This window comes from Coregonus lavaretus (genome assembly GCF_964263955.1).
Source record: "Coregonus lavaretus genome assembly, chromosome: 14".
Classification (NCBI taxonomy): Eukaryota; Metazoa; Chordata; class Actinopteri; order Salmoniformes; family Salmonidae; genus Coregonus; species Coregonus lavaretus.
This window is the reverse complement of record NC_140001.1, coordinates 26170816-26459173: the sequence shown is the minus strand read 5'-3', so window position 1 is coordinate 26459173 and position 288358 is coordinate 26170816. Positions and strand designations below refer to the sequence as shown.

General features: G+C 42.7%; 10 protein-coding genes and 1 pseudogene across 17 annotated transcripts; 9 read left to right on the top strand and 2 right to left on the bottom strand.

Moving 5' to 3' along the window:
• The first annotated feature begins 11958 nt into the window (after positions 1-11958).
• LOC311141287 (ubiquitin-conjugating enzyme E2 D4) lies at positions 11959-18917 on the top strand. Its single transcript, XM_084176570.1, has 7 exons — positions 11959-12204; positions 13598-13661; positions 13896-13927; positions 14036-14113; positions 14214-14319; positions 15703-15796; positions 16031-18917. The coding sequence occupies exons 1-7, from the start codon at positions 12181-12183 to the stop codon at positions 16074-16076; spliced, it is 444 nt and encodes a 147-aa protein (XP_084032696.1). The 5' UTR covers positions 11959-12180; the 3' UTR covers positions 16077-18917.
• A 13086-nt stretch (positions 18918-32003) lies between these two features.
• Positions 32004-50131, top strand: LOC311141442 (drebrin-like protein B). 5 transcript variants are annotated; one of them, XM_084176772.1, is made up of 15 exons: positions 32034-32208; positions 33168-33223; positions 34841-34953; positions 35051-35125; positions 36836-36982; positions 37487-37564; positions 37730-37881; positions 37997-38051; positions 38320-38394; positions 40071-40209; positions 46650-46760; positions 47693-47806; positions 47999-48078; positions 48290-48374; positions 48611-50131. In XM_084176772.1, exons 1-15 carry the CDS (start codon positions 32126-32128, stop codon positions 48745-48747), a joined length of 1500 nt encoding a protein of 499 aa, XP_084032898.1. In that variant the 5' UTR covers positions 32034-32125; the 3' UTR covers positions 48748-50131. The 5 variants fall into 5 exon arrangements, with proteins under 5 accessions (XP_084032899.1, XP_084032902.1, XP_084032901.1 ...); XM_084176773.1 differs by lacking the exon at positions 46650-46760 and having other exon boundaries at positions 32004-32208; XM_084176774.1 differs by lacking the exon at positions 33168-33223 and having other exon boundaries at positions 32089-32208.
• Positions 50132-58219: 8088 nt separating this feature from the next.
• LOC311141470 (uncharacterized protein) lies at positions 58220-71578 on the top strand (the record flags this gene model as incomplete). The annotated part of the gene is made up of 7 exons (XM_084176809.1): positions 58220-58291; positions 62699-62781; positions 68952-69117; positions 69342-69394; positions 69887-69984; positions 70075-70228; positions 70373-71578. Exons 1-7 carry the CDS (start codon positions 58288-58290, stop codon positions 71576-71578), a joined length of 1764 nt encoding a protein of 587 aa, XP_084032935.1. The 5' UTR covers positions 58220-58287.
• Positions 71579-72429: 851 nt separating this feature from the next.
• LOC311141232 (DNA replication complex GINS protein SLD5-like) lies at positions 72430-74203 on the top strand (annotated as a pseudogene). Its single transcript, XR_014615520.1, has 5 exons — positions 72430-72598; positions 72749-72827; positions 72941-73042; positions 73154-73251; positions 73392-74203. The product of XR_014615520.1 is annotated as a DNA replication complex GINS protein SLD5-like (transcript).
• An 18572-nt stretch (positions 74204-92775) lies between these two features.
• Positions 92776-94166, top strand: LOC311141089 (protein phosphatase 1 regulatory subunit 3C-like; the record flags this gene model as incomplete). The annotated part of the gene is made up of 3 exons (XM_084176363.1): positions 92776-92789; positions 92831-93407; positions 94116-94166. 3 exons carry the CDS (start codon positions 92776-92778, stop codon positions 94164-94166), a joined length of 642 nt encoding a protein of 213 aa, XP_084032489.1.
• A 2804-nt stretch (positions 94167-96970) lies between these two features.
• On the bottom strand, positions 96971-100758 carry LOC311140976 (phytanoyl-CoA hydroxylase-interacting protein-like). The gene is made up of 4 exons (XM_084176238.1): positions 100585-100758; positions 98401-98575; positions 98131-98248; positions 96971-98040 (listed from the first exon to the last, which is right to left on the bottom strand). Exons 1-4 carry the CDS (start codon positions 100750-100752, stop codon positions 97497-97499), a joined length of 1005 nt encoding a protein of 334 aa, XP_084032364.1. The 5' UTR covers positions 100753-100758; the 3' UTR covers positions 96971-97496.
• Positions 100759-129480: 28722 nt separating this feature from the next.
• LOC311141369 (DNA-directed RNA polymerase III subunit RPC4-like) lies at positions 129481-147040 on the top strand. Its single transcript, XM_084176669.1, has 9 exons — positions 129481-129654; positions 142077-142245; positions 142348-142391; positions 142874-143028; positions 143160-143284; positions 143391-143565; positions 143655-143905; positions 145916-146068; positions 146397-147040. The coding sequence occupies exons 2-9, from the start codon at positions 142078-142080 to the stop codon at positions 146514-146516; spliced, it is 1191 nt and encodes a 396-aa protein (XP_084032795.1). The 5' UTR covers positions 129481-129654; position 142077; the 3' UTR covers positions 146517-147040.
• Positions 147041-151034: 3994 nt separating this feature from the next.
• Positions 151035-215744, top strand: LOC311141546 (glycerol-3-phosphate acyltransferase 4-like). Its single transcript, XM_084176906.1, has 13 exons — positions 151035-151200; positions 156044-156718; positions 187538-187607; positions 187720-188020; positions 199849-199923; positions 200032-200121; positions 201872-201965; positions 202198-202313; positions 202897-202952; positions 203080-203165; positions 208998-209126; positions 213968-214047; positions 214461-215744. Exons 2-13 carry the CDS (start codon positions 156545-156547, stop codon positions 214567-214569), a joined length of 1380 nt encoding a protein of 459 aa, XP_084033032.1. The 5' UTR covers positions 151035-151200; positions 156044-156544; the 3' UTR covers positions 214570-215744.
• Positions 215745-223498: 7754 nt separating this feature from the next.
• LOC311141956 (inositol polyphosphate-5-phosphatase A-like) lies at positions 223499-244102 on the top strand. 3 transcript variants are annotated; one of them, XM_084177480.1, is made up of 16 exons: positions 223499-223930; positions 229227-229268; positions 229672-229772; positions 230061-230148; positions 233494-233557; positions 234197-234300; positions 234538-234590; positions 236802-236921; positions 237147-237231; positions 237359-237454; positions 237552-237626; positions 238569-238642; positions 238760-238871; positions 238988-239056; positions 240719-240776; positions 241535-244102. In XM_084177480.1, exons 1-15 carry the CDS (start codon positions 223871-223873, stop codon positions 240758-240760), a joined length of 1185 nt encoding a protein of 394 aa, XP_084033606.1. In that variant the 5' UTR covers positions 223499-223870; the 3' UTR covers positions 240761-240776; positions 241535-244102. The 3 variants fall into 3 exon arrangements, with proteins under 3 accessions (XP_084033606.1, XP_084033607.1, XP_084033605.1); XM_084177481.1 differs by having other exon boundaries at positions 241531-244102; XM_084177479.1 differs by having other exon boundaries at positions 240719-244102.
• A 3874-nt stretch (positions 244103-247976) lies between these two features.
• Positions 247977-250035, bottom strand: LOC311141042 (homeobox protein Nkx-6.3-like; the record flags this gene model as incomplete). Its single annotated transcript, XM_084176319.1, has 3 exons — positions 247977-248537; positions 248676-248845; positions 249627-250035. The coding sequence occupies 3 exons, from the start codon at positions 250033-250035 to the stop codon at positions 248307-248309; spliced, it is 810 nt and encodes a 269-aa protein (XP_084032445.1). The 3' UTR covers positions 247977-248306.
• A 6186-nt stretch (positions 250036-256221) lies between these two features.
• On the top strand, positions 256222-259588 carry LOC311140905 (E3 ubiquitin-protein ligase NEURL3-like; the record flags this gene model as incomplete). The annotated part of the gene is made up of 4 exons (XM_084176177.1): positions 256222-256282; positions 257286-257786; positions 258233-258418; positions 258812-259588. The coding sequence occupies 4 exons, from the start codon at positions 256222-256224 to the stop codon at positions 259015-259017; spliced, it is 954 nt and encodes a 317-aa protein (XP_084032303.1). The 3' UTR covers positions 259018-259588.
• Between the last annotated feature and the right edge of the window lie 28770 nt (positions 259589-288358).

Here is a 288358-nt window from a genome sequence, read left to right as displayed (position 1 = left end):
TCCAAAAATCCTTAGGAGGCGTCCATAACTCCTGTGTAGGTAGGTCCTGTTGCCGCTTGTTACGCTGCTTGGTCCTTTTATGGTGGGTTATTCTGTCACGATCGTCTGAAGGAGCGGACCAATACGCAGCGCGTGGAGTGAACATGATGACTTTATTAATAAAGCAACCACGAAGAAAACAACAAATGACGATACGTGAAGTTCAAAATACTGATACAGACTAACAGCAACACAGAAACAATAACCCACAAAACAAAGGTGAAAACACACAGAATATATATGGCTCCCAATCAGAGATAACGAGCCGACAGCTGACACTCGTTACCTCCGATTGGGAGTCATTAACCAATCACCACTAAATACAAACAAAATGAAACTCACCCATCCCCAACACCACCAAATGAGATACACCCTGGCTCACATATACAAGTCCTAGAGCCAGAGTGTCACATTAATGCCAAGGACTATACCTTACCTAAGGCTCTGGAGACTATTCATAGCAAGGGCAGTGTAGTAAAACAACTTCTCCAGCAGGCACATTGTCAGCTTTGCAGTTAAAGACAGACAGAAAGACAGACACAGGGGGTGCAAGGCTCCTCCCTAAAATGCTTACCCCCCAAGGATTACTGGCTATGGTTGAGTGTGTTTTAAGTTTTCCTCCTTCCTCAACATGCTCAAAGTCTTCATGTGGTGGGTTGAATATCAACATACAGTACATAGAGAGGATTTGGCTCACTCTCTCCTCATCCAATGTCTCATCCAATGTCTAGAAGGTCTGTGTAGGGCCGTAATGTTCATAGCTCCTAGGGGGGATGGGTACTCATGTCTGTCTGAAACTATGAGGGTCTGTCAAATAATATTGGGGGAGGGTGGGGGGTCTGACTGCTCTAATTCTTGCTACAATGGTCTCCCTGATGAACATGCTGATGTAATCCTGTAGAGGACAATGGGCTCTTATTTAACAAAAAGGTGCTAAAATTGTTCCTGATGGCCTTGTTTGACTTGGCCCACCTCCCCTTTTGTATTAGTCAGTTACGAGTGTTATAGATAATACCTTTCAAGTAAACAGTGTGCAGCCTAGTTGTTTTTTAAATAACACATTTGTAACACTTTTAACTACCAATGTGTAATGCATTGCCCTATTATAAAAGGCCATGAGCTGTTATGATTTGTTATCAGATGTCTTACATTTAGTGCAATATGGGTGCAGTAGAAAGCAATATAGATTCATTATACAAAGGTGGTTGGAAGAAAGTGTTACTTAAAAAAGTTATTGGAACGTTTTTGATTGATCCAATTATGAACTTGTTAGCACAATAATTAATGAAAAGCATTCTTAAGAAATGTCCATATTGGAATCCCCAAAGTAAATGATATACCCCCACTCCTACAGGGGGGAGCAGTCCCGCTGAAACTATGAAAATATCAGGGGCAGATAGCCCTGACCCCTGAGTTATGTCTATAAATGCCATGTCTGGGATCCTGGGCTTTTAACTATGTTAATCATGTAAACAAATAAATGAGGCGTTATTGGGCAAGGACCCCTGCTTCTAAATGAGACACCCCCTCAACTGTTCACCAATTAAGCCAATTAAACACTGCAGAGTTCACTCTGGTAACTGTTAAAGCAAATAATGCCATTTAATGAGTACATCCCTGAGGCCATAAATGTTTTCACCACTGTTTCATAACAAGCTCTGAACATGCCTCTCACACAACAAACCAATGCAGGCTAATGCTTAGTCCTGCACCAGCTGGTTTGAATTTCCAACGTCTAAGAAAGGGAGTAACTACTGTAGACTTTTATATTGCACCATTAAAATGTATATATGAAAATATATACAGTGGCACAAAAGTTGTCATCTATGCCTTAGAAATATTTGTTCTATTGTTTTGTAATTTTCATTTTACATACTTCACAGCAATGTGTGGTATGATGTCCCATGGTCTTTATTAATATATCTGCTTGGTCAAAGAAACTACTGTGTGGATTGTTGGTCTGAGTCCATGTGGTTTATTGAGGCCAGAACCAGGCTCAATAAAGACCCGGTCTATTCATTATATTTCTATGCATTTAATCCTATCCGATAGCCGAAATTTGGATAGGTAACTTTTGAAAAACTGTGCCCATGGAACTCTTGCGAGTCAGTCTGGTCTACCTGTCAGAACCTTTGTAGATCAGGGAGGTTTAGTCAATCTGAGAAGGATTTGGTTTGTCGGATTGGTAGGTTGTGGCAAACATCATCCACACGAGTGCTCACACTGTCATGAGGAATAGTTGTGGACTGATTCAGACCGCCTTTAGACTGGGTCAATGGGCCATCATCTGCCACCTAAACGTTGACAAACAAAATCAAAACAGAGTCAAGGAAATGGGCCATGAAACAATGATTGCACTGCACATAATGCCCCTTTTTCAATAGCCTAGTCAAAGAAGCATGGGATTGTGCCCAGAGATGCTGATTTCGTTGCAAACATGAGAATTGGCTGCACACAATTGAGAGTGTATAATCAAATCAAGAACATTGATACAGGGAGTGGACAAATATCTCTCTGTAAGTAGGAATTATGCATCTTTGTTCCATATAAGAACCTCAGAGAACAGCCATGAACTGGGTTAAGGTAGAGCACCTCGAGGGGCTCTCAGAGGCTGAGCTCAACTTTAATTGGTTGAGCGTTTATTGGATAATTCAGACATCAGCAGGACCCATTTGAAATTATTGTGAAAATGATTGTAAACATATGTGCATTGTCACAGCAGATTTAGCTTGGGTTGCTGGCGGAGACTAGCTCAATAAAGGAACATGTTCAAATATAGCTTGGGTATAAGAAATGAAATTACAAGAGCCCTTTGTTTCTGACAGTGGGACAATCCTCTGATGAAGACTCTTGGTCCGAGAGAGACATGTCATAAGAAACAGACACTGCCTTGTCCATGCTCTCAAATTACACCACTATATTACATTGTCTTCAGTTGAAAGAGGTCAGCCAACCCGCTACCCTACCCATATCATACGTATCCCTGAGCATCCACACCAAGACACATACATAACTTTAGATCTGGGGGCGCCAACTTTGTAACTAAAAACTCCCCACTACAGGGGATAGGTGGGGATTTCCCTAACCGCTGGTAAGGGGTTATCCAAGAAACATGGAAACTGTATTTGCTCTCTGCCATGAAAGTTAGTTTTTTATCCATATCACCCTGACAGACCATCCTAGACTCTTAGAAAAAAGGGTTCCAAAAGGGTTCTTCAGCTGTCCCCATAGGAGAACCCTTTTTGGTTCCAAGTAGAACCCTTTTTTGATTCCAGGTAGAACCCTTTTGAGTTCCATGTAAAACCCTCTGTGGAAAGGGTTCTAACTGGAACCAAAAATAGTTATTCAAAGGGTTTCCCCTATGGGGACTGCCGGAGAAACCTTTTAGGTTCTAGATAGCATCTTTTTTTTAAAAGAATGTAGATGGCTATTGGTGCAGGATTGTTTGATGGGTTAGGGCTCTCTAGTGGTAGTCACCCACATAATCTAGGTTTAAAGCTCACTGTAGCCAAACAGTGCACATTGACATTTCTAAGAGTGAGACAGTGGTGGAATGACTGTGGGATGTTTTTCAAGCTGAGGCTTGAGGCCAACAGAGAGTGTGGGGGAAACAACTCCATGCTGAATGTCCTTAGCAACTAGGCAGAGTCAGCACACAAGGCCCCTGCTGCACAAGGCCTGAACTGCTACCTCTACTGCTGGTCTGGCTGAATCTGATTACAGGCAGGCCCTGAGGACAGTCAGGTCATTGAGAGCGCAGAGATGAGCAAACAATAGATATTATCTTAAGGAATCTCTAGCTTTCCAAAGGAAAATGGTCCTCAGTGTCACATTGACGATGGGATCCTCAACCTGACAGTGAATCAGCCATTTAAAAAGGATGAACACTGCCACCCATTCATAGATACTCACTAAAATAATGAGAGCTCTTTTTTCACCCTTGTTTAAGACATATAAAGGGAAACTCATGGGGCTTTGCAAGACAAGGCTGTGCAGAAATTGGAGCATGCAGCTGACTCACAGATGAATACGCCTTTACAATTATTGGATATTGACTGAACAATCACTTGGTCTATCACCATAGTACTTGACAAAGCTATATAGAAAAATCTAATCTAAAGCAAATGTATACATTTAAAAGTTTCTGCTATTGAATGTGCGTGACTATGTAGTGTAGCCTATTGTTGGCTAAATGTTTCATACATTTCGTCAGCTGTGTGAGTTTACTGTAGGGCCCTTAGATCAGTGGGCCCTGCTTATCCTTGAAGTCAAACAGGGACATCTTGTGGAGGGAGTAAGAAGCTGAACGAGAGATTCACGGAAGATGGCGGAAGCGGATGATGAAGTGGAATGTGAATACAATGGCGGTAGAATCAAGGAGAATTGGAGTATTGTTTAAAATAATGGAAAACGGAGCAAAGTAGGGTACAGTGATGAGAATGGCCCTTCGTATCTAGTAGAAGTACAGTTTGTTAATAAGGAGCAGCTGAGCAGAGTACCAATCTTAAAGAAACCATTTGAGTTATCCAAACTGATGGAGAGAGTGCTGGGTAAAGTGAAGGATGTGAGGATCACGAAGGCAGGCTTGTTTAGATTTTTTGTGATTCTGCGAATCAGAAGGAACGTTAGTTGTGTCTTAATCAATTTGATAAGTTTGAAGTGTTGTGTGTCGCTTTGGAACAGGGCACCCCTTAAGGGGGTTATATCTGGCGTTTCGTGGGAAGTTGATTTAGATGAGATGAAAAATATTCCTGGAGTGATTGAAGCACGTCGGATGAATCGAGTGGTGAATGGGGAAAAAGTGAAGAGTATCTGTTCTTTTGTTTTTTGAAATGGTGTCTCTCCCTAATTAAGTGCGGTTAGGGTATATTAACTACGGAGTTAGGGCATTTATCCCAAGAACAATGAGGTGTGAACATTGTAAAGCTTTTGGTCATGTAGAAAGTGTTTGCAGAAGGGAGAAGTCGAGATGTACAAGATGTGGAAAATATCATATTATGTGTTATAAAAGTGATGAAAATGTGACATGTTGTAATTGCGGTGGGAATCATGAAGCCACGTCTTCTGAATGCCCCACAAGGGTAGAGAATGAGGTGGCCAAAGTCAGGGTTGTACAGAGCATTTCATATGCAGAAGCTGTGAAAAGGGTTGAGGGTTTGAATGTTGCACCAGAAGAGTTCATGGTAGTGGATAGGCATTCACTGCAGAATATGGAGAACTAAAAGAAGGAAGAAGTGGGAGTTTTGTTTGTTTTTGGCAATGTACTATTTTTATCAGGGTGGATTGTTAGAATCACTTTTAAGTATGGATTTATTTATTTTAATTTTATTTTTGGTTTCAAACCGTCCAGTTGGTGGCGGCAATACAACTTTTGGATGTAGTCCGCCATAAAACCCACAGAAGAAGAAGAAGAAGAAGACATCTTGTGAACAGAGGCTCACATGTGGTTTATTAAGTTTTAATAATAATATAATAATAATAAGTTTTGTATGTGTTGTTGTGTGTTAAATGGTTGCAGCTTGCCCCTGTAAATGTATGCTTAATATGGTTATTTTGTTTGAGCTCTCTATTAAAATGAATTGGAATGTTTTGTACCTACCACATTTTCCACATTTTGGCAAGATCAGACTCTTTTTGGAATAGGCCTAAATAATGTTGAATTTCTTTGTGGTCCAAACAGGATAACCACTTAGAAAACTAAAGTTGTGGTTCTTCTCATCCAGCTAAACCACAATGATAATCTGCACCACACCTGACCTAAATAAAAAATGAATCAATATTAACCCTCCTGTTATGTTGTGGGTCAATTTGACCCGTTTCCACTTTTGCGTTGTCTAAAATACTAGTTAACCACTCTTTTTCGCCATGAAATTACATGACTTTTCCTCATTTAGGGTCATGAACCTAACTGCAAAATGTGGACACACTGATGTGTTGTGGAATGTCTGTGTACATTTTGTATACAAACATGATGTTGTGGGTCATTTTGACCCGGAGGCTTTCATGTGTATATATATTTGCACAGGTGCAAAACAAAAAAGTGTCTTTGATGTATTTTGTTTTGACTGGTCCTGGTTGCACTTTTAGAATTGTGTTTGGGTTAAAAAGGGCTTTCCCAAGCTTCTCCTCAGTGTGAGAGCAGCAGGTCCCTGACACAGACACTCAAAAATGAGCTCCAAAAGATTTTCAATCAATGAAGTCTTATCACAAATTCTGGACTGTGACAGTGAAAAAGAAGAAGAGGTTTCAGAGACAGAGGATATTTCAGAGATAGAGGACAATGCTGTTGATGATCCAGATTTTGTCTTCATTGAAGAGGATTCAGAGGAGGAGTCTGCCGTACCATCCCCTACATCAGATGAGAGACAGAGCATGCAACAAGCATCATCAAGAGAAGAGAAGACATGGAAGTCTAAAGATGGTCATATTGAATGGTCACCGTCACCACAACGAGGTCAAGGTAGACTCTCAGCTTCCAATGTAATAAAAATGGTTCCAGGACCTACACGATTTGCTGTCACTCGAGTCCATGACATACAATCAGCTTTTGAGCTCTTTTTACCCCAAGCAATAGAGAAGATTGTTCTGGACATGACCAACTTGGAGGGGAGCCGTGTGTTTCAAGAGAACTGGAAGCCACTGGATCGGATTGACTTGCATGCATACATTGGATTGCTCATATTAGCTGGAGTCTACCGGTCAAACGGAGAAGCAACGGCCAGCCTGTGGAATGAAGAGAATGGAAGGCCAATATTTCGGGCAACAATGTCTCTACAAGAATTCCACATAATTTCTCGGGTGATTCGCTTTGATAACCGTGATACCAGACCGGGTCGACGTGAAAGAGACAAACTAGCTGCAATCAGAGATGTATGGGATAAATGGGTGGAAATTCTACCGTTACTGTACAATCCCAGTCCTCATGTTACAGTTGATGAACGCCTTGTTCCATTCAGAGGACGTTGTCCCTTCAGACAGTATATGCCAAACAAGCCTGCAAAATATGGCATCAAAATATGGGCAGCATGTGATGCCACATCAAGCTATGCATGGAATATGCAAGTTTACACTGGGAAGCCACCCGGCGGAGTGCCTGAGAAAAACCAGGGGATGCGGGTGGTGCTGGACATGAGTGAAGGGCTGCAAGGTCATAACATCACGTGTGACAACTTCTTCACATCCTACCGCCTTGGTGTTGAACTACAGAAGAGAAAGCTGACCATGGTTGGAACAATCAGAAAAAACAAACCTGAACTTCCCAGTGAGCTTCTGAAAATGCAGGGCAGAACTGTGCATTCCTCTAAATTTGCTTTCTCTGAAAATGCAACTGTTGTTTCATACTGCCCAAAGAAGAACAAGAATGTTCTTGTAATGAGCACAATGCACAAAGATGCATCGCTGAGTGCAAGAGAGGACATCAAGCCACAAATAATACTGGACTACAATTCCACCAAAGGAGGAGTTGACAATTTGGATAAAGTCACAGCAACATATAGTTGTCAGCGCATGACTGCCCGCTGGCCTTTGGTGATTTTCTACAACATTGTGGATGTGTCTGCTTACAATGCCTATGTCCTGTGGACTGAAATCAACCAGCAATGGAATGGTGGCAAATTGTACCGACGCCGGCTTTTCCTAGAGGAGCTCGGCAAAGCTCTCATCACTCCCAAGATCCAGAGGAGAGTCCGGCCTCCTCGGTCGACAGCAGCTGCATCTGCCGTCCAGAAAATTCAAGCTGGACCATCAACACATGCCTCCAATCAACCAGAAATGGATCCAGTGGATACAGGCAGTGGCAAGAAACGGAAAAGATGCCAGCTCTGCCCCCCTCGACAAGACAGTAAAACAAGCACCACTTGTGTAGAATGCAATAAATACATCTGCAGAAAGCACACACACACATTGTGTTCAACATGTAGAGAGAAAGACTGAAGGGATAATATGGACCAATAGGGGGGGAAAAAACCTACTTGGGGAAACTGAAAAATCTTGTTTGTGAGAAAGGAAATATGTTTAACAAATAGTTCTTAAATATTGTTTAAAAAAAATAAAAAGTATTGTATTTCTTCTTTCTGAAATGTCTGATAAGACAAAATAAAGTTGTTTCTGTTTTTACTTAATTCTTTGACTGTCTTGAGTGTGTTTAAACTGTGCGGGTCAATTTGACCCGTAACATAATGGATGTCATTTTTTTCCAGCAAAGCACAAGGGTTAACCAAAATATTTACATTTACATTTACATCATTTAGCAGACGCTCTTATCCCGAGCGACTTACAAATTGGTGCATTCACCTTATAGCCAGTGGGACAATATGGTTACAATATGTTTTTTTTAATTCTTTGGTTTGGGGTAAGGGGGGGGTAGAAGGATTACTTTATCCTATCCCAGGTATTCCTTAAAGAGGTGGGGTTTCAAGTGTCTCCGGAAGGTGGTGAGTGACTCCGCTGTCCTGGCGCCGTGAGGGAGCTTGTTCCACCACTGGGGTGCCAGAGCAGCGAACAGTTTTGACTGGGCTGAGCGGGAACTGTGCTTCCGCAGAGGTAGGGGGGCCAGCAGGCCAGAGGTGGATGAACGCAATGCCCTCGTTTGGGTGTAGGGACTGATCAGAGCCTGAAGGTACGGAGGTGCCGTTCCCCTCACAGCTCCGTAGGCAAGCACCATGGTCTTGTAGCAGATGCGAGCTTCAACTGGAAGCCAGTGGAGTGTGCGGAGGAGCGGGGTGACGTGAGAGAACTTGGGAAGGTTGAACACCAGACGGGCTGCAGCATTCTGGATGAGTTGTAGGGGTTTAATGGCACAGGCAGGGAGCCCAGCCAACAGCGAGTTGCAGTAATCCAGACGGGAGACGACAAGTGCCTGGATTAGGACCTGTGCCGCTTCCTGTGTAAGGCAGGGTCGTACTCTCCGAATGTTGTAGAGCATGAACCTACAGGATCGGGTCACCGCCTTGATGTTAGCGGAGAATGACAGGGTGTTGTCCAGGGTCACGCCAAGGCTCTTCGCACTTTGGGAGGAGGACACAACGGAGTTGTCAACCGTGATGGCGAGATCATGGAACAGGCAGTCCTTCCCCGGGAGGAAGAGCATCTCTGTCTTGCCGAGGTTCAGCTTGAGGTGGTGATCCGTCATCCACACTGATATGTCTGCCAGACATGCAGAAATGCGATTCGCCACCTGGTTATCAGAAGGGGGAAAGGAGAAGATTAGTTGTGTGTCGTCTGCGTAGCAATGATAGGAGAGGCCATGTGAGGATATGACAGAGCCAAGTGACTTGGTGTATAGCGAGAATAGGAGAGGGCCTAGAACTGAGCCCTGGGGGACACCAGTGGTGAGAGCACGTGGTGCGGAGACAGATTCTCGCCACGCCACTTGGTAGGAGCGACCGGTCAGGTAGGACGCAATCCAAGAGTGAGCCGCGCCGGAGATGCCCAACTCGGAGAGGGTGGAGAGGAGGATCTGATGGTTCACAGTATCAAAGGCAGCAGACAGGTCTAGAAGGACAAGAGCAGAGGAGAGAGAGTTAGCTTTAGCAGTGCGGAGAGCCTCCATGACACAGAGAAGAGCAGTCTCAGTTGAATGACCAATCTTGAAACCTGACTGGTTTGGATCAAGAAGGTCATTCTGAGAGAGATAGCAAGAGAGTTGGCTAAAGACGGCACGCTCAAGAGTTTTGGAGAGAAAAGAAAGAAGGGATACTGGTCTGTAGTTGTTGACATCGGAGGGATCGAGTGTAGGTTTTTTGAGAAGGGGTGCAACTCTCGCTCTCTTGAAGACGAAAGGGACATAGCCAGCAGTCAAGGATGAGTTGATGAGCGAGGTGAGGTAAGGGAGAAGGTCACCGGAGATGGTCTGGAGAAGAGAGGAGGGGATAGGGTCAAGCGGGCAGGTTGTTGGGCGGCCGGCTATCAAAAGTCGCAAGATTTAATCTGGAGAGAGAGGGGAGAAAGAAGTCAAAGCATAGGGTAGGGCAGTGTGAGCAGGACCAGCAGTGTCATTTGACTTAAGAAACGAGGATCGGATGTCGTCAACCTTCTTTTCAAAATGGTTGACGAAGTCATCCACAGAGCGGGAGGATGGGGGGGAGGGGGAGGAGGATTCAGCAGGGAGGAGAAGGTGGCAAAGAGCTTCCTAGGGTTAGAGGCAGATGCTTGGAATTTAGAGTGGTAGAAAGTGGCTTTAGCAGCAGAAACAGAGGAAGAAAATGTAGAGAGGAGGGAGTGAAAAGATGCCAGGTCCACAGGGAGTCTAGTTTTCCTCAATTTCCGCTCAGCTACCCTGAGCCCTGTTCTGTGAGCTCGCAATGAGTCGTCAAGCCACGGAGCAGGAGGGGAGGACCGAGCCGGCCGGGAGGATAGGGGACATAGAGAGTCAAAGGATGCAGAAAGGGAGGAGAGGAGGGTTGAGGAGGCAGAATCAGGAGATTGGAGGGAGAAGGATTGAGCAGAGGGAATAGATGATAGGATGGAAGAGGAGAGAGTAGCGGGAGAGAGAGAGCGAAGGTTGTGACGGCGGATTACCATCTGAGTAGGGGCAGAGTGAGTAGTGTTGGAGGAGAGCGAGAGAGAAAAGGATACAAAGTAGTGGTCGGAGACATGGAGGGGAGTTGCAGTGAGATTAGTAGAAGAACAGCATCTAGTAAAGATGAGGTCAAGCGTATTGCCTGCCTTGTGAGTAGGGGGGGACGGTGAGAGGGTGAGGTCAAAAGAGGAGAGGAGTGGAAAGAAGGAGGCAGAGAGAAATGAGTCAAAGGTAGACGTAGGGAGGTTAAAGTCACCCAGAACTGTGAGGGGTGAGCCATCCTCAGGAAAGGAACTTATCAAGGCGTCAAGCTCATTGATGAACTCTCCAAGGGAACCTGGAGGGCGATAAATGACAAGGATGTTAAGCTTGAATGGGCTAGTGACTGTGACAGCATGGAATTCAAATGAGGAGATAGACAGATGGGTCAGGGGAAAAAGAGAAAATGTCCACTTGGGAGAGATGAGGATTCCTGTGCCAATGAGAAGGATATAGATTTTCTTTACTTACAAAAGTAGGGCAGTCAATAAATCGATGCTCATGTCTGTAAAATAACTGCCTTCATTGTCAGGAGATAGGTAGGTAGGCCAAAGAGTGTAGGCCTAATACATTGGAAAGGGCTATAAGGCCAGGCCTGACATCCCAAACCAATATTTCATTTCAGAATTTATAAAAATTAGGTTAAGGCACAAAATATCCATTAAATTGACCAGATAATCTAGTGGCTGCTTTAAACATGAAAATAAATGTCTTAAAAAATGGAAGGCAGTCGGGAGGAGGTAAGATCAGATAGGACCATTCTAGCCAATGAGATATGAGATACGCGATATGAGATACTGGCAGAACGGTTTTCACTAGTTACCAAAGCCACAAATTGGCTATATCATAAAAATTCTAGAAAACCTAAATGTGCTTTTGGGTCTTAATTCAAAGTTAGGGTTAGGCATAATTTTAGCAGTGTGGTTAAGGTTAGGTTTATGTTTAAAATCACATTTTAAGAAGACAAATTGTAGAAATGTGCGGGGTTTTATGACTTTGTGGCTGTGGTAACTACTGACGACCAGGCACAACGCCGATATAAAGGGTTTTTTCTCTAAGTTTGCGGGATATCTACTTATATCAGTACATTCGTTACAAAACGTCTATTTGATCAAATAAGCCTCACGTATCAAATAAACTTTTCAAAGTTTTATTAACCAAATTCGACAATCTCTCATTGACCTCCATACAAAAACTCCTCGCTTGGTGAGCAAAGAAAACCGAAAAAACGCCACCTGCTGGAGAAGACAGATTATGGGCCCAGTTATCCCTCTCGCTTCGCATCTTCCTCTCTGGTTAAGGTTGGGGTCAGCTGTCCAATTCATTTCTCGTCTCGCGATATTCCGGAACTCTTCTCCAGCAGCAGTGGAAAGAGAGAGAGGGGTGAGAACGTTCTTATTATACCTCTGTGGGTGAGAAAGCTAGCCAACCTTCTACCGTGGAAACTACAGTTATATTCGAAAAATCCCACGATAGTTACATTATTTATATACACACAAAGTGACTGGTTTGAAAAACATCGTAATTTAACCCAAATTATCTGTGCCAAGTGTATTAGAGAGCCATATCTAATTAAACGAGCAATGGCGTTGAAAAGAATTCAAAAGGTGAGTGTTTGTTATTGTTTGCTTATTTCTTCCTGTCATCCTGCGTTGCAACGAACGGTAACGTTAGTCAACTAAATTGTTATGCTTACAATCAGTATAGTTCTCCACATTTCATGTAACACACACTTATTTGTGGTCCCCTAGAATACTTGACAGATAGACAAAGACGAGTAACCAATGGTGGCCTTTTGCAATTGACGCATTGCATGCTAGCATGCTGTTAGCTAGCTAACGTTAGCTTAACAGGACAGTATTATTATTCTTTGCTTGTTAGCGGTCCTCCCAACTAGTTAACGTTAGATAATGTAACGGACCTGTACCTATTGCATTTGGTTGGGGTACAAGTAATATGACCACATTGCGCGTGTAAAAAAATAAAAATAATCACTAGTTAGTCATTTATTTGTCAGACGAACCCGGTGAGAGTACAATTTGGGGCTAGCTTGCTAATGCTAGTGCATCATGAATGAGTGTGCTGAAAACCAATGCGCACGCGTGACAGCTGTTTGCAGGTTGCCAAATACTGAACCCCAATGTCAATGTTGCCGTATATGGAATGGCAAATGGGGCACTGGGGCAGGCGGGTGTATTTATAACAGAATGGACAGCGTTTGCATAAATAGTTAGCTAGCTAGATTATTGAGAAAGTGTACTGATTTATGTACAACAATAACACAGTGATGTCATACCATATAAACTCAAATGGTACACCACTAGTAAACACCATAACATTTAACATATGTGAATTTGGCAAACAATTGAAACAGCAGTGGTCTGTTTCTGTTTTGTCCTTATTCTCACTGTAATAAAAGTTCTCATGAGTAGGGACATTTTGTATGGTGTAACATTAAAATCACTTCACAGTATGGTACAGAAAGGGCCGGTGTAGTAATTGGTGATGTTAGCCTAAATGTCAAATTTTGAGAAGATGCTTTGATAGTTAATTTGGCTGTTTCACCCTTCACCCCAACTCAGTGCTAAACCAGACAACCGTTGTCAAACGATGTGGTGTAGCTTGTTTATTTTTCACAATATCTGAATGTAATTTGTCATATCAATTTCCTCAGTCAGTGTGTGACTGTGTCTGAATCAGGGTCGTATTCACTAGAAAACAAACAGAAGAAAACAGACCGGAACGGGGAGGCACTACTAGTCCAATAATACGACCCAGTGAATACCTAGATGTTACTACCTATGCCAAGTTTTTTTCCAAGATATGCAGAATTGCAGAGACCACAGCAGTCTGTTTAGAAAAAATATATATATGTAACATATGACACAGGTATATCCATGACATAATGTTTTTCCTTATCTGCCACATTGGCTAGAAGTGGACTCAAAAAGGTAATGTTAGGCACTGCCTGTATTTATCTATTATTGTTCATCTCTTTAGGAACTGACAGATTTGCAGAGGGATCCGCCTGCACAGTGCTCAGCGGGACCAGTTGGAGATGATTGTAAGTAACTAAGGGATAAATCCTATATATTGATAACATGAAGGACATATTTGCCATGTTGGCATGTTTTTAAAAACAGTCTGTGCCAGTCTGTTAGACATTCAGTAGTGTGAAATGCAAACATACACAATACGTACATTTAGGTAACTTTTGATGGGGACCCATGCGATGGGCTAGGCTGTGACATTGCATTGTTCTGTATAAATTGTAACCCTTTTGAAATTTTATTTACAGTGTTTCACTGGCAGGCGACAATAATGGGTCCGGTATGTGATTTAATTTCCCCTTTCTCTTATTAGCATAAAGGTTAGCAACAATTAAGCTTTTAAGGGTATTCTTCTCCTTCTAAACAAGTTTTTCTTCTATTCTTTTAGAATGACAGTCCTTATCAGGGAGGGGTGTTCTTTTTGACTATTCACTTCCCTACAGACTACCCCTTCAAACCACCAAAGGTGAGTTAAAAAAGCACATAAGATCAGTTGACATTAGGAAACACAATTCATAGGGCTAGCAGTACGTTCTGGTTTATTAAATGTTTTAATTCAATTGCAGGTTGCGTTCACGACAAAGATCTACCACCCCAATATCAACAGCAATGGAAGTATTTGTCTGGATATATTGAGATCACAATGGTCGCCTGCACTTACTGTATCAAAAGGTAAGCCCCTATGAATGTTTGTCTATAGTAGAGCTGGGATGATAAATATAAAATTATTGATATCGATCAAACCAATAATTTATCAGACATTTTACTGATATCGATGCACACTATATGCTTATTGTTAAATTTATAGTTATTGTGAAATTTCAGTCGATTTATCGGGATATGGATTTATGTCCATATCATCTAGCTCTAGTCTATAGGCTCTGACATAAGGTTGGAATGAAATATTTCCAGGGATTACAGTCCCCTGTAGCTCAGTTGGTAGAGCATGGTGCTTGCAACGCCAGGGTTGTGGGTTCGTTCCCACGGGGGGCCAGTATGAAAAATGTATGCACTCACTAACTGTAAGTCGCTCTGGATAAGAGCGTCTGCTAAATGACTAAAATGTAAAAATGTAAATTACTTGCAATATAACTATATGTTACATTATTATTCTTATTATGAGGGAAAATATATTTACTTATAATGCATAGGACCCTTCAAATGTTAGCTTTGATTTAATGACAGTCAGACAGACAGCATATTATCTCTCCAAACATGCTTATTTTAGAACTGTAAGCATACAAATTTAGTTGGTTTGTTTACAAGCATTTTACTTACCATTTAAATAAATAATTGTTCGACCTAGTCAATGTCTTTCCTGGTAGTTTCAAGTTTTATTAGTTGTATGTACATGATACACATGGTATACACCGTCCAACAAAATGTTTACTTGCAGGTTCCTTCTCGACAATGCAACAACAATAAGAAATAATAAAAGATAAACATTCAACTATAAAGTAAATGGCTCAGTAGAATATCATATTTTTTTGTTGCGTAAGTATAGTACAGGAAGGCACAATTTATAGTCTAATATTTACATGTGTTTTGGGGGGCATGTTTAAATTGTGCAGTATTTAGTAATAATAATAAGTCTGGTAGCAGCAGTTGTGATGTGTGTATCATGAATGTACTGTATATGGGTGTGTGGTAATAATGTACAAGACAATTAGAGATCAAATTCAGCAATCCATTGTTTTGTATTTTCTACTTCAAATGGTTGTCAGAATAGTAAATGTATTATTCTTAGACTTGAGAAGGGCAATCGTTATCATGTTCCACTTTGTGTCTCAGATGAAGAGGTGGTCAACACAATAGCAACTGTTGTCATAGCAATATGGATGAAAGCTGTGTCTAGATGTATTAAAGGCTCTTAGTTCCCCTAAAGAAAATGCATGGTTAAGAGCCATTTACAGAAGCATTTGGCCTCCTTTTTGGATAATAAAATATTTAAAATATAATTTTTATTCACTTGTTGTATGTGTGTGTGTCTGCAGTGTGAGGGGTTTCAGATGTAGTTATCGAATGTTGATTATTTTCTTGTCCATTTTTTTGTAGTTCTCTTGTCAATCTGCTCTCTGCTTTGCGATCCGAACCCAGATGACCCTCTTGTACCAGAGATTGCACACACCTACAAAGCTGACAGGGAAAAGTGAGTGTGCCATAGTGTTTGATTCCTTGATTCCTTTTCTTTGAAACCAGCATACTGGTATTCCTGAATAGGGCCTACTCCACAAACAGTTAAATGTATCTTTAATGCCAACATTTTGGTCAATAGACCTTCATTTGATGCCAATGTTTCAGTCAACCCTGGTGAAGGTCTAAAATACCAGTGTGCTAGTTCTGTTTTTCAGGTATAGTGCAAACCTTCCATTTTGTTTTACAGGTACAACAGACTAGCAAGAGAATGGACACAGAAGTATGCAATGTGAGAATGCCTGTGAAATGAAAACACTAAAAGAAGAAAAACACGTTTAATATTAACACAAGGCAAACGAACAAGAGGGGAAACATAACTACACACTCTGGTTGGAGAAGGAAGCGATAAAATAAGGGACAGTGCAACCTGGCTGCTAAATGCCGAGCTGCTGCCATGTGCCATTCTTCATGACTTGTATGGATCAGCTGAGCAAGGCCTAAGGAACTCCTGAAAGCACTCCCTTATGGAAGACTGGAACCTCCCCGTAGTCCAGACCACCACACCCAGACTTTAACTATTACGACTTCTATTGTGACTATTATTATCAGTGTTACCATTCATATTCTTATTATGATTACTTATTATAATGATATCATTGTGTTATTCTACTGAATGCTGAAACATGGGGTTTTGAATTTGGAGGGGCCTAGTTAGCGGTTTGGTTCTCCCTCCTTTCAAAGGTACTATCTTTGCCCCTCTGGATGTCTTGTATTACTGTATGTTCATGTATTCAGTGGCCTTGCTGTATTATTGTAACAACCTCCTCTCAGATGTTAGATGTGCAATTGAGTTGGAGTGCTCAACACATAATGGTGCATGGCTATATGCAGCAGCGTGGTTCAGTGGCTCACTAAGACTCTGGAGATGGTTCGACCCAAACTATCTCGCACCCGGACATAATGTGAGACGATTCAGACAGTCATTCTGTATCCCCCTGAGCGAATTTGTTTTATCACTCAATGCATTTGGAAATGTCCCAAATGCAGTGACGGGTGGTCCTTGGAGAGCCTGGAGAGAGGTGCTATCAAGGTGAGCTGCCCTGGGTTGGACTGGCATCAGTGCTCATGGGCAAGAGACCAGGGAGAAAGTTCTGGAACCTCCACCACTTTTCTCACCTGTGTCGTCTATGTCCCTGCTTGTCCTAGATCCATCCAGGGCTAGCACCTTACTACATAAAATCATACTGGAAGGTAGTACTTAAACCCTGGTAAAGCTAATCTCAAAGAGCTTAACTACTCCCAGCCATACAGTTGAGTACACACGTAGCGAAACAGAATGTAAGCTTGAGAGATCAGGATGGTTCATGAGGCTGGAGGTAGAGTGCCACCCTGTAAATACAGTAGCTCAGGTATATATCCAACTCACCTGTCTGTGAAAGGGCACTGTAGTGACCTATGATGTGAGAAAAATGACCAGAGCTGTGTTGCACACTGACATGCTGCTTTAATCCAGAAGTTGTCGTTGGAGACATTATCTGACATGGGTCATTCATTAGCTTTCCCTTCTCAGTTCTCACCGTTATCACAGATTGTTTTACTGTACAACACTATGATGTGAATGTTTTCAAACAGTTTTTGTTCATGCTGTGGATAGACACCGCACATGCTATTTCTTTGAATATGCCATTGGTTAAAACTGGAGTAATTTTTAATTTAGATGGGAGGTTGAAAATACTTTATTTAATGACAACTGTTGCAGATCTATGAATTAACATGTTATTTTTTTTATTAATGTGAGTGACTTGAGGTGTATTTCTCATCTTGGTTTATTGTGAGGTTTCACATGTTTCCTATGCCTTTTACATTTTAACATAACATGAGCTGTAACCTGGGTTGTGCCAGATGTCTTGAGATTTTGTTATTGTCATTGGAACATTACTTTCTCTTTATTTTTACAGAGGGTCTGCAACAGTGCACATAGGCAATACATTTTTAACTTAGTATTCAGCAAGCTTGATTGTAGTTTTTTTTTTATGTCACTAAAATGACCACTGTTGTAATTAATCTGGCATTAGTAATATCACATTTTAAAGTCAACAATTATTTAGTCTGCATCTGTCTTGAGCTATAAATTGTTTGTTGACATGGAAAGGGAATAAAAAGTATAGGGGGGGGGGGCAGTATAAGACTTTTGGCAATCGAAATGCTTGGTATTGTAGCAGTAACTGTCGTTCATGGATTTAGTGAAAGATAATTTAGGTTGATTGGGCTGGAAAAGAGGTTGTACTCTAGTCTACACTATACTGCAGATTGGTTTTATTTAGGAGCCCAATGCATACAGTCATTATGAATTACATTTAGAATTGGTCATAAGGCTATGATTTTGGCACAAAACGCTTTTTCACATTTGTTCTACAATTTAGCAGCAATGGATTGAATATCAGAATCATCTGGCAGTCAAACCATTTCTTAAAAAGACTGAGGCAGTAAGTAATGCCACCGGACAAAACATTTCTTAAGCTTGCTGATTTTTCTCCGTATATTTGTTTTGGTTGTTTGGTTATTTATTTGTAATCTGTCTTCCAGTTGTCTGTTTTGTGTGCAGTCAGCCTCAATCCATCAAATGTTTCTTTCAGTATGACATCCTGGTTTGCTCCAAAGAGATAACAAATGATCTCACTGGTCCAATGGGTTCTCAATGGAGGTCATGATAGGCAGCTTGGCATGCTTTGCACTCTGGAGAACCTTTTCACAACCATTTGTCAGATATCAGGGATTTCTTTACAATTAATTTGCCTGACACCTCTGACAAAAACTTAGCCTTAACCATCATTTTGTGTATAGATACTTTAACTTGCTATCAGGGCTTGTTTTCCCCTAAAGGGAAATCAATTTAATTTTATCACTAGAGACTTGCAATTAAAATGTAAATGGGACAACTCATTTTTAAATGTACAGCCTTGCTAACTTGAAATTCAGGACCAGCCTTCATAAATAAATGCATCTCAAATTTGATATCTCTGTAGGTATGTCAATAAGACTTCCCATCCCCATAACCAATTCTCTCCCCTTGCATACACATGACAGAAAATAATTGAGTTGTCAATTAAAATAATAAAACTCCTTTTGTTTTATGTTTCTGAAATTAATTCCATACTCATTTCTTGACTCAGAAATGTAAAAGTATTGTAAAAATATACATTCCCTCATCTGTGTCGTTTTCAGTGTATATTTTATTATTTTCCATGTCTGGTCTGACAGGCTGTTATCAGGGTTATTGTGATGCGTGATTTGAAGGAGTCAGGCGCAGGATGGTAAATCACAGTATACAGAGTTTATTCCATAATCCAGTGTAACCAGTCCAGTGCGCAAAACAGGCGCACTGGAACAAACATGCACACGGGGAAAATACCCCAGCAATACAAAATACTGAGCTCAACTGAGCTACTAATCCTCACAATGAACAATCACCCACAAGGACAAGGGGGGCAGAGGGAACGCTTAAACACGTACTAATGAGGGGAATATGAACCAGGTGTGTGTAATTGACAAGACAAATGGAATGATGAGCTATGGAGCGGCAGTGGCTAGAAGGCCGGTGACGACGAACGCCGAAGCCTGCCCGAACAAGGAGGGGAGGCAGCTTCGGAAGAAGTCGTGACAGTTATATCAACTTTGTGACAAATAATGAAATATCAGAGATTAGGGAGTTCAGGTTTCTACTCCATGGTTGCCTATACGGTGCAGACAAGACGGTTAAGAAAGAGTATGTCGAAAGAGACAACCAGCTGAAGGCCATGTTGAATTGTACATTCTTTTTAAAAGAAGAGAGACAAGTCGGTGGATTTCACGAAACGCAAACATTATCAAGACTTGGAAAATGTGCTTTGTAAGGGATAATCAACGAGGGGCTATGCGTTCTATGGAAAACAACGACCGACGTGGAACTGACCTTCCATGGAGTTGCATTACTTTCCAGAGAACGCATAGAGCCCCGAGGTGATTATCCCTTTTATACCATGCCTATAATTTAACACATTTGTCACTAGAAATGTGTTCAACATCCACTGAAGTAGTTAGCAAGTTTACTAGATACCTACAGTAGTTGCTGTGTTAACTAAACAAACAGACTTGCTAACCAAACTATCAGTTTTTTCTTGTCATTATGAAAATCAAATTCGACAATGTTTTCAATTCGACTTTTGCTTTCAAAAGCAGCTCAAACATTGAACATGTAAGAATGAACTATAGCCATTGAATTCTACCGCGCAACTATACTGTGCGTCATAGGGAAAGAATGCACGCTCTAGAATGCCAATCAGAAACAAGTATTCAACAATGCCATGGTATTAAGTTAATTGAGCTAGCTGACCTGTGGCATGGCAGCAGTGGGAGATACCGAGTTTCCTGAAGTCCCACTCAGAGATGGAATTCATGTTGTAGGAACGAGCAAGGAAGATGGCGAGAAGAAGCGAGACAGAAAAAACGGAGTGAGGTGCGAGCCCAAACCGACTGAAATTCAAGCCAAGTACTTTCTCATTTGAGACAAGTGCAGGAGAGAAAAATACATGTTACGCGCCTGAATGCTCTGAACAGTCGATGGATAGTGAACTTGAAATTGATCCTGACAAAAGTGAGGAGAAATAACCTGTGTCGTGAGGTGAAGGCTTTGAGACCCTGTCTGTTCTTTTGAGTCGTTTTGGTGGGAAAAGTGGAGCGTTTCAATTGTGGGGGTGGCCATGTTGCTGGGGATCAGAAATGTCCTGTGCAAGAAAGACAGATTGAAGTTTCCAGGGTGAGAGCAGTGCGGAAGGTTTCATATGCTGAGGCAGTGAGGAAAGTAGAGGATGGTGGGAAAAGGGTGAGGGAGCCTGAGAGAAGTAGGCCAGTACAGAGTGACCTGAACAGTTTGTGTTTTAGTAAGGTTGGCTTGTTGCCGTTTATTGCTATAGTTGTTAATTTGGTTATTAATTGTACAGCACAGATGGAAAGGAAATCCCAGAAGAGTGAATTGGTAGCAGCAGAAGGACTACCGGGGGTTTGGTTTTGAGGGAAGTGGTTCCAGCCTCCCAGGCCGACGGCCTGGAGTAGGTTCTGTTGGGGCCAATGTAGTGGGAAGGGGTGGTGGGATGTGTTGGGGAGAGTGGCATATACACTGAGTGCACAAAACATTAGGAACATATACTGACTAGGTAAAACCTATAATCCCTTATTGATGTCACCTGTTAAATTCACTTCAATCAGTGTAGATGGAGGGGGGGAGAGAGGTTAAAGAAGGATTTTAAGCCTTAAATAATAAAAATAATAATAATATGCCATTTAGCAGACGCTTTTATCCAAAGCGACTTAGTCATGCGTGCATACATTTTTGTGTATGGGTGGTCCCGGGGATCGAACCCACTACCTTGGCGTTACAAGCGCCGTGCTCTACCAGCTGAGCTACAGAGGACCACCTTAAGACAATTGAGACATGGATTGTGTATGTGTGCCATTGAGAGGGTGAATGGGCAAGACAAAATATTTAAGTGCCTTTGAACGGGGTATGGTAGTAGGTGCGAGGAGCACCGGTTTGAGTGTGTCAAGGGTTTTTTCACTCTCAACAGTTTCCCGTGTGTATCAAAAATGGTCCACCACCCAACTTGACACAACTGTGGGAAGCATTGAAGTCTACATGGACCAGCATCCCTGTGGAATTCTTTCAACACATTGTAGTCCATGCCTGATGAATTGAGGCTGTTCTGAGGACAAAAGGGGGAAGGTGTTCCTAAAGTTTTCTACACTCTGTGTATATATGATTAGATGGTGGTGCAATTTCCTTTTTTCCCCATTTCCCTTTTGACTTTAAAAACAAATGTGCAATGCACTTTCCAAACTGAAAGGCAGCAATACGCAACATAGCGTCTAGTCTGCTGGAAAGCTACACGAAGAAGATGTCCGTCCTGGTCCCTATGACCACATTCACTTCAATTCTCCAGGAGAGTGCGTCTAGTCACTGTATTCTTTCTTCATAAATGGGATGAGTGGAGGGTTGGAATGTTCTCTTCATGATGTGGCGAGGCGATTACCGTTCTCTTAGCAGTAGGATATTATGCTTCCAGCACAATCGCAGATTTTTATTTTCAAAATAAGAGTCCCCCTGCAAATACATACACAATTTAGGAAATATATATATATATATATATATATGTTCTTCGCTCTAGTGCAGTACAACTAGTTTTCACAGCATTGCAATCACATCTGAAAAAAATTAATGGAAAATTTGACATATTTTAATATTGTATTATTTATACAGCATTTCTTTTTAAAGTTTACACAAAGACTGGTATGTTGAAAGCTATTGTGTAGGCTATATTTAAAGAAACACTTTTAACTCTGCAAAACATAAATGCGTCTCTTGTGCTGGGCAATGGGTTTAATACAGAGTACTGGTGACTCCTTACTCCACCCACTCCTTTCACTGCAACACAATACATGGTATATGGGATACTTATTGGCTTGTAGAGAGAACTATTCTACCTGTCTCATTCTACAAATCGCATCTCTGCATGTCTGGCAGACATATCAGTGTGGATGTCGGATCACCACCTCAAGCTGAACCTCGGCAAAACGGAGCTGCTCTTCCTTCCGGGGAAGGACTGCCCGCTCCATGATCTCGCCATCACGGTTGACAACTCCATTGTGTCCTCCTCCCAGAGTGCAAAGAACCTTGGCGTGACCCTGGACAACACCCTGTCGTTCTCCGCTAACATCAAAGCGGTGACCCGATCCTGCAGGTTCATGCTCTACAACATTTGCAGAGTACGACCCTACCTTACACAGAAAGCGGCACAGGTCCTAATCCAGGCACTTGTCATCTCCCGTCTGGATTACTGCAACTCGCTGTTGGCTGGGCTCCCTGCCTGTGCCATTAAACCCCTACAACTTATCCAGAATGCTGCAGCCCGTCTGGTGTTCAACCTTCCCAAGTTCTCTCACGTCACCCCGCACCTCCGCACACTCCACTGGCTTCCAGCTGAAGCTTGCATCTACTACAAAACCATGGTGCTTGCCTACGGAGCTGTGAGGGGAACGGCACCTCCTTACCTTCAGGCTCTGATCAGACCCTACACCCAAACAAGGGCACTACGTTCATCCACCTCTGGCCTGCTAGCCCCCCTACCTCTACGGAAGCACAGTTCCCGCTCAGCCCAGTCAAAGCTATTCGCTGCTCTGGCACCCCAATGGTGGAACAAGCTCCCCCACGACGCCAGGACAGCGGAGTCACTGACCACCTTCCGGAGACACTTGAAACCCTACCTCTTTAAGGAATACCTGGAATAGTATAACAGTAATCCTTCTACCCCCACCCCCCCATAAAAAAATACAATAAAAAAAGGGGTTGTCCCACTGGCTATCCTAAATTGAATGCACCAATTTGTAAGTCGCTCTGGATAAGAGTGTCTGCTAAATGACTTAAATGTAAAAATGTAAATATTGGCTTGTAGAGTCTGACCACTCCCTGAGCCTACCCTGCTGCCTGCCCCCTCCAGTCCCTCCACCAACACCAGACCTCTGCGACCAATTCCCTTCTCCCCACACTCATCTTTCTGGTATGTGTAGCCTTCCTCCTCTGTCTCCTGGTCTTCGGCTTGGGTGTGGTTTCTCGCAGAGGTTCCCTCTGAACTCTGTAGGACTTGGGGAAGCACAGGAAGTCCATCTCCATGTCTTGCTGACCTTCGAGGGTGATCCTGGTGCTGCAGATGACGCCACTGTTCACTTTACCCTGTAATCATACACTCTTAGAAAAAAGGTATAGCACCTTTGGCTGTCCCCATAGGAGAACCCTTTGAATAACCCCTTTTAGTTCCAGGTAGAACGTGGGAGTCAAGGACAAAGACCTGAAAATAATTACAAATGACATTGCAGGGTTTTAGTAATTTGCATTTACATTGTCTTGAAAATTGAGAATTTCACTTATGTCGTGTTTATGCAACTAGTAATGGTAATTAGGATTTATCAGAGTCCACTTCAACAGAGCAGCACAGATAAGTTATTTAAAGCACAGATAAGTTATTCCTGCCTGATCAATGGATGGACTGTCTGTAAGGTTGTTACCAAGAGCTAATAGACAGACAATTTCCGGGACAAGGCCTTGTGCTAACAGTCCCACAAACATATGCCTCCAGAATTGAAGTTCTGGCTCCAGGAGTGGACATGAAGCCAAAAGCCAGGGCAGCATGACCTGTGCGACCAACTCGTTTTGGCATGGACACTATCATCCACTAAGGCACAAAGATGAGAATCACCGACTTCAAGGACAAGGAAATAACGTTTTTGTAACACAAATTATTTGGGGAAATAAAAGTCAACTTGTAAACCAGAGAGCATGCAGTACAAAAGAGAACATCCTTATTTCAGTATGTATAATTTTTGGTGTTTATACAGTTATGCAAATTCAACCACTCGTCACCTCTTTACCCGAGATCTGTCTCGGCCAGCAGGCTTTGTGGCGCTTGACGAGGTTGTATGGAGAATGGGGCCAATTGATAGCAATATGGCGGGAACCATAAGCCTACAGAAAGTCTGGCATGACTGAAAGATGAAATGTCATTAATATGATTTTGGTCTACATATCAAGTATTTTTCTACACCCGCAATAACATCTGCTAAATATGTGAATGTGACCAATAAAATGCAATTTGATTTGACTTGACTAGAACAACCACATTTGCTAAGTGACTAGTGAGGGTGATTTCTCACGAAACTAGAAGAAAACAGGACCGTGATTTGTATTTATTTTTTACGAAATGAAGGCCTGTACACTTTGAATGACTAACAACAAAGAAACAAAAAATTGATAACTACTGTATGCCTACTTGAACATGGAGTAAAACTGTACATTAACGTGACTTGGATAGCCTATGGAACCATAATGCATTGAGTGCAGTGGGATCCTCATCTCATTTGAGGTTTGGATTTTAGGCCTCAGGGCTGGGGTCAATTTGAATTGAAGGCAATCAATTGAGGAAGATAAATGATATTCCAATGCAATAATTGAAAAGAGGTAGGCCTATCTATTTTCATTTACTTTTAAATAAGCTGATAAGGAGAAGCTATTTATGTCAAGCTTTTTCTCACCATTTTGTAAATTCAAATCACTTCCTGAATTGACCCCAACTCATGTAGGCCTATTCAATTAAAAACACATAGGCCTACATACACAAACAGTAATAGTAATAACAAAATTGACCAATAACAACAAAAGCACTGTTGCATACCTGATAAAGCAACGAGGTCTCTCTCCAATATTCTCTGAATAGATCAAGTTGAAGAAGGTTGATTCACCAAGCTGAGTCAACCAAGGTTTGATTCCAACCAAGGTGTGTGTAAAAGTCCATTGTCCCATTTCTCTGGTTGAGGGGATATGACACATCTCCCCTTTTACAGGTAGGCCTATCAAATTAGAGATTTATGTAGGAAATGCTACCCAGCAATTGGAAGGGAGGTTGGAAGGAGCACAAGTTAAAACAATCATTATCTTATTAAGTATAAAAAGTGTACTGTATTTCATCCTTATATTGTGCTTGCTTAGAACTTTAAATAAGACAGGACTTCTAATAAAAAAAAGGCCAAGTAATAATCACTTGTATTTTCTCACAAATGACAATTTGGCGAGATGGGCTATGATCCATGAATCAATCCAGAACCAAGAGGCGAACCTTTGGATTAATTGCGACCAAGGTGAGTTTAAGAAAATAATTGGAATGCTATGCATAATTTGGGTGATACAGTGCATTCGGAAAGTATTCAGACCCCTTCCCTTTTTCCACATTTTGTTACGTTACAGCCTTATTTCTAAAATGGATTAAATAAATTGTTTTCCTCAACAATCTACACACAATACCCCATAATGACGAAGCAAAAACAGCTTTTTAGAATTTGTGCAAATTTATAAGAAATTAAATACAGAAAGACCTTATTTACATAAGTATTTAGACCCTTTGCTATGAGACTTGAAATTGAGCTCAGGTGCATCGTGTTTCCATTGATAATGCTTGAGATGTTTCTACAACTTGATTGGAGTCCACCTGTCGTAAATTCAATTGATTGGACATGATTTGGAAAGGCACACCTGTCTATATAAAGGTCCCACAGTTGACAGTGCATGTCAGAGCAAAAAACATGCCATGATGTCGAAGGAATTGTCCGTAGAGCTCAGAGACAGGATTGTTTAGAGGCACAGATTTGGGGAAGGGTACCAAAACATTTCTGCAGCATTGAAGGTCCCCAAGAACACAGTGGCCTCCATCATTCTTAAATGGAAGAAGATTGGAACCACTAAGACTCTTCCTAGAGCTGGCCGCCCGGCCAAACTGAGCAATCGGGGGAGAAGGGCCTTGGTCAGGGAGGTGACCAAGAACCTGATGGTCACTCTGACAGAGCTCCAGAGTTCCTCTGTGGAGATCGGAGAAACTTCCAGAAGGACAACCATCTCTGCAGCACTCCACAAATCAGGCCTTTATGGTAGAGTGGCCAGACGAAAGCCACTCCTCAGTTAAAGGCACGACAGCCCGCTTGGAGTTGGCCAAAAGGCACCTAAAGGACTCAATCAATCAATCACATTTATTTATAAAGCCCTTTTTACATCAGCAGATGTCACAAAGTGCTATACAGAAACCCAGCCTAAAACCCCAAACAGAAAGCAATGCAGATGTATAAGTATGGTGGCTAGGAAAAACTCCCTAGAAAGGCAGGAACCTAGGAAGAAACCTAGAGAGGAACCAGGCTCTGAGGGGTGGGCAGTCCTCTTCTGGCTGTGCCAGGTGGAGATTATAAGAGTACATGGCCATTAAGGCCAGATTGTTCTTCAAGATGTTCAAATGTTCAAAGATGACCAGCAGGGTTGTAGAATGTGCAACAGGTCAGTACCTCAGGAGTAAATGTCAGTTGGCTTTTCATAGCCGAGCATTCAGAGGTCGAGACAGCAGGTGCGGTAGAACAAGGCTGTAACGTAACAAAATGTGGAAAAAGTCAAGGGGCCTGAATACTTTCCGAATGCACTGTATAAACCTATAGCAACATGATTTTACTAGGATACTGCCTAAAAATTATTTTATTTGTCAGGCCAAGTGATTGACCTGATGCATTTTTTTGGCACGTCAAGGCTGGCACATGTCAAGGCTGTAGGATATGCTACCCAGCAATTCGAAGGGAGGTTGGAAGGAGCACAAGTTAAAACAACCATCCTCATATTAGGCTGATTTAAATGTGTAAAGGTGCACCCATTGCCATCCCCATTAGGTTAATCAAATCAAATCAAATCAAATTTTATTGGTCACATGCGCCGAATACAACAGGTGCAGACATTACAGTGAAATGCTTACTTACAGCCCTTAACCAACAGTGCATTTATTTTAAACAAAAAAGTAAAAATAAAACAACAACAACAAAAAAAGTGTTGAGAAAAAAAAGAGCAGAAGTAAAATAAAGTGACAGTAGGGAGGCTATATATACAGGGGGGTACCGTTGCAGAGTCAATGTGCGGGGGCACCGGCTAGTTGAGGTAGTTGAGGTAATATGTACATGTGGGTAGAGTTAAAGTGACTATGCATAAATACTTAACAGAGTAGCAGCAGCGTAAAAAGGATGGGGTGGGGGGGCAGAGCAAATAGTCCGGGTAGCCATGATTAGCTGTTCAGGAGTCTTATGGCTTGGGGGTAGAAGCTGTTGAGAAGTCTTTTGGACCTAGACTTGGCACTCCGGTACCGCTTGCCGTGCGGTAGCAGAGAGAACAGTCTATGACTAGGGTGGCTGGAGTCTTTGACAATTTTGAGGGCCTTCCTCTGACACCGCCTGGTATAGAGGTCCTGGATGGCAGGAAGCTTTGCCCCAGTGATGTACTGGGCCGTACGCACTACCCTCTGTAGTGCCTTGCGGTCGGAGGCCAAGCAGTTGCCATACCAGGCGGTGATGCAACCAGTCAGGATGCTCTCGATGGTGCAGCTGTAGAATTTTTTGAGGATCTGAGGACCCATGCCAAATCTTTTTAGTCTCCTGAGGGGGAATAGGCTTTGTCGTGCCCTCTTCACGACTGTCTTGGTGTGTTTGGACCATGATAGTTTGTTGGTGATGTGGACACCAAGGAACTTGAAGCTCTCAACCTGTTCCACTACAGCCCCGTCGATGAGAATGGGGGCGTGCTCAGTCCTCTTTTTTTTCCTGTAGTCCACAATCATCTCCTTTGTCTTGGTCACGTTGAGGGAGAGGTTGTTGTCCTGGCACCACACGGCCAGATCTCTGACCTCCTCCCTATAGGCTGTCTCATCGTTGTCGGTGATCAGGCCTACCACTGTTGTGTCATCGGCAAACTTAATGATGGTGTTGGAGTCGTGCCTGGCCATGCAGTCATGGGTGAACAGAGAGTACAGGAGGGGACTGAGCACGCACCCCTGAGGGGCCCCCGTGTTGAGGATCAGTGTGGCAGATGTGTTGTTACCTACCCTTACCACCTGGGGGCGGCCCGTCAGGAAGTCCAGGATCCAGTTGCAGAGGGAGGTGTTTAGACCCAGGATCCTTAGCTTAGTGATGAGCTTAGAGGGCACTATGGTGTTGAATGCTGAGCTGTAGTCAATGAATAGCATTCTCACGTAGGTGTTCCTCTTGTCCAGGTGGGAAAGGGCAGTGTGGAGTGCAATAGAGATTGCATCATCTGTGGATCTGTTGGGGCGGTATGCAAATTGGAGTGGGTCTAGGGTTTCTGGGATAATGCTGTTGATGTAATCCCCGAGCCGACTAGGTGAAAAATCTGTCGATGTGCCCTTAAGCAAGGCACTTAACCCTAATTGCTCCTGTAAGTCGCTCTGGATAAGAGCGTCTGCTAAATGACTAAAATGTAAATGTAAAATGATGTGAGCCATGACCAGCCTTTCAAAGCACTTCATGGCTACAGACGTCAGTGCTACGGGTCGGTAGTCATTTAGTCACATAGAGTCCTTGGGCACGGGGACTATGGTGGTCTGCTTGAAACATGTTGGTATTACAGACTCAGTCAGGGACATGTTGAAAATGTCAGTGAAGACACTTGCCAGTTGGTCAGCACATGCTCGGAGTACACGTCCTGGTAATCCGTCTGGCCCTGCGGCCTTGTGAATGTTGACCTGCTTAAAAGTCTTACTCACATCGGCTACGGAGAGCGTGATCACATAGTCATCCGGAACAGCTGGTGCTCTCATGCATGCTTCAGTGTTGCTTGCCTCGAAGCGAGCATAGAAGTGGTTTAGCTCGTCTGGTAGGCTTGTGTCACTGGGCAGCTCGCGGCTGTGCTTCCCTTTGTAGTCTGTAATAGTTTTCAAGCCCTGCCACATCCGACGAGCGTCAGAGCCAGTGTAGTACGATTCAATCTTAGACCTGTATTGACTCTTTGCCTGTTTGATGGTTCGTCGGAGGTCATAGCGGGATTTCTTATAAGCGTCCGGGTTAGAGTCCCGTTCCTTGAAAGCGGCAGCTCTACCCTTTAGCTCAGTGCGGATGTTTCCTGTAATCCATGGCTTCTGGTTGGGGTATGTACGTACGGTCACTGTGGGGACGACATCATCGATGCACTTATTGATGAAGCCAGTGACTGATGTGGTGTACTCCTCAATGCTGTCTGAAGAATCCCGGAACATGTTCCAGTCTGTGCTAGCAAAACAGTCCTGTAGCTTAGCATCTGCGTCATCTGACCACTTTTTTATTAACCGAGTCACTGGTGCTTCCTGCTTTAGTTTTTGCTTATAAGCAGGAATCAGGAGGATAGAGTTATGGTCAGATTTGCCAAATGGAGGGCGAGGGAGAGCTTTGTATGCGTCTCTGTGTGTGGAGTAAAGGTGGTCTAGAGTTTTTTCCCCTCTGGTTGCACATTTAACATGCTGGTAGAAATTAGGTAGAACGGATTTAAGTTTCCCTGCATTAAAGTCCCCGGCCACTAGGAGCGCTGCATCTGGATGAGCATTTTCCTGTTGATTAATGGCCTTGTACAACTCATTCAGTGCAATCTTAATGCCAGCATTGGTTTGTGGTGGTAAATAGACAGCTATGAAAAATATAGATGAAAATTCTCTTGGTAAATAGTGTGGTCTACAGTTTATCATAAGATACTCTACCTCAGGCGAGCAAAACCTCGAGACTTCCTTAGTATTTGATTTTGTGCACCAGCTGTTGTTTACAAATATACACAGACCGCCACCCCTTGTCTTACCGGAGTCAGCCGTTCTGTCCTGCCGATGTAGCGTATAGCCTGCTAGCTGAATGTTATCATTGTCGTCGTTCAGCCACGACTCGGTGAAACATAATATATTACAGTTTTTAATGTCCCGTTGGTAGGATAACCGTAATCTTAAGTCGTCCACTTTATTTTCAAAATATTGAACGTTGGCTAATAGGATTGATGGAAGAGGCAGTTTACTCGCTCGCCGTCGGATCCTTACAAGGCACCCCGATCTCCGTCCCCGATATCTCCGTCTCTTCCTCACGCGAATGACGGGGATTTGGGCCTTGTCGGGTGTCTGTATGATATCCTTCGCGGCCGCCTCGTTGAAGAAAAAATCTTCGTCCAATACGAGGTGAGTAATCGCTGTCCTGATATCCAGAAGCTCTTTTTGGTTATAAGAGACGATGGCAGAAACATTATGTACAAAATAAATTACAAATAACGCGGAAAAACACACATAATAGTACAATTGGTTAGAGGGCTGTAAAACGGCAGCCATCTTCTCCGGCGCTGTTAGCTCAAGACAAAAATCTAGGTTGTTAAAAGGTATGCCAGTCCATCATTGTTTAGATTGTGTCTTTGTCTTCGTGTACATTTTATTTCACACTGGAAGCAAACAGGGTAAGCAAAACAAAGTTTTAAGGTGTTTTGTCTTTACAACTGATATTAAACACAACAACAGTGCATTCATGTATTGTTTTGGAATTAATATAACATGCAGGACTAAATGCATATGTCTATAACACAGTCCCCCTCCAAAACTACACATATTTGGTAAGTAGAGACCCTACTGAGTATTTCCCACCCACTTTAGCTGAGACAGGTAGAAAAGTTCTCTCTACAAGACAATATGTATCCCATGTACAGTCTATTACAGTATATTGCATTGGGCGCTATAGAGGGGGCGGAGAATGAAGTGCTGCTTGGTATTGTCGTGGAAATTCCAATCAATGATGAGGAGAGACAAGGTCAATCACCAATCAGGATATTACTTTATTCAGAACATATTAATAAGGTAGTAAGTGAGGCTGGTCGACCCAACACTCTTGAGTGTTGGGCGGAGAGCTCTGACATACAGACAATACAAATATATTTTATAGCAAAGAGACACCCTCTCAGTCTACATGACAAACAGCAGATGTGTGGAATGAGTCAAAAGGTTAGGATTTGTATGAAATAAATGAATAATTCACAGCAGACAGTATCTGCTATGAAGACTGTTCTCATTGTATGGAAACCAGGGTTAGGCCTCCAAGACAAGGTTCTTATCAACTATTCATAACAGATCTCGTCCCTGGTACCTTAAAGACACCAATTCAGTCTATGAAAATGCAGGCTCAGTCAGACCAGAGACATCTCCCTTTCACACACCACTAATCATAGAATGGAATGTGGCTGTTGGTTTTGTCACCTAGCCAATCATAAATCAATTGTCAGCTCCAGATACCCCTATCTCGAGTAAAACCCATGTCCTTGACCACACGCTTAGACTAGCTGCAGGGAGCTGGAGTAGAAACCATTCCTTTACAAAAACACAGCATTAGTAGAACAGTATATAATTGTTAATTATGAATATTAAACAAAGCAGGTAAACATGTTACATGTTAATTTTTCTTTCACAGTATGTACGACACAGTCCCCCTCCAAAACCACACATATTTTGTTAGTAGAGACCCTACTGTGTATTTCCGACCCCACTTTAGCTGAGACAGGTAGAATCGTTTTCTCTCTACAGCCCAATATTCTCAACATATCAGTGTCAACATAGAATTCTTTCATTATTGGTGTTAAAATTATTCTTTTTTAAATTATATTTTTTATTTGTTTTCATAAATTACTTATTGCATTTTCTTGTTCTCACAATAGAAGTGGCCATTGATTAAAAATAAATATCTTTGAATGAGTTATCCACATTGCAATGTTTAAATGCGGGCTTTTATTTTGAAGGCTTCTATATTACCATACGATTGACGTCATCGTTTGTGCTGCTGGCAGGCGAGCTTCCTGTGTGCTGAGACTTCAATCAGAAGTCAATTCGATTCGGTTTTACCGCCTCTCCTCCGCGAGTAGGACGGGCGTAGCACGGCTATACACAACTGTTTCAGCGACTGAACGATGGCAGTGAACCTAAGCAAAAACGGCATTGCCCTGACAAATGCCTACAAAGAGGTGGTAGATGAGAAATCCAACACCAACTGGTAAGGACGGTAGCACTGCAGGATAGCTCGCTAACGTTAGCTAGCTAGCTAACTTAATTGCATCGCCATAAAATGTTGCATCCGCTATTTTTAGTTAGCTAGCTACGTTAGCTCCCTAGTTAACATTTAATTTCCCTTGCCTTTCGTATAAGTTATTTAGCTCACTGGCTTGCTTGTTGTGCAATGAAAACGAAGGTTGTATCAATGAAACAGTATAATTAGTATTGCCATGTTCGTACAGTAGCCGATATAAAAATCGGATGACCCTGTCATGTTGTCTGCCAATTTCCTTAGCTTGTTAGCTTGCTATTTAGCTAATGATGATGCTAGATGACGTTAGTAGTTTGGTAGCTACTAGCTACGTTAGCTGTTTGCGTTTTTTATTTTGTGGATTTCTTCAGTCATTGCAATGCCTAAATATTGCATGCACCTAACGTTAACGTTACTTAGTCAGCTAATTTTAGCTAAAGAAAAGTATTTGGAGAAACAAATTAATTCACGTGTCACTTAAGGTTCAAATGAAACCTGTTGGTGGAAGTGTTTAAAGATCAAGATGACCTGAATTAATGAATTAACCTGGTTTACCTCAAGAGGTTTATCAAACCCAGAGGGTTTCAGTCTTAGCACACTTCCTGTTGCTGAATGTGGACCAGACTCTCAAAAGTGTTTGTCTTTAAACCATATAATTACATAGTACACTATTACAGGATCTCAGTTTCTCACGTAAATGGGTTGCTCCAAAGTTATGCAGTTCAACCAAGTGTCATGTTTTTGTTTGATCAGGGCACATCACCTAACAAGGTTGCTTCAGGATGCTATTCTGCAATACCTTTTTATGCAGTGGCTAAGTGTTACATGGATGTGAACAATTATGTATGTTGTTGAAACTGCTTATTATGCTTCCAATCTACTATTTGCAATGGTAGTGTGACCCTGTAACCTGGCATTCTTCTCTGCAGGGCATTGTTCACCTATGAGGGGAACACTAATGATATCAGATTGGCAGAGAAGGGAGGTGAGTGTGGTACACAGGATCTTAGAAAGGCTCCAACATTTAAATGTATTCCGTTTGGAATCGAGTCTGTAATGTTGTCTGAGATCATCATCACCCTAACTTATGGTGTGCCACTGAATTGCTCTCAAAGCACAGTAAGGCAATTTAAAAGATGAAAGCAAAGGTAGTAAATAGTTTGCAGTAGTTGTGTCTTTTATTGTTTCAATAAGTCTCCTAGACAAGTGTTTTGTAGAAGATAAGAACTATTTTCATATGAAAAAAGATAGGTAGCAAACAGCGTCTAATGCAGGAAGAATCTTACAACACATACACTGTCAAAAACTGAACATGTTGAACGTGCCTAACGCCTTGATCACACCGATGGCGTTATTGCGCAAAATAGATTTGTGTGCAACAAAAGTTGAACATTCACCTTCTGGTACCATTTCTGTCAAGCTGTCTACGCATACAGTTTGACGCATACGTTTGATAAATCCAACGTATGCACCACACAGAACGCACTGCAACTGCAACGCAATGCTTGCGGGCTGTCATGTGCCTTCTTTACTGAGGAGTGGCTTCCGTCTGGCCACTCTACCATAAATGCCTGATTGGTGGAGTGCTGGAGAGATGGTTGTCCTTCTGGAAGGTTCTCCCATATCCACAGAGGAACTCTAGAGCTCTGTCAGAGTGACCATCGGGTTCTTGGTCACCTCCCTGACCAAGGCCCTTCTCCCCCGATTGCTCAGTTTGGACAGGTGGCCAGCTCTAGGAAGAGTCTTGGTGGTTACAAACTTCTTCCATTGAAGAATGATGGAGGCCACTGTGTTCTTGGGGACCTTCAATGCTGCAGTAATTTTTTGGTAACCTTCCCCAGATCTGTACCTCGACACAATCCTGTCTCAGAGCTCTACAGACAATTCCTTCGACCTCCATTTACATTTTAGTCATTTAGCAGACACTCTTATCCAGAGCGACTTACAGTTAGTGAGTGCATACATTTTCATACTCATGGCTTGGTTTTTGCTCTGACCTGCACTATCAACTGTGGGACCTTTTATATAGACAGGTGTGTGCCTTTCCAAATCATGACCAGTCAATTGAATTGACCACAGGTGGCCTCCAATCAAGTTGTAGAAACATCTCAAGGATGATCAATGGAAACAGAATGCACCTGAGCTCAATTTCAAGTCTCATAGCAAAGGGTCTGAATACTTATGTAAATAAGGTATTTCTGTTTTAGTTTTAAAACATTTGCAAAACATTTTAAAACCTGTTTTCGCTTTGTCATTATGGGGCATTGTGTGTAGAATGCCGAGGATTTTTATTTATTTAAAACATTTTAGAATAAGGCTGTAATGTAACAAAATGTTTAAAAAGTAAAGGGGTCTGAATACTTTCCGAAGGCACTGTAACTGCCTCTGTAATGCAAGGCAAACGCAGCATTCCATTGAAAATGAATGTACTTCTGGTGTACCAAAATGCAATGACGCTGTCGGTGTGATCAAGGCATAAGGGAGTATTGTTTGCCATGTAGTCTATTGTGTACAACATTTCAGCATTACACAGTAATGTACATGACAGACTTTGCATAGAACATACATTCTACAATGTGACAACATTACGATACTGTTTCAGATGGTGGACTGGAGGAACTGGTGGAGGAACTTAGCAGTGGGAAAATTATGTACGCTTTCTGTCGTGTCCAGGACCCAAACTCTGGCCTGTGCAAATACGTCCTCATCAACTGGGTGAGTGCTGCACTACACTTCCTTTTCTTCTAAAGGTGGCACTCCTCTGTATTTTGTAATTTAAGTTGAATGATGCTCATGAGTATTTGTGTTTCAGACTGGAGAAGGTGTGAAAGATGCCAGGAAAGGACTATGTGCCAATCATGTCAGCTCCATGGCAAATTTTCTCAAGGTAATTTCATTTGGGATGGTTTAGACATTTTCTCCACACAGACAACTTGTTAGTTAATGAAGAAAAGCCATTAGATGCAACTATTTGTGTGTACACTTGCAACACTGGCCTCAACAGGATATTAAATGTATAGCAATGGCAGGAAAGGAGTAGACACCCCTGTAAGTGCCAGAAATAGCGTTTTGGTGTTTAAGATAGGGCTGTCAAAGTTAACGCGTTATTAACATAGTAACGCATTACATGTTTATTGGCGCTAATTTTTTGCCGCTGTTAATCGCGTCTCCATTTCTTCACCGCACGGAAGCTTTTAAGTGCACGTTTTTTCCGCACAGACCCTTTTAAGCGCAGAACACAACACGGAACACAACTACAGTCAATGCTTGCGCCTTTACAGCGCTGAAGACTGTGTGCCTCTAGCCAAAATCATGTGAAAATTATGCCCAATATCAGAGCTATGTTTTTTTTCTTTCTGCCACGGATTGGTGCTCATGTCGCGGGACATTTTAAACTATTTTTTAGTTTGATGACAAACGACATTGTTTAGCTAGCAACCTGATAACTTGACCACTGACTAGGCCACGCCCAAATTTGGATGGCACAGGAAGAACTGAAAAGGAATAGGTTACTCAAAAATATGCTTCAAAGGTAGGCTGCATATGCAAGAGTGGGGTGTGTATGATTGTGTGTGTGTGAGAGCGGGAGTAAGCGGGCGAGTTCGTTTTGCATGGCCCGGTGCCCCTGGTGTGTGGAAATGTAACTTAAGGACCAATGGAATGGCCTAAAATGTGCAAACACCGCCCACCCATGGCACCGGGCCATGCAAAACGAACTTGCCCAGTGTGAGAGAGAGGGTGTGGGAGGGAGGGAGAGTGTGACAGTACAGATGGTTAGTGTTTTCATAACATTGTTGGACACATTTAAAATCTATTTGTTCTTTGTATCCATATAGCCAGTATTTCTTTTGCTGTAGTCATTTAGAATGCCCTAAAGTGTTAACAGTATGTTGTAGAGAAAGAGACAGACTGTGTGCTGTGTGCAAATGTTAAACTTCAAGAACAGTTGGTAGAGCATGGCGCTTGCAACGCCAGGGTTGTGGGTTTGTTTCCCACGGGGAGCCAATATGAAAAATGTATGCACTCACTAACTGTAAGTCTCTCTGGATAAGAGCGTCTGCTAAATGACTAAAATGTAAATGAGAGGGAGTAGGCCTACTGAAACATTGGGAGCATTAGTAGCTTTATGTTACAGTGAATTTTGTTTATGGTGGAAATGTTATTAAAACATTCTGATGTAGATAATTTTGTGTTTCTGTCCCTTACAATCAAAGCATAGTATGCCTGTAACTTAATGCACTGTTTATTAAATGGAAAAAGGGCCACATTTAAGCAAATTCAAACATTTGGATTTAATCGCAATTAATGCCATTAACTCAATTAATTATTTTAATCGTTTGACAGCCCTAGTTTGAGTTAAGCAGCAGTTGGATGCTGCTTCAGGTGAAGTGGTTGTGGTTTCTGAATCAGCTCTTTAAGTAGACTCGGTTATCAGTCGTTATCATGAAAGTCACCCTGCTAACTGCATGTCAAAAAATCCAATGGGTGGTGGCTCAGTCAGATATCAAATATTCCTCCTATGGACAGCCCTTTCATGGCCTTATCTGGAATGTGTGATGCGTGTTATTTGTAGCTTAATTGTCTGCTGTAATTCCAGGGCGCCCATGTCACAATAAATGCCCGTGCAGAGGAGGATGTAGAACCAGAGGCTATTATGCAAAAGGTGGGCAATGCCTCAGGGGCCAACTATAGCTTCCATAAAGAGTCCAACAAGTTCCGAGACGCTGGTCCCCAGGGACCTGTGGTATGTACCAAATACAGCATCTTATCCTTTTTAGAGATTAAAACATTTTAGTTGTGCATTATGAGTTTGTTTCATCGTATTATCAGCATCTGTACATTATGTTGGCAAGTTGTGTTGTGGTCGGATAAAATGCTCTCATATAGCTAATTTGTTTCGGTAATAACTTGTCTGCCTGTGGACATTTTCGTTAGATTTATAGCACAAGGCTGCGGATGAGTTTTTCAGTGTGAGTTAGTTTCCAATTTGTTGGATGTTGTGATGGTGCAGCTGGTTGTTTACAATGACTCATCTGCAGTAGAATCCAGTGGCTTAGTTGAGGCTCATGATTGCTGGCCAGGGCTGAAGCCAGGCCAGACAAGGCTGTTTAAAGCCTGTTAACTCACCATAATAAACCAACATGCTGTGTCAGTACTGGATCTGGGTAGGGGTTGGTGTCCAGGAGTGAGAACTTGTTTGGCGCATAGGAGATTTTTTGTTGTTGGCTAACACATTTTGTTATGACAGGGCTCAGTGTATCAGAAGACCAACGCTATGTCTGAAATCAAACGCACCAATAAAGACAACTTCTGGGCGCAGGCAGAGGTAAGCCAGCTCCAACACCTTTCTCCCACTACAGGTACTCACTGATCCTCTCCATACTGGTTAGATTTGCTTGAGCATAGCTCAGCATGTTCTGGTGTCATGCGGCGTTATGACACATTTTAAACTACCCTAACCTTGTGCTCATGGCCCGTGTGTCTGTCTCAGAAAGATGAGGAGAAGCGGCGACAGGAGGAGCGCGGCAAGGCAGACGAGGAGCGCCAGAAGCTGGAGAAAGACAGGAAGGATCGAGAGGCCAAAGAGGCAACTCTCAGAGAGAAGAGAGACAAGGAAAGGGCCTCTATGATCGACCAGCAGAAGTGAGTAAAACTGTGGTTAGTTCACTTAGCTGGAGGTGGTTATCTAGCTGACCTTATTGACAGCCAGGTTTGCATTAAGTCTACTTCCCCCTTTTAACAACCATTTGTTTAACAGGAAGTACCAGCAGCAGCAGGAAGCTGAGAGCAGAGAAGATGAGAAACAACAATGGGTGAGTTCTCTGCTGGCTCACAGCAGGACTGGCCTGCAGTCTGAGGAGAATTAATTAAAATCAATTCTGCTATGTTTAACTGGTAGTTCATCCTCATTTGGGAGGCAGTAGATCAGTCTGTGCAACATGCACCCCACCTAAGTTATGTTTTTAAATGTGAAAGCACAAATTTAGGACATGATAAGAATAGCACAAGAACAAACTATACAGAACCATTAGGCGTAGCCTCGGAGGTAGGATTCAATTATGTGTGGTGCATCATCATCAGGAGGAGCAAGAGAAGGACTTCCAGGCAACTCAGAAGAAAGGGATGAAGCGTGGTGAATCTGTGGAGAAAGCCAATGTGAGTTAAATGTGGCCCCATGTAGCTTTTAAGTGATTGTCCAAATACTCCCTATACCCTGTGACTCAGAACTCTGTTCCGCTTCCCTTTTCAGTGACTCAATCAAATCTGTTCTTTGCTTGAATTTAAATTCTACAGCTTCACTTACTGTCATTTTCTTTAGACATAATTAAGAAATTGTACACATTTATTCATACTGTAGATCAGGGGTAAGCAACTAGATTCAGCCGCGGGCTGATTTTTGTTGGAGCGAGTGGTCGGGGGTCCGGAAAATAATTTGTATAAGAATTTGTACACTGCAAATTGACCACAACTAAGACCAACAAGATTGTATTTGAAAATAACAATAAATGAAAGTCATTTTTGGCTGAAGTTCTTACCAAGAAAAACTTCCAAAAGGACTAATTCAAGGTAGAAAGGAGTTGGAGCACTCAACAAAAAAAAGCAGGAATTGATTTATTTTAGCTCACTTTAATCCATTGTACATGATGTGAACATGTGACTGACGTTTCGACGTCAAGCTGACGTCTTCCTCAGAGTGAACTGACCATTGCACTTAGCTCCTATTTATAGACTAGTGGCCCATTGAGACAAAACAATGTAAGAAAGTATTGATGCTTTGGATTTTGTATTCTTTAGCTGTTCTCGGGTGGTTAACGTTGTATTATTGGCCGACCAACACTAAACTTTTTTTACCACTGGAGAACAGGGAAATAATATAAAATCCAAAGCGTCATTAATTGTAGCACCACAAATGTTATATACATGCTCAAATGTATATATTGGTAAAATTATACGAGCATTAAAACTCTGCATTGCAGAACATAAGGCTGACAATAGGCCGGCCGGCCCTCCATGGACTGAGTTTGACACCCCTGGGCTAAACAATGATTTTTCACTGTCCTCGTTTCTATAATGTTGTTGCCTTGATTGTTTTGGGTCTCTGTGTCTCCGGATTCACAGACAACCAAATATCAAATTATTTACATTTTAGTCATTTAGCAGACGCTCTTATCCAGAGCGACTTACAGTTAGTGAGTGCATACATAATTTTTTGTATTTTCCATACTGGCCCCCCGTGGGAATCAAACCCACAACCCTGGCGTTGCAAACGCCATGCTCTACCAACTGATCCCTATGTATATTTTGACATGGCCTATTGATTAACGAGACATACTATTTCTCTTATTATTAGTATTATTTTGTGCTACAATTTGCCATTTACCTTGAAACCTATTAGCATTATTATTTTCTTACATTGTTTTGTCTCAATGGGCCACTAGGCTATAAATAGGAGCTAAGTGCAATGGTCAGGTCACTCTGAGGAAGACGTCAGCTTGACGTCGAAACGTCAGTCACCTGTTTTCGTCCTGTACAATGGATTAATTTCTACGTCGATTAGTCCTTTTGGAAGTTTTTCTTGGTGATAACATCTCATGATTTTCGTCGTTGTTGAGCACCCCTCTCCTTTGTTTGCTGAAGCGCCTTCTTCTAAGCTTTGGGAGGCCAAAGAAAATCCCTTGCGGGCCAGGTTTTGCTGACCCCTGCTGTAGATTATTTTGGAGACTGTGCCCTTTGCTTATCAGCAGTGTATTTCACTGGGGTGTTGAACTATTAAGAGTTCTACAGCTATACAGTGGCCAGTGTGCATGTCTGACTCACACTGTGTGTTTCAGGAGGCAGCCTCTCTGATCTCCCAGCGCTCTATGAACCCCAGAGAGATGTTCAAGCAGAGAGAGAAGGGCATGGCCCCCAGCACTGCAGACATCGACACCCCTGCTGCTGCTGCCCACGCCCCTGCCAGCCCCCAGCCAGGTAGGCCACCAATTCAATTGTTTGTTAATAATATGCCAAGTGTAGTTCCTAATGAGGACTTTAGATTATTCTGTAAAATGTTTCTGCCATGGGTGTTTCATAACTGGGCTTGCTAGCTGTCTGTCAGGTGTGGGTGAGATCAGTGGATTGTCTGGGCCATGTTGAAACATGCAGTAGGAGATTCTTATTGCATTATCAGCTTTAACTCATTGTCAGACATGGACTGTCTCATATCACATCTTGTGTCTAGACCACATCTGCTTTGTGTTGTCTGCTCTGCTGGGTAACCTCTCCGGCCAACATGTATAGTGGGGAAAAAAAGTATTTAGTCAGCCACCAATTGTGCAAGTTCTCCCACTTAAAAAGATGAGAGGCCTGTAATTTTCACCATAGGTACACGTCAACTATGACAGACAAAATGAGAAAAAACAATCCAGAAAATCACATTGTAGAATTTTTTATGAATTTATTTGCAAATTATGGTGGAAAATAAGTATTTGTTCAATAACAAAAGTTTGTCAATACTTTGTTATATACCCTTTGTTGGCAATGACACAGGTCAAACGTTTTCTGTAAGTCTTCACAAGATTTTCACACACTGTTGCTGGTATTTTGGCCCATTCCTCCATGCAGATCTCCTCTAGAGCAGTGATGTATTGGGGCTGTCGCTGGGCAACACAGACTTTCAACTCCCTCCAAAGATTTTCTATGGGGTTGAGATCTGGAGACTGGCTAGGCCACTCCAGGACCTTGAAAGGCTTCTTACGAAACCACTCCTTCGTTGCCCGGGCGGTGTGTTTGGGATCATTGTCATGCTGAAAGACCCAGCCACGTTTCATCTTCAATGCCCTTGCTGATGGAAGGAGGTTTTCACTCAAAATCTCACGATACATGGCCCCATTCATTCTTTCCTTTACACGGATCAGTCGTCCTGGTCCCTTTGCAGAAAAACAGCCCCAAAGCATGATGTTTCCACCCCCATGCTTCACAGTAGGTATGGTGTTCTTTGGATGCAACTCAGCATTCTTTGTCCTCCAAACACGACGAGTTGAGTTTTTACCAAAAAGTTATATTTTGGTTTCATCTGACCATATGACATTCTCCCAATCCTCTTCTGGATCATCCAAATGCACTCTAGCAAACTTCAGATGGGCCTGGACATGTACTGGCTTAAGCAGGGGGACACGTCTCGCACTGCAGGATTTGAGTCCCTGGCGGCGTAGTGTGTTACTGATGGTAGGCTTTGTTACTTTGGTCCCAGCTCTCTGCAGGTCATTCACTAGGTCCCCCCGTGTGGTTCTGGGATTTTTGCTCACTGTTCTTGTGATCATTTTGACCCCACGGGGTGAGATCTTGCGTGGAGCCCCAGATCGAGGGAGATTATCAGTGGTCTTGTATGTCTTCCATTTCCTAATAATTGCTCCCACAGTTGATTTCTTCAAACCAAGCTGCGTACCTATTGCAGATTCAGTCTTCCCAGCCTGGTGCAGGTCTACAATTTTGTTTCTGGTGTCTTTTGACAGCTCTTTGGTCTTGGCCATAGTGGAGTTTGGAGTGTGACTGTTTGAAGTTGTGGACAGGTGTCTTTTTTTTTTTTTTTTTTTTTTTTTTTTCACCTTTATTTAACCAGGTAAGCCAGTTGAGAACAGGTTCTCATTTACAACTGCGACCTGGCCAAGATAAAGCAAAGTAGTGCAATAAAAACAACACAGAGTTACATATGGGGTAAAAAAAAAAACAAAGTCAGAAATACAACAGAAAATATATATACAGTGTGTGCAAATGTAGCAAGTTATGGAGGTAAGGCAATAAATAGGCTATAGTGCAGAATAATTACAATAGTATTAACACTGGAATGCTAGATGTGCAAGAGATTATGTGCAAATAGAGATACTGGGGTGCAAAAGAGCAAAATAAATAACAATATAGGGATGAGGTAGTTGGGTGGGCTAATTTCAGATGGGCTGTGTACAGGTGCAGTGATCAGTAAGCTGCTCTGACAACTGATGCTTAAAGTTAGTGAGGGAGATAAGTGTCTCCAGCTTCAGAGATTTTTGCAATTCGTTCCAGTCATTGGCAGCAGAGAACTGGAAGGAATGGCGGCCAAAGGAGGTGTTGGCTTTGGGAATGACCAGAGAGATATACCTGCTGGAGCGCAGACTACGGGTGGGTGCTGCTATGGTGACCAATGAGCTAAGATAAGGCGGGGATTTGCCTAGCAGTGATTTATAGATGGCCTGGAGCCAGTGGGTTTGACGACGAACATGTAGTGAGGACCAGCCAACAAGAGCGTACAGGTCACAGTGGTGGGTAGCGTATGGGGCTTTGGAGACAAAACGGATGGCACTGTGATAGACTACATCCAATTTGCTGAGTAGAGTGTTGGAGGCTATTTTGTAAATGACATCGCCGAAGTCAAGGATCGGTAGGATAGTCAGTTTTACGAGGGCATGTTTGGCAGCATGAGTGAAGGAGGCTTTGTTGCGAAATAGGAAGCCGATTCTAGATTTAACTTTGGATTGGAGATTCTTTATGTGAGTCTGGAAGTTGAGTTTACAGTCTAACCAGACACCTAGATATTTGTAGTTGTCCACATACTCTAGGTCAGACCCGTCGAGAGTGGTGATTCTAGTCGGGTGGGCGGGTGCTAGCAGCGTTCGATTGAAAAGCATGCATTTAGTTTTACTAGTGTTTAAGAGCAGTTGAAGGCTACTGAAGGATTGTTGTATGGCATTGAAGCTCGTTTGGAGGTTTGTTAACACAGTGTCCAATGAAGGGCCAGATGTATACAAAATGGTGTCGTCTGCGTAGAGGTGGATCTGAGAGTCACCAGCAGCAAGAGCGACATCATTGATATACACGGAGAAAAGTGTCGGCCCAAGAATTGAACCCTGTGGCACCCCCATAGAGACTGCCATAGGTCCAGACAACAGGCCCTCCGATTTGACACACTGAACTCTATCTGAGAAGTAGTTGGTGAACCAGGCGAGGCAGTCATTTGAGAAACCAAGGCTATTTAGTCTGCCAATAAGAATGCGGTGGTTGACAGAGTCGAAAGCCTTGGCCAGGTCGATGAAGACGGCTGCACAGTACTGTCTATTATCAATCGCGGTTATAATATCGTTTAGGACCTTGAGCGTGGCTGAAGTGCACCCGTGACCAGCTCGGAAACCGGATTGCATAGCGGAGAAGGTACGGTGGTATTCGAAATGGTCGATGATCTGTTTGTTAACTTGGCTTTCGAATACTTTCGAAAGGCAGGGCAGGATGGATATAGGTCTGTAGCAGTTTGGATCTAGAGTGTCACCCCCTTTGAAGAGGGGGATGACCGCGGCAGCTTTCCAATCTCTGGGGATCTCAGACGTTATGAAAGAGAGGTTGAACAGACTAGTAATAGGGGTTGCGACAATTTCGGCGGCTAGTTTTAGAAAGAAAGGGTCCAGATTGTCTAGCCCAGCTGATTTGTAGGGGTCCAGATTTTGCAGCGCTTTCAAAACATCAGCTGTCTGAATTTGTGTGAAGGAGAAGCGGGGGGGGCATGGGCAAGTTGCAGCAGAGGGTGCAGAGTTGGTGGCCGGGTTAGTGGTAGCCAGATGGAAAGCATGGCCAGCTGTAGCAAAATGCTTGTTGAAATTCTCGATTATTGTAGATTTATCGGTGGTGATAGTGTTTCCTAGCCTCAGTGCAGTGGGCAGCTGGGAGGAAGTGCTCTTATTCTCCATGGACTTTACAGTGTCCCAAAACTTTTTGGAGTTAGTGCTACAGGATGCAAATTTCTGTTTGAAAAAGTTAGCCTTTGCTTTCCTGACTGCTTGTGTATATTGGTTCCTAACTTCCCTGAAAAGTTGCATATCGCGGGGGCTATTTGATGCTAATGCTGTACGCCACAGGATGTTTTTGTGCTGGTCAAGGGCAGTCAAGTCTGAGGAGAACCAGGGGCTATATCGGTTCTTAGTTCTGTATTTTTTGAATGGGGCATGTTTATTTAAGATTGAGAGGAAATTACTTTTAAGGAACAACCAGGCATCCTCTACTGACGGAATGAGATCTATATCCATCCAGGATACCTGGGCCAGGTCAATTAGGAAGGCCTCCTCGCTAAAGTGTTTTAGGGAGCGTTTGACAGTGATGAGGGGTGGTCGTTTGACCGCGGACCCGTTACGGACGCAGGCAATAAGGCAGTGATCGCTGAGATCCTGGTTGAAGACAGCTGAGGTGTATTTAGAGGGTATGTTAGTCAGGATGATATCTATGAGGGTACCCATGTTTACGGATTTAGGGTTGTACCTGGTAGGTTCGTTGATAATTTGCGTGAGGTTGAGGGCATCTAGCTTGGATTGTAGGATGGCTGGGGTATTAAGCATATCCCAATTTAGGTCACCAAGCAGTACAAACTCTGAGGATAAATGGGGGGCAATCAATTCACATATGGTGTCCAGGGCACAGCTGGGGGCTGAGGGGGGTCTGTAGCAAGCGGCAACAGTGAGAGACTTATTTCTGGAAAGGTGGATTTTTAGAAGTAGAAGCTCAAACTGTTTGGGCACAGACCTGGATAGTATGATGGAGCTCTGCAGGCTATCTCTACAGTAGATTGCAACTCCACCCCCTTTGGCTGTTCTATCTAGACGGAAAATGTTATAGTTGGGGATGGAAATTTCAGAATTTTTGGTGGCCTTCCTGAGCCAGGATTCAGACACTGCTAGAACATCAGGGTTGGCAGAGTGTGCTAACGCAGTGAATAACTCAAACTTAGGAAGTAGACTTCTGATATTTATGTGCAAGAAACCAAGACATTTGCGATTACAGAAGTCATCAAATGATAGCGCCTGGGGAGTAGGAGTGATACTGAGGGCTGCAGGGCCTGGGTTAGCCTCTACATCACCAGAGGAACAGAGGAGGACTAGAATAAGGATACGGCTAAAGGCTTTAAGAACTGGTCTTCTAGTGCGTTGGGTACATAGAATAAAGGGGGCAGATTTCCGGGTGTTATAGAAAAGATTCAGGGCATTATGTACAGACAAGGATATGGAAGGATATGAGTAAAGTGGAGGTAAACCTAAGCGTTGGGTAACAATGAAAGAGATAGTATCTCTAGAGGCATCAATTGAGTCGGTCTCTGAGTGTATGGGGGGAGGGACAAAGGAGCTATCTAAGGCAGGTTTAGCTAGGCTGGGGGGTCTACAGTGATATAGTACAATTAGAAATAACCAAAACAACAATAAACTAACCATGTTTGGGCTGAGGCTAAACATAAACAGGATGTAGTACCGTAAAAAGGAACAGTCCAGCAGATATCAGCTGTATAGCTGAGTTATCATAAGGTCCGGTGGTGAAGCACTTGTGAGTAAGAGGCCACGGATAGCGTGTGCTAGCGGGCCAGGGCTAGCAGATGGATGGAATCTTCGTGGTTAACGTCGTAACCACATCAGACGATTTCGTCGGCAGACCAGTCGTGTAGGATCGGCGGGGCTTCGTGTCAACACTAGGTGGTCCCGTCCGGTTGACAGAGAGGTAGATAGCCGGGAGATGGGCCTAGCTCAGGATGATTAGCCAGACCACAGCGTCCGTTTTGTTGTAGCCAGCTGGTAGCGATGAATCCGGAGTTAAAGGTCCAGTGATTCAGTGATTCCGGCGGAAAAACTGATATGATCTGGGTCGATAACGCGCTGTGCAGACTGGCCGAATATCCGGTGATCAATGTCCAATGATTAAAATTAATCCAGCGGGAAAAAAATCCAATGTTTTGGGTGAAACACCGCTAGCTGTGGCTAATAGCAAGTAGCTAGTTAGCTGGCTAGCTAGTTTCAACTGGATATTCTAGATAAAGGTAAGTCAAAAATAGAATCCGTTCCACATTGAGTGAGGCGGGTTGCAGGAAAGTATATTTTGTAGAAGGGTGAAAAGTCTGATAGGGAAATATGTACGAAAAATACAAAAAAACAGGGTATTTACAGGCTATTTACAGACACACGACAGAAACAGGACTGCACTACTTCGCCATCTATTATACTGATAACAAGTTCAAACAGGTGCCATTAATACAGGTAACGAGTGGAGGACAGAGGAGCCTCTTAAAGAAGAAGTTACAGGTCTGTGAGAGCCAGAAATCTTGCTTGTTTGTAGGTGACCAAATACTTATTTTCCACCATAATTTGCAAATAAATTCATTAAAAATCCTACAATGTGATTTTCTGGAAAAAAAATTCTCAATTTGTCTGTCATAGTTGACGTGTACCTATGATGAAAATTACAGGCCTCTCTCATCTTTTTAAGTGGGAGAACTTGCACAATTGGTGGCTGACTAAATACTTTTTTTCCCCACTGTATGTCTGTCTGCTCTGCTGGGTAACCTCTCCGGCCAACATGCATGTCTGTCTGCTCTGCTGGGTAACCTCTCTGGCCAACATGTATGTCTGTCTGCTCTGCTGTGTGTTTCTCAGGGCGTTTGCAAAGCCCTTTTCTCTCTAAGCAACCATGTGAGCCGTCCCGCTCGCCCCTGCACCAAGCCTCCCCACTGCCTGCAGGCTCTGCCTCACCTGTCCCTGCTGCAGGTCTGAGCTCACTCATACCACTGACACAAACTGACCCTTTCCCAACACACAGAGAAATACTTCACACGTGGGTGACTGCATTACATACAATTACTATGTTTGCGTTTCGGTCAAATCTCTACCTGATGCTACTCCATTTCAATCAATCAGTCCAAATGATTTACCTGATGCTACTCCATTTCAATCAATCAGTCCAAATGATTTACCTGATGCTACTCCATTTCAATCAATCAGTCCAAATGATTTACCTGATGCTACTCCATTTCAATCAATCAGTCCAAATGATTTACCTGATGCTAGTCCATTTCAATCAATCAGTCCAAATGATTTACCTGATTCTACTCCATTTCAATCAATCAGTCCAAATGATTCACTTGATGCTACTCCATTTCCTCTCTTGTTACTGCAATTTAACGTCATCCTCATTATTGAATCACTGTACATCATCATGCCCACATTAGATCACTGTAATCATCAATCTCATCCAGTGTGCTTGTCTTTTTCCATGAGAATTCACAGATGGTTTGGTATATATTCCAACTAGTGTTTAAGGTTAGGCATTGGAATTGTTAAGGTTTGGAATAGGCTTAAAACAAAAATCTCAAAAACATCTGTCTATCGCTGGATTCGAACATGCAATCATTGGAATCAGAGGCAGATGCTTAGGCAGATGCACCCTAGCAAAACCGAAACCTACTTGAAGGTAACAGCACTCACTGTTGCCCCTAGTGGCCAGCTTCCACATCATCTCCCGACGCCCTCAGCCATGGATGGATGTTGAAAACTGACTTGTATCATGGGTGACCTGGCTGATTATATTCAGTTTCTGAATATTTATGAGTGCATGCGTTAGTATGTGTGTACATTTGTGGCCCTCTGTGTGTATCTGTGCTCGTATATCGTGTGTGTACGTGTGTGTACGTCATAATAAGAACCCAGTGTGGATGAGCCCGTTGTGGATGAGCCATCCCAGTCTGAGTGCTTGGATGAGCAGGATGCAACCCCTGTTCAGGATGCAGTCCCTGAGGAACAGTGGGAAGATGAAGGTGGGCCCTACTCCACATGCACCTCAGTCTGAGCACCGAACAGTCATATTCATCTCTCATCTGTGTATCATCATGACCATTTCTCTGGACACATTTCTAAGTTACTTTGTACTCTGGATCCCTGCTGCTGCTGCCACCTTTTGGTAGAGAGAGGTAGTATTTTCAAAAAAGTCTGACTTTTTCCCCTTTCAGTGAAGGCACCAGCACCTCCCACTCAGCACAACCATGCCACAGAGCCAGCCCAAAACGATCTCTATGAAGAGCCCCCACAGGTGAATATTTGTCATGGCACGTGTGAGCAGTGAAAATCATTCAGCAAGGCTGAGGATTTAATTATGAACAGCGATAACATACATTTTGTAATCTGAAAATACCTTCTCATTATTCAAATACCATTCAAGTCAAAAGATGTAACTGGTAACATTTGCAGTTGAACTTACACTTGAAGGGCATTCTGAGGTACAGCACCCCTTGTTCCCTCAGGTGGAAGAGAACACATGTGAGGTGCCTGCAGAGGAGAAGACGGACCGAGGTGTCTGTGCCAGGGCTCTATACGACTACCAGGCTGGTAAGCATCGTCACAGCCTACTGACAATTTACAGCTGACACTCAGTCCACTGAACTGGTTCTCTATGAAAAATGTGTAACCGTGACGTTTTACCCCAATACAGAGAATCAATGTGGGTAGAACTGCTAGATGGAAACTGGCAGTCAGTTAGGGAATAGACCCCTGTAAATAATACCACAACGGATATTTGAATGGACATGGTGATCTGAGGTATTACTCCTCTTTTCATTCCACAGCTGATGACACAGAGATCTCCTTTGATCCTGATGACATCATCACTGGCATCGAGATGATTGACGAGGGCTGGTGGCGGGGCTACAGCCCAGACGGGCATTTTGGAATGTTCCCAGCCAATTACGTGGAGGTTTTCTAAGTCCATACCTCGCCCACTCACTAGATCAGCATATTGGAGGCAGAAGAGAAAAGATCCCCCCCAGAAGAATTCGGCAGTAGGAAAACTGCTAGAAGTAACTCAACAGTGAACACTTTAGAATAGTTTGCTGAACTGTATCTCCACATTATGGACCAATGTATGAACAATAACCATGGGACCAGGGGGTGCTTAAATCTATCCTTGTTGAAGAAAGCAATTCCATTATGTTGTTGATGTTGTGAGCCGTTAAATGGCATAGTTTAGGTTTTGATTAAAACCAATATACTTGCCAACCCCAAACTGAATCTCTCACCTTTTAATGTGATGCAGTAAATTGTCAGGCATTGTTGATGTTTCAATTCAAGATTCCATTGTGAACATTGATAGCACTTGTAGATCACATTCCTTAAAAATTGAATCCAGTTTTGTTCCAAGTATACTATTTTTGTTATTTGTAGCATTCGCTCCTGTCGGGTTCAGGATAATAACATTTCATAGCTCACATAATGGTACCAACTATGATCTTTTGCCTTTTTTTGCCTTTTCCTTAAAGACTAATATTTTATGTGAGTATTTCTCTGTCAGAAATGAGTTTGCTTGAAAGGAATCCTGTGTGAATTTCAAACCATAGTTTGGTATTGCAGTTGAATTTAATATTAGAAAACCAAAAGGTTCTATATTTGCTATGCTCTCTGGGTGGCTGAACTCAAGGGAAAATAGGGGTGAAAATAATGACACAATCATATTCTCCTTGTGAAATCTTTTGTTGTTTTTTAAATATATAATGGTTATGTAAAAAGCTCGTCCCCATACCCTCCCTGCTCTCTTCAGCCCCTGGAGAATTTTAATGACTGACTATTTCAGGGACCAGTTACACAAAACAAAGCATAAGTCATATTTTCTCATGTGTTGTTGCCGTCTTGTCATAATCTGTGTCCTGGGTACAACTCGTCTCTGCTTAACTAGTCTTTCACAGCCAGGTCCAGCTTCCATCAAAATACAGGTCTGTGATTGGCTTAATTTAGCAGGCTTAAGGGAGCCTTGATCAGATGCTGTTATCATGTGACAGTGCCAAAGGAGGGTAACAGAGTGGCGTGATGATGTCCTCTGGAAAGTGCTTTCTCTCATTTTAATCTGTGTGGAAACTCCATAACCATTAGGCTATGCAACATCACTGCTTTTTAACTTACAATGAAATCATTGTGAAAGAAAAAGTTTGTGAGACATTGTCACTTTAATTAATGATAAAGGAATTTAAGAATGATTCAAAGGGTTCACGTCATTTCAAGGTGTGTGATGTATCCATTGTCCATGTTTTTGTTTTTCAAGAGTATATTGTAATGCAAATACGTTCGTCATAATAAATGAGTTAAAGTAAAATGTGTGCCTGTCTTATGACATCTTTTGTAAATGCTGGTTGTGGCGGCAGTAAATTGATTTAAACATATGATGGCGGTATGAGATAGCTGATAGAATAGAAACAGAATTGTGTAAGGTGGCATATTGATTAATCTGAAATCCGTTTGGAGTGAAAGCATTGGGGACTTTCAAAGAGCAGTAACTGTTTGTTGGCACAGTTAGGAGTATCACTTTTAGTCTCATACAGTGCCTTCGGAAAGTATTCAGACCCCTTCACTTTTTCCACATTTTGTTACATTACAGCCTTATTCTAAAATTGATTTTTTTTTTATTCCCCCCCTCAATCTACACACAATAGAGTGGAGCAGGTTTTCATCAAGGATCTCTGTACATTGCTCCGCTTATCTTTCCCTCGATCCTGACTAGTCTCCCAGTTTATGCCGCTGAAGAATCCCCCCCACAGCATGATGCTGCCACCACCATGCTTCACCGTAGGGATGGTGCCAGGTTTCCTCCAGATGTGACACTTGGCATCCAGGCCAAAGAGTTCAATCTTGGTTTCATCAGACCAGAGAATCTTGTTTCTCATGGTCTGAGAGTCCTTTAGGTGCCTTTTGGAAAACTCCAAGCGGGCTGTCATGTGCCTTTTACTAAGGAGTGGCTTCCGTCTGCCCGCTCTACCATAAAGGCCTGATTGGTGGAGTGCTGCAGACATGGTTGTTCTTCTGGAAGGTTCTCCCATCTCCACAGAGGAACTCTGGAGCTCTATCAGAGTGACCATCAGGTTCTTGGTGACCTCCCTGACCAAGGTCCTGCACCCCTGATTGCTCAGTTTGGCCGGGCAGCCAGCTCCAGGAAGATTCTTGGTGGTTCCAAACTTCTTCCATTTAAGAATGATGGAGGCCACTGTGTTCTTGGGGACCTTCAATGCTGCAGACATTTTATGGTACCCTTCCCCAGATCTGTGCCTCGACACAATCCTGTCTCGGAGCTCTACGGACAATTCCTTCGACCTCATGGCTTGGTTTTTGCTCTGACATGCACTGTCAACTGTGGGACCTTTTATATAGACAGGTGTGTGCCTTACCAAATTATGTCCAATCAATTGAATTTACCACAGGTGGACTCCAAGTTGTAGAAACATCTCAAGGATGATCAATGGAAACGAGTCTCATAGCAAAGGGGCTGAATACTTATGTAAAAAGGTATTTTTGATTTAGATTTTTAATAAATTTGCAAACATTTCTAAAAACCTGTTCACTTTTTAAAATCAATTTTAGAACAAGGCTGTAACGTAACAAAATGTGGAAAAAGTGAAGGGGTCTGAATACTTTCCGAATGAACTGTACATAAACCTCAGCTGTGATGTTCTATAAGCAGTTTCCTGGAATGAGAGCATAAAGGTAACGGCTGGGTTTTTTATTGTTATTACCTTTGTTTCAGTTTCACAAGAACAGCAAGATTTAACATTTCCCCCATCCTGTAAGATAAGATCTCACTTAATTTTCCCTCAACTAAAAAAAACATGCCTAAAAGCCTCCCATAGTCCCCTTTAAAAAGTAATTCATTGTATTACTGAAAATGGTTGAAACCTGAAGTCACAAAAAATGACAAAGAAATAGAGAAGATGTAGGCCTATAGTGGTTTTCTAATGGTAGAATACAAAGTGACTAGAAAGGCTATTAGATGATACGTTCCCAGGATTGTGAGTCAAACCTGTTCTGATTGGAATGACAACATTTCTTCTGAACTGGTTCAGTTTACAGTCTGCTGACCTCATCACAACCCCCTCTGTCACTGGAAGGCTGAGATGAATAGCAGGGGGTTTTCTTTACATCGCATTTCTCATCTATTCTTAATGCTCAGTTTAACTTGGTATTAACTTGAATAGGTGCCATGAATTATAGATCTTTGATATTTACATATACCTATTTGAATCACAATTCAAGAAGTTTCCAATTTCAGGGATAGATTGACAAATACAATAATGTATGTACAGTGGGGAGAACAAGTATTTGATACACTGCCGATTTTGCAGGTTTTCCTACTTACAAAGCATGTAGAGGTCTGTAATTTTTATCATAGGTACACTTCAACTGTGAGAGACTGAATCTAAAACAAAAATCCAGAAAATCACATTGCATGATTTTTAAGTAATTAATTTGCATTTTATTGCATGACATAAGTATTTGATCACCTACCAACCAGTAAGAATTCCAGCTCTCACAGACCTGTTAGTTTTTCTTTAAGAAGCCCTCCTGTTCTCCACTCATTACCTGTATTAACTGCACCTGTTTGAACTCGTTACCTGTATAAAAGACACCTGTCCACACACTCAATAAAACAGACTCCAACTCTCCACAATGGCCAAGACCAGAGAGCTGTGTAAGGACATCAGGGATACAATTGTAGACCTGCACAAGGCTGGGATGGGCTACAGGACAATAGGCAAGCAGCTTGGTGAGAAGGCAACAACTGTTGGCGCAATTATTAGAAAATTGAAGAAGTTCAAGATGACGGTCAATCACCCTCGGTCTGGGGCTCCATGCAAGATCTCACCTCGTGGGGCATCAATGATCATGAGGAAGGTGAGGGATCAGCCCAGAACTAAATAAAATAAAAAATAAAAAAAATTGGTCATTTAGCAGACGCTCTTATCCAGAGCGACTTACAGGAGCAATTAGGGCTAAGTGCCTTGCTCAAGGGCACATCGACAGATTTTTCACCTAGTCGGCTCGGGTATTAGAACCAGCGACCTTTCGGTTACTGGTACAACGCTCTTAACCACTAAGCTACCTGCCGCCCCGGCAGGACCTGGTCAATGACCTGAAGAGAGCTGGGACCACATTCTCAAAGAAAACCATTAGTAACACACTACGCCGTCATGGATTAAAATCCTGCAGCGCATGCAAGGTCCCCCTGCTCAAGCCAGCGCATGTCCAGGCCCATCTGAAGTTTGCCAATGACCATCTGGATGACCCAGAGGAGGAATGGGAGAAGGTCATGTGGTCTGATGAGACAAAAATTGAGCTTTTTGGTCTAAACTCCACTCGCCATGTTTGGAGGAAGAAAAAGGATGAGTACAACCCCAAGAACACCATCCCAACCGAGAAGCATTGAGGTGGAAACATCATTCTTTGGGGATGCTTTTCTGCAAAGGGGACAGGACGACTGCACTGTATTGAGGGGAGGATGGATGGGGCCATGTATCGCGAGATCTTGGCCAACAACCTCCTTCCCTCAGTAAGAGCATTGAAGATGGGTCGTGGCTGGGTCTTCCAGCATGACAACGACCCGAAACACACAGCCAGGGCAACTAAGGAGTGGCTCCGTAAGAAGCATCTCAAGGTCCTGGAGTGGCCTAGCCAGTCTCCAGACCTGAACCCAATAGACATTCTTTGGAGGGAGCTGAAAGTCCGTATTACCCAGCGACAGCCCCGAAACCTGAAGGATCTGGAGAAGGTCTGTATGGAGGAGTGGGCCAAAATCCCTGCTGCAGTGTGTGCAAACCTGGTCAAGACCTACAGGAAACGTATGATCTCTGTAATTGCAAACAAATGTTTCTGTACCAAATATTAAGTTCTGCTTTTCTGATGTATCAAATACTTATGTCATGCAATAAAATGCTAATTAATTACTTAAAAATCATACAATGTGATTTTCTGGATTTTTGTTTTAGATTCCTTCTCTCACAGTTGAAGTGTACCTTTGATAAAAAATTACAGACCTCTACATGCTTTGTAAGTAGGAAAACCTGCAAAGTCGGCAGTGTATCAAATACTTGTTCTCCCCACTGTATATGTTTTGTACAGAAACAGTTACAGTGGGGAATTTTTTTTTTTATCAGCCACCAATTGTGCAAGTTCTCCCACTTAAAAAGATGAGAGAGGCCTGTAATTTTCAACATAGGTACACGTCAACTATGACAGACAAATTGAGGAAAAAAAATCCAGAAAATCACATTGTACGATTTTTAATTAATTAATTTGCAAATTATGGTGGAAAATAAGTATTTGGTCACCTACAAACAAGCAAGATTTCTGGCTCTCACAGACCTGTAACTTCTTCTTTAAGAGGCTCCTCTGTCCTCCACTCGTTACCTGTATTAATGGCACCTGTTTGAACTTGTTATCAGTATAAAAGACACCTGTCTACAACCTCAAACAGTCACACTCCAAACTCCACTATGGCCAAGACCAAAGAGCTGTCAAAGGACACCAGAAACAAAATGGTAGACCTGCACCAGGCTGGGAAGACTGAATCTGCAATAGGTAAGCAGCTTGGTTTGAAGAAATCAACTGTGGGAGCAATTATTAGGAAATGGAAGACATACAAGACCACTGATAATCTCCCTCGATCTGGGGCTCCACGCAAGATCTCACCCCATGGTGAGCAAAAAGATCTCACCCCACGGTGAGCAAAAATCCCAGAACCACACGGGGGGACCTAGTGAATGACCTGCAGAGAGCTGGGACCAAAGTAACAAAGCCTACCATCAGTAACACACTACGCCGCCAGGGACTCAAATCCTGCAGTGCCAGACGTGTCCCCCTGCTTAAGCCAGTACATGTCCAGGCCCGTCTGAAGTTTGCTAGAGTGCATTTGGATGATCCAGAAGAGGATTGGGAGAATGTCATATGGTCAGATGAAACCAAAATAGAACTTTTTGGTAAAAACTCAACTCGTCGTGTTTGGAGGACAAAGAATGCTGAGTTGCATCCAAAGAACACCATACCTACTGTGAAGCATGGGGGTGGAAACATCATGCTTTGGGGCTGTTTTTCTGCAAAGGGACCAGGACGACTGATCCGTGTAAAGGAAAGAATGAATGGGGCCATGTATCATGAGATTTTGAGTGAAAACCTCCTTCCATCAGCAAGGGCATTGAAGATGAAACGTGGCTGGGTCTTTCAGCATGACATTGATCCCAAACACACCGCCCGGGCAACGAAGGAGTGGCTTCGTAAGAAGCATTTCAAGGTCCTGGAGTGGCCTAGCCAGTCTCCAGATCTCAACCCCATAGAAAATCTTTGGAGGGAGTTGAAAGTCTGTGTTGCCCAGCGACAGCCCCAAAACATCACTGCTCTAGAGGAGATCTGCATGGAGGAATGGGCCAAAATACCAGCAACAGTGTGTGAAAACCTTGTGAAGACTTACAGAAAACGTTTGACCTGTGTCATTGCCAACAAAGGGTATATAACAAAGTATTGAGAAACTTTTGTTATTGACCAAATACTTATTTTCCACCATAATTTGCAAATAAATTCATTAAAAATCCTACAATGTGATTTTCTGGATTTTCTTTTCTCATTTTGTCTGTCATAGTTGACGTGTACCTATGATGAAAATTACAGGCCTCTCTCATCTTTTTAAGTGGGAGAACTTGCACATTTGGTGGCTGACTAAATACTTTTTTCCCCACTCTAATCTGGTGGTTTGTAGAATCATTTTGCAATCCGTAAAGATTCACTATGACTCAATGTGAACAGAACCCTCCTGGGAGGTACACAAATATAAACGCAACATGTAAAGTGTTGGTCCCATGTTTCATGAGCTGAAATAAATCCCAGACATTTTCCATATGCACAATTAGCTTATTTCTCTCAAATTTTGTGCACAAATTTGTTTACATCCCTGTTAGTGAGCATTTCTCCTTTGACAAGATAATCCATTCACCTGACAGGTGTGGCATATCAAGAAGCTGATTAAACAGCATTATCATTACATAGGTGCACATTGTGCTGGGGACAATAAAAGGCCACTCTAAAATGTGCAGTTTTGTCACACAACACAATGCCACAGGTGTCTCAAGTTTTGAGGGAGCGTGCACTTGACATGCTGACTGCACGATTGTCCATCAGAGCTGTTGCCCCAGATAATTTAATGTTCATTTCTCTACAATATGCCACCTCCAACGTCGTTTTAGAGAATTTGGCAGTATGTCCAACCGGCCTCACAACCGGAGATCATGTGTATGGTGTGGTTTGGACTAGCGGTTTGCTGATGTCAACGTTGTGAACAGTGTGCCCCATGGTGGCGGTGGGGTTATGGTATGGGCAGGCATAAGCTATGGACAACGAAGACAATTGCATTTTATCGATGGCAATTTGATTGCACAGAGATACCGTGATGAGATCCTGAGTCCCATTGTCGTGTCATTCATCCGCCGTCATCACCTCATGTTTCCGCATGATGATGCACGGCCCCATGTCGCAAAGATCTGTACACAATTCCTGGAAGCTGAAAATGTCCCAGTTCTTCCATGACCTGCATACTCACCAGACATGTAACCCATTGAGCATGTTTGGGATACTCTGGATTGACGTGTACGACAGCGTGTTCCAGTTCCTGCCAATATCTAGCAACTTCGTACAGCCATTGAAGAGGAGTGGGACAACATTCCACAGGCCTCAATCAACAGCCTGATCAACTCTATGTAAAGGAGATGTGTCGCACTGCATGAGGCAAATGGTGGTCACACCAGATACTGACTGGTTTTCTGATCCACGCCCCTACCTTTCTTTTAAGGTATCTGGGACCAACAGATGCGTATACAGTGCTACGAAAAAGTATTTGCCCCCTTTCTAATTTTCTCTACTTTTGCATATTTGTGATATTGAATGTTATCAGAGCTTCAACCAAAACCTAATATTAGATAAAGGGAACATAAGTGAACAAATAACACAACAATTACATATTTATTTCATTTATTTCATAAACAAAGTTATGCAACACCCAATTCCCCTGTGTGAAAAAGTAATTGCCCCCTTACACTCAATAACTGGTTGTGCCACCTTTAGCTGCAATGACTCCAATATGTAATTGTTGTGTTATTTGTTCACTTATGTTCCCTTTATCTAATATTAGGTTTTGGTTGAAGATCTGATAACATTCAGTATCACAAATATGCAAAATTAGAAAGGGGGCAAATACTTTTTCATAGCACTGTATGTATTCCCAGTGATGTGAAATCCATAGACTAGGGCCTAATGAATTTATTTCAATTGACTGATTTCCTTATATGAACTGTAACTCAGTAATATCGTAGAAATTGTTGCATGTTGCGTTTATATTTTTGTTCAGTATATATTCCTGATCTAACAAACACTTTTACATCAAGCTAAAAGTGAATGTTTTCATCAGCTTAATACAAGTAAATTGTGAATTCAAGGTGTGATCACAATCTGAGTCAAATGAAATATTTAATCAACTCATATCAATATCACAATTGCGCGAACCAAAGAAGAACAGTAATTTAGTTATGACATGTTTTTAACCAATGGATGTGACAAAAACTGTAAGTTCTGTGAAATTGCTCAAATGGATGAATCAATGTAGGGGGTTGAATCAAGGTAATTCTATTTCACCCATCCTTATTTCAAACAGCAGTGAAACGGGTGTTTTGTCAAAAAAAAAAAAACTCCCTGTGAGATCCGGCCAGCCAACTGATAGTTTTGTTATTTTGACATTTAAAGGTTAAACATATATCTAAATGTCATACTCTATCTGCAACAAGTGGAAGAATATGGCCTCTGCATTTCACTGACTTTTGAAACTTCTAAAGCAAAGCTGGATAAAATAGTATGCTGCACCAATATTGACAGTTACATTTGATTTGATAGGTTTTTGTTAAATACCTCCTCATTTTCCAAATTCAAAGTTTATGTATAGATATAGATTATGATTGGCCAAATCATTCCCATGGATGAAATGCAAATTTCAGTGTGGTTTTGTTGAACATTTCAGAATGTCAGATAATCATATCATTTTTATGACTATCCAGACAAGATGTTTCTATTGCTATTAGTTCAACATGTGCACTTATATAATGATAAAATATATCATTTGTTTTTGTTTTTGTTTTTACATCTGTGTAGCCTAGTCTAGTGAACTCAAATTACCTCAGGTAATCAATTTGAGAAAGGCTACATGAGAGTAAAACAATTATTAAAACTGCTTCAATGTGCCTTGAGACGACTATTGGGTGTTCAGAGAGCTGCAACTCCCACAGTCAAAAACTCCAACTCCCAGACTCACTTGCTGGAGACATCACCAACCAATAATAATCCACTGAAAACGTCTTATTTCGAGGTGTGCTAAATTAGAGAAGCTTCTTCAGTAAAGTGGTTCTGAAACAAAGTAAACAATCTTCAAGTCGCGAGTCAAAGGATTATTTTGCAAATGGGTAAGTTGTTTTTCTTAACAGTTTGGTAGTTTATTAATCCATCAGCTTTTATTATTTTAGCTGGAGAAGAAACAACATGTTTTGTCAAAAGCACACACTTAGTTATAATGATGACGTAGGCTGCAAATTGTGGCACTGCTTAATAATTTATTTAAACGTTTGCAGTTAGACAACAGCCTATTGTTTTTTGTAACGTCGATCACACATTTACGTTTTCGTTATACATATGAAATGGCAGTTACATTGCGTAGGCTATTGTAATTAATCCATGATTTACATTTTTACATTTTTAGTCATTTGGCAGACGCTCTTATCCAGAGCGATTTACAGTTAGTGAGTGCATATTTTTCATACTGCCCCCCCGTGGGAATCGAACCCACAACCCTGGCGTTGCAAACGCCATGCTCCACCAACTGAGCTACATCCCTGCCGGCCATACCCTCCCCTACCCTGGACGACGCTGGGCCAATGTTATAATTTGTATTGTAAATAAACGTTAACTTAAAAAAAACATTTAATTAGTCACTAAGCAGAAACACTTGACATACGTATTTCAAGCCAATATAGAAATATAAGGAGCATTCCTAATTACTGGCTTGGAGAAAGTAAGTCATGAAATAACTGATGGGCTGATTACACTGGAACACTGGTCAATTGCAATTTATCAAGACTTAAAGCTGGAATCCTTAGTTGCTACATCCATTTTTGGGCTTATAAATTAATGATATATATCAAATCAAATTGTATTTGCCACATGTGCCGAATACAACAGGTGTAGACATTACAGTGAAATGCTTACTTACAAGCCCTTAACCAACAATGCAGTTTTAAGAAAAATAAGTGTTAAGTAAAAAATTAAAATAATTAAAGAGCAGCAGTAAAATAAAATAACAGTAGGGAGGCTGTATACAGGGGGTACCGGTACAGAGTCAATGTGCGAGGGCACAGGTTAGTTGAGGTAATTGAGGTAATATGTACATGTGGGTAGAGTTAAAGTGACTATGCATAGATTATTTGTAAGTCGCTCTGGATAAGAGCGTCTGCTAAATGACGTAAATGTAAATGTAAATAATAAACAGAGAGTAGCAGCAGCGTTAAAGAGGGAGGTGGGGGGGACGACACAATGCAAATAGTCTGGGTAGCCATGATTAGCTGTTCAGGAGTCTTATGGCTTGGGGGTAGAAGCTGTTAAGAAGCCTTTTGGACCTAGACATGGCGCTCCGGTACCGCTTGCCGTGCGGTAGCAGAGAGCACAGTCTATGACTAGGGTGGCTGGAGTCTTTGACAATTTTTAGGGCCATTGATTCTTGAGGAATATAACTTCTAAATTACTCATAAGCTTAGTTCAACTGTTGTACCACATTAGAATCAGAACCCAAAATTCAAGTTTGTTATACTCCAATGTTTGTAAACAATGTAAATACTAACTAACACTGTATAGCCTCAAGACATGGATAAAACTATGATGTTGATATCATGGATGGTTAGTCCTTGCATCCATAGCTCTGCCTATGAATTTGAGAGTGGCTACATTTTTCCAGGCCCATCCCTCAGCTTTTTACCAAAACGCAGATGGAGTGACCACTTTGTTATTGTTTCAATTAAGGATTCTAGCTTTAAGCAGGTTAGTATAAATTGTAGATGAATTTGCATGATATATAAATATACAGTGGGGAAAAAAAGTATTTAGTCAGCCACCAATTGTGCAAGTTCTCCCACTTAAAAAGATGAGAGAGGCCTGTAATTTTCATCATAGGTACACGTCAACTATGACAGACAAATTGAGGAAAGAAAATCCAGAAAATCACATTGTAGGATTTTTAATGAATTTATTTGCAAATTATGGTGGAAAATAAGTATTTGGTCACCTACAAACAAGCAAGATTTCTGGCTCTCACAGACCTGTAACTTCTTCTTTAAGAGGCTCCTCTGTCCTCCACTCGTTACCTGTATTAATGGCACCTGTTTGAACTTGTTATCAGTATAAAAGACACCTGTCTACAACCTCAAACAGTCACACTCCAAACTCCACTATGGCCAAGACCAAAGAGCTGTCAAAGGACACCAGAAACAAAATTGTAGACCTGCACCAGGCTGGGAAGACTGAATCTGCAATAGGTAAGCAGCTTGGTTTGAAGAAATCAACTGTGGGAGCAATTATTAGGAAATGGAAGACATACAAGACCACTGATAATCTCCCTCGATCTGGGACTCCAGTGAATGACCTGCAGAGAGCTGGGACCAAAGTAACAAAGCCTACCATCAGTAACACACTACGCCGCCAGGGACTCAAATCCTGCAGTGCCAGACGTGTCCCCCTGCTTAAGCCAGTACATGTCCAGGCCCGTCTGAAGTTTGCTAGAGTGCATTTGGATGATCCAGAAGAGGATTGGGAGAATGTCATATGGTCAGATGAAACCAAAATAGAACTTTTTGGTAAAAACTCAACTCGTCGTGTTTGGAGGACAAAGAATGCTGAGTTGCATCCAAAGAACACCATACCTACTGTGAAGCATGGGGGTGGAAACATCATGCTTTGGGGCTGTTTTTCTGCAAAGGGACCAGGACGACTGATCTGTGTAAAGGAAAGAATGAATGGGGCCATGTATCGTGAGACTTTGAGTGTAAACCTTCCATCAGCAAGGGCATTGAAGATGAAACGTGGCTGGGTCTTTCAGCATGACAATGATCCCAAACACACCGCCCGGGCAACGAAGGAGTGGCTTCGTAAGAAGCATTTCAAGGTCCTGGAGTGGCCTAGCCAGTCTCCAGATCTCAACCCCATAGAAAATCTTAGGAGGGAGTTGAAAGTCCGTGTTGCCCAGCGACAGCCCCAAAACATCACTGCTCTAGAGGAGATCTGCATGGAGGAATGGGCCAAAATAACAGCAACAGTGTGTGAAAACCTTGTAAAGACTTACAGAAAACGTTTGACCTGTGTCATTGCCAACAAAGGGTATATAACAAAGTATTGAGAAACTTTTGTTATTGACCAAATACTTATTTTCCACCATAATTTGCAAATAAATTCATAAAAAATCCTACAATGTGATTTTCTGGAGAAAAAAAATCTCATTTTGTCTGTCATAGTTGATGTGTACCTATGATGAAAATTACAGGCCTCTCTCATCTTTTTAAGTGGGAGAACTTGCACAATTGGTGGCTGACTAAATACTTTTTTCCCCCACTGTACTAAGTACTTCAATTGACTGTGTACACAATAACAATTTACTCTGCCACAATTACATCCCTTTTTCTTCCAAAAATGTCCTTTATACATTGACCAATGTACATATTTGAACAAATGAAATGGGGAAGTCGAGAGCTTGGGAATATACGTTTCTATCTGCAAAAAGATTATTCTGAGATAATTGGCTTTAAAGTTCTGAACCCTCATTGGTTTTGAATGGTGTCAGCAATTTTTTTCTTGTATTATTTTGAAAATAACATGAATTTGGGTATTTAGAGTACTATACATTGAAAAGAACAAGGCTATGTCAACTCAATTTTGACAAAAATGCAGATAGAATCTTATAGTCCCAAGGTCTCGAAGTTCTATAGAAAGCATGATTCAAATTGTAAGCCACAGCTCAGGAAATGGCTGATCTCGAAAGAAAGATATATATTGGGTTTGCAGACAAGTGATATCAATGCTGTTTGGTGGGCTATTGGAGAGACTGCTACTCTCTTTGTTTGAGGAAGAGGTTAGAATGTGGGTGTTCAATTACAAATACATTTGACTCTCAGTTGTCATGGCTGGACATCGACCCATTTGCTTTCAACTTCAGCCTTTAAGTCTTATAAATTTGAATCAGTACTAAGGCTATTCTCAGGCACTTAACATGTTATGCCTGAAAATGACGTGTGTGTGTGTGTGGGGGGGGGGGGGGGGGGGTCATTTGTATGGCCTTGGGTTTGGTGTATGGTAATTTGATTACCAAAGTATGCAAATGAAATAATGAAAATAAAATAAAACTGCCTTTTACATTACATTTCGCATTTTCATTCACATGTTGTAATGCTTTCATATCAGGCAGGGTACCACATAACTGCGGTTAGACTCATAAGCAGGAAGTGGTGTTGTAACCATGTGGCTTTATATTAAAACTGCATTTTCTTTTTACTTACTGGAGTGTGTGTTAGTTTACAGAATATTCAGTGATAGAACACACGTATACTTGTTCTTGCTGCTGGCACAGGACTGGAAATGCAATCATAGGTGAACCAAGGCATCAGCTTTTCACATAGGTAGGGTTTTATTGCATCTTATTCTGGATCACCTAGCCTGACTGATGATGCATGGGACATACACCATTCTTTGCTTATGGTAAACAAATGTCCCATATGGAGTGGAGGGTGTGTGCTTTGGCCTAGTTGTGACTGTCTTTTCCCTGTGCCCTGTGGCAGTATTTGATCCTGAAGGGGAGCGAGACACCAGTCAGAGACCAGTCATGGAGGAGGGCAGAGGTGTGGAGGGGACACTGAACCAGGTAAGACAGTTTATCACTCATAATGACTCCAGGCAGCTTGAGACACTTTGGTGTCTTTTTCTGCATGAATTTCGAACTTTAAGCCACATTGGAAAGAGAGAGTTCAATTTTGATGTGTGTCTGCAAGAACACATTCACTTCCAGTATGTTTACATCCTTCATTTCTTGTGTTGTGCGTTTCATTTCCCCCTGCTTTCAGTTCTCTATTTCTTCAAATATTCAAATGAGCATGTCAAATATTAGGCTCCTATAAAGGGATGCATTTTCCCAGAAGAATTGTGTGTTTCTTCTTCATTATGTACAGTAAGTTGTAAAAGAACAAAACCACATGTAACCCCAAGTCACATTCTTTACATGTCTCCTCTGATATGTCTGACTTCATGTGTGGACAATATGATAACATACTTATATGTAAAAGGGAATGAGTTACATTATACAAATAAAAAATTTAATAGAATCTGAAGTATAGAGGCTACGTAAAATGTTGTTTTTCAAGTCTATTTCTATGTTTACCTTTTGCACATGTTCATTGTTGCATACACTCAAAATGTCCTCATCATATTAAATAATATTGCTAACCCACTGGGCACACACTGGTTGAATAAACGTTGTTTCCACGTCATTTCAATGAAATTACATTGAACCAACGTGGATTAGATGTTGAATTGCCGTTTGTGCCCAGTGGGAAGTGTCACCATGCAATATCTCAAATCAGTAATAGGAGGAAAGTGATTATTTTATGTTATAGTAAGTGGTTGGTGTCTCATAAAGTATAAAATAATATAAATGTCCCTCTATTTGCACTATCTACACAAACAGAAACTGGAGTTCCACTAGACACAGTTCTGGTAATTGAAGATGAGAAAAGAAAAGTTAGTGCATAGATGCATCAAATTTCCAAGACACTGCTGTGAGATGAAAGCCCGGTGGTTTCTGTGGTGACAAGTGGCCTGTCGATAGCATCAACCCGGCATGCCACCAACAATCATAGTGAGAGTTTTATCGACACATTGACATCAACATTTCCTACGCCCTTTTCCAAAATGTGAATGTGGTGGAAATTTAGAGGCTGTTTACTGACAGTCTTTCACAACGATATTCATGTCTTATTTTAGTGTGTGGTTAACTATGATTAATATTGTATGGTGGGCTTTATGACTCGGAATGCAGTCGTTTCCTGTATGAAACCTATGTCGCATTGAGCTGACTGACATCTCTCTGTTTTGTGGTCCAGCCATGAATACATTTATTCAATATAGTATACAAATAAAACAATTGGCTTATCCTCTAATACATACTGCTTACTGTAAAAAAAATGTAATCACATTGTTCAGTAGTCATATGCAAAACAAATGCATTACGTTTTCAGAAAAATACTATTTCTCCTTTTCTGGAAATGTGTTGCCCTATATGACTAATCCATATTCCAGTCATAAATGCTTTTTCTTTGTTCTTAAGAACTTTGCATTGTATCTTTCATCTCATTGACTAACAGATTAGATGTGAAGATAGCTGTGTATGGAACGATTATTCTACAACTTTGTAAAGCACTTGTCCTAAAATGATAACCATACCCAACGTAAGTCATGGAAATCTATCCATAGCAAGAGAGAGAGCGAGCAAGAGATTGCAGCTGGCCAGTCAAGGCAGGAAGAAGACGAAAGTGAGAGAGCATTACATGGTGCTGGAGGAGGCTCATTGATAAAAGATAGGGTGTTGTAGGTGGGAACCGTGTCTATGGGACAGCTGTATAGAGCTGTGAGTCAGTCAGGGCGATCCCAAATAGGGGCCTACATCTTCACTATTACTCACGACTGGGTCCTGCTTCTCGGAACCAGTAACCACAGAGAGGAACCTGATTCAATATGAAACTCTGCTTGACTGTTGCCTACAGCGCAGCATACGCCACAGACACAAAATAGTCTCTGTATTCGGTGATTTGGATTGGGATATTGTATTGACATACAGTGCATTCGGAAAGTATTCAGACCGCTTCACTTTTTCCACATTTTGTTACGTTACAGCTTTATTCTAAAATTGATTAAAATAAAGAAATCCTCATCAATCTACACAAAATACCCCATAATGACAAAGTGAAAACAGATATATACACTACCAGTCAAAAGTTTGGACACACCTACTCATTCAAGGGTTTTTCTTTTATTTTTACTATTTTTTACATTGTAGAATAATAGTGAAGACATAAAACTATGAAATAACACATATGGAATCATGTAGTAAACAAAAAAGTGTTATTTGAGATTCTTCAAATAGCCACACTTTGCCTTGATGACAGCTTTGCACACTCTTGGCATTCTCTCAACCAGCATGAGGTAGTCACTTGGAATGCATTTCAATTAACAGGTGTGCCTTCTTAAAAGTTCATTTGTGGAATTTCTTTCCTTCTTAGTGCGTTTGAGCCAATCAGTTGTGTTGTGACAAGGTAGGGGGGGTATACAGAAGATAGCTCTATTTGGTAAAAGACCAAGTCCATATTATGGCAAGAACAGCTCAAATAAGCAAAAAGAAACAACAGTCCATCATTACTTTAAGACATGAAGGTCAGTCAATCTGGAAAATGTCAAGAACTTTGAAAGTTTCTTCAAGTGCAGTCACAAAAACCATCAAGCACCAAACTGGCTCTCATGAGGACCGCCACAGGAATGGAAGACCCAGAGTTACCCCTGCTGCAGAGGATAAATTCATTAGAGTTACCAGCCTCAGAAATTGCAGCCCAAATAAATGCTTCACAGAGTTCAAGTAACAGACACATCTCAGCATCAACTGTTCAGAGGGGACTGTGTGAATCAGGCCTTCATGGTCGAATTGCTGCAAAGAAACCACTACTAAAGGACACCAATAATAAGAAGAGACCTGTTTGGGCCAAGAAACACGAGCAATGGACATTAGACCGGTGGAAATTTGTCCTTTAGTCTGGATTCCAAATTTGAGATTTTTGGTTCCAACCGCCGTGTCTTTGTGAGACGCGGTGTGGGTGAACGGATGATCTCTGCATGTGTAGTCCCCACCGTAAAGCATGGAGGAGGAGGTGTTATGTTGTGGGGGTGCTTTGCTGGTGACACTGTCAGTGATTTATTTAGAATTCAATGCACACTTAACCAGCATGGCTACCACAGCATTCTGCAGCGATACGCCATCCCAGCTGGTTTGGGCTTAGTGGGACTATCATTTGTTTTTCAACAGGACAATGGCCCAACACACTTCCAGGGCTATTTTAACCAAGAAGGAGAGTGATGGAGTGCTACATCAGATGACCTGACCTCCACAATCCCCCGACCTCAACCCAATTGAGATGGTTTGGGATGAGTCGGACGGCAGAGTGAAGGAAAAGCAGCCAACAAGTGCTAAGCATATATGGGAACTCCTTCAAGACTGTTGGAAAAGCATTCTAGGTGAAGCTGGTTGAGAGAATGCCAAGAGTGTGCAAAGCTGTCAAGGCTATTTGAAGAATCTCAAATATAAAATATATTTTGATTTGTTTAACACTTTTTTGGGTACTACATGATTCCATTTTTGTTATTTCATAGTTTTGATGTCTTCACTATTATTCTACAATGTAGAAAATAGTAAAAATAAAGAAAAACCCTTGAATGAGTAGGTGTGTCCAAACTTTTGACTGGTACTGTGTATATATATGTATATGTGTGTGTGTATTAAAATAAAAATCAGAAATATACATTTACAGAAGTGTTCAGACCCTTCGCTATGAGACTCGAAATTGAGCTCAGGTGCATCCTGTTTCCATCAATCATCCTTGAGATGTTTCTACAACTTGATTGGAGTCCACCTATGGTAAATTCAATTGATTGGATATGATTTGGAAAGGCACACATCTGTCTATATAAGGTCCTACAGTTGACAGTGCATGTCAGAGCAAAAGCCACGCCATGAGGTCGAAGGAATTGTCCGAGGAGCTCCGAGACAGGATTGTGTCGAGGCACAGATCTGGGGAAGGGTACCAAAACATTTCTGCAGCATTGGAGGTCCCCTAGAACACAGTGGCCTCCATCATTCTTAAGTGGAAGAAGTTTGGAACCACCAAGACTCTTCCTAGTGCTGGCCGCCCGGCCAAACTGAGCAATCGGGGGAGAAGGGCCTTGGTCAGGGAGATGACCAAGAACCCGAAGAATCTGACAGAGCTCCAGAGTTCCTCTGTGGAGATGGGAGAACCTTCCAGAAGGACAACCATCTCTGCAGCACTCCACCAATCAGGCCTTTATGGTAGTGTCGGCAGACGGAAGCCACTCCTCAGTAAAAGGCACATGACAGCCTGCTTGGAGTTTGCCAAAAGGCACCTAAAGACTCAGACCATGATGAACAAGATTCTCTGGTCTGATGAAACCAAGATTGATCTCTTTGGCCTGAATGCCAAGCGTCACGTCTGGAGGAAACCTGGCACCATCCCTACGGTGAAGCATGGTGGTGGCAGCATGATGTGGGGATGTTTTTCAGTGGCAGGGAGACTAGTCAGGATAGAGGGAAAGATGAACGGTGCAAAGTACAGAGGGATCCTTGATGAAAACCTGCTCCAGAGCGCTCAGGACCTCAGACTGGGGCGAAGTCTTACCTTCCAACAGGACAACGACCCTAAGCACACAGCCAAGACAACGCAGGAGTGGCTTCGGGACAAGTCTCTGAATGTCCCATCCAGAGCCCGGACTTGAACCCGATCGAACATCTCTGGAGAGACCTGAAAATAGCTGTGCAGCGACGCTCCCCAACGAACCTGACAGACCTTGAGAGGATCTGCAGAGAAGAATGGGAGAAACTCCCCAAATACAGGTGTGCCAAGCTTGTAGCGTCATACCCAAGAAGACTCGAGGCTGTAATTGCTGCCAAAGGTGCTTCAATAAAGTACTGAGTAAAGGGTCTGAATACTTATGTAAATGTGATATTTCAGTTTTGTGTTTGTAATAAATTAGCTAAAATTTAAATCTGTTTTCACTTTGTCATTACTGGGTATTGTGTGTAGATTGATGAGAGAAAAACAATTATTGTATTCATTTTAGAATAAGGCTGTAACGTAACAAAATGTAGAAAAAGTCAAGGGCTCTGAATATTTTCCGAATGCACCGCATTTCATTTTCTGCTCTCATTTGATGTAATTGTAATAACAAATATCAACTTCTACACTCAGTCCATAGCTCTGTGCAAATTCAACCTGTATGCTTGTGCACAAAATGTTGCCAAAAATAATAGTTTTACTTTTCAAATATTTATAGTACAAATTATGATGACACAGTGTCGGCAGTTTTGTAAATATCAGCTTCCTATACTTTGGTAAATTTAGTGTCAGTTTGACTAGTTTGAAGTGTCATAGACACTTCTCATCCCGATGAATGCATTGAATGTAAGGACATTTATCTGTTCAGGGCTGGGGTTAATTTCTGCATGCCTCTACTGTTTCATTTCTCATTTGGTGTCCACCGCATTTTGTGACTTTTCCCTTTACTACTCGTTTGTGTTTGCTTACACAAAGTTTTTAGAGTAAGCTCCAAGTTCAACATAATAATCAATTCCTGAAACATGCCACTGAAAACTACTGTGTATGCTGGACCAAGAGCTCTACTGATAATTGCAAACAGATAATTGCAATTTCATTTTAACCTCACTCTTTTTGCATTCTCATGGAACATATTCTAATCATGTGAACTACTTGCTAGGCTACTCAGTCTTTGTCATTTCTAAATTACATTCATGTCATTCACTTTCATGTCAGTGGAAAATAAATGTATAACAAAGGGCTTGTGAGTAAAGGCTTTGGGGGGAAAGGGCCCTTTCATACTGTATAAACAGCTCTTCATATCTTCATATTTGTTATTCAACTAGACATCCTTGTCACCAGGCTGATAATCAGGTCTAGACCGAAAACCCCATATGTCTGTTGGTTTCCCTTCATACAGGATGTATGGTTACTTATTGAAAGTGGTGAAGCCAATTCTGTCATGTTCTGAATGTTTCACTTGAAATTCTAGTTGCCCAAGAAAAGACAATGAGACTTTGTTGCAATCATTTAAAAAAAGGTTTCCTATTGTATGATTGGTTTATTTTCTTCTTGCAGTTCTGTTTTGAAGACTTATATGTTCAGTAATAGTATGCATCCATAGAATTGGATTTATATACTGTATATCTGGTGGTCTCTACCGTAGAATTCTGCAGCGTTGGAGATTTCTGACTCAGCCAGTGAATTTGAGGAGCCTCCAAGGTCTAGCCCAATGGAGACAGAGGAGAGGTCCTTCATAGCCAGTTTGCACTGTTTCATGAAAGACCGAGGCACACCCATCGAGAGGATACCACACCTGGGCTTTAAGCAGAGTGAGTCCATGTTCAAAGGATATAGCCATAGCTTTATTACTCTATCTCTGTTATATAGATTAATTTTCCCTGCTCCCCAGATCACCTCAATCTCTGGGGTAGTTTGTAAATGCATGTGTTAAGACCATTTAATCATACTGTAGCTTCATAGGTAATGATACAATATTAATTAAAGAATTGTGCAATGTCCCCAATGTTCAAATGCATATGATTTCTACTTGCAGTTAACCTGTGGAAAATCTACAAAGCTGTTGAGAAGCTTGGCAGTTACGACTCTGTGAGTACACCCATATAGTACAGAATAGTTCTATATTTTTTTACACTTGACCTGGTTGTTGATCATACATACAGAGATGGCAGTGGCAATTTTTTTTATGTTGTGAAAGAGACCATGCAACTTAGCTTCTTGTGTGGAACATTATCTTTAGTTGACAGGATGTAAACATGACCGTACCCACCACATTAAGAGCAGAGTCCACACTGACTGCTAAATGATGTTTCCATTCTGTGGCATGTGTACACGCTCAATGTGCTGAGAGAGGAAGGGTTTCTATGAAATGCCAATTCAGAGTTCACAGGAGCTTGGCCTATAGTAAGACCTTGTTCTCTATTTTAGTAATGGGCCATTCATCTCCCTCCATATATTCTTAATATAAAAAGACAGATTAGACGTCTTATACAGTATACTATACCTCAAATTAATGCATAATGGTTCTGGATGAGGGACTTAGAGGGGTGTGTTTGCTCACTATGGCGTGTTTCCCAACAGGTGACAGCACGACGGCTGTGGAAGAATGTGTATGATGAGCTGGGGGGCAGCCCAGGCAGCACCAGCGCTGCTACCTGTACCCGCAGACACTATGAGAGGTGAGGACAGACACTGCTCCAGCTAACCTGTCTTCAACTCACTCCATCTCTGCCTGTTTTCATTGTGTCATTTATTTGTGTTCAATACAGGCTTGTTTTACCCTTTGAGAGACAGTTGAGGGGGGAGGAGGACAAACCTCTGCCTCCAAGCAAACCACGCAAACAGTACAAGAGGAGCCCTGAGGGCAGCATGTCTGAGGGCAAGAGGAAGAGACCCCATCTGGAAAAGGAGACAGACTCTGAGGTACTTCACTTTTCACCTGTTCGTGACTATTGTCATAACAAAGTCACTGTCTGTTTTCTATTACTCCAGCCTATAGTTGTCATACAGTTACTGAACCCCCAACTGTACGACTGGAAGTGACTTCTACATGTTGTCATGTTACAGGGCCAGCTACACTCTATTCCATCGTGTCCATGGACCACTCCACCTGAAAGGCTCCACCCAGACCGTCCTCCACCAAACAATGAGACTACCGTCGGTGACGACCTCTCTTCCTCAGCGTACTCCCTATCCCAGCCAGGTCAGGTCATCTCCCCTCTGGAGAAGAAGAAGCGTATGGCCCAGGCCAGCCTTAGCCAGTCCCAGGACTGCCAGAGCCCCAGACAGGAGGACTGTAAGGGCAGGCCCTCTGTGATCCACTGCTCCCAGTCCCCAGGGCTGGACCCTTCCAGCCGGACACGCACTACCTCTGAGGGCTCTCCTCTCCCTCCGTCCTCCTCCTCCTCCCGTAGCCCGTCCCCCTACTCCATCTCCTCTGAGGACTGTCCAGCACTAACTGAAGACAGGCCCCCAGTACCAAAACCAGAAGTACCGCTTCATTTTCCCAGCAAACCTATATCTGCCCACAGTGGGGTACACAAGCCTCAGAGCTGCAGCCCTGATGTCAAGGAATATGTTGGCTTCCCTGGAGGACAAAAAGATTTCCCTCAGGTCAGCCCTCTACCGGGTGACACAGTTTCTATCAAAGGTCAGAGTAAAAACTCTGTATGGAGCACTGTCTGCAATGGGAGTAACAGACGTCCAGCTCACCAAATACCCCCACCAACGTCCTGCACGTATACTGTTAGATCTTGCTTTGTTCCATCAACCTCCAGTTTCACCAAGGTTTATCCCAAATCTATGGAGCCTTTGCGGCCTATACCCTTTCGGCCAGGTTACACATTCCATCAGAACCCAAATAGGCCCATGTTGCAAAATGATCTGATCTATACTAAGAAACTACATATGGTCCCTCGACATTATCAGACAGAGAAAAAGGAGAAGTCCATGACAATGTTGCCCAAGCCACTTCCAACGCAACAACCTTTATTCCACTCTAATGCCAGCATCCCAGTGTCCTACCTCGTCCCAGCCTATGACAAGACAAGGGGAGACTTTGGGCAGAAGCCACCTGTACACCCTCTCTTTCTATCCACCCACAGACTGCCTCAGTCCCAGGCCAACCCTATGTACCGTCATGCCCCAACGGGACACACCCATGCTTCCCCTTATGAGCCTGCTCTCTACTCCTATCCCTATTCTATTCCTATGTGGAATCCCCATACTGGATACAGCATCACTGGTGTGCATTATCCTCAAACTAAGCTGTGATAGCCCAGCCTAACTCTCTCAGAGCTTATAGACAATGTGACAAGTCAAACGGAGATAATTACAGTACCTGCTTCGTTCTAGACATTTTCGAAACTTCACTCGAACACAGCTGCACTCTATGTGAGTGTTCGACAGAGAAACGTTGTGTTGTGATTATTATGCCGAGATGTGCTCCCCTCTGTGGCAACTGACAGAATTGCACTAATACAAAATAGTATTTCTGTATTTGTATCAATAGCCTTCGGGTTTACTGTATGCACGTTTTTTATGGTATGATAAAATAATTTTACATGGAAATAATATGAAATAACACAGATGTATTTGTTTATTTCTGAATAAAATGTAAAATCATTCCTGTCTGATCCTAGTCTGCATTCTTTGGTATGTAAATAACCATAGTAATTTGTAATTTTCTACATGTATTTTAATTCATTGAGACAAATTAAACTTAAAATAAACATGCTCCACAAATTTTTTTTGAGAAAGGGGACATGCAGCACTTAATCCATGGAAAGTAGACCACCTTATTCCATAAATGTCCACAACTCAAGACATAGAATGGCAATAAAAACATACCTTTTTGCAAATAATAATAATAAAACATCATTTTGTAAACCAAACACTAGGCCAGAGATTATGGAAGAATGTATTTACTGTCTCTGACTGCGCATTCTTTGCTAATGTTTGAACGTCTACAGACGTCATCACGCAGCGCTTTCAGTTTGCGCGAAATTTTACCGGAAGTGTGAGATTTTTGTTTCGGAGGGAGGTCAGTGAGCTGTCGATGTCATTTACAGTGTTGTTATTTCTAGATATAATGTAGAAAGTTAACATTCTGCGTAGCTAGTTTAACAGAGTACCACATTTTTTCGGGGCAGCCGCAAAATATTTGTGGTGTAGGTAAAGCAAGTAAACTGCAGAGCAATCATGTCGGATGCGTTGTCTGATGATGCCAGCAGAGGAAATGACGGCCAAGAAGATGTGATGACTCCAGCGGAGCTGATTGGGAAACTGGAAGAGGTAGCTAAGTAGCTAACCAGCTAACCATGTTCATTATACTGTAGCCAGACAGATACGTTTTGCAATGTACAGATCCTGTCAAAACAAAATACGTATTTATCACTGCTGCTACTCTATGTAAAGTGGACTGTGTGTTCCTCTGTCCCCCAGGCCTGGCTGAATGAGAAGTTCTCTCCTGAGCTTCTGGAGAACAAGTCAGAGATGGGGGATGGAGCAGCTGACTCACATGGTAGATGGTGGTGGGGTTCCTCAAATAACTGAGGGGTGCAGCAGCTGTGTCTCAGTAAACAGTGAGGTACCAGTAATAACAGGACTTCTATGTTGTGTTGTCTCCATTGACAGGAGGCCAACCTGCAGCAGGTTTGGAGGGGTGATGTGAAGGCCAGTGTCCACCGCATGGAGATTGACAGGATCCGCTTTGTCCTCAGCAGCTACCTCCAAAAGGTAATGTCAACAACAACAACCCAGCATTATATGATCATCTTCTAATGAGAGGGGCTATAAATCAATGCTCAGACTGACACCTTTCTCTCTGGTCCTCTGTTGCCTGTGTAGATTGAGACATTTTCCCCACATGTCTTGGAGAAAGAGAAGTCTCGAGCAGAGGGAGATCCTTCATTCCTGTCTCCAGAGGAGTTTTCCTTCGCCAAAGAGTGAGTGTTGTAGCTTGCAGTTACAATGACCATCGCTGGAGGAAAGTCATTGAGTTGTTTGAATGTCATATTTACTTCCATTATTATTATCATATGTTTGCAACATTAGTGATGTGATGTGTTCCCTCTCTTCCATTTAGATATCTGGCCAAAACAGAGACCTATCTGAAGGCTGTAGCTCTGAAACACATGCCCCCCAATCTACAGACAGTAGATATGCTGAAAGCAAGATATTTACATTAACTATTCCAATATTTAAGTGACTGCTTGTAAAAACTATCAGTGGCATAATGTTTAATTATCACGGATGGAAGCATTGTATTCTCTTGTCACATGATTAACTTCCATGTGTAACGATATGTTCCCAGAGCCCTGTCTGGACTCCTTTGTGTTCCTATGTGTGAGGGAGAGACAGGAAAACATATTATACTACCTATCTCACTTTGATGATAATGTATCAAGAATAGAAGTTGTCTTGATTCCTTTTCTGAAGAGGAGCACATTGGATGTTATTTTGTAGTATTCTGTAGATCCAGAAGGTGGCAGCATGTGTCTGTATTTAACGCAATGTGTTTTCTATGTACTGTTACTGTCCTCAAGAATATTATACCGGCTTACTCCACGGACAGTGTATTCTTATTGATTGAAATGCCCGGTCGTTTGCTAAGAACTCATTCGAATTTTTTTGTCCAATATTTTCTATCAGAGAGTATGTCGTGTATCTTGATGTGGATTCTCAGCATCTGATGCGGTATCGCACTATAGCACCTCTGGTTTCAAGCGGAGCAGTACAGCTAATTTTAAATGTCAAGGTAGTCAATTTATAGGCCACACTGATTTCCCTAATATCGAATCTATGACATACACACACATCCATACTATATTTTTGAATATGTTAGAGTGTGCATGATTCAAATCCCAAAAACTTCATAAAAGACTGCTTTGTACTGTCATCATTTTAATTTTTTGCCATCACTTTTTGCCCTAAACATGGTCTCTTGGGAACTAACCAAGCTGGAAATTCTCTCTCTCAGAACATTTGCTTGAACAGCATATTACCTGTACAACAACGAGGCAATTTGCCACTGAACTGCAACAAAATAGGCACTTAGGCCATATACAGTTGAAGTCTGAGGTTTACGTACACTTAGGTTGGAGTCATTAAAACTCGTTTTTCAACCACTCCACAAATTTCTTGTTAACAAACTATAGTTTTGGCAAGTCTGTTAGGACATCTACTTTGTGCATGACACAAGTAATTTTTCCAACAATTGTTTACAGACAGATTATTTCACTTATAATTCACTGTATCACAATTCCAAAGGGTCCGAAGTTTACATACACTAAATTGACTGTGCCTTTAAACAGCTTGGAAAATTCCAGAAAATGATGTCATGGCTTTTGAAGCTTCTGATAGGCTAATTGACATCATTTGAGTCAATTGGAGGTCTACCTGTGGATGCATTTCAAGGCCAACCTTCAAACTCAGTGCCTCTTTGCTTGACATCATGGGAAAATCAAAATAAATCAGCCAAGACCTCAGAAAAAACATTGTAGACATCCACAAGTCTGATTCATCCTTGGGAGCAATTTCCAAACGCCTGAAGGTACCATGTTCATCTGTACAAACAATAGTACGCAAGTATAAACACCATGGGACCACGCAGCCGTCATACCGCTCAGGAATGAGATGCGTTGTCTCCTAGAGATTAATATACTTTGGTGCGAAAAGTAAAAATCAATCCCAGAACAACAGCAAAGGACCTTGTGAAGATGCTGGAGGAAACAGGTACAAAATTATCTATATCCACAGTAAAACGAGTCCTATATCGACATAACCTGAAAGGCCGTTCAGCAAGGAAGAAGCCACTGCTCCAAAACCGTCATAAAAAAGCCAGACTACGGTTTGCGACTGCACATGGGGACTAAGATCGTACTTTTTGCAGAAATGTCCTCTGGTCTAATGAAACAAAAATAGAACTGTTTGGCCATTATGACCATCGTTATGTTTGGAGGAAAAGGGGGGTGACTTGCAAGCCGAAGAACACCATCCCAACCGTGAAGCACGGGGGTGGCAGCAGCATGCTGTGGGGGTGCTTTGCTGCAGGAGGGTCTGGTGCACTTCACAAAATAGATGGCATCATGAGGAAGGAAAATTATGTACAGTGGGGAAAAAAAGTATTTAGTCAGCCACCAATTGTGCAAGTTCTCCCACTTAAAAAGATGAGAGGCCTGTAATTTTCATCATAGGTACACGTCAACTATGACAGACAAATTGAGAAAAAAAAATCCAGAAAATCACATTGTAGGATTTTTAATGAATTTATTTGCAAATTATGGTGGAAAATAAGTATTTGGTCAATAACAAAAGTTTCTCAATACTTTGTTATATACCCTTTGTAGGCAATGACACAGGTCAAATGTTTTCCACAAGGTTTTCACACACTGTTGCTGGTATTTTTGGCCCATTCCTCCATGGAGATCTCCTCTAGAGCAGTGATGTTTTGGGGCTGTCACTGGGCAACACGGGCTTTCAACTCCCTCCAAAGATTTTCTATGGGGTTGAGATCTGGAGACTGGCTAGGCCACTCCAGGACCTTGAAATGCTTCTTACGAAGCCACTCCTTCGTTGCCCGGGCGGTGTGTTTGGGATCATTGTCATGCTGAAAGACCCAGCCACGTTTCATCTTCAATGCCCTTGCTGATGGAAGGAGGTTTTCACTCAAAATCTCACGATACATGGCCCCATTCAAAATTACAGGCCTCTCTCATCTTTTTAAGTGGGAGAACTTGCACAATTGGTGGCTGACTAAATACTTTTTTTCCCCACTGTAGATATATTGAAGCAACATCTCAAGTCATCAGTCAGGAAGTTAAAGCTTGGTCGCAAATGGACAATGACCCCAAGCATACTTCCAAAGTTGTTGCAAAATGGCTTAAGGACAACAAAGTCAAGGTATTGGAATGGCCATCACAAAGCCCTGACCTCAATCCTATAGAACATTTGTGGGCAGAACTGAAAAAGCGTGTGCGAGCAAGGAGGCCTACAATCCTGACTCAGTTACACCAGCTCTGTCAGGAGGAATGGGCCAAAATTCACCCAACTTATTGTGGGAAGCTTGTGGAAGGCTACCCAAAACGTTTGACCCAAGTTAAACCATTTAAAGGCAATGCTACCAAATGCTAAGTGAGTCTATGTAAACTTCTGACCCACTGCGAATGTGATGAAAGAAATAAAAGCTGAAATAAATCATTCTCTCTACTATTATTCTGACATTTCACATTATTAAAATAAAGTGGTGATCCTAACTGACCTAAGACAGGGAATTTTTACTAGGATTAAATGTCAGGAATTGTGAAAATATGAGTTTAAATGTATTTGGTTAAGGTTTATGTAAACTTATGTAAACCTTAACTACATTGATTGCAGTATGAAAATGTATGCACTCACTAACTGTAAGTCGCTCTGGATAAGAGCGTCTGCTAAATGACTAAAAGGTAAATGTAATTGCAGTACATTGAGGAGGGAGATATGGACATTATTTGTGGACTACCAACTCGTCAAGAGGGTGGGGCATTAACTGGAATGTCTGCAAATATGTGACTGACTTGTCAAAATGTTGCGAACCTGAGGACACTCATCTCTCTCACGTGAAGCCTGCTTATAATTGTAATGATGATCATTGGATCAATTTGCCTATAAGTGAGAGAGACTTTTGGTGTGAGGATGACACAGGAATACATAAATGGCACTTCATGGCGTCTACATGTACAAACAAGGTTGAGGGGTACATGCATGCCGTTGCCAAGCATACATTTGTATTTGGCATGCTGTTGCTGCCTTGGTCATATGAGTGGATGCTAAAGAAGATCTAGTGGTTCAATTTGCCATCCCCTGATCTACCCTCTGGCCTCCATAATACTCATCCCGTCCCGTCCCCCATACCCACAATGCATCTATGATTACCAGTCCCTGTGCTACCCAGCTATGCCACTAGCAACCTGCTGCTCCAGCTGAGGACTATGACAACCAGGCCTTCCCTGCTGAAAAGGTTAACCAACCTTGCCCTGCACTCCTCAGAACCACCTTTCAAAGCCACCATTCATCCTTCCTTCACCAGCCGTCAAGGAATTGTTTAACTCTCATATGGTAGTATAACGATAATGGTGTTAGGGCAGTTTTTGTCATTTTAAAGTTTCTTGTTTGAAGAGTGACTGAGTCTGATTTAATGAATAAACGGTTAGCTAGCTGCGCGGCATGGCTAGGCTGCTGGTGGCGTTAGCTCTGGCTGTGAGTTTCAGGAGTAGCTAGCCTCATCTGATATGCAGCTACGGTAATATACTAACTAACTAACTAACCACAGCTATGAAAATAGGGTAATTAAGCATGTCCAAATGTAGCACAGTAACAGGACAAACAAAGATGTTCACAGCCAGCCAACCCACTAGTCAGCATGGGGATGCTGTTGTTCTGACACTGTGTGGACCCATCACCCAGAACACACATCCCACCCCTCATGTCTCATGTCAGTATGAAAAATGTATGCACTCACTAACTGTAAGTCGCTCTGGATAAGAGCGTCTGCTAAATGACTAAAATGTAAATGTAAATGATTTAAATTCTGGGTTTGTTAACAATATCAATTGCTGATACCAATGGAAATAAATGTGTAGATTTATATTTATAGACTGGTATGAATATTTTTGACACCATGTTATTTAAGTATTTTAGAAATAGGACCTTGTCCCACCTTTTTCCTAGTTAAGTAATGGTTAATCAGCCATAAGCTGTGTGCACCAATGGTCCGCAAAGACACCAGCTGTTGAGTAACACGCCTGCATCATTACAGGCATTACATTTACACACATCCAATGACCCTCAGTATACCGCTTTCTTTTCAATTACATCAGTAAAAACATTGTGACCATTCATGATAAGACATACATTTGTATAGTTTAACCAATTATATGATGGAAGAATGTTGAATCATAAGATGTCATTGTTACCGATAAAGAAGGGCTTGTGATACATTGTGAACTGTACTTGATGCAAGATAAAATGTGTCATGACAAGTTTAATAGCCCCTTTTTTAGTAGTCGTGGTTCTTCCCCTTATTAGGCTACATCCGGTTGAGTCAATGTCAGGTCAGGGTTGGTTCTTTATGGCACATTGAAAAGATAAACAACCAAGGGTAGTAATTGCATCAACGTCACAGTATGGGAAACTGCAGCTCATCCTCTTCTAAATAACTAGTTCATTAAGTAATACTGTACGTGAGAGAGTGCATTTATTTTTGTGGGAAAATTTGATGCATCACTTTGCTTTTCTCTGAAGCAATTCAAAAGTGATATCTGTACTTCACATCCTCAGTTGAACTATTCACCTTACCATATGCCATAGGTGGCGTGAATGGTTATGGCTTGGTCTGAATGATTCGATCATAATAATGATAGGTTGGCTTACACTTGGCTTACCAAGTTTAACAGCTGAAACAAGTGCTCGCACACACACACTGCCATATCAGTGAGCTCATGGTCTTTGAGACGTTTAGCTACGTGCTGTAGTACATGCCACAGCTCATCTCATCTGGAAACCTGAACAAATACTGGACAAAAATATAAACGCAACATGTAACAATTTCAAAGATTTTACTGAGTTACAGTTCATATAATGAAATCAATCAATTGAAATACATTCATTAGGCCCTAATCTATGGATTTTACATGACTGGGAATACAGATATGCATCTGTTGGATCAGAAAACCAGTCAGTATCTGGTGTGACCACCATTTGCCTCATGCAGCGTGACATCGCCTTCGCATAGAGTTGATCAGGCTGTTGATTGTGGCCTGTGGAATGTTGTCCCACTCCTCTTCAATGGCTGTGCGAAGTTGCTGGATATTGGCGGGAACTGGAACACGCTATCGTACACGTCGATCCAGAGCATCCCAAACATGCTCAATGTGTGACATCTGATGAGTATGCAGGCCATGGAAGAACTGGGGCATTTTCAGCTTCCAGGAATTGTGTACAGATACTTGTGTCATGGGGCCGTGCATTATCATGCTGAAACACGAGGTGATGTTAAAGCTGATCTACCCCCTAAAAAAAACACACAAAAAACATGAGGTTATGGCAGCGGATTAATGGCATGACGATGGGCCTCAGGATCTCGTCACGGTATCTCTGCATTCAAATTTCCATTGATAAAATGCAATTGTATATTTTATAAATTGATTTGCATTTTAATGAGGGAAATAAGTATTTGACCCCTCTGCAAAACATGACTTAGTACTTGGTGGCAAAACCTTTGTTGGCAATCACAGAGGTCAGATGTTTCTTGTAGTTAGCCACCAGGTTTGCACACATCTCAGGAGGGATTTTGTCCCACTCCTCTTTGCAGTACTTCTCCAACTCATTAAGGTTTCGAGCCTGACGTTTGGCAAATCCAACCTTCAGCTCCCTCCACATATTTTCTATGGGATTAAGGTCTGGAGACTGGCTAGGCCACTCCAGGACCTTAATGTGCTTCTTCTTGAGCCACTCCTTTGTTGCCTTGGCCGTGTGTTTTGGGTCATTGTCATGCTGGAATACCCATTTACGACCCATTTTCAATGCCCTGGCTGAGGGAAGGAGGTTCTCACCCAAGATTTGACGGTACATGGCCCCGTGCATCGTCCCTTTGATGCGGTGAAGTTGTCCTGTCCCCTTAGCAGAAAAACACCCCCAAAGCATAATGTTTCCACCTCCATGTTTGACGGTGGGGATGGTGTTCTTGGGGTCATAGGCAGCATTCTTCCTCCTCCAAACACGGCGAGTTGAGTTGATGCCAAAGAGCTCGATTTTGATATGTGCTTTCTTGAGCAGGGGGACCTTGCGGGTGCTGCAGGATTTCAGTCCTTCACGGCGTAGTGTGTTACCAATTGTTTTCTTGACTATGGTCCCAGCTGCCTTGAGATCATTGATAAGATCCTCCCGTGTAGTTCTGGGCTGATTCCTCACCGTTCTCATGATCATTGCAACTCCACGAGGTGAGATCTTGCATGGAGCCCCAGGCCAAGGGAGATTGACAGTTATTTTGTGTTTCTTCCATTTGCGAATAATCGCACCAACTGTTGTCACCTTCTCACCAAGCTGCTTGGTGATGGTCTTGTAGCCCATTCCAGCCTTGTGTATGTCTACAATCTTGTCCCTGACATCCTTGGGGAGCTCTTTGGTCTTGGCCATGGTGGAGAGTTTGGAATCTGATTGATTGATTGCTTCTGTGGACAGGTGTCTTTTATACAGGTAACAAGCTGAGATTAGGAGCACTCCCCCAAAGGGACGATGGCCTGGTGTCAATTTTTTATGAATTTATTTGCAAATTATGGTGGAAAATAAGTATTTGGTCACCTACAAACAAGCAATATTTCTGGCTCTCACAGACCTGTAACTTCTTCTTTAAGAGGCTCCTCTGTCCTCCACTCGTTACCTGTATTAATGGCACCTGTTTGAACTTGTTATCAGTATAAAAGACACCTGTCCACAACCTCAAACAGTCACACTCCAAACTCCACTATGGCCAAGTCCAAAGAGCTGTCAAAGGACACCAGAAACAAAATTGTAGACCTGCACAAGGCTGGGAAGACTGAATCTGCAATAGGTAAGCAGCTTGGTTTGAAGAAATCAACTGTGGGAGCAATTATTAGGAAATGGAAGACATACAAGACCACTGATAATCTCCCTCGATCTGGGGCTCCAAGCAAGATCTCACCCCGTGGGGTCAAAATGATCACAAGAACGGTGAGCAAAAATCCCAGAACTACACGGGGGGACCTAGTGAATGACCTGCAGAGAGCTGGGACCAAAGTAACAAAGCCTACCATCAGTAACACACTACGCCGCCAGGGACTCAAATCCTGCAGTGCGAGACGTGTCCCCCTGCTTAAGCCAGTACATGTCCAGGCCCGTCTGAAGTTTGCTAGAGTGCATTTGAATGATCCAGAAGAGGATTGGGAGACTGTCATATGGTCAGATGAAACCAAAATAGAACTTTTTGGTAAAAACTCAACTCGTCGTGTTTGGAGGACAAAGAATGCTGAGTTGCATCCAAAGAACACCATACCTACTGTGAAGCATGGGGGTGGAAACATCATGCTTTGGGGCTGTTTTTCTGCAAAGGGACCAGGACGACTGATCCGTGTAAAGGAAAGAATGAATGGGGCTATGTATCGTGAGATTTTGAGTGAAAACCTCCTTCCATCAGCAAGGGCATTGAAGATGAAACGTGGCTGGGTCTTTCAGCATGACAATGATCCCAAACACACCGCCCGGGCAACAAAGGAGTGGCTTCGTAAGAAGCATTTCAAGGTCCTGGAGTGGCCTAGCCAGTCTCCAGATCTCAACCCCATAGAAAATCTTTGGAGGGAGTTGAAAGTCCGTGTTGCCCAGCGACAGCCCCAAAACATCACTGCTCTAGAGGAGATCTGCATGGAGGAATGGGCCAAAATACCAGCAACAGTGTGTGAAAACCTTGTGAAGACTTACAGAAAACGTTTGACCTGTGTCATTGCCAACAAAGGGTATATAACAAAGTATTGAGAAACTTTTGTTATTGACCAAATACTTATTTTCCACCATAATTTGCAAATAAATTCATTAAAAATCCTACAATGTGATTTTCTGGATTTTTTTCTCTCTCAATTTGTCTGTCATAGTTTACGTGTACCTATGATGAAAATTACAGGCCTCTCTCATCCTTTTAAGTGGGAGAACTTGCACAATTGGTTGCTGACTAAATACTTTTTTTCCCCACTGTATCAGACATGCAGAGATGCGATTCGCCACCTGGTTATCAGAAGGGGGAAAGGAGAAGATTAGTTGTGTGTCGTCAGCGTAGCAATGATAGAAGAGGCCATGTGAGGATATGACAGAGCCAAGTGACTTGGTGTATAGCGAGAATAGGAGAGGGCCTAGAACTGAGCCCTGGGGGACACCAGTGGTGAGAGCACGTGGTGCGGAGACAGCTTCTCGCCACGCCACTTGGTAGGAGCGACCGGTCAGGTAGGACGCAATCCAAGAGTGAGCCGCGCCGGAGATGCCCAGCTCGGAGAGGGTGGAGAGGAGGATCTGATGGTTCACAGTATCAAAGGCAGCAGACAGGTCTAGAAGGACAAGAGCAGAGGAGAGAGAGTTAGCTTTAGCAGTGCGTAGAGCCTCCGTGACACAGAGAAGAGCAGTCTCAGTTGAATGACCAGTCTTGAAACCTGACTGGTTTGGATCAAGAAGGTCAGAGAGTTGGCTAAAGACGGCACGCTCAATAGTTTTGGAGAGAAAAGAAAGAAGGGATACTGGTCTGTAGTTGTTGACATCAGAGGGATCGAGTGTTGGTTTTTTGAGAAGGGTTGCAACTCTCGCTCTCTTGAAGACGGAAGGGACATAAACAGCGGTCAAGGATGAGTTGATCAGCAAGGTGAGGTAAGGGAGAAGGTCACCGGAGATGGTCTGGAGAAGAGAGGAGGGGATAGGGTCAAGCGGGCAGGTTGTTGGGCGGCCTGCCGTCACAAGTCGCAAGATTTTATCTGGAGAGAGAGGGGAGAAAGAAGTCAAAGCATAGGGTAGGGCAGTGTGAGCAGGACCAGCAGTGTCATTTGACTTAACAAACGAGGATCGGATGTCGTCAACCTTCTTTTCAAAATGGTTGACGAAGTCATCCACAGAGAGGGAGGAGGGGGGATTCAGCAGGGAGGAGAATGTGGCAAAGAGCTTCCTAGGGTTAGAGGCAGATGCTTGGAATTTAGAGTGGTAGAAAGTGGCCTTAGCAGCAGAAACATATGAAGAAAATGTAGAGAGGAGGGAGTGAAAAGATGCCAGGTCCGCAGGGAGTCTAGTTTTCTTCCATTTCCGCTCAGCTGCCCGGAGCTCTGTTCTGTGAGCTCGCAGTGAGTCATCAAGCCACGGAGCTGGAGGGGAGGACCGAGCCGGCCGGGAGGATAGGGGACATAGAGAGTCAAAGGATGCAGAAAGGGAGGAGAGGAGGGTTGAGGAGGCAGAATCAGGAGATTGGAGGGAGAAGGATTGAGCAGAGGGAAGAGATGATAGGATGGAAGAGGAGAGAGTAGCGGGAGAGAGAGAGCGAAGGTTGCGACGGCGCATTACCATCTGTGTAGGGACAGAGTGAGTAGTGTTGGAGGAGAGGGAGAGAGAAAAGGATACAAAGTAGTGGTCGGAGACTTGGAGGGGAGTTGCAGTGAGATTAGTAGAACAACAGCATCTAGTAAAGATGAGGTCAAGCGTATTGCCTGCCTTGTGAGTAGGGGGGGACGGTGAGAGGGTGAGGTCAAAAGAGGAGAGGAGTGGAAAGAAGGAGGCAGAGAGAAATGAGTCAAATGTAGACGTAGGGAGGTTGAAATCACCCAGAACTGTGAGGGATGAGCCATCCTCAGGAAATGAACTTATCAAGGCGTCAAGCTCATTGATGAACTCTCCAAGGGAACCTGGAGGGCGATCGATGACAAGGATATTAAGCTTAAATGGGCTAGTGACTGTGACAGCATGGAATTCAAATGAGGAGATAGACAGATGGGTCAGGTGAAAAATTGAGAATGTCCACTTGGGAGAGATGAGGATTCCTGTGCCACCACCCCACTGACCAGATGCTCTCGGGTATGCGAGAACACATGGTCAGACGAGCATAGAGCAGCAGGAGTAGCAGTGTTTTCAGTGGTAATCCATGTTTCCGTCAGCGCCAAGAAGTCGAGGGACTGGAGGGTAGCATAGGCTGAGATGAACTCTGCCTTGTTGGCAGCAGAACGGCAGTTCCAGAGGCTGCCTGAGACCTGGAACTCCACGTGGGTCGTGCGTGCAGGGACCACCAGGTTAGAGAGGCAGCAGCCACGCGGTGTGAGGCGTTTGTGTAGCCTGTGCGGAGAGGAGAGAACAGGGATAGGCAGAGGCATAGTTGACAGGCTGCAGCAGATGGCTACAATAATGCAGAGGAGATCGGAATGAAATGAACTAAACATCTGGGAAAGGAGAGAGCGGGGCCTCCCTCACCACAACTCCCAAATATAACTCTCCCAACTTCCTTTAGTTAGCTAGAATAGTTAGCAAACTAGCTAGCCATTGCTTTCAGACAAAGAAGAACCCCTCCTTTCACGGCACGAACACACAGAGAGAGCCAAACTAACGTTAACTAGTCACCCATGTCCCGAATTCCTTGAACGACTCGGGCTATCAATATGTAAAAAACAAAACACAAGTGTAGGTTATGACTTACCCCTAGCAGCTACTGTTAGCTAGCCAAGTGCAAAGCTAGCCACTGAATTGACTCAGCCAGTTCGCGTCTGTTTCCTCGGTCGTTCCAGCTATTGTTTACAAGTAGCTATCCAGGTAGCAACAAGCTAGCTACATTTCAAGCACAGTAGCCACTTGCTACCTAACGTTAACGGTTCAGACAATGAGGTTAGAAAACAGCTGAATGGTAGGCAATTATTGTATGTAATTATTGTAGGCAGCCAGCTGGCGTAATTACAGGCACTCTCAGGCGTGAAACAACTATACCGTTGCTAATAGCTACTCGCCAGCTAGTCCAGGTGGTGAGTTAGCTAGCTAGCTAGCTTCGTGCTACACCCGGCACAGCCGAATACAATACTAACCTACAATAATTACATACAACAACCCACGATACCTACCTACAATACCTAACTACAATCCAAATACATAGTTTAAGCCTTACTCGACAAAGCCCAAACTATGTATAAAGCCAAGCTTACCCGACGCCAAGCTTACCCGACGACACATCAGCAGACACACAATATGTTTTCCAAACGCTTAAAAATCTGCCTCGAATTCATATTCAAAGATGTCTGTAGAAAGAATGGGGTGTCAGCTATGACATCACACCTTGAGTTTGAAAAATATATATTTTGGTTATTGAACTACACTAAGTGAAGCGGATTTATATCCGGTAACAGAATTGCGCCAATAGAATTTCATCAATGGTCCTTGATTTGTACTACACAGAAATGCATAATTTTGGATATGAATGTCATTCATCCTAAATACGTACACAAAAAGGTCGTCCTTTGCATATTTGGGTATTATTCTACACACATAACACTGAAGCAGCGAACTTTGTGAAGACCAATACTTGTGTCATTCTCAAAACTTTTGACCACGACTGTACAATGGGTAGGATGATCATCTGAATCAGGGTTCGTTTGGCAGCTGGGGTGAAAGATTAGTGATTACGATAGAGGAAACCAAGTCTAGATTTAACCTTAGCCTGCAGCTTGGATATGTGCTGAAAGAATGACAGTGTACCGTCTAGCCATACTCCCAAGTACTTGTATGAGGTGGCTACCTCAAGCTCTAAACCCTCAGAGGTAGTAATCACACCGGTGGGGAGAGGGGCATTCTTCTTACAAACCACAACTTTGATTTTGGAGGTGTTCAGAACAAGGTTAAGGGCAGAGAAAGCTTGTTCGACACTAAGAAAGCTTTGTTGTAGTCATTTAACACAACATCCAGGGAGGGCCAGCTGAGTATAAGACTATATAATCTGCATATGAATGGATGAGAGAGCTTCCTACTGCCTGAGCTATGTTGTTGACGTAAATTGAGAAGAGCGTGGGGCCTAGGATCGAGCCTTGGGGTACTCCCTTGGTGACAGGAAGGGACTGAGACAGCAGATGTTCTGACTTTATACACTGCACTCTTTGAGGAGGTAGTTCGCAAACCAGACCAAAGACCCTTCAGAGACACCAATACTCCTTAGCCGTCCCACAAGAATGGAATGCTTTACCGTATCAAAAGCTTTGGCCAAGTCAATAAAAATAGCAGCACAACATTGCTTAGAATCAAGGGCAATGGTGACATCATTTAGGACCTTTAAGGTTACAGTGACACATCCATAACCTGAGCGGAAACCAGATTGCTTACCAGAGAGAATACTATAGACATCAAGAAAGCCAGTCAGTTGATTCTTGACAAGTTTTTCCAACACTTTTGATAAACAGGGCAAAATAGAAATTGGCCTATAACAGTTAGGATCAGCTTGATATCCTCCTTTAAATAAAGGACACAACGTGGCTGCCTTCCAAGCAATGGGAACCTCCTCATAGAGGAGCGACAGGTTAAAAAGGTCAGAGAAAGGCTTTGCCCTTTCCTTCACCGGGCGGGCCGTTTGGGAAATTTTTGGCAAAATTAGAGTATACTCACTTTTCCAGGCACCACTACTCCACTGGGTCTAAGTCCAGGTACGGCCCAATAAAATGGCATGTTCTCCAGCATTTCTTTGAGAGGTAAGTGTGGTAATTGCATTGTTATGTAAGGCATTTTAGCACATGATATTTTTCATGCTTATTGTATTTTCTTTCATGTAAATGGGAGAACCAGGAATAGACGATTGGAGAAAGTGTAGCCTATACACATGTCTCCTTTAACATTCAATCATCCTTATAGTGCAGTGTAGTTGCACTATACACAGAGTACATACAGGAACACCTTCCTAATATTGAGTTGCACCCCCTTTTGCCCTCAGAACAGCCTCAATTAATCGGGGCATGCTCTACAAGGTGTCGAAAGCCCCCCCCCCCCCCCCCCCCCCCTCCTCTCTCTCTGTGGATGACTTCGTCAACCACTTTGAAAAGAAGGTTGACGACATTCGATCCTCGTTTGTTAAGTCTAATGACACTGCTGGTCCTACTCACACTGCCCTACCCTATGCTTTGACTTCTTTCTCCCCTCTCTCTCCAGATAAAATCCTGCGACTTGTGACTGCAGGCCGCCCAACAACCTGCCCGCTTGACCCCATCCCCTCCTCTCTTCTCCAGACCATCTCCGGTGACCTTCTCCCCTACCTCACCTCGCTGATCAACTCATCCTTGACCGCTGGCCATGTCCCTTCCGTCTTCAAGAGAGCGAGAGTTGCTCCCCTTCTCAAAAAACCAACACTCGATCCCACTGATGTCAACAACTACAGACCAGTATCCCTTCTTTCTTTTCTTTCCAAAACTATTGAGCGTGCCGTCTTTAGCCAACTCTCTTGCTATCTCTCTCAGAATGACCTTCTTGATCCAAACCAGTCAGGTTTCAGGACTGGTCATTCAACTGAGACTGCTCTTCTCTGTGTCACGGAGGCTCTCCGCACTGCTAAAGCTAACTCTCTCTCCTCTGCTCTTGTCCTTCTAGACCTGTCTGCTGCCTTTGATACTGTGAACCATCAGATCCTCCTCTCCACCCTCTCCGAGCTGGGCATCTCCGGCGCGGCTCACTCCTGGATTGCGTCCTACCTGACCGGTCGCTCCTACCAAGTGGCGTGGCGAGAAGCTGTCTCCGCACCACGTGCTCTCACCACTGGTGTCCCCCAGGGCTCAGTTCTAGGCCCTCTCCTTTTCTCCCTATACACCAAGTCACTTGGCTCTGTCATATCCTCACATGGCCTCTCCTATCATTGCTACGCTGACGATACACAACTAATCTTCTCCTTTCCCCCTTCTGATAACCAGGTGGCGAATCGCATCTCTGCATGTCTGGCAGACATATCAGTATGGATGACGGATCACCACCTCAAGCTGAACCCTGGCAAGACGGAGCTGCTCTTCCTCCCGGGGAAGGACTGCCCGTTCCATGATCTCGCCATCACGGTTGACAACTCCGCTGTGTCCTCCTCCCAGAGTGCGAAGAGCCTAGGCGTGACCCTGGACAACACCCTGTCGTTCTCCGCCAACATCAAGGCGGTGACCCGCTCCTGCAGGTTCATGCTCTACAACATCCGGAGAGTACGACCCTGCCTTACACAGGAAGCGGCACAGGTCCTAATCCAGGCACTTGTCATCTCCCGTCTGGACTACTGCAACTCGCTGTTGGCTGGCCTCCCTGCCTGTGCCATTAAACCCCTACAACTCATCCAGAATGCCGCAGCCCGTCTGGTGTTCAACCTTCCCAAGTTCTCTCACGTCACCCCCCTCCTCCGCACACTCCACTGGCTTCCAGTTGAAGCTCGCATCCGCTACAAGACCATGGTGCTTGCCTATGGAGCAGTGAGGGGAACGGCACCTCTGTACCTTCGGGCTCTGATCAGTCCCTACACCCAAACGAGGGCATTGCGTTCATCCACCTCTGGCCTGCTGGCTCCCCTTCCTCTGCGGAAGCATAGTTCCCGCTCAGCCCAGTCAAAACTGTTCGCTGCTCTGGCACCCCAATGGTGGAACAAGCTCCCTCACGACGCCAGGACAGCGGAGTCACTCACCACCTTCCGGAGACATCTGAAACCCCACCTCTTTAAGGAATACCTGGGATAGGATAAAGTAATCCTTCTACCCCCCCCCCCCAAAATTGTAAAGTGGTTATCCCACTGGCTATAGGGTGAACGCACCAATTTGTGAGTCGCTCTGGATAAGAGCGTCTGCTAAATGACGTAAATGTGCCCTTGAGCAAGGCACTTAACCCTAATTGCTCCTGTAAGTCACTCTGGATAAGAGCGTCTGCTAAATGACTAAAATGTAAAAATGTAAATGTAATGAAAGCGTTCCATAGGGATGCTGGCACATGTTGACTCCAATTCTTCCCACAGTTACATCAAGTTGGCTGGATGTCCTTTGGGTGGTGGACCATTCTTGATACACACAGGAAACTGTTGAGTGTGAAAAACCCAGCAGTGTTGCAGTTCTTAAGCCTTTTGTCTTGCCCATTTACACTCTGAATGATATACAATGTCTCAAGGCATACAAATCCTCCTTTAACCTGATCCTCCCCTTCATCTACACTGATTGAAGTGGATTTAACAGGTGACATAAATAAGGGATCATAGCTTGGATTAATCTGTTCAGTCTATGTCATGGAAAGAGCAGGTGTTCCTAATTTATTTTTGTACCCTCAGTGTAGTTCACCACTGATAGCATATGCATTCATACTTTGTATCACAGACAATAATAGATCTAGAACGGTACCCTATGGATAGTAGAACACTGGTATGTTATGAATGTGCAGTAAATTAAAAAAAACATACAATGTTATCTTGTCAACATATTGTTGTCTGTTGAACAGAGAAACTGTAGGTGACCTAGTTTTCTTTGACATGTAAGTATATTCTGAAAATCAGGTGTTTGAGATGCAGAAAGTGTTATGTAACATGATATGTCCCCGCAGGACCCTGCTGACTACTGGCATCCTAGAGAAGGAGGTCTGTGGGACTGTGAGGAGGAGAGTTAGTCTGGAGAGTTCTCTGGCAGAGGAAGGCTTGGACCCGGGCCCACTGGCCCATGTCTCGGTGGAACCACGGGTCGATCAACAGGGCCAGGAATAGAGGCCAGGATTATTGGAATTGTTTCCACAATATCAGTGAAGGTTTGAATTACTGAAACCTGCTTGAGCTGCTCAAGCTTCAACACCCCATCAGCAACAATCAATATCTCTCTGCAGCCGCATATAACCGACTGACTTTTATTCATGACATAGTCTGTGCTTGACCATTTTTGTATTTTGCATGCTATTATGTTTTTTTATTGTTAGGTTTTGGGCTGAGTAATGACTCCTATGACTTGTTCCAGTTTAGGTCTGAGTAGAAAGGGTGATTGGTGTTAATGATGTCCAGTGTTATGAATAGTAGTAAGGACCAAATAAAGTAACTTGTCACACTAAATAAAATGTGTCCGTTATTAACAAGCTAAGAGTGCTACCATGTAGAAATTGAAGGCTACTTATGGAATGAGGAAGGAAATGTGTCATAAAACTCATCACTATGGGCCCCATGTAGCTCAGTTGGTAGAGCATGGCGCTTGCAACGCCAGGGTTGTGGGTTCGATTCCCACGGGGGGCCAGTATGAAAAAACAAAACAAAAATATATGCACTCACTAACTGTAAGTCGCTCTGGATAAGAGCGTCTGCTAATGTAACAGTGTTGCTTCCGTCCCTCTCCTCGCCCCTACCTGGGCTTGAACCAGGGACCCTCTGCACACATCGACAACAGTCACCATCGAAGCACCGTTACCCGTCGCTCCACAAAAGCCGTAGCCCTTGCAGAGCAAGGGAAACAACTACTTCAAGGTCTCAGAGCGAGTGACGTCACCGATTGAAATGCTACTAGCGCGCACCGCTAACTAGCTAGCCATTTCACACCGGTTACACTCACCCCCCTTTGACCTCCTCCTTTTTCCGCAGCAACCAGTGATCCGGGTCAACAGCATCAATGTAACAGTGTTGCTTCCGTCCCTCTCCTCGCCCCTACCTGGGCTTGAACCAGGGACCCTCTGCACACATCGACAACAGTCACCCTCGAAGCACCGTTACCCGTCGCTCCACAAAAGCGGCGGCCCTTGCAGAGCAAGGGAAACAACTACTTCAATGTCTCAGAGCGAGTGACGTCACCGATTGAAACGCTACTAGTGTGCACCACTAACTAGCTAGCCATTTCACACCGGTTACACTAAATGACTAAAATGTACAAATGTAAAATGTAAGAAGGATGGGTAAGGTTAACTTCATTGGTCAGGAGAGTAGGGAAGGCAGGATACACAAGATGTCATGATGATTAAGAAGGTATTTAACGCAGACACTACTGATACTAGGTGCATACTAGTTCAGCATCAGTAAAGAGAGAAGTAAAAGATAACAACAGGATGATTTAACCTTTTTCGAATAAACTGTAAGTTAAAGTGTTTTTAGGTTGACTGTTGCAATTACTGGTCAAATGTTATTTTGATAGCAAGACAAGACTTGTTGTAACTCACCATATAGAGGTCCAAGGCTGTCCCATAAAACTGTTTTTCTAATTGCATTGTAGTCTTAAAACATACTGTACCGTGGGGGAAAAAAGTATTTAGTCAGCCACCAATTGTGCAAGTTCTCCCACTTAAAAAGATGAGAGAGGCCTGTAATTTTCATCATAGGTACACGTCAACTATGACAGACAAATTGAGAATTTTTTTCTCCAGAAAATCACATTGTAGGATTTTTAATGAATTTATTTGCAAATTATGGTGGAAAATAAGTATTTGGTCACCTACAAACAAGCAATATTTCTGGCTCTCACAGACCTGTAACTTCTTCTTTAAGAGGCTCCTCTGTCCTCCACTCGTTACCTGTATTAATGGCACCTGTTTGAACTTGTTATCAGTATAAAAGACACCTGTCCACAACCTCAAACAGTCACACTCCAAACTCCACTATGGCCAAGACTAAAGAGCTGTCAAAGGACACCAGAAACAAAATTGTAGACCTGCACCAGGCTGGGAAGACTGAATCTGCAATAGGTAAGCAGCTTGGTTTGAAGAAATCAACAGTGGGAGCAATTATTAGGAAATGGAAGACATACAAGACCACTGATAATCTCCCTCGATCTGGGGCTCCACGCAAGATCTCACCCCGTGGGGTCAAAATGATCACAAGAACGGTGAGCAAAAATCCCAGAACCACACGTGGGGACCTAGTGAATGACCTGCAGAGAGCTGGGACCAAAGTAACAAAGCCTACCATCAGTAACACACTACGCCGCCAGGGACTCAAATCCTGCAGTGCCAGACGTGTCCCCCTGCTTAAGCCAGTACATGTCCAGGCCCGTCTGAAGTTTGCTAGAGTGCATTTGGATGATCCAGAAGAGGATTGGGAGAATGTCATATGGTCAGATGAAACCAAAATAGAACTTTTTGGTAAAAACTCAACTCGTCGTGTTTGGAGGACAAAGAATGCTGAGTTGCATCCAAAGAACACCATACCTACTGTGAAGCATGGGGGTGGAAACATCATGCTTTGGGGCTGTTTTTCTGCAAAGGGACCAGGACGACTGATCCGTGTAAAGGAAAGAATGAATGGGGCCATGTATCGTAAGATTTTGAGTGAAAACCTCCTTCCATCAGCAAGGGCATTGAAGATGAAACGTGGCTGGGTCTTTCAGCATGACATTGATCCCAAACACACCGCCCGGGCAACGAAGGAGTGGCTTCGTAAGAAGCATTTCAAGGTCCTGGAGTGGCCTAGCCAGTCTCCAGATCTCAACCCCATAGAAAATCTTTGGAGGGAGTTGAAAGTCCGTGTTGCCCAGCGACAGCCCCAAAACATCACTGCTCTAGAGGAGATCTGCATGGAGGAATGGGCCAAAATACCAGCAACAGTGTGTGAAAACCTTACAGAAAACGTTTGACCTGTGTCATTGCCAACAAAGGGTATATAACAAAGTATTGAGAAACTTTTGTTATTGACCAAATACTTATTTTCCACCATAATCTGCAAATAAACTCATAAAAAATCCTACAATGTGATTTTCTGGAATTTTTTTTCTCATTTTGTCTGTCATAGTTGACGTGTACCTATGATGAAAATTACAGGCCTCTCTCATCTTTTTAAGTGGGAGAACTTGCACAATTGGTGGCTGACTAAATACTTTTTTTCCCCACTGTATATGTTAGCAAATACTAGAACCGATGTGTCCATGCAGATCAATGTCTTAGGCTAAGTATCTCTGAGACTCAATGCAGTGTTTCCTCTATTTTCTAGTGTCATTGAAGCTGAAGTCTATACCTTTATGATCTTCTTACTACAGAAGATGGCCTGTACAGTGTAAGAATGGCTATATGATCATGATGCATTGGATTTATCAGTAAGCTGTACAAGAGACCCTGCATCAGAACCCCTGTGCCAGAGCAGCTCTCCCAGAGCAGGCTAAGCCCTACAGCACTTACCCCAGATAGACCTGTGCCTCTGAAGGAGAGTTGTGAGGATGAAGTCAAGGCTAAGAGAAAGCATGTGATTTTCTCTGCCTCTAAAGGGTTGTCGCTAACAGCAGTCAACATCTTCTCTGAGATGGTGGAGTGGATGTATCCACGGCCATCATGCCCAGAGAGGCGGCGCAACACGACAGACGGTGGTTCTAACTGCACTGTCAGCAAATCTATTGAGGAGAGCAGGCTGCGACTGGGCGTCCCACAGCCCTCTGCAGACTTCCAGTGTTTCCATGCCAGGCTGAGGGAGGGCATGGTTCTCCTGGGGAACTGCAGTGTGACTGCATTGACTCTACACGGAACAGTCCGTGTGAAGAAACAGAGCTTCCAGAAGGCTGTCTGCATCCTCATCATATTTGACTCTTGGCACAGCCACCAAGACGTGCACTGTGCTTTCCTGAAGGAGCGCTTTGACATCACCCTGCCCAAGCTCCTTGATGAGAAGATCAAATTCTGTGTCTTATCTTCCTTGATGAGTACCTCACCCCATTCTGGGACAATAACAATGGACAGAACTACAGCTTATTTGTCTCTGACAAGATTGAGGGACTCTGTGGGGCATAATCTGGACAACAGAAAGACTGCACTAGGCTACACTGAACCTCACCGTAATATTTTATGCTTAGACCTTCATCTTCACTAAGTTCATCTGAGGTTAACTTTAATATGCTAAAATTTGAAAAATACCTGTTCTTATCAGCTAAAATAAACTATTGTTCTATTTTTCATATTTTTCATTGCTTGCACTGCTTGCTCTGTAAATTGCATTCTGGAAGAAGAGTCATTAGGATAGAATATTTACATTTTTACATTTTAGTCATTTAGCAGACGCTCTTATCCAGAGCGACTTACAGGAGCAATTAGGGTTAAGTGCCTTGCTCAAGGGCACATTAACGTCATTTAGCAGACGCTCTTAGCCAGAGCGACTCACAAATTGGTGCGTTCACCCTATAGCCAGTGGGATAACCACTTTACAATTTGGGGGGGGGGGGGGGGGGGGTTAGAAGGAACACTTTAGTCATTAGAATAGTCATTAGGAAATTGTAGATGGGTCTGGTTATTCAGTTTTAAACATGCTCACCGAAAGCTAATATTATTTGCAATATTTACAATATGGCTGGAGGGAAAGCCTGATATTCTCTACAGTCTTCTATACTTCTGTCAGTGTGCAGTGCACATCCTCTCTGACCAAGTGTTGAGTAACAGTGTTGAGTAACTGCCATGTTTTAACCAAGAAATAGTGCCTCATATACAGTGGCTTGCGAAAGTATTCAACCCCCTTGGCATTTTTCCTATTTTGTTGCCTTACAACCTGGAATTAAAATAGATTTTTGGGGGGTTTGTATCATTTGATTTACGCAACATGCCTACCACTTTGAAGATGCAAAATATTTTTTTTTGTGAAACAAACAAGAAATAAGACAAAAAAACTGAAAACTTGAGCGTGCATAACTATTCACCCCCCCAAAGTCAATACTTTGTAGAGCCACCTTTTGCAGCAATTACAGCTGCAAGTCTCTTGGGGTGTGTCTGGACTTTGAGTAGGCCATTCCAAGACATTTAAATGTTTCCCCTCAAACCACTCGAGTGTTGCTTTAGCAGTATGCTTAGGGTCATTGTCCTGCTGGAAGGTGAACTTCTGTCCCAGTCTCAAATCTCTGGAAGACTGAAACAGGTTTCCCGCAAGAATTTCCCTGTATTTAGTGCCATCCATCATTCCTTCAATTCTGACCAGTTTCCCAGTCCCTGTCGATGAAAAACATCCCCACAGCATGATGCAGCCACCACCATGCTTCACAGTGGGGATGGTGTTCTCGGGGTGATGAGAGGTGTTGGGTTTGCGCCAGATATAGCGTTTTCCTTGATGGCCAAAAAGCTCAATTTTAGTCTCATCTGACCAGAGTACCTTCTTCAATATGTTTGGGGAGTCTCCCACATGCCTTTTGGCGAACACCAAACATGTTTTTTCTTTAAGCAATGGCTTTTTTCTGGCCACTCTTCCATAAAGCCCAGCTCTGTGGAGTGTACGGCTTAAAGTGGTCCTATGGACATATACTCCAATCTCTGATGTGGAGCTTTGCAGCTCCTTCAGGGTTATCTTTGGTCTATTTGTTGCCTCTCTGATTAATGCCCTCCTTGTCTGGTCCATGAGTTTTGGTGGGCGGCCCTCTCTTGGCAGGTTTGTTGTGGTGCCATATTCTTTCAATTTTTTAATAATGGATTTAATGGTGCTCCGTGGGATGTTCAAAGTTTCAGATATTTTTTCATAACCCAACCCTGATCTGTACTTCTCCACAACTTCGTCCCTGACCTGTTTGGAGAGCTCCTTGGTCTTCATGGTGCCGCTTGCTTGGTGGTGCCCCTTGCTTAGTGGTGTTGCAGAATCTGGGGCCTTTTAGAACAGGTGTATATATACTGAGATCATGTGACACTTAGATTGCACACAGGTGGACTTTATTTAACTAATTATGTGACTTCTGAAGGTAATTGGTTGCACCAGATCTTATTTAGGGGCTTCATAGTGAAGGGGGTGAATACATATGCACGTACCACTTTTCCGTTATAGATTTTTTTGAAACAAGTTATGTTTTTCACTTCACCAATTTGGACTATTTTGTGTATGTCCATTACATGAAATCCAAATAAAAATCCATTTAAACTACACGTTGTAATGCAACAAAATAGGAGGATGAATACTTTTGCAAGGCACTGTACTCTTACTCACGGTTGTCTGACTGCCAATGTCAGTGTCCATGTGACTGCTGTAGACAGGATATCCCTTACATCCCAGAAATGTTTGATATCCTAAGTATATCATGGAATACTGAAGTGAAAAAATTATACTGAACGAAAATATAAACGCAACATGTAAAGTGTTGGTCCCATGTTTCATGAAGTGAAATAAAATATCCCAGAAATGTTCCATACCCACAAAAAGCTTATTTCTCTCAGATTCTGTGCACACATTTGTTTACATCCCTGTTAGTGAGCATTTCTCCTTTGCCAATATAATCCATCCACCTGACCGGTGTGGCATGTCAAGAAGCTGATTAAACAGCATGATCATTACACAGGTGCACCTTGTGCTGGGGACAATAAAAGGCCACTCTAAAATGTGCAGTTTTGCCACACAACACAATGCCACAGATGTCTCAAGTTTTCAGGGAGTGTGCAATTGGCATGCTGACTGGAGGAATGTCCACCAGAGCTGTTGCCAAAGAATTGAATGTTTGTTTCTCTAGCATAAACCACCTCCAACGTCGTTTTAGAGAATTTGGCAGTACGTCCAACCGGCCTCAGAACCGCAGACCATGTGTAACCACGCCAGCCCAGGACCTCCACATTTCTGCTTCTTCACCTGCGGGATCATCTGGGACCAGCCACCCCGACAGCTGATGAAACAGAGGAGTATTTCTGTCTGTAATAATGTTATTTTGTGGGGAAAAACTCATTCTGATTGGCTGAGCCTTGCTCCCCAGTAGGTAGGCCAGTCTCCCAAGTGGGTGGGCCTATGCCCATGGCTGCGCCCCTGTCCAGTCATGTGAAATCCATAGATTAGGGCCTAATGAATTTATTTAAATTGACTGATTTCCTTATATGAACTGTAACTCAGTAAAATCGTTGAAATTGTTGCATGTTGTGTCTATATTTTTGTTCAGTATAGATCCCTCAAAGGAGAGTGAGTGTAAGCTAATCTTATCCCAGCATTGTATTCTCTGGTGCCCACATGACTAAAGCCTGGTATCAGACACTATAGGGAGCAGGCATTGTTCCTATGGTATTATGCTTCCATTGAAATCGACAGCCAGAGACATCATATCATTACTTATCGACTAAAAGACAAAAGGAAAGATGACAGAGGCAAGCTGTGACTGGACATCCTGCCCACTGAGAATGGGTCCCTGTGCACATGATTCACAGCTACTGTGTGACTATTTGAAATGTCTGATCACAGGAATCATGACACATCCATTGAGGGCATTGGTTTGGGGCATTCAAATGTTTACCAAATGACATCCTACAGTCAATTAAAATCTTTATTACTCACTTATCATGAGATTTAATGGAATAACATCATGTTTGAAAGTTTTCAAATATAAATTAAAATTGACAGTGTGTTTTGAAGTATAAGAAATCTTGGAATCATCTAAGAACAACAGGTACTGTAAGGAGAAGACAGAAATGTATATCTTACGTAATATTATTTGACAAATACAGTGTTATACAACGTGTACATCTCGGCTTCCTCCTGCAGTGGAGGAGCTCATACAGATGGCCCTTTTAGTCCACTTGTCCTAAAGACACATTTACATGTGATGATTGATGATACATGGAGATTTGGAATACTAGTAGCGACAGGGAGGGATGTGGGAAGCAGCATGCACATACCCCAAGAAATGGGCTGTCCCAGTTGTGTTACTGTAATTTACACTACTAGATGGATTAAATCGCTCAGCCCATTTCTCTACTTTTAATTTTTTTGGTTGCAGCAATGCCGATACACATCCTCACTGTTCTCTAAACCCTGTTAGTCCAGTCAGTTCTCTCAGCGGCCCACACTGATGTTGCACACCTTGCAGCTGGGGTCCTTCTTGGCGTTGGCCGTGGTCTGGCTCATCTGGTGGTGGCCACTGATCTCCAGCACACTGCCCTGCTCCAGAGACAGCGGCTCTGTGTAGAGCACCTCCAGGATGACATCACTGGCATGGCAGAACAGGGGGTCTTCCCCCTGCCTCTGGGGGGGGATGTATGTCAGGAAGGGGTTGGCAGTCAGGTCCAGCAGGGGGAGACTACTACGGCAGAAGTTATCCCCCTCTGAGCCAGCAGGGGCCAGCACCAACACCACATAGTGATAGGCTGTGTACATACAGTAGAAGTCAGCAAAGTAAAGATTGGTGTTGGGATTCAGCAGGTTCCCGGCCGGGATCTGGAAACGCAGGGGGCCGTAGGGGGAGTCGTTTGGAGGAAGACCTGTGTCAAACTCAGTGTTGCAGCTGAGGAAGACTCCCTGCAGTTTGCTGTTGATAGGTGAGCCGTGACTTCCACTATTGTCTTTCAGGGCTGGGCGCATCAGCCCCCCACACTCAGTTCTAACAGAAAAGGAGAAACATTTTGTTGTTGAACTTCACAAGTACATCCCTATACGTGTGTGTATTTACAGAGTATGGTATAGTACTTACCTGACATAGTGGAAGTAGTCAGGGTGCTGGTTGCGATAGAACACAGAGAACCGCAGCAATCTTCCAGCAGAAACCTGTGCTTTACCAAGGAGCTGTTTGAGGTGGTCCATGGCATAATCTGTTTCATACAAAAACTGTCAGTTTTGAAGTTCCTGGTTCAAACCCTTTGTAGGCATATTCAATTGAATCAATACTCAAGAGCAGGTCATAAGGCCTGCATTTCATTGGTAAACGTCCTGCTATAGAAATATATGTACTTCTATGACATACCCCCTGTGCAGAACTCGACCACCTGGCTCCATTCAGACACCAGGTACTCTCCGTCTGCCTGTCTCACTGCAGTCTGCACAGCAACACAGTACTCTGTCCGCGGGCTCAGGAACCAATGACCTCTCACTGCCATGGGTAAAGGCACTGCCTTGGCCACCAGTTTGGTGGGCACATCCTGATGGGTGAAACAGGGATACATGTTAATTCAAGTGACTCATTAGTTTAATTACTAGAATACAGCGTTTCATAGGTAAAAATAGGATTTGCAGTAGGTCTAAATGTTTATTATGTAAACACACTAATGGATTATACATTTCTTCAGCATATTCTGGTACAAACTGGTCTAGCTAAACTACTGTATATCTAACCAAATTAGTGGCTTTGTTTTGGCCAGGGTGTTACAGGAGTGGGTCGCAGTTCTGGAGCGACCCACTAGGTGTCATCCTCCGACAACCTTAGGCACCTCCTCACTCACAGTTGGGACTAATTATCTGCCTATTGGTGTCACCTGTGGCTATCTGATTCACCTGTGTATTTATGCCCTCACTTCCCTGTGTTCCCTTACTCAGTTTTCTCTGCTAGTTCCTTGATGGCAAGCAGTACGTTTCAGTGTCGGATCACGTGACGGAGTTACAGGTACTCGAGAAGTGTTCTCCCTGTGTCATGGTGTTTTTCCAGTCAGAGTTAGTATTTCGTATTGTTTGCTGTCAGCCTGTTTTTTGGAGACCTATGTGCTCCTCATTTGTTTTCGTGTATAGTCTGTTGTTTTGTATCCTGGTTTTTGGACCACCAGTAAAGATCCTTGTTTCACCATCCTTGCCTACTGCCTACTGTCTATCCTGCACCACACCTGGGTCACACCTCACACCAACCCTTACACCAGGGCCTCTAAGAAGCAGAGCTAATTAAAATAAGCTCAGAGTGGCCACATATCCATGGCAACCACTCTGGTGCAAGTTTGTTTGTGTTGCTTTGATTTCCGAGTGATAGAAACACGCTTCCAATCAAGTGCAGTACAACCCTGAACTGCTCTGTTCAGTGTACAACATAAGTCAGGAGCTTTTGTAAAGGCATTGGGAGATTATATTAAATAGAGAACCGTACCAAAGTAGGTAATCAAGTATCTAATGTGTGGATAGAGTAGGGTTGATGTAAGTAAGGCTCAGAAACACCCATCAGGAATGACTGAGCATGACATCATTCAAATTCTCCCTCTGTCATAACTTTCTATTTCATGGGTATTACGATAAGAGATAACCTCAGGTAATAGCCAAGGTCCTTCCAACAGTAAGGCAGATTTAATCTGTGGTAGTGCATCATTTCAGTCTGTTTGGAAGGATACCATTGTGAATAACGAATGGTCACTTAATTTTCTATTTAAATCATTCTTGTATTTCAAATACTGATTGCAATTAGCTAGGCCTATATTCTTTGACTCCCAACATCATGCTGAGAGAAAGACAATGAAGAAATAATGGGTAGTATACAGTAAATCAGTTCAGTGACTGGTCTGGAATAAAATCACAGTTCATAGTAAAGAGAACCGAGCTGTAGTCTTTAGGCTTTGTCCGTTTTTTTTGGCCATTCAAGAGGAAACGAATGTGCCCATGAGTCACTTGGCCCAAAGCTGTTTTGCAGCGCACGATTCTCATTGTCCAGCACTGGAAGTGACTTAAAGGGCACTACCACTGCTCTCTGGGTTGTAACTGCTGCAGTATCAGATACACTTATTACCAGGCTTTTATCTATAGTTATGCATAGACACTGTCTCATGCTAGGCCATCTTGGGTTATATCAAAACATATTACATCACATGTTGTAGTGAAATGTCTATATTGGAGAACAGGACATGGAGGGATTAGAACACAGGCAGCTGGTAGCACCTTAATTGGGGAGGACGGGCTCATAGTCGTGGCTGGAACGGCGTGAATGGAATGGTAACAAAAACATCACACACATGGTTACCATGTGTTTGATACCATTCCATTCACTCTATTCCAGCCATTATTATGAGCCGTTCTCCCCAGCCTCCTGTGATGAGAAGTAAAGAACATGGATCTAGACAGTGGGAGTCAGAGTCACGATCTGTGGCAAGAGTAATAGTCATTGAGTCAAGGAGGAAGGCTGGGGGGGCCTGGGGAGGGTTTATGAGGGAGAAAAGCGGTGACAGTGTGTCAGACACACCCTGTGTTTAAAGCGGTTGAGATCCCCGCCCTCCTTGCGGCTCAGGTCTATGAAGAAGTGTGAAGCCCTGGCAGTATCCTCAGGGGTCATGTCCCAGGCGATGCGGAAGGAATCGCAGGTCACCTCACATATCTGGATATTATGGGGGGTGGAAAGGGCTGTCTCCATGGTTGTTAGCTGCTGAACGAGAAGAAAAAGGAGGGTCATGTGATGGGATCAGATTGGAACATTGTATTGAATTGAATTGAATTTATTTAGGGTAACAGACATATACAACAAAATGTACAATGTGGACCCAGAGGATATCACTTGAAAGTATTAATTAAAACGCTTGTTTCCAAAGTGGTCCTCGATGGTAAAACAATAACACATATAATGATTAAAAGGCAAGACAAAATTACAAACAACCATAAATAAAAAATGTATATTGACATCCTAAAAAGTGGCACTATTCACTGCACTTCCCTAACCTTAAAAATCTATCATATGAATTTCACATTTCGACCTTAAAAAACAGTGTTTTCAATGCATATCATCCCTAGCATTCAAATAAATACACCTGACCAGCAGTAGGGGGCACAAGGGGCAGTGGAGTGGTTTCTCTTACTTAGACGACCTTGTCCAAATGAAAACCTTTGCCTGCTTTTTGAAGCTATTTCTACTTTTACTTTGCTTGATCTCCAAAGGGAGGCTACTCCATAAACAAATGCCTGTATAGTAAATACTTCTAGGTACAGTACTGGCAACATTTTATATACTAACCTACCGTTCGATAGCTACATTGCAATATTGTCCCATGTCCGATCTCAATTCCTTCCTTGCAAATTCCTTCCTTTTGCATCATTCTAAATCCATTGTGACTTTTAGTACTAATCGATGAAACAAGATGTCACACAGCTTGGTTGTATCGACTGTTGGATTAGTTACACTTTGTCAACTCCCTGCTCATGCCTGAGAGAGTGTAGAGGGTTGACACTTATTTCATAATCCACCAACAGCAGTCTCCTGGCAACCAGGCAGATTTGACTCCCGTGTTCACTCCATCCTCTAGCTTCACATCACCTAATTTTCCTCATCTGCAAATCTGAGGAAATGGTCCTACAGTCACAGAGTTTTCCTACTTAAGGAAAGTTAAATTACATTTTACTCATAAGTTCTGTTAATCATCGTTGATTTAATTTATTTCCAATGGTCTTCCCGAGCACTATAAAAGCTGAGTAAGCAGGAAGAGTGGAGCTCAGGGAAAAATCTATAGCCGGTTTCATGGCATCTGAAGTGTTGGAATAAATAGAAAAACCGAGACGTAACACCATAAGGTTATCTATGTTTTTATTTATTTGCCAATAACAGCCAGGGGATCCAGGCTGGTGCACACAGCCTTGAAGACTGGAGAGTGTGTAATCGGTGGGTCAGCCTATTGTGTTTGATTAGCTGTCACCTTCCCCTTTCCTGAATTGATGATGCCATGGATGTGCCTTCCAGGGAAAAAACAATTATCTTCCTCTCTGTTCCTGCCTGCTGTGAGTATGAAAGACAGGCAGGGAGGCATCAATTTGTCTACTCTTGCATGTTTTTTTACCAATATTGCTTATAATACAATATAGCTATTTTTAATATCCCTCTAATCCTTCATTACCATGCACCATTTTTCTCCCATTTCATAATCCCAAAAGCTTTGCACAACACAACACATGGCCCGTTTCCCTGATTATAAGCCCAAACACACATAACATATGCTGTAACAGTAAGATGCTCAGCAGTATGCTGCTAGCAATTAACAGTAAGTAGTACAGCCAGTATCTCTGCTATATTGTGTGCTGCTTGTGTATTAGTGAGAGTGGATGTTACAGTGAGTGGATGGTGGAGAGACGGAGTGTGTGGTTTGTGTTTGTGTTAGGTTGACTGTGTCACACATGGGTGAACATGCTGGGTGGTACTGTACTGCATCTGCGTACTGTATGTGGCCTGGAGAGGTGTTGTGTTCTGGGCCACCTCACAATGGACATGCTGCAGCGCGGTAGCTCATTAAAGCCACAGAGCTGTGAAACGTCTGAGCTATCTCGTTTACACGGGGGCTAGGGGAGCTGGCTGTGGCACCACACACATTCCCTCCCTGGGTTTCCTGTGTTACCCAGCTGCTGCCTGCTTGCTCCTCTTCCTCTCCTCACACACACAGAATTTAGGGCAAAATGAGATTCTCATAGGACAACCATCAAAGCCTCATAATTTCCAGTCATGCTTGCACCACTTTCTGACTGAATATGTCTGAACACATTTCAAACGCAAGTCCCCCCACATCATTTAAATAGTCCTCCCTACACTCTTAATTATATGTCAGTATGCTAAACAGTGAGAGAGAATTAATGTCACTGTGAGTCTACTCCAGATCTAATTGCTCATAATCAGCTAATTAGATTTGTAAGAAGAAAGACTATTGAGCTATACATAGATCAATTGCATTATGGGGTAAAGCTATTGAATGTGAAAATTCATATTTTGGCCTCTGATCTTTGATAGTAACACATTTTACAGTTTGTCTCACATATTTGTTTGTTATGTGAAGCTGTAATGTGTTCACAGAGGGAACTGCGAAGGGCATATTACTCATTCTCATTCTCCATTGATGTAGAACACTAATACATACATTACACTCTTAGAAAAAAGGGTTCCAAAAGGGTTCTTCAGCTGTCCCCATAGGATAACCCTTTTTGGTTCCAGGTAGAACTCTTTTGGGTTCCATGTAGAACCCTCTGGGGAAAGGGTTCTACATGGAACCAAAAAGGGTTCTTCAAAGGGTTCTCCTATGGGGACAACCGAAGAACCCTTTTACCACTGTGCTGTGACAGTGTTGTGATGAATGCTGCTGCATACACCGTATAACGAATAGTGTATGCACAGAAAGCAGCTCCACGCCTGCGAGACATTTTTCTACTAGTGTAGTGGGTATCAGGTGCAGATAAGACCAGATAAAAGTCATGTGATGCGTCCTATAAGGGGGAGGGTCATACATATGTGACTGTCAGTTGACTGAGGTTGAGGATGTGAAGCTATGGAGAGGCAAGTGAAGCGTGCATTCTGCTCTGGATCAGATCATATGGTAGAAGGAACGTATGATCTCAAATTAATTGTATCCTCTGTCTACACCATATGGTCTACTCAACACTGTGTGGTAATCACTGTGTAGTAATCATTGTGTGGTAATTGTGGTAATCATTATCCTATCAACAAAAATAATCATACGTACACAGTGGTTCTTGTAATCTCTCAAAGCTTGTTCATGATTGACTGTTTAGTCCAAATTTCAGCCAGGTTATTAATGACACTGACAGTCATAGTCAGATCTCTACTAATGGGCTGATCATAATCACACCTGCATTGCGAACGGAACAACATTTTCTCAAATTCTAAATACCTGTACCACAGCTGAGACACAGAACAATTTACTATGAGATCATTGACTAGACATTATAACGCTGACAAATAGCCATTTCCAAGATATGCCTGATAGCATAATATGAGGATTCCTTATACCTCAATAATAAGAAACTCAAAGAAGCATTCTAATACTAACCACACTCACATTATCAGTGGATTAATGGATCTACATAGTGTTAAACAGTCACTGGAGAATGCCCTAGTAATAAGCATGGAAAGATAGAGCATGCAATTTCCAGCATATAAACAATAATACTGTAATTCTGCTTACGGTGGCTCAACAATAGCTATTGTTTAACTTCTGAACGCTTGATGCATGAGGAGACTGACTTGAAAATAATTAGAGGGAAATAAAGCCTTACCTCTGTGTGGTGAATAAGCGTCTTTGTAAAAAGTGCAGTAAGTCCTTAATCAGAGAAGATAAGTGGAGAAATCTATTCTATCATACCTCTTTCTTTTCTTCTGCAGTCGATGATAGATCCCCAGGAACACTCCCACTCTCTCATTCCTTCTCTCTCTCTCTCTCTCTCTCTCTCTCTCTCTCTCTCTCTCTCTCTCTCTCTCTCTCTCTCTCTCTCTCTACCTCACATGCTCCCTCTCTCTCTCTCTCTACCTCACATGCTCCCTCTCTCTCTCTCTCTACCTCACATGCTCCCTCTCTCTCTCTATTCTCCTCTTCCTCTAGCTGGGTTCTGAGGAGCATGTTTACTTGCCTGCTGTACAGCTGCATCGCCTAAAGTGGAGCAACTGCTGATGCTGAGAACACAAACAAGAGATTTGCAACTGAGGTGCATGAGCAATTGTGAAACGTGATAAGTCCCTCACCCACATTAGCAGGAACTTGCTGAGAAATGGTAACGGAATTGCACATCACTGACCAGCATGCCCCTAATGGGACAGCAGCATTATATAGCAGACAGTATTAGCTGACAGTCAGAGAAATCATCCTACATCCTACTACACTGACTCATGAGAAACACTATTTTTTGTAGCAGGTTAGGAGAACTTACGCAGCAGGTTAGGGGAATTAACGTAGCAGGTTAGGAGAATTAGGTTTAGGTTAGGAAAAGGGTTAGGGTAAGGGAAAATGCTCTCCTAACCTGCTACGAAAATCACTTAGGGTCATAGCTGTATCAAAGTGCTGTGAAAAGAGTGTGTCCCCTGACTCATACTGGATATCAGAGGACTCCAATGCTCCCATTGATATTACCATACTTTCAGGAGGTGGTACTGAGGATGCATGTAGTCCACAATATGCTACACCATATGGGCATCCTCCACAGGACATCCACCCTTGGCCATCGATGGGACAGGAAGAGACCGGTACTGGATGCCTGCAAAGAAATGTATTATTGATGATAGAGATGTGCCTGCGCATAATACATTTTTTTGGGGGGGGTCCTGATGTAAGTGGATAGAGCGTCCTAATTCTTTGATGAAATAAAATGAAAAGACTGATATTGCTGTAGCCGTAGGCCTATATTTTCTGGTAATCTGAGGCTGAAATAACACATATGGTCATTGAATCATAAAGACAACATAGGACAAAAGGACGTGGAAAAAGCTGTGTAGACAGCCTTAGGTGAGGTGATTCAGTGCATGTTGTACATTCATAAAAGCTGTTCATCCTCTCTAGGGCATTGGTGACTGAAGACTGTTTGCTGGAGCATTGTCTTTAGGTAAAGATACACTCTGAGTTATTACCTAGCGTCAGGGTTCTTTTATAGGGCTAACCAGCCACAGTTCACTGATTCCATCAAAATGTAATTAAAATGCAATCATCCATCATTAGACATGCCAGGCAGCCATGCAAGGGCAAGATGGAGGTGGCGGGGACAGCAGGAACACCTAACAACTCATTCAGCTGAGCCAAGAACATTTTATTGGTTCATTTTGTAACTACATCCCAGCTAAGAATTATAGAGAGAGAAAACATTATCTGTAATATTCCCCTAATGTTTGAGTGTCCAGTTTTCTGTGTTAGCAAAAACCTTCTGAGAACCTTTTTAGCATGTTTTGGTGTTAAAATTAGGAGGACATTCCCTTAATGTCAAGCAGAACTTATCTAGAACGTGGTTACAATGTTCTCAGAATATACAACATTAATGTTCTAGATGCGTTTTATGGGATGTTGCAAGAACATTAATGTATCCAGTTTTCTGAGGGTTAGGAGAATATTCCATCAACGTTCCACCAAACATAAACAGGACATGGTTGCCATTTTCTCAGAAAATAAGATATTAACGTTGCAAGAATATTTATTGTATCAGTTGTCCTCACCTGGGATTTGAATTCACAACCTGTTGGTTCACGGCACTCAGATCTTCCTGCTACGCCACCATGGCTGTGTTAGTTATCAGTTCATTTGAACTTTTCTCTCATCATGGATTTGATTTACTTATTTCAAAAATTTAAGAGCTTTCTGTATAGTTGTCTAATGTTGGTAGGGCATATTAACCTGTTTAAAAATCAAATGAAATAAACGTTTATTTGTTGCGTACTCAGATTTGCAGATGTTATTGAAGGTGCAGTGAAATGCTTGTGTTTCTAGTGCCAACAGTACAGTAATAATACCTTGCAATAAAAATATATATATATACTGTATATATACACATAATCCAGAAATACACACATAATCCAGAAAAAGTTAGATTTTTTTTTGATACTCCTGAATCACTATGATCAATAAAAGTGTTTCTTGAGTGTACTTTTAACAGAGCTGAGATTGACTTCAAAGCTCATTCACCCTATTGCTTACACCTATCAAGTTGTTTCAGATCTACAGAAGCGCCTAGAGCAGAGTGACTGCCCTGCGGGTCTCAAACCCAGGCCATCAGCACCAATGAACGACACCCTAACCACTGTCCCAATAAGGGATGTCTTTGGGGCTTGTGCTCACCAATCAGGGCCTTGCTTAGTAACAAGACCTGATGTGTAATGCATTTTTCTTTGGACTTATACATGTTCTTACAATGTTCCCATGAAATGTGTCTAGAACATTAATATCTTAAGTTCTGAGAACATGGTCCCACGTTCTGTGTAAGTTCTATTTGACATTAAGGGAATGGTCTCTTGGAAACATTAGTTAATGACCTAATGAGACTCTCAAAGTTGTGGGAATGGTTGTTGTTAGCTGGGATAGGTCTACTGCAAATGTATCAGTATGCTTGTTAGGCTATTATTATGTTGTAAACAATTGAGAAAGAATATAAAAATAACACACCAAATAAAAATCAAATTGTTTGTTTATAAATAGTATGTTGATCTATGGCTGTGTAAATATATGTAGCTATGTTGTGTTTATTCAAATAGGCTTACCAAACTCAGAGGATTGTACAGTAGGCTACACACACCTCTATGCAAAACACGAAAGGTGCAGCACGAGGAGATCCTGTGCAAGCTCGGATCCTGTTGATCTAACCTTTGTGAAATAAAAAGACTGCTCAGAAGTGAGTGATATAGGGGAACTGGTTGACAATTACATTGGTAGAAGCTTTGATCGTTTTTTTAACCGATTTTTTCAGATAGCTCCAAGCACCCAGATAGTTGTCATACAGGAGCGAGCGTTTACATTCCTGAACTTGATGTGGAGATAGGCCTATGTCGAAGATTAACAGATGAACTGTCTGTATACTCAGTTCAACTGTTGACAATAGTAGCTGCCCTCCAGTGGGTGGAGGACGCTCAACCTGTCAGAATTAGCTAGCATGGAAATAACTGAATGATCAGAGAGGTAATGTCACCATTACAATTAGAGCATGCTAGCTAACTCGATCTTACAGCAATAACATAGAAAAGCACATCCCATAATGCCCCCAATATCTAACAGGTATAATACACAACACACTGTATACAGTGCATTCGGAAATGATTCAGACCCCTTTACTTTTTCCACATTTTGTTACCTTACAGCCTTATTCTAAAATTGATTAAATGATTGTTTTCCCTCATCAATCTACACACAATACCCCATAATAACAAACTAAAAACAGGTTTTGAGAAATGTTTGTTACATAGAATAAGGCTGTAATGTAACAAAATGTGGAAAAAGTACTTTCCGAATGCACTGTATATACACACATCAGGACATGTACATAGTGAACTCGTACACATTGTAAATATGAAAATAGAATACATTATTTCAGAACGTGACCCGCTTGCATGTCAATATCTGACTGGGAAGAATTTACGTTTGTGATCTCCCCCATCTGCAAGAATGACCAATGGCATAACACCTTATTGATAAGTAAATTCATCCACAGGAGGCTGTTGAGGGGGGAACGGCTCATAATATTGGCCTGAACAGAGCAAATGGAATGGCATTGTCACGGATTCAGCCGAGGCTGCTCCTCCTCCTTGCTCGGGCAGGCTTCGGCGTTCGTCGTCACCGGAGTACTAGCTGCTACCGATCTATGTTCCTGTGTTCTACTTGTCTTGTCTTTATTGTTCACACCTGGTTTCTATTAGGTATTGATTACTTCCCTATTTAACCCTCTGGCTCCCACTGTATGTTGTGCGTGTTTGTTCATGTTTGGTTGTCGTCTGGTGAGCGGGTTTGTTTTCCTCCCTGCGTGGAGGTTATGTTATTTACGTTACCTACGAGTAAAGTACGTTTTCGATTAGCTCTGTGTCCTGTGCCTGACTTCGTCCTACCGCATCACACTGACATCTTGACAGAAACACGCACCAAAATATGAAGTCAGCAGGTACATTCATTTCGTCCGGATCAATGGAGGAACGTGTCCAACAGCAGGCGACCATGATCCAGACTCTCGGCACCGCAATGGAGCGCGTGTTGAACACTATGGAGCGATGGGAGAGAGGTGGTGGTCCTACACCTCCTCCAACTACACAACCACCCGTCACCTGGGTCCAGTGGGATTCGGCTCTCGCTCCCGAGGGCATACGATGGTACAGCTGCCGGGTGCCAGGGTTTTCTGCTCCAGGTAGAGCTCTACCTGGCCACCATCCACCCGGCTCCCTCGGGATACGAGAGCGTGTCCGCCCTCATCTCCTGTCTGTCTGGAAGAGCGCTCGAGTGGGCCAACGCAGAGTGGGGAGGAATAGACGCAGCGCCAGTACGCTATGAGGATTTCACCTGCCGCTTTCTGTTGGTATTCGTTCATCCACCGGAGGGGAGAGCGGCGGGGAACGTCTATTCCAGCTCAGACAGGGGAGGAGGAGCGCACAGGACTTTGCACTGGACTTCAGGACTCTGGCTGCCAGCGCAGGATGGAATGAGAGGGCCCTGATCGACCACTACCGATGCAGCCTCCAGGAGGACGTTCGTTGGGAACTGGCCTGCAGGGACACCACCCTTAACCTGGACCAACTGGTGGACATGTCAATAAGGCTGGATAACCTGTTGGCAACCCGCGGACGTCCGGATCAGGGGCCGTCCATTCCATCCCCCAGCACCTCCGACCCTACTCCTATGGAGCTCGGAGGTGCTGCACTTAGGGAGACCGGAAGGAGGGCCATCTCCTGCACCAACTGTTGCCGCGGAGGACACACTGCTGGTCGGTGCTGGGGAGGGTCTTTCAGGAGTCGAGGCGGTAGGCAGAGCACTGGTGGACCGTCTCAGGTGAGTAGGCACCCAACTCACCCAGAGCTCCCTGTTGCGCATATGTGTATTGATATTGTATTTCCAGAGTTTTCCCCTCATTCCCAGCATAAGGCGCTCGTAGATTCAGGCGCAGCTGGGAACTTTATTGATCATCAGTTTTCCCGTAGTTTAGGGATTCCTATTGTTCCTGTTGATGTGCCCTTCCCTGTACACGCCTTAGATAGTCGCCCTTTAGGGTCAGGCCTGATTAGGGAGGTCACAGCTCCACTCTGGATGAAAACGCAGGAGGGTCATGAGGAGAAAATTAGTCTCTATCTGATTCTCCTGCGTTTCCAGTGGTGTTGGGACTTCCCTGGTTAACTTCTCATGACCCCACGATTTCATGGCAACAGAGGGCTCTCAAGGGATGGTCAAGTCAGTGCTCGGGGAGGTGTGTAGGTGTTTCCATAGGGGCAACTACGGTGGAAAGTCCAAACCAGGTCTCCACCATGCACATTCCCCCCGAATATGCCGATTTGCCTCTCGCCTTCTGTAAAAAGAAGGCGTCTCAATTACCACCCCATCGACAGGGGATTGTGCGATAAATCTCCAGGTAGGCGCTGCACTTCCCCGGAGTCACGTGTATCCCCTGTCACAGGAAGAGACGGCAGCTATGGAAACATATGTCTCCGAATCTCTGGGGCAGGGATACATTCGGCCATCCACTTCACCTGTCTCCTCAAGTTTCTTTTTTGTGAAGAAGAAGGATGGTGGCTTACGCCCGTGCATTGACTACCGGGGTCTCAATCAGATCACTATCAAGTACAGTTATCCACTACCGCTCATTGCTAGTATGACGGAGTCATTGCACAGGGCGCGCTTCTTCACAAAATTGGATCTCAGGAGCGCGTACAACCTGGTGCGTATCCAGGAGGGAGATGAGTGGAAGACAGCGTTCAGTACCACCTCTGGGCACTATGAGTACCTCGTCATGCCATACGGGTTGATGAATGCTCCATCAGTCTTCCAATCCTTTGTTGATGAGATTTTCAGGGACCTGCACGGACAGGGTGTAGTGGTGTATATTGATGACATTCTCATATACTCCGCTACATGGGCCGAGCATGTGTCCCTGGTGCGTCATGTGCTTGGTCGACTGTTGGAGCATGACCTGTATGTGAAGGCGGATAAATGTCTGTTCTTCCAAGAGTCCATCTCCTTCCTAGGGCACCGCCTGTCCGCGTCAGGGGTGGAGATGGAGATTGACCACATTTCGGCCGTGCGTAATTGGCCGACTCCAATCACGGTGAAGGAGGTGCAGCGATTTTTGGGTTCTGCCAACTACTACCGGAGGTTTATCCGGGGCTTTGGTCAGGTAGCGGCTCCCATTACCTCCTTGCTGAAGGGGGGAACGGTGCGACTGCAGTGGTCAGCTGAGGCGGACAGGGCTTTTGGTCATCTGAAGGACCTGTTTACCTCGGCTCCAGTGCTGGCTCATCCGGATCCCTCCTTAGCATTCCAGGTTGAGGAGGACGCGTCCGAGGCTGGAATAGGAGCTGTACTGTCTTAGCGCTCGGGTACGTCACCAAAGCTCCGCTCCTGTGCTTTCTTTTCTAAGAAACTCAGTCCGGCAGAGCGCAACTATGATGTGGGGGACCGGGAGCTGTTAGCTGTGGTTAAGGCTCTGAAAGTGTGGAGGCATTGGCTTGAGGTGGCTAAACCCCCTTTCCTCATTTTGACTGACCATCGCAATCTGGAGTACATCCGGGCGGCGAGGAGATTGAACCCTCGCCAGGCAAGGTGGGCCATGTTCTTCACTCGTTTTGTGTTTACTCTTACTTACAGACCAGGTTCCCAGAACGCTAAGGCAGACGCCCTGTCCCGACTGTATGACACAGAGGAGAGGTCCATTGAGCCCACTCCCATACTTCCGGCGTCGTGTCTGGTGGCACCGGTGGTGTGGGAGGTTGACGCGGACATCGAGCGGGCATTACGTACCGAGCCCACTCCCACCCCAGTATTCAGTGGGTCGTATGTACGTGCCGCTCGAGGTTCGTGATCGATTGATCTATTGGGCTCACACGTCACCCTCCTCTGGTCATCCTGGCATCGGTCGGACAGTGCACTGTCTTAGTGGGAAGTACTGGTGGCCCACTTTAGCCAAGGACGTGAGGGTTTACGTTTCCTCCTGCTCGGTGTGCGCCCAGTGTAAGGCACCTAGACACCTGCCCAGAGGGAAATTACAAACCCTACCCGTTCCACAACGGCCGTGGTCCCATCTATCGGTGGATTTTGTTACGGACCTTCCCCCCTCACAAGGGAACACCACGATCCTGGTCGTTGTGGATCGGTTTTCTAAGTCCTGCCGTCTCATTCCTATGCCAGGTCTCCTTACGGCCCTACAAACTGCTGAGGCCCTATTTACACACGTCTTCCGGCACTACAGGGTGCCTGAGGATATTGTATCGGATCGGGGTCCCCAGTTCACCTCAAGGGTCTGGAGGGCGTTCATGGAATGTCTGGGGGTCTCGATCAGCCTTACCTCAGGTTTTCACCCCGAGAGTAATGGGCAGGTGGAGAGAGTTAACCAGGATGTGGGTAGGTTTCTGCGGTCCTATTGCCAGGACCGGCCGGGGGAGTGGTCGGGTTTTATCCCCTGGGCGGAGATGGCCCAAAACTCACTCCGCCACTCATCCACTAACCTTTCTCCCTTTCAGTGTGTGTTAGGTTATCAGCCGGTCCTGGCACCTTGGCATTAGAGCCAGATCGAGGCTCCTGCGGTGGATGAGTGGTTTCGGCGCTCGGAAGAGACCTGGAACACTGCCCATATACGCCTGCAGCGGGCCATCAGGCGACAAAAGGCGAGCGCCGACCGCCACCGCAGTGAGGCCCCGGTGTATGGACCGGGTCTGGCTCTCGACCCAAAACCTGCCCCTTCGCCAGCCCTACCGGAAGCTGGGTTGGCGGTTTGTGGGGCCATTTAAAGTCCTGAGGAGATTGAACAAGGTTTGTTATAGGTTACAGCTTCCTCTGAATTACTGTATTAACTCCTCGTTCCATGTGTCTCTCCTCAGGCTGGTGGTAGCTGGTCCACTCTAGGAGGGACATCCTCGATCCCTCCATGTTGAGGGATTTCCACCGTCGTCATCCGACTCGCCCTGACCGCGTCCTCCTGGCCGTCCCCGAGGCCAGTGTCGGCGCACGGCTGGAGCCGTGCGTCAAGGGGGGTACTGTCACGGATTCAGCCGAGGCTGCTCCTCCTCCTTGCTCGGGCAGGCTTCGGCGTTCGTCGTCACCGGAGTACCAGCTGCTACCGATCTATGTTTCTGTGTTCTACTTATCTTGTCTTTATTGTTCACACCTGGTTCCCATTAGGTATTGATTACTTCCCTATTTAACCCTCTGGCTCCCACTGTATGTTGTGCGTGTTTGCTCATGTTTGGTTGGGTTTGTTTTCCTCCCTGCGTGGAGGTTATGTTATTTACGTTACCTACGAGTAAAGTACGTTTTCGATTAGCTCTGTGTCCTGCGCCTGACTTCGTCCTACCGCATCACACTGACATCCTGACAGGCATCAAACACCTGGAAACCATGTGTTTGATGTATTTGATACCATACCAACCTCCTGTGAATTCAACTAACCAATAGGAATACATAAACATCAAATACATATTTCTGCAGAGTTAAGTGAAAACATAAACAACCCTGTTACGTGGACAGGAATGAAATAGTAGACCAGGTAGACAAAAGGGCTTTAAAACTAGATATAATTGATATTCAAACTCCACTGGGTAGAGAGGTGAGGCCAAATGTAAGATTAGATGATAGATGTGTGACAGAAGAGGTGGGACTCTGCCCAAGGGCCAGCATTTATGCCCTCCAAATACGGGTTGGTGGACCAAGATTCAAGGGTCAGATTAGGAAGGAAGAGGTGGTGTTTGCTTGGTTGTGTCTAGGACATTGTACATTGAACTCGTCATTATAGCTGGTTGGCAAGCATGCAAATGGTTTGTGTACAGTCGTGGTCAAACGTTTTGAGAATGACACAAATACTAATTTTCACAAAGTCTGCTGCCTCAGTTTTGATGATGGCAATTTGCATATACTCCAGAATGTCATGAAGAGTGATCAGATGAATTGCAAAGTCCCTCTTTGCCATGAAAATGAACTTAATCTCAAAAAAACATTTCCACTGCATTTCAGCCCTGCCACAAAAGGACCAGCTGCCATCATGTCAGTGATTCTCTCGTTAACACAGGTGAGAGTGTTGACGAGGACAAGGCTGGAGATCACTCTGTCATTTTGATTGAGTTAGAATAGCAGACTGGAAGCTTTAAAAGGAGGGTGGTGCTTGAAATCATTGTTCTTCCTCTGTTAACCATGGTTACCTGCAAGGAAACACGTGCTGTCATCATTGCTTTGCACAAAAAGGGCTTCACAGGCAAGGATATTGCTGCTAGTAAGATTGCACCTAAATCAACCATTTATCGGATAATCAAGAACTTCAAGGAGAGAGGTTAAATTGTTGTGAAGAAGGCGTCAGGGCGCCCAAGAAAGTCCAGCAAGCGCCAGGACCGTCTCCTAAAGTTGATTCAGCTGCGGGATCGGGGCACCACCAGTGCAGAGCTTGCTCAGGAATGGCAGCAGGCAGGTGTGATGCATCTGCCCGCACAGTGAGGCAAAGAGTTTTGGAGGATGGCCTGGTGTCAAGAAGGGCAGCAAAGAAGCCACTTCTCTCCAGGAAAAACATCAGGGACAGACTGATATTCTGCAAAAGGTACAGGGATTGGACACGCATTTGCTGTGAGACACACATTTGACCATCTACACGCTCACACGCCACACCTCTTATTTCTCACACGTTGAAAAAAGCTGAGCATATATGCGCCTGCAATTCTTACATCACAAGCATTGTATGGGTGGCAGCTTCACTGAGGAGATCCATTATTTTCCTGCCACTGCACTGTGAACCGCGGCAGATTGAAGATTGTGATTGGTTTAGTAAGGGCCGGGGAAACTTGTAGTGCAGATGAATTTGCTGTCACCACTGGCAGACTTACCATTAGGCAGAAGAGACAATTGCCCCAGGCCTCATAAGCTGGGCATAAAAAAATACAAATTTACATTTTAGCAGACGCTCTTATCCAGAGCGACTTACAGTTAGTGAATACATATTTTTTTATACTGGCCCCCCGTGGGAATCGAACCCACAACCCTGGCGTTGCAAACGCCATGCTCTATCAACTGAGCTACATCCCTGCCGGCCATTCCCTCCCCTACCCTGGACCAATTGTGCGCCTCCCATGAGTCTCCGGTCGCGGCCGGCTGCGACAGAGCCTGGATTCAAACCAGGATCTCTAGTGGCAGAGTTAGCACTGCGATGCAGTGCCTTAGACCACTGCGCCACTCAGGATAACTAATAAATAAAATCTAATTTCTCTGCTTGAGGTCCCCCATGCTCTGCTCGAGGCATAATAGTAAAATAATAAAAAAAACATCAAAATCCATCTGTTAAGCTAGAGATATGTGTTTTTGCATGGGCTGCGTCTCAATCCACCGTTCTTCTCATGAAAGCGTCTGTAGTATCAGAGCAGTGGTCTACACACTAATATGGAAAGATGAGACGCTCACGAACACGATGGTGTTCTCCGTTTTGCTCTACGACCACCACAAGTGTCATGGGACTCGACTGAAAGTAACCCGGTACTGGGCCGAAAAATGCATGGAAGTGAACAGGGCATTTCCACGAAAAGTTATATGGATAATTTTTCTTTTTTTCTTTTTTCTGTGCTTTCTTATATCTCTCATATAAGACAGACACCTCAAAACATACTTCCTTTTGATTACATTTTTGACTATCTGTTTTTCCATGTATGAATATGTTATTCAATGCGTTTCTATGGCAGTAAGGCCAAATTCTATGGTTCATCCAATAAAAAAATAATAATAAATAAAGAAAATTGTTTACCCCTTTTTCTCTCCAATTGGAAGTTACAGTCTAGTCCCTTCACTGCAACTCCCGTACGGACTCGGGAGAGGCGAAGGTCGAGAACGATGCGTCCTCCGAAACAAGACCCTGCCAAGCCACACTGCTTCTTGACACATTGCTCGTTTAACCCAGAAGCCAGCCACACCAATGTGTCAGAGGAAACACCGTACAACCAAAGTCAGCGTGCATGCGCCCAGCCTGCCACAAGGAGTCGCTAGAGCGCGATGGCACAAGGAGATACCGGCAGGCCAAACCTTCCCCTAACCCGGACGACACTAGGCCAATTGTGTGCAGGCTCATGGGTCTCCCGGTCGCGGCTGGCTGCGACACAGCCTGGGATTGAACCCGGGTCTGTAGTGACCCCTCTAGCACTGCGATGCAGTGCCTTAGACCGCTGTGCCACTCGGGAGGCCCATCAAATATTTGTTTTATACCTACAGCGGTCCTAAAATTCAAAATCAAATAGCTAAATGACCCTTGGTATGACAATCTTAAAACAATTCCATATGTTAGCTTAGTAGGAACCCAGCCTCGGGCCCTTAGACTCTAGGGCAATACAATACGCATTTCTTTAGTAAAAGACAGGTGCTGCTGATAATACTGCCATCGTCGTCGAGGCAGAGGACAAGGATGTTTAGCCCACATACAATGCATTCGGAAAGTATTCAGACCCCTTGACTTTTTCTACATTTTGTTACGTTACAGCCTTATTCTAAAATGGATTAAATACATTTACGTCATTTAGCAGACGCTCTTATCCAGAGCGACTTACAGTTAGTGAATACATATTTTTTTATACTGGCCCCCCGTGGGAATCGAACCCACAACCCTGGCGTTGCAAACGCCATGCTCTATCAACTGAGCAAAATCCCTGCCGGCCATTCCCTCCCCTACCCTGGGCCAATTGTGCGCCGCCCATGAGTCTCCCGGTCGCGGCCGGCTGCGACAGAGCCTGGATACGAACCAGGATCTCTAGTGGCACAGTTAGCACTGCGATGCAGTGCCTTAGACCACTGCACCACTCAGGAGTTCAAAAAAGTTATCATCAATCTACACACAATACCCCATAATGACAAAGCAAAAACAGGTTTTTAGAAATTTGTGCAAATGTATTAAAAATAAAAAACAGTAATTCCTTATTTACGTAAGTATTCAGACCCTTTGCTATGAGACTCCAAATTGAGCTCAGGTGCATCCTGTTATTATTGATCATCCTTGAGATGTTGCTACAACTTGATTGGAGTCCACCTGTGGTAAATTCAATTGATTGGACATTATTTGGAAAGGCACACACCTGTCTATATAAGGTTCCACCTAAGCCATGAGGTCGAAGGAATTGTCCGTAGAGCTCAGAGACAGGATTGTGTCGGCACAGATCTGGGGAAGGGTACCAAAAAATTGCATTGAAGGTCCCCAAGAACACAGTGGCCTCCATCGTTCTTAAATGGAAGACATTTGGAACTACCACGACTCTTACTAGAGTTGGCTGCCCGGCCAAACTCAGCAATCGGGGGAGAAGGGCCTTGGTCAGGGAGGTGACCAGGAACCTGATGGTCACTCTGACAGAGCTCCAGAGTTCCTCTGTGGAGATGGGAGAACCTTCCTGAAGTGGCCAGACGGAATCCACTCCTCAGTAAAAGGCACATGACAGCCCGCTTGGAGTTTGCCAAAAGGCACCTAAAGGACACTCAGACCATGAGAAACAAGATTCTCTGGTCTGATGAAACCAAGATTGAACTCTTCGGCCTGAATGCCAAGCATCACATCTGGAGGAAACCTGGTACCATCCCTACGGTGAAGCTTGGTGGTGGCAGCATCATGCTGTGGGTATGTTTTTCAGCGGCAGGGACTGGGAGACTAGTCAGGATTGAGGCAAAGATAAACGGAGCAAATTACAGAGAGATCCTTGATGAAAACCTGCTCCAGAGCGCTCAGGACCTTGGACTCGGGCGAAGGTTCACCTTCCAACAGGACAACGACCCTACCCACACAGCCAAGACGCATGAGTGGCTTTGGGACAAGACTCTGAATGTCCTTCTAAAAACCTGTTTGTGATTTGTCATTATGGGCTATTGTGTGTAGATTGATGAGGGGAGAAACTATTTAATCGATTTTAGAATAAGGCTCTAACGTAACAAAATGTGGAAAAAGTCAAGGGGTCTGAATACTTTCCGAATGCACTGTATCTGATGCTGTCTGGCCAAACATATTATGGTATGTCCTACTCTTTTTGTCCAGACAGCATCAGATACATGGGCTACATATAGTAAGACAGAGGGGCGCTGTTTCACTCACTCGGATGCTTTATCCACTGAAATCGTTTCAACCACTTGCTAATTGAAGGAAAGTTGGTGGTTGCACAATGCACTGTTCCGATGCTGGAAATATTTTTTATGAATGTGCGAAGGTAACCTACTTTTTGAAGTGTTGTTTTTTTGACAATCAGATGAAAACATCATGACTGGTTGTGTTCATTGCACATTCACCTTTTCACATATACCAACAAACGGTTGTGATCATTCTACAGTGGTCCCTGCAGCATACGCTCAAACCAGTGTGATTAGAACGCTTATTTAGAACGTCCAGTTTCGATTGAGGCAACAGTCAGCATTTGAGCTAGCCACACTGTTTTTTCACAGAAACATTTTGCACAAACACAGTCCTTACTAAGTTATAACCTGAATGTGACCAGTTTATTTTTGGATGCAATGTTAAGACATTCACAGAAGTAGCGACAGCATACACAATCATCCAAACCAGAAAATGTAGGCTACATTAGTCCTAACGATAACTGAGGAAAGATTGACTTAACACAAGTGGTCATTCAGTCTTCCCAGCCTGGTGCAGGTCTACAATTTTGTTTCTGGTGTCCTTTGACAGCTCTTTGGTCTTGGCCATAGTGGAGTTTGGAGTGTGACTGTTTGAGGTTGTGGACAGGTGTCTTTTATACTGATAACAAGTTCAAACAGGTGCCATTAATACAGGTAACGAGTGGAGGACAGAGGAGCTGTCACGATCGTCTAATGAGGACCAATGCGCAGCGTTGAAGGTGAACATCTTTTATTAGATAAATGATCACACGATCAAAATAACAAACGAAACGTCTACAGTTGAACACAACCCAACGAGAACAAGAAACCACAAAACCAACGTGAAAGACAGATAGTTAAATATGGCTCCCAATCAGAGACAACGAGCCAACAGCTGACACTCGTTACCTCTGATTGGGAGTCACTCAAACAAAGAAATACAATAACCTAGACCCACAACAAAACATAGAAACTACCACCCTGGCTCAACATACGAGAGTCCCCCGAGCCAGGGCGTGACAGTACCCCCCCCTAAAGGCGCGGACTCCGACCGCGCCAACGAAACACAACAGGGGAGGGACTGGGTGGGCACTCCGCCTAGGCGGCGGATCCGGCTCCAGTGGAACAGGCACGTGCCGTGCCGGACCGACGACGCACACCACTGGCTTGGTGTGGGGAACAGGCACGGGCCGTGCTGCACTGACGACGCACACCACTGGCTTGGTGTGGGGAACAGGCACGGGCCGTGCTGCACTGACGACGCACACCACTGGCTTGGTGTGGGGAGCAGGAGCGGGCCGGACAGGGCTGACGAAACGCCCCACAGACTTGGTGCTGGGAGCAGGAATGGGCCGGACCGGGCTGGCGACGCGCACCACAGACCTGGTGCGGAGAGCAGGAACGGGCAGAGCCGGGCTGACGAGACGCACCACAGACTTGACGCGGGGAGCAGGAATGGGCCGGACCGGGCTGGCGACGCGCACCACCGACCTGGCGCGGAGAGCAGGAACGGGCAGAGCCGGGCTGACGAGACGCACCACAGGCTTGATGCGGGGAGCAGGAATGGGCCGGACTGGGCTGGCGACGCGCACCACAGACCTGGTGCGGGGAGCAGGAACGGGCAGAGCCGGGCTGACGAGACGCACCACAGGCTTGATGCGGGGAGCGGGAATGGGCCGGACTGGGCTGGCGACGCGCACCACAGACCTGGTGCGGGGAGCAGGAACGGGCAGAGCCGGGCTGACGAGACGCACCACAGACTTGATGCGGGGAGCAGGAATGGGCCGGACTGGGCTGGCGACGCGCACCGCAGGTTCGGTGCGGGGAGCAGGAATAGACCGGACCGTACTGGGGACACACACCACTGGCTCTACACCGGGATCTGGAACGGGCCGGACCGGACTGGCAACACACGCCAGTACCTCTCGCCGTGCCTCTACTTCCTCCATCCCCTCTTCGACCAGTGGCCCCCGTAACCCGGCGGCCTTCTCCGGCAACCCACTGGGCCGCTCTATCGCGGCCTCCTGCTGGTCCGACGTCGTGAGCCCCCCCCTAAAAATTTTCGGGGCGTCTCTCCTACCCGTGGACCAGGTCTCCATATCCCTCGCCAGCTTCTCGCCCTTCTGCCATAATGTCAAGCCCTTGTCTTCCTCCCTCGGCTTGACCCAGTCCAGGAGGCGAAGGAGATCTGGCGATGGCTCCTGAACACGCTGCTTGGTCCCATCTTGGTGGTTTCTTCTGTCACGATCGTCTAATGAGGACCAATGCGCAGCGTTGAAGGTGAACATCTTTTATTAGATAAATGATCACACGATCAAAATAACAAACGAAACGTGACGTCTACAGTTGAACACAACCCAACGAGAACAAGAAACCACAAAACCAACGTGAAAGACAGATAGTTAAATATGGCTCCCAATCAGAGACAACGAGCCAACAGCTGACACTCGTTACCTCTGATTGGGAGTCACTCAAACAAAGAAATACAATAACCTAGACCCACAACAAAACATAGAAACTACCACCCTGGCTCAACATACGAGAGTCCCCCGAGCCAGGGCGTGACAGGAGCCTCTTAAAGAAGAAGTTACAGGTCTGTGAGAGCCAGAAATCTTGCTTGTTTGTAGGTGACCAAATACTTATTTTCCACCATAATTTGCAAATAAATTCATTGAAAATCCTACAATGTGATTTTCTGGAAAAAAAAATCTCAATTTGTCTGTCATAGTTGACGTGTACCTATGATGAAAATTACAGGCCTCTCACATCTTTTTAAGTGGGAGAACTTGCACAATTGGTGGCTGACTAAATACTTTTTTTCCCCACTGTATGCTGAGCACTTGTTGGCTGCATTTCCTTCACTCTGCTGTCCGACTCATCCCAAACCATCTCAATTTGGTTGAGGTCGGGTGATTGTGGAGGCCAGGTCATCTGATGCAGCACTCTATCACTATCCTTCTTGGTAAAATAGCCCTTACACAGCCTGGAGGTGTGTTGGATCATTGTCCTGTTGAAAAACAAATGATAGTCCCACTAAGCCCAAACCAGATGGGATGGCGTATCGCTGCAGAATGCTGTGGTAGCCATGCTGGTTAAGCGTTCCTTGAATTCTAAATAAATCACATTCAGTGTCACCAGCAAAGCACCCTCACACCATAACACCACCTCCTCCATCCTTCACGGTGGGAACCACACATGCGGAGATCATCCGTTCACCCACACCGCGTCTCACAAAGCCACGGCGGTTGGAACCAAAAATGTCCAATTTGGACTCCAGACCAAAGGACACATTTCCACCTGTCCATTGCTCATGTTCCTTGGCCCAAGCAAGTCTCTTCTTCTTATTGGTGTCCTTTAGTAGTGGTTTCTTTGCAGGAATTCGACCATGAAGGCCTGATTCACGCAGTCTCCTCTGAACAGTTGATGTTGAGGTGTGTCTGTTACTTGAACTCTGTGAAGCATTTATTTGGGCTGCAATCTGAGGGGCAGTTAACGCTAATTAACTTATCCTCCTTTCCTGTGGCGGTCCCCATGAGAGCCAGTTTCATCATAGCGCTTGATGGTTTTTGCGACTGCCCTTGAAGAAACTTTCAAAGTTCTTGAAATTTTTCAGATTGACTGACCTTCATGTCTTAAAGTAATGATGGACAGCAGTGGCGGCTCCTGAAATTTTTTTCAGGGGGGGCAATTTTTCTGATGATTTAGGTGACCTACACACATTTTTAAAAATATATGTCCAGCAATAACATGAAGACAGGGGCAGCATATAAGTCAATACCAGAAGCATTTATTGACTGATCTCAAAAGTGTTGGCTTACAAAAGCAAAATAAGTTATCACAGTAAAAATAATCAAGGGTGTTCTTTCACATTCCTCAACACTGCATAAACAATATGCATTTCCATAAACAAATGAAATATCAGCTGAAAATACAGCATCTTGGTATTTGTTCAGATTGCAGGATCAACAAGAGCTTTTACCACATTTTTTGCCTCATGGTTGAATTGGAAATATGTGCACCTGAGCATAATTCACAACAAGCAAGCAGGAGCTTTTGATAGAGGCTACTGAAAACATTGATGCAAGTTATTGGTAATAAGACATTTTTATAGACTTCCATATTCTGACCTCTTGTATAGATTTGTGAAAATGAACAGTGATAGACATTTTGCCTGAAAACAGAATTTGAAAGTAATTTCTAGAAAAGGTAAACACAGCTATCTGTATGGCTTTGTAAAAATGAACAACCATATTCTGGCCAATTGTATAGATTTGTAAAAATGAACATGAACAGATTTTTTTTTTGTAAACTTTAAAAAAAATGAAAAATAACTATTTTAAACAACAACAACTGTGAACTGATTTGGGCGTGTGTGTGTTAAAGAGACAGACAGGGAGGGACAAAGAGAGAGAGAGGCTACATTACTTGTACTGAAACTGTTCTCTTCTCTGTTTCAATACAGCAAAGCGGTCAATGACTTTCTCATTGAAATCAGGCATGCTGAGGACTAGTTCCCTCTCCATGGAAAGCATGGCCAGTGCATTCAGACGTTCCTGGCCCATTGAATTTCGCAGGAATGTCTTAACTCGTGTCAAAGTTGAGAAACATCTCTCAGCTTCAGCTGTTGTCATGGGAGTAGTTATGAGGATGTTCAACAGAGTCACAGTCTCAGAGAACGTCTCCTGGAGGTTGTAGCTCATGAGAACCTGGTACAGTGCCAGTGCACCACAGCAGCCCTTGAATTCAGGATTCTCATAGATCAGAGATAGTTCTGTCTTGAGCTTTGCCTTGCTCAGCATGGGGTATGCATTCACAGTGGCATTCAGAGCCTCATCAGGAAATGAATGGCAGTACCTTTCAAACATGTCTGCTTGCAGTAAGGTAGCACTCACAAGGTGGCCAGAGAAAGAGAACCTTTCTTTGGTGTGATCCAGGATGGTGTTGCAGACCTCTTCAGACAGCCTCTGCTTCTCCTCTTCTCTCAAAGCTGTTCTGGGTCTTTTGGCTCCTGTTGCTTCTTGCAGCTGCTGTTGAGAGGAGTCCCTGAAGGCAAACAGACCAATGTGTTTGCTGGCTTTGTACAGTATTGTTGTCTATGTGATGCACAGGTATATGCAATGTATCCATGTATAGTACAAATACTTCAGTTCCACTTAAAATGGGCAGGGATGCATAAAGTCTTTAGTGTTTAAGTTAGCCTTTGTGTCTCACATAGCCTGGATGTTCAGTACAGTATACAGTGGTGCTCATAAGCTTATGATCCCATGCTAAAGTTGACTAAAAAGAGGAATAAAAAATAAAATAAAATTGGTGTCCTTAAAGGTTGGATTTTCCAACTTTTTTAATTAAGTCATTAAGATCAATTTCCAAAAGATGATTTAAAAAAAAAGTTATTCCTCTTTTTAGTCAACTTTAGAATGTGTTCATACACTTATGAGCACCACTGTACAGTACACATAGTATATAAAATAAGATAGATTACACCACTGGCCATATATAATGAGAATAATGTAATTTCAAACACAAATGCAGTCTCCTTTCATGCATACATTTTCAAATAAAGCTCTGCTTTGAGAAAGATCAAATGATATTGTTTAATCTTACCTTATGGCCTGCACACTGCTTGTGAAGCTGTCGAGGGCACGTTTGATAAAGACAGCATCGATGTCCTTCTTCTGTAGCTTCTGGTACAGAATGTCAACGTGGGGCATGATTTTGTGAAAAAGCCCCAGGAAAAAAATAAAATCTTCATCATGTAGCATCCTCACGTAGCCAGATGCCTCTCTCACGGTGGGCTGGTCAAATGAACCCAATGAACCCGTCCGGATGGCTTCAAAACATTCTATGAGGTCGTCTCGATTCTCGTAGACAGTGTTCACGACTCTGCTGTTAAAGTTCCACCGTGTGGATGAAGGTCTGGGCAGTCTTCGTGCAACAGTCTGGTCAAGAATGCTGGTGCGTTTGGGTGACCGGGAAAAAAAAGTTGCAATCCCGCTCAGATCGGAAAAGAAAATGTTCACTTTTTTGATGCGAGAAGTAGCTTGCTGCATGATCAAATTCAGCTGATGCGCATAGCAATGCACGTAATGGGCATTCTTGAAATGTTCACGCACCTTTTGCTGCACACCAGCCTTCTCTCCCCTCATTACACTGGCTCCATCGTAAGCTTGCGCAATGAGTTTGACTTTCTCGTCGTCGGCAAAAAGACTGTTCAGTCTCTCCAAAAGCACACTGGCGATTGAGACTGAGGTTGATTCCGAGATGGGAAGGAACTCAAAAAAGCGCTCCTGCACTTTGTGGTTGCTATCTATGTACCTCAGCACAAGCACCAGCTGTGTCTGTGTAGAAACGTCCGTGGTCTCGTCAGCTTGGATAGCTACGAAGTTCGCCGACTTCACCTCCTCCACAATATGTTCCCTCATGACCGCTAGCATACACTCCAGTAGCTCGTTTTGAATGGTCTTTGATGTGCCCTTGAAAACTTTAGCATTTTTAAGATGGTCATCAAACACCTCATCTAATTGTGCCACAAAGTTGACAAGTCCAAGAAAAATACCAGGGTTGGTGGAGCCCTCAGTTTCATCTTTGCCTCGCAAAGCTAACTCAAACACTCCGCAAAACTTCACACACTGGATTAGCCGGCTGAGAATGTGGCGGTTCTTGCTAACCTCATCGTTGTGGCGGCGGACAGCTAGCCTGTATCCCTCATCCAGTTGAGTGGCAATGTTCACTCTCCCCAAAGCAGACAATCTCAAACAGCTATCCATGTGGGTCTTTGACAGCTCATGTTTCTTAATCTTTTCTGAAAGATGGTGCATGTCGGTTACACCAGTCGCTGTCCAAGCGGTGCTGTCTGCCGTGCCGCCTTCAGGGTGAAAGAGTAAGCAGGGGTAGCAGAAAACTGCATTAGCTACATCGCAGCCTGCTAGCCAGATTTTTCGTTCGTACCAATTTTTGGAAAATCCTCGGGTGTAGGACTTTCCCCCTTTAATAGAAACCTGTTGAATTATTAAATTTGGTCTGGGAGGTCCTAATTGTTTCGTTGCCAATTTATCTTGATTTGTTCGCCGACAAAAAGGAACTTCTTTCAAAGAGACAATCGAGTTGCACTGAATGCTAGCCATTTTGACAGTAGTAGTGAATTGATTGACGCTGCTACCCGCTCTTTTCTTAGTTACGTATGACGAAAGCGCGTAAGTGCAAGCCCTCAGAAACCCATAGAGATTGTATTGAAAGCTCTGATATTTGAAAAAAAAAGATTTTACATTTGAGTCTATGAGACTTCTGGGGCGATTTTCAACCTGACTGAAATCGCCCCAAAAGGGGCGGGGCCATTTGAAGCACGACTTTAGCCTGATTGGACATTTAGTGGCAGATCAGACGTCTAGATTAGAACACTGATAACTACTGTTGCCGTGATATAATTGATTAGAAAAAAAATCCCTTCCTTTTCCCGTTTGGCAGTGCGTCGCCCATATCGCCCTAATGAACACACCGCCCCTGATGGACAGTCGTTTCTCTTTGCTTATTTGAGCATAATATGGACTTGGTATTTTACCAAATAGGGCTATCTTCTGTATACCCCCCCTACCTTGTCACAACACAACTGATTGGCTCAAATGCATTAAGAAGGAAAGAAATTCCACAAATTACCTTTAAAGAAGGCACACCTGTTATTTGAAATGCATTCCAGGTGACTACCTCATGAAGCTGGTTGAGAGAATGCCAAGAGTGTGCAAAGCTGTCATCAAGGCAAAGTGTGGCTATTTGAAGAATCTCAAATATAAAATATATTTTGATTTGTTTAACACGTTTTTGGTTACTACATGATTCCATATGTGTTATTTCATAATAGTAAAAATTAAGAAAAACCCTTGAATGAGTAGGTGTTCTAAAACTTTTGACCGGTAGTGTACATAAATACATACTGTATGCTATAATAGAAATGACAGCACAATATACAGAAAATAAGGCACTTACTTTGATAGGAACGCACACATGTCCAAAGTTATTATTTGTAAGGAAAACAACAATTGAGGCAATGCGAGTGCCAGCCAGAAAATGTGCCAGTTCGTGCAAGACTGTGCGGAAAAATTGGCGAAGGGCTCTCCTCGAAGAGGGAAGTTTGTCCGTCTCAGTAAAGCCTCAAACATAAATTGTCCGAAACACTGAAATGGGCTACTTCTATGTGAATTAATGAGGAGGCGGAACACACCTCAATTCAAACTGTTGTTAGAAAATACAACTTGTTAGAAAATAATTAAAAATTGACAAGTTGAAACATAGCCTATAGATAATTAGCAGGCAGCACGTGTTAACTGTCCTGTTGCGTAACAATCACATTTTGGAACAGTGAGTGCATTCTGACATCATGTGCATAAAACAAGTCACGCTGGGGCGACCGTTAGAGATATTTGGAACTCACATGTGAAAAGGTTAAAAGGTAATACACTTTTACAGTTAAATTACATGTATATACTATAAATCACATTAAAAATGTTTTGAGGAGGGGTGGGGGGGCCTCTGCCTGGGGCCTCCAAATCACTAAATCCGCCCCTGGCTGGCACTCCTGTCCCTGTCTAGGAATTCTTCCTTATGACAGCATGTGATAATATAGCCTACTACTAGTGATTCACTTGCATTAGCCCAGATCCATAGCCTCGTTTGTTCATTGGCAATTTAGCAGTAGGTTCATTAGGCTGTAACAACTAAAATGCAGCGTTGAGCATGAATTTTGGTAGGGTGACCTGATTTGTCTAACTGTATTATGAACATTATTTTGCTAAAACAGATTGTGAACACAAATGTGTAACTGATTCTAGTGTAACATTACCTTGAAAGATAATTTGGGTTGGGTGTAGGGGCAGATTTAGGCTGTCATCTTGTCTTCAGGAGATTCTATCAAATGTATTTGGTGTTTCACAATAGCTGATGTAAGCCATTAGAACAATTCCCATCCCCTACAATGGGCTAAAATATAGAATAATTACTTAGTGTGCTTATCTCAGCAAGAACACTACTGTTATTCCCCATACTTTTGTATTATTTCACTTACCAATTTTGCTGGCGTAATTAGGCTATTTGAAATCTGATGTCAGCGTGTGTCTTTGAAAATAAATAAAATAAATAAAAAAGTTACATGAGGGCTATGCATTTTTGTAAGCATTAATGTACAGTGTTGAATATAGGCTACAGTGAGGGAAAAAAGTATTTGATCCCCTGCTGATTTTGTACGTTTGCCCACTGACAAAGAAATGATCAGTCTATAATTTTAATGGTAGGTTTATTTGAACAGTGAGAGACAGAATAACAACAAAGAAATCCAGAAAAACACATGTCAAAAATGTTATAAATTGATTTGCATTTTAATGAGGGAAATAAGTATTTGACCCCCTCTCAATCAGAAAGATTTCTGGCTCCCAGGTGTCTTTTATACAGGTAACGAGCTGAGATTAGGAGCACACTCTTAAAGGGAGTGCTCCTAATCTCAGCTTGTTACCTGTATAAAAGACACCTGTCCACAGAAGCAATCAATCAATCAGATTCCAAACTCTCCACCATGGCCAAGACCAAAGAGCTCTCCAAGGATGTCAGGGACAAGATTGTAGACCTACACAAGGCTGGAATGGGCTACAAGACCATCGCCAAGCAGCTTGGTGAGAAGGTGACAACAGTTGGTGCGATTGTTCGCAAATGGAAGAAACACAAAATAACTGTCAATCTCCCTTGGCCTGGGGCTCCATGCAAGATCTCACCTCGTGGAGTTGCAATGATCATGAGAACGGTGAGGAATCTGCCCAGAACTACACGGGAGGATCTTGTCAATGATCTCAAGGCAGCTGGGACCATAGTCACCAAGAAAACAATTGGTAACACACTACGCCGTGAAGGACTGAAATCCTGCAGCGCCCACAAGGTCCCCCTGCTCAAGAAAGCACATATACAGGCCCGTCTGAAGTTTGCCAAAGAACATCTGAATGATTCAGAGGAGAACTGGGTGAAAGTGTTGTGGTCAGATGAGACCAAAATCGAGCTCTTTGGCATCAACTCAACTCGCCGTGTTTGGAGGAGGAGGAATGCTGCCTATGACACCAAGAACACCATCCCCACTGTCAAACATGACGGTGGAAACATTATGCTTTGGGCGTGTTTTTCGGCTAAGGGGACAGGACAACTTCACCGCATCAAAGGGACGATGGACGGGGCCATGTACCGTCAAATCTTGGGTGAGAACCTCCTTCCCTCAGCCAGGGCATTGAAAATGGGTCGTGGATGGGTATTCCAGCATGACAATGACCCAAAACACATTGCCAAGGCAACAAAGGAGTGGCTCAAGAAGAAGCACATTAAGGTCCTGGAGTGGCCTAGCCAGTCTCCAGACCTTAATCCCATAGAAAATCTGTGGAGGGAGCTGAAGGTTCGAGTTGCCAAACATCAGCCAAAAAAACGTTATTGACTTGGAGAAGATCTGCAAAGAGGAGTGGAACAAAATCCCTCCTGAGATGTGTGCAAGAATGCACATGATGCAAGAAACGTCTGACCTCTGTGATTGCCAACAAGGGTTTTGCCACCAAGTACTAAGTCATGTTTTGCAGAGGGGTCAAATACTTATTTCCCTCATTAAAATGCAAATACATTTATAACATTTTTGTTGTTATTCTGTCTCTCACTGTTCAAATAAACCTACCATTAAAATTATAGACTGATCATGTCTTTGTCAGTGAGCAAACGTACAAAATCAGCAGGGGATCAAATACTTTCTTCCCTCACTGTAAGTCATAAAATGAGAATATGCTATATTGCAATGCCCCTTGACAAAAAAAAATGTTTTGGTCATGTTAGTATTGTGCACACGCTGCTAGGTAGAAACGGTAGGCATAATTGCAAAAGATCTTGCTTATGTAGAGTAAGATGATGGAAAGGTTTTGTAAATCAGCCTCAACCACCTGAAGATTGATATTCATTTGATTTTTCTTAAATGTGGAGTAATTCGTAGAATGTCAAATGTCACATGAACATATTTAAACCAGGTGGGTGGTCAACCCTCTTGGAGAACTACCTCTAGGCAGGTCCTATTTTAGAGGGATAGTTCACCCAAATTAATTATATATTTACAAGTTGGATTCTTATAGACTGCAATCCATTCTATGGCTACCATTAATATTAGCATTTTCTAACCGAAAACCAATGCAATTCAATGTCCCCCAGTTAGCATACTCTAAATCCCATGCCCAAATAATCTCAAGGTAATTTAAAACCAAGTCATCGGGTGTGTATTCAACTTTAAAATAATCGTGAATACACCTGACCTGTGATTTTTAAACATTTGTATCCCACCCAGGTCAAGGCCTAAGCCATGTGACAATATGTAGAATTGTATGAAATGAGCTTTAAAACTGATTTTTTTTTATGGGGGGGGGGACCTCCAAACCCCCCGGCTATGGGTGGAGTCAATGACATTCACAATATAAAATATCACTCCAAGCTTCGGTATCTTCAAAAGTTAGCAGCACTGGTGGTTGACTTACAAACTCCAGTACAGTAGGTGGTGACATGCACTTCTAACCGACCGCCATAATATTATTGAAGAAGAAGAAGAATCCTGCGCACGTTTGATCTAGGAAAAACACAAGAATGTCACGTCTAGCTGTCATGGCGCTGTACAGCAGATAATGCAGACTTTTTTAGGTGACCACTGACGTAAGAAATCGCCACGGTTTTGCTTATAGAAGGGGTGCATTCAATTTTAACGCAATACTCTTGGTTTGGTGAACATCTAAAGAAGCAATCAGGTAATTTTAATAAGGCAACCATATCGAAAACGCATTGTCAGAGTCCTAGCTAACTAGCTAGATAGTTAATGTAACCAGCATGTATTGATGCCATGTGTTGACAGTAACTTCTTGATTATCTCATGTTAGCTACCAATGTCCTAACAAAGGCTCTGTAAAGCTTGACGAATTTGTTATCAAAGACAAATTAAAGGCACCCTCTGTATTAGCCCAATATGTACTTTTAAGGAGCCTTACTTTACAGTTACGCCTTAAGGTCCAAGAGGTAGACTGGCGCTGGCAGCAAAATACTTAACGTAAACGTAAATCGATTATTTCAATTGTGATACGGTTCTAGAAACATAAAGCCATAGGCGGCGCGTGAGTTTCAAGTTTGGGGATGTTAATTTTCGCCATAAAAATGCACCTTTATAATAAAGCATTCCATGCATCAATGCATTTGCTGATTTATGTAAGATAGCCTACTATTCGTAATGTGATGAATAGATTGGATAGTCATAATTTAGGCTAATAATATAACTCAATCACTGTTAGAAAAAAAGACAGGTCAATGAATGGCGCAGCGCATACAAAGCCTTCATAAAGTATGTGTACCCTTTGATTTATTCCACATTTTGTTGTTACAGTCTGAATTCCAAATGGATTAAATATATTTTTTCCCTCACCCATCTACACACAATACCCTATAATGTCAAAGGGATTTTTGGGGGGGGAATGTTTTGCAAATGTATTGAAAATGAAATACCGCTCGCCCACACAACGCCATACACGCTATCTGCCATCTGCCCGGTACAGTTGAAACCGGTATTCATCCGTGAAGGGCACACTTTTCCAGCGTGCCAGTGGCCATAGAAGGTGAGCATTTGCCCACTGAAGTTGGTTACGGCGCCGAACTGCAGTCAGGTGAAGACCCTCGTGAGGACTACGGGCACGCAGATTAGCTTCCCTGAGACGGTTTCTGACAGTTTGTGCAGAAATTCTAAGGTTGTGCAAACCCACAGTTTCAGCAGCTGTCCGTGTGGCTGGTCTCAGACGATCCCGCAGGTGAAGAAGCCGGATGTGGAGGTCCTGGGCTGGCGGTGTTACACGTGGTCTGCAGTTGTGAGGCCAGTTGGACATACTGCCATATTCTCTAAAACGACGTTGGAGGCAGCATATTGGAGAGAAATGAACAGTCTTTGGCAACAGCTGTGGTGGACATTCCTGCAGTCAGCATGCCAATTGCATGCTCCCTCAACTTGAGACATCTGTGGCATTGTGTTGTGGGACAAAACTGCACATTTTAGAGTGGCCTTTTATTGTCTCCAGCACAAGGTGCACCTGTGTAATGATGACTGTTCAGCTCCCCAGGGACTGCCACGGAGAGGAAGCAGGAGATTGAACTTCACTCAACTTTCTAGAGTTTTCCCCGTCAGTTAATACTATCAACGTTTCCCTTTACTGTGGGAATTGTGATCGAATCAACGCAATATTAGCCACTTCCAAATCAACATCCCGAAAGAAAACGAACTATGCAAGAGATTTTGATGTAGGCAGAGCGCATTGGAGTAGGATTCTATTGCATTGAAAGGCACGACTCAGGCCCGTACTCTACACAGACCAATGTGCCATAACCAATCAGAGCTGCAGTAGGCCTATATGCAAATAGACCATTGCCATATATGGATTTGTGCCATTCACTTTGAACTGGACTGTTTTACAGCATGAGCGGTCGCAATTATTATGCGCTTGTTTTGAGATCAAAGCGAGAGCTGCATGTAGCCACGTGTGCACATTTGTTCATATTCTTTGCTAGTTAGTGAGTTATTATCCCAGTTATAGCTAATTTGTAGTCAGCAATGTGGGAGTGATTGCTTCCTACAAGAGCACAAAACATGTACATTTCTAGCCATCTTTGAAAAGCAAGTCAGACAAAAAAAAGCTATTTTACCTGAAAGGGGCAGTGATCAAATCAAATTGTATTTGTCACATGCGCCGAATATAACAGGTAGGCCTTACTGTGAAATGCTTACTTACAAGCCCTTAACCAACAATTTAGTTCAAGAAATAGTGTTGAGAAAATATTTACTAAATAAACTAAAATTAACACAATAAAATAACAATAACGAGGCTATACAGTGGGGGAAAAAAGTATTTAGTCAGCCACCAATTGTGCAAGTTCTCCCACTTAAAAAGATGAGAGAGGCCTGTAATTTTCATCATAGGTACACGTCAACTATGACAGACAAATTGAGGAGAAAAAAATCCAGAAAGTCACATTGTAGGATTTTTAATGAATTTATTTGCAAATTATGGTGGAAAATAAGTATTTGGTCACCTACAAACAAGCAAGATTTCTGGCTCTCACAGACCTGTAACTTCTTCTTTAAGAGGCTCCTCTGTCCTCCACTCGTTACCTGTATTAATGGCACCTGTTTGAACTTGTTATCAGTATAAAAGACACCTGTCCACAACCTCAAACAGTCACACTCCAAACTCCACTATGGCCAAGACCAAAGAGCTGTCAAAGGACACCAGAAACAAAATTGTAGACCTGCACCAGGCTGGGAAGACTGAATCTGCAATAGGTAAGCAGCTTGGTTTGAAGAAATCAACTGTGGGAGCAATTATTAGGAAATGGAAGACATACAAGACCACTGATAATCTCCCTCGATCTGGGGCTCCACGCAAGATCTCACCCCGTGGGGTCAAAATGATCACAAGAACGGTGAGCAAAAATCCCAGAACCACACGGGGGGACCTAGTGAATGACCTGCAGAGAGCTGGGACCAAAGTAACAAAGCCTACCATCAGTAACACACTACGCCGCCAGGGACTCAAATCCTGCAGTGCCAGACGTGTCCCCCTGCTTAAACCAGTACATGTCCAGGCCCGTCTGAAGTTTGCTAGAGTGCATTTGGATGATCCAGAAGAGGATTGGGAGAATGTCATATGGTCAGATGAAACCAAAATATAACTTTTTGGTAAAAACTCAACTCGTCGTGTTTGGAGGACAAAGAATGCTGAGTTGCATCCAAAGAACACCATACCTACTGTGAAGCATGGGGGTGGAAACATCATGCTTTGGGGCTGTTTTTCTGCAAAGGGACCAGGACGACTGATCCGTGTAAAGGAAAGAATGAATGGGGCCATGTATCGTGCGCCATGTATCGTGAGATTTTGAGTGAAAACCTCCTTCCATCAGCAAGGGCATTGAAGATGAAACGTGGCTGGGTCTTTCAGCATGACAATGATCCCAAACACACCGCCCGGGCAACGAAGGAGTGGCTTCGTAAGAAGCATTTCAAGGTCCTGGAGTGGCCTAGCCAGTCTCCAGATCTCAACCCCATAGAAAATCTTTGGAGGGAGTTGAAAGTCCGTGTTGCCCAGAGACAGCCCCAAAACATCACTGCTCTAGAGGAGATCTGCATGGAGGAATGGGCCAAAATACCAGCAACAGTGTGTGAAAACCTTGTGAAGACTTACAGAAAACGTTTGACCTGTGTCATTGCCAACAAAGGGTATATAACAAAGTATTGAGAAACTTTTGTTATTGACCAAATACTTATTTTCCACCATAATTTGCAAATAAATTCATTAAAAATCCTACAATGTGATTTTCTGGATTTATTTTCCTCATTTTGTCTGTCACAGTTGACGTGTACCTATGATGAAAATTACAGGCCTCTCTCATCTTTTTAAGTGGGAGAACTTGCACAATTGGTGGCTGACTAAATACTTTTTTCCCCCACTGTATATAGGGGGTACCGATACCCACTGTATTTTGAGACAGGCTTGAATAAGCTAAGTAGCCAATAGGCAGAAGGTAGCATAATTCGTCTGATTCTCTGTAATAATGGTATGGGAATAATAATTTTATTTTGTAAAGTGGTTTCTTGCATCAAACAACACAACATAATGGTCAGCCACCGCCTTGTCTGAAGGACAAGTGGATAAACAGGTTAATGTCAAGCCGTGCATGTTTCTTTCAAAAGTCTCATGGAATGTAGGCCTACTTTGAACACAACACATTGTTTTTCTCTAGGCTGAATGATAGAACCACTATTTCCATGTTAAAATGTTATGTGATTTATTTTCTCCATTTTTTTTCATGGTAGACCACTCTGGTAGGCCTACATTATGATCAAATAGCCACAGTAGCTTACATGGCCACTGTTAAAACAGTAAATGAAAGCGGGTACAGCCTCAGTGTTCACAGTAAACGCAGTCGGAAGTTGCACTGAAATTTCACAAGGTTCAAGTTTGCATTCAGCAGACCTGAAATTTGCTCAGTGTTGAAAAATATTAGAGGGAACATTGTTAATGATCATGCTGTTTAATCAGCTTCTTGATATGCCATACCTGTCAGGTGGATGGATTATCTTGGCAAAGGAGAAATGTTCACTAACAGGGATGTAAAGAAATTTGTGCAACAAAACAAAGAGAGAAATAAGCTTTTTGTGCTTATGGAAAATTGCTGGTATATTTTATTTGAGCCAAGAAGCATGGGACCAAAACTTTATATATATATATTTTTTTTGTTCAGTGTTATAACTTCACCATGCTCAAATGGATATTCAATGTCTGCTTTTTTATTTTTACCCATCTACCAGTAGGTGGCCTTCTTTGTGAGGCTTTGGAAAACATCCTTGGTCTTTGTGGTTGAATCTGTATTTGAAATTCACTGCTCGACTGAGGGATCTTACAAATAATTGTATGTGTGGGATACAGAGATGAGGTCCTTCAAATATCATGTTAAACACTATTATTGCACAGAGTGAGTCCATGCAACTTATGTGACTTATTAAGAAAATGTTTACTCCTGAACTTATTTAGGCTTGCCATAACAAAGGGGTTGAATACTTATTGACTCAAGGCATTTCATATTTCCATTTTTAATTAATTTGTAAACATTTCAAAAAACATAATTCCACTTTGACATTATGGGGTAGGCCAGTGACGACAACATCTCGATTTAATCAATTTTAAATTCAGGCTGTATCGCAACGTAATGTGGAAAAAGTAAAGGGGTGTGAATACTTTCTGAAGGCACTGTAGCGTATGCGTAGAGTAGGTCTAGGCTATATCAGATATGTTTCTTCTTTCTTTGCACAGAAACAATTTGGCCTTTTTATAAACATATTTCATGCAATTTTAGTACATGTTATATGACTGGAGATGAGACAATAGCAGAATGTTTTTTTAATTTAGACAAATTACAGGGTTGTCCATATAATAGGCCTATGAGAAGAGGAGACACAAATAGAATATGACGTCCATCCAGTGTGCGAATTACAGGGGAGCCGGGTGGGGGGGTCAGCTCCCCTGAATGAGACATTGGCACCACTAAATGCAACAAAAGTCAAACTTTAGTGGGGATCTCTAAATAATGCTAATTTAACCATTCTGCTATTTCTTTAAAATGAAGTGGTAAATATGTTTTACAGTGGTAAATATGAAAATACAAGCTTCCAAATGAAACGAACACCCCCACCTCTCCATCATGGTTTAAACAAGTGGTCACCAACCTTTTCTGAGTTCAGATCACTTTGAGTCAAAATGCAAGTCGAGATCTACCGCTAATTTTTTTCTTAAACATGACTTAAAAAACATAAGCCTATGCAACATTAACCAATTAAAAACAGTTCTGTAGCAATGAGGTTTGTGCAGTAGGCTATAGGTCCAATACATTATCACTGCATATTGGCTTTGCTTGAATTGCCCTGCCAATGTTGTTCTTCTCAGACCATTTAGAAATTGAAAATATTTTCGATATGATCACACTTTTTAATAGATCATTTGTTGTGTGAGGCACAGCTGAGTGAGCATAATAATTCACATTTTGTTTTACTGTACTGATGGCCTGCATCTGATGGTCAGTCTGAGGGGAGGGAGGGAGCAGCGGTGAGGCTGCCTCTCACCCGACTCACCGTACCTCCTCTCTCCCTCCCGCCGCTAAGAAAAGGGGACACAGTCTTCCAGCTGATGGGCGAAACTTAAGTCGCACTGCATTATTTCTGCCTCACGCACCAATGTTGTTACTCCTATAACCAGAGAAAGTTAAATATTCCTCGATATAAAAAAAAGACACAGGCCACTAATAATAACACAAGCTTATCAAAACACTTTGCTATGCTCCTTCATTGCAGCTGCAGTGCTGGTTGTAGTGTGAGTGAAAGTAGGGAGAACGCACATTTTATGGCTTATAAAAGTGTTGACAGTGCTGAATATCAACTTAAACATGAAATTACTAATAAAAACAGCATCTTTTTGCTGTATTCGTTGAGTCTCTCTCGTCACGATTTTACAAGTTTTGAATTCTCACAGTATCAACTTTGCTGTGTGTTCAAGGTTTCTTTTTACAGTCTATGGCTCGAGGAAACTGTGCAGACACAGTGATCTGAGCTATCTGATTTGCCAGTGGTAGGCCTATAGGTGCACTTGATTTGCTCTATGGGCGGAGTTCTACCTTCAGACACATGAAATGGTTCAAAATGGGTACACTTTGCCTTCCTGGCACTAAGGCTGCTGAATCAAGGGCACCTACCACCAACGGCACAACACAAATGTAAAAAAATTGGAATGCAAGGCTTTATTGTTGGGTTTTTAACAGAAATGTTTGGTGATCAACTAGGAATGCCTTGGACATCGACCGGTTGGTGACCACTGGTTTAAACCATGTATTTTTACGTGGCTGCCCAAATCATCTCCCTGTTCATGAATGGTATAAATTCTATAAAGCGGTGCTGTCCACTCAGTAGTGCTGACTTTCGGCCTCAGCTGAGCTCCCTTTTGGATCTCAGAGTAAATGGAGCTGAAAATATTGGTAAAGTTCACCTTGTTTGAGAGAGATTTACATGGTTATCAAAATGTCATGCCAGGGTTAGCCTACACGAAACACAGCCCTTATTTTAAGTGTTTCTAAAATCCCCTATGGGGAAAATATTATGGTGGAAAAACGATTGTACCATTTCCTTGTTTGACCGCTAGGTTTTATGGGTATTATGACTCATACTGTGATACTCAATTGGTGTTCGCCGTGCTGTACGTGGCCACAACAAGTGGACCATTTTTTTTAGCTTTAATTATTTTCTAACAATATTTGTTAGCTTTCCTGGATCAGCTGATGATGGTCGACAATGTCACTAGACACCAATGTGTATCCAATCCATCCAAGTAGGCTATAAGTTATTTACAGTAGGCCTTTCGGTTAGAAGGGTTCGATTTTGCAATGGCATAGACTTACATTATTTAGAATGTGTGTGCCCATGAGAACTGTTTTCACGGCAAAAGTACATTTTCCAAGATCCAGGATTCCTACAGGGTTTAAGTTCAATGTTTTTACCGTTAAATGACATCTTCACTATTAGGCCCATAAAGAAGATTTGTGCACCCAATAGAGAGCCCCCCGCAAATGTCTCGGTGTAATTCACACTCTGCCGTCCATCTAAACTGGAGAAGGAAATTATTGTCCAAAAACAAACTTTTAAGTGCCACTGATCCAACAATGATAAAGAGTGAATATGCGCAGTCACACTCACCGGGGATATGGCCGATGCTCTCCGCTGGTGCCAATAAGATTGGCTGTACTGTTGTTCGCTCAATTAAGTTGAGAATTTTGAAAGCCTAACTAAAATACAGATTAGTCTTTTCATTTTCTTATTTTTACAGCAATAGCCGTTTGCTTTCCAAACTATGGTTTCCCGCGATTGTATTTTGAAATATTGTGATATGCCTGGCTGGGCCTCTACTTTTCACTGACAGTCGCAACTCAACAATCATCTATTTGGTATTTGCCACCTGCGCTGACCAAATTTTGCACGCTGTCTTTCCTTCCGACTGTAGGCAATACGATTTCAACTTTAAACATTTTTTAATAATCTAATGATCCTCTGTGGACAAATCATGCTTTAGTAGCCTATTTTGAATGTATAGACAGGAGTAGGCTAATTAGGCTATATAATTTTGGCAATTTACTTTATGGAAAGCTTCGCTTCCCCTAGCCTTATGGATGCATCGCCTATGATAAAGCCCTTTACTTTCACATCACATCATAATAATTTCACACATGCAAAATACACACTTAGTGTACACTGTTTTTACTGACTTTATCATAGTTGCAGCCAACAGTATTTTTCAGTGACAGCACATTGTGTTCGGAGCATGCTAGATAGTTAATTAGCACAGGTGGTGCCTCTGTTTTCCGTAAACACTCGCTGTAACATGTAGATATGGCCGTGTGGGAACACTAACCCTAACCCTATAAAGGTGTGTATTAATTTAACCTTTTTGTTTTCTTGAAAATTATTTCTCGCTGATATGAAAGATAAGATCCTAATGCTTCCAAAACCGTACCACAAGCGATTCATGTTAATGTTCAGGCCGAGCGTCGGGGCTCTTAACAAAACTCCCCTGTACAGAAGACGCCTTTGTCCAATGGCTCTTATGTGTAATGTAATGGAACTGAGAGTCATGATCAAGGGCTAGCTCTGTATAAGCGACAGTGCCTTCAGAAAGTATTCAAACCCTTGACTTATTCAACATTTTGTTGTTACAGCCTGAAATTAAAATTGATTAAATCAATTTTTTTCTCTCAGCCATCTACACACAATACCCCATGATGACAAAGTGCAAACGTGTCATGGAAATTACCACCAGGGACACCTGAAGTCAATATTAAATGAATCATTCTTTATTATCAGCAAGCTGGAGAGGTTCCAACAAACTTAGTACACGTCGGTCTGGAGCTCCACCGGGGCAGTCCTGTTAGTTCTCTTATATACTGCTTACACAGACAAGTTATATTTGCATGATTTCCATTATTCATTATTCATCATTAACGTTTGGTTCCTGCATGTGACCGACCAATACCTCACTAGGCTTCTTCTCTCCAAGCTGAGACCTTGAAACTGAGATACCCCTTTCGGTGGTCAAAGCAATGATCTGGGCGTACTGCCAAATTGCTTATACTTATAGTGAGGATTCCTCCCAGGAATGATCAATCAGTCACTTGCATGTACCCAGTTTAATTGGTTATTAGAAAAGCACAACATTTTCCCTCACATGTTTTTTAGACATTTTTGCAAATGTATTGAAAATAAAATACAGATATCTCATTGACATAAGTATTCACAGCCCTGAGTCAATACTTTGTAGAAGCACCTTTCGGTGGCAATTACAACTTTTAGTTGGCTTGGGTAGGCTATGTCTGTATCAGCTTTGCACATCTGGATTTTCTACCATTCTTCCTTGCAGATTTTCTTAAGCTCTGAGTTAGATGGGGAGCAGCGGTGAACCGCAATCTTCATGTCTTTCCACAGATTTTCAATGGGATTCAAGTCTGGGCTTTGGCTGGGCCACTCAAGGACTTTCAAAAAAAATATTCTGAAGCCATTCCAGCGTTGCTTTGGCTGTATGCTTGGGGACATTGTCCTGTTGGAACGTAACTCTTCGCCCCCAGTCTAAGGTTGTTTGCACTTTCTCAGCAGGTTCTCATCAAGGATTTGCCTGTATTTGGCTCCATTCATTGTTCCCTCTATCCTTACCAGTCTCCCAGTCCCTGCCGCTGAAAAGCATCCCCATAGCATGATGCTGCCACCACCATGCTTCACGGTAGGGATTGTGTTAGACGGGTGATGAGCTGTACCTGGTTTTCTCCAGACATAGTGCTTTGCATTCAGGCCAAATCATATTTTGCCTTATGCTCGGAGTCTTTCATGTGCCTTTTTGCAAACTCCAGGCGTGCCGTCATGTGCCTTTTCTCAGGAGTGGCTTCCGTCTGGCCACTCTCCCATAAAGCCCAGATTGGTGAAGTGCTGTAGAGACTTTTGTCCTTCTGGCAGGTTCTCCCATCTCAGCCAAGGAACTCTGTGGTCATTGGGTTCTTAGTCACCTTCCTGACCTCCCTGACCAAGGTCCTTCTTGCCCGGTTGCTCAGTTGCACGGTTGCTCCTTCTTGCCTGGTTGATGAGGTCCTGAGCGCTCTGGAGCAGGTTTTCATCAAGGATCTCTCTGTACTTTGCTCCGTTCATCTTTCCCTCGATCCTGACTAGTCTCCCAGTCCTGCCGCTGAAAAACATCCCCACATCATGCTGCCACCACCATGCTTCACCGTAGGGATGGTGCCAGGTTTCCTCCAGACATGACGCTTGGCATTTAGGACAAAGAGTTCAATCTTGGTTTCATCAGACCAGAGAATCTTGTTTCACATGGTCTGCGTGTCCTTTAGGTGCCTTTTGGCAAACTCCAAGCGGGCTGTCATGTGCCTTTTTATTGAGGAGTGGCTTCCATCTGGCCACTCTACCATAAAAGCCTGATTTTGGTGGAGTGCTGCAGAGATGGTTGCCTTTCTGGAAGGTTCTCCCAGCTCCACAGAGGAACTTTGGAGCTCTGTCAGAGTGACCATTGGGTTCTTGGTCACCTCCCTGACCAAGGCCCTTCTCCCCCGATTGCTCAGTTTTCTGGTACCCTTCCCTAGATCTGTGCCTCAACACAATCCTGTCTCGGAGCTCTACGGAAAATTCCTTCAACCTCAAACGTTGCTCCACGTTTATCAAGGGGCCCAATGTGTGCCATGAAAACACACCCCATGTATTCATGTGGTTTTCTCCATACCCTATTCCTCCCATCAGCATGAAACAGCAGGATCTGGGATTCATCTGACCAGGCAATGTTTTTCCAATTCTCCATTGTCCAGTGTTTTCATTCCTTAGACCACTGCAACCGCAGTTTCTTGTTTTTTGCTGAAAGAAGTAGAACTCTGTAAGGTCATGGGCTGCCATACCCAATTTGTGTCAAGGTACGACGAGTTGTGCATTCTTTTATGGATCTTTGGGCTCCAATGTTGTACTGGACTGTCAGTTGACTAACTGTAGCCCGTCTGTGACTGCACAAGTCAGCCTTCTTTGTCCTCTTTCATCAGTGACCTGTTTTCAACCACTGGCCTGCCTGTTGGCTGGATGTCATTTGGGTGGTGGACCATTCTTGATACACACAGGAAACTGTTGAGTGTGAAAATAACAGCAGCGTTGCAGTTCTGACACACTCAAACCAGTGTTTTTGGCACCTACTACCTTACCCCGTTCAAAGACACTTAAATATTTTGTCTTCCCCCTCTGAATGACACACATACACATTGTAATGATGTCATGTCATAGTATCGTGTGGACCAGGTTAGAGTTAGGAGATAAGTGGCTTGGTGCCACAAAGTCTGCATTCCTTATGTCAAAGGAGATTACTGAGGCTGATCTTAGAAATGATTGATGGACAGGATATATGACTTGGGGGTAAATAGTAATAACATCAAAGAAAGGGAGTGCCCATGATGGGTACCAGATGTATGTGAATAAACTGGTAACCGAGGGTATATGAGGGAGAGTTGATCTTTTGTTCGAGTCAGTTCGAAATAGCAAGAGGCAAAGCTCTGTCCTTGTTGTATCGAACCAGGTACCGACTAATAAAACATTTTCATTAACTTTTTACAAAGTGTCTAAAAATATCCTTACATTCTCAATTACTTGAAACCCCAGAAACTCATCATAACACACATCCATGTCTCAGTTGTCTCAAAGCTTTAAAATCCTTATTTAACCTGTCTCCTCCCCTTCATCTACACTGATTTGAAGTGGATTTAACAGGTGACATCAATAAGGGATCATAGCATTCACCTGCATTCACCTGGTCAGTCTATGTCATGGAAAGAGCAGGTATTCCTAATGTTGTGTACACTCAGTGTACATCATTACTTTTGCCATGGGCTGAGAGAAGATTTTTACAGTTTTAGAGCTAGTTTCCTGCAATTCTGCAAATTTGGTAATGGGGCTGAGAGAAAAAATTGCAGTTCTAAAGCTAATTTCCTGCAATTCTACACACTTTGCCATAGCTTATGCCATCTTATACCATCTGAGTGACTCAAACATGATAACAAAATCAATGGGGGCTTCATGCCATGATATTTGGGGAATTTTAGATTATCCTTGACTGTCTAGTTTTATATTTGGTTTGAGTTGTTTAAGTTTACACTAAAAACGTTTTACCATCCCAGTGGCCTGCCGCTGCTAAATTAATATAGGGGAAACAATGTACCATGATATGAATGAATCCAGAATAATGATGAGTGAGAAAGTTAGAGGAACAATGAGCGTACCCCCTAAAATATTGTAACCTCCACTGTTATTGGTAATGGTGAGAGGATATAATTTTTTGGTGGGTATGATACTTCAAATAAAAGGTGACATTCTGTACTATCGCCTCATATGAACCATTTGATCTCAAATCCAAAATGCTGGAGTATAGAGTCAAATCTACACATTTTAGCTTCACTATCCAAATAAATACGGAGGGGTGTAGGTGTTCTTATGAAGACTTCTTGAAAAAAGCTGTGTGGATAGTTGTCATCTGTTTAGCTTTTTTTAAAAATATAATCTCTTAATTGCTTTGTCCAGGATGGCTGAGCAAGGCTCAAGTGACCCTGGTGGCCCTTCTCACACTCCGGCCACGCCCGGACGGAGTGGCAGGGGTTTGGTGATGGGACGCCGGCTACCAGCTACTATCTCCCCTGGCCGCCTCCCTTCCATGCGCTCCAGAGACCTCACCCTGGGAGGTGTAAAAAAGGTAGGCTCAGTTAATTGTATTCAGTGTTTGTAATGGTCTATCACCAGCACTTTTGTATTTGTTTAACTAAGTAAATCTTGACTCCCATGTTTTATCTTTCAGAAAACCTTCACCCCTAACATTATTGGCCGCAAAGCTAAAGAAGAGTAAGTTCAGTTGTTCAGTCTGTGACGATATATGAAGCTCTTCCTTTGTCCTGGCACCCCAATGGTGGAATGAGTGCCTGCCCATCTTCCGAAAACGTCTGAAACCGTACCTTCTTTAAAGAGTCTTAAATAATCCCACAAATTTGACGAACTGACTTGTTGGAAAGGTGGCATCCTATGAAGGTGTCACCGAGCTCTTCAGTAAGGCCATTCTACTGCCAATGTTTGTCTATGGCGATTGCATGGCTGTGTGCTTGATTTTATACACTTATCAGCAATGGGTGTGGCTGAAATAAGGGGTGTCCACATACTTTTGTGTATATACTGTATATAGTGCATCTTAAGATGAATTGCCTAACTGAAAGTCTGCTAAATGACAAAAATGGAAATACAATGCATGATTCTGAAATGTTTTCCAGCACATACTTGACCTTAGGAATGACGATATGTTGATGACAGAGTTTGACTTTATTCTACCATAGGCAGAAGGTTGAGGGTGGACAAAGGAGGGAGAGGAGAGAGAACGATCGGGGTCGTGAGCGAGGTGGTAGGGGTCGGGGCCGGGGACGTCCAGAGGTCATCCAGTCTCACTCCATCTTTGAACAGGGGCCTGCAGAGATGATGATTAAGAAAAGAGGTACGGCCGGGTCATTCATTCAGCTGGGATTCCATAACATTGTGTTATATGGTGTAATATTTTGTGTAGACCATATTGATGTATCATGATTTGCGTTTTAACCCCTGAGTTTCTTCCTGTGCTCCAATCAGGTGGCTATGAAGGTGAGAGAGATGCACCAAGTGTGGGTCCCTCACCCATCATCAACATCAAGAAGGAGAAGAGGGAGACAGAGGAAGAGACCAAAGAAATTTTGCGCGCTCTGGAACGAGACAATGTGAGTCCTCCATGTACCTATGTCTCATCATGCTGTCGGCCTGTACATTTATTGTCTAGTTCCTTGCCCACTTACTTATAAGTAATTTGCAACTAATTTCCACCAGTTCCTGGACGACCCTCACCTAAGGAGTGATGTAAGGAGCTGTCCTGTTCAGCTGCCCCTGGCTGTGTCAGGGTGGGGATTCAAGGAGGAAAGTGATGTGACTGAGAGAGCCTCCTTCAAACCAGACAAGACTGAAGAGGACAGTGAGGTCATGGATGGCACAAATGCAGTCAAAGGTAACAATAATCCATGTCAGTTAAAATGAAACAAAATGGCAAAGCTATGGGCTCCAAATGTCTTGCCATGTGTCTCCCTCCCTCTTCAGTGAAACAGGAGCCAGAAGATGCTCCAGAGGTAAAGAAGATGGAACCCACTTTCAGACCCCCTCCGCTCCCTGAGCCTGAGGTTTTACCTGAGCTGCTAGAGAGCTGGAGTCAGAGCAAAGAAGAGGAGCTGTTCTTCATCCAGCTCCCTGACTCCCTACCAGGGCAGCCGCCAACCCAAGAGGTCAGGCCAGTGAAGACAGAGATGCAGTCGGAGGATGGACAGTCCATTCTTTTGAAAACTGAATCTCAAGTAGGTATTCGGGTATTAAATATGTCAAACCAAATGTTATTTGTCACATACACGTGTTTAGCAGATGTTATAGCGGGTGAAGCGAAATGCTTGTGCTTCTAGCTCCGACAGTGCAGTAATATCTAACAAGTAATATCTTAACAATTTCACAACATATATCCAATACACACAAAACTAGTAAGGAATGGAATTTATGAATATATACATATATGGACAAGCAATGACAGAGCGGCATGGACTAAGATACAGTAGAATATTATAGAATAGAATACAGTATATACATATGAGATGAGTAGTGCAAGATATGTAAACATGATTAAAGTGACTAGTGTTCCATTTCTTAAAGTGGCCAGTGATTTCAATAGGCAGCAGCAGCCTCTATGTGGTTCAGAGAGCAAGGCTACTATGTACAGTGAGGGAAAAAAGTATTTGATCCCCTGCTGATTTTGTATGTTTGCCCACTGACAAAGACATGATCAGTCTATAATTTTAATGGTAGGTTTATTTGAACAGTGAGAGACAGAATAACAACAAAAAAATCCTGAAAAACGCATGTCAAAAATGTTATAAATTGATTTGCATTGTAATGAGGGAAATAAGTATTTGACCCCTCTGCAAAACATGACTTAGTACTTGGTGGCAAAACCCTTGTTGGCAATCACAGAGGTCACACGTTTCTTGTAGTTTGCACACATCTCAGGAGGGATTTTGTTCCACTCCTCTTTGCAGATCTTCTCCAAGTCATTAAGGTTTCGAGGATGACGTTTGGCAACTCGAACCTTCAGCTCCCTCCACAGATTTTCTATGGGATTAAGTTCTGGAGACTGGCTAGGCCACTCCAGGACCTTAATGTGCTTCTTCTTGAGCCACTCCTTTGTTGCCTTGACCGTGTGTTTTGGGTCATTGTCATGCTGGAATACCCATCCACGACCCATTTTCATTGCCCTGGCTGAGGGAAGGAGGTTCTCACCCTTTGATGCGGTGAAGTTGTCCTGTCCCCTTAGCAGAAAAACACCCCCAAAGCATAATGTTTCCACCTCCATTTTTGACGGTGGGGATGGTGTTCTTGGGGTCATAGGCAGCATTCCTCCTCCTCCAAACACGGCAAGTTGAGTTGATGCAAAAGAGCTCAATTTTGGTCTCATCTGACCAAAACACTTTCACCCAGTTCTCCTCTGAATCATTCAGATGTTCATTGGCAAACTTCAGACGGCCCTGTATATGTGCTTTCTTGAGCAGGGGGACCTTGCGGGTGCTGCAGGATTTCAGTCCTTCACGGCGTAGTGTGTTACCAATTGTTTTCTTGGTGACTATGGTCCCAGCTGCCTTGAGATCATTGACAAGATCCTCCCGTGTAGTTCTGGGCTGATTCCTCACCGTTCTCATGATCATTGCAACTCCACGAGGTGAGATCTTGCATGGAGCCCCAGGCCGAGGGAGATTGACAGTTCTTTTGTGTTTCTTCCATTTGCGAATAATCGCACCAACTGCTGTCACCTTCTCACCAAGCTGCTTGGCGATGGGCTGTAGTCTATTCCAGCCTTGTGTAGGTCTACAATCTTGTCCCTGACATCCTTGGAGAGCTCTTTGGTCTTGGCCATGGTGGAGAGTTTGGAATCTGATTGATTGATTGATTGCTTCTGTGGACAGGTATATTTTATACAGGTAACAAGCTGAGATTAGTAGCACTCCCTTTAAGAGTGTGCTCCTAATCTCAGCTCGTTACCTGTATAAAAGACACCTGGGAGCCAAAAATCTTTCTGATTGAGAGGGGGTCAAATACTTATTTCCCTCATTAAAATGCAAATCAATTTATAACATTTTTGACATGCGTTTTTCATTTTTTTGTTGTTGCTATTCTGTCTCTCACTGTTCAAATAATCCGACCATTAAAATTATAGACTGATAATTTCTTTGTCAGTGGGCAAACGTACAAAATCAGCAGGGGATCAAATACCTTTTTCCCTCACTGTATACGATCAGTTTGCATGTCTGTCCTCTGTGGAATAGGAGGAGCAGCAGGAGGAAAACAGTTGCCATCTGAGGGACCTGCAGGAGGGTCTGGTGGGACGGCTGTTGGTGCGGAAGTCTGGTCGCGTGCAGCTCATACTGGGGCATGTCACACTAGATGTGGCTCTGGGAACCTCATGTGCTTTCCTCCAGGTCAGAGAGAACACAACCTTTGGCTGCTCATAGTTGGTTAAAATCATATGATGCACACCAGATGATGATGACAGAGTCTCTGGATGATGTCACTGGAAACACTTATCTTCCATCTTTTTTACTACAAAACATAGAAACCTGACGTTTTCATGTTGATGTTGGGGGTGGTGCTGGAGATGAACTTGATGTTGAAATGAGTGGAATTTCCCTTTAAATCTTCACTTCTCTGTAGTTTTATAGTTGTACAGTATGTAAACATATTTTATGTTTGTCTTGTATGTCATTGTCTGACAAGCCCCCCCCCCCCCCCCCCTTCTAATTCCATTAGGAGCTGGTGTCAGTTGGAACAGGAGAGGGCCGGACTGGTGACTTGTCAGTGCTGGGACACATCAAACACAAATTGGTCTGCTCGCCAGACTTCGAAGCCCTGTTGGAGAACAGAGTATGACGAACCATTAAGCAATTTCTACACTGCAGTGGGGACCTCATCCAGAAAGACACACAGACCATGCAGTGCTGTATCAGGTCTATAAGGACAGTAGTACCACAACACCCAGATTTTTTCAGGTGGTTAATTGGCCCTGGAAAGTTGCAGAATGTGTAATATAAAGTATTGAAACAGATCTCCTACCACTATTTTGTAAGAAAAGACAGCTTGTTTACAGAACATTGTATTTATTTTTCTCTCTGCAGAAAGTGATGGGAGAAGATTCACTTTTTTGAGATGTGTTCTAAAAAAGATGTGCTAAGTGACTCCAATAAAGGGAAGGTACAGTATTCTCTACATGAATGTGCCAAATTCCAAATGTCATATTCCAGTGTTATAAGCAGATCACACTATCAGGTCTAAGCTTGGGAGGGGTAAGTGGAAAAGTAATATTGCCCCTGTGGTATCCTGCAAACACATACCTAAATTACTGGATGTAAGATTACATTTTACTTGGATGTAAGATTAATAAAACGAACAAAGAGAAGTTCCTGTGTGCTTTATGTATTCTTATGCTTATTAGGTCTAGGTTAGCTCTCATACTCTAGGTGGCATTCTGCCTTCTCCCTACAGTTTTCATCCATTAGCTTCGCCCACAACTACAATCCCGACGCTGTGTTTTAACGTTTAGAAACTTCAATAATCATCGCGTGCGATACGGCTTTCAAAATATATGGAAAGAATCCATACAACTATGGGTGCCTCCATCCGACGAAACTACACTTCCCGAGTTACGCTTACACACAGGTGTTCTGAGCATGCTAAAGAGCTAATTAGCACAGGTGGTCGCCCATAACCGCGGGAAGTAGGGGTGCTGAGGGTGCTGCAGCACCCCTTGAAGAATCAGAAGAAAAATAATATATACAGTGCATTCAGAAAGTATTCAGACCCCTTGACTTTTTCCACATTTTGTTACGTTACAGACTTATTCTAAAATCGATTACATTATTTATTTTCCTCATCAATCTACACACAACACCCCATAATGACAAAGCAAAAACAGGTTTTTAGAATTTTTTGCAAACATACCTTATTTACATAAGTATTCAGACCCTTTGTTATGAGACTCGAAATAGAGCTCAGGTTCATCCTGTTTCCATTGATCATACTTGAGATGTTTCTACAACTTGATTGGGAGAATCTTCCAGAAGGACAACCATCTCTGCAGCACTCCACCAATCAGGCCTTTATCATAGAGTGGCCAGATGGAAGCCACTCCTCAGTAAAAGGCACATGACAGGAGTTTGCCAAAAGGACCTAAAGGACTCTCAGACCATGATAAACAAGATTCTCTGGTCTGATGAAACCAAGATTGAACTCTTTGGCCTGAATGCCAAGCGTCAAGTCTGGAGGAAACCCTACGGTGAAGCATGGTGGTGGCAGCATTATGCTGTGGGGATGTTTTTCAGGGGCATTGACTGGGGACTAGTCAGGATCGAGGCAAAGATGAACGGAGCAAAGTACAGAAAGATCCTTGATGAAAACCTGCTCCAGAGCGCTCAGGACCTCAGACTGGAGCGAAGATTCACCTTCCAACAGGACAACGACCCTAAGCCCACAGCCAAGAAAACGCAGGAGTGGCTTCGGGACAAGTCTCTGAATGTCCTTGAGTGACCCAGCCAGAGCCCGGACTTGAACCCGATCTAACATCTCTGGAGATACCTGAAAATAGCTGTGCAGCGACGCTCCCCATCCAACCTGACAGAGCTTGAGAGGATCTGCAGAGAAGAATGGGAGAAACTCTCCAAATACAGGTGTGCAAAGCTTGTAGCGTCATACCCAAGAAGACTTGAGGCTGTAATCGCTGCCAAAGGTGCTTCACCAAAGTGCTGAGTAAAGGGTCTGAAGACTTATGTAAATGTAATTTTTCTGTTTTTTATTTTTAATACATTTGCAAATATTTCTAAAAACCTGTGTTTTCTTTGTCATGATGGGGTATTGTGTGTAGATTGATGAGAGAAAAAAACAATTTAATCAATTTTAAAACAAGGCTGTTATGTAACAAAATGTGGAAAAAGTAAAGGGGTCTGAATACTTTCCGAATGCACTGTAGGCTGGTCATCTAGGTTTGTACCTGTAGACTTTCCATCACCATGGAGAAAAACAATGCACAATACAGTAATTGAGTACATTGAGACATCAAGTGCTTTGTGAGGATGTGGCTCAGTTGGTAGAGCATGGCGCTTTCAATGCTAGGGTTGTGGGATTCGATTCCCATGGGGGACAAGTACGAAAATGTATGCACTCACTACTGTAAATTGCTATGGATAAGAGCGACTACTAAAATGAAAAAGGAATGAATAGACCATTTCAGTTTTCACATAGAAATAAGTTGCATTTGCAAAGTATTTCAAGAAACTGGAAAACATATCAAGCAAGTATTTTTATATTCCACAAGTCAGATTAACTGTTTTGTACAGATAATTATCAGACTCAAATTACAAATGCTGGTAAACACTCAAATACATGTAGTTTACATTTTTTCAGAAAAGTAGGGCACTGGGCCTTAACTAGTCCTGTATTAGCAGACCAATATAGACATCGTCAGCATTACAAAAAAATCCCCCATGGCAAAAAAAAGTCACAGCACTCCCACCCCAAACTACTTCCGGTGGCTATGTGGTCACCTCTTTTGTCTTCCATAAACAAGCGCTGTAACCAGGGGCGGTGTGTTCATTAGGGCGATATGGGCGACGCACTGCCAAACGGGAAAAGGAAGGGATTTTTTTTCTAATCAATTATATCACGGCAACAGTAGTTATCAGTGTTCTAATCTAGACGTCTGATCTGCCACTAAATGTCCAATCAGGCTAAAGTCGTGCTTCAAATGGCCCCGCCCCTTTTGGGGCGATTTCAGTCAGGTTGAAAATCGCCCCAGAAGTCTCTCATAGACTCTCATGTAAAATCTTTTTTTTTCAAATATCAGAGCTTTCAATACAATCTCTATCGGTTCCGGGAGGGCTTGCACTTACGCGCTTTCGTCATACGTAACATAACCATGAACGTAACTAAGAAAAGAGCGGGTAGCAGCGTCAATCAATTCACGTACTACTGTCAAGATGGCTAGCGTTCAGTGCAACTCGATTGTCTCTTTGAAAGAAGTTCCTTTTTGTCGGCGAACAAATCAAGATAAATTGGCAACGAAACAATTAGGACCTCCCAGACCAAATGTAATAATTCAACAGGTTTCTACTAAAGGGGGAAAGTCCTACACCCGAGGATTTTCCAAAAATTGGTACGAACGAAAAACCTGGCTAGCAGGCTGCGATGTAGCTAATGCAGTCTTCTGCTACCCCTGCTTACTCTTTCACCCTGAAGGCGGCACGGCAGACAGCACCGCTTGGACAGCGACTGGTGTAACGGACATGCACCATCTTTCAGAAAAGATTAAGAAACATGAGCTGTCAAAGACCCACATGGATAGCTGTTTGAGATTGTCTGCTTTGGGGAGAGTGAACATTGCCACTCAACTGGATGAGGGATACAGGCTAGCTGTCCACTGGCCACAACGATGAGGTTAGCAAGAACCGCCACATCCTCAGCCGGCTAATCCAGTGTGTGAAGTTTTGCGGAGTGTTTGAGTTAGCTTTGCGAGGCAAAGATGAAACTGAGGGCTCCACCAACCCTGGTATTTTTCTTGGACTTGTCAACTTTGTGGCACAATTAGATGAGGTGTTTTATGGAAATGCATATTGTTTATGCAGTGTTGAGGAATGTGAAAGAACACCCTTGATTATTTTTACTGTGATAACTTATTTTGCTTTTGTAAGCCAACACTTTTGAGATCAGTCAATAAATGCTTCTGGTATTGACTTATATGCTGCCCCTGTCTTCATGTTGTTGCTGGACATATCTTTTTTTAAATGTGTGTAGGTCACCTAAATCATCAGAAAAATTGCCCCCCCCCGAGAATTTTTTCAGGAGCCGCCACTGGCTGTAACATATGGCCACGTGGGAACACTAAACCTATCAAGGTGTATATCAATTTAACCTTTTGTTTTTTAGAAAATGATTTCTCTCTGATATAGAAGATAAGGTCCTTATGCTTCCAAAACCGTACCGCAAGCGACGCGTGTTAATGTTCAGATTGAGAATTGAGGCTCTTAACAAAACTCCCCCATACAGAAGACGCCTTCGTCCAATGACTCTTATGTGTAGTGTAATGTATTGGAACTGAGAGTCATGATCAAGGTCTAGGTCACTTGTTATGCTTGAAACATTTTCAGTGTGATCCATATATTTTCAACTGTACAACTGTCATGATGTGAGATTAGGAATTATATTGAGTCTAGAGTGGATTGCATTAACTAACTAAAACAGATGTGTGATTGCCCTCAATATTGGACCTACTGTTATGAATTGCAGATGTGTCTTTTGTGTTCAGCACTCAGCCATGCTTCAGTGTTTCCACGTCCCACCACCAGATGTCAGTTTAGAGACGAGGAGGGATGATGTTTTTGTTCTTCCTGATAAACACGAGACCCCAAAACCGACGAGATTATCGCAGGAACATCTGATGCGTAGCATCATCGTTCATCCAGAAATACTTGAATCTGTCCGATAACCACCGGGTGGAGACAACAATGTGAGAGGCCCGACACAAAGACGGCTAACGTCGTTGCTGATCGGACAACCTTGGGTACCAGTGAGTACATTCATGTAACTAAACACGGTTCAGGAAATTGTTCGTATCATGTCTCAACGTCGTCTTCCAGGATAGAAAGCTAACGTTAGCAAGCTAGCACTCAAAACCCGACAGTTTAATACTAGCCTAGCGCCAGTTAGCTTGCCAGCTAGAAGTGTGATGTGATATGGGGATGGATGCATGTACACATTTGAGCTAGCAACCCTGTCAATTCTTCCTGCCTAGTCTGCTACTACGTTAGATAATGACATTATTTTTTGTCAAATGTACCTGCATCATTTTATCGATTATCATACGGTACAATAGCAAGCCCCCTCTATTTCTACACCCAAAATAATGCAATTATACTGTAAACAGCCAGCTAGCCTAGCTAGCTAGCTTCCCTCGTTATAACACCAACAGCTGGTTAGCTGTATGTTAGTCTGATTAATCTGGCTGTAATACAAAATTAATTGGTATATAACTACAGCCTGAAACTAATGCCTGTAAAATCGTGTAAATATTCCTAATAGCCAGAATGTTGAATAAAATTACATTTAAACTTTCTCTACCGGTTGTCTGTGCGGTTTGTCCGAAATTTCAAACAATATCCATAGGAAAGTAAATTCTTTAGAGAACCTATAGGTATATGGTTCGGTTAGGCACTGAGTTAAAATTAGTTTTATATTGGATACTCGGTATTCTCCTCCACAGCTATTGAACCAAGCATGCCATGACAATTAACATTTTACATTCGGAATCGGGAGGATGGAGAAGAATCAACACATTTTTTTATGTCAAATTGTTTTAATCTGATTTCAATCTTTAAAGGTGCGCTATGCAGAAATCGCTCCGCCATTACCTGCTTAAATTCTAATAGTTTACCTAATTTCAGTTTGTGACAAAACAAGCAAGTATAGTGTAGATAATCATTGTACCATCTAAACTGCTGTGAAATACATTTTCCATAACCAAATAGATTGTATTTTCAGCTGTTTGAATCTGGTGTACAAAACTTAAAGTAAAAGACTCAAAAACAAAACTTAAGAATAGGAAGCATAGAACAGCGCACATAGAACAGATCTACCGCTTCTTAGGCTTGCTTTCAATGAGAATGACATATCTATAACACATTTCTATGTGAATTTGGTCATATTGCCCAAAAAGTTACATATTGCAGCTTTTTTTTTACTACAAAAAAAAGTGTAGATAGTTCTCCATCCTCCCCTGATTTAAAGTATACTATTTTCATTGTCATGGAATGCTTGGTTCAATAGCTATTGAGGAGAGAACCAAATATACAATATAAAACACATTTTACCTAGGTGCAGAACCAAACCATATAGATAGATAGATAGAGTGCCTTAAAGTATTCACATGTAGTTACTACGTTTAGCATTTGTAGGGCAGTACACACGATACCCCATAATGTGTTGGAATTATGTTTTAGAAATGTGTACAAATTAAGCTGCAAATGTCTTGAGTCGATAAGTATTCAACCCCTTTGTTTATGGCAAGCCTAAATATGTTCAGGAGTACAAATCTGCTTAACAAGTCATATATAATACACTATATATACAAAAGTATGTGGACACCCCTTCAAATTAGTGGATTCGGCTATTTCAGCCACACCTGTTGCTGACATGTGTATAAAATCGAGCACACAGCCATGCAATCTCCATAGGAAACATTGGCAGTAGAATGGCATTTACTGAAGAGCTAAGTGACTTTCAACGTGGCACCGTCATAGGATGCCACCTTTCCAACAAGTCAGTTAGTCAAATTTCTGCCCTGCTAGAGCTGCCGCGGTCAACTGCAAGTGCTGTTATTGTGAAGTGGAAACTTGTAGGAGCAACAACGGCTCATCCGTAAAGTGGTAGGCCACACAAGCTCACAGAACAGGACCGCAGAGTGTTGAAGCGCAACGCGTAAAAATAGTCTGTCCTCGGTTGCAACACTCACTACTGAGTTCCAAACTGCCTTTGGAAGCAACATCAGAGCAAGAACTGTTCGTCGGGAGCGTCATAAAATGGGTTTCCATGGCCGAGCAGCCGCACACAAGCCTAAGATCACCATGTGCAATACCAAGCGTCGGCTGGAGTGGTGTAAAGCTTGCTGCCATTGGACTCTGGAGCAGTGGAAACGCGTTCTCTGGAGTGATGAATCACGCTTCACCATCTGGCAGTCCGAAGGACAAATCTGGGTTTGGCGGATGCCAGGAGAACGCTACCTGCCCCAATGCATAGTGCCAACTGTAAAGTTTGGTGGAGGAGGAATAATGGTCTGCGGCTGTTTTTCGTGGTTCGGTCTAGGCCCCTTAGTTCCAGTGAAGGGAAATCTTAACGCGACAGCAGGGTTGCCCAACCATGTTCCTGGAGAGCTACCCTCCTGTAGGTTTTCGCTCCAACTCCAGGTGTTACTGACCTGATTCATCTTATCAACTTTCTAATTATTAGAATCAGGTGTGCTAGATTAGCGTTGGAGCAAAAACCTACAGGACGGTAGCTCTCCAGGAACAGGGTTGGGCAGTCCTGCGCTATAGCATACAATGACATTCTAGACAATTCTGTGCTTCCAACTTTGTGGCAACAGTTTGGGGAAGGCCCTTTCCTGTTACAGCATGACAATGCACCTTGCGCAACGCAAGGTCCATACTTTGTCGAGATCGGTGTGGAAGAACTTGACTGGCCTGCACAGAGCCCTGACCTCAACCCCATCGAACACCTTTGGGATAAATTGGAACGCCGACTGCGAGCCAGGACTAATTGCCCAACATCAGTGCCCGACCTCACTAATGCTCTTCTGGCTGAATGGAAGCAAGTCCCCGCAGCAATGTTGGAACATCTAGTGGAAATCCTTCCCAGAAGAGTGGAGGCTGTTATAGCAGCAAAGGGGGAACCAACTCCATATTAATGACCACGATTTTGGAATGAGATGTTCAATGAGCAGGTCATGTAGGGTATGTTGCATGGACTCACTCTGTGTGCAATAATAGTGTTTAACATGATTTTTGAATGACTACCATATCTCTGTACCCCACACATACAATTATCTGTAAGGTCCCTCAGTCGAGCAGTGAATTTCAAACACAGATTCTACCACAAAGATCAGGGAGGTTTTCCAATGCCTCACAAATAAGGGTACCTATTGGTAGATGGGTCCCCCCAAAAAAGTACACATTGAGTATCCCTTTGAGCATAAAGTTATTAATTACACTGTGGATGGTGTATCAATACACCCAGTCACTACAAATATTCAGGGGGCGTTCCTAACAGTTGCCGGAGAGGAAGGAAACCGCTCAGGGATTTCACTGAGGTCAATGGTGACTCAGTTACAGAGTTTAATGGCTATGATTGGAGAAAACAACTGAGGATGGTTACTCCGCAATACTGACCTAAATGACAGAGTGAAAAGAAAGAAGCCTGTACAGCAGGTGTTCCCAAACGTTTTTGGCCCACGATCCCATTTGGATATCTGAAAATTCTCGTGACCCCAAACATGCGGGAAAAATTATGTAGCCTAATTATCAGCCAATGTTAACTTTTTTATTTGGGGCTATGGCAGTCAATTGAAAAACATTGTAACCGTATTTCTGATTGGTCTTCTCAACTCACCATCACATGCTTTTAATGTGGGGCTATGACAGTCAATTGCAAATTAGTCAGACATAATGTATCTTATCTCATCACCACTAATGAGATGGGTGTGCTTGATGCATGTCGTGTCTGAGATTCTCAAAGTCAGGGTGTGGTCGACAGTTTGCACCTCATCTCTGCTGTCACATCCAACCTAGATCGATATTTGGTTTTAATGCAGACGAGAGCACTGAATCTAGCTTTAAAAAAATAAATGTTTTAGTCATTTAGCAGACGCTCTTATCCAGAACGACTTACAGGAGCAATTAGGGTTAAGTTCCTTGCTCAAGCTTCACACAGATATGAGCTGGCGAAGGGTACCAAGCGTTTTATGGTGCTTTCAAGACAACTGGGAACTTGAAAAATACAAGGTCAAATCATGACGTCAGTGATCTTTAGGTTGTAAAGTCAGATCTCTAGAATGAGGCCCGAGTTCCCGAGTTGGAATTCCGAGTTGGATGACTGTTAAAAAATAATCCATTACTTATGTAAATAAGGTATTTCTGTTTTTATTTGTAATAAATTTGCAAACATTTCTAAACCTGTTTTCGCTTTGTCATTATGGGGTATTGTGTGTAGATTGATGAGGAAAATAAATAATGTAATCAATTTTATAATAAGGCTGTAACGTAACAATGTGGAAAAAGTCAAGGGGTCTGAATACTTTCTGAATGCACTGTATTAAGAAGCAAAGTGAAAACAGCGTCATTGTCATCAACATTGTTGCTTGTGCTGCATTGACCATGCAGACTGAATGCAAGTGTCTCATGGTCAAGCAACAACAAATGCGCTCCTTGAGTGACAGAGGAGGGGCTAGGTCTATGTGGAAAGCGGAGTAAACTATAAAAATGGACGTTACACGCGGCGTATCACATTTAACAAACCAAACATTCAAATTCCGTTATAGAAGGTAAAGTAAAAACCCAAACCGGTCTGTGCATCAAAACCGGTATATCGTAAAGGCCAGGGGTATTCAAAAACATTCTAACCGTATTTCTGATTAGTCTTCTCAACTCACCACGAGGTCCAGAGTTGTCTGTTCTATCTGTCCCTGATTAGAGGGGAACAATGAAATAATGTAGTGAAACTGGCTTTGAGGTGCAGATTTGAGTTGAAGGCCTAATACCTTTGGGACACCTGGGAGTTTTCAATGGTTGTAACCAGAGTCCTTTGCCTTTGTTAACAAACAGAGTAGTCTAACCTTCCATTTTTGTTTACATTTCTTTCAGGTACATGTGATGCTCAACTGAAGAGACTGGCTACTTTTGGATCCTTTCAACACAATATTCTCAATCCCTTTCTGGGTCCAAAAACTTGTGTTCTATTGTTGACACATTTTAAACAAATTGATTATTTTTTTGAGTAGTGCAGGATGGAATTATTATTTTGTGTTGAGTTCTTCTCATTTTTTCATAGTCGACCAATGCCCCACTAAGTTTGAATGATAGGAAGCTAAAGAAAATAAATTGACTGGAAGGCCCAGTTGCTAAAGCATATTTATAAAGCTGGGAGAGGCAGCAGCAAGATGCTGTCCTCTACAGACATGGATTCACTGGCCAGTGTGAGAAGGAGTCTGGTCCCTCAGATGTCTTAATGAAGGCCCTGTTCTGACTGAGAACTGAGACCAAGGTCCTATAAGGCTAACAAGTGAGGCACTGTCCTCTCCTGCTGTTGGCTAGCCTTTATATTCTGTGTAGTAGGATCTCCACATTGCCCCCTAAAGCCTCAAGATGGGCCTGTTCTTAGACTTCAACCCCTTTGATAACCTGTTGTGCATTCTCCTGGGCATCTCCTTCACGGTGTGGTTCACCCTACTGCTCGTCTTCATCATCGTGCCTGCCATCTTTGGTGTGTCCTTTGGCATTCGACAGCTCTACATGAAAACACTACTGAAGATCTTTGAGGTGAGTGGGAACCACTTGACTGTTTGCAGGGGTTCCTTGATGTTATCAGTTTGTGGTCAGAGAGGACATCACATCTGACATTTGCACATGTGTGATTCATATGAATGATCAATAATGGATGCTAGGCATATACATTTCACATAACATTTATGACTGAAGTAGACTTGAGTGGAGTGCATGGATTATGCTCACGCTGCAGTTATGTGGCTGTTTCTTGTGTGAACGTGCACTTGACCCAAACTGGGGCTTAGCAATGGGAATGCAGTTTTGTATAGGTCATGCGCTCCCTCCCCACCTCCAATCCCTCACCTCCTACATCAAAGCTCTATTGTGTGAGTTGAGTTCAGGTCCGCATTTTCACTGTGCTTCATTTCCTTCCAATGAAGTCTTGACAAACCCTTTTGTGGTCACAGGGAGGCTGAGGCAGAACATGTGATGTACAACGGATATAATGAGTGTGTAATAGCACACGAGCATAAAGTTAGCAGTTTCACTCTAATCAATGACTCAACAATGTAATGCTTGTCAATATAATGAGCTACTACCAAAAGAGTAAGGTTTGGGTAAATCCATTGGAGTTCCATCACTTTTTGACAGCACCCCTTTTGATTTATACGAAAACTACCATACATATTTTCCCATTGTATAAGTGCTCAGAAAGTGACTTTTTGGACCTGAATGCCAAAACATTTGAGAGATAAAGGTGTTCAATGTTGACCTATTTTGCATACCCCACCATACCATGAGACATGTCTTCATCACTGGAAAATATAAACGGTTGAGATTTATCAAATTTTAAAGCAAACAGGGTTGTCAAACTATTTTATAATTTCTTGAAAAAAAGGGTTAAATAAAAATGGTAATGTTTTTACCTTAAATGTAATTTTCTAAAAAAGCGTAAACTCATATTCATATTCACATATGTTGTAGCTTAGACCCTATTTTATATAATCTGTTTTTGTGTTGTGCTCACCATTTGGCAGACTAAATAGCCTTGGTTTCTGAAATGACTGCCTCGCCTGGTTCACCAACTACTTCTCAGATAGAGTTCAATGTGTCATATCGGAGGGCCTGTTGTCTGGACCTCTTGCAGTCTCTATGGGGGTGCCACAGGGTTCAATTCTCAGGCCGACTCTATTCTCTGTGTATATCAATGATGTCGTTCTTGCTGCTGGTGACGCTCAGATCCACCTCTACGCAGACGACACCATTTTGTATACATCTGGCCCTTCATTGGACACTGTTAACAAACCTCCAAACGAGCTTCAATGCCATACAACACTCTTTCCGTGGCCTCCAACTGCTCTTAAACGCTAGTAAAACTAAATGCATGCTCTTCAATCGAACGCTGCTTGCACCCGCCCGCCTGACTAGAATCACTACTCTCGGCGGGTCTGACTTAGAATATGTGAACAACTACAAATACATAGGTGTCTGGTTAGACCGTAAACTCTCCTTCCAGACTCACATTAAGCATCTCCAATCCAAAGTTAAATCTAGAATCGGCTTCCTATTTTGCAACAAAGCCTCCTTCACTCATGCTGCTAAACATGCCCTCGTAAAACGGACTATCCTACCGATCCTTGACTTCGGCGATGTCATTTACAAAATAGCTTCCAACACTCTACTCAGCAAATTGGATGTAGTCTATCACAGTGCCATCCGTTTTGTCACCAAAGCCCCATATACTACCCACCATTGTGACCTGTATGCTCTCGTTGGCTGGCCCTCACTACATATTCGTTGCCAAACCCACTGGCTCCAGGTCATCTATAAATCACTTCTAGGCAAATCCCTGCCTTATCTTAGATCATTGGTCACCATAGAAACACCCACCCGTAGTATGCATTCCAGCAGGTATATCTCACTGGTCATCCCCAAAGCCAACACCTCCTTTGGCTGCCATTCCTTCCAGTTCTCTGCTGCAAATGACTGGAACGAACTGCAAAAATCTCTGAAGCTGGAGACACTTATCTCCCTCCCTCACTAACTTTAAGCATCAGTTGTCAGAGCAGCTTACCGATCACTGCACCTGTACACAGCCCATCTGTAATTAGCCCACCCAACTACCTCATCCCCATATTGTTATTTACATTGTTATTGATTTAGTTAATTTGCACCCCAGTATCTCTATTTGCACATCATCTTCTGCACATCTATCATTCCAGTGTTAATACTAAATTGTAATTATTTTGCACTATGGCCTATTTATTGCCTTACCTCCATAACTTACTACATTTTCTATTGTGTTATTGACTGTACGTTTTGTTTATTCCATATGTAACTCTGTGTTGTTTTTATCTCACTGCTTTATCTTGGCCAGGTCGCAGTTGTAAATGAGAACTTGTTCTCAACTGGCTTACCTGGTTAAAAAAAGGTGAAATAAATAAAAATACATTTCTTGAGACACAACATGCTCTTGAGTACAGGGTGGGTGTCATGGTTTGGCTGATAAATGTACTAAAATGGAATACAATTGAAAGTTCAACTTTCAAATGGTACCACAAAGATGGTTAGAGGTCCACACATCAGAGAATGTTGACTAGAATGGGAATATATGTTGTTTGAAATTATACGGTCAATCCTCCATAGGAAACCTATTGAAATCATAGAAATATACAGGCCTGTACAGGCCAGTCATGTTCTTCCACACCGATCTCGACAAACCATCTCTGTACGGACCTCGCTTTGTGCACGGGGGCATTGTCATGCTGAAACAGGAAAGGGCCTTCCCCAAACTGTTGCCACAAAGTTGGAAGCACAGAATTGTCTAGAATGTCATTGTATGCTGTAGCGTTAAGATTTCCCTTCACTGGAACTAAAGGGCCTAGCCCGAACCGTGAAAAACTGTTAGTTACTCTCACTCAGATATCAATAACATGGCATAGGTCATGGCAAAATGTGTAGAATAGCAGGTAATTAGCAGTAAAACTGCAACAAATGTTGTTAATAAAATTATGTTAAAAGATCCCTCTGTACATATTAAATTATAGTTTTGAATCCCGGCGCTAGCAGATACCTTCCTGTCATTGTGCTAACGCTAGTTAGCATTGGCTCGCGAAACTACCTCTTAACTTCCTTCATACTGGACAAAAATACATTAAAATGGTATCCACAAGTTCATCTGAATACTTATCCCTTTAGTGTGTAGTGGCTAATTGTAGAGCTAATAGGCTAATCTTGGTTTCAGCAGACCAGAGAATCTTGTTTCTCATGGTCTGAGAGTCTTCAGGTGCCTTTTGGCAAACTCCAAGCGGCCTTCATGTGCCTTTTACTGAGGAGTGGTTTCTGTCTGGCCACTCTACCATAAAGGCCTGATTGGTGGAGTGCTGCAGAGATGGTTGTCCTTCTGGAAGGTTCACCCATCTCCACAGAGGAACTCTAGAGCTCTGTCAGAGTGACCATCGGGTTCTTGGTCACCTCCCTGACCAAGACCCTTCTCCCCCGATTGCTCAGTTTGGCTGGGCGGCCAGCTCTAGGAAGAGTCTTGGTGGTTCCAAACTGCTTCCATTTAAGAATGATGGAGGCCACTGTGTTCTAGGGGACCTTCAATGCTGCAGAAATGTTTTGGTACCCTTCCCCAGATCTGTGCTTCGACACAATCCTGTCTCGGAGCTCTACGGACAATTCCTTCGACCTCATGGCTTTGTTTTTACGCTGACATACACTGTTAACTGTGGGACCTTTATATAGACAGGTGTGTGCCTTCCCAAATCATGTCCAGTCAATTGAATGTACCACAGGTAGACTCCAATCAAGTTGTAGAAACATCTCAAGGATGATCAATGGAAACAGGATGCACCTGAGCTCAATTTCGAGTCTCATAGCGAAGGGTCTGAATACAACAGGTGCAGACATTACAGTGAAATGCTTACTTACAGCCCTTAAATAAATGCACTGTTGGTTAAGGGCTGTAAGTAAGCATTTCACTGTAATGTCTGCACCTGTTGTATTCGGTGCATGTGACCAATAAAATTTGATTTGATTTGAATACTTATGTTTACATATCTTGCATTACTCATCTCATATGTATATACTGTATTCTATAATATTATACTATATCTTAGTCCATGCCACTCTGTCATTGCTTGTCCATATATGTATATATTCTTAAATTCCATTCCTTACTTAGATTTGTGTGTATTGTTGTAAAATTGTTAGATATTACTTGTTAGATATTACTGCACTGTCGGAGCTAGAAGCACAACCATTTAGCTACACCCGCAATAACATCTGCTAAACACGTGTATGTGACAAATGCAATTTGATTGGAATTAGATATTTCTGTTTTTGATTGTTTATACATTTGCAAAATTTTCTAAAAACCAGTTTTTGCTTTGTCATTATGGGGTATCGTGTGTAGATTGAGGATTTTTATTTATTTAATCAATGTTAAAGCTGTAACAAAATGTGGAAAAAGTCAAGGGGTCTGAATACTTTCCGAAGGCACTGTACATGTCCATTTAATATGTTATTTACATATCAAGCGTTTGTGCGTCTCACTGGTAGAAACAGGCCAGCTACTTTTCCTGGTTGTAAGCAAACCACAATATCTAGGATTCTTCGTGATTTCAGGACGTGGATGACTACCCCGTGGAGTTGATGTGAGAAATATCAAAATGTCTGTGTTTGTAGCCAGCACTGAGGTCTCAACTGATGGGGTTGTCATGTCGTCGAACGTTGAAAGGTGATGCTATTCCATCGATTTTCCCCTTCACTTCTAAGAGGAAGGCATCCGATCAGCCAACATCAGTGCAGCAGAAAAGAGGAGAAGCTGAGGTAAGGTAGCTAACGTTACCTAGCTAGCGAACTACATTTGTTTAGCTAAACCAAAATCTAGCTAGCTAGCTTTCATACTACGCTGTCTAACCATTCCAAAGCATATCAATGTAATTAGCCAGTTGCAATCTGGCGATGTGATTTGTAACTTTGCAAGCTAACATTAGCTTTGTTAGCTAATGGTTGCTAGTGTAACCTATCTAGCTAATTAACTACCACAGAGGCTAACCTGACTATGTGTTCTCTTTAGAGTCCGATCCCATCAACATCTGCGGAGGCATAAAGCTCAGCACCAGGATTAGTGTAAATCACCTTCAAAAATCGTACTAAAATCTACTAAATCTTTCCATGATGAGCAAATAAATATACTGGAGCTAGTCATAAACATGGTCTGTGTCTTGTCATAGTTTGTGTGTATACAAGTTGGCTACAACTTCTACTGTCATTTTCTCTGTATTATGGAGGCTTAGTTGATTGTTCATGCATTTGAGAAAGGTAGGTATTCGTAAGGAGGGGATGGTGTGGGTGAAACAAAAATGACCAATACACTAAACTGTCTACAAGACAAGTGCTCCTAAAGCTTTTCACACCCTTGCAGTTCTTTGGCATGGGGGAGAGGGGCTGTTAGTATACTCTTGTAGCCTATTCACTCTTGTTGGCAGTGCTTGTCTACTCAACAGCACAATTGTAGGTGCTCATACACAACAATACACTACTAGACTGTCTACAAGTCAAGCCCCCCTCAAACTTCTCACGTCTTTGCTTACAGCCCATCTACATTGCCCCATTATTGACTCTGAGTGTAACATTTACATTTACATAATTTAACAAAACACATACCAGTCTACGGGACCCTTTTTTGTTTACAGATGAACATGGTTTATTGTATGCTTACACATCCTCATGATCAGTCTTCATCTCTTTCCAGGAGACTTGCAGTACAAACAAATCTTCTGCAAGAGGTCGACGCAGAGGGTGATAAAAAAAGTGTACGAAAGGCTTGTCCACCTGGCTGTGCGCAGAAAGGACAAGACGGTAGTCTACAATAAGCCTGAGTCACAGCCCCACAAACCCAACATCTCTGCCAACATCGCCACAGTGCCAAAGCCTGCTACACCAGCTACCATTACCAAACAAAAAAAGAGGTGGAACCTGCTTGGAACATTCAACCAACACAACATCCATATTCAGTTAGACTGATGTTGTAGTATAATATAGAATGCCTAGTATGCTCACAACTGCATTGTGGTATATATATTGCTAGCTGTTGTACATACTTGTATGTATATAATGGTGTTTTATATAATATTATTTTATACAAGTGTACTGACAAGTGACTAAATTATTCCAGCTGCATCAGAAACCAATAAATGTTGACTTCAACTTCTTGATCAATTCATTGCTTGGGCCAAGAAACACGAGCAATGGACATTACACCGATGGAAATATGTCCTTTGGTCTAATGAGTCCAAATTTGAGATTTTTGGTTCCAACCGCTGTGAATGGATGATCTCCACATGTGTGGTTCCCACCATGAAGAATGGAGGTGTGGGGGTGCTTTGCTGGTGACACTGTCTGTGATTTATTTAGAATTCAAGGCACACTTAACCAGCATGGCTACCACCACGATACGCCATCCCATCTGGTTTGCACTTAGTGGGACTATCATTTGTTTTTCAACAGGACAATGGCCCAACACACCTCCAGGCTGTGTAAGGGCTATTTGATCAAGAAGGAGAGTGATGGAGTGGTGCATCAGATGACTTGGCCTCCACAATCACCCGACCTCAGTCCAATTGAGATAGTTTGGGATGAGTTGGACCGCAGAGTGAAGGAAAAGCAGGCAACAAGTGCTCAGCATATGTGGGAACAAGACTGTTGGAAAAGCATTCCAGGTGAAGCTGGTTGAGAGAATGCCAAGAGTGTGCAAAGCTGTCATCAAGGCAAAGGGTGGCTACTTTGAAGAATTTCAAATATAACAAATAATTTGATTTGTTTAACACTTTTTTGGTTACTACATGATTCCGTATGTGTTATTTCATAGTTTTGATGTCATAACTATTATTCTACAATGTAGAAAATAGTAAAAATAGAGAAACTCTTGAATGAGTAGGAGTTCTAAAACTTTTGACTGGTACTGTGTGTGTAATATATATATATATATATATATATATATATACACAGTGAGGGAAAAAAGTATGTGATCCCCTGCTGATTTTCTACGTTTGCCCACTGACAAAGAAGTGATCAGTTTATAATTTTAATGATAGGTTTATTTGAACAGTGAGAGACAGAATAACAACAAACAAAAAAAATCCAGAAAAATGCTCTTAAAGGGAGTGCTCCTAATCTCAGTTTGTTACCTGTATAAAAGACACCTGTCCACAGAAGCAATCAATCAATCAGATTCCAAACTCTCCACCATGGCCAAGACCAAAGAGCTCTCCAAGGATGTCAGGGACATGATTGTAGACCTACACAAGGCTGGAATGGGCTACAAGACCATCGCCAAGCATCTTGGTGAGAAGGTGACAACAGTTGGTGCGATTATTTGCAAATGGAAGAAACACAAAATAACAGTCAATCTCCCTTGGCCTGGGGCTCTATGCAAGATCTCACCTCGTGGAGTTGCAATGATCATGAGAACGGTGAGGAATCAGCCCAGAACTACACGGGAAGATCTTGTCAATGATCTCAAGGCAGCTGGGACCATAGTCACCAAGAAAACAATTGGTAACACACTACGCTGTGAAGGACTGAAATCCTGCAGCGCCCGCAAGGTCCCCCTGCTCTTCCGTAAAGCCCAGCTCTGTGGAGTGTACGGCTTAAAGTGGTCCTATGGACAGATATTGACATTCCTTCCAGTTCTCTGCTGCTAATGACTGGAACGATGACTGGAACGAACTACAATAATCTCTGAAGCTGGAGACTCTTATCTCCCTCACTAACTTTAAGCATCAGTTGTCAGAGCAGCTTACCGATCACTGCACCTGTACACAGCCCATCTGTAATTAGCCCACCCAACTACCTCATCCTCATATTGTTATTTATTTTGCTAATTTGCACCCCAGTATCTCTATTTGCACATCATCTTCTGCACGTCTATCATTCCAGTGTTAATACTAAATTGTAATTATTTTGCACTATGGCCTATTTACAGCCTTACCTCCATAATTTACTACATTTGCACACACTGTATATATATTTTCTATTGTGTTATTGACTGTGTGTTTTGTTTTATCCCATGTGTAACTCTGTGTTGTTGTTGTTTTTATCGCACTGCTTTGCTTTATCTTGGCCAGGTCGCAGTTGTAAATGAGAACTTCTGGCTTCTCAACTGGCTTACCTGGTTAAATAAAGGTTAAATAAATAAAAAAGTATTTTTAAAAAGATACTCCAATCTCCGCTGTGGAGCTTTGCAGCTCCTTCAGGGTTCTCTTTGGTCTCTTTGTTGCCTCTGATTAATGCCCTCCTTGCCTGGTCTGTTAGTATTGGTTGGCGGCCCTCTCTTAGCAGGTTTGTTGTGGTGCCATATTCTTTCCATTTTTTAATAAAGGATTTAATGGTGCTCCGTGGGATGTTCAAAGTTTCGGATATTTTTTTATAACCCAACCCTGATCTGTACTTCTCCACAACTTTGTCCCTGCCCTGTTTGGAGAACTCCTTGGTCTTCATGGTGCTGCTTGCTTGGTGGTGCCCCTTGCTTAGTGGTGTTGCAGAATCTTGGGCCTTTCAGAACAGGTGTGTGTATATATACTGAGGTTGCACACAGGTGGACTTTATTTAACTGATTATGTGACTTCTGAAGGTAATTGGTTGCACCAGATCTTATTTAGGGGCTTCATATCAAAGGGGGTGAATACATATGCACGCACCACTTTTCCATTATTGAAATCCATGAAGTCCAAATAAAAATCCATTTAAATTACAGGTTGTAATGCAACAAAATAGGAAAACCACCAAGGGGGATGAATACTTTTGCAAGGCACTGTATGTATGTATGTACAGTGGGCAGAACAAGTATTTGATACACTGCCGATTTTGCAGGTTTTCCTACTTACAAAGCATGTAGAGGTCTGTAATTTTTTTTATCATAGGTACACTTCAACTGTGAGAGGCGGAATTAATTTTTTTTCTCCAGAAAATCACATTGTATGATTTTTAAGTAATACATTTGCATTTTATTGCATGACAGAAAAGCAGAACTTAATTTTTGGTACAGAAACCTTTGTTTGCAATTGAATATGTGAACAACTACAAATACATAGGTGTCTGGTTAGACCGTAAACTCTCCTTCCAGACTCACATTAAGCATCTCCAATCCAAAGTTAAATCTAGAATCGGCTTCCTATTTTGCAACAAAGCCTCCTTCACTCATGCTGCTAAACATGCCCTCGTAAAACGGACTATCCTACCGATCCTTGACTTCGGCGATGTCATTTACAAAATAGCTTCCAACACTCTACTCAGCAAATTGGATGTAGTCTATCACAGTGCCATCCGTTTTGTCACCAAAGCCCCATATACTACCCACCATTGTGACCTGTATGCTCTCGTTGGCTGGCCCTCACTACATATTCGTTGCCAAACCCACTGGCTCCAGGTCATCTATAAATCACTTCTAGGCAAATCCCCGCCTTATCTTAGATCATTGGTCACCATAGAAACACCCACCCGTAGTATGCATTCCAGCAGGTATATCTCACTGGTCATCCCCAAAGCCAACACCTCCTTTGGCTGCCATTCCTTCCAGTTCTCTGCTGCAAATGACTGGAACGAACTGCAAAAATCTCTGAAGCTGGAGACACTTATCTCCCTCCCTCACTAACTTTAAGCATCAGTTGTCAGAGCAGCTTACCGATCACTGCACCTGTACACAGCCCATCTGTAATTAGCCCACCCAACTACCTCATCCCCATATTGTTATTTACATTGTTATTGATTTAGTTAATTTGCACCCCAGTATCTCTATTTGCACATCATCTTCTGCACATCTATCATTCCAGTGTTAATACTAAATTGTAATTATTTTGCACTATGGCCTATTTATTGCCTTACCTCCATAACTTACTACATTTTCTATTGTGTTATTGACTGTACGTTTTGTTTATTCCATATGTAACTCTGTGTTGTTTTTATCTCACTGCTTTATCTTGGCCAGGTCGCAGTTGTAAATGAGAACTTGTTCTCAACTGGCTTACCTGGTTAAAAAAAGGTGAAATAAATAAAAATACATTTCTTGAGACACAACATGCTCTTGAGTACAGGGTGGGTGTCATGGTTTGGCTGATAAATGTACTAAAATGGAATACAATTGAAAGTTCAACTTTCAAATGGTACCACAAAGATGGTTAGAGGTCCACACATCAGAGAATGTTGACTAGAATGGGAATATATGTTGTTTGAAATTATACGGTCAATCCTCCATAGGAAACCTATTGAAATCATAGAAATATACAGGCCTGTACAGGCCAGTCATGTTCTTCCACACCGATCTCGACAAACCATCTCTGTACGGACCTCGCTTTGTGCACGGGGGCATTGTCATGCTGAAACAGGAAAGGGCCTTCCCCAAACTGTTGCCACAAAGTTGGAAGCACAGAATTGTCTAGAATGTCATTGTATGCTGTAGCGTTAAGATTTCCCTTCACTGGAACTAAAGGGCCTAGCCCGAACCGTGAAAAACTGTTAGTTACTCTCACTCAGATATCAATAACATGGCATAGGTCATGGCAAAATGTGTAGAATAGCAGGTAATTAGCAGTAAAACTGCAACAAATGTTGTTAATAAAATTATGTTAAAAGATCCCTCTGTACATATTAAATTATAGTTTTGAATCCCGGCGCTAGCAGATACCTTCCTGTCATTGTGCTAACGCTAGTTAGCATTGGCTCGCGAAACTACCTCTTAACTTCCTTCATACTGGACAAAAATACATTAAAATGGTATCCACAAGTTCATCTGAATACTTATCCCTTTAGTGTGTAGTGGCTAATTGTAGAGCTAATAGGCTAATCTTGGTTTCAGCAGACCAGAGAATCTTGTTTCTCATGGTCTGAGAGTCTTCAGGTGCCTTTTGGCAAACTCCAAGCGGCCTTCATGTGCCTTTTACTGAGGAGTGGTTTCTGTCTGGCCACTCTACCATAAAGGCCTGATTGGTGGAGTGCTGCAGAGATGGTTGTCCTTCTGGAAGGTTCACCCATCTCCACAGAGGAACTCTAGAGCTCTGTCAGAGTGACCATCGGGTTCTTGGTCACCTCCCTGACCAAGACCCTTCTCCCCCGATTGCTCAGTTTGGCTGGGCGGCCAGCTCTAGGAAGAGTCTTGGTGGTTCCAAACTGCTTCCATTTAAGAATGATGGAGGCCACTGTGTTCTAGGGGACCTTCAATGCTGCAGAAATGTTTTGGTACCCTTCCCCAGATCTGTGCTTCGACACAATCCTGTCTCGGAGCTCTACGGACAATTCCTTCGACCTCATGGCTTTGTTTTTACGCTGACATACACTGTTAACTGTGGGACCTTTATATAGACAGGTGTGTGCCTTCCCAAATCATGTCCAGTCAATTGAATGTACCACAGGTAGACTCCAATCAAGTTGTAGAAACATCTCAAGGATGATCAATGGAAACAGGATGCACCTGAGCTCAATTTCGAGTCTCATAGCGAAGGGTCTGAATACAACAGGTGCAGACATTACAGTGAAATGCTTACTTACAGCCCTTAAATAAATGCACTGTTGGTTAAGGGCTGTAAGTAAGCATTTCACTGTAATGTCTGCACCTGTTGTATTCGGTGCATGTGACCAATAAAATTTGATTTGATTTGAATACTTATGTTTACATATCTTGCATTACTCATCTCATATGTATATACTGTATTCTATAATATTATACTATATCTTAGTCCATGCCACTCTGTCATTGCTTGTCCATATATGTATATATTCTTAAATTCCATTCCTTACTTAGATTTGTGTGTATTGTTGTAAAATTGTTAGATATTACTTGTTAGATATTACTGCACTGTCGGAGCTAGAAGCACAACCATTTAGCTACACCCGCAATAACATCTGCTAAACACGTGTATGTGACAAATGCAATTTGATTGGAATGAGATATTTCTGTTTTTGATTGTTTATACATTTGCAAAATTTTCTAAAAACCAGTTTTTGCTTTGTCATTATGGGGTATCGTGTGTAGATTGAGGATTTTTATTTATTTAATCAATGTTAAAGCTGTAACAAAATGTGGAAAAAGTCAAGGGGTCTGAATACTTTCCGAAGGCACTGTACATGTCCATTTAATATGTTATTTACATATCAAGCGTTTGTGCGTCTCACTGGTAGAAACAGGCCAGCTACTTTTCCTGGTTGTAAGCAAACCACAATATCTAGGATTCTTCGTGATTTCAGGACGTGGATGACTACCCCGTGGAGTTGATGTGAGAAATATCAAAATGTCTGTGTTTGTAGCCAGCACTGAGGTCTCAACTGATGGGGTTGTCATGTCGTCGAACGTTGAAAGGTGATGCTATTCCATCGATTTTCCCCTTCACTTCTAAGAGGAAGGCATCCGATCAGCCAACATCAGTGCAGCAGAAAAGAGGAGAAGCTGAGGTAAGGTAGCTAACGTTACCTAGCTAGCGAACTACATTTGTTTAGCTAAACCAAAATCTAGCTAGCTAGCTTTCATACTACGCTGTCTAACCATTCCAAAGCATATCAATGTAATTAGCCAGTTGCAATCTGGCGATGTGATTTGTAACTTTGCAAGCTAACATTAGCTTTGTTAGCTAATGGTTGCTAGTGTAACCTATCTAGCTAATTAACTACCACAGAGGCTAACCTGACTATGTGTTCTCTTTAGAGTCCGATCCCATCAACATCTGCGGAGGCATAAAGCTCAGCACCAGGATTAGTGTAAATCACCTTCAAAAATCGTACTAAAATCTACTAAATCTTTCCATGATGAGCAAATAAATATACTGGAGCTAGTCATAAACATGGTCTGTGTCTTGTCATAGTTTGTGTGTATACAAGTTGGCTACAACTTCTACTGTCATTTTCTCTGTATTATGGAGGCTTAGTTGATTGTTCATGCATTTGAGAAAGGTAGGTATTCGTAAGGAGGGGATGGTGTGGGTGAAACAAAAATGACCAATACACTAAACTGTCTACAAGACAAGTGCTCCTAAAGCTTTTCACACCCTTGCAGTTCTTTGGCATGGGGGAGAGGGGCTGTTAGTATACTCTTGTAGCCTATTCACTCTTGTTGGCAGTGCTTGTCTACTCAACAGCACAATTGTAGGTGCTCATACACAACAATACACTACTAGACTGTCTACAAGTCAAGCCCCCCTCAAACTTCTCACGTCTTTGCTTACAGCCCATCTACATTGCCCCATTATTGACTCTGAGTGTAACATTTACATTTACATAATTTAACAAAACACATACCAGTCTACGGGACCCTTTTTTGTTTACAGATGAACATGGTTTATTGTATGCTTACACATCCTCATGATCAGTCTTCATCTCTTTCCAGGAGACTTGCAGTACAAACAAATCTTCTGCAAGAGGTCGACGCAGAGGGTGATAAAAAAAGTGTACGAAAGGCTTGTCCACCTGGCTGTGCGCAGAAAGGACAAGACGGTAGTCTACAATAAGCCTGAGTCACAGCCCCACAAACCCAACATCTCTGCCAACATCGCCACAGTGCCAAAGCCTGCTACACCAGCTACCATTACCAAACAAAAAAAGAGGTGGAACCTGCTTGGAACATTCAACCAACACAACATCCATATTCAGTTAGACTGATGTTGTAGTATAATATAGAATGCCTAGTATGCTCACAACTGCATTGTGGTATATATATTGCTAGCTGTTGTACATACTTGTATGTATATAATGGTGTTTTATATAATATTATTTTATACAAGTGTACTGACAAGTGACTAAATTATTCCAGCTGCATCAGAAACCAATAAATGTTGACTTCAACTTCTTGATCAATTCATTGCTTGGGCCAAGAAACACGAGCAATGGACATTACACCGATGGAAATATGTCCTTTGGTCTAATGAGTCCAAATTTGAGATTTTTGGTTCCAACCGCTGTGAATGGATGATCTCCACATGTGTGGTTCCCACCATGAAGAATGGAGGTGTGGGGGTGCTTTGCTGGTGACACTGTCTGTGATTTATTTAGAATTCAAGGCACACTTAACCAGCATGGCTACCACCACGATACGCCATCCCATCTGGTTTGCACTTAGTGGGACTATCATTTGTTTTTCAACAGGACAATGGCCCAACACACCTCCAGGCTGTGTAAGGGCTATTTGATCAAGAAGGAGAGTGATGGAGTGGTGCATCAGATGACTTGGCCTCCACAATCACCCGACCTCAGTCCAATTGAGATAGTTTGGGATGAGTTGGACCGCAGAGTGAAGGAAAAGCAGGCAACAAGTGCTCAGCATATGTGGGAACAAGACTGTTGGAAAAGCATTCCAGGTGAAGCTGGTTGAGAGAATGCCAAGAGTGTGCAAAGCTGTCATCAAGGCAAAGGGTGGCTACTTTGAAGAATTTCAAATATAACAAATAATTTGATTTGTTTAACACTTTTTTGGTTACTACATGATTCCGTATGTGTTATTTCATAGTTTTGATGTCATAACTATTATTCTACAATGTAGAAAATAGTAAAAATAGAGAAACTCTTGAATGAGTAGGAGTTCTAAAACTTTTGACTGGTACTGTGTGTGTAATATATATATATATATATATATATATATATATATATATATATACACAGTGAGGGAAAAAAGTATGTGATCCCCTGCTGATTTTCTACGTTTGCCCACTGACAAAGAAGTGATCAGTTTATAATTTTAATGATAGGTTTATTTGAACAGTGAGAGACAGAATAACAACAAACAAAAAAAATCCAGAAAAATGCTCTTAAAGGGAGTGCTCCTAATCTCAGTTTGTTACCTGTATAAAAGACACCTGTCCACAGAAGCAATCAATCAATCAGATTCCAAACTCTCCACCATGGCCAAGACCAAAGAGCTCTCCAAGGATGTCAGGGACATGATTGTAGACCTACACAAGGCTGGAATGGGCTACAAGACCATCGCCAAGCATCTTGGTGAGAAGGTGACAACAGTTGGTGCGATTATTTGCAAATGGAAGAAACACAAAATAACAGTCAATCTCCCTTGGCCTGGGGCTCTATGCAAGATCTCACCTCGTGGAGTTGCAATGATCATGAGAACGGTGAGGAATCAGCCCAGAACTACACGGGAAGATCTTGTCAATGATCTCAAGGCAGCTGGGACCATAGTCACCAAGAAAACAATTGGTAACACACTACGCTGTGAAGGACTGAAATCCTGCAGCGCCCGCAAGGTCCCCCTGCTCTTCCGTAAAGCCCAGCTCTGTGGAGTGTACGGCTTAAAGTGGTCCTATGGACAGATATTGACATTCCTTCCAGTTCTCTGCTGCTAATGACTGGAACGATGACTGGAACGAACTACAATAATCTCTGAAGCTGGAGACTCTTATCTCCCTCACTAACTTTAAGCATCAGTTGTCAGAGCAGCTTACCGATCACTGCACCTGTACACAGCCCATCTGTAATTAGCCCACCCAACTACCTCATCCTCATATTGTTATTTATTTTGCTAATTTGCACCCCAGTATCTCTATTTGCACATCATCTTCTGCACGTCTATCATTCCAGTGTTAATACTAAATTGTAATTATTTTGCACTATGGCCTATTTACAGCCTTACCTCCATAATTTACTACATTTGCACACACTGTATATATATTTTCTATTGTGTTATTGACTGTGTGTTTTGTTTTATCCCATGTGTAACTCTGTGTTGTTGTTGTTTTTATCGCACTGCTTTGCTTTATCTTGGCCAGGTCGCAGTTGTAAATGAGAACTTCTGGCTTCTCAACTGGCTTACCTGGTTAAATAAAGGTTAAATAAATAAAAAAGTATTTTTAAAAAGATACTCCAATCTCCGCTGTGGAGCTTTGCAGCTCCTTCAGGGTTCTCTTTGGTCTCTTTGTTGCCTCTGATTAATGCCCTCCTTGCCTGGTCTGTTAGTATTGGTTGGCGGCCCTCTCTTAGCAGGTTTGTTGTGGTGCCATATTCTTTCCATTTTTTAATAAAGGATTTAATGGTGCTCCGTGGGATGTTCAAAGTTTCGGATATTTTTTTATAACCCAACCCTGATCTGTACTTCTCCACAACTTTGTCCCTGCCCTGTTTGGAGAACTCCTTGGTCTTCATGGTGCCGCTTGCTTGGTGGTGCCCCTTGCTTAGTGGTGTTGCAGAATCTTGGGCCTTTCAGAACAGGTGTGTGTATATATACTGAGGTTGCACACAGGTGGACTTTATTTAACTGATTATGTGACTTCTGAAGGTAATTGGTTGCACCAGATCTTATTTAGGGGCTTCATATCAAAGGGGGTGAATACATATGCACGCACCACTTTTCCATTATTGAAATCCATGAAGTCCAAATAAAAATCCATTTAAATTACAGGTTGTAATGCAACAAAATAGGAAAACCACCAAGGGGGATGAATACTTTTGCAAGGCACTGTATGTATGTATGTACAGTGGGCAGAACAAGTATTTGATACACTGCCGATTTTGCAGGTTTTCCTACTTACAAAGCATGTAGAGGTCTGTAATTTTTTTTATCATAGGTACACTTCAACTGTGAGAGGCGGAATTAATTTTTTTTCTCCAGAAAATCACATTGTATGATTTTTAAGTAATACATTTGCATTTTATTGCATGACAGAAAAGCAGAACTTAATTTTTGGTACAGAAACCTTTGTTTGCAATTACAGAGATCGTACGTTTCCTGTAGGTCTTGACCAGGTTTGCACACACTGCAGCAGGGATTTTGGCCCACTCCTCCATACAGACCTTCTCCAGATCCTACAGGTTTCGGGGCTGTCGCTGGGCAATACGGACTTTCAGCTCCCTCCAAAGATTTTCTATTGGGTTCAGGTCTGGAGACTGAATAGGCCACTCCAGGACCTTGAGATGCTTCTTACGGAGCCACTCCTTAGTTGCCCTGGCTGTGTGTTTCGGGTTGTTGTCATGCTGGAAGACCCAGCCACGACCCATCTTCAATGCTCTTACTGAGGGAAGGAGGTTGTTGGCCAAGATCTCGCGATACATGGCCCCATCCATCCTCCCCTCAATACAGTGCAGTCGTCCTGTCCCCTTTGCAGAAAAGCATCCCCAAAGCATGATGTTTCCACCTCCATGCTTCACGGTTGGGATGGTGTTCTTGGGGTTGTACTCATCCTTCTTCTTCCTCCAAACACGGCGAGTGGAGTTTAGACCAAAAAGCTCTATTTTTGTCTCATTAGACCTGATGACCTTCTCCCATTCCTCCTCTGGATCTTCCAGATGGTCATTGGCAAACTTCAGACGGGCCTGGACATGCGCTGGCTTGAGCAGGGGGACCTTGCGTGCGCTGCATGATTTTAATCCATGACGGCGTAGTGTGTTACTAATGGTTTTCTTTGAGACTGTGATCCCAGCTCTCTTCAGGTCATTGACCAGGTCCTGCCATGTAGTTCTGGGCTGATCCCTCACCTTCCTCATGATCATTGATGCCCCACGAGGTGAGATCTTGCATGGAGTCCCAGACCGAGGGTGATTGACCGTCATCTTGAACTTCTTCAATTTTCTAATAATTGCGCCAACAGTTGTTGCCTTCTCACCAAGCTGCTTGCCTATTGTCCTGTAGCCCATCCCAGCCTTGTGCAGGTCTACAATTTTATCCCTGATGTCCTTACACAGCTCTCTGGTCTTGGCCATTGTGGAGAGGTTGGAGTCTGTTTGATTGAGTGTGTGGACAGGTGTCTTTTATACAGGTAATGAGTGGAGAACAGGAGGGCTTCTTAAAGAAAAACTAACAGGACTGTGAGAGCCGGAATTCTTACTGGTTGGTAGGTGATCAAATACTTATGTCATGCAATAAAATGCAAATTAATTACTTAAAAATCATACAATGTGATTTTCTGGATTTTTGTTTTAGATTCTGTCTCTCACAGTTGAAGTGTACCTATGATAAAAATTACAGACCTCTACATGCTTTGTAAGTAGGAAAACCTGCAAAATCTGTATATATACATACAGTGAGGGGAAAAAAGTATTTGATCCCCTGCTGATTTTGTACGTTTGCCAACTGACAAAGAAATGATCAGTCTATAATTTTAATGGTAGGTTTATTTGAACAGTGAGGGACAGAATAACAACAACAAAATCCAGAAAAACGCATGTCAAAAATGTTATAAATTGATTTGCATTTTAATGAGGGAAATAAGTATTTGACCCCCTCTCAATCAGAAAGATTTCTGGCTCCCAGGTGTCTTTTATACAGGTAACGAGCTGAGATTAGGAGCACACTCTTAAAGGGAGTGCTCCTAATCTCAGTTTGTTACATGTATAAAAGACACCTGTCCACAGAAGCAATCAATCAATCAGATTCCAAACTCTCCACCATGGCCAAGACCAAAGAGCTCTCCAAGGATGTCAGGGACAAGATTGTAGACCTACACAAGGCTGGAATGGGCTACAAGACCATCGCCAAGCAGCTTGGTGAGAAGGTAACAACAGTTGGTGTGATTATTCGCAAATGGAAGAAACACAAAATAACTGTCAATCTCCCTCGGCCTGGGGCACCTTGCAAGATCTCGCCTTGTGGAGTTGCAATTATCATGAGAACGGTGAGGAATCAGACCAGAACTACACGGGAGGTTCTTGTCAATGATCTCAAGGCAGCTGGGACCATAGTCACCAAGAAAACAGTTGGTAACACACTACGCCGTGAAGGACTGAAATCCTGCAGCGCCCACAAGGTCCCCCTGCTCAAGAAAGCACATATACAGGCCCGTCTGAAGTTTGCCAATGAACATCTGAATGATTCAGAGGAGAACTGGGTGAAAGTGTTGTGGTCAGATGAGACCACAATCGAGCTCTTTGGCATTAACTCAACTCGCCGTGTTTGGAGGAGATGGAATGCTGCCTATGACCCCAAGAACACCATCCCCACCGTCAAACATGAAGGTGGAAACATTATGCTTTGGGGGTGTTTTTCTGCTAAGGGGACAGGACAACTTCACCGCATCAAAGGGACGATGGATGGGGCCATGTACCGTCAAATCTTGGGTGAGAACCTCCTTCCCTCAGCCAGGGCATTGAAAATGGGTCATGGATGGGTATTCCAGCATGACAATGACCCAAAACACACGGCCAAGGCAACAAAGGAGTGGCTCAAGAAGAAGCACATTAAGGTCCTGGAGTGGCCTAGCCAGTCTCCAGACCTTAATCCCATAGAAAATCTGTGGAGGGAGCTGAAGGTTCGAGTTGCCAAATGTCAGCCTCGAAACCTTAATGACTTGGAGAAGATCTGCAAAGAGGAGTGGGACAAAATCCCTCCTGAGATGTGTGCAAACCTGGTGGCCAACTACAAGAAACGTCTGACCTCTGTGATTGCCAACAAGGGTTTTGCCACCAAGTACTAAGTCATGTTTTGCAGAGGGGTCAAATACTTATTTCCCTCATCAAAATGCAAATCAATTCATAACATTTTTGACATGCGTTTTTCTGGATTTTTTTGTTGTTATTCTGTCTCTCACTGTTCAAATAAACCTACCATTAAAATTATAGACTGATCATGTCTTTGTCAGTGGGCAAACGTACAAAATCAGCAGGGGATCAAATACTTTTTTCCCTCACTGTATATATACACACACACACACACGCTCTCTGCTAGCGTGATCGTGCAATCGGCTAAACACAAAGGCCACAATAATTACTACAAAACATGACTATTCATTTTTAAATCAGACACAGGCTCAATCAACCAATGACGTCGTTGGTTGAACTCTCCTGGTGCGAAAATAAAAAAAATACAGCTATATTTCATAATTATGTCTGAAACACCCTCTAATTTCTCATAATTATATAGGGCGGATCGAAAAACACCCCAAATATTGTCTAGCAGTGAAGTTTCCCTTTAAGGAGAGGCAGTGCTATGAGATTTCAATTGAACAAACTTTTCAATTTACATTACATCTTTGCCTTACCTTTCGTTGTGCCCTTAACATTCTTGCCCTTAACATTTATCACCGTAGCCACTGACTAGCCAGTAAATTAAGCTTGCAAACTTAACTATTCAACAATGTGAGCAACTTTTCCTCTACAACATTAGCTAGCTAGCTATACTATTGAATAATGCAACCAAACCATATTGCGCTCTTGAATAATGCAACAATTCCAAGCATGTGCAGACAATTAAAGGGTTTATTTTTTAGTTTGTGCACGCATTAGCTAAATATAGCTTGCAAGACAATAACACAGCTAGCTAGCTATTCTAGGAAGTAACGTTAGCATATCAAACATGTTTATTTTTATTTTTTTGTCATTTAGCAGACGCTCTTATCCAGAGCGACTTACAGGAGCAATTAGGGTTAAGTGCCTTGCTCAAGGGCACATCGACAGATTTTTCACCTAGTCGGCTCGGGGATTAGAACCAGCGACCTTTCGGTTACTGGCACTATGCTCTTAACCACTAAGCTACCTGCCGCCGTGAACATGAACATTTACCCCTCCTCATACGAATATAAAAGTATAGTTTCAGCGTACTAAAGTTACCATAGAACAAATTACTGTATGAATGTTGTGCTCAACGAAACAATTCTGTTTACACTGCCCTGCTTAGAGGGGGGCAACTGTCAGGCGAGTGTCGTGTGCAACCTCCGGAGGTAGCGTTCGAGATGTGAGAAATACGCATGGTTTACATTGCAGTAATGTCTCTCGAGAATCGATACCTGTCGAGAATGTCTAAAAAATTATTTAATTCTCGTCAATGAAAATAGACCCTTAGGCATGAAGTTTACTTTGTAGGATCTGTGCTTCTGACCCTACTTGATCAACCATTATGTCCTTGTTTAGCCTACTGATGGGTTAAAAAGCATCTCTCAATATGAGGAATCTGAGGTTTCAATGGTTGGTGGGAGTTAGCCTAGCTTCCCGGTCACATCTCACTAGTGAGCCCTCGCTAAAACTGAACTAGAGATGAAACCAGAGAAGGTTATCACCCTCTTTCTTCATTTCCTTTCTTAAGTGTCGAAAGTAAGCCTGTCAGCAGTTTCCAGTGAACCTCTTTGAGAGAGAATTCTAGTGCCAAAAATAAATGGGCCGGAGGGAGATGGCCGGGGCTGGATATATGAGAGGTTTTCAACTCGCAGTAGTGCCTAGTTTAGTCAACCAGTATTTTTATGGTAGAAGTAAAGGGTCAAAATTACAGGTTGTTGGAAACTAGGTGATTGATAGTATGACAGGTTTTTTTTCACTTGGTTTGTGCAAATACAGACCTTGGTATTGCTTCAATGATTAAAGTCTCCAACATGTGGAAATCACATCCTGTGCTGCTGGTAACTTGAGTCACGAATGTAACCTCATAACCGGTATATGTGCATGTAGCAGCCTATGTGTGAGCTGGGCTCTGGGAATCGTCTTGCTATCTAGGGCAGGGTCCCCAACTGACAGCCTGCAGATGGTTTTATTTGGCCCCCAAAGTTTTCTGAGCAAAGAAAACCAACCTTTTTTTTTTGGTATGGAGTTTTCATTGTTGGACATAAAAGACTGTAAAAACACCAGGAAATCAGCTCCAAGTGATTTTAATTTAAGAAATCTGTTCCCAAGTATTCCCATGCATAATAGATGTGATCGTATACAAATGTAAGCAAGGTTTGAAATGACTGTTTTAGTCAAACATTATACCTGTTTGGGCTTCTTGTGGTCAATTTGCAGTCTACACATTATTTGTAATTATGTTCCGGCCCCCCGACCATCCGCTCCAGAAAAAAACGGCCCGCGGCTGAATCTAGTTGATGATCCCTGATCTAGGGTATGGACAGGAACTTTCTCTCCATGCTTAGTATACCAGATCTCATGCAGAGAAGGGCAGTCTCACAAAGATATACCTGGCTCGCTTTTATACCAGATAGATGACAAAGCACTTTCTGTTCAGCAAGATTACATCAACTGCAGTGTAGAGAATGGGAGGGAGAGAATGGACAAGGGAGCTCGGAACTCCTACTCAATCTAGGCTATGCAGTGAGTGTATAGAGGTATCAAACACCAGCAATTTTTTTGCTGGTATTACATAATCGTGTGCTACCACACCCCTCTGCCCTAATCCACGTGTTGGGCTTGCTTTTCCCTGTTCCAGTTCACTGACTCAACCGGATTGCTATGCTCCTCCTTTACTAGCCTACACCAAAACAAACCCATTGGTGTTCCTATAAGCTGCACTTTAGTCTTATGATTCACATGTCATGGTATTATCATGTCAGTAAGGATTTTGTTGTGGTCAACCCAACTGTAAAATCTCCCCTCAGTGAGCAGTGTTCTTTTAAAAGGCGTAATGGTCAATTTCGGTTTCTAACGAGAACTGTGTCCGTCTGTAGTGCTGTTGACATTGGCCTTGCACCACCTAGTAGCAAAGATGCTTTGTCTCTATCTCTGTTGAAGTGATCTTCTCAGATCAGTCTAGTAAATGTCCAGTTCTCCTGTCCTGTCAGAGGAATGTTGTGCAGCTGTTGATCAGATGAACCTAAACTGCTGGCAAGGCCAGTTGCCTGGTAAAGCCTTTTAGAATGTGAGCACATTCTTATTTTTAATTTTTTGGGGGGGGTAGATCAGCTTAATATTGCAGATAGATTGCAACTTCCATCAATGTAATTGTCTGCATCACTTCCAATCCCCCATGTTTATATATATACATACAGTGGGGAGAACAAGTATTTGATACACTGCCGATTTTGCAGGTTTTCCTACTTACAAAGCATGTAGAGGTCTGTAATTTTTATCATAGGTACACTTCAACTGTGAGAGACGGAATCTAAAACAAAAATCCAGAAAATCACATTGTATGAATTTTAAGTAATTAATTTGCATTTTATTGCATGACATAAGTATTTGATCACCTACCAACCAGTAAGAATTCCGGCTCTCATAGACCTGTTAGTTTTTCTTTAAGAAGCCCTCCTGTTCTCCACTCATTACATGTATTAACTGCACCTGTTTGAACTCATTACCTGTATAAAAGACACCTGTCCACACACTCAATCAAACAGACTCCAACCTCTCCACAATGGCCAAGACCAGAGAGCTGTGTAAGGACATCAGGGATAAAATTGTAGACCTGCACAAGGCTGGGATGGGCTACAGGACAATAGGCAAGCAGCTTGGTGAGAAGGCAACAACTGTTGGCGCAATTATTAGAAAATGGAAGAAGTTCAAGATGACGGTCAATCACCCTCGGTCTGGGGCTCCATGCAAGATCTCACCTCGTGGGGCATCAATGATCATGAGGAAGGTGAGGGATCAGCCCAGAACTACACGGCAGGACCTGGTCAATGACCTGAAGAGAGCTGGGACCACATTCTCAAAGAAAACCATTAGTAACACACTACGCCGTCATGGATTAAAATCCTGCAGCGCACGCAAGGTCCCCCTGCTCAAGCCAGCGCATGTCCAAGCCCGTCTGAAGTTTGCCAATGACCATCTGGATGATCCAGAGGAGGAATGGGAAAACTCCTGAGTGGCGCAGTGGTCTGGGATAGGATAAAGTATTCCTTCTAACCCCCCCCCCCCCCCAAATTGTAAAGTGGTTATCCCACTGGCTATAGGGTGAACGCACCAATTTGTGAGTCGCTCTGGCTAAGAGCGTCTGCTAAATGACGTTAATGTGCCCTTGAGCAAGGCACTTAACCCTAATTGCTCCTGTAAGTCGCTCTGGTTAAGAGCGTCTGCTAAATGACTAAAATGTAAATGTAAATGTAAATGTAATGTAAATGTCTAAGGCACTGCATCGCAGTGCTAACTGTGCCACTAGAGATCCTGGTTCGAATCCAGGCTCTGTCGCAGCCGGCCGCGACCGGGAGACTCATGGGCGGCGCACAATTGGCCCAGTGTCGTCCAGGGTAGGGAAGGGAATGGCCGGCAGGGATGTAGCTCAGTTGATAGAGCATGGCGTTTGCAACGCCAGGGTTGTGGGTTCGATTCCCACGGGGGGCCAGTATAAAAAAAAAATATATTCACTAACTGTAAGTCGCTCTGGATAAGAGCGTCTGCTAAATGACTAAAATGTAAATGTAAATGTCTGATGAGACAAAAATAGAGCTTTTTGGTCTAAACTCCACTCGCCGTGTTTGGAGGAAGAAGAAGGATGAGTACAACCCCAAGAACACCATCCCAACCGTGAAGCATGGAGGTGGAAACATAATTTTTTGGGGATGCTTTTCTGCAAAGGGGACAGGACGACTGCACTGTATTGAGGGGAGGATGGATGGGGCCATGTATCGCGAGATCTTGGCCAACAACCTCCTTCCCTCAGTAAGAGCATTGAAGATGGGTCGTGGCTGGGTCTTCCAGCATGACAACGACCCGATACACACAGCCAGGGTAACTAAGGAGTGGCTCCATAAGAAGCATCTCAAGGTCCTGGAGTGGCCTAGCCAGTCTCCAGACCTGAGCCCAATAGAAAATCTTTGGAGGGAGCTGAAAGTCCGTATTGCCCAGCGACAGCCCCGAAACCTGAAGGATCTGGAGAAGGTCTGTATGGAGGAGTGGGCCAAAACCCTGCTGCAAGTGTGTGCAAACCTGGTCAAGACCTACAGGAAACATATGATCTCTGTAATTGCAAACAAAGGTTTTTGTACCAAATATTAAGTTCTGCTTTTTTGATATATCAAATACTTATGTCATGCAATAAAATGCAAATTAATTACTTAAAAATCATACAATGTGATTTTCTGGATTTTTGTTTTAGATTCCGTCTCTCACAGTTGAAGTGTACCTATGATAAAAATTACAGACCTCTACATGCTTTGTAAGTAGGAAAACCTACAAAATCGGCAGTGTATCAAATACTTGTTCTCCCCACTGTATATACATACACACATACATACACCTACATACACATATACACACATACATACAGTACATACACATACATATCCATTAAAAAAAAATATATATTCCCCTTTATTACTTTCCAACCCCGCCACCCTTTCCCCACTTGGAGTAAACTAGTGAACAACAACGCCTAGGCCTCTACTTCCAGCCCATACCCACTATCTGCATTTTATGGACACAGTCAATTTTACAGTAATTACATTTAGTTTGTTCTTTCTCCTGAACTACTTCTACTCTCAATCTCTCCGTTCATTTTCATGATGTCCATCCGGTTTGCTTCTATATGCCATATCTTTCTAACTGTGCTCCTTCACAAAAGCTCCCAACCTACAACCCATACACTTATTATGGACACATTACATTTACATTTTAGTCATTTAGCAGACGCTCTTATCTAGAGCGACTTACAGGAGCAATTAGGGTTAAGTGCCTTGCTCAAGGGCACATCGACAGATTTTTCACCTAGTCGGCTCGGGGATTAGAACCAGAGACCTTTCGGTTACTGGCACAACGCTCTTAACCACTAAGCTACCTGCCGCCCCAGCGTGCCTACATTATTAGTTATCTTGTTATTGTTTGTTGTTAGTTGTATTTAGTCTCATCCTTCAATTCCATTCAACACCTCCCATCTACCTTTTAACACCATCCATATAGGATTTCTATTTGCCATATATATTTCAACTGTACTGTGATGTCTTACAAAAGTTCTGAACCTTTCTATTCTCATTGTTTCTACAGATTGTGAATTGAAAATAAACATTTTTGCTAATAGTATTATGTTATTGATCGATTGACTATGACTTTTCAGATCACCCAGTAGTGCTATCTGCAGGGTTAGCTCCAGGTAAATATTGCAATCCTTTAGCCATTCCTGGACCTGTGTCCAAAAACAAGCTACAAATGGACAGTACCAAAACAAATGATCTAATGATTCTGTCTCTTCGCAGCAAAATCTGCAGAGCTGGGAAGATTGTATCCCCCATATAAATAACATTCTATTGGTAGCAAGAATTTTATATAATAATTTAAATGGAAGGATTCTACGTTTTGAATCCGGTGTTGTTTTGCGTATCAGTTCATAAACACTATGCCATTGGATCGGTACGTCAAAAATCTCTTCCCAACTGTTTTGCAATCTATATGGGACGGCTGTCAATCCTTTGGTCCTTAAATGAAACTGATATACCTTTTTATTTATCACAGCTTTCCTTAACCAATTATGTTCTTTAATGCAAGGCCAACAGACAAGTTCCTTACTTTCTCCTCCCACTTTCCTCTTCCATTTTTGCGGTAAGGCTGCAATTATTTGGTTGTGATTTTGGGTAGAGCAGACATTTCCATATGTTTTTGTTAGCTGCATGTGCGACATAACTCCACCAGTCCTACCGATGATTTCATTTACAAAGATTATACATTTTTTAAACATTTTGTCAAAAAAAAAAGTTTTTGGGTCAATTAGTATATTTGAGTTTAACCACAATATTTGTTGCATTATTTGTTCTGTCGTTTCTGGAGGATTAAATTGAAATTGCAACCAACTTTCTATGGCTTGTTTTAGAAATAGTGATATCTGGGAGATGATTTCCTTTTCAAATAACTGAAAGTGAGTGGTTGTAATCTGAATAAAGGGAAAAAGGCCATTCTTGAACATTGGGTGAGACAATCTTTCTAATTTGCTAGAGAACCAGTTCGGATTTAAGTATAACTTTTGTATGACTGAAGCTTTTAGTGATAGGTCTAATGCTTTAATATTTAATAATTTCTGTCCTCCGAATTCATATTCATTATATAAATAGGCCCGTTTAATTTGGTCTGGCTTGCCGTTCCAAATAAAATGGAATATTTTTTTCTCATATAATTAAAAAAACTGTTCGCTAGGCGTAGGCAAGACCATAATCAAATAGGTAAACTGGGATAATACTAAAGAGTTAATCAGGGTGATTTTTCCACAAATTGACAGGCACCCACCTTTCCATGGTAGCAAGATCTTATCTATTTTTGCTAACTTTATATTATAATTTATTGAAGTGAGATCATTTATTTCCTTTGGGATATGTATTCCGAGTATATCCACATCACCATCAGACCATTTTATCGGTAAACTACATGGTAATGTAAAAATTGTATTTTTTATTGATCCAATACGTAATATAGTACATTTGTCATAATTTGGTTGTAATCCAGAGAGTGTATCTAGATCCTCTATGAGGCTGTGGAGTGATTCTAGTTGTGGATTTAAAAGAAAACATGAATCATCAACGTACAATGACACCTTTGTTTCTAAGCCCTGGATTTCTAATCCCCTGATATTATTGTTGGATCTGATTTTAAAAATTAACATCTCGATGGCCACAATAAATAGATACACTGGGGAAAAAAAGTATTTAGTCAGCCACCAATTGTGCAAGTTCTCCCACTTAAAAAGATGAGAGAGGCCTGTAATTTTCATCATAGGTACACGTCAACTATGACAGACAAAATGAGGAAAAAAAATCAAGAAAATCACATTGTAGGATTTTTAATGAATTTATTTGCAAATTATGGTGGAAAATAAGTATTTGGTCAATAACAAAAGTTTCTCAATACTTTGTTATATATCCTTTGTTGGCAATGACACAGGTCAAATGTTTTCTGTAAGTCTTCACAAGGTTTTCACACACTGTTGCTGGTATTTTGGCCCACTCCTCCATGCAAATCTCCTCTAGAGCAGTGATGTTTTGGGGCTGTCGCTGGGCAACATGGACTTTCAACTCCCTCCAAAGATTTTCTATGGGGTTGAGATCTGGAGACTGGCTAGGCCACTCCAGGACCTTGAAATGCTTCTTACGAAGCCACTCCTTCGTTGCCCGGGCGGTGTGTTTGGGATCATTGTCATGCTGAAAGACCCAGCCACGTTTCATCTTCAATGCCCTTGCTGATGGAAGGTGGTTTTCACTCAAAATCTCACGATACATGGCCCCATTAATTATTTCCTTTACACGGATCAGTCGTCCTGGTCCCTTTGCAGAAAAACAGCCCCAAAGCATGATGTTTCCACCCCCATGCTTCACAGTAGGTATGGTGTTCTTTGGATGCAACTCAGCATTCTTTGTCCTCCAAACACGATGAGTTGAGTTTTTACCAAAAAGTTATATTTTGGTTTCATCTGACCATATGACATTCTCCCAATCCTCTTCTGGATCATCCAAATGCACTCTAGCAAACTTCAGACGGGCCTGGACATGTACTGGCTTAAGCAGGGGGACACGTCTGGCACTGCAGGATTTGAGTCCCTGGCGGCGTAGTGTGTTACTGATGGTAGGCTTTGTTACTTTGGTCCCAGCTTTCTGCAGGTCATTCAATAGGTCCCCCCGTGTGGTTCTGGGATTTTTGCTCACCGTTCTTGTGATCATTTTGACCCCACGGGGTGAGATCTTGCGTGGAGCCCCAGATCGAGGGAGATTATCAGTGGTCTTGTATGTCTTCCATTTCCTAATAATTGCTCCCACAGTTGATTTCTTCAAACCAAGCTGCTTACCTATTGCAGATTCAGTCTTCCCAGCCTGGTGCAGGTCTACAATTTTGTTTCTGGTGTCCTTTGACAGCTCTTTGGTCTTGGCCATAGTGGAGTTTGGAGTGTGACTGTTTGAGGTTGTGGACAGGTGTCTTTTATACTGATAACAAGTTCAAACAGGTGCCATTAATACAGGTAACGAGTGGAGGACAGAGGAGCCTCTTAAGGAAGAAGTTACAGGTCTGTGAGAGCCAGAAATCTTGCTTGTTTGTAGGTGACCAAATACTTATTTTCCACCATAATTTGAAAATAAATTCATTAAAAATCCTACAATGTGATTTTCTGGATTTTTTTTCCTCAATTTGTCTCTCATAGTTGACCTGTACCTATGATGAAAATTACAGGCCTCTCTCATCTTTTTAAGCGGGAGAACTTGCACAATTGGTGGCTGACTAAATACTTTTTTCCCCCACTATATGCCGATAGTGGACAACCTTGTTTCACTCCTCTTGACAGTTTAAAACTTTCTGAGAAATAGCCATTATTTACTATTTTACACCTAGGGTTACTATACATGATTTTGACCCATTTTATAAGAGATTCACCAAAATTGAAATGCTCCAGGCATTTATATATAAACCCCAGTCGTACTTTATCAAATGCCTTTTCGAAGTCTGCTATGAATAGCAGGCCTGGTTTCTCCGATTTTCCATAATGTTCTATTGTTTCCAATACTTGCCTTATATTATCTCCAATGTATCTTCCTTGTAAAAAACCTGTCTGATTAGAATGAATAATATCTGACAATACCTTTTTAATTCTATGCGCTATACAATTTGCTAGAATTTTTGTATCACAACACTGAAGCCTCCAATTTTTTTAATGGATCTTTATATTTTCCACTTGTATCCTGTTTCAGTAATAATGACATCAGACCTTCTTCTTGAGTGTCAGATAATCTACCATTTACATAGGAGTGGTTAAAACATGCTAATAGCGGTCCTCTTAGTATATCAAAAAAGGTTTGGTATACTTCGACTGGTATGCCATCCAACCCTGGAGTTTTCCCAGACTTAAAGTCTTTAATTGCATCCAGAAGTTCCTCCTCTGTAATTTCACCTTCACATTAGTCTTTCTGTTTGGCTGGTAATTTTACATTATCAATAGAAAAAACATCTCTACAATTAGCTTCAGTTAGAGGAGATGGAGGCGACTGAAACGAAAACAAATGCTTAAAGTACCTTGTTTCCTCCTTCAAAATATAATTTGGTGAATCATGGGTTACTCCGTTGTAATTGTAACCAATTTCATTAAATTCTTTTTGGTAGCATTCCTATGTTGAAGATTAAAAAAAGAATTTGGTGCATTTTTCCCCATATTCCATCCAGTTTGCTTTATTTTTTATAATATATTACACTTTATCTTTCTTGAATAAGTTTCTCCATTTCTTTTAGTTTTTCCTCTAATTTATTCTGAGCCTCTATGTTACAGTTTTTATTGCCATCTATCTGTTCTGTTAGACTTTCTATTTCCTTTGTTAGTATAAACTCTTTTGACCTAAATTGCTTTTGTTTTCGAGATGAGTACTGAATTGCATGGCCTCTAAATGAATGTGAGCACATTCTTAGCATTTTTGTTAGCTAGGTGCCCTGAGCTACTTCCATTAGCCATTTGGCTCTCAGAACTGTATTGAAGTGTCATGGATATATAAGATGGATGCTTGAGCAGATTGGAATGTTCTGGCAGCAGAATTCTGCTCTTCGCTCAGTTGTCTGTCTGTCTTTGTGAACATCAGGATCCTATAAGGATGTGATGTGTTGTGTGAACTTGCCCAGTGCCTGGGGTTGGAGTGATAGGTTGAGAACAGCAGATATCCTCCCACTTCCTCCTCCCTGCTCTGCCTGTTGTTGCTAAGGCATGGGGAACACTCTGTCCTTTTCCAGCCTCTTACTAGATGAGTGTTTGTCTAAGTGTGCACATACAGATACAGTTTTTACAGTCAGCTTAGGTGACTGTTCTTTTAGGCCTACATAAAACAAACAACTACTCTGTGTATGCATTTAAAAATGTATAAGAAAATATTACAATATAATCATTCTAATGCTTTCAATGGAGACAGACTCCCCTCATAATATCTGTCTGCCCTGGAATTGTAACACAGACTAATAGCAATACCTTATCACCATAGTAGCATTAACAGCTTTGACGTTATACTGTTTCAGATTCTGCAATATAGGCCTATTGAAAATGGCACTTGTTGAGATCATGTCTGCAATTTAGATAAAAGATAATGGACATATCAGTATAGGCCTAGCTGTCATTTTATTATCTAATCTGTCAAACTGCAATATCATTTTTGTAATAGTGCATCAAGTTGTTTTAGTTAATTTATGTGAAATGTTATTTGGTCAGTCTATTGTTTTAGAATTTGATTATTATTAGGTTGAGCCAGAAAGTTTTTTTTCTCTACAAAATGTAAGCTAAGATCTGTCTACTTTATATTTCTCTGCTTGTAGTGGGCCACGCATAGGATTGAAAGAGGAGCCAAGGACAACAACCATCTCTTGTACAAGCCTTACTCTAATGGTGAGTGATGGGCTCTGTGTATGAGTGTGTTCTGTGTTGTTGTTGATGAGTGTGTCTGAAGGGTAAATTGGTAGGTGTTAACCATTTCCCATGTCTCCCTGATGCATTGCAGGCATCATCGCCAAGGAGCCCACCTCCCTGGAGGAGGAGATCAAGGAGATCCGGCGCAGTGGCAGTAACCGGGACCTGGACTCCGCCTCCGTATTTGAGATGTCCGACATCTTCTACTTCTGCCGGCAAGGAGTTGAGAGCATCATGGACGACGAGGTGACCAAGAGGTTTTCTGCTGAGGAGCTGGAGTCATGGAACCTGCTGACCCGTAGCAACTACAACTTCCAGCACATCAGTCTGAGGCTGACTGTCCTGTGGGGGCTGGGGGTGGTGATCCGCTACGGCTTCCTTCTGCCTCTCAGGTAAGACAGGGTCAAGGTTAGGTGAAGGGATCAGATGGGGCGCTGGTTGGCTCAATAATAGCGCTCTCTGTTTTCTGACATGTGGAAACAAAGATGGACAGGCTGACCTCAGACACCTCTCCTTGTTTCTCCCAGAGAACATATAAACAAACAAAAGAATTAGGCCATAGGATACAATTCCTATTTAATAATGTGAACTTGGAATTATATTATATCATGGGAATTAATTGTAATCTATGTACAGTGCATTCGGAAAGTATTCAGACCCCTTGCCTTTTTCCACATTTTGTTACGTTAAATCCTTGTATTTTTTCCTCATCAATCTACACACAATACCCCATAATGACAAAGCAAAAACAGGTTTTTAGATAAGTAAAAAACAGAAATACCTTATTTGTGACCGACCGGCTCGATTCGGTCTTGTGTAGCAACATTTGAAATTGTGTTTTTTACATTTGGATAAAAGTAGAGACTCAGAGCTAGAAAATTGTATATCATACACTACAGTTGAGGAACAATGGGAAAGTAATTCTGCTTTGAACGTTGCTAAATGACTAAAATGTAAATGTGACTTTAACCTCACTTTTGAGGAAATGGCCCTTGAATGTTTTGGTACCTACTAGAGAGCACTTCTTTGTCTACACCCATTCAGCATCGTTCACACCCTCTTAAAAGCTTTAGCCCCACCCATCTCTTTAAGGATTCACTTGTGAGGCTATGTACTAAACAACCAAAGCTTTCAAGACTAAAGGCTGGTTTATACTAAGGGTGTGTTTGTAAATGTAATCTGGAGTGCCAGAATGTGCCCTGGGCGTTCGTAAACTCAGAGCATTGTCAGATTGGCCGTTCGTAAATTCAAAGAGTTTAGCTCTGGCCGAAAAATAGGGTTGATCCGAGCGTTCAATGGCAGTCAAGCACCCAAGCTAACTGGCTAACGTTGGCTAGATACTTCCAGACACAAATGAGAGAACAGCTCACTCTGACCATTTTTACTCGCCCTAGCAGAGCTGGGTAGGCTGTTTTTATGTTATCCAGAGCTTTGGTGACTGCAACTGTGCTGCTGGCAACAATTTGAATTACGCTTTTTTGCCAACGTTTACTGACACCGGCCATATTCAACGGATGTTGAGCGTTCATAAATTTGTCAGTTATTCTGCGCTCTGGCACACTCAGACGAGAGTGCTCTGAAATCGGTGTAGATAGCCAGAGCGAAAACACCAGCTACGTCTATCAAGTTGTCGCAGTGACATCATAAACATTCTACTGAAATAGTTACTTGCGTAGTGGAGTCTTTTGTTTAGACATGTAGCTAGCTAGTTAAACAATTAACCATAATCCCAACTCATAACGTTACTACCCTGCATTAATCTGCAGGTAGCTAACCAACCAGGTTCAATGTTAGCTATCTAACATTAGGCTATAACTAGCAATGCAAATGGCTCTGAGATACAAATAATATTACTACACAGATTATACACGTAACGATAGCTAGCTAGCTAGCCAGCCAGCTAACGTTAGCTAGCTAGTGAACAGTACACTTTAACTTGAAATGAAAATGACTTTCTGACAAAATTAGAAACATGTAATAACTGAAAATGTAGCTAGCTAGACTCTTACCCGTATACATGGATGGATGCTTCTCTTTCTGTCACGGATGCCATGGTTGCCCTTAGTTTGAAGATGTAATCCGGCGACAGGTGTTTTATACAACAGCCTTCTGTGTGTTCTCTTTTCGACTCCGTCTGCATATTTGCAATCAAACGCCAGAATTTTCTAAATTTCCTTAGCTATCATACTCTAATTCCATTGGTTTCAAAACTCGGCCCTCCAGAAAGTGGAGAGCAACACTTATGTAGTTCTACTATCTTTCAAAATAGCCGCTTTAGAAAGGATTACCTACACATACTGACCAGTTCATATTATAGACAGAAGTGTGCTACATGGCAGACCAATCCGAACTAATCCCTCGGCATGTCCAGCCCACTCATTATCTCAGCCAATCATGGCTTGCGGGAAGGTTGCTGTCTTTTTCCATGGCTAAACCAACTAGGCTCGTAATTTAACTATTTTATTCGTATTTACAGATGGCATACATGTTTGTTATTAAGGCATATGAAAGTTCACATGTTCCAGAAGGCATTTCTGCCAAAATACGCATTTTGATTGAAAATAAAGTTTGCGTTCAAATGGCGCTCCTGTGAAGTAGTGATGCGCGACATACCCCTAGTGTCCTGAAACAAGTCACATTTACCTACAGTACCAGGGTTTTTCTTTATGTTTTACTATTTTCTACATTGTAGAATAATAGTGAAGACATCAAAACTATGAAATAACACATACGGAATCATGTAGTAACCAAAAAAGTGTTAAACAAATCAAATTTAAATGTGAAATTCTTCAAAGTAGCCACCCTTTGCCTTGATCACAGCTTTACACACTCTTGGCATTCTCTCAACCAGCTTCACCTGGAATGCTTTTCCAACAGTCTTGAAGGAGTTCCCTCATATGCTGAGCACTTGTTGGCTGCTTTTCCTTCACTCTAAGGTCCAACTCACCCCAAACCATCTCAATTGGGTTGAGGTCTGGTGATCGTGGAGGCCAGGTCATCTGATGCAGCACTCCATCACTCTCCTTCTTGGTCACTGTCCTTCTTCTTACACAGCCTGGAGTTGTGTTTTGGGTCATTGTCCTGTTGAAAAACAAATGACAGTCCCACTAAGCGCAAACCAGATGGGATGGCGTATCGCTGCAGAATGCTGTGGTAGCCATGCTGGTTAAGTGTGCTTTGAATTCTAAATAAATCACTGACAGTGTCACCAGCAAAGCACACCCACACCATCACACCTCCTCCTCCATGCTTCACGGTGGGAACCACACATGCAGAGATTATCCGTTCACCTACTCTGCATCTCACAAAGACACGGCGGTTGGAACCAAAAATCTCAAATTTGGACTCATCAGACCAAAGGACAGATTTTCACCGGTCTAATGTCCATTGCTCGTGTTTCTTGACCTAAATATGTCTCTTCTTCTTATTGGTGTCCTTTAGTAGTGGTTTCTTTGCAGCAATCGACCATGAAGGCCTGATTCACGCAGTCTCCTCTGAACAGTTGATGTTGAGATGTGTCTGTTACTTGAACTCTGTGAAGCATTTATTTGTGCTGCAATCTGAGGTGCAGTTAACTGTAATGAACTTATCCTCCTTTCCTGTGGCGGTCCTCATGAGAGCCAGTTTCATCATAGCGCTTGATGGTTTTTGCGACTGCACTTGAAGAAACTTTCAAAGTTCTTGAAATGTTCCATATTGACTGACCTTCCTGTCTTAAAGTAATGATGGACTGTTGTTTATTTTTGCTTATTTGAGCTGTTCCTGGGTCATTGCAAATTAACTTTTAAGAATGCACACCTGTTAATTGAAATGCATTCCAGGTGACTACCTCATGAAGCTGGGTGAATGCCAAGATTGTGCAAAGCTGTCATCAAGGCAAAGGGTGGCTATTTGAAGAATCTCAAATAAAAATATATCTTGATTTGTTTAACACTTTTTTTGGTTACTACATGATTCCATATGTGTTATTTCATAGTGTTGATGTCTTCACTATTATTCTACAATGTAGAAAATAGTAAAAAGAAAGAGAAACCCTTAAATTAGTAGGTGTGTCCAAACTTTTGACTGGTGCTGTAAGTATTCAGACTCTTTGCTATGATACTCAAAATTGAGCTCAGGTGCATCCTGTTTCCATTTATCATCCTTGAGATGTTTCTACAACTTGATTGGGGTCCACCTGTGGTAGATTCAATTGATTGGACATGATTTGGAAAGGCACACACTTATCTATGTAAGGTCCCACAGTTGACAGTGCATGTCAGAGCAAAAACCAAGCCATGAGGTCGAAGGAATTGTCCGTAGAGCTCCAAGACAGGATTGTGTTGAGGCACAGATCTGGGGATGGGTACCAATCAATTTCTGCAGCATTGAAGGTCCTCAAGAACACAGTGGCCTCCATCATTCTTAAATGGAAGAAGTTTGGAACCACCAAGACTCTTCCTAGAGCTGGCCGCTCGGCCACACTGAGCAATCGGGGGAGAAGGGCCTTGGTCAGGGAGTTGACCAAGAACCCGATGGTCACTCTGACAGAGCTCCAGAGTTCCTCTGTGGAGATGGGAGAGCCTTCCAGAAGGACAACCATCTCTTCAGCACTCCACCAATCAGGTGAGGAAAATATGTACAGAGAGATCCTTGATGAAAACCTGCTCCAGAGCACTCAGGACCTCAGACTGGGGCGAAGGTTCACCTTCCAACAGGACAACAACCCTAAGCATACAGCCAAGACAATGCAGGAGTGGCTTTGGGACAAGTCTCTGAATGTCCTTGAGTGGCCCAGCCAGAGCCTGGACTTGAACACGGTCATACATCTCTGGAGAGACCTGAAAATAGCTGTGCAGCGACGCTCCCCATCCTACCTGACAGAGCTTGAGAGGATCTGCAGAGAAGAATTTGAGAAACTCCCCAAATACAGGTGTGCCAAGCTTTTAGCGTCCTACCCAAGAAGACTCGAGGCTGTAATCGCTGCCAAAGGTGCTTGAACAAAGTACTAAGTAAAGGGTCTGAATACTTATGTAACTGTGATATTTCTGTTTTTTGTGATATTTGCAAAAATTTCTAAAAACCTGTTTTTGCTTTGTCATTATGGGGTATTGTGTGTAGATTGATGAGGGGAGAAAAACAATTTAATCAATTTTAGAATAAGGCTGGAACGTAACAAAATGTGGAACAAGTCAAGGGGTCTGAATACTTTCTGAATGCACTGTATGTACGTTCTCAGTGCGTAGAGCTGAGAGGAAGCCATCACTTTCCATTAAGTATGGGGCCAGGGGTGAGAGTTGGCTGGGCAGACAAAAGGGCAATGACTCAGGAATAAACCAGTCGGGCCTGAGTCCAACCACCCATGAGCCAGGCGGGGCACCATTATAGACCCAGACACACAGTCTCCCTCTCTATAGGCTACTAATAAGCCCCTGCTGCACACAGAGACTGACCTGATGCACTTGGCCTCACTGTCCCATGCTTGCAGTTGCAAGAAGTGAACATAGAGAGAAAAATCACTTTCCCATAAACAGCTGTTTTATCTGAAAAACGAGACACATTTGTTCCAGACACAGCCACAACAATCTAAGGGTTTATTCTCATTGACGAGAATACAGAAGAATTTTGAGAGGTATCGATTCTCGAGAGACATTACTGTACTGTAAACTTGCGTATTTCTATCGCTACTTCCGGAGGTCTCGCCCGACAGTTGCCCCCCTCTAAGCAGGGCAGTGCAAACAGAATTGTCTTGTTGAGCCCAACATTCATACAGTAAAAATACTAATAGCAGAGCAATGTTTTTGAAACAGCAGAAATGTATAGACATTTTCATTATATTTGAGACTTGTTTTATTGAGTTTCATCTGAATCTGCGCTAACAGCTTCTTACATTCTGAAAATGTCGCTGCATCTTTAAGAAAAGGGAAGCACAACTGTGTTTTCCCCCAACTTGGCTGCACCAGGCAAGAAGCATGCAGCAAGAAGCTGATCACCAGGGGAATTATCACAGTTTTCAAATCAAAATCTAAGTTTATTTGTCACGTACACAGATCTGCAGATGTTATGCTTATGTTTCTAGCTCCAACAGTGCAGTAATATCTAGCAATGCAATACAATACACACTCTAAAAAGTTTTAAAAACAACAATTATTATGAAATATCAGAATGAGCGATGTCAGAGTCCGGAATATAAATGTATATGTCAATGGTGTGTATGGACAGTATATGAATATAAAAGGTGTGTACAGCAGTAGTTATATAGGATGAGACATGACTAGAATACAGTATATACATATAAAGTGGGTAAAACAGTAGGTAAACATTGCTAAAGTGACCAGTGTTCAATGTCTCTATATACGTACATGGGGCAGCAGTCTCTAAGGTGCAGGGCAGAGTACCGGGCTGTTCAACAGTCTGATGACCTGGAGATAGAAGCTGTTTTTCAGTGTCTCTGTCCCTTCTTTGATGCACCTGTCCTGTCTCCGTCTGCTAGATAGTAGCATGGTGAACAAGCCATGGCTCGGGCGGCTGAGGTCCTTGATGATCTTCTTGGCCTTCCTATGACACCGGGTGCTGTAGATGTCCTTGAGGGCAGGCAGTGTGCCCCCGGTGATGTGTTGGGAGAGCCATGCGGTTGCGGGTGGTGCAGTTGCCATACAAGGCAGTGATGCAGCCCGACAGAGTGCTCTCTGGTGCATCTGTAGAAGTTCGTGAGGGTCTTAGGGGCCAAGCCAAATTTCTTCAGCCTCCTGAGGTTGAAGAGGCACTGTTGTGCCTTCTTCACCATGCTGTCTGTGTGAAGGGACCATTTTAGGTCCTTGGTGATGTGCACGCCAAGAAACGTGAAGGTTTTGACCCTCTCCACTGCGGCCCTGTGGATGGGGGCGTGCTCTCTCTGCTGTCTCCTGTCGTCCAAGATCAGCTCCTTCATTTTGTTGACATTGAGGGAGAGGTTTTTTCCATGGCACCACTCCCCCAGGGCACTAACCTCCTCCCTGTAGGCTGTCTCGTCATTGTTGCTGATTAGGCTTCCACTGTTCTTTCGTCAGCAAACTTGATGATAGAATTGGAGTCACGCAGTCATGGGAGTACAGGAGGGGGCTGAGCGCACACTCCTGGGGGGCACCATTTTGAGTATCAGCACGGTGAAGGTGTTGTTGCCTACCCTCACCACCTGGGGGCGACCCGTCAGGAAGTCTACGAACCAGTTGCACAGGGAGGGGTTCAGTCCCAGGGCCCTTAGCTTAGTAATGAGCTTGGGGGGCACTATGGTTTTGAAAGCCGAGCTGTAGTCGATGAACAGCATTCTCACATAGGTATTCCTCTTGTCCAAGTGGGATAGGGCAATTTTGCGTTTACCTCATGTAATGACTTCCATATTGATAAAATGAACCCTGGTTTGTTCCAAGGTAACTTTAATATACTGAAACTGTACATTTTATATTCATATGAGAGGGGTAAACGTTCAATATGCTAACGTTACTTGCTAGCATAGCTAGCTAGCAGTGTTATTGTCTTGCAAGCTACGGTTAGCTAATGCGTGTACAAACGTAGTGGGTTCGATCCCCGGGACCACCCATACTTAAAAATGTATGCACACATGACTGTAAGTCGCTTTGGATAAAAGCGTCTGCTAAATGGCATATTATTATATTATTATTATATTATATTGTCGCGCTGCCTCTCCTTAAATGTTCATCAATGAGAATAGCCTCTAACTCTATAGCCTCTAGCCTAATCCTCTCACCTGATCACAGGTAGGAAGTTGAATGAGATGACTAGCTCCTTTCATCATGTTGCTCACTACTCCTGGCTGTATATCTCTCCACATCCAGGGTTGCCAATTACTAATGAAACAGGACCACTGAAACAGGACTGAGCTTATCAGATGTTTACTGCTCCAACTTGCTATAGTAATGCATCTCCTACCCAAATGAACATACAGTACATATAGTAGGCTACAGTTTGTCTCATATAAAAAGTGATCAGATTGCATTGCAAAGTATCTGACCATAGTATCAAGTATTTTATGGCTTGACCATTACCATGGAATTCCTGGTGATATCTCATAAAGGTGCCTCTTGTTGTTCCCACGGTAGTTTGTACGTTTAGTCACGGTGAGGTCATTTTGTTGTGAATCTCTAGGAAAATGTGGCTTTAGGCCAAGTAGCTTTCTCTAATGACTAATTACATGGCAACAGCTTTTCATTTAAACTCCCTCAAAGCATGCCTAACAGCTGTCATCTGGCTGCGGAGCGGGAAGGGGGGCAGAGGTAGAGGTGTCCTTGCCTGGGGGCACAGGTAGGACTCTCCCCAATCAGTGACTTCAATTAAAACCTCCAGGCAAGCCTCCCGAGTGGCGCAGCTGTCTAAGGCATCGCAGTGCTTGAGGTGTCACTACATACCCGGGTGGCTACTTCGAAGAATTTCAAATCTCAAATATATTATCATTTGTTTAACACTTTTTTGGTTACTACATGACTCCATATGTGCTATTTCATAGTTTTAATGTCTTCACTATTATTCTACAATGTAGAAAATAGTAAAAACTAATGAAAACCCTTGAATGAGTAGGTGTGTCCAAACTTTTGACTGGTACTGTATATGTTTCTTATACAGTGAGGGAAAAAAGTATTTGATCCCCTGCTGATTTTGTACATTTGCCCACTGGCAAAGACATGATCAGTCTATAATTTTAATGGTAGGTTTATTTGAACAGTGAGAGACAGAATAACAACAAAAAAATCCAGAAAAACGCATGTCAAAAATGTTATAAATTGATTTGCATTTTAATGAGGGAAATAAGTATTTGACCCCTCTGCAAAACATGACTTAGTACTTGGTGGCAAAACCCTTGGTGGCAATCACAGAGGTCAGACGTTTCTTGTAGTTGGCCACCAGGTTTGCACACATCTCAGGAGGGATTTTGTCCCACTCCTCTTTGCAGATCTTCTCCAAGTCATTAAGGTTTCGAGCCTGACGTTTGGCAAATCCAACCTTCAGCTCCCTCTACATATTTTCTATGGGATTAAGGTCTGGAGAGCCACTCCTTTGTTGCCTTGGCCGTGTGTTTTGGGTCATTGTCATGCTGGAATACCCATCCACACCCATTTTCAATGCCCTGGCTGAGGGAAGAAGGTTCTCACCCAAGATTTGACGGTACATGGCCCCGTCCATCGTCCCTTTGATGCGATGAAGCTGTCCTGTCCCCTTAGCAGAAAAACACCCCAAAGCATAATCATTTCCACCTCCATGTTTGACGGTGGGGATGGTGTTCTTGGGGTCATAGGCAGCATTCCTCCTCCTCCAAACACGGCGAGTTGAGTTGATGCCAAAGAGCTCCATTTTGGTCTCATCTGACCACAACACTTTCACCCAGTTCTCCTCTGAATCATTCAGATGTTCATTGGCCAACTTCAGACAGGCCTGTATATGTGCTTTCTTGAGCAGGGGGACCTTGCGGGCGCTGCAGGATTTCAGTCCTTCACGGCGTAGTGTGTTACCAATTGTTTTCTTGTTGACTATGGTCCCAGCTGCCTTGAGATCATTGACAAGATCCTCCCGTGTAGTTTTGGGCTGATTCCTCACCGTTCTCATGATCATTGCAACTCCACGAGGTGAGATCTTGCATGGAGCCCCAGGCAGAGGGAGATTGACAGTTATTTTGTGTTTCTTTCATTTGCGAATAATCGCACCAACTGTTGTCACCTTCTCACCAAGCTGCTTGGCGATGGTCTTGTAGCCCATTCCAGCCTTGTGTAGGTCTACAATCTTGTCCCTGACATCCTTGGAGAGCTCTTTGGCCTTGGCCATGGTGGAGAGTTTGGAATCTGATTGATTGCTTCTGTGGACAGGTGTCTTTTATACAGGTAACAAGCTGAGATTAGGAGCACTCCCTTTAAGAGTGTTCTCCTAATCTCAGTTCGTTACCTGTATAAAAGACACCTGGGAGCCAGAAATCTTTCTGATTGAGAGGGGGTCAAATACTTATTTCCCTCATTAAAATGCAATTTCAATTTATAACATTTTTGACATGCATTTTCCTGGATTTTGTTGTTGTTATTCTGTCTCTCACTGTTCAAATAAACCTACCATTAAAATTATAGACTGATCATGTCTTTGTCAGTGGGCAAACGTACAAAATCAGCAGGGGATCAAATACTTTTTTCCCTCACTGTACTGAACAAAAATATATGTAAAACGTTGGTCCCATGTTTCATGTGCACAAATTTGTTTACATCCCTGTTAGTGAGCATTTCTCATTTGCCAAGATAATCCATCCACCTGACAGGTGTAGCATATCAAGAAGCTGATTAAACAGCATGATCGTTACACATGGACAATAAAAGGCCAATCTAAAATGTGCAGTTTTGTCACACAATAAAATGCCACAGATGTCTCAGGTTTTGAGGGAGTGTGCAATTGGCATGCTGACTGCAGGAATGTCCACCAGAGCTGTTGCCAGAGGATTGAATGTTAATTTCTCTACCATAAACTGCCTCCAACGTCGTTTGAGAGAATTTGGCAGTACGTCCAACCGGCCTCACAATCACAGACCATGTGTAACCACGCCAGCCCAGGACCTCCACATCTGGCTTCTTCACCTGCGGGATCGTCTGAGACCAGCCACCCGGACAGCTGATGAAACTATGGGTTTGCACAACCGAAGAATTTCTGCACAAACTGTTAGAAACTGTCTCAGGGAAGATAATCTGCATGCTCGTCGTCCTCACGAGGGTCTTGACCTGACTGCAGTTCAGGGTTGTAACCGACTTCAGTGGGTAAATGCTCACCTTCGATGGCAACTGGCACGCTGGTGAAATGTGCTCTTCACGGATGAATCCCGATGGCGTCTTGTGAGCGAGCGGTTTGCTGATGTCAACGTTGTGAACAGAGTGCCCCATGGAGGCCACAATCTACAACCTGATAAGTCTATGCGAAGAAGATGTCGCGCTGTATGAGGGAAATGGTGGTCACACCAGATACTGACTGGTTTTCTGATCCACACCCTTACCTTGTTTTTAAGGTATCTGTGACCCAACAGATGCATATCTGTATTCCCAGTTATGTGAAATCCATAGATTAGGACCTAATTTATTTATTTCAATTGACTGATTTCCTTATATGAGTTGTCACTCAGTAAAATCCTTTAAATTGTTGCATGTTGCGTTTATATTTTTGTTCAGTGTAATAACAATTGTCTTTTTTTTTTACCTTAAACGTCAATTATCTAAACTCTTTTTCATATTCGCATATGTTTTAGTTTAGACCCTATTTTACATTATCTGAGGTTTTTTTGTTCCCACCATCGGTTGAGACACAACATGCTCTTGAATACAGGTCGGGTGTCATGTTTTGGCTGATTAAATGTACTAAAATGGGAATTAAATTGAAATTTAAACTTTCAAATTGTACCACAAAAATTGGTTGGAGGTCCACACATCAGAGAATGTTGACTTGAATGGGAATATCTGTTTTAAATTATACTGTCAATTCTCCATAGGAAACTTATTGAAATAATATAGATAATTTAATAAACATGACCATTTAAGTTGGCATTTGACGGCCATCTTTGTGGTAGTAATTAGAATTTACAATTTCAGTTAAATTTAAATGGTGTACCAGCTAAATTGCAGTGGTCTGAAGGGATATGTACATTCTATTAATTATATTTCTATGATTGAAATGACACCCACCCTGTATTCAAGAGCATGTTGTGTCTCAAGAAATGGCAGGCACAACACAAAAACCAAAGATGATGTAAAATAGGGTCGAAGCTACAACACACATTTTTAGATAATTGATGTTAAAACTTTTAATTGTTTGTATAAAAAAAGTGTATTAAATTATAAAATAGTTTGACAACCCTGTTTGTAAGCTTTTAAATAATATAAAACTCAACAGTTTATCTTTTCCAGTGATGAAGACATGGATGTCTCATGGTATGGTGGGGTATTAAAAATGGGTCAACTTTGAGCACCTTTATCTCCTGAATGTTTTGGCATTCAGGTCCAAAAAGTCACTTTCTGAACACTTCTTCCATGGGCAAACGTATGGAACGTTTTGTTTAAATCAAAAGGGATGCAGTCAAAAAGTGATTGCATTCAAGAGTGAAAGCTCTACCAACTGTCGGTTTAGACACCTTGAATAGGCCTGTACTCTGTATGTTCTCTGATATTAATAGATTAGGCTGTATGGGCAGTGTTTGACTGGCGCTCTGTGTGTGTGTGTTCTCTGACAGGGTAACTCTTGCCTTCACCGGGGTGGGCCTTCTGGTCGTTCTCACCTCCATCATCGGGTTTCTTCCAAATGGGAGGTAAGACAGGACTTTCCTTATTACCTGAGTAGTAACATTGTAATTAGGTTAGTAACTAGGTTAGTAGGTGTTGAAACTCAGTCCCTGTTTTCTGTGTTTTTCCTGAAGGATGAAGAACTTCCTCAGTGAGCAGGTGCATCTAATGTGTTACCGGATCTGTGTAAGAGCTCTCACTGCCATCATCACCTACCACGACAGGTAAGCAGCAGCAACAGCACTCAACACACAGAATAATAATGCAAAACACATGGAAAGCATTTTGATGCCATTATTAGGAATGACATGCACTATATACCTTTGTTGAAAGATGAACACTACTGAACTGTGTACTAGAGCCAACATCAATAAATCAGTTTGAATTCTAAAGTTATGAGATAGTGTAAGTGGAGTAGTCACTGAGAGCCAGTAGCAATCTACATTCATGTCCACTGTGGTGAGCAGAGTCAGCTTAGGTGGAGTTCAAAAGCCTGTGGCCATGACCGCCCGGCGCCCACACACACAAAGCAAGGGCTGCTCCAACAAGGCCATCACATTCCATTTAGGTCTGGGGTAGAGTACCCTGAGAGGCACCCAGCACAAACTGCTGCCCTGGACTTTCCCAGGCTAGGTGTCACCAAAGGGACCAGGGGCAGAGAAACATGCAAATCCATCATTGTTCAGGCATTAACACCCACAGTGTGGTAGTATGTGCTCTGGCATAACTGTCCTTCTACTGTTAGGGCTTCCTGGCACAGCTCAGCAGGAAGTAGTACTGGAAGTTAATCGGGCTAATTATATTTACCCAGACTCTACGCTACACCACACTACCCTAGCCAGTTTATGCTACTCTTTGTGTTTGTTTGATAAGACTAAGTTGAAAGGCACAGTGGACATTCCTTTTGACATGATGCAGGCAGTTTTCTGTCAGTTCAAATGTCCTCTGATGATACATTTGTATTGATCCTCAGTTGTTGTGGTGCGAGAAAATGCCAGACACTGCCCCAAGACATGTCTTGGATGTGTTGATTTGAATAACTGCTGTAGAGCAAAACCTTTACAAAACCACTAGTCACATGTTTGTTTGACAAAGCCCTAACTAGCCAATGCTGATTCAAATGATTCAAGAAGAAAATTTGAGGAAATGTTGCAAAAGGGAAATGTCTCAATCATATTGAAGAAATATAGACCTTCTCATCCCCAACTCTAGGTCAGAGAGGGAACTTGTCATATGAACTTGTCAAGATACTCTTTGTTTTGCAGTTTAAAAAAAAGAAAATGAGTCGTCATAGTCCGGTAGTGTATTTAAACAATAGGCCTACTCATTCAAATAAACCATTAAGTCCAGGACCAGAAGGGTTAGGCTAATCTCTGTCTGTGAAATTGTCCCTCAGAGCAAATGTTTTGAAAGACTTATCCATCAGGATAAAAAATAACTGATCATAAACAAAATACGTTTCTAATAGGCAATAAACGTTTACTACTAATAATAATAATAGACGTTTCTTTATAGGAATGTGGTGTATTCGGTATGGATTATGTCCCATCTTGCTCCCATACTGCCTGTTAGCCCTGAAGGAATCGACATGTAGCGCTGGGCCTGTTACAGCATGTGCCTCTCTCTCTAGTCTGGGTCGGGCTAAAAATACTGAAGTGGTGTAAAATGTGCTCTCTCTTGGTAACACGATCAGCAACATTATCTCCTCGGAATTTGGGCTCCTACTCCAGTCCAGCATGCTCAGGGGGTATGGCTTTGAACTCCAACATCATTAGTGTCCTCCCACTTTCATGTTAATTAGGGAGAGGTGAAGCAGAGGGCGCCGAGTTTCTCCCACAAACCCAGTAGGACTACATTTTCCATCATCTACTGAGTTGTTAGGCTCTAGCTTACACTGGAATAGTAATTTCCTGAAACTCACTTGTCCCCTGACACTCATCCCGTCCTCCTCTGTCTCTCTCTCGATCCTTCCAGTGAAAACAAGCCCAAGAATGGAGGGATCTGTGTGGCCAACCACACCTCACCAATTGATGTCATCATCCTGGCCAGCGATGGTTGCTATGCAATGGTAAGGCCCAACACCCATGATAAATGGCACAGCAGTCAAACACAAGGCTACCTACTACAGCACTGAATGACTGCTGTCAATCATTGTTGTCATATTTAGAAAGTTATTGGTGTGCTACTACCATCAAACAAACTTTGAGCTGAAGCAAGCACTCCAATTCTGTGAGATTGTTGACCTGTATCATCAGATGTTTGTTAAACCACACCTGCATGTGTGTCTGATTGTGTTCCAGGTTGGGCAAATCCATGGTGGTTTGATGGGCGTGATCCAGAAGTCTATGGTGAAAGCCTGCCCACACATTTGGTTTGAACGCTCTGAAGTCAAAGACCGACATCTAGTGGCCAAAAGGTAGTAATGCACATCCGCACTTTGTTTACTGCTTTTTAGCTGGAAGTCTCTCAGCTGTAGTCTGGCTGATACTAAACTCAAAATCCTTTTGACTTCAGAGTCTGGGGAGGCTGTTTAAAGTTATTGGCACGATGCGTTGATAATGAAGCTGTGCTTTTACTGGTTGGTTCTCCTTTGTGTCTTTCTCACTAAACACCCACATGTACCACCATACACAGCTCCTGAACGCTGCCCCCTTCCATTACAACTGCTGGATTTTCAAATCCAAATAACCCCCCCAGAAATAATTGTTTTGTTGAGAGAACCAATCAAAGCTCGCTTTATTTCTTAGCGAATATTGCACCAACAAACCAAACTCCTGTCCAGACAAGTGGGGCACATCAGCCAGACTAACTCAGCTGTACCTTAGCAGAGACATTTAAAGAACTGAAATGGATAATTGATAACTTTCAATTAAAGTTTACTGTGACCAAGTTGTTTTGATTAGACTTTATTTGGGTTTAAGTGTTTGTGTATTGATAAAGCTAGTCAAACTGTATTGAATCAAGGTACTGTAAACATACAAAAATCTCTTGTGTTGCAGATTGAGTGATCATGTAGAAGACAAAACTAAACTGCCTATTCTCATTTTCCCTGAAGGTGAGTCGTTTTAGTTTTTTTTCTTAGTTACTGCTTTGAACATTATTACAGTAGTGTTGATTACTGGGTTACTGTTACCTTAATATCATTTCCTATCCCAATTTGTAAACTGTTTTTTTCCCCATAGGCACCTGCATCAACAACACTTCAGTAATGATGTTTAAAAAGGGCAGCTTTGAGATTGGCTCCACAGTCTACCCTGTGGCCATCAAGGTGAGAGTAGATCTCTCTCTCTGTGTGTGTGTGTGTGTGTGTGTGTGTGTGTGTGTGTGTGTGTGTGTGTGTGTGTGTGTGTGTGTGTGTGTGTGTGTGTGTGTGTGTGTGTGTGTGTGTGTCGTAGGGCTGTGGCGGTCACAAAATTTCATCAGCCGGTCATTGTCAAGCAAATAACTGTCGGTCTCACGGTAATTGACCGTTAATTAACATAAACACATTTAGCATCTCCTGGCTTCCACACATAGCCTACAAGTCACTGATGCAGACCTTTGGAACATCTACATTTTAAAAAGTCTAATACATCCATGTAATATAGCCTTCACCTTCACAATAAGTCCATTATTAGGTCTAAAGAAGCATGATATGAAGAAAATGTAGTCTATTTCAGAAGAACAGAATAGCATACTCTGAGTTGTCCTTATGTTACAGGGGCTTGTGAAAAAGTCAATACTTTGTAGAGCCACCTTTTGCAGCAATTAGAGCTGCAAGTCTCTTGGGGTATGTCTCTATTAGCTTGGCACATCTAGCCACTGGGATTTTTGCCCATTCTTCAAGGCAAAACTGCTCCAGCTCCTTCAAGTTGGATGGGTTCCGCTGGTGTACAGCAATCTTTAAGTCATACCACAGATTCTCAATTGGATTGAGGGCTGGGCTTTGACTAGGCCATTCCAAGACATTTAAATGTTTCCCCTTAAACCACTCAAGTGTTGCTTTAGCAGTATGCTTAGGGTCATTGTCCTGCTGGAAGGTGAACCTCTGTCCCAGTCTCAAATCTCTGGAAGACTGAAACAGGTTTCCCTCAGGAATTTCCCAGAATTTAGCGCCATCCATCATTCCTTCAATTTTGACCAGTTTCCCAGTCCCTGCCGATGAAAAACAGCCCCACAGCATGATGCTGCCACCACCATGCTTCACTGTGGAGATGGTGTTCTCAGGGTGATGAGAGGTGTTGGGTTTGTGCCAGACATAGCGTTTTCCTTGATGGCCAAAAAGCTCTATTTTAGTCTCATCTGACCAGAGTACCTTCTTCCATATGTTTGGGGAGTCTCCCACATGCCTTTTGGCGAACACCTTATGTGTTTGCTTATTTGTTTCTTTAAGCAATGGCTTTTTTCTGGCAACTCTTCCGTAAAGCCCAGCTCTGTGGAGTGTACGGCTTAAAGTGGTCCTATGGACAGATACTCCAATCTCCGCTGTGGAGCTTTGCAGCTCCTTCAGGGTTATCTTTGGTCTCTTTGTTGCCTCTCTGATTAATGCCCTCCTTGCCTGGTCTGTGAGTTTTGGTGGGCGGCCCTCTCTTGGCAGGATTTAATGGTTCTCCTTGTTCAAAGTTTCAGATATTTTTTTATAACCCAACCCTGATCTGTACTTCTCCACAACTTTGACCCTGACCTGTTTGGAGAGCTCCTTGGTCTTCATGGTGCCGCTTGCTTGGTGGTGCCCCTTGCTTAGTAGTGTTGCAGACTCTGGGGCCTTTCAGAACAGGTGTATGTATACTGAGATCATGTGACAGATCATGTGACACTTAGATTGCACACAGGTGGACTTTATTTAACTAATTATATGACTTCTGAAGGTAATTGGTTGCACCATATCTTATTTAGGGGCTTCATAGCAAAGGGGGTGAATACATATGCACGCACCACTTTTCCATTATACATTTTTAGAAGTTTTTGTAACAAGGGATTTTTTTCATTTCACTTCACCAATTTTGACTATTTTGTGTATGTCCATTACATGAAATCCAAATAAAAATCAATTTAAATTACAGGTTGTAATGCAACAAAATAGGAAAAACGTAAAGGGGAATTAATACTTGTGCAAGACATTGTAGGTCCTGATCTGGCTATGCCAAATGGCTGTTGGCTACACTAGATCATTTAGCAGACAAGATTTGCTTAGAATACAATTGAACAAAGCTGAATAAAATGTAAATAATATTTTTGAGGGAGTGTGCACATGCGGCTATTCTGTGTTGAGCAGTTAACAAATAAATAGGTAATGTGCCGAATCACCTCTCACTCACATGGCTCTCCATCACGTGATCGGGTCTTTCTCACAGGCTACAAGTGAAGACAGACACATCGGGGACGCAACTGCGCACGTCCTTATCCAATTCCGAGGTGCATATTGAAGATATTGGAAGAACTGTCCACATTTACTTTTCGTCAGCCAACAAGATGAGTAGGCCTAACGAACAGCAAAAGCACTAGCCTATGTCAATCTACTATCCCCTGTCGAGACGTGACTTACTTTAATGTATTACTGTTATTTATCGAATCAACTAACAATGTTTAATTGTCACTTGATTCAATTAATAATGTAACAAATAACTCATTAGGAATTTGGGGCACCACGGAAGAAGTTGTTCAACGAGTTACCGTCTCGTGAATTAAACTCTTCAATATATATATATATATATATATATATATATATATATATATATATATATATGTTATATATCGATAAAAGTCACTTATTAAATAATTACATCTTATCAGTCTCATTCTGAACGTCGCATAATCCTTGAACCTGCAAGAACCCTAACCTTATTGATGAATCAGCAATACACAAATTGTCTTAATTATTTATTTACTAACTAAATAATAAGACAATACAAACACACACACAGGTTATTGATTACTAACGTAATACAATGAAAACAGGTCCCTAGTGGACTGGACTAACAATAGCAGGAATGCTTGAAAGGGAGAGACAGAGATTCAAACTATCATTGATACTTTGGAAACCACACTCACGAAAATACAAATGTTTAGCACCAGCTCATTCGGATTAGAAATGCAACATGTATTTACGTGTAGCTGTCCTCGATAGTTGAGTTGATGATGTAGTACTCTGGTTTGCCCACCAGAGATCCCGATGTCCTTGGTAGAGTTTCTGGTCATAGTGGAGGTTAGAATGGATACTTCAGCGTACCCTGTAGTTCGTAGAGTTGATCTGTTAGAATAGATACTTCAGATGTACCAACAGTTGTCTGAGAGGGATTGTCCTTCCCAACTCGTGTCTTTTACTGAAAGTTCTCTAGACGACTATACATGCCAGCTGCAGACTGAGATGATAAGGTCTAGTGCGTTGTCTTCTTCTTCACCTTGTGAAGAAGTTTCAGAGTTTCACAATTTTGCCAAATTCAGCTCGCGCTGCATGTAGGCTGGTCTGTAGCGTGTCAACCATTTTAAGCCGTGGGGCTTCCTGGTCTAACCATTTTAAACCGTGTAGCTTTTAGCTTCACGCTTCCTGGTCTGGTAGAAATTCAACCATTTGCAACATCCGGCTTATACCGTAATCTGCTTGGTCTGATGTGAATTTCATCACAAGGGGTTTTATACTTGAGTAGAAACGGGGGTGTTTCATCATGTTTGTGCTTATCTTGGCGTGGCCACTGACTGAGAACAAATCAATATGGAAAACAATAATCTCATCTAGAATGCTAACATCACATTGTTATCTTCACAAAATTATTATTATACTTAATCATTTGTTTTATAAAACAATTAGACGCAAACCTCATAACTGGGAAGTGTACACCCCCAGAGATACAGTTACAGTTGAAGACGGAAGTTTACATACACTTAGGTTGGAGTCATTAAAACTTGTTTTTCAACAACTCCACAAATTTCTTGTTAACAAACTATAGTTTTGGCAAATCGGTTAGGACATCTACTTTGTGCATGACACAATGTTTTTTTCCAACAACTGTTTACAGACAGATTATTTCACTTATAATTCACTGTATCACAATTCCAGTGGGTCAGGAGTTTACATACACTAAATTGACTGTGCCTTTAAACAGCTTGGAAAATTCCAGAAAATTATATAATGGCTTTAGAAGCTTCTGATAGGCTAATTGACATCATTTTAGTCAATTGGAGGTGTACCTGTGGATGTATTTCAAGGCCTACCTTCAAACTCAGTGCCTCTTTGCTTGACATCATGGGAAAATCAAAAGAAATCAGCCAAGACCTCAGAAAAGAAATTGTAGACCTCCACAAGTCTGGTTCATCCTTGGGAGCAATTTCCAAATGCCTGAAGGTACCACGTTCATCTGTACAAACAATAGTATGCAAGTATAAACACCATGGGACCACGCAGCCGTCATACCGCTCAGGAAGGAGACGCGTTCTGAAAAAACGAGTTTAAATGTATTTGGCTAAGGTGTATGTAAACTTCCGACTTCAACTGTATGTTGTTCCACCGTCTTTAATGACATCACAACATAGTAACGAATTTGACATTATTGTTCTTTAAGTCCCCACCGACCATTTCCCACATTATTTGAAGTAGGAATATTGTTTCATTATCAACTTTTGGATGTTGGAGTCTTGGCGGGAAGACTTCCATTGTTCCACAGGGAAATTCCCTCTCGCAATACTTCATGGCTCGGAAAATAAAGTTTCTGTAAGGAATTTACGACCGGTCATATAACTGGCCCCCAGGAAAGGGGGTGTTCAAACCTTTGCCTTGCCGGCATCTTTGATCCTCAACCCATGAGGGCAAGTCATGACACCCCCATAGTACAAAAGTCGACCTATTCTATTCTGTGTGAGAAATAAATATTCCAAACATAGTCTGGGACAGTTGTGGAATGCAATATACTTTTTTACGCTATGTGGCTGACGCAACAGATCAGAACGTTTAGCTTAAAATGTTGATAAACTATTAGGCTATTTCTTCACATTATAAGTGCAGCAATGCGCACATGGTAGTAGGCTATAAGCGCGAATGTTCCATTAGCGGAAAACACCATTATCAAAAGTGACCGCAAATGCAATTATGCATGTAATGCTTTTATTATAAAGGTGGATTTTTAAGGTGAAAATGATCTTCCCCAAACTTGAAACTCACGCGCTGCTTATGTATGCCAGTTAGGCTCTACACTCCTTGTAAAGTGGATTAATGTGCTTAATTTTAAGAAGTTATTTGGCCACTTTAGTTGTGATACAAACCTTATCAAAACATATAGGCCTATGGGCTAGGCTACATGAGGTGTGCGACTATGATTCAAAAAAGTCGCAAAAAAAGGCATTGTTTCCTATGCTGGGCATCATTCACAAGTGAGAATATATAATTCACAAGTGATAGGCTAATACTGTCACCCATCAGACTATTCTTAATTTAATCTTGTCTTTACATATACTAAATAATATATGTGTGAAATTTGTTTTGATTTAGAATGGACCATTATCATGCACCTGTATAAAAACAGGGGCAACGGGAAAAAATACATGTCATCTATACACTTAAATAACAAATGGAGGACGCTTTTCTCATGGTTCATTTTCATGCCAGCCAGGTAGGCTATACTCCTGTTGTAAATATAAGCAATGTGCTTAATATTAGGAAAGTTGAGAAATAAATAATGTAGGCCTAGCCAATAGAAAGCTGATGGGAGCCTCCTCTTTTCAGTAGAGGCCATCACTCTGTTTTCTTGTGCAATTGCATAGCCAATAGAAATGTTGTGCAACATGAGCTCATGGGCTCTCATGGAGTGTTTTGATTAGATTCGAATACATTTGCATTGATGTCAGAGTGATTAGAGGGAAAATAGAATGCCGAGTACCAGGCAGTTAGCAAGTTTGGTAGGCTACTAATGACCAGCAGCAACATCAGAGCTTGGAGAAGCCTAATTACCGTGACTAAACGGTCACATGGAATTTTACTGCCTTCATGGCTCGTGGGTGTGGCGGTAATACGGTCACCGCAACAGCCCTATGTGTGTGTGTGTGTGCGCGCATGTGTGCGTGTACGTGCATGGTGTTTTTTCTCCTCTGTCTTCCAGTATTAATCAGTATTAAGTTCCTGTCCCAACAGTATGACCCCCGCTTTGGAGATGCCTTCTGGAACAGCAGCCAGTTTGGGATGGTCAACTACCTGCTGAGGATGATGAGCAGCTGGGCCATTGTGTGCAGTGTGTGGTACCTGCCACCCATGAGCAGAGAGGTTAGTTTGGGCAAAACCTCACCGTTTTCTTTTGGTTGGAGGATAGCTGTGACATTGATTCAACACCCTAAGCTCATTTAAGTTTTTGCTGGCCATTGTGAATTGTTTAATGATGGCAGGCAAATTATATTTGATTAGCACGCTCTAGCCCCAGTCAAGTTAATACTGTCAATATTTTAGAAGGTGTAGTAAAGCTAACCTCCCTGAAGTTAGCTGTTTCATGTGGTTAATATTAGTTCTCTCATTTCAATCCACTAGTGTTATTCATATTGAATGGATGCATATGATGCACTCCTTCCTTTGACCTCAACCTGGCATGATTTACCTAGGACATGCTCAAGTCACCCAGAGTTTGCATTTGGTGATGCAAATTAATCCTGCTTTGAGTCGGTTTTCAAATCAGCATTCACCTCCATTAAGATTTAAGGTTGAGATGGCCTCTCCCAGCTCCCACCCCTGATTTAAGGAAATGTGATTCAAAGCAGTATTTTGAGAGTGGCTGCCTCCTTTAGACATGCCGGCTTATACACTTGCTGGTTTGTCTCATGTTGGGTTGTCTTTCAAATTAAATCATATTTTTATTTGTCACATGCACAGAATACAACAGGTGTAGACCTTACCGTGAAATGCTTACTTACAAGCCCTTAACCAACAATGCAGTTCAAGAAATGGCGTTAAGAAAATATTTACTAAATAAACTAAAGTAAAAAATAAAATAAAAAGTAACAATAATGAGGCCATATACAGGGGGTACCGGTACCGAGTCAATGTGCGGGGGTACAGGTTAGTCAAGGTAATTTGTACATTTAGGTAGGTGTAAAGTGACTATGCATAGATAATAAACAGTGAGTAGCAGCAGTGTAAAAACAAAGGGGGGTGGGGTGGGGTGGGGGTGTCAATGTAAATAGTCCGGGTGGCCATTTGATTAATTGTTCAGCAGTTTTATGGATTGCGGGTAGAAGCTGTTAAGGAGCCTTTTGGACCTAGACTTGACGCTCCGGTACCGCTTGCCGTGCGGTAGCAGAGAGAACACTCTATGACTTGGGTGACTGGAGTCTTTGACCATTTTTTGGGCCTTCCTCTGACACCGCCTAGTATATAGGTCCTGGGTGGCAGGAAGCTTGGCCCCAGTGATGTACTGGGCCGTACACACTACCCTCTGTAGCGCCTTAAGGTCGGATGCCGAGCAGTTGTCATACCAGGCGGTGATGCAACCGGTCAGGATGCTCTAGATCAGGGGTGTCAAACGTACGGCCCGCGGGCCGGATCAGGCCCGCAAACGGGTTTAATCCGGCCCGCGAGATGATTTAAAAAATAAATATATAATAAAAATAATAATAATAATAATAATTTTGTAAAGTATAAAAATGCGCTGCAATTTTTCAATAAAATAAACTGCTGTTCCAATTGCGTCCACTGGATGGCGCAATAGCAATTGTGTTAAGCAAGCAAACTGTTTATACCGGGGCAGAGCAAGTAGGTCAAGCACGTGCAGCCAATGAGCTACTTTGTTTTGCCCGCGATATTTATTACGGCTTCTACTTTTAACATTATGTGCTTTGGCACCCTCATTGCCCCAATATGTCTCTGTCAAAAAAGAGAAAAGTGGACGCAGAGTGTTCCAAGAAAAATGGTCATCCTATTTAATCACGGAATTGAATGGGAAAGCTGTATGTTTGGTGTGTTCAGAGCATGTTGCAGTGCTGAAAGAATATAACCTTCGTCGCCACTATGTGAGTCTTCATGCCGACAAATATGACAACTTTCAAGGACAGCGGAGATGAGAGAAGGTGAATGAACTGTTGGCGGGTCTGAAGAAACAGCAGTCTGTGTTTACTCACAGCCGAGACATCAGTGACGCTGCAGTGAAAGCTAGCTACCTCATTGCTAATGAAATCGCAGTGGCTTCAAAACCATTTAGTGAGGGTGAATTTGTAAAAACATGCATGATGAAGGCAGCGGAGATTGTGTGCCTTGAAAAGCGGCAGGCTTTTGCAAATATCAGCCTGACAAGAAACACAGTTGCAGACAGGATTTCCGATCTTTCAGTGGATTTGGACAGCCAGTTGAAGCAAAAAGTAAAGTCATTTATTGCGTTTTCGGTTGCAATTGATGAAAGCACGGACATTACAGATGTTGCACAACTGGCCATTTTTTCATCCGAGGAGTTGATGACACATTGACCGTCACCGAGGAGTTCGTGGAGTTGGTGCCGATGACAGATACAACGACAGCAGCTGATATTTTTACCGCACTCGTCGGCGCGCTGGACAGGGTCGGAGTGGACTGGTCCCGCGCTGTCAGCCTGGCTACAGATGGTGCGCCCTCAATGATCGGGAAAAAAGCAGGCGTTGTGACAAAGTTCAGAGAGAAAGTGCAATCTGCAAATGGAGGACGTGATTTTTTTGACTTTTCACTGTATTTTGCACCAGGAGGCTTTGTGTTGCAAGTCATTAAAGATGGATAACGTCATGAAGGTGGTCATCCAAACTGTTAATTTCATCCGATCCAGAAGCCTGAATCACCGTCAGTTTGACAGCCTTCTCAGAGAGAAAGACCACATCTATGGCCTGCCATACCACACTGAGGTAAGATGGTTAAGCCGAGGTGCTGTGCTGAGGCGTTTCTTTGATTTACGAGAAGAAATTGAACAGTTCATGGAAGAAAAGGGCAAACCAGTGTTAGAATTTCATTCCGCAGAATGGATGCCGGACCTTGCATTTATGGTGGATGTTACAGAGCACTTGAATAACTTGAACAAACAGCTGCAAGGGCGCAACAAAGTTGTCACGCAGTATTATGACAGCATACGTTCTTTCAAGTTGAAGCTGTCATTGTGGGAGACGCAACTTGCCGGTGGTGATGCAGCTCACTTCCCCTGTCTTAAAAAATGTGTGCGCGACCCAACATGTGGCAGACATGAAGCGGTTCAAAGATAAAATAACGGGACTGTTACGGGAGTTTGAGCAACGCTTTCAGATTTATGTTTATATGTTTTTATGTTGATGTGCTATTGTTTTTAATTGTTTTTATTTTATTTGTATATTTAACCTATTCTTGACTCTGGTTCTTGCACTTGTTTGGGGAACAGGATTTCATTATTTTTATCTACATTTCTGCCTGAGAAATGACACCCTGATATAGTTCTGTGATCTGTGATATACTTCTGTGAATCACTGAGGCATTGTGTGTTTGTGTGTTCTTTGTCCTCAGAACTTTCAAATAACTTGAGGTGTTTTATGATTAATAGTGATGTTGTGCTTTTGGACACTGTCCTCAGGCTCCAGCTTTATGTTTATATGTTTTTATGTTGATGTGCTATTGTTTTTAATTGATTTTATTGTATTTGTATATTTAACCTATTCTTGACTCTGTGGTTCTTGCACTTGTTTGGGGAACAGGATTTCATTATTTTTATCTACATTTCTGCCTGAGAAATGACACCCTGATATAGTTCTGTGATCTGTGAAACATTTCTGTTAATCACTGAGGCATTGTGTGTTTGTGTGTTCTTTTCCTTTAGAATTTTCAAATAAACTTGACGTGTTTTATGATTAATAGTGATGTTGTGCTTGTACTATTTTGGACACACTGTCCTCAGGCTCCAGCTTTATGTTGTATGTTGATCGTATTAAAACAAAGAAAACAATCTGTTGTTGTTTTTAAGTTATATATACCATGATTTTTCCGGTCCGGCCCACTTGGGAATAGATTTTCCTACATGTGGCCCCTGAGCTAAAATGAGTTTGACACCTCTGCTCTAGATAGTGCAGCTGTATAACTTTTTGAAGATCTCGCGACCCATGACAAATCTTTTCAGTCTCCTGAGGGGGAAAAGGTGTTGTCGTGCCCTCTTCACGACTGTCTTGGTGTGTTTGGACCATGATAGTTTGATGGTGATGTGGACATCAAGGAACTTGAAACTCTCGACCCGCTCTACTACAGCCCCGTCGATGTGAATGGGGGCGTGTTCGGCCCTCCTTTTCCTGTAGTCCACGATCAGCTTCTTTGTCTTGCTCACGTTGAGGTAGAGGTTGTACATTAAGGCTGATTGCACAACCAGAGCTTGACAAAGCAATTTGTACCAGGATTGTGGATGAGCACTTAATGTATGTGACTTGGTGTAAGGAATTTAGATAATGATTTTAGAGTCTTTTGAGCGGGTGTGGATGTGAACTTGGTCAGGCCTCGCTCATGAATAACAGCAAAGGGTTGAGTACAACCACCCACTTCTAAAACGTTGTACTCACTTCTAAAACATAGTGTTCAGAGGCAGGGGTTGGCCAGCTTTGGGGCCATTGACCGACCGACCATCCCATCTTGATGTAGAAAGCAGAGGGAGGGAAGTTTGGGAAGTTTTCCTTTCTCTAAATGTCAGAGTGGAAGGAACTCAGTGGGCTAGGATCCAACTGGGCCTCAGAGGTGTCCTGCCCTTTGATCAAATTTTCCACCTGCTGTTTGAATGGAAACTAGTACTTAGAGCAGGCTTTTGGAGCAGCCTCATGTCTCTCTGTCACAAGGGGATCATAGTCACACAGCATCACACAGAATCAGATCAATCCAAATTTAGAGATTATTTTCTTTCCTCTGATGCATGGCCCATGAAATGCACTGTGCTTTATTTAATATCCCAGTTTGTCAAAATGTGCTTGATACTACACTACATGCCAATTTTGCCCATTAGTGGATGTAGCCAATCGAAAGGATAACTGGTGGTCATTCATACAATATGTGCAATAAGACCCTTTCCAGGACATGTCTGATGCTCAGGTGGCCAAGTCCCCTTTGTGTGTCTATCTGGTCTTCATCTCTCTATGATCTTTGTCTTCCTTTCTGAACAGGAAGGAGAGGATGCTGTCCAGTTTGCCAATCGGGTTAAAGCAGCTATCGCCAGGCAAGGAGGGCTGGTGGACTTGCTATGGTGAGTAACCCATAGCAAACATCAGAGAACATATGTACACATGGGTTATACTTATCAGGTCTGTGTCATTGTTAAACCCAGCTCAGTTTTGCTCTAATGTATCCCCTTGTGGGCTTCACAGAATACTGTGTAATGCAGGGTTCCCCAAAATAAGACTGTAAAAACACCAGCAAAACAGCTCAAAGTGATTTGAATTTTGGAAATCTGTTCCAAAGTATTCCCACATATAATGGAGAGATATTTTAAATGAAATGATTATGTTTTTGTCAAATATTATGTCTGTTTGGGCTTCTTGTGGTCAATTTGCAGTCTACAAATTATTTGGAATTATGTTCCGGCCCCCTTTATCCCTTACTCAAGAAACAATCGGCCCGTGGCTGTCTCTAGTGAATTATGTTGTTGTTGCTTTGTAGGGATGGAGGTTTAAAGCGAGGGAAGGTAAAAGACACCTTCAAAGAGGAGCAACAAAAGTTATACAGCAAAATGCTAGTGGGAACCCAAGAGGACCGCAGTCGTTCTTGAAGACAAATGCAGGGAGTTTGAGATGATCGGAGACCCACTTGGGGACCACAGAATGGACAGTCTAAAGGAGTTTTTGACCTGGAATACTCCCACCCTCATGTCAGGAATACTTCACTTGGCTTTCTCTGTCACTGCCTCAGCTTGGCATATCATGTTCTCATTGCTGTTACAGCCTATTCTGGGCCCTGTCTCTATCCTCTGTTTCTAATGATTTGACAATGGACTGGCCTATACTGTACCAGTGTGTCATGAAGCTGCGCACTAAGATGGTGTGTTGTCTTCCCTGATGGTGACAAAACTGTCTTTTGAGTGACTAATGTATTTAAGTCCTTCATTGAGTTAATGTATATGTTTTGTTCTTATCATTTATCTTTTTTTGTTTTATTATTGTTAATCGTAATAATGACAGTTATTATCATAATTGTTCTTTTAAGTTACAATATATCTGCCTGGGGATGTAGCAATGCAACATAGATAAGTACTGTAAAGTTTGTACTGAAGGGGAAAACTGTGACCATGTTGGGAAATGCATGAATGGCTTGTTCCCAACATGACTGAGATGACGAGGTGCCACGTAAATATGTTTCTAATACTTTTTTGTTTTGTTTTTTCAATTAAAAAAAGCCTTTTGTTTCAAAGGTCCAATGCAGCTGTTTTAATCTCAATATCACATCATTTCTGGGTAACAATTAAGTACCTTACTGTGATTGTTTTCAATTAAAATGGTCAAAAAGAAACAAGAATAGCTTCTTAGCAAAGAGCAATTTCTCAAGCAAGAATTTTGCTAGGACTGTCTGGGAGTGGTGAGTGGAAAACAGAAAACTACCTGTTATTGGCAGAGAGGTTTAGAACTCTTTCTTATTGGTCTCCTGGTGATGTCACCAGGCAGGCCAAGACTCCATCCCACCAAAACAGGCTGAAATTTCAGGTGGTCTTTTGAAACAGCTCTTACACTTAAAGGGCATTATCATCATTGTCACAATTTCACAGCATTAATCCCACCTCATAGTGTGGAAATATACAGTGGCTTGCGAAAGTATTCACTCCCCTTGGCATTTTCCCTATTTTGTTGCCTTACAACCTGGAATTAAAATTGATTTTTTGGGGGGTTTGTATCATTTGATTTACACAACATGCCTACCACTTTGAAGATGCAAAATATTTTTTATTGTGAAACAAACAAGAAATAAGAAAAAATAATAATAATAATTGAGCGTGCATAACTATTCACCCCCCCAAAGTCAATACTGTGTAGAGCCACCTTTTGCAGCAATTACAGCTGCAAGTCTCTTGGGGTATGTCTCTATAAGCATGGCACATCTAGCCACTGGGATATTTGCCCATTCTTCAAGGCAAAACTGCTCCAGCTCCTTCAAGTTGGATGGGTTCCACTGGTGTACAGCAATCTTTAAGTCATACCACAGATTCTCAATTGGATTGAGGTCTGGGCTTTGACTAGGCCATTCCAAGACATTTAAATGTTTCCCCTTAAACCACTCAAGTGTTGCTTTATCAGTATGCTTAGGGTCATTGTCCTGCTGGAAGGTGAACCTCCGTCCCAGTCTCAAATCTCTGGAAGACTGAAACAGGTTTCCCTCAAGAATTTCCCTGTATTTAGCGCCATCCATCATTCCTTCAATTCTGACCAGTTTCCCAGTCCCTGCCGATGGAAAAACATCCCCACAGCATGATGCTGCCACCACCATGCTTCACTGTGGGGATGGTGTTCTCAGGGTGATGAGAGGTGTTGGGTTTGCGCCAGACATAGCGTTTTCCTTGATGGCCAAAAAGCTCAATTTTAGTCTCATCTGACCAGAGTACCTTCTTCCATATGTTTGGGGAGTCTCCCACATGGCTTTTGGCGAACACCAAACGTGTTGGCTTATTTTTTTCTTTAAGCAATGGCTTTTTTCTGGCCACTCTTCCGTAAAGCCCAACTCTGTGGAGTGTACGGCTTAAAGTGGTCCTATGGACAGATATTCCAATCTCCGCTGTGGAGCTTTGCAGCTCCTTCAGGGTTATCTTTGGTCTCTTTGTTGCCTCTCTGATTAATGCCCTCCTTGCCTGGTCCGTGAGTTTTGGTGGGCGGCCCTCTCTTGGCAGGTTTGTTGTGGTGCCATATTCTTTAAATTTTTTTGTAATGGATTTAATGGTGCTCCGTGGGATGTTCAACATTTTTTATAACCCAACCCTGATCTGTACTTCTCCACAACTTTGTCCCTGACCTGTTTGGAGAGCTCCTTGGTCTTCATGGTGCCACTTGCTTGGTGGTGCTCCTTGCTTAGTGGTGTTGCAGACTCTGGGGCCTTTCATAACAGGTGTATATACAGTGAGGGAAAAAAGTATTTGATCCCCTGCTGATTTTGTACGTTTGCCCACTGACAAAGACATGATCAGTCTATAATTTGAATGGTAGGTTTATTTGAACAGTGAGAGACAGAATAACAACAAAAAAATCCAGAAAAACGCATGTCAAAAATGTTATAAATTGCTTTGCATTTTAATGAGGGAAATAAGTATTTGACCCCTCTGCAAAACATGACTTAGTACTTGGTGGCAAAACCCTTGTTGGCAATCACAGAGGTCAGACGTTTCTTGTAGTTGGCCACCAGGTTTGCACACAACTCAGGAGGGATTTTGTTCCACTCCTCTTTGCAGATCTTCTCCAAGTCATTAAGGTTTCGAGGCTGACGTTTGGCAACTCAAACCTTCAGCTACCTCCACAGATTTTCTATGGGATTAAGGTCTGGAGACTGGCTAGGCCACTCCAGGACCTTAATGTGCTTCTTCTTGAGCCACTCCTTTGTTGCCTTGGCCGTGTGTTTTGGGTCATTGTCATGCTGGAATACCCATCCACGACCCATTTTCAATGCCCTGGCTGAGGGAAGGAGGTTCTCACCCAAGATTTGACGGTACATGGCCCCGTCCATCGTCCCTTTGATGCGGTGAAGTTGTCCTGTACCCTTAGCAGAAAAACACCCCCAAAGCATAATGTTTCCACCTCCATGTTTGACGGTGGGGATGGTGTTCTTGGGGTCATAGGCAGCATTCCTCCTCCTCCAAACACGGCGAGTTGAGTTGACGCCAAAGAGCTCCATTTTGGTCTCATCTGACCACAACACTTTCACCCAGTTCTCCTCTGAATCATTCAGATGTTCATTGGCAAACTTCAGATGGGCCTGTATATGTGCTTTCTTGAGCAGGGGGACCTTGCGGGCTCTGCAGGATTTCAGTCCTTCACGGCGTAGTGTGTTACCAATTGTTTTCTTGGTGACTATGGTCCCAGCTGCCTTGAGATCATTGACAAGATCCTCCTGTGTAGTTTTCGGCTGATTCCTCACCGTTCTCATGATCATTGCAACTCCACGAGGTGAGATCTTGCATGGAGCCCCAGGCCGAGGGAAATTGACAGTTATTTTGTGTTTCTTCCATTTGCGAATAATCGCACCAACTGTTGTCACCTTCTCACCAAGCTGCTTGGCGATGATCTTGTAGCCCATTCCAGCCTTGTGTATGTCTACAATCTTGTCCCTGACATCCTTGGAGAGCTCTTTGGTCTTGGCCATGGTGGAGAGTTTGGAATCTGATTGATTGATTGCTTCTGTGGACAGGTGTCTTTTATACAGGTAACAAACTGAGATTAGGAGCACTCCCTTTAAGAGTGTGCTCCTAATCTCAGCTTATTACCTGTATAAAAGACACCTGCGAGCCAGAAATCTTTCTGATTGAGAGGGGGTCAAATACTTATTTCCCTCATTAAAATGCAAATCAATTTATAACATTTTTGACATGCGTTTTTCTGGATTTTTGTTGTTGTTATTCTGTCTCTCACTGTTCAAATAAACCTACCATTAAAATTATAGACTGATCATGTCTTTGTCAGTGGGCAAACGTACAAAATCAGCAGGGGATCAAATGCTTTTTTCCCTCACTGTATACTGAGATCATGGGACAGATCATGTGACACTTAGATTGCGCACAGGTGGACTTTATTTAACTAATTATGAGACTTCTGAAGGTAATTGGTTGCACCAGATCTTATTTAGGGGCTTCATAGCAAAGGGGGTGAATACATATGCACGCACCACTTTTGCGATATTAATTTTGTATTATCTTTTGAAACGTTATTTTTTTAATTTCACTTCACCAATTTGGACTATTTTGTGTATGTCCATTACATGAAATCCAAATAAAAATCCATTTAAATTACAGGTTGTAATGCAACAAAATAGGAAAAACACCAAGGGGAATTAATATTTTTGCAAGGCACTCTATATAGAACACAGGAAAATCACATTTTGAACTGCACTGGGCCTTTAAGCATTGTATTCATGTGTAATATATAGGAGTTATGTTAAAGTAGAGCTTGGGTTTTATTTTCTTTCTGTTGTGAAGAATGTACATTCTCAGTGACTGATGGGGTTTTGAAATGAACTTGCCTACATAATCTCAATTAACACTTACTTCTGCCTCCCACCCTTATCTACCGTGAAGCTACTTTCTGAGCTGTGTAAAGACTGAGGCCACTGCCATCGACACCTCACGATAGCTGTGGTTTAAGCAGCATTGTGTGCTTTTAATTTGTTTACTTACTAATTCTTTGTTGTAACATTGTTAAAACGTGATATCATACCGGGCCATGGATGTGAAAGATATGCCTTGTTCCCTAGCTCAAAATCAAATCAAATTTTATTGGTCACATGCGCCGAATACAACAGGTGCAGACATTACAGTGAAATGCTTACTTACAGCCCTTAACCAACAGTGCATTTATTTTAAACAAAAAAGTAAGAATAAAACAACAACAAAAAAGTGTTGAGAAAAAAAAGAGCAGAAGTAAAAAATAAAGTGACAGTAGGGAGGCTATATATACAATAGAATAAAGTGACAGTAGGGAGGCTATATATACAGGGGGGTACCGTTGCATAGTCAATGTGCGGGGGCACCGGCTAGTTGAGGTAATATGTACATGTGGGTAGAGTTAAAGTGACTATGCATAAATACTTAACAGAGTAGCAGCAGCGTAAAAAGGATGGGGTGGGGGGGCAGTGCAAATAGTCCGGGTAGCCATGATTAGCTGTTCAGGAGTCTTATGGCTTGGGGGTAGAAGCTGTTGAGAAGTCTTTTGGACCTAGACTTGGCACTCCGGTACCGCTTGCCGTGCGGTAGCAGAGAGAACAGTCTATGACTAGGGTGACTGGAGTCTTTGACAATTTTGAGGGCCTTCCTCTGACACCGCCTGGTATAGAGGTCCTGGATGGCAGGGAGCTTTGCCCCAGTGATGTACTGGGCCGTACGCACTACCCTCTGTAGTGCCTTGCGGTCAGAGGCCAAGCAGTTGCCATACCAGGCGGTGATGCAACCAGTCAGGATGCTCTCGATGGTGCAGCTGTAGAATTTTTTGAGGATCTGAGGACCCATGCCAAATCTTTTTAGTCTCCTGAGGGGGAATAGGCTTTGTCGTGCCCTCTTCACGACTGTCTTGGTGTGTTTGGACCATGATAGTTCGTTGGTGATGTGGACACCAAGGAACTTGAAGCTCTCAACCTGTTCCACTACAGCCCCGTCAGCTGCTGAATCTATTAATACTTCCATGAAGGCTTCTCATCATCTACTGTGGGAATTATCATGCCAAATACACTCCAGAAAGTGAGGGGGCCTGAAGGAGAGAATTAAAGTGCAGCTGAAGAGTTAGACTGATTCCCTGCTAGGCTGCAGTGCAAGCCTAGTGGAAATCCCTGGCCATCGCCTTCCTCAAACTCCTGTTTGGTTCTCTCACCCCTTTATACATTGCTGTACCAAGGGTATATACTTTTAGATCAAATCTGTCCAATATTGACCAATAAAAACCCAAGGATGAAGACCGCAAACTTGTGCAAGTTTAATTTATGTAAAATGAGCTAAGAGCTCTGTCAATGCAAGCCATTCTTTTCAGTACTAATTAGTATACAATAAATCACACTTGGCTTGTTGGAAAGAGTGGCCTTGGTGAACTCTGGAACCCATAAAAAGAAGGATTCCATCAGCATTCAAAGCATGAAGCTTGCGTTCAGTTAAGGAAGGTTGCCAGGTGTGGGTTAGTTGACCGTACCTTTTATCCTGTACCAGGTTCCTTTCAATATTTTGTTGGCTGCCTGACCGCTTTTGCTTGGTGTGTTATTGATGGGATATTTGGTGTTCCTTCATACAGTATGTTCAATGAGACCCTTTCCAGAACATGTCTAATACTCAGGGAGCCAAGTCCCCTTTTGTGTGTGGTCTTCATCTATGATCTGTGTCTTCCTTTCTAAGCAAGAAGGAGAGGATGCAGTCCAGTTTGCCAATTGTGTGTTACATGAAAACACTTGGATAGGCTTGTTGAAAAGAGTGGCCTTTGTGACCTCTGGAACCCCTAAGAATCAGCATTCCATCAACATTCAAACCATGAAGTTGGCATTCCAGTAAGGAAGGTTGCCAGCATTGGGCCTGCTGGCCGGGTGAGGGTGTGTTGCTTTAATAATGGTTGATTGGGTTGAATAAATACTTTTTTTGTGGGGATCTGAATGGTTGATGGGGTTGTGCTAACCCTTGGCTTACTGAACAATATTATGTGCCCAGTTGTCCACTGCGGGCAGAGTGCCTACCTACTGTTAATTCATTTATAGTGCTGTGGGCCAGTAGTGCAGTGTAAGTTGTGAGGGTTGAAAACCTTCCTTTTGAGGGTTATATATTCTATATCTGACCATGCACTCAGGTATGTGTTGTTCAGCCAGGACTCCTTTCAGCCAGGGTAAACTATTGCCAGTAATTTTACTGAGTACCCAGCCTGCATCCCAACAGTGAGGAACTGCCTCAGTAGCCTTTCAGGGGAATTTCCCTTTTAGGTGGCATTGTTTACACTGCTGATGGACAGGGCAACATAATGCTCTGCCTGGCTTCAAATAAATGTATTGACAAGGCTGGACAAAGCACACAATGTGCAGAGGAGCAATGGGAAGCAGTGTGCAAACCTGAAAGGTTGGTTGTGTAAACCATGCCATGGTTTAGCAACTCGCAGCAAGCAATATTGAGGGTCTTGGGCCTCTGCCCCCTTTCTGTGCTTTACTCTGAACTATCTTTACTCTTTCAATGCAGATTCAGACTGAGGCTAGTTCAAGACCAAAATAATGGTTGCAACCCGCCTTGGAAGCAAATGACATGGTAAGGACAGTGGCGGGCATACCATTAGGCAGAAGAGGCAATTGCCTCAGGCCTTGTATCAAAGGGGTCTCGTGAGCTGGGCATAATAAGAAATAATACTAGTAATAATTTTATTATTTCTCAGCAGCAGCTAAATCTGCAAGAAGCTTCAAAGTTGCAAAGGAAATGGGGAGGGAGGGGGGTTTTGCCTGGGCGCTGTACCCAGGTTAATGAGGCCACATTGTTGACACAAAAGGCCTCCAAAAAAGTAAATGAATCCATACAGCTGAATAATAATTCATAATAGATCAATTATTTATTTCCTTACATATACATATATTTCATATCAATATTAATACAATCCAAGTTTTTCTCATAATAGTAGAAACAAGTAAGCAAAAATAAAGATTAAAAATGACCTAATGCATTTAGTAAAAAGACAGGTGCTGCTGATAATACTGCCATCGTCATTGGGGCAGAGGACATGTATATGTAGCCCATATATCCGATGCTGTCTGGCCAAAAAGAGTAAGGCATGTCATACTCCTTTTGGCCAGACAGCATCAGATACATGGGCTACATATAAATTACATAGAGAGACAGAGGGGTGCTGTTTCGCTCGCTCGGATGCTTTTTCTGGTGAGAGAGTTTCAGCCACTTGCAAATTGAAGTGGCTGTTGGGGTGCTGGATTCATGGGATGCTAGAATTATTTTGGATGAATGTGTGAAGGTAACCTACTGTTTGAAGGAATTTGTTTGACACAGATGAAAACATCAAGACAGTGTCATTAAAATGTATTACATTTTTACAGTTAAATTAAGTATTTACTATAAAATAAGGTCTGACCTGATTTTTCAACAGCTCACCATAAGTGGTGTGTAGTTTGTCCTGTTATCAAGTAACATAGTAAGCTGTGAGGTCAGTGAAAAGCTGAGTGTGGAGTCAGAATTATGATCTTTCACAATATCAGTGTATCACTAAAGATGTGGCTGTTCTAGTGCAGAACTATCAATGTAGTGTCTGCTCAAAGATCATAGCATAGTGTAAAACATATTTCTGTCTTGTCAAGCATGGTGACAGAGTGGTGGGCACACTCCAAATGGAGCAGGTCACGAATAAAGGATGGTGAGATGGGGTCAATCCAATTAAATCACACCACACTGCTCTTTTGTTTCCATCATTGAAATGAGTCAACCAGTTATGTTTTACAACAGCAGTGTCTGAGCTTGATGGAGTAGTTAATCAGAACTGTGCCTGGTCTTTTTTCTTGTGTTCTTTGAACATTTTGCCTAGAGCAAACTGTTGCCAGCCCACTGACAATAACAGATTGAACATGATACACAATCTCTATATAAATGAATAGGCTACATGTATTTAAAAAAAATATATGTAGTTTATGTTCTATTATTTGTGAAGTAGCCTAATATCTGGTATTTGACAGGCCAACAGCTTTCAGGCCCAACCATTCATAATCATTTCCCCCCAGTCTCAGACTAGTCACAGAGATGTGGGCTATAATTAGAAGGTATAACCTCTAGTTGGCTACACAACCATGGACTGTATATAAATGCTACTAGCCTATATTTTTCGGAGTTTGGATGTTTTGAGGTCTGGATTAGGCGCCTGTGGTTTTTCATAGTAAGAGGTAGGTTTATTTGTAAAATTAAATAGAAATACCGGGGGAAAAAAAACTGAGCACCGTGGGCGGAGCTCCGGAGTTCATGACACAACATTGACAACAAGATCTGGTCGCGCGGGGCAGGACGAACTGTTCTGGCGCAGGCAGCACATGCACCGTTCCAGGTTTAAATCGGTTAAGAACCTAGTCCAATTACCATGAAGAGATATACAAATCCTTTCCTGCCTGCTCTGCCATTTCTCAGCAGACATGGGACATAGCTCCTTCTCAAGGATATAGAATCAAGACGGCAAACAACACCCGCCATCAACAAAAAGCGGGCAAGTTAGAAGAGCCGAAATAAATGATCAGGATTAATTAATTATACGACCGACTTCTTCAGGGCAGGTTATAGAGACCTATACACTACACCACCGTATCAGTAAACTGTTTGTAGCTAACACACGTACAACATTTTACCAAGAGTTCTTCCTGCAGACTATTTCTGGAATTCGATCGTAATCATGGAAACGTACACTGACGTTCTACTTGTCACCGCAAATGTTGGCTCATTATTCGACAATGTAAGTATTAACTCCATTTTTCACCTAACTATATCCTGTTTTAAGTAACTTTGAATGGTGAATCAAATTTTCCAAGTAGAACAGCGATATTCCTATGTAAGCAGTTGCTACACCTGCCAGAGAACACCAGAACCGTTACAAGACCAAATTCTACTACCTATAACATTGTAGCTAACGACATTCGAATGGAGACAAGTTCAACTCGCACAGGCTGGCATCGGGCACGCAATCCAATCCAATATTTAATTTGATTATTATAGGCCCTATAAAATAAGGTATTTTTCAACATTAAGCTACTTCCTTAGACAATTACATTTAATCATGACAACCATGATTTCTGTAGTCTAAATGCTTTCTTCTCAATCGATATGTGGACCATAACTTTGAAGTCACTTGTTTAATGTTATTGTTGCTTCTGACGACACATTGTTTTCACTTCGATGGGCCTATACAACTGCAAGTCCTCTGTCTATAGTTATCCTCTACCGTATTTATCGTGAGCTGTTGCGGCATGATTATTGAGGCGCGTGCGTGTTCTCACAGCATATTGACAGATTCGCGGAGAGAAACTACCTATCAAGAAACAACGGGTCCCAGTTCAAATCAAACAGGAAATTGATGGCGTGCAACAAGGACACGTTTAAAGTTATTGCCGCGAAAGTGCAGTTCGCAACTTTTTATTATTCACCAAGCTCCCGCTCTGCTACTGCAGAAACAAGTGATTTGATATAATTTGTAGCCTAGGCTACATTGTTGGCAATTAGATTTGTATGCCTATAGCCTATATTGTTTCAATACTGTTGGCCTAACACCTGTTATTAGTTATTACAGTGTAACAACATATCAAAACAATGCTGGTACCACAGTAGGCCTACAGTGTTAGTTACTGCATAAGTATTTTACACATGATGACTGAAATAAGCTATGATCATGGTCAGCATGGAATTGCCCATACTTGGGTGTAATTTTAAATAGCCTAATTTTGCTGCACAATAACAACTCACATTATGCTGAGTAGCCTAAAGCAGGTTTTCCCAAACTCAGTCCTGGGGCTGACCCGCTTGCTTACATGGTCGGACAGCATTCCTGTGTAGATTAAAACACAGCGGAGCCAGCGCAAGATATGGCTTGGAAAACATACCTCAATCCATGGATCATAAATGCGTTGTACTCAGAATTGTCCCATTATTCCAATTGAAGATTGAACGACTGCTAGTTTTTCCAGAAAACTGTCCCATGCTAGGTAGCAGAAGCCACAGCAGGCATTTGGAACGCATTTCTCATCCCTTGATTAAGGTATGTTTTCCGAGCTACATCTCCCGCCGGCTCCATGGTGTGTTAATCTACACAGGAATGCTGTCCGACCCTAGTGCAGCTGTAAGCAAGCTGGTCGTATCTGCTGGCTACGTAAAGCAATTACCTCATGGCCCTAGACAACATTGTGCATTTACTTATTTCATTTCATTCTGAGGAAGGCCGTGACAAAGGCTGTGAGGCTGAAACGTTTGCACAAAATAAACAAGTAAGCTTCTTTTCTTTTAATTAATTGTCATTTTCCATTAAATCTGGTAAAATATTTCAAGAGGCTAGTGTTGGGAACACTAACTGCCAGTGGGGGCTACGCTGAATCTTATGGTGGGTAATGATCTAGAGTTAGGCTACTAAGCTGGAAGATTTTTTTCTCCACATACTCTGCTCCTAGGCACCATGAACCCTTGTTCACACTTACCTGTAATATATAGCTTTACCTGTACCTATCTTTATGATCTTTAACATCTCCGATACCTTCCCAACTGGCACACTGATAATGATAGGCTACCAGAAACCCCACTGCCACAACCTTATTAGTCACATGATGTGTATTGTGAGTTGAGATCATGGAGACAGTTGCCTTGATGATTTAGTAATTTGTATATGTGGTAATAACAGGATGAAATCAATAACATATGAGTAGACCTACCTTAAGTGGTTGTGATATGATGAAAAATGCAAACACCAGTGCATTGGTCTTTAGTTTTGTGCTGTGGTGTCTGGGAAATCGGGGCTTGGTTGTCATTGTGACTGAGGGGGAGGGGGGATACACTCATGGAAATTTGGCTCAGGACCATGTTTCCGGTTTCCCTATCTGGCCCAGTTGAAAACATGTCAGATCCCATTGTGGGTTCAAGACATCTGTAAACAGATGATTATCTTCCCAGGGTGTTCTTCATACTTTTCTTCTTATATGGCTGCCTAATACGTTTAAACAAACCCTTCCAAACATGGAGAAAAGGTTATGCTTTCAGCTGGCCTCACATTTTAGGGCCTTTAGTCTCGCCAGAGACTAGTAGTCTTGTAGGCATATTTACATGAGAAACATGGAAATCCAGGTTTGCTATTATAGGGCTATACTTCTAGATCAATGCACAAAAAGGTCACCAGGAGAGAACAGTGCAAATCATCTCTAGGTTTAGAATTGTTAGGCCTAATTTTCTTTAGAGGGCATGATGGAACAGAGAGTGATGGTGGTACAGGACATGTACAGCCTTATTCTAAAATTGATTAAATAAAAAAATGTTACTCATCAATCAGGGGAGAAGGGCCTTGGTCACTCTGACAGAGCTCCAGAGGTCCTCTGTGGAGATGGGAGAACTTCCTGAAGGACAACCATCTCTGCAGCACTCCACCAATCAGGCCTTTATGGTAGAGTGGCCAGACGGAAGCCACTCCTCAGTAAAAGGCACATGACAGCCCACTTGGAATTTGCCAAAATGCACCTAAAGACTCTCAGACCATGAGAAACAAGATTGAACTCTTTGGCCTGAATGCCAATGTCTGGAGGAAACCTGGCACCATCCCTACGGTGAAGCATGGTGGTGGTGGCAGCATTATGCTGTGGGGGAGTTTTCAGCGGCAGGGACTGGGAGACTAGTCAGGATCGAGGGAAAGATGAACGGAGCAAAGTACAGAGCGATCCTTGATGAAAACCTGCTCCAGTGCTCTCAGGACCTCAGACTGGGGCGAATGGTCACCTTCCAACAGGACAACGACCCTAACCACACAGCCAAGACAACGCAGGAGTCGCTTCGGGACAAGTCTTTGAATGTCTTTGAGTGGCCCAGCCAGAGCCCGGACTTGAACCCGATTGAACATCTCTGGAGAGACCTGAAAATAGCTGTGCAGCGACGCTCCCCATCCATCCAACCTGACAGAGCATGAGAGGATCTGCAGAGAAGAATGGGAGAAACTCCCCAAATACCGGTGTGCCAAGCTTGTAGCGTCATACCCAAGAAGACTCGAGGCTGTAATCGCTGCCAAAGGTGCTTCAACAAAGTACTGAGAAAAGGGTCTGAATACTTATGTGAATGTGATATTTCTGTTTTTTATTAAGACATTTGCAAAAAATTCTAAAAACCTGTTTTTGCTTTGTCATTATGGGGTATTGTGTGTAGATTGATGAGGGAATAAGGCTGTAACGTAACAAAATGTGGAAAAAGTCAAGGGGTCTGAATACTTTCCTTTCCGGATGCGCTGTATGATATGTTTCAGTCTCAGTTCCAGGCTTCTGGTATTAAACATGCCTGATCTTATTACCTCTGTCAACAAACATCACCTGTGGCACAGTATAAAGGTAAGGTCCAAGCTGTTACAGGATTTGGTTTTTCCATTTATGTTTTGAGGTTGGACTTTGGCACGTATAGCTCGTTAGCACGTAGGGCGCACCGATTGGTGTCACCTCTTTAGTCAGTATGTGTTATACCTGTGCTGGTTGCCATCTCGTTAGTGGGAAGATGTTTCACCTGTGCTGGCCCAGGTGCTATTTAAGAGTGGCTGGCCCAGTGCTCCAGTTGTCTTGAGAGATGTGGTCAACACCTTTAGTTGGCTCTCCCTATTTGAGTTCTAGAAAAACATACATTTTGCACCACCTTTTTGCTTTGCTTCCTGTCTTTAAGTTTGGTGTGGGTTTTTCTTTTTGTCTGCCTCTTCTTGGGCAAATTTAGTGGGCGGTCATGGTGGGTGTCTTTTAGCTTCTAGTTGTTGTTGCTAGTCAACTTTCAGTGGACACCTCCATGAGTGTCTTTCAGAACCCCTCCTAAAGCCCCTGCCTTTTCGTTTTGGTTGTTGGTCAGTGACTCTTTGTTAGTTCCCCTTTATGTTTGAGCTACATTTTTGGTTTTCTTGCTGGGGAACGTAACAATAGCATGGAAATAATATAATTACCATTAACAGTCATCAATGTTAGATCGACATTTATCTTGGCGTTCTCTACCCTTTAAAGAGCATTGTGTAAATTCATTTGGGTTACCATGGTGTTTGGATCAGCATAAGGAAACAGCAGGTTACCATGTTTAAAAACCTTTGCAAATAAAATGGCGTCTCAGCATCTGTTTAAGGGCTAATCATGCTGTTTTTATGGATGAGGTTTGTTGGGCAAAGACAGTACAGGACACATGCAGTTGGGCTTCTTCAGTCAGACACCTGTATTATGGATGAGCTGCTCTCCCATCAGGCCACAGTGCCTGGGCAGCCAGGCATTGGTGGGCAGCAGCATTCATTGGGCCATGCAAATGCACTATGCAAAGCCACTGCTGTGCTGCTACTCCTCTGGCAGATTGTCCTGCATCCGGCTGGCCCTGGAGAAGACAGCACAGTCTGTATTCTGGCCTGGCACTGGAGGAAACACGAACACACACAATACTCTGGATACTCAGTAGCTCACAGAGGTTCCCTGGAAATCTTTCGTTGAAGAACAGATATTAAACAAAATGGAAGGACACATTACTATGTTAATTCAATCTCACATTGATACGGTGTATACATCAACAGGCAAGCTTGCTAATAATGTTAAAGATTATTCTGATTCTTTATGCCACTTAAATAACAGAGGTTCCAGAGATAGGGATTCCAGGGATGGGTGTTGTCTGAATTGCAAATGTAATAAACATATTACAACCATTCCAGAGGGACGTTTGTGTTTTAATTGCTTAGGTAAAGTGTTTAAACATATAATTTTACCTGTTGTTGTGTGGGTGTTTATCTGCGTAAACCTTACTGTATGTCCTACCAAAACATTTGACAAGACTGTCATGTTGTGCTTATCTGCCTGCCTCATGCATGTTTTATATCTTCCACTGTCAAGTGCTAATATATAATTAAACATGGCCTTTGGTCAGTGTATGGGAAAGGTGCCTGCAGGGTTGATTGGACACCCTAGGATCTCATTTAAGCCTTTCTGTTTATGCCCTTTGTTTTGAATGTCTCAACTGTAGGTGGTAGAAACCATGTGTGAATTGAAACATTTTTTTTCAACCCACAGGTGGGTGAGATTGAGAGTGACTGGCTTCGAGAATTCTTTGGGGTGAGTTTGGGATCCCTCTCAGGTGTCCACTATAGATAGAATGGATCCTCAAATTAGTTTTTTCCCCCTGCGACTCTTCCTTACTGTTACTCCATGTCAGCTTTTTACTGTTGAAATGTAAACACCTTAAGCCATCCTCTCATGTTGAGACTGAACCATGAACCCTCCTGGATGGTGGACTTATAAATCGATTAGATATTGTCTCCATTCCCAAAGAGGTGAAGAAGACACTTTCCACTATTTAGCCAACACATTATGCATAGTAAAATGACAAAGTTGTATGTCAGCTTAAGAAATAACATTTAATTACCAGAATTCAGTAGGTTGCCCCACATTTTACCACCATTATGGCACATGATTGTGGTAGATTAACGGCCTGCCTGATGTCTCTGTCTTGTCACAGACTGTCCAGAGTCACAAACCACGCTTCATCGCCCTGCACTTCCAGGAGGTTGGAGGCAAGGACTACATGATCAATATGGGCCATGCAGAGAACTTCTTCTGGTAAGACATCACTGTGCCAAACTCTCTATGGGACACTTTCAAAAGTATCCATAAATGCTGCCCAGACTCCTTAGTTTTATGACCAACAGATACAGTATAACTTCATGATTCATCATGGTTTTTAACTGTGAAAAAATGGGTCATGAAATCTGTGTCAAGGACTGTATAATGTTATCATAACCTCGGGACATCAACTGCCATTACCTATATAAGAGAGTATCCAAATATAAGTGTACAGTGTTAGAGACAGTTTTTGAGTTGTTCAGCTTATCCTCTTCTGGTCTTTAGGAACATTGAGTCCAGTGAGGAGATGAGGGACTTTGACAGGGTCTGCATCTATGTGGACAACCACTTTAAGAACGTGGACAGCTTCACGGTGAGTACTACAGGACTGCACTGATCAACTGACTGAAGTTTAACTGAAAGAATCTCTCTATAACAACCATATCTGGTCTGTAGGTTACACTAGCTCAGTTGATAATATCGATATAATGCCCAATAGTGGAGCTTGATGGACAGGAGGCTTAGGTAAAACAATAAAATGTTGTGGAAGCCCTTACAAGAGTTACCATTGGTGTCTTTGCCTTTAGAAGAGCTAGTATCTCCTACAGCAGTGGTTCCCAACATTTTTTGCATAGGCGACCCCTTTTGTGATAGCAAATTCATCAAGGACCCCTCATAATATCAGAACACAACTCCTACTTTAGAGTGCGATAAAAATAGCATTTCCTGCAGTTTTACTATGACTTCCGCAGTGCATGGTTGGACTAATCAAGTCTCGGGCCCTAGGAAATAACATATTAAAGCCCCCCACTTGGCATCAGATATTTTTGTATTAATATTTTGAGATCTGGCCGTGGACCCTGCAGTACCTCTGCGGACCCCACTTTGTTCAGACAGCAGTGTGTCTCTGTGACCACAAGGTGGGGCCCTGCTCCACAGTACAGCGCCAATGAGGGCCAGGGCTTCTCATCAATGCTCTGTTGGGTATTTTTAGACTGAGAAACAGAGGAATTCTTTGGTAAATATTGCATAATAGAACATTACAAATACATGGCACTGTACATACACATGATACATTTACATGTTCTGCTCTCCAATACAAAATGCTATGTTCAGGATGACATCCATTCTGTACAGGTTATGGTCGATAATGCTTTTTTGTTTTATTTTAATAATATGACATTTAAGTATACCTAATACACTGTGTTTAACATGACCAAAGGGTGAGGCTTTAAATTATTGTTTCATCTCAAAGACAGGGTAGCAAACAATTTGACCTGAAAAAGTGCATGTATCCATGTTGTGACACGCTTTTCTCAATAGTACAGTATAATAAGAGGACCAAACTTCAACATTTTAGTCATTTAGCAGATGCTCTTATCCAGAGCGACTTAGTTAGTGAGTGCATACATTTTTCATACTGGCCCCCCGTGGGAAACGAACCCACAACCCTGGCGTTGCAAGCACCATGCTCTACCAACTGAGCTACACTGGTCTTATATCCTCATCTATCCTCTGGCCCCCCAACTCTCTCTTTATGTAACTACAATATATACGTCTGTGTGTCTGTGCAGCACTAAACTGTCATTATAGAGTTGTCAGGAGGCTGTCTGGGTCATGGACACTGTCTCAATCTCCACACCTGTCATTCCAGCTCTGAGACCACCTCCATCTTCAGCCTCCTCTCTAATGGCCTCTGTACCTGAAATAAGGACTATTTGCCAGTGTTGCTTGTTATGAGCCACCTTAGTTCTAAATGAGCCATGTCATATCAGAGCCTGGTTCATAAATGGGCTGGTCAACACAACACATAGGCCTAGTTGTTGCTTAAATCCAATCTTGGGAGGGTCCATCCCCATCATGTGCAGAGTGGCACAGGATTAACCCTAACCCCACCCAAGCTAGACCCCAACACTGGAGCCCTGACAGTGGAGGTCAATGGATCTGTCTACACTTGGAGGTGTGTGAAGTGGAGGGGAACGTCAACGTCCAGGTGTGGGGAGACAGGCCAAAGTCAATAAATGTAACTCTAGATTAAAACTATTGATCACAGCCCATTTGTAAACAATAAATAAGGGCTGAGGGGAGTGGCGGACATCTGGGACTATGTTTCCCCTGTGCTTGGGTGTTTGTGCCCCCCCGCCCCTCCGCCGCCCTACTAGGGCTGCAGCCCCCAATGCCACATTCTCATTTCGCCTGTGCCACCCGCATTGATTTTCAATTTGTTTCCCCTCGGCTGTGGATCATCAACTCCCTGACCAGAAAAGGCTGGTGGGGGAGGGGTGGTTTCTGTGTTCAGAGGGGTTGTGAGGAGGGGGGCAGGCATGCACGCATTCCCTGTATAAATGGTGTTTTGATAAAAAATCACTTGTAAGTCAATAGTTTTTTATTAAACTGTGCACAAACCTGATTGATGAAGATGGGTCCTTGGCAGAGTATGTGGAGGAGAACCTTTCTGTGTGTGTATGTGTTTTTAAAAAAAAGACAGCAGACTTCTAGAGTCATAAAATAGTTTTACGGTTTTAAGAATGTCCCCCAAATTTTTTATTGCTATTGATAACGTCACTATATAGACATTAGACAATGTTTATTAGTCGGTAAACACTCAAACCTGCCACCATGTTTTCTTCCAAACTGAGCTAATGCTTAAGCAAAATCCCATTTGAATTGATTTAATAAATGCTATAACTCAGGTTAGGGATTCAGCTGAAGTCAGCCGATGTTCGATCTAACTTGCGAAACCGTCAGTTTAGACCGTGTCTCCTCTAACCCCCCTCCCCTCCTCCCCCAACTTGGACAGGTCCGTCCCTAATCGCTGGTCACCCTGGCTGGTCGTAATAGGGACAGCTCCGTCCCATTAAATGAGGATCGCTCTGGCAGTGAAGATGAATGGTCTCCTCAGGGAGCGATCTCTCATGCCTGGGCAGAAGGGGAGGGGGGATAGAGCAGGCCGTCACGCCGGAGACCCTCTGGGTGCTGCCAGATTTTTCTTCGGCCCGCAGCCGGCATGGCAGCAGACGGCAGCCCTAATGTTTAATACCTTTTCAATTGTTTTAATTTTCTGTCTTTATTGATCTCAGAAGGCATGATTAATCAGAGAAGGCAGTTAGTACATTAAAAATGGTCACATCATGATTGGGTGCTAAAGTGTGTGTGTGGTGTGTGCACGTTTGATAGTGTATTGTGTACATGTTATTGCAGTAAAGCTATGTGTTTCTGTGGAGAAGAGTGAGTTGAGCATAATATAATTGCTTGAAAGAGGGAAGGATTGAGAGACTGGGTGGGTGTGTGGTTGTGTGTGTGAAAGGAGGCTAGAACTACTGAAGATTGGGATGGTTAATGATGATAATGATGTAAATACTATGGAATCAGATCATGTTGGATGATACTCCTTGATGAATCAGACGTTAAGTTGTTTCTTTAAGTCATTATGACCGTAGGTTTCCAGTGAAGCCTGAGTGCTGTATCGGACCAGGGTGACCTAGCATGTCTCTTGAGCATGTTGAAGTTGATAAAGCTGTTTCGCAAGAAATTATGATGTTGATATTTTGCACCGAACCAAACTTTAAGGGAAGTCTGTGGAAGGTATTTCTGGAAGAATGCAATATTGGAACATGATAGAGCTTGATAATGTCTCTATACTTCATCATCACTGCAGCAAACTGACATTCTCAGCAATTGTTTAAAGGAGCTTGTATTGTATTCTTTGTCCTTACAGGCCCTCGGAAGCATGTACTTCATCCACAAGTCATTGAAAAACATCTACCAATATGATTTTAATGGTAAGAACATTACAATCATATCTATATGACATCATTATTGACTTTGAATAACAAAAGATTAATGACATTTTGTTATCGCTTTATGATAGATCACTTCCATTCAGGCCCTGCACGTGGCGATAATTTCAGAACGTGTATCAGTCCTGGTGTGCAAACTTGGCCCTTTGTGATAGATCATTATTATTCTATATTTAGAGTTTGGCACAAAACCGTTTAGGAGGTAAGAGCAATTTTGTAAGTCAGTCTGGAGATTCCTGTCTGTGTATTTTGATACAAAGTATCTAATAAGTCGGATCATCTTTTGAACACTGCAGTGTGATGGCCACCTCTTTTGGCTAGACATATCAGGGAATCTGAATTGAAAGTGGGATGTGTTATTTTCTTGTTGCATAGTCCAGTCACGTTAGGCATGAAAAAGCTCTTCAGAAAAGGCTTATGGAAGAGTCATAAACATCCCAGGCCTGCGATGTTCTGTGTCACCAGTCAGATTGGTGCACTGCCACCAAACACTGCCTAATGGCCTTATTATAGATCCTCTGATCACGTATGCTGCTGTGATGAGCTTAACATCACTTTATTGATTAGTGTTTGCATGTTTTCTCACTATTTTACCCTTCCACGCCTCTCTCCCCCTCACAGTTAAGGCTTTTAAAGCAGTGTCTGGACAGAACAAGTATGTGGGCTCCCTGGATGGAGCAACCACAGTGGAGAAAGAAAAATTCCCGAAGAATTTCTGGCCCGATGTGAGTGTGTGGTGTGGTGTTGGGGGGAGGGGGATGGGGATGGGGTGTTGGAACAAATATGTGTATAGGGGGCTAAAGGGGGAGTCTATCTGACAGGGATATGAGACACATTGTATGGAATAATTAATAATTACCAGCATGGCCCTCCAATTAGTTAGCTAAATGGTGGTATTTGGTGAACATTTAACATACAAAACATTCATCTGTATAACTTTTTGTTTGTGATGTGTTTTGCAGTTCAAATGGTCTAGGAAGGGCTTCATGAGGACCCGGTGGATCATTCACAACCAGTACGTACTCTAGTTCAGTGGTTCCCAAACTGTGGGTCGGGATCCATTTGTGGGTCGCGGCAGGGGTCCAGGTGGATCGCTTGTTGACCTTTTTTTGTGCATAGAATTTATTTATTATTGATTTTTTACATAGATTTTCGGAATGGAAAAATTCTTGCAGTGTAAACTTAAACGACTAAAACCAAATAGAAAGTACGTAGAAAAGAGAATGGTTTTAGACATTTTTGCAAATGTATTAAAAATAAAGAACAGAAATAACCGATTTACATAAGTCCTCTGTAGCTCAATTGGTAGAGCATGGCGCTTGTAACGCCAGGGTAGTGGGTTCAATCCCCGGGACCACCCATACGTAAAAATTTGTGGACGCATGACTGTAAGTCGCTTTGGATAAAAGCGTCTGCTAGATGGCATACTATTATTATTATTCAGACCCATTGCTATGAGACTCGAAATTGAGCTCAGGTGCATCCTGTTTCCATTGACCATCCTTGAGATGTTTCTACAACTTGATTGGAGTCCACCTGTGGTAAATTCAATTGATTGGACATGATTTGTAAAGGCACACACCTGTCTATATAAGGTCCCACAGTTGACAGTGCATGTCAGAGCAAAAACCAAGCCATGAGGTCGAAGGAATTGTCAGTAGAGCTCCGAGACAGGATTGCGTCAAGCCACAGATCTGGGGAAGGGTACCAAAAAATGTCTGCAGCGTTGAAGGTCCCCAAGAACACAGTGGCCTCCATCATTCTTAAATTGAAGAAGTTTAGAACCACCAAGACTCTTCCTAGACCTGGCCGCCTGGCCAAACTGAGCAATCGGGGGAGAAGAGACTAGTCAGGATCGAGGGAAGGATGAACGGAGCAAAGTACAGAGAGATCTTTGATGGACCTCAGACTGGGGCGAAGGTTCACCTTCGAACAGGACAACAACCCTAAGCACACAGCCAAGACAACGCAGAAGTGGCTTTGGGACAAGTCTCTGAATGTCCTTGAGTGGCCCAGCCAGAGCCCGGACTTGATCCTGATCGAACATCTCTGGAGAGACCTGAAAATAGCTGTGCAACGACGCTCCCCATCCAACCTGACAGTACTTGAGAGGATCTGCAGAGAAGAATGGGAGAAACTCCCCAAATACAGGTGTGCCAAGCTTGTAGCATCATACCCAAGAAGACTCGAGGCTGTAATCGCTGCCAAAGGTGCTTCAACAAAGTACTGAGTAAAGGGTCTGAATACTTATTTAAATGTGATATTTCAGTTTTTTATTTGTTAACATTTTCTAAGAACCTGTTTTTGCTTTGTCATTATGGGGTATTGTGTGTAAATTGATGAGGGGAAAAAAAACAATTTAATCAATTTTAGAATAAGGCTGTAGCGTAGCAAAGTGGAAAAAGTCAAGAGGTCTGAATACTTTCTGAATGCACTGTATTTCAAAATAATAGCCTAGAGTCTTTGAGAACTTACAATCAACAAAATAAAAGCTAGACAATCAGGCCCCCATTGATTTAATGTTTAAGCGTAAGAACACAGCATTAGCCATGGCAAAATATGTAGAATTGAAGGAAAGTAGCTTTAAAACGACACAATTTTCTCCTCAGCCAATATTATATTCTTTACTTATTTTTTTGTCTGTATGTTTTTTCACCACTCAACCCTTATGGTGGGTCGCGACTTAAAAGACACCTCAATTGATGGGTCACGAAGCAAAACGTTTGGAAGGCTCTAGTCTACTGACCTACTGCTATACTCTTCTCTACTCTACGTACTATACTGTCTGCTGTCACAGCTCATCAATAGACAGCTTTCATCCCGTTACTCAATACTGCTGCAGTAGTTAAAGCTGAAGCTCAGCAAACACCCTCTGTTTCCTCTACACAATAGTTACTGCTTGCTCTCCTGTGTCACTACCATCGGTTCTTAGACAAAAGGAGTCCATGGGCAGAGTGCTACAAGGTCACCCTGTGAGTCAACACAGCCCGTCTGTTGGATGCACATTAATTGTTTTCAGGTGGCAGCAGCAGAAAAGGAGTGAATGCTCGGCACAGAAGACAAATGTGTTTGTTTGTGGACTAGCATTACCTCAAGTGCACTCACTAATAAGTAAACTCTTCATAACTGACAGCACACACAGACAAACAAATATCTTCCCAATGCTTCCTTTTTTCATAGATATGTCTGCCACTTCTCATTTTGTGTGTGTGTGTGGTCTCTGCAGGGGTCTGGACCTAGTCAACGTACACCTTTTCCATGATGCCTCCAACCTCATTGCCTGTAATGCCAGTCCCTCCATTTACTCAGCCAACCGCCAGAAGGCCCTCAGATATGTCATCAACAGGTTAGCCTGCCCATTCTCAGCTTTGGAGAACAACTCAAATGCAACCACTTGAGAGATATACTGTAAGGCTTTTGCACTGAGCCCATTTGGGAATCTAGATAAAAAATAGTTGTCTGCAAGATGGTTTGCAAGTGCATGTAAATCTGTGTTTACGATCATTTTAGAGTAGAGGACTCAATTTGTTAGCTAAAACATTTGACTCATGCCGCTGTCATTTCCTTCCAGGATATCAGCGAGCAGCTACACTCCACTCCCCTTCTTCCTGTTTGGGGATTTCAACTTCCGCTTGGACACCCTTAGCCTGGTCCAGGTATTACATGACCCACTTCCTCAAGAATTTCATCAGAATCAGAAGATCAGGAAACCTTACTAATGGTCAGCTGACTGTTGACTTTTTGTTGACCTAACTTTGTGTGGTGTGTTTGTTTGTGTTCTAGAACTTGTCCACTTCAGCAGAGGTGCAGACAGTGAAGAAGGACAGCAGTAACGAGGTGGAGAAAATCATCTGTGAGGAAAAGGACAATGACCACAAGGTGAGCCTCCCCATCCATCCACGTCTTCCATCCTACTGTCTCCCTGTTGTTATTCAGATTCAGACGTTTACTATATCCCCTCTTCCTTCATCTCAAGATTCTTCTCCATATTGAGACCAAGATGTTTGCCTACCTGCACCAGGCAGTGTTCAGAGAGGACAATGGCAGAGCGGTGAGAACATTTTCTGCTGTACACATCCACTAATTTACACCCCACCCATATTAATCTCATGGGCTACCGCTCGCTGCCATGACAATAATCATCACTAAGCTAAGGACCCTGGGACTGAACACCTCCGTCTGTAATTGGATGCTGTACTTCCTGACGGGATGCCCCCAGGTCGTGAGGGTGGGCAACAACACATCCGCCACACTGACCCTCAACACGGGGGCCCCTCAGGGGTGCATGCTTAGTCCCCTCCTGTACTCCATGTTCACCCACGACTGCGTGGCCGCGCACAACTCCATCACCATCATTAAGTTTGCCGACGACACAACGGTGGTAGGCCTGATCACCGATGACGATGAGACAGCCTATAGGGAGGAGGTCAGAGACCTGGCAGTGTAGTGCCAGGACAACAACCTTTCCCTCAGTGTCAGCAAGACAAAGGAGCTGATCGTGGACTAACTTGTTTTGTCTCATCGCATAGCTGCTGCTACTGTTTACTATCTGTCACTTTATTCCTAGTTACTGTATATGTAATTTACATATATACTTCAATTACATCGTAACCCTGCACATCGACTCGCCACTGGTACCCTGTGTATATAGCCATGTTATCATTACTCATTGTGTATCTATTATTACATGTTTTATTTTTCTGTTATTTCTCCGTTTTCTTTCTCTCTGCATTGTTGGGAAGGGCCCGTTAGTCTACGCCTGTTGTTTACGAAGCATGTGACGAGTAACATTTGATTTGATTACTGCCTTGGCTACCAGTTATAAACAGAAAACAACCACAGAAGATACTTCATTCAATTAATTAATTAAATGAAATCCACAGAGATAGTTATTCTAGGTGAAATTGAATATTCACATTATGCAGATGTTTATGGTTTGCAGATTACAAGTTTTGGATCCTCCAGTAATTGTTAATCCTTCTATATCCCTCAGATTTTGAAGTATGACAAGGAGACTGCAGCCTTTCAAGATGTCATTGCAGAGGAAGACATCCTGTTTCCACCCAGGTAAGCCTCATCCCCGACAGCCCTGTCACTATTACTGTCACTATTACTACTGCCTGAAGATGTTACTGTGTACTCTAACTGCCATGCTGTCGGTCTGTCTGTCTGTCTGTCTGTCAGTTACCCCTACAGTGAGGACTACAGTAAACCCACCCAGTACATGAACACTCGCTGCCCCTCTTGGTGCGACCGTATCCTCATGTCTCACACTGCCCAAGACATCATCCACAGGGTGAGTCACCTGGCAACACTCTGCCATCCACACTTACTGACTACGTGATTAATTTATTAATTTACCATGGAGGCACGTTCTACAGGCCTATTAAACAGTTATGTGTTTCATTTCAGAGGGATGAGGGAGAGAGAGGTGTGGTTTACAACACTCTGGGCCCTAATGTCTGCATGGGAGACCACAAGGTAACCTTTTTATCTACACTACCGGTCAAAAGTTTTAGAACACCTACTCATTCAAGGGTTTTTCTTTATTTTGACTATTTTCTACATTGTAGAATAATAGTGAAGACATCAAAACCATGCAATAACACATATGGAATCATGTAGTAACCAAAAAAGTGTTAAACTAATCAAAATATATTTGAGATTCTTCAAATAGCCACCCTTTGCCTTGATGACAACTTTGCACATTCTTGGCATTCTCTCAACCAGCTTCACCTGGAATGCTTTTCCAACAGTCTTGAAGGAGTTCCCACATATGCTGAGCACTTGTTGGCTGGTTTTCCTACACTCTGCAGTCCGACTCATCCCAGACCATCTCAATTTGGTTGAGGTCGGGGGATTGTGGATGCCAGGTATCTGATGCAGCACTCCATCACTCTCCTTCTTGGTAAAATAGCCTTTACACAGCCTGGAGGTGTGTTGGGTCATTGTCCTGTTGAAAAACAAATGATAGTCCCACTAAGCCCAAACCAGATGGGATGGCGTATCGCTGCAGAATGCTGTGGTAGCCATGTTGGTTAAGTGTGCCTTGAATTCTAAATAAATCATATACAGTGTCACCAGCAAAGCATCCCCACACCATAACACCTCCTCCTCTATGCTTTACGGTGGGAAATACACGTGCGGAGATCATCTGTTCACCCAAACCGTGTCTCACAAAGTCACGGCGGTTGGAACCAAAAATCTCCAATTTGGACTCCAGACCAAAGGACACATTTCCACCGGTCTAATGTCCATTTCTCGTGTTTCTTGGCCCAAGCAAGTCTCTTCTTCTTATTGGTGTCCTTTAGTAGTGGTTTCTTGCAGCAATTCAACCATGAAGGCCTGGTTCACGCAGTCTCCTCTGAACAGTTGATGTTGAGATGTGTCTGTGAACTCTGTGAAGTATTTATTTGGGCTGCGATTTCTGAGGCTGGTAACTCTAATGAACTTATCCTCTGCAGCAGAGGTAACTCTGGGACTTCCATTCCTGTGGCGGTCCTCATGAGAGCCAGTTTCATCATAGCACTTTATGGTTTTTGCGACTGCACTTGAAGAAACGTTCAAAGTTGACTGACCTTCATGTCTTAAAGTAATGATGGACTTTTGTTTCTCTTTGCTTATTTGAGCTTTTTTTTGCCATAATATGAACTTGGTATTTTACCAAATAGGGCTATCTTCTGTATACCACCCCTACCTTGTCACAACACAACTGATTGGCTCAAACGCATTAAGAAGGAAAGAAATTCCACAAATTAACTTTTAAGAAGGCACACCTGTTAATTGAAATGCATTCCAGGTGACTACCTCATGAAGCTGGTTGAGAGAATGCCAAGAGTGTGCAAAGCTGTCATCAATGCAAAGGGTGGCTATTTGAAGAATCTCAAATATAAAATATATTTTGATTTGTTTAACACTTTTTTGGTTACTACTTGATTCCATATGTGTTATTTCATAGTTTTGACCTCTTCACTATTATTCTACAATGTAAAAAATAGTAAAAATAAAGAAAAACCCTTGAATGAGTAGGTGTGTCCAAACCTGGTAATATATATATAAATGTAACATGTCTGATCTTGAAAATGGCCCTTGATAAACAGGACTAAACTTATGTACCATTGTGTATTCCTCCTTTTCCCCCAGCCTGTTTTCTTGTCCTTTGCACTGAAGACAAATGGCCATTGACTAGGATCCCTCTGTGGTAAGAGTATATGTGCTAGTGAGTGTGTAGTGTATGTCCTGTAGGTGTGCAGGACCATATCCAGGGGTCTCTGAAAGAGAGATCACAGGCCGTAATCTTGTTCATCTCCCGGGCCTTATTCCCCAGAGAGCCATAGGCCAGGCTGGCCAAGTGGAGTGCTGTGGGGATATTAACTAAGATAAATTGCCTCTGTAGACAAACAGTCACCTTTGTGCATAATGTAGCTGGGCCATCTATGTCTATATAATTCTCTCCACTGTCACTGTGTGTGGCTACACCAAGCCCAATGTGGGCCCTCTTTTCATTCATTACCAGACAGATCGCCATCCAGAGAGACATTCATTGTGCAGGGCAGTGTATTGGCATTTTTACGGCTGTGATTTTGTTTTGCTGCCATTTCTATGACTTTTTCATATGATGGTTTTCTCTTTAATGAGGATTCCTCTTCAGAAGGATCTAACAGTGATAAAAGCCATGCATTGGAAGGACTTAGGGCTGTCAATTAGCTTTTCAATGAGAGGGACAGCATACCAAAGCAAATAATATGTGATGCTCTGGTCTGCCATGGCTATCCTGGTCCCATCTATGAATCCAGCAGGATTCCACCCAATTTTGACTTTTATCTTATTTTGTTCTTTCGGAACTCCTTTAGCAATCCTATATCATTCATTTACACATTGAAACAATTCATAGATGTTACTATATGTTTTCCTTGTGGATGGTAAAGAGAGTAACTTTTCTCCCTTTATCTAAGCCAGTGTCTATCCAACATTCGCCATCACCATCATACACTCCCACTCCGCTATCCGTACCAGAGGATAAACAGAACAGCTCCTAGCCAGTCACGGGACCCAGCCTCTTCCTGATGTGCATGCAGTCAGTCAGTATCCACCCAACCATGTCTCTCACATTCTCTTCTCCTCTCACTCCAAGTTATTGATTGCCGTGACTTGGGTGACATCACCACAGATTTGATCTTCAGCATTATGGATTTTTTTTGACAGACAATTTGCTCTGTGCTGTGCTTGGCCATATGTCTTGCCAAGCAGACCCCAAAACGTACAGGGTATTTTCTGGGAGTCCTCCCTTCAGTGATGGATCATTGGAACCAGAGTATGTGTGACAGATTGCTGGATGGAATCGGACCAACGTAAAGACCATAGACTATGTGACTGTGGGACTGCTGATGTTTAGGCCGTGGTCTTGTCAGGGAGGGACCAACTCTCTCCCAATGGGAGGAAGGAAACGTGAGGACACACACACATACACACACTCTGGCACCCTGCCAGGTAAATACCCTGACTTCAGCTAGTCAAACGGTTTTCAAGTGTCAAGGGTTTACGATTAGGTATTGACCTTCATTCCTTCTGACATTCCTGAATGGAATATTCATGCATGCTTTTCATTTGTATTTTAGTAGTCTTTTTTAAAACCTATTTATTTTCTAACTATTTTAACTGTTTACTATTAATATAAGCATGCTAAAAGCAAACATTCACAAACACGATAAACAAAAGCTGCTACAGGATTTCAATGCACCGTCAGCATGTTTGTCAGAATAGAGCAGTAGCATAATACACATTTCTCTGTGCATTCTTATGTTGTGTAGTCTTTTGTTAAAAGCATACATTTCACCAGTACATACATACTATCCCAGCTCATCCTTGGAACAGTCGACTCCAACAAAACGCTCCATTTGCCCCCTAATGCCACGCTGAGGTCATTTTTCCTAACCTCCTCCTGTCGCAATGGTGTTGTTATAACTCAGCTTAAATCAATAAAATATTGTAAAAGACCAGTGGGGCCAGATTCAGGCTGGGAGCCCATAAGGTCAGTATGAAATATGGAAATGTGCCTTCCCTTCCCATCGGACCTCTGCCTTGGATTCCCTCAGACTCTAAAGTATAACATCTACATGCTGCTGAATACTGATGATCACAGCTCTGCCTGCCTGCTACCACACTCTGCTGGGTATACTCTGGTGAGTTGTACATTGACATATTATGGGGTGGGCCTACGTAATGTACAAACATATGGTTCAACTGTAAGGTTAGTCTACTCTACCGGACATCAGAGCAGACATGGGTGGCTAATGGCTGTTGCAGCTTCTGTGAATACTCAATTAAATGGAAATGTTCAACATCAGACAATATCAGCACAGAATGACACCAAGCTTGCCAGATCAGTCACTTATATGAGATGATTTTGCTGTTCCCTTATAAGGACACCACGATTATGTAGTCTATTTTCATTTCTGATGTGTATTGCCTTTGGTAGGTAGCTATGTTCTTGTTTCTATTAAGTGCTTTATTCCACAAACTATGACTGAGTCCTTTAAAATAGCTCCCAAGAGTTTCATAAATATTTGTTCATTTATTTTTTAGAGAATTGAGGAGTGTGCTAATAGAGATTTCTATGTTCAGGGGAACTGACTCAATGTTATTCTGTTTTTAATAATGCATGCATCTCCTCCCCATCCATTGTTTTACAAGGCAGCATCTTCTGGAATGTTTCAGTTACTGTGATCAGTCCAAATCAATGATAACTTGTTTACCATACCACTCTTTTATTTGAATGTGGATGTGTCTGGAATGGATGTCTGATACCGCAGTCGCACACACACGCTCACACACACACGCTCACACACACACGCAAAGTTCAAACAATTTGAAGCTTGACGCCTATGTATTATTTTGGTTGTAGTTATTTTATTGAGTATGTCTCTTTTTTATGTTTAATGTTTATTTGTGCTGTAGCAACCTCTTCAGATTGTCCATCCTCTGTTTTGTATGAAATGGATGGCAAGTTTGCATCATTTTGCTTTAATAAGGACTAATTCAAAGACTTTTAAAATATAATCATGGATTTCTTATTGATTAATAGTTGTATCAATGATATTCAGAATGCACTTAAAATATCAATGCCTATTAATGAAGTTATTAAAATGTTATACTCTTATTTTGAGGTAGAAAATGCATAACTTGTAATCGATCTTCCTCTGTTGTATGTGTTGATTGACTGACTCAATCTGCTGTGAAGTAATTGTAGACTGATATGACAAGGATTCATTAGTTCAAATGTATAGATAGATTATCCTTTTAATCTGGACCCTCTCATATGTCCTTCAATTAGATTTGTGGTATGGTCAACATATTATAATGCCCTCCAGGGAATGCTCTTGGTTTAGAGTTCAACATGAAGCCAGTAGTATTGTTAGATGGAATGGACTAATGTTGTTTGTCAAATTTTCTGGCTGAACACTAAAAAACACTACATTCTTGTAATGCATCCAGTTTTGTAAATAAATGTTGACCACTGCAATTACATTACCATATTATTCTCCCTTAATGAGATTCTACCCACTGGGCACACACTGGTTGAATCAACGTTGTTTCCACCTAATTTCAATGAAATTACATTGAACCAACATGGAATTGACATTGAATTGACTTCTGTGCCCAGTGGGTACCTTGTAAAATCAATGTCAACATAATTGCTACTAGCTTGATTCTTCTCAGTTGGCATTCTACTTGCACCTCTCGCAGGGTCATGCAAGTGTTTTTCTTTGGGTATGTAACTTTTTTGTTTTATTTTGTATTTTACCCCCCTTTTTCTCCCCACGGCTGGTTGTGGCACAGCCCGGGAATTAACCCGGGTCTGCAATGCAGTGCCTTAGACCGCTGCGCCACTCGGGAGGCCCTGGGTAGGTAACTCTGATCGCTATTTGTCTTTCTCTTTCTGTCACACCAGTAATGACATGCCCTGCATGACGCAAACATTGCCATGTGATTTCAGATAAAGTTAATTAGGAATTGCTTCACTCCAGTGTTTACAGACAGAACTGGATGCACCTGAAATGTAACATACCATACCATAGACAACACACCACACAAGTTCACCTTTAATGTACAAATAAAGTGGTCAGTGTATTGATAGGGCTTTGTGTGAAATATATTGGATATTAAACGTGCCCTCAAGGTGGAATGGGATGGCTATTTTGGACAGTCAAAACAGGCCAAGTTTTTCGATCGATACCCTTTAAGGCTCCAGAAAGAAAAAGCCAACTGAAATTGTGAGTTGCATTTAAGAAGACAAATGTTGATCCAATACCGTTGTCTGAGATTTATCTTCAGTGCAAAGGCAAAAGCATCAGCAGAAACATTACAGTCTGCAGTGAGCAACTGAAATGTATAATGCTCACCAAAAACAATGGAAATGGCCTGTCCTGGCCTAGATGCTGAAAAATTGCTATCATTTATGAACTGCTTCCGCAGTTATCACAGAACTGGGCTATTCTCAGAAAACAATTTTTTCATTTTCACTTATATAAAGCGAAGCCAGTTCAGAAGGGAAACCCGAGTGTGATGGCATCAGCTGATCACATCAGCGGATATTGCACCAGTTGGATTCATACTTTACTTGCATGCAGTCTATTTAAGTTTAAGTTAAGTTTGTTCTGAGACATTCCTGGATTCAGTGACAGATACACTACCAGTCAAAAGTTTGGACACACCTACTCATTCAAGGGTTTTTCTTTATTTTTACTATTTTTTACATTGTAGAATAATAGCGAAGACATCAAAACTATGAAATAACTCATATGGAATCATGTAGTAACCAAAAAAAGTGTTAAACAAATCAAAATATATGTTATATTTGAAATTCTTCAAATAGCCACCCTTTGCCTTGATGACAGCTTTGCACACTCTTGGCATTCTCTCAAGCAGCTTCATGAGGTAGTCACCTGGAATGCATTTCAATTAACAGGTGTGCCTTCTTAAAAGTTAATTTGTGGAATTTCTTTCCTTCTTAATGCGTTTGAGCCAATCAGTTGTGTTGTGACAAAGTAGGGGGGGTATACAGAAGATAGCCCTATTTGGTAAAAGACCAAGTCCATATTATGGCAAGAACAGCTCAAATAAGCAAAGAGAAATGACAGTCCATCATTACTTTAAGACATGAAGGTCAGTCAATACGGAACATTTCAAAAACTTTTAAAGTTTCTTCAAGTGCAGTCGCTAAAACAGCCTCAGAAATTGCAGCCCAAATAAATGCTTCACAGATTTCAAGTCACAGACACATCTCAACATCAACTGTTCAGAGGGGACTGTGTGAATCAGGCCGCCATGGTCGAATTGCTGTAAATAAACCACTACTAAAGGATACCAATAAGAAGAAGAGACCTGCTTGGGCCAAGAAACACGAGCAATGGACATTAGGTCTGGAGTCCAAATTTGCGATTTTTGGTTCCAACCGCCGTGTCTTTGTGAGACACGGTGTTGTTGAACAGATGATCTCTGCATGTGTAGTTCCCACCGTAAAGCATGGAGGTGTGGGGGTGCTTTGCTGGTGACACTGTCTTTGATTTATTTAGAATTCAAGGCACACTTAACCAGCATGGCTACCACAGCATTCTGCAGCGATAAGCCATCCCATCTGGTTTGGGCTTAGTGGGACTATAATTTGTTTTTCAACAGGACAATGACCCAACACACCTCCAGGCTGTGTAAGGGCTATTTGACCAAGAAGGAGAGTGATGGAGTGCTGCATCAGATCACCTGGCCTCCACAATCCCCCGACCTCAACCCAATTGAGATGGTTTGGGATGAGTCGGACCGCAGAGTGAAGGAAAAGCAGCCAACAAGTGCTAAGCATATGTGGGAACTCCTTCAAGACTGTTGGAAAAGCATTCCAGGTGAAGCTGGTTGAGAGAATGCCAAGAGTTTGCAAAGCTGTCATAAAGGCAAAGGGTGGCTATTTGAAGAATCTCAAATATAAAATATAGTTTGATTTGTTTAACACATTTTTGGTTACTATGTGATTCCATGTGTGTTATTTCATAGTTTTGATGTCTTCACTATTATTCTACAATGTAGAAAATAGTAAAAATAAAGAAAAACCCTTGAATGAGTAGGTTTGTCCAAACTTTTGACTGGTACTGTATATCGCAGGCTTCGTTTCCCAACCATGCCTACAATGATGTCAATGTTGCTCTTCAGCTTTTCTCCTAGCTTCCTTGTCTCTTCTGTTAACAGTATGTAACTTTCAGTGGTAGAACGTTATCTGATACAGTATGTATTCATCTGGGAATATTTCTAAAAGTTTGTTGTCTGTATGGTGCTTCTGTTAACATATCCTCTATCTGGTGATGTAGAGAGTGCTTGATTGTAGAGCGACCTAACGCTTGATGTTAGCAGCTTGTTGATGTTTCACTATCAACAATACAATAATTGTAAACAAGCACAATGCAGATTTTCCTTCGTGCTGGGAACACCCTCACACACTCCCTTAGCATCTGTACTACTGACAAACAGCGCTGAGCTGTGGTGGGGCCGGGGGTGAGAGATGTTCAATTAGTGAATGAAATAGAATAGCAGCATTGCTTTTGTGATGGCGTGGATGAGTCTGATGTCTTTGTCTTCTACACAGAACTGTTCAGCCAGTTCAGCCTCAGCACCCTGGTAACTGTATAGATCACACTGGGATTGGCCATCTCTTCTACCTCAATGATTGTGCATTCCCTACCGCCGATCTGTCTTAACTGTCACTTGTAATCTATATTGCTGATGTAGACTTCAGTGCCTGTTTTGATGTCAGATACAGTGCACTATTAGTTGTTTGTTTTGGGATTGTCTTTTATTTTAAAACAATTACCAAAAAAAACAAGGCATGACACAATCATTGTACCATTGCATTCAATAAATAATTCACAATTTATTGTACAATTTCAAATTTCATAATTAATTTACACTATCCTTATGCGACTTAATTTGGATGCGCAGAAACCCTCAAATGTCATGAAAGCTTGCCAACACATTAGTCTAAATAAAATGTCAAGACTTATATTGAAATATGTGTGCCTTCAACGCCAGTGTGAAAAAAGCTTGCCAGGCTCTCAATTAAATTAAGTTAAATTAATCAAGGTTAATTATATAAGTATTCTGTGTTCATAGTTACTGTACAGCAGTTGACTGTGAACAAATTCAAATGGACATTGAATGTTAGGAGTACAACAAGCAAATTAATTAGATAAAACAAGATACATTCCTTGACCTGGAGTGTTTATTCTGTACAAATAAAACAGGTACTGTAAACTGCGTTATCAATGCTTTACAAATCATCTATACAGTTTGTCTGCTATAATGTGTCTGTACACATTAGAAACAATTTCCTTTCATGTTTGATGCAACCATTATAACAGATTATCATGATGGGTTTCCCACATTACAGTAAACCAGTTTCCAAATTGAAACTCTTTGATAAGTTAAATTCTCAATTTAACTGTTTCACCAATCATTACATATGTAACATCTCTCTGTTTTCATTATGGTTACAAATACAGTACGTCAAGGCATCACTTCAAGTGAACTATTAGCCTTTTTTCCCTTAAACGTACTGTATTGTAAATGTGCCTTTTTTTTAACATGCTTGAATATTAAGTTGTGGGTCTGTACTACAAAATGATTTGTTTAATGATACCCCTTGCTACAACATGCACATCTGATTTGTGTGTGTGCTTGTGTTAGTGTGTCAGACGTGGTGTGGTCCAAGGTGGAGTACAGAGAAAGCCCGGCGGTGTTTCCGCAGCAGCAGTCGTATCTTCTCGTCGTCTGAGTCGGGGTCCAGAGGCTTGTTGTACTCCTCATCCTCCACCTCGTTCTCCGAGGTCTCCCCTCCCTGCTCGCCTCGCATGGCCTGGGTGGAGCTGGGCTCTGAGGCACTCTTCTTCCTCCACTTGGTGCGGCGGTTCTGGAACCACACCTGATGAAATCATTTATTTAGTGGGATTTCTTATCTTAACCAGCTTACATTCAATTATACAATATTGTAATATTTTTTACAACATCAATTGAGATTAAAGTGTAGAATTGTTAGTACATGCATGTAGATCTGTTTTACCTTGACTTGTGACTCTGTCATGCCCAGGGAGTAGGCCAGTCTAGCTCTCTCTGGCCCGGCCAAGTACTTGGTCTGCTCAAAGGTTTTCTCCAGGGCAAATATCTGATGTCCACTGAATGTAGGTCTGGTGTGCTTCTTCCTGCCTGACATATCCCCTAGATGCCCACTGTCTGGAAATAAAGTATACATAAAAGTTAAGTATTTTTTCAATTTGAGTCATTTGAGACTTCATACTAATAGAGAGGTAAATAATGATGACATAGATATTAATCTCCTAACTGTAAAATGTTATACAAATATTATTATATTGGAGGAATCAAAATGAATAAACAAAAATAACATTTTAGGACATAGATACAACCAATTTTTCTGTATTTTTAGGGTGGTTGTATTCGATATGATCAGATATAATAGTAGATACAATACATTTCTCAATACATAATTTTTTCACATATATATTATATATTAAAAGCTATCTTAAAAGGTTTTATGTGACTTGCACAGCATTATACTTGGATATAGCATGTAATCAGGTTCCAAATATTTGTATGTATGTCAAGTGAATGAATCAGTATTTAAACAATGACACATAAAATAACATTATAGATTACAATATCTAACATAGAGTATTTCAAAGACAACAGTACACTCTATACAACAATATATTTACACCTTTAACTAACAGAATCTTGATTTCAAAACTTGAATGAGATAAATTAAGTTATTAAAATGTTTTAAGATATTTGTTTTTGAATTAAACAGTAATTACAGAGTAATTTACACAATGACAATGTATTAATTAGTTTGAACTTGTAGAAAAACATGATAATCTAGCTAATAATACCGTTCTCTGAATATCATGGATGAGTGATAGGAGCCAATGTCATGCCTCAGGCAGATGGTTAGTGAGTGGTAGATGTTAAGCTGATTACAGTGTGGAGTTAGACTCACTGTCTGTGCACTGCTGCCTCCCTCCTCTCCACTCGCACCCGCTCTCTGCCCAGCAACTGCCACTGCGACCCTTCATGGAGCACTCAGTGCCAGGCTTAGTGAAGCCGCCCAGGGAGGGGTTATAGTCTGCATGGTTGTAGTAGACCCCTGGGTCCACAGTGCCAAAGCCCCCCATGGTAGGGTATCCAGAGAGCAGGGTGGTGGTGCCTGTAGCGCCCATCATGGAACGGCTGAGAATGTCGCTAATGCCGTGGGCTGTGCCCGCTGCCTGCAGCTGGCTGTTCAGGCCTGGGTTGAGCTTGTAGAAGGAGTTGGACACTGAGAACTGACACACAGGTGCCTTTAAGTCAGAGGAGAACTGGTTCAGGCTGTTGTTGAACAGGAAAGACCCTGGTATGTTGGGATCCATGGGAAGTGGTCCCGCCTCCAGATTTCACCAACTCACCTAACAAGGTCCAGTCATGAAAAGACCCAGTGTGGCCCACAAAGGTTCAAGTTCACCTCTCTCACCAAGCTGGATGAATACAGGTTTGTTGATTGTGTTCTTATTTCTTAATCCAGTCTTTTGATGTTCAAATGATGAGCTATGATGTAGATGCCAATGTCACCTAACTGATGACCAGATTACTCCAGGTCACTGGTATCTGCAGAGGTGTCTCTCTAGCTGGCTATGACAGCAGAGGGCAGGAACCAGGATAAAACCTCTTCACTCTCTTCCTTCACCTGATTTGTGCCATTGTACTGTACGTGGTAATTCCAAAATTAGCATCAGGTGTTGTGGCACCTGAGAAGAGTGTTCACAGTTGCTCCTCAAGACAAATATCTCCTCCCTGCTCTCTCCTCGGGGGTCATAAATAAGCAGTATCTTGAAGTGGAGTGGCACCTTGATAAAGATAGGCCACATTAGAATGCTGCTTTGGATTGGTCAGGGTCTCACAGCTCTCATGTCTTTCTATTGGCTCCCTGGTCAAAGCCTTCTATTGGAAGGCAGCAGATTAATAGTGTTTTGAACAGGTGGAGTGGGAACAAGTTGCTTTTTGATGGCCTGCCATGGCTGGCCCTCTGTGGTGCTGAGGCGGAAGTAGCTTCGGCACACAGCTTTATATTTCCTCTGTTTTAGTCCATAGCATGGATTATCAAGGCTAATATGGAAAGGTGCAGATATTGTGATGGATCAGCTTTATCTTATAACAATAGCTCTGTATCATTTGCTCCTCTTTTCAGTTCGCTGCAGCTAGCGAATGGAACAAGCTGCAAAATACACTCAAACTGGACAGTTTTATCTCCATCTCTACATTCAAATACCTTTTCATGGACACTTACTGACACTTGTGGCTGCTTTCGCATGATGTATTGTTGTCTCTATCTTTTTGCCCTTCGTGCTGTTGTCTGTGCCTAACAATGTTTGTACCATGTTTGTTCTGCTACCATGTGCTGCTGCCATGTTGTGTTGCTACCATGTTGTGTAGTTGTTATGTTGTGTTGCTACCATGTTGTGTTGTCATGTTGTGTTGCTGCCATATTGTGTTGTTGTCTTAGGTCTCTCTTTATGTAGTGTTGTAGTGTCTCTCTTGTCTTGATGTATGTTTTGTCCTACATTAAACATTTTATTCCCAGCCCCCGTCCCCACAGGAGGCCTTTTGCCTCTTGGTAGGCCGTCATTGTAAATAATAATTTGTTCTTAATTGACTTGCCTAGTTAAATAAAGGTAAAATGAAAAACATCTTTAGCTTTTTCGTAAGATATTGTGAATAGTGGTTATTATTATAAAGCTTATTGTCGCTCAAATATATCATTGGATTTCTCTTTTGATCTAAGTTTGATTATTATGTTGTTGCATTCTGTGACTATTCTCTGTCCATTTTATGCACAATCTCTAATGGAGTCATTGTTCTGTATCTATTCCATTAGTTTTTCCCTCATCTTTATTCTAATGTATTTAATGCTCTATGGAAATATAAATGTAAACAGTGAATTGATTTAAAAATATATATTTGAGTTATTATTTAGGATAAAAAAATGAATTCAAATCCTTACAGCATGTAGAAGGGAATATTTATTACAGAAAGTACACTCACAAATGATTAGAGAATAATGATGATTATTAATATTATTATTATTATTATTATTATTATTATTATTATTATTATTATTATTATTATCAACTAGTCTATTTGTAATATGCACACATATTGCTCTGAGTTCTATAATTGTGTCTGTATAGGCACATTTAGCAGAAGTCAAATTCATGACACATTCATAACACTGATTTTGTTTGCTCTTGCCAGGACAGATTAATAGCAGTCTAATGGGAAACGCCAAAAGCATGGCATATTCTTGTGTAATTCTGACCTTTAGAGTTGTCCTGAGGGAAGGGAGATCTAACAAGTTGCTACTAGCTCACTTTTCTCTTTACTTTTTTCTGGTTACTATCAATATGTCCAGTAACTTTCCAAAAGTGGTGACTTGATTTTGGAATGTAAATGGGGATGGTCTGTATCCTGTCACATGATGCTGAACCTGCTGATGCCACAACCTCCAACAGAGGGCAGCCAAATTCAAAAAAAAATCTGACCAATTTACTGTGTTCACTGTTTCTCATACTGTATATTTAAATTAACACAATATGAGCAGTGGGTTTCCAGCAGTTTGGTTTATAACCACAAATGGTTGACATGACTGGATCAATTTTCCTTGTTTTGAATGACCAGCCTGGTCTTATAGACTAGACGTAACATAGCAAACATAAATCCGGGACACTGAAATTAGTATGATATGTTATGTTTGGTATGGTCAGTTGTGTAAAGTACTTAAGCAAAAATACTTGAAAGTACTAATTAAGTAGTTTTTTGGGGTATCTGTACTGTACTTTACTATTTATATTTTTGACAACTTTTACTTTTACTTCACTACATTCCTAAAGAAAATTATGTACTTTTTACTCCATACATTATCCCGGACACCCAAAAGTACTCGCTACATTTTGAATGCTTAGCAGGACAGGAAAATTGTCTAATTCACGCACTTATCAAGAGAACATCCCTGGTCATCCCTACTGCCTCTGATCTGGAGGACTCACTAAACACATGCTTTGTTTGTAAATTATGTCTGAGTGTTGGAGTGTGCCCTGGCTATCCGTAAAACATATTTTTTTTAATGGTGCTGTCTGGTTTGCTTAATATAAAGAATTTGAAATTATTTATACTTTTACTTTTGATACTTAAGTATATTTAAAACCAAATACTTTTTACTCAAGTAGGGTTTTACTGGGTGACTTTCACTTTTACTTGAGTCATCTTCTATTAAGGTATCTTTACTTTTACTCAAGTATGACAATTGGGTACTTTTCCCACCACTGGGTATGGTTACATAAGACAGAAGGTTTGTCGGGGTCTAGCAGCCCAAGGTTGCGTGTTCGAATCTCATCATGAACAATTTTAGCATTTTAGCTAATTAGCAACTTTGCATATACTTACCACTTTTTAGCTACTTTGCAACTACTTAGCATTTTAGCTAACCCTTCCCCTAACCCTAACCTTTTAACCTAACTCCTAACCCTAACCCCTAGCCTAGCTAACGTTATCCATCTAGCTAACATTAGCCACAACAAATTGGAATTCCTAAAATATCATATGTATTGCAAATTAGTAACATATTGTATGAATTGCAATTCATAACATATCATACGAATTGTAATTCGTAACATATCATATGAAATGGATGAATGACATCCACAAATTACCACATAACATACGAAACGTAACATATCCTACTAAATGGAGGGAGACAGATTTACATTTACTGTGTTATATCTACCCATGAGTCCAGGTTGGAATGACATAGGCTTTTTGAGTTACCATTGCACATTTTCAAGATAATCTCAAAAACAACAGTTTGAAATGAGGTACAGTTGAGAGGGAAGTGATGCCATTAGCCTATTTTGCAATGAGGTCAACACACTGCCACCATGCCAAGTCCCCTGTGAGAGACCTAGCCCTGGCCCTGGCCCTGGCCCTGGCCCAGTAGAGACTACTTTATCAGATTACCAGCTCACTGAATCAATCATGGATGTCTGAGCTGCTGCAGAGATTCAAATGTAGAATTTCATCTTGAGTTTTTTTTTTTTTTTTTTTTGGACGTTTGAAATGGAAAAACCCCAACTGATTCTCAGTAGCAGGTAAGATTTTTTTTTTTGTTTGTTTATTTATTTCACCTTTATTTAACCAGGTAAACCAGTTGAGAACAAGTTCTCATTTACAACTGCGACCTGGCCAAGATAAAGCAAAGCAGTGCGATAAAAACAACAACACAGAGTTACATATGGGGTAAAACAAAACAAAGTCAAAAATACAACAGAAATACATATATATACAGTGTGTGCAAATGTAGCAAGTTATGGAGGTAAGGCAATAAATAGGCTATAGTGCAAAATAATTACAATTAGTATTAACACTGGAATGATAGATGTGCAAGAGATGATGTGCAAATAGAAATACTGGGGTACAAATGAGCAAAATAAATAACAATATAGGGATGAGGTAGTTGGGCGGGCTAATTTCAGATGGGCTGTGTACAGGTGCAGTGATCGGTAAGGTGCTCTGACAACTGATGCTTAAAGTTAGTGAGGGAGATAAGTGTCTCCAGCTTCAGAGATTTTTGCAATTTGTTCCAGTCATTGGCAGCAGAGAACTGGAAGGAATGGCGGCCAAAGGAGGTGTTGGCTTTGGGGATGACCAGTGAGATATACCTGCTGGAGCGCAGACTACGGGTGGGTGTTGCTATGGTGACCAATGAGCTAAGATAAGGCGGGGATTTGCCTAGCAGTGATTTATAGATGGCCTGGAGCCAGTGGGTTTGGCGACGAATATGTAGTGAGGACCAGCCAACAAGAGCGTACAGGTCACAGTGGTGGGTAGCGTATGGGGCTTTGGAGACAAAACGGATGGCACTGTGATAGACTACATCCAATTTGCTGAGTAGAGTGTTGGAGGCTATTTTGTAAATGACATCGCCGAAGTCAAGGATCGGTAGGATAGTCAGTTTTACGAGGGCATGTTTGGCAGCATGAGTGAAGGAGGCTTTGTTGCGAAATAGGAAACCGATTCTAGATTTAACTTTGGATTGGAGATTCTTAATGTGAGTCTGGAAGGAGAGTTTACAGTCTAACCAGACACCTAGATATTTGTAGTTGTCCACATACTCTAGGTCAGACCCGTCGAGAGTAGTGATTCTAGTCGGGTGGGCGGGTGCAAGCAGCGTTCGGTTGAAGAGCATGCATTTAGTTTTACTAGTGTTTAAGAGCAGTTGGAGGCTACTGAAGGAGTGTTGTATGGCATTGAAGCTCGTTTGGAGGTTTGTTAACACAGTGTCCAATGAAGGGCCAGATGTATACAAAATGGTGTCGTCTGCGTAGAGGTGGATCTGAGAGTCACCAGCAGCAAGAGCGACGTCATTGATATACACAGAGAAAAGAGTCAGCCCAAGAATTGAACCCTGTGGCACCCCCATAGAGACTGCCATAGGTCCAGACAACAGGCCCTCCGATTTGACACATTGAACTCTATCTGAGAAGTAGTTGGTGAACCAGGCGAGGCAGTCATTTGAGAAACCAAGGCTATTTAGTCTGCCAATAAGAATGCGGTGGTTGACAGAGTCGAAAGCCTTGGCCAGGTCAATGAAAACGGCTGCACAGTACTGTCTATTATCGATCGCGGTTATAATATCGTTTAGGACCTTGAGCGTGGCTGAAGTGCACCCATGACCAGCTCGGAAACCGGATTGCATAGCGGAGAAGGTACGGTGGTATTCGAAATGGTCGGTGAAATGGTCGGTGATCTGTTTAGGTGGCTACTTCTTTTGTTATTTTTAAAATGGCAAGTTACTATTATAAATTCTCCTCTCCCTATGAACAAAAGATGTGGTGGATATGGCGATGGTTTGAAAGTGGCACCTACAATTCTTGAATTTTTTATTTTGTAACTTTTCACAGGAGCTGAACAAAGAAATGATCCAATATAGATAAACAAAAACCCTGAAGAAGACCACATTCTTTACCTGTCACCTATATAATTGTATTGCTCTATTAGTGGAAATTCCAACTAGGCTCCTGATCATCTCTTCTCCCCTATGTGAACCAGGTACTGTATGTGGAATATGCTCCAGGCATACAGCATTCTGTTGTTTGCATTGGAGGCTGTAACTACCTGCTTTACATGTGTAGTCATTGAGCATGGGGGAATTCCTTATTGTTGAAAGACTAATGTAATTTCTGGTTAAGCAGTAATTATTTACTCTGGTTCATTTCCCACAGTTTAGTTTTGTCATGCTTTAAAAATATATAATTTTTACTGTTCTCAAAGATCTCAAAGTGTTGGATAACACAGAAAATGGTGTTAGATAAAACAAATAAAAACATGGTCTCTTCTGTTAGAATGTAGGTACTGTCCAGCCCCTTATTCCTCCCTTTTTTATTTTCTTGTGATGAGTCATGTTTTGTGTATAAACTACAGGTATGTGCAGACAGAGGAGTATAAAGCCAGCGAACACTCCCACCACCTCAGAACTACTCAACCTACTGTAGGTGTACTATGTGGCTATGCATTACATTACAGAGGATACTAAGAGCAAACTGTATACGATGGTCAGCAGAAGCCTTGGTAAGGATGGTCTCTTTATTGATAAATTATGACAACTGTGTTGTAATTGTAATAGGAGAAAAATTATACCTGTAGTATATTTTAATAGATATAGACCTACCACTTATATTATAACGGTCTTATGTCAAGTTCATCTTTATATCTACAAACATTAAAATATTTTTCCTTCAATTAATCATACACATTTACGTCAAGGGGTTCTGGAAGGCACAGATGACAGCAACGCCATTAATTCACAGCACTGACATCCTGTACATGGCCAGTTACCCATGGCTGTGGCAGATCCTCGAGGAAGACCAATCTGTAATTTATGATAAACAATTGAATGAGATTTTCTGGCAACCAGCCATATAATCTGTTTTATTTATTTGTATTGTTATTATGGCTTGACTAGGAATTAGATTTACTACTAACAAGAAATCTGCTATGCAGAGGCTTCTCTGGTCCAGGGTGAGAGGGGGCTAAATTATTATTAATATGAATGAAAGTTTAGGACAGGTTAATGGGGAGATACAATTTAATGTAAGACAAATCAGATAACTTGTTGAGGGCACTGTAAACAGGTATGTGATGTAAACAAGCCTCTTCCTTAACCAGGTCACTCTCCTGTATTTATCTATCAACATACTGTAACTGCCTTTCTTGCTGGCAGTGTTAACGCAAAACCAAAAGAATAATAACACTAATATAATCTCATATCCTCTTTTGCAAGTAACATTCAGTATTTGTATTGATCCCTAAATGAGAATTGCTGTCATTTAAGATTCTTTGACAACATACTTTCCTATACTGATGCAATCTACTTTGTTGGCTTGCATAGAATCAATTTCAGTAAAGCAGTAAAGCAGTTTAATTCTCAGTCACCTTCATATATTCATTTCTATGTTGTTTTGATCGTTTTCATCTTTATGTCTGTCAACAACAGCTATCTTTTTCATCGCTGACTGAGGTACTGTAGCATTCCATTGATTAACCCTACTTCCCCTTTTTAAATCTCCTTTAGAGTCTGAGCCAGCACACGTTTGTGGACCCCGCTGCCTGGGCCCCTTGACCTTCCATAGGGAGGCGGTGGGGGCGTTGGTGAGCCTGAGCCAGGGGGCCAGACGGGCAGACAGGACTGGGGGTACCTTCAGACATGGCCTGGTGTTCAGCAGCCGCCCGGTACGGGTCCAGGAGAGGGTGCGTCTGCGAGTGGAGCGGTGTGAGCTGAACTGGCATGGAGCCATGCGTATGGGCTTCACCACTGTACCTCCAATTGCCGGAGCCTTGCCCTCCCTGGCCATCCCAGACCTCACAGACATCCCTGGTCACTGGGTCGCTCCTGTGCCTGAGACGTGCTGCCTGGCAAGCTCAGAGCTGGAGTTCTGGGTCTCCTGTGGCGGTACAGTGTATTTCAGGAATGCCAACGGCCGACAACACAAACTGCTGGAGGGAGTAGACCTCAGCCGGCCCCTGTGGGCCATAATTGATGTGTATGGGCAGACCTGCTCTGTGCTCTTACTGGGTAAGTTCAGAAATCAATGGAACATGTATGAATGAACAGTGCAGTCTGTCTGTCCTTCTCATTTTACTCTGTCACACAGAGTGATTCTTGGTAGTCCTAAACAAATCTACTTTGAAACAAAAGTATACACCTCACACACATGGTTATGGGCTTAAAAAAAGAAGACACCTGTACCATGTCAGATATAGAGTTGAAATGTTAAATTTTGAGTTTGCATCCCAATATTATGCTTTATATACATCACAGAAGACAAAACTGTTTGGCATAGAAACATCAGATTTTCATCAGGTAAAAAAAAAAAATCTTTATTAATTATGAAATTATGAAAAATATTAATAACATTCCACCCATGAGGCAAAGAGGGCGCTTTTGGTCATTGAATGCAGGAAAGGGCTACTGATGTCCAACTGTCAGTGACTAACTACACATCTGGTTATCTCTTGTAGGTTCGGAGAAGAAATACTTTTTGTGGAATCGAAAATCCTGTCCTGCTCCTCAACTGCATTCCTCCTGTTCTGCTCATCAGAGACATACCTCGCTCAATGTAGAAAGCTATGTGAATGTGAAGCAAATTTGTGATGACAGCCATGACAGATGTCTTCTTCCCTGTCCAGCCAATAAGCAGACATCAGGTAAGCGTCACAATGATACAACAAACTCCTGCTATCTTGTTTTTAATTCTTTTTAATATAAAATATCCTTCATTTGAATGTATTTACTTGATATCTCATCTAGCTATTCTTAAAATAAAAACATTCAATACTATTTCTGCTTGGCAAACCAAAAATGTTCCCAAGGCTAACATTTTACACACTTGTACTATTGTGTAGCGAAACATTTATAGAAACATCTAAGCCACACTAGTTCAAGGACATACTGTGGGTACAGTACATGTTAGCCTCACATAGGAGTGACCAACCTTATGGACACCACACCACTAACCACCCTAACTTCAAAGCCATGCCGAGCCGGGTCCCACTTGACCTCACAGTTCATGTAACTGAGCATATCTGTCCTGATTGCAGACAGTGAGAGTGTGGAGGACTGCACGGTGTGTATGAGCCAGGAGGCCTGTATCACCCTGCAGTGTGGCCACCAGTGCCTGTGTCTCCAGTGTGCCACCAGAGTGATCCAAGAGTTTGGAACCTGCCCTCTGTGTCGCCAGAACATCAAGAGCTTCCTGCAAACTAAACGCCCCAGGCACAGACCATCACATGACAAACTGATATGATGATATGATCAAATGCTGTTGAGGGACACTACTGTACCTAGTGCACCACAATAAGGCTGAGAAGAGGAAGATAATGAATGTGACCTGCCAGATATGCTACAATTGGCATAAATTGCACAATAATAATAATATAATAATATGCCATTTAGCAGACGCTTTTATCCAAAGCGACTTACAGGCATGTGCGCATACATTTTTACGTATGGGTGGTCCCGGGGATCGAACCCACTACCCTGGCGTTACAAGCACCATGCTCTACCAATTGAGCTACAGAGGCAAAAAAGACTTGAATGTGTAAAACTATATTCTCCTGTACATGCACTTTACTTTACTTGACTGTGATCTATTACATATATAAGAGGGACTTCTTGTGGTGATAACTATTCTGTTTGATATATAACTGTTTTAGGACCAAATATCAATCACTGCCTTTTAGACTCTATATTTACTACCCTAACCCTTACTGTGTTTTTACTGTCTACTTTTTGTATCTGTTATTTAAGACATGTTGTGTGTTGTAGAATGATATATGTGTTTTATATGTGTAATAAAAGCCATGAATATAGCTGTTACTGGGACTAGTGTGGTCTGCTCCCTTAGTGAAGAAGTACTTATGCAGCTCACCATGATACATATTTCTGATTATAACATTTAATTACAAAGACATTTAATAACACAGAGTTACTGGGTAGATGCGGATGATTATCTGCATGCCAACATATTTTCTGTCTCTGTTTAGGGCCGTACGCCTTTGAATAGTTCATGACCACATCCAGGCTCAACGCTAACCCTAACCCTAACTTCATGTCCACACTCCAGCTCAACCCTAACCCTAGCTTCATGTCCACACTCCAGCTCAACCCTAACCCCAACCCTAACCCTAGCTTCATGTCCTGTGATGAGTGTGATAGAAGGAGTCAGGCGCAGGAGGGTAAATCACTGAATACAGAGTTTATTCCTTTCCGTCACAGTTGCGCTGGATAGCGACATACAAACATAGGCACAGGGGAAACTCTCTACCCTGGCAATCACGGTATGGAAATACTCCAAACGATATACAAGCATAGGGGAATAAATCTACCCCAGCAATACAATAAGAGAGTAGCTCAACCGCGCTACTCTACTCTCACATGGAACAATCACCCACACAGACAAGGGAGCAGAGGGAACACTTATACACAGACTAATGAGGGGATGAGAACCAGGTGTGTGTGATTAACAAGACAAGACAAGTGGAGTGATGATAATGGGAGCGGCAGTGGTTAGTAAGCCGGTGACGACAAACGCCGAAACCTGCCCAAACAAGGAGGGGAGGCAGCCTCGGTGGAAGTCGTGACATGTCCACACTCCTTCTCAACCCTAACCATAACCCTAACCCTAGCTTCATGTCCACACTCCAGCTCAACCCTAACCCTAACCATAACCCTAACCCTAACCCTAACCCTAGCTTAATGTCCATACTCCAGCTCAACCCTAACCCTAACCATAACCCTAACCCTAGCTTCATGTCCACATCCATGCTCAACCCTAACCCTAACCATAACCATAACCCTAACCCTAGCTTAATGTCCATACTCCAGCTCAACCCTAACCCTAACCATAACCCTAACCCTAGCTTCATGTCCACACTCCAGCTCAACCCTAACCCTAACCATAACCCTAACCCTAGCTTCATGTCCACACTCCAGCTCAACCCTAAACTTAATAATGATTTATTTATTTATAAATACTTTGCTTGGATCTTTAGTGTGTGTTCCTTTTATTTGTATGATACTTTAAGGGAGGCTTCTATAGCACTTACTCTCCTCCCCTTAATGCACTTCATTTGCCTATATTAGCACTTACACTTTTCTTTTACCTTTAATTTGTACTTGTTTTATTTGCATGATACTTTAAGATCTTTGAATGTGTTTTCTTTTCAAATATATGGGAGGTTTTATTAGCATTTACTACCCTTCCCTTAATGCACTTGATTTTTTCATATTAGCACTTATAACTTTATGAATTATAAGACTTGTTTATTTAGTATTATTTATTATCTATTTCTTTAAAGCTGCAATATGTAATTCTTCGGGCAACCGACCAAATTCACATAGAAATGGGTGTTATAGATCTGACGTTCTCAGCGAAAACAAGTCTAAGAAGCGGTAGATCTGTTCTATGTACACTACTTCTATGCTTCCCATTCTTAAGTTTCGTTTTTGTGTTTTCTACTTTTGGTTTTGTACACCAGCTTCAAACAGCTGAAAATACAATATTTTTGGTTATGGAAAGTATTTCACAGCAGTTTAGATGGTATAATGATTCTCTACATGATACTTACTTGTTTTGTCGTCCGGGTTTGGCCGGTGTAGGCCGTCATTGTAAATAAGAATTTGTTCTTAACTGACTTGCCTAGTTAAATAAAGGTAAAATAAATTAAATTAAATAAACTGAAATTAGGCGAACTATTAGAATTTTAGCAACCAGGAAATGGCAGAGCGATTTCTGCATAGCGCATCTTTAATTGTCTAGATATTTAGAGATTTTGATTCTGTGGTGGTCTCTTCTCCCAACAAAAAGGCCTTATATTGGACTTTATTTCCACAGCTCCTGAACATGTACTCTATGAGCGTCATGCATTTGGACCCACCTGTGGCCATAGGATGCCATCTAGTGGCCTATTACAAACACTACAGGGTTAATTCTTAATGTGAGCACTAAGCAGTGTTGTGTTGTTAATGAAGAACAACGGTCAACATCCACCAGCTCACAATGATGAATGTTGATTTATTCCTACAAATGACCGCATGGCAGGAGACTTCAAATACAGGGAAGTATTCAAGGTGAGTCAATGATTTGTCGTTTTTTAGGACAACATGATGTTAAATAGCTTACAATCTTCAACAGATGGCCTAATGTGAGAACTTCTAAATTCAAGAGGTAGCTCAATTCAAGAGTTTAACATTCAAACAAAGCCACAACTAGTGATGTGACTTAAGCCACATTGACGCCAATGCTATAACCTACAAAATATCTCAGAAACCTTTCTTAAAGTATGGTTAGTGTGATGGGTGATGGTCATGTGCCATAATGCTGAAAGTCTGGAACAGTGGGTTTTCTCTGATGAGGAGATGATGTGGAGAGAGGGGAACAGAGAGGGATGTGACCTTTGGTTGTTGATCTCACAAGCACAGCCAGGCTGTTAAATATTTATATTGGATGACAGACCAGAGTTGGGTGCAGTCAAGACAGAGAAAGAGAGAGAGAGCCAGAGAGAAGAAGAATTCGCCAGTCCACCATAGGCCTGAGGAATATCTGAGGACTGAGTCAGACGCTGGGAAAGACAGAGGAACCAGCCAGCTGGGTTGTCAGGAATACTAACAGAACTAAGGAAACTCTGTGGACAGACATAGGAGAAATAACTTAACAGAGGCATCACGCCTATAGGGGGCATAAGAGCACGTGCCCCCTCAGATTTGTCCTGTTTAAAAAACATTTTTATGTTAAATTAATTACTAAACTTAATTTTGAAGCCCACGTTTTATCATAAAAATGTATTCTCCCTAGTATGTGGTTCCTTCCAAGGTGCACTGTGGAGCAGAGATATGCTAGACAGAATGCTAGATAGTCTAGTGCAGGGATGGGCAACTCCAGTCCTCTGGTCTGGAGTGGTGCCAAACTTTTTCCCAATCCCTAGCAAACACAGCTGATTAAACTAATTGCTTTGTAAACAGAAGATTATGATTAGTTGATTATTGTAGTCAGATGTGTTATCTGGGGCTGGGGTAAAAGTGTTACACCAATTAGGCCCCCTAGGACTGGAGTAGCCAATCCCTGCTCTAGTGCGTGCAGACACTGGCCATGTCTGAATACCCATACTGGTGTCCTAAATATTAGGCTGTTTGAGTATGCAAAAAAAGTAAGTTTAATAGTATGAGACATTTAGAAAATCGAATATACTTTAAATGCCCTGATGTCATACTCTTTTCGGCTTTGACAACAGCTGATCAATTAGATATGAGGATGCGCTACTGAAATCAATGAATAATGGGAAACAACGTAATCACGCATGACGCATTCTCAGTATGCGAAAAAATAAGAGTATGTGAACTTTAGAAACTGTAGTATGGTTCAAATGCCAGGATGTTATACTCATTTCGGCTCTTCATCTAGTAGAATTCGATGCACACTTTTCCACAATGGATTGCGTTGCGGCTGTGGCATCTGCATACTTTTTACTAAACAGTACGTGCTAAATAGTATGTGACGATGAGTACATAGTATGTAATTTAAGTATGTAGTACGCTAGTATGGGTATTCGGACACAGCCAATATCATGTGGAGGAGGTGAGAGAGTGTCGAGTGATACACACAGCGTTTGATTTGATTTTAGTTGCCGGTGATGGGCAGGACTCGCAGGAGGTATGTTTGTAAATTAATTTGATCAAGCTATGTAGGCTATTGAATAAATACAACTAAAATGTTTTGTTGTTTGTCTGTAATACTAGCCACCTAGCAATTTTATGAAGTTGGCATTAGCTAGCCAGCTAGATTGTTTCCCAATCTCCCAACCTCCTAGCTAGCTACCAAGACATTTCAGGCTATCAATCAAGTTAGAGTAGCTTGTCTAACTATTTTAGCTGCCATGCCTGCTGGCAAGGTTGCTAGACTTTAGAAAATACTAAAATATATTTAATTATTGAGTTATGATACTATATACCATTGTGGCAGTTGTACTAAACTCACCTACTCATTTAAGGGGTTTTCTTTATTTTGACTATTTTCTATATTGTAGAATAATAGTGAAGACATCAAAACTATGAAATAACACATATGGAATCATGTAGTAACCAGAAAAGTGTTAAACAAATTTGAGATTCTTCAAAGTAGCCACCCTTTGCCTTGATGACAGCTTTGCACACTCTTGGCATTATCTCAACCAGCTTCACCTGGAATGCTTTTCCAACAGTCTTGAAGGAGTTCCCACATATGCTGAGCACTTGTTGGCTGCTTTTCCTTCACTCTGCGGTCAACTCATCCCAAACCATCTCAATTGGGTTGAGGTCATGGGATTGTGGAGGCCAGGTCATCTGATGCAGCACTCCATCACTCTCCTTCTTGGTCAAATAGCCCTTACATAGCCTGGAGGTGTGTTGGGTCATTGTCCTGTTGAAAAACAAATGATAGTCCCACTTAGCCCAAACCAGATGGGTTGGCGTATCACTACAGAATGCTGTGGTAGCCATGCTGGTTAAGTGTGCCTTGAATTCTAAATAAATCACAGACAGTGTCACCAGCAAAGCACCCCCACACCATCAAACCCCCTCCTCCATGCTTCACGGTGGGAACCACACATGCGGAGATCATCCGTTCACCTACTCTGCATCTCACAAAGACACGGCGGTTGGAACCAAAAATCTCTCATTTGGACTCATCAGACCAAAGGACAGATTTCCACCAGTCTAATGTCCATTGCTCGTGTTTCTTGGCCCAAGCAAGTCTCTTCTTATTATTGGTGTCCTTTAGTAGTGGTTTCTTTGCAGCAATAGACCATGAAGGCCTGATTCATGCAGTCTCCTCTGAACAGTTGATGTTGAGATGTGTCTGTTACTTGAACTCTGTGAAGCGTTTATTTGGTCTGCAATTTCTGAGGCTGGTAACTCTAATTAACTTATCCTCTGCAGTAGAGGTAACTCTGGGTCTTCCTTTCCTGTGGCGGTCCTCATGAGAGCCAGTTTCATCATAGCGCTTGAGGGTTTTTGCGACTGAACTTGAAGAAACTTTCAAAGTTCTTGAAATTTTCCGGATTGACTGACCTTCATATCTTAAAGTAATGATGGACTTTTGTTTCTCTTTGCTTATTTGAGCTGTTCTTGCCATAATATGGACTTGGTCTTTTACCAAATAGGGCTATCTTTTGTATACCACCCCTACCTTGTCATAACACAACTGATTGGCTCAAACGCATTAAGAAGGAAAAACTGTTAATTGAAATGCATTCCAGGTGACTACCTCATGAAGCTGGTTGAGAGAATGTCAAGAGTTTGCAAAGCTGTCATCAAGGCAAAGGGTGGCTACTTTGAAGAATCTCAAATAAAACATATATTTTGATTTGTTTAACACTTTTTTGGTTACTACATGATTCCATATGTGTTATTTCATAGTTTTATGTCTTCACTATTATTCTACAATGTAGAAAATAGTCAAAATAAAGAATAACCTTTGAATGAGTAGGTGTGTCCAAACTTTTGACTGATACTGTACATATTCTTTCAGCAAATTAAGCATAATGATTATGGGTCTAGATTGCACGAAAAAGTCATATTTTCCCTAACCCCTAACCCTAACCCTTCCCCTTACCATATCCCTAACCTTAAACCTAACCCGTAACCCTAACCCTAAACCTAACTCCTAAACCTAACCACTAACCCCTTAGCTTAAAATAGCCTTGGTTCTCATGAGGACGTGGGTAATGTCCTCACGAGGGAGAATTTTCCTTGTTTTACTATCCTTGTGGGGATTTTGGGGGATGTTAGGTCCCCACAAGGACACTCTTGCACACTCACACACTCTTCAGTTATTTAGAATGGACTTGTGGTTCTATAAATGAAGGAAACATAAACAAACAGAGAGATGGAGCTTTGTATATGGTCCATTACAAAATTTGAGCCACACAAAAGTACGTAGCTACAGTATGTCACTGCGTGCAGGCTACAGCGCCTCTCGTGTGAATTCTTATGTGGAATATAAGAAATTGGCATATTTGTAGGTGGTAGATGTATTTTTCGTTAGGGAAAATATTGTTTTTTTTAGATCAATTGTTTTATTATGTTCAAGGCAAGCAATAGGCAGAATAAATTATTAGTGACCTCAGTCGGCATGGGTTCGAATCCAGCCCATTGCCCTTTGACTCACCCTCCCCCTATCTTCCCCTTCTTTCCACAACTGTTCTATCTCTTCAACAAAAGGAGTGGGACTGCCACCACTCCTTAAAAAAATACCCTTAAGAAAGTATCAATCATTGGACAAATAACAATGACATAGATTGTGAGGGTATGTCCAACATAAAACATGATTATAAATGATACAAGGTAGGCTAAATTGATTCATAGAACATGCACAGACCTAGCAATCATCAATAGATGCTATGCTAACTGACTCCACCAATGAAAGAGAAAACAAACAAAAAAATAGAAAATAAGCACTATATGCTGAGATTCAGGTTGGAGATTTTGAGGTGGAAATTAAAAACTTAAGAGGACTTATTAGCCTCGAATACAAGTTTGCTCTTGGAGTTCCACCATCGGATCTTTCATTTTTCAATTAATTTAGATAGCATATAGCCTACATTAGGCCCACAGATTATTGCATTTATTCCAATGTTTTCAAGAAGTAAAACAAATAGTCTGATAATTTACACATCAAAGAAACGTTTCTCAGCTCAACAAAAGCTTATTTGAATAGGTTCAAATGCATAAACATCTTGACAGCATTTCGAAATGAAATATTAAAGCCACACAATACAGGCTTTCAATCCACAACAAGGATGACTTCAAATGCCGGCATCAAACTGAAAGTACAGTAGGCCTATGCTACTGTACAGTGGCTTGCGAAAGTATTCACCCCCTTGGCATTTTTCCTATTTTGTTGCCTTACAACCTGGAATTAAAATTGATTTTTTGAGGGTTTGTATCATTTGATTTACACAAGATGCCTACCACTTTGAAGATGCAAAATATTTTTTTATTGTGAAACAAACAAGAAATAAGACAAAAAAACAGAAAACTTGAGCGTGCATAACTATTCAATACTTTGTAGAGCCACCTTTTGCAGCAATTACAGCTGCAAGTCTCTTGGGGTATGTCTCTATAAGCTTGGCACATCTAGCCACTGGGATTCTTCCCATTCTTCAAGGCAAAACTGCTCCAGCACCTTCAAGTTTGGATGGGTTCCGCTGGTGTACAGCAATCTTTAAATCATACCACAGATTCTCAATTGGATTGAGGTCTGGGCTTTGTCTAGGCCATTCCAAGACATTTAAATGTTTCCCCTTAAACCACTCGAGTGTTGCTTTAGCAGTATGCTTAGGGTCATTGTCCTGCTGGAAGGTGAACCTCCGTCCCAGTCTCAAATCTCTGGAAGACTGAAACAGGTTTCCCTCAAGAATTTCCATGTATTTAGCGCCATCCATCATTCCTTCAATTCTGACCAGTTTCCCAGTCCCTGCCAATGAAAAACATCCCCACAGCATGATGCTGCCACCACCATGCTTCACTGTGGGGATGGCGTTCTCTGGGTGATGAGAGGTGTTGGGTTTGCGCCAGACATAACGTTTTCCTTGATGGCCAAAAAGCTCAATTTTAGTCTCATTTGACCAGAGTACCTTCTTCCATATGTTTGGGGAGTCTCCCACAAAAGCTTTTGGCGAACACCAAACGTGTTTGCTTATTTGTTTCTTTAAGCAATGGCTTTTTTCTGGCCACTCTTCCGTAAAGCCCAGCTCTGTGGAGTGTACGGCTTAAAGTGATCCCATGGACAAATACTCTGATCTCCGCTGTGGAGCTTTGCAGCTCCTTCAGGGTTATCTTTGGTCTCTTTGTTGGCTCTCTGATTAATGCCCTCCTTGCCTGCTCCGTGAGTATTGGTAGGCGGCCCTCTCTTGGCAGGTTTGTTGTGGTGCCATATTCTTTCAATTTTTTAATAATGGATTTAATGGTGCTCCGTGGGATGTTCAAAGTTTCTGATATTTTTTTATAACCCAACCCTGATCTGTACTTCTCCACAACTTTGTCCCTGACCTGTTTGGAGAGCTCCTTGGTCTTCATGGTGCCACTTGCTTGGTGGTGCCCCTTGCTTAGTGGTGTTGCAGACTCTGGGGCCTTTCAGAACAGGTGTATATATACTGAGATCATGTGACAGATCATGTGACACTTAGATTGCACACAAGTGGACTTTAGTTAACTAATTATGTGACTTCTGAAGGTAATTGGTTGCACCAGATCTTATTTAGGGACTTTTTACATTTACATTTTAGTCATTTAGCAGACGCTCTTATTCAGAGCGACTTACAGTTAGTGCATACATTTCTTCTTCTTTTTTTCATACTGGCCCACCGTGGGAATCGAACCCACAACCCTGGCGTTGCAAGTGCCATGCTCTACCAACTGAGCTACACGGGGCCATAGCAAAAGGGGTGAATACATATGCACGCACCACTTTTCCGTAATTTTTTTCCTTTCACTTCACCAATTTGGACTATTTTGTGTATGTCCATTACATGAAATCCAAATAAAAATCAATTTAAATTACAGGTTGTAATGCTACAAAATAGGAAAAACGCCAAGGGGGATGAATACTTTTGCAAGGCACTGTAGCTGGCGCATAACAGTTTAACAATGGAAATCTCACCTACTCCAAGGGCCAGCCACACCAAATCCATTACTACACTGAACAAAAATATAAACACAACATGTAAAGTATTGGTCCCATGTTTCATGAGCTGAAATAAAAGATCCCAGAAATTTTCCATATGCACAAAAAGCTTATTTCTCTCAAATTCTGTGCACAAATTACATCCCTTTTAGTGAGAATTTCTCCTTTACCAAGATAATCCATCCACCTGACAGGTGTGGCAGATCAAGAAGCTGAATAAACAGCATGATCATTACAGAGGTGCACGTTGTGCTGGGGACAATAAAAGGCCACTCTAAAATGTGCAATTGGCCACAGATGTCTCAAGTTTTCAGGGAGTGTGCAATTGGCATGCTGACTGCAGGAATGTCCACCAGAGCTGTTGCCAGATAATGTAATGTTAATTTCTCTACCACAAGCCGCCTCCAACGTTGTTTTAGAGAATTTGGCAGTACGGCCAACCGGCCTCACAACCGCAGACCACGTGTAACCACGCCAGCCCAGGACCTCCACATCCGGCTTCTTCACCTGCAGGATCGTCTGAGACCAGCCACCCGGAGAGCTGATGAAACTGAGGAGTATTTCTGTCTGTTATAAAGCCCTTTTGTCTGGAAAAACTCATTCTGATTGGCTGGGCCTGGCTCCCCAGTGGGTGGGCCTATGCCCTCCCAGGCCCACCCATGGCTGCACCCCTTGCCCAGTCATGTGAAATGCATAGATTAGGGCCTAATGAATTTATTTCAATTGACTGAGTTCCTTATATGAATTGTAACTCAGTATAATCGTTGAAATTGTTGCATGTTGTGTTTATATTTTTGTTTTTATAGAGTAAGGGCGATTTATGTATTTGACAAGCATTCAGTACAATAGAAATATAGTATTTCCTCATTTACCACAACAAATTTAATGTGGCAATTTACCCGACACTTTGTATGAATGGAAACTAATGTTGGTGTAGCCTAGTGCTATTATTTGATTTGTTTCCTGTTTATGTTACCCATTAAATACAACTGTCTTTAAAATAAAAATGTCTGGTATCATCATTTCTTATCAAGATCGGGGGTAAAACATCACCTGACTGTCCATTTTTGAATTTTGTAACTAAATCAACTCAATTTAGTTATTTGTGCCAGAACAGCATGGGGAATCGAACCCACGCGGACATTATAGGTCTACATGCTGATGGCAGCAGCCCTAAACCCTAGACCACCTCAGACCACAAATAAACTACATTTTGACAGTTGATTAGCAACCTTAGGTTCGCTCAAACCTTAAGACGTTCTCTTTTTTGATATTATATACTGTAGGTCTCCAAAATCATGGACTGAGTTTTTTGTGTTTTTTTGGTATTCAAATCAAAGTCGCTCTCTTTCATGCGCCATTGCGCTTCATTCCATAGGCTACCTCACTATTTTCAATTATTATAGGCCTATGTGTGCAATTAGTTTTGATAGGCTACAGTAGACTATATTTTAGATGTAGCCTACTGTACGGCTGCATTTCGGATACACTAGACACTTGTATTTGGCAGTGGAGACCAATATCTATCATGTGTTATTAAGCTATGTAAAACGAGAGTTGTTGATATGTCTGGATGCATTTCAGATACATTTTTGTACATTTGAATGTTGCAGTAATATGACCTAGAAGCCTACTGTAGTATTAGGACATTTATTAATATTATGTCTGATGCTTTTAGTGTTTGAGCGAGCAAGAGAGGGAGGATGATTTTGATAGCTGGCATTGGTCCAAATGACTCAATTGCACCACATGGAGAGAAATATGTTTTAAAATGGCGCCGACAGAGAGGGCTGCCTTGCTTCTAGTCCTTAGGAAACTTTGCAGTATTTAGTTTTTTTTTAAATGTATTATTTCTTCCATTGTTACACAGAAAACCTTAAGTGTTATTACATACAGCTGGGAAGAACTATTGGATATCAGAGCGGCGTCAATTTACCAACACTACGACAAGGAATACGACTTTCCCGAAGCGGATCCTTTGTCTGCACCACCCAGGGCATTGGAACTGATTCCAGAGGCCGACCCAAAACAACACCGCCGGAGGAGAGGCAGCCAGATCGGTCTTCTAGTCAGACTTAGGAGGTGTGCACACCGCCCATCGCTTCCGAGTATATTACTCGCTAATGTCCAGTCCCTAGATAACCAAGTGGACGAGATCAGGGCAAGGGTTGCTTTCCAGAGAGATATCAGGGATTGTAACATACTCTGTTTCACGGAAACATGGCTCTCTCGGGATATACTGTCCCCGTCCATACCGCCATCTGGGTTCTCAGAACATCGCGCCGACAGGAAGAAGAAGGGTGGGGGGGTTTGTTTCATGATTAACGACTCATGGTGTATTTGTAACAACATACAGGAACTCAAGTCATTTTGTTCACCTGACCTAGAATTCCTCACAATCAAATGCTGACCGTATTATCTCCCAAGAGAATTCTCTTCGGTTATTGTTACAGCGGTGTATATCCCCACTCAAGCCGATACCACGACGGCCCTCAAGGAACTTCACTGGACTTTATGCAAACAGGAAACCATATTTCCTGAGGCTGCATTTATTGTAGCTGGGGATTTTAACAAAGCAAATTTGAGGAGAAGGCTACCTAAATTCTATCAGCATATTGACTGTAGCACTCACGCTGGAAAAACACTGGATCACTGCTACACTAATTTCCGCAATGCATACAAGGCCCTCCCACGACCTCCTTTCGGCAAATATGACCACGACTCCATTTTGCTCCTCCCTTCCTATAGGCAGAAACTCAAACAGGAAGGAACCGTGCTAAGGACTATTCAACGCTAGTCTGACCAATCGGAATCCACGCTTCAAGATTGTTTTGATCACGCGGACTGGGATATGTTCCGGGTAGCCTCTGAGAATAATATAGACGTATACACTGATTCAGTGAGTGGGTTTATAAGGAAGTGTATAGGAGATGTCGTACCGACTATTAAAACCTACCCTAACCAGAAACCGTGGATAGATGGCAGCATTCGCGAAAAACTGAAAGCACGAACCACCACATTTATCCATGGCAAGGTGACGGGGAATATGGCAGAATACAAACAGAGTGGTCATTCCCTCCGCATGTCACGCCCTGGCTCTGGGGACTCTTATATGTTGAGCCAGGGTGTGGATTTTCTATGTGTGATTTTCTATGTTTTGTTCTAGTTCGTGTTTTCTATGTTGGCCAGGGTGGTTCCCAATCAGAGGCAGCTGATTCTCGTTGTCTCTGATTGGGAACCATACTTAGGCAGCCTGTTGGCACTAGTTATTTGTGGGATCTTGTTCTGTATAGGTTTGTGTTGGTGAACCTTTAGACTTCACGTATCGTTTTGTTGTTTTGTTGTTGGTGTCAAGTACTCATTAAAAGATGTACGCCTATCACGCTGCGCCTTGGTCCGGTTCCTATAACGATCGTGACACCGCAAGGCAATCAAACAGGCAAAACGTCAATATCGAGACAAAGTGGAGTCGCAATTCAACGGCTCAGACACGAGACGTATATGGCAGGGTTTACAGACAATCACGGACTACAATAGGAAAACCAGCCATGTCGTGTACACCGACGTCTTGCTGCCAGACAAGCTAAACAAGTTCTTTGCCCGCTTTGAGGATAACACAGTGCCACCGACGCAGCCAGCTACCAAGAACTGTGAGCTCTCCTTCTCCGTGGCCGACGTGAGTAAGACATTTAAACGTGTTAACCCTCGCAAGGCTGCCGGCCCAGACGGCATTCCTAGCCGCATCCTCAGAGCATGCGCAGACCAACTGGCTGGTGTGTTTTAAGGACATATTAAATCTCTCCCTATCCCAGTCTGCTGTCCCCACATGCTTCAAGATGGCCACCATTGTTCCTGTACACAAGAATGCTAAGGTAACTGAACTAAATGACTATCGCCCCGTAGCACTCACTTCTGTCATCATGAAGTGCTTTGAGAGACTAGTCAAGGATCATATCACCTCCACCTTACCTGTCACCCTAGACCCACTTCAATTTGCTTACCGCCCCAATAGGTCCACACACAATGCAATCGCCAACAAACTGCACGCTGCCCTATCCCATCTGGACAAGAGGAATACCTATGTAAGAATGCTGTTTATTGACTATAGCTCAGCATTCAACACCATAGCACCCTCCAAGCTCAACATTAAGCTTGAGGCCCTGGGTCTCAACCCCGCCCTGTGCAATTGGATCCTGGACTTCCTGACGGGCCGCCCCCAGGTGGCGAAGGTAAGAAACAACATCTCCACTTCACTGATCCTCAACACTGGGGCCCCACAAGGGTGTGTGCTCAGCCCCCTCCTGTACTCCCTGTTCACCCATGACTGCGTAGCCATGCACGCCTCCAACTCAATCATCAAGTTTGCAGACGACAGGAAACAGCAGAGGGAGTACATTTACATTTTTTACATTTTTAGTCATTTAGCAGACGCTCTTATCCAGAGCGACTTACAGTTAGTGAGTGCATACAATGTTTATTTGATTTATTTTAACATTTTTTAAATTATTATTATTATTTTTTTATTTTTTTTATTACTGGCCCCCCGTGGGAAACAAACCCACAACCCTGGCGTTGCAAACGCCATGCTCTACCAACTGAGCTACATCCCTGCCGGCCATTCCCTCCCCTACCCTGGACGACGCTGGGCCAATTGTGCGCCGCCCCATAATGCCACTTTAATAATGTTTACCCCCCTATCCACATTGACGGGACAGCAGTGGAGAAGGTGGAAAGTTTTAAGTTCCTCGGCGTACATATCACTGACAAACTGAAATGGTCCACCCACACAGACAGTGTGGTGAAGAAGGCGCATCAGCGTCTCTTCAACCTCAGGAGGCTGAAGAAATTTGGCCTGTCACCTAAAACCCCCAAACTTTTACAGATGCACAATTGAGAGCATCCTGTCGGGCTGTATCACCGCCTGGTACGGCAACTGCACCGTCCACAACCGCAGGGCTCTCCAGAGGGTGGTGCGGTCTGCACAACACATCACTGGGGGCAAACTACCTGCCCTCCAGGACACCTACAGCACCCGATGTCACAGGAAGGCCAAAAAGATAATCAAGGACAACTACCACCCGAGCCACTGCCTGTTCACCCCGTTATCATCCAGAAGGCAAAGTCAGTACAGGTGCACCAAAGCTGGGACCGAGAAACTGAAAAACAGCTTCTATCTCAAGGCCATCTGACTGTTAAACAGCCATCACTAGCACAGAGAGGCTGCTGCCTACATACAGACTTTAAAATCACTTTCCACTTTAATAAATGAAACACTAGTCACTTTAGTAATGTCACTTTAATAATGCCACTTTAATAATGTTTACATATCTTGCATTACTCGTCTCATATGTATATACTGTATTCTATACTATCTATTGCATCTTAGGCTATGCCGCTCTGACAATGACATTGCTCATCCATACAGTGGGGAAAAAAAGTATTTAGTCAGCCACCAATTGTGCAAGTTCTCCCACTTAAAAAGATGAGAGAGGCCTGTAATTTTCATCATAGGTACACGTCAACTATGACAGACAAATTGAGAAAAATTTTTTATTAGGAAATGGAAGACATACAAGACCACTGATAATCTCCCTTGATCTGGGGCTCCACGCAAGATCTCACCCCGTGGGGTCAAAATGATCACAAGAACGGTGAGCAAAAATCGCAGAACCACACGGGGGGACCTAGTGAATGACCTGCAGAGAGCTGGGACCAAAGTAACAAAGCCTACCATCAGTAACACACTACGCCGCCAGGGACTCAAATCCTGCAGTGCCAGACGTGTCCCCCTGCTTAAGCCAGTACATGTCCAGGCCCGTCTGAAGTTTGCTAGAGTGCATTTGGATGATCCAGAAGAGGATTGGGAGAATGTCATATGGTCAGATGAAACCAAAATATAACTTTTTGGTAAAAACTCAACTCGTCGTGTTTGGAGGACAAAGAATGCTGAGTTGCATCCAAAGAACACCATACCTACTGTGAAGCATGGGGGTGGAAACATCATGCTTTGGGGCTGTTTTTCTGCAAAGGGACCAGGATGACTGATCCGTGTAAAGGAAAGAATGAATGGGGCCATGTATCGTGAGATTTTGAGTGCAAGGGCATTGAAGATGAAACGTGGCTGGGTCTTTCAGCATGACAATGATCCCAAACACACCGCCCGGGCAACGAAGGAGTGGCTTCGTAAAAAGCATTTCAAGGTCCTGGAGTGGCCTAGCCAGTCTCCAGATCTCAACCCCATAGAAAATCTTTGGAGGGAGTTGAAAGTCTGTGTTGCCCAGCGACAGCCCCAAAACATCACTGCTCTAGAGGAGATCTGCATGGAGGAATGGGCCAAAATACCAGCAACAGTGTGTGAAAACCTTGTGAAGACTTACAGAAAACGTTTGACCTGTGTCATTGCCAACAAAGGATATATAACAAAGTATTGAGAAACTTTTGTTATTGACCAAATACTTATTTTCCACCATAATTTGCAAATAAATTCATTAAAAATCCTACAATGTGATTTTCTGGATTTTTTTTTCTTCTCATTTTGTCTGTCATAGTTGACGTGTACCTATGATGAAAATTACAGGCCTCTCTCATCTTTTTAAGTGGGAGAACTTGCACAATTGGTGGCTGACTAAATACTTTTTTCCCCCACTGTATATTTATATATTCTTATTCCATTCCATTCTCATTCCATTTGTGGTTATTAGATATTTTTTGCGGAACTGTTAGATATTACTTGCTAGATATTACTGCACTGTCGGAACTAGAAGCACAAACATTTCGCTACACTCACAATAACATCTGCTAACCATGTGTATGTGACCAATATATTTGATTTGATTTTGATTTGAAGAGAACAGTGGGTTTTCAGTGAATGTATCTAAATCATGAGGTTCATTACAATTTCCTGATACGCAGGAAAAGTTCGCGCAACAAAAGAGTGATCAAATTAAGATATGACATCTGTGGATGTTAAGGTCTCAACAGAGAGAGAGGCTAATTACCAATGACACTGACAGGATTTATGACCCTCTCTTTTCGGCCAGTTAGAGACCTTATCTGGTAGGCCATAAATCAAGTGCGCATGCGCACCAGGCCTTCTAGAATCTTCCACAACTTACTTACTAAACTGCCATATAGCACACTCTCTTGCGGTAATAGTAACATTTACATTTACATTTAAGTCATTTAGCAGACGCTCTTATCCAGAGCGACTTACAAATTGGTGCATTCACCCTATAGCCAGTGGGTTAACCACTTTACAATATTATTATTATTATTATTATTTATTTTTTTAAAAAATTTTTTGGGGGGGCGGGGGGGTAGAAGGATTACTTCATCCTATCCCAGGTATTCCTTAAAGAGGTGGGGTTTCAAATGTCTCCGGAAGGTGGTGAGTGACTCCGCTGTCCTGGCGTCGTGAGGGAGCTTGTTCCACCATTGGGGTGCCAGAGCAGCGAACAGTTTTGACTGGGCTGAGCGGGAACTATGCTTCCGCAGAGGAAGGGGAGCCAGCAGGCCAGAGGTGGATGAACGCAATGCCCTCGTTTGGGTGTAGGGACTGATCAGAGCCTGAAGGTACGGAGGTGCCGTTCCCCTCACTGCTCCATAGGCAAGCACCATGGTCTTGTAACGGATGCGAGCTTCAACTGGAAGCCAGTGGAGTGTGCGGAGGAGGGGGGTGACGTGAGAGAACTTGGGAAGGTTGAACACCAGACGGGCTGCGGCATTCTGGATGAGTTGTAGGGGTTTAATGGCACAGGCAGGGAGCCCAGCCAACAGCGAGTTGCAGTAATCCAGACGGGAGATGACACGTGCCTGGATTAAGACCTGTGCCGCTTCCTGTGTAAGGCAGGGTCGTACTCTCCGAATGTTGTAGAGCATGAACCTGCAGGATCGGGTCACCGCCTTGATGTTAGCGGAGAACGACAGGGTGTTGTCCAGGGTCACGCCAAGGCTCTTCGCACTCTGGGAGGAGGACACAACGGAGTTGTCAACCGTGATGGCGAGATCATGGAACGGGCAGTCCTTCCCCGGGAGGAAGAGGAGCTCCGTCTTGCCAGGGTTCAGCTTGAGGTGGTGATCCGTCATCCATACTGATATGTCGGCCAGACATGCAGAGATGCGATTCGCCACCTGGTTATCAGAAGGGGGAAAGGAGAAGATTAGTTGTGTATCGTCAGCGTAGCAATGATAGGAGAGGCCATGTGAGGATATGACAGAGCCAAGTGACTTGGTGTATAGGGAGAAAAGGAGAGGGCAAGAACTGAGCCCTGGGGGACACCAGTGGTGAGAGCACGTGGTGCGGAGACAGCTTCTCGCCACGCCACTTGGTAGGAGCGACCGGTCAGGTAGGACGCAATCCAGGAGTGAGCCGCGCCGGAGATGCCCAGCTCGGAGAGGGTGGAGAGGAGGATCTGATGGTTCACAGTATCAAAGGCAGCAGACAGGTCTAGAAGGACAAGAGCAGAGGAGAGAGAGTTAGCTTTAGCAGTGCGGAGAGCCTCCGTGACACAGAGAAGAGCAGTCTCAGTTGAATGACCAGTCCTGAAACCTGACTGGTTTGGATCAAGAAGGTCATTCTGAGAGAGATAGCAAGAGAGTTGGCTAAAGACGGCACGCTCAATGGTTTTGGAAAGAAAAGAAAGAAGGGATACTGGTCTGTAGTTGTTGACATCAGTGGGATCGAGTGTTTTTTGAGAAGGGGTGCAACTCTCGCTCTCTTGAAGACGGAAGGGACATGGCCAGCGGTCAAGGATGAGTTGATCAGCGAGGTGAGGTAGGGGAGAAGGTCACCGGAGATGGTCTGGAGAAGAGAGGAGGGGATGGGGTCAAGCGGGCAGGTTGTTGGGCGGCCTGCAAGACTAGTCGCAAGATTTTATCTGGAGAGAGAGGGGAGAAAGAAGTCAAAGCATAGGGTAGGGCAGTGTGAGCAGGACCAGCAGTGTCATTAGACTTAACAAACGAGGATCGGATGTCGTCAACCTTCTTTTCAAAGTGGTTGATGAAGTCATCCACAGAGAGGGAGGAGGGGGGGGGGTGGGGGGGAGGATTCAGCAGTGAGGAGAATGTGGCAAAGAGCTTCCTAGGGTTAGAGGCAGATGCTTGGAATTTAGAGTGGTAGAAAGTGGCCTTAGCAGCAGAAACAGATGAAGAAAATGTAGAGAGGAGGGAGTGAAAAGATGCCAGGTCGGCAGGGAGTTTAGTTTTCTTCCATTTCCGCTCCGCTGCCCGGAGCTCTGTTCTGTGAGCTCGCAATGAGTCATCAAGCCACGGAGCTGGAGGGGAGGACCGAGCCGGCCGGGAGGATAGGGGACATAGAGAGTCAAAGGATGCAGAAAGGGAGGAGAGGAGGGTTGAGGAGGCAGAATCAGGAGATTGGAGGGAGAAGGATTGAGCAGAGGGAAGAGATGATAGGATGGAAGAGGAGAGAGTAGTGGGAGAGAGAGAGCGAAGGTTGCGGCGGCGCGTTACCATCTGTGTAGGGGCAGAGTGAGTAGTGTTGGAGGAGAGCGAGAGAGAAAAGGATACAAAGTAGTGGTCGGAGACATGGAGGGGAGTTGCAGTGAGATTAGTAGAAGAGCAACATCTAGGAAAGATGAAGTCAAGCGTATTGCCTGCCTTGTGAGTAGGGGGGGACGGTGAGAGGGTGAGGTCAAAAGAGGAGAGGAGTGGAAAGAAGGAGGCAGAGAGAAATGAGTCAAATGTAGACATAGGGAGGTTGAAATCCCCCAAAACTGTGAAGGGTGAGCCATCCTCAGGAAAGGAACTTATCAAGGCGTCAAGCTCATTGATGAACTCTCCAAGGGAACCTGGAGGGCGATAGATGACAAGGATATTAAGCTTAAATGGGCTAGTGACTGTGACAGCGTGGAATTCAAATGAGGAGATAGACAGATGGGTTAGGGGAAAAATTTAGAATGACCACTTGGGAGAGATGAGGATTCCTGTGCCACCACCCCTCTGACCAGATGCTCTCGGGGTATGCGAGAACACATGGTCAGACGAGGAGAGAGCAGTAGGAGTAGCAGTGTTTTCAGTGGTAATCCATGTTTCCGTCAGCGCCAGGAAGTCGAGGGACTGGAGGGTAGCATAGGCTGGGATGAAGTCAGCCTTGTTGGCGGCAGAACGGCAGTTCCAGAGGCTGCCTGAGACCTGGAACTCCAGGTGTGTGGTGCGTGCAGGGACCACCAGGTTAGAGAGGCAGCAGCCACGCGGTGTGAGGCGTTTGTGTAGCCTGTGCGGAGAGGAGAGAACAGGGATAGGCAGAGGCATAGTTGACAGGCTGCAGCAGATGGCTACAATAATGCAGAGGAGATCGGAATGAAATGAACTAAACATCTGGGAAAGGAGAGAGCAGGCCTCCCTCACCAAAAAAATAGAACTCTCCCAACTTCCACCTCAGAAACTATAATTGTTTCACTGAACCACCCGAATAAAACTCTCCCAACTTCCACTTTAGAAATTAGAATTGTTGTAAACTACAGCAGACTGTTATCAGTAGCTGTAATTAAGTACAGCAGCTACCAACCACCTAACGTTAATGCCTCGGATAATGAGGTTAGAAAAACAGCTGAATGGTGGCAGCTAGCTGGCTCAATCACAGGTACTCTTAAGCGTGAAATAACATTGGAAACAACTAACCACAGTTGCTAAAAGTTACCAGTAGCTACCCGCTAGCTAGCTAGCTAGCTTTGTTGGTCCAAGTAGTGGGTAAGCTAGCCTCGTGCTTCGCCGGGGTCCGCCGAATACAATACTTACCTACAATAATTACCTACAATAACCTACAATAACTACCTGAGTAAACTACCTATAATACCTAACTACAATACCTACCTACAATCTAAATACATGATTTAAGCTTTACTCAACACCATATAAGAAGCCAAGCTTACCTCCTGCTAGAGAAAACACAACCTCTCCCGACAATGGATACAGAGTGAACATGCACATAATGATAAATACAACCATGCAATGATTACAGTAACTAGCAATTCTGTACTTACGAGATGGCATGCATTAGCTGCACAGGTAAACAATGTTACAAGCCAACAACAGTATAAATAAGTTAGATGTAACACGATAACTAACACTAGCAAGGTTTCAGTAGCATGCATTCATTATCATAAACAATTTCCAACAATATAAAGCCCCAACTTACATTGCGGATGCACGCACAACTGTCCATTCAAGCATGTTGATTGGCTGGAAGGGATGGCCTTTTTTACAGCTGCCCCTGGATTTCTTGTGGAAATCCACACATCTTAAAAGGCGTCAATGGGGGGCTGAAAGGGCCTAGTCCGATCCGGCAGGAAAGACAGGGCAGGGTGGCAGAGCAGTGAAGGGACTAGACCAGGTGGGGTCCAGTCCTACTGTGCATCTGGCCATAGAGGGGCAGCTGGTTACCTGTGTCTCATTTGAGGACCATGTGGGCAAGGAGGATGTCGGTTCAAGTACACACAAGTGGCTTAGGGGCCACCCTGTGAGAGAGGTGCGCAGAGACACAGAAGCAGTCTTGGGCCACCCCATGGAACGCCACGGGGGACGATCCTCTGACTCAGCTGGTGCAGGGCCTCTTGGGCCCATTTGTGGGTGCCAGGCCTGGAATTTCGTGATTTTAGGTGCAAGGCCATTTCACCTTCAAGAGCTTCTCAATCTGCCAGGGCACCAAGGCCATCTGCCAGGGCACCAAGGCCATTAATCAAAATAGCAAATTAAATTGATTAGAAAACCGAAAAACACTATGCATTATGTTATGAAAAACATAAATGTATAAATGTACATAGATAATTAGCCTACATGTCAAAGTGTATGTGACTATGGACTATGCTTATTGGCTACACAGCCTCTCATGTCCACACCGATACTGACATGAGGAAGGCAGGGCCGTAACTACATATGAGGACACCGGACCTCGGTAATGTTTTCTAATATATTTTTTCTAATATTAAGATATATATACAGTGCATTAGGAAAGTATTCAGACCCCTTGACTTTTTCCACATTTTGTTACGTTACAGCCTTAGTCTAAAATTGATTAAATAGTTTTTTTTGCCCTCATCAATCTACACACAATACCCCATTAAGACAAAGCAAAAACAGGTTATTTGAAATTTTAGCACTTTTATAAAACATTTTCCCATCTCCACAGAAGAACTCTGGAGCTCTGTCAGAGTGACCATCGGGTTCTTCGTCAACTCCCTGACCAAGGCCCTTCTCCCCCGATTGCTCAGTTTGGACGGGCAACCAGATCTAGGAGTCTTGGTGGTTCCAAACTTATTCCATTTAAGAATGATGGAGGCCACTGTGTTCTTGGGGACCTTCAATGCTGCAGAAATGTTTTGGTACCCTTCCCCAGATCTGCGCCTTCGACAAAATCCTGTCTCGGAGCTCTACGGACAATTCCTTCAACCTCATGGCTTGGTTTTTGCTCTGACATGCACTGTCAACTTCGGAAGTTTACATACACCTTAGCCAAATACATTTAAACTCAGTTTTTCACAATTCCTGACATTTAATCCTAGTAAAAATTCCCTGTCTTAGGTCAGTTAGGATCACCACTTTATTTTAAGAATGTGAAATATCAGAATAATAGTAGAGAGAATGATTTATTTCAGCTTTTATTTATTTCATCACATTCCCAGTGGGTCAGAAGTTTACATACACTCAATTAGTATTTGGTAGCATTGCCTTTAAATTGTTTAACTTGGGTCAAACATTTCGGGTAACCTTCCATAAGCTTCCCACAATAAATTGGGTGAATTTTGGCCCATTCCTCCTGACAGAGCTGGTGTAACTGAGTCAGATTTGTAGGCCTCCTTGCTCGCACACGCTTTTTCAGTTCTGCCCACACATTTTTTATAGGATTGAGGTCAGGGCTTTGTGATGGCCACTCCAATACCTTGACTTTGTTGTTCTTAAGCCATTTTGGCACAACTTTGGAAGTATGCTTGGGGACATTGTCCATTTGGAAGACCCATTTGTGACCAAGCTTTAACTTCCTGACTGATGTCTTGAGATGTTGTTTCAATATATCCACATAATTTTCCTTCCTCATGATGCCATCTATTTTGTGAAGTGCACCAGTCCCTCCTGCAGCAAAGCACCCCCACAGCATGATGCTGCCATCCCCGTGCTTCAGGGTTGGGATGGTGTTCTTCGGCTTGCAAGCCCATCCCCTTTTTCCTCCAAACATAACGATGGTCATTATAGCCAAACAATTATATCTTTGTTTAATCAGACCAGAGGACATTTCTCCAAAAAGTACGATATTTGTCCCCATGTGCAGTTGCAAACCGTAGTCTGGCTTTTTTTATGGCGGTTTTGGAGCAGTGGCTTCTTCCATGCTGAGCGGGCTTTCAGGTTATGTCGATATAGGACTCGTTTTACTGTGGATATAGATACTTTTGTACCCGTTTCACAAGGTCCTTTGTTGTTGCTCTGGGATTGATTTGCACTTTCCACACAAAAGTACGTTAATCTCTAGGAGACAGAACGCGTCTCCTTCCTGAGCGCTATGATGGCTGCGTGGTCCCATGGTGTTTATACTAGCGTACTATTGTTTGTACAGATGAACATGGTACCTTCAGGCGTTTGGAAATTACTCCCAAGGATGAACCAGACTTGTGGAGGTCTACAATTTTTGTCTGAGGTCTTGGCTGATTTCATTTGATTTTCCCATGATGTCAAGCAAAGAGGCAATGAGTTTGAAGGTAGGCCTTGAAATACATCTACAGGTACACCTCCAATTGACTCAAATTATGTCAATTAGCCTATCAGAAGCTTCTAAAGCCATGACATCATTTTCTGGAATTTTCCAATCTGTTTAAAGGCAAAGTCAACTTAGTGTATGTAAACTTCTGACCCACTGGACTTGTGATACAGTGAATTATAAGTGAAATAATCTGTCTGTAAACAATTGTTGGAAAAATTACTTGTGACATGCACAAAGTAGATGTCCTAACCGACTTGCCAAAACTAAAGTTTGTTAACAAGAAATATGTGGAGTGGTTGAAAAACAAGTTTTAATGACTCCAACCTAAATGTATGTAAACTTCTGACTTCAACTGTATGTAAAGAAGGTATTTCTGTTTTTTATTTTTGATAAATTTGCAAAAATTTCTAAAAACCTGTTTTCACTTTGTCATTATGAGGTATTGAGTGTAGGTTGATGAGGAAAAAAACAATTGAATCAATTTTAGAATAAGGCTGTAACGTAACAAAATGGCGAAAAAGTCAAGGGGTCTGAATACTTTCCGAATGCACTGTATGTATATATATGTGGGCATTCAGATGGAGTTGGTCCCCCCTTTGCTGCTATAACAGTCGCCACTCTTCTGGGAAGGCTTTTCACTAGAGGACTTGCTTCCAATCAGCCACAAGAGCATTAGTGAGGTCGGGCAGTGATGTTCGGCGATTAGGCCTGGTTCACAGTTGGCGTTCCAATTCATCCCAAAAGTGTTCGAGGGGGTTGAGGTCAGGGTTCTGTGCAGAGGCTAATCGCCCAAGGCTTGATTCTGTTGACATACTCAAGGCAGGGTTTGTTCCTAGAGGAGAGAAAGGCCACCACTCACCTTGCAATCTGAGCAGAGGCAGTCAGCATTTTGAAACTATTTAACCATAAACTTAATTGTTTAAAACCTGGACTTTTTTTGTATTTTTATGAGGCATGTCTTACCTTGTTTCAAAGTAGTCTAGCCAAAATCTGACCATATAAGTTGTGGGAATTAGATCTCCCCTCTTTTTAAATTTGTAATGGATATTTTAATCTCTGTCACATGAAACCTCTCGTTAATTGCATGTTGGAACATTAGTGTGTATAGCCTACTGCCATGTGCGCATTGCTGCACTTATAATGTGAATAAATAATAGTTTATCAACATTTTAAGCTAAACGCTCTGGTATGTTGCATCAGCCTCATATTTTTTTTATTTTTTTGTTGATGTACAGTGATTGTATGAATTTGGGATCTGTCATCCCACAACTGTCACAGAGTCTGTTTGGAATTTTTCTTTCTCACACTGAACAACAAGCTGACCAATGGAATAGGTAGGACATGTTCTACTATGCGGGACAGTAGATTGACATAGGCTAGTGATTTTCACGTCTGGAGGTGGTGGCTCGCCTACTGCGGCAGAGGAATGTGGCACGCCAGCCACAACTGTCGTTGGCAGCTCACTGGCTGCGGCTGAGGTTGGTGACTCTCTCAACACCGCTGAAAGCAATGGCTCCCATGGCGGAGCAGGTGGGGACCCCTGGGCGAGGCTCATCAGGAGTCAGAAGGCAGGGACCGGCTGGGCCCCAGAGAGGAGGTCAGGTGGTTCCCCAGTTGCGAGGGCCAAAGGGTCTTCCAGTATAGGAGGTGGGCGGCCCCTCAGAGCTGGAAACAGCAGGCCCCCTCGGGTCAGAGAACAGTGGGTCCCCCAGGTCAGGGGGCTAAAAGCCTAGCAGGGTAGAGAACTCAGGGCCTGACAGGGTAGGGGAGATACACTATATATACAAAAGTATGTGGACACCCCATCAAATTAGTGGATTCGGCTATTTCAGCCACACCCGTTGCTGACAGGTGCACACAGCCAAGCAATCTCCATAGACAAACATTGGCAGTAGAATGGCCTTACTGAAGAACTCAGTGACTTTTAACGTGGCACCGTCATAGGATGCCACCTTTCCAACAAGTCAGTTCGTCAAATTTCTACCCTGCTAGAGCTGCCCCGGTCAACTGTAAGTGCTGTTATTGTGAAGTGGAAACGTCTTGGAGCGACAACAGCTCAGCCGCAAAGTGGTAGGCCACACAAGCTCACAGAACGGGACTGCCGAGTGCTGAAGCACGTAGTGCGTAAAAATCGTCTGTCCTCGGTTGCAACACTCACTACCGAGTTCTAAACTGCCTCTGGAAGCAATGTCAGCACAATAACTGTTTGTCGGGAGCTTCATGACATGGGTTTCCATGGCCGAGCAGTTGAACACAAGCCGAAGATCACCATGCGCAATGCCAAACGTTGGCTGGAGTGGTGTAAAGCTCGCTGCCATTGGACTCTGGAGCAGTGGAAACACGTTCTCTGGAGTGATGAATCACGCTTCACCATCTGGCAGTCCGACGGACGAATCTGGGTTTGGCGGATGCCAGGAGGACGCTACCTACCCGAATGCATAGTGCCAACTGTAAAGTTTGGTGGAGGAGGAATAATGGTCTGGGGCTGTTTTTCATGGTTCGGGCTAGGTGCCTTAGTTCCAGGGAAGGGACATCTTAACGCTACAGCATACAATGACATTCTAGACGATTCTGTGTCTTACAGGAGTGGGTCGCAGTTCCGGAGCGACCCACTAGGTGTCATCCTCCGACAACCTTAGGCACCTCCTCATTCACAGTCGGGACTAATCATCTTCCTATTGGTGTCCCCTGTGTCTATCTGATTCACCTGTGTATTTATGCCCTCACTTCCCTGTGTTCCATTGCTCAGTTTTCTCTGCTAGTTTCACTATGCCAAGCAGTACTAATCAGTGTCTGATCGTATGGACAGGTACGTGAGAAATGTTCTCCTTGTTTATTTATTATTTCAGTCATAGTTAGTATTTCATATTTTTGGCTGTCTGCCTGTTTTTTGGAGTCTTATTTGCTCCGCCTTTCTTTTTCGTGTAGAGTCTGTTATTTTGTATCCTGGCTTCGGGGCCATCAGTAAAGTTCCTTGTTTCACCATCTCTGCCTACTGTCTAACCTGCACCGCACCTGGGTCACACCTCACACCAACCCTTACAATTCTGTGCTTCCAACATTGTGGCAACAATTTGGGGAAGGCCCTTTCCTGTTTCAGTATGACAATGCCCCCGTGCATAGAGTGATGTCCATACAGAAATGGTTTGTTGAGATCGGTGTGGAAGAACTTGACTGGCCTGCATAGAACCCTGACCTCAACCCCATCGAACACCTTTGAGATGAATTGGAACGCCGACTGCAAGTTAGGCCTAATTGCCCCAACATCAGTGCCCGACCTCACTAATGCGCTTGTGGCTGAATGGAAGTAAGTCCCCATCAGCATGTAGTGGAAAGCCTTCCCAGAAGAGTGGAGGCTGTTATAGCAGCAAAGGGGGGACCAACTCCATATTAATGCCCATGATTTTGGAATGAGATGTTCGACGTGCAGGTGTCCACATACTTTTGGTCATGTAGTGTAGAACCTACAACTAAGACTGAGGACTGCAAACCAGGTATGGTAGGAGACTGAGAACCTAGCTGAGCAGGGGACTTGGAGCTTAACGCTTGGACAGGCAACTGAGCGCCGGCTGAGGCTGGGGGCTGTGAACTGTCTAGGGGCAGGGACTGCAGACCTAGAGGAACAGCTAACTCAGAGCCTAGCGGGACAGGAGACCTAGGGAAGGTGACTGCTTGGCGACTGAGGCTGGGGGCTCAGACCATCTGAGGGCAGAGGCTGCAGACCTAGTGGGGCAGAGAACCTATAGCCTGGAGGAGCAGTAGACTGAGGGCCGACTAGAGCTGGAGACTGCTAAACTAGAACGTCTGAAGGCTGAGCCTAGTGCTGATAACTTAAACCTGGGATAACAACTCTGAACATGACAGTGAGATTGGCTTTGGACCTGACAGGGAAACCGAGTCCTTGTGGCCGTAGGATGAACTTCAAAAGGTAAGATGGGTCTGATCCGACCAAGCCATGGCTGGAGAGGCCCCGACATCTGGGCTGGACTGGGCTGCATCTGATGTAGCTGCAGGATGTGGCTCCATCCTAGGAGCGGGTGAATAATCCACTGCTGACTTGGGCTCCGGCTCAGGAGACTTCGTGGCTGAAGGTTCCAGGGTAGCAGAAGGTTCCAGGGAAGGTTCAAGGGCGCCCAAGCGTCTACCTCGGCCAGCAGGGGTCCTCACTGGGAGGAGAGGATGACTCTGCAATGGCAACCAGAACAGGACCCATGGCAGCGGCTGTCTGTGGCTCCACGACTGGAGCGGGAGACTCCTTAACTATGGCTAATCTAGGCTTTGGCTGAGGGGGGTGCAGATCTTGGTGTGGTGGACTGTGCACTTGTGTTGATCTGCTGGCGAGCTAGGCCGCTCTGGGGAGCAAAAGAAGACTCTACGCTCCCATGCCCCCGGCCGGGGGGGCCTAGAGGGACGTCAGTCGGGAGAGCTGCTGGGCCACCTCGGTAGGAGGTTCGGGCTGATACGACGTAGCGTCCAGCCGGGGGGGCCTGGAGTGACGACGATCTGGTGAATAGCTGGGCTACCTCGTGACGTAGTGGAAGTCCCAATGGTCCCATAGAGGAGGCGAATGCTCAGGCCGGGAGGGCCTGGAGTAGTGTCTCTCAGGGGAGTAGCTGGGCTGAGTCGGGGAGTATCGGCAGTGGTGGCGCTCCCTGTAGTGGTGACGATGGCTCTGGCCGGGAGGGCCTAGAGCGGTGGCGGTCAGGAGAGTAGCGCCAGTACCGGTACACTCGCAGCGGTGATTCAGGCCGGGAGGGCCTAGAGTATGATCGCTTCTCGCTTACGAAGCAGGTCCTCGTAGTCCCTCAGCAGCTTCTGGCCTGAGTCACTGAAACATCTTCCAATTCTGGCTCGAAGGACCATGAAAAAACGGCTACCTGGAGCTCGTCTGAGCGGTTGGCTTCTGAGCCCTCACCCGCTATGTGCTTAATGCTGTTTGATAAGGTTCTGACTGTCCGGCAAGAACAGTACGGAAGCTTCTCAGTCCAGGACTTTCATTTGTCTTCACCACCACCACACGTAGTATTAACACACCCACACACTCTTTAGTTATTTTGAAATGAACTTGTGGTCCGATAAAAGGAAGGAAACATAAAAATATCAACCAAACATAAAAATATCAACCATGCAAGCTAATACAATTGGATCTGTACATAGCCAACCAGTAGCAAGCTTCACATACACACATAAGGGAGATATTCAAACAGTTCTAGATGTAAACATCTTAGCAGAGAGAGAGGCTAATTACTAATGACACTGACAGGATTTATGACCCTCTCTCTTCAGCCAGTTAGAGACCTTATCTGGTAGGCCATAAATGAAGTAAGTGCACATGCGCACCAGGCCTTCTAGAATCTTTCACAACTTACTTACTAAACTGCCATATAGCACACTCTCTTGCGGTAATAGTAACATGCACATAATGATAAATACAACCATGTAATGATTAACTGGCAATTCTGTACTTAGGAGATAGCATGCATTAGCTACAGGTAATGAGTTAGATGTAACAAGATAACTAACACTAGCAAGGTTTCAGTAGCATGCATTAATCATAAACAACCCTCAACAATATAAAGCCCCAACTTAGATTGTGGATGCACAAACAACACTTTTAGAATAAACACTGAAAACTTGGTTGCAAGCCAAACTTGCGTCTTCTTCTGTTGATGACTAAAAACACTACAGTGGGCAGAGCCCAAGTCTAAATGTATATTCAAGCACCCTGATTGGCTGGAAGGAAGGGCCTTTTTTACAGTTTAGTTGAGCAAATCTGCATATCGTTCTCTCAAGCAGGCCTCAGACATGGAGCACCATGCTATTACTGGATTGATCTCAAACACAATTCTGTTTATTTGGATGGATATGAAAATGGCCTCCTCTGTTCCTGCTCATGAAACACAAAAGGGTGGTTCCACTGAGGCTGTGCCTGCATGGGAATTTCTATTATTTCCAGCTGCAGATGGAAACTATTACAGAGTCCCTGATGAGCTTTAGAGTGGAGTGAGGGGTGTTGCGCGCGCACACACACACACACACACACACACACAAGCTGAGTCACTCGCAGAAGATAAAATACACCCTGTTGGCCAGAGAGAGAGAGAAAAAGCAGCAGTGGTTCTCTCCTTCTCTTTCTCTCTCTCCCTCTGTACTGTACCAAGAAAACCTTTACTCGGTCCGCGCTGCACTGCTCTGTAAGTACGACTCTCTCTATCTGTC

What these genes read in the sequence shown, in the direction of transcription:
- LOC311141287 (XM_084176570.1), top strand. Translation starts at nt 12,181, where the DNA reads ATGGCGTTGAAAAGAATTCAAAAG. An exon ending in GGGACCAGTTGGAGATGATT is followed by an intron (nt 13,662 to 13,895) that starts GTAAGTAACTAA and finishes TTTTATTTACAG; the next exon opens with TGTTTCACTGGCAGGCGACA. An exon ending in TGCACTTACTGTATCAAAAG is followed by an intron (nt 14,320 to 15,702) that starts GTAAGCCCCTAT and finishes ATTTTTTTGTAG; the next exon opens with TTCTCTTGTCAATCTGCTCT.
- LOC311141442 (XM_084176772.1), top strand. Translation starts at nt 32,126, where the DNA reads ATGGCAGTGAACCTAAGCAAAAACGGCATTGCCCTGACAAATGCCTAC. An exon ending in AAGATGAGAAACAACAATGG is followed by an intron (nt 38,052 to 38,319) that starts GTGAGTTCTCTG and finishes CATCATCATCAG; the next exon opens with GAGGAGCAAGAGAAGGACTT. An exon ending in CTCACCTGTCCCTGCTGCAG is followed by an intron (nt 46,761 to 47,692) that starts GTCTGAGCTCAC and finishes CGTCATAATAAG; the next exon opens with AACCCAGTGTGGATGAGCCC.
- LOC311140976 (XM_084176238.1), bottom strand. Translation starts at nt 100,752, where the DNA reads ATGGAGACAGCCCTTTCCACCCCCCATAATATCCAGATATGTGAGGTG. An exon ending in GGTCGAGTTCTGCACAGGGG is followed by an intron (nt 98,249 to 98,400) that starts GTATGTCATAGA and finishes TGTATGAAACAG; the next exon opens with ATTATGCCATGGACCACCTC. An exon ending in GACTACTTCCACTATGTCAG is followed by an intron (nt 98,041 to 98,130) that starts GTAAGTACTATA and finishes CTTTTCTGTTAG; the next exon opens with AACTGAGTGTGGGGGGCTGA.
- LOC311141369 (XM_084176669.1), top strand. Translation starts at nt 142,078, where the DNA reads ATGGCTGAGCAAGGCTCAAGTGACCCTGGTGGCCCTTCTCACACTCCG. An exon ending in CCCTGGGAGGTGTAAAAAAG is followed by an intron (nt 142,246 to 142,347) that starts GTAGGCTCAGTT and finishes TTTATCTTTCAG; the next exon opens with AAAACCTTCACCCCTAACAT. An exon ending in GCGCTCTGGAACGAGACAAT is followed by an intron (nt 143,285 to 143,390) that starts GTGAGTCCTCCA and finishes AATTTCCACCAG; the next exon opens with TTCCTGGACGACCCTCACCT.
- LOC311141546 (XM_084176906.1), top strand. Translation starts at nt 156,545, where the DNA reads ATGGGCCTGTTCTTAGACTTCAACCCCTTTGATAACCTGTTGTGCATT. An exon ending in GGCTTCCTTCTGCCTCTCAG is followed by an intron (nt 188,021 to 199,848) that starts GTAAGACAGGGT and finishes GTTCTCTGACAG; the next exon opens with GGTAACTCTTGCCTTCACCG. An exon ending in CGACATCTAGTGGCCAAAAG is followed by an intron (nt 202,314 to 202,896) that starts GTAGTAATGCAC and finishes CTTGTGTTGCAG; the next exon opens with ATTGAGTGATCATGTAGAAG.
- LOC311141956 (XM_084177480.1), top strand. Translation starts at nt 223,871, where the DNA reads ATGGAAACGTACACTGACGTTCTACTTGTCACCGCAAATGTTGGCTCA. An exon ending in CTACCAATATGATTTTAATG is followed by an intron (nt 233,558 to 234,196) that starts GTAAGAACATTA and finishes TCCCCCTCACAG; the next exon opens with TTAAGGCTTTTAAAGCAGTG. An exon ending in GAGAGGACAATGGCAGAGCG is followed by an intron (nt 237,627 to 238,568) that starts GTGAGAACATTT and finishes TATATCCCTCAG; the next exon opens with ATTTTGAAGTATGACAAGGA.